Source organism: Rhinoraja longicauda, chromosome 4 (assembly GCF_053455715.1).
Source record: "Rhinoraja longicauda isolate Sanriku21f chromosome 4, sRhiLon1.1, whole genome shotgun sequence".
NCBI classification, from domain to species: Eukaryota; Metazoa; Chordata; class Chondrichthyes; order Rajiformes; family Arhynchobatidae; genus Rhinoraja; species Rhinoraja longicauda.
In genome coordinates this window covers 91,558,919-91,828,588 of record NC_135956.1, presented here as the reverse complement: position 1 = coordinate 91,828,588, position 269,670 = coordinate 91,558,919, and the positions used below count along the sequence as shown (strand labels likewise).

General features: G+C 49.7%; 4 protein-coding genes across 5 annotated transcripts; 3 read left to right on the top strand and 1 right to left on the bottom strand.

Annotated features, from left to right (window-relative positions):
• Positions 1-19,867, top strand: myd88 (MYD88 innate immune signal transduction adaptor). Of its 2 annotated transcripts, XM_078398389.1 has the most exons (7): positions 18-51; positions 429-515; positions 4,660-5,026; positions 8,938-9,024; positions 10,556-10,736; positions 14,875-14,966; positions 17,397-19,867. In XM_078398389.1, exons 3-7 carry the CDS (start codon positions 4,684-4,686, stop codon positions 17,549-17,551), a joined length of 858 nt encoding a protein of 285 aa, XP_078254515.1. In that variant the 5' UTR covers positions 18-51; positions 429-515; positions 4,660-4,683; the 3' UTR covers positions 17,552-19,867. The 2 variants fall into 2 exon arrangements, with proteins under 2 accessions (XP_078254514.1, XP_078254515.1); XM_078398388.1 differs by lacking the exon at positions 429-515 and having other exon boundaries at positions 1-51.
• A 6,535-nt stretch (positions 19,868-26,402) lies between these two features.
• Positions 26,403-146,024, top strand: LOC144592981 (serine/threonine-protein kinase OSR1-like). The gene is made up of 18 exons (XM_078398387.1): positions 26,403-26,550; positions 75,562-75,674; positions 85,643-85,751; positions 88,462-88,603; positions 91,417-91,472; positions 103,673-103,782; positions 105,208-105,309; positions 109,032-109,165; positions 109,893-109,941; positions 111,808-111,873; positions 113,137-113,259; positions 117,951-117,986; positions 125,121-125,327; positions 128,201-128,265; positions 132,277-132,329; positions 136,160-136,228; positions 139,335-139,399; positions 142,367-146,024. The coding sequence occupies exons 1-18, from the start codon at positions 26,481-26,483 to the stop codon at positions 142,439-142,441; spliced, it is 1,644 nt and encodes a 547-aa protein (XP_078254513.1). The 5' UTR covers positions 26,403-26,480; the 3' UTR covers positions 142,442-146,024.
• Positions 146,025-157,835: 11,811 nt separating this feature from the next.
• On the top strand, positions 157,836-177,129 carry slc22a13b (solute carrier family 22 member 13b). The gene is made up of 10 exons (XM_078398456.1): positions 157,836-158,213; positions 161,519-161,622; positions 162,465-162,619; positions 166,005-166,173; positions 167,666-167,759; positions 169,683-169,777; positions 170,912-171,123; positions 172,103-172,211; positions 174,288-174,497; positions 177,010-177,129. Exons 1-10 carry the CDS (start codon positions 157,836-157,838, stop codon positions 177,089-177,091), a joined length of 1,608 nt encoding a protein of 535 aa, XP_078254582.1. The 3' UTR covers positions 177,092-177,129.
• A 2,080-nt stretch (positions 177,130-179,209) lies between these two features.
• LOC144593042 (uncharacterized) lies at positions 179,210-188,386 on the bottom strand. Its single transcript, XM_078398455.1, has 6 exons — positions 187,406-188,386; positions 186,848-187,297; positions 185,795-186,754; positions 184,918-185,587; positions 180,579-184,800; positions 179,210-180,197 (listed from the first exon to the last, which is right to left on the bottom strand). The coding sequence occupies exons 1-6, from the start codon at positions 188,384-188,386 to the stop codon at positions 179,210-179,212; spliced, it is 8,271 nt and encodes a 2,756-aa protein (XP_078254581.1).
• Positions 188,387-269,670: the final 81,284 nt, after the last annotated feature.

The following is a 269,670-nucleotide window of genomic DNA, read 5'->3' as shown; positions in this document are numbered from 1 at the left end:
TAGTTGTCTCGCCCACAGTTCTACAGGACAAGGTTGGAGCCATTTGACCAGGTAAGATCAAACCTGCCCACCTTGTCTCACGGGAGGAGTAGACTGGGATTGTGAACAATTAAATAAATAAGTGAAGGTGGACACAGAGTGGTGGAGTAACTCAGCATCTGGGTCAGGCAGCATCTGTGAAAGTGCTGGAGTAACTCAGTGGGTCAGGCAGCATCTGTGGAGAACATGGATAGGTGACGTTTCGGGTCGAGACCCTTCTTCAGAGCTAGACTCTCGTTGAAGGGAGGAGGAGAACTTCTTCAAAGTAGACCAACCTTGAGGGGTATTCGCAGTGAGAGATGTGCAGGAAAAAATATTGCAGATGCTGGTTTAAATTAAATTGTGTCTACCTTCGTCTTAAACCAGCACCTGCGGTTTCTTCCCTACAGATATATAATTGAGGTGATCGGGGCCTCAGGAACTAGTGGACAAGCTCTGGTTGTTACTGGTGGTGTGTGTGTTCATCGTAACTTTAGGTAATTATCACTGTTGTTCCGACTCCAGTTGTACAGAAATTCATCCACTCAAAAATCAGAACATTCGGCCCATCAAGTCTACATGGCCATTCAATCATGGCTGGTCTACCTCCCTGGGCTTGTATACACTGGAATTTAGAAGGATGAGAGGGAATCTTATTGAAACACATAAGATTATTAAGGGGTTGGACACGTTAGAGGCAGGAAACATGTTCCCAATGTTGGGGGAGTCCAGAACAAGGGGCCACAGTTTAAAAATAAGGGGTAGGCCATTTAGAACGGAGATGAAGAAAAACGTTTTCAGTCAGAGAGTTGTGAATCTGTGGAATTCTCTGCCTCAGAAGGCAGTGGAGGCAATTTCTTTGGATGCATTCAAGAGAGAGCTAGATAGAGCTCTTAAGGATAGAGGAGTCAGGGCGGTACGGGGAGAAGGCAGGAACGGGGTACTGATTGTGGATGATCAGCCATGATCACATTGAATGGCGGTGCGTACAGGCTCGAAGGGCTGAATGGCCTCCTCCTGCACCTATTGTCTATAACCCATGGACAGACATGCATTGTTTTCTCTGAAACTTCAGAGGTTGAGGGGAGACCTGATAGAAGTATATAACATTATGAGAGGCGTAGATAGGGTAGACAGTCAGATTTATTCACAAAATGCTGGAGTAACTCAGCAGGTCAGGCAGCATCTCGGGGTAGACAGTCAGAACCTTTTCCTAGGATGGAGAATTCAAAGACGAGAGGGCACAGCTTTAAGGTGAGAGGGGCAAAGTTTACAGGAGATGTGTGGGGGGGGGGTTTACACAGAGGGGGGTGGGTACCTGGAACGTGCTGCCAGGGGTGGGGGTGGAGACAGATATGATAGTGGTGTTTAAGAGGCTTTTGGACAGGCACATGGATATGCAGGTAATGGAGGGACATGAATCACGTGCAGGCAGAGGGGGTTAGTCGAACTTGGCAGCATGTGCAGGATAGACATGGTGGGCCGAAGGGCCTGTACCAGGGGCCACAGTTCAAGAATAAGGGCATTTAGAATGGAGATGCGGAAAAACTTTTTCAGTCAGAGAGTTGTGAATCTGTGGAATTCTCTGCCTCAGAAGGCAGTGGAGGCCAATTCTCTGAATGCATTCAAGGGAGAGCTAGATAGAGCTCTTAAGGATAGCGGAGTCAGGGGGTATGGGGAGAAGGCAGGAACGGGGTACTGATTGAGAATGAACAGCCATGATCACATTGAATGGTGGTGCTGGCTCGAAGGGCCGAATGGTCTCCTCCTGCACCTATTGTCTACCTGTGCTGTCCTGTGTCTTATGTTTCAGATTGTTTAGAACTGAAGATTGAGGCCACACACGAACAGTTGTGTTAAACTCAATCACTTTCTGTAAAGTGTCAAAGATCAAATATGTTCACAGGTTCTTGGGAGGTGCTTTACCACTTTAGTTTGAGTACTGATTATTAGGAAAAGGAAGTGAATCTTAAAGAATGGGTTTTTAAAACGAGTCAAGAAGTTGGGAGGTCATGTTGCAGCTGTGTAAGATATTGGTGAGGCTGCATTTAGAGTATTGTGGTCAGGTCTGGGCACCTAATAGACAATAGACAATAGGTGCAGGAGGAGGCCATTCGGCACTTCGAGCCAGCACCGCCATTCAATGTGATCATGGCTGATCATTCTCAATCAGTACCCCGTTCCTGCCTTCTCCCCATACCCCCTAACTCCGCTATCCTTAAGAGCTCTATCCAGCTCTCTCTTGAATGCATTCAGAGAATTGGCCTCCACTGCCTTCTCAGGCAGAGAATTCCACAGATTCACACTCTCTGACTGAAAAAGTTTTTTCTCATCTCAGTTCTAAATGGCCTACCCCTTTTTCTTAAACTGTGGCCCCTTGTTCTGGATGTTGTCAATTTGGAAAGGGTACATAGAAGATTTACGAGGATGTTGCCAGGACTAGAGGGTCTGAGCTATAGGGAGAGGTTGAGCAGTCTAGGATTGGGTAGACACACACAGTCTCTTGCCCAGAGTAGGGGAATCGAGGACCAGAGGACATAGGTTCAAGGTGAAGGGAAATGATTTAATAGGAATCTGAGGTTCACCTTTTCCACACAGAGGGTGGTGGGTGTATGGAACGGGGCTGCCAGAGGAGGTAGTTGAGGCTGGGACTATCACAATGACTTGGACAGTTACATGGACAGGTACATGGAAATATTTGGACAGGTACATGGACAGGACAGGTTTCGAGGGATATGGACCAAGCGCAGGCAGGTGGGATGAATGTAGATGAGGCATGTTCGTTGGTGTGGGCAAGTTGGGCCGAAGGGCCTGTTTCTACACTGTGTGACTCTGAGAATCAAGATTATTTAGAAACACAGAAACATAGAAAATAGGTGCAGGAGGAGGCCATTCGGCCCTTCGAGCCAGCACCGCCATTCATTGTGATCATGGCTGATCATCCACAATCAGTAACCCGTGCCTGACTTCTCCCCATATCCCTTGATTCCACTAGCCCCTAGAGCTCTATCTAACTCTCTTTTAAATTCATCCAGTGAATCGGCCTCCACTGCCCTCGGTGGCAGAGAATTCCACAAATTCACAACTCTCTGGGTGAAAACGTTTATTTTCCCCTCAGTTTTAAATGGCCTCCCCTTTATTCTTAGACTGTGTGGCCCTGGTTCTGGACTCCCCCAACATTGGGAACATTATTCCTGCATCTAGCTTGTCCAGTCCTTTTATAATTCTATACGTCTTTATAAGATCCCCTCTCTCTCGAGCCAGCACCACCATTCAATGTGATCATGGCTGATCATTCTCAATCAGTACCCCGTTCCTGCCTTCTCCCCATACCCCCTGACTCCGCTATCCTTAAGAGCTCTATCTAGCTGTCTCTTGAATGCATTCAGAGAATTGGCCTCCACTGCCTTCTGAGACAGAGAATTCCACAGATTCACAACTCTCTGACTGAAAAAGTTTTTCCTCATCTCCGTTCTAAATGTCCGACCCCTTATTCTTAAACTGTGGCCCCCCGGTTCTGGACTCCCCCAACATTGGGAACATGTTCCTGCCTCTAACGTGTCCAACCCCTTAATAATCTTATACGTTTCGATAAGGATAGCGTTAGTGTGCGGGGATCGCTGGTCGGCGCGGACTGAAGGGCCTGTTTCCGCGCTGTATCTCTAAACTAAACTATTATCTCATCTGACTGGGCAGCGTGCAAAGCAAAGCTTTTCACTGTACCTCGGTACACGGGACAATAATCAACCTCAACCACTTTGTTAGGAATGAGATCCGATACAGAAAATAGAAGAATAGGAATGGAGTGAGCAGATTGGAAGGCTCTGTTTTAAGCATGAAGGGGATTTAAATCAAAAAGGGGGGGTTGGAGGGGGAGCTGGGGGGGTGGAGAGGGAGCGGGGGGGGGGGTGGAGGGGGAGCGGGGGGGGTTGGAGGGGGAGCGGGGGGGTTGGAGGGGGAGCGGGGGGGGTGGAGGGGGAGCGGGGGGGTTGGAGGGGGAGCGGGGGGGGTTGGAGGGGGAGTGGGGGGGGTGGAGGGGGAGCGGGGGGGGTGGAGGGGGAGCGGGGTGGAGGGGGAGCGGGGGGGGTGGAGGGGGAGCGGGGGGGGTGGAGGGGGAGCTGGGGGGTTGGAGGGGGAGCGGGGGGGTTGGAGGGGGAGCGGGGGGGGTGGAGGGGGAGCGGGGTGGAGGGGGAGCGGAGGGGGGTGGAGGGGGAGCGGGGGGGGTGGAGGGGGAGCTGGGGGGTTGGAGGGGGAGCGGGGGGGTTGGAGGGGGAGCGGGGGGGTTGGAGGGGGAGCGGGGGGGTTGGAGGGGGAGTGGGGGGGTGGAGGGGGAGCGGGGGGGGGGTGGAGGGGGAGCAGGGTGGAGGGGGAGCGGAGGGGGGTGGAGGGGGAGCGGGGGGGGTGGAGGGGGAGCTGGGGGGTTGGAGGGGGAGCGGGGGGGTTGGAGGGGGAGCGGGGGGGTTGGAGGGGGAGCGGGGGGGTTGGAGGGGGAGCGGGGGGGTTGGAGGGGGAGCGGGGGGGTGGAGGGGGGGCTGGTGGGGGGACGTGGGGGGTGGAGGGGGAGCGGGGTGAGGCAGCATCTTGTGTTCCTTGTTTCTGTGTGTGACGGGCCAGTGTGTGTGTGTTGTGTTTTTTGTACAGGGTTGACGGACGTAGGAAGACGGGATGGCGAGCTGTGGGCAGATTGGGGAGGGAGTGGAAGACTGCGATTCGCCCTCGCCCCCCGACATGGGCTCGGTGCCCCTCACCGCCCTCAGCTTCTTCGTCAGGAAGCAACTGGCTCTCTTCCTCAACCCCAGGAGCCTGGTGGCAGCCAACTGGCAGGAGCTGGGCGAGGAGATGGGCTTCACCTACCTGGAGATCAGGAACTACGACAGGCTGGACAACCCCACGGGCAGGCTGCTGGACGAGTGGCAGGCCAAGCACGGGTCCTCGGTCGGCCAGCTGCTCCAGTTGCTGAAGAAGATCCAACGGGAGGACATCCTGAAAGACCTTCTCCCTGCCATCCGTGAGCATCCTCATCCCAGTCCCACCCCCTCGGTGACCACGCCTGTGGCACACTATCATGTGACAGGGGCTGAATTAGGCCATTCGGCCCATCGAGTCTACGCCGCCATTCAATCACGGCCGATCTATCTCTCCCTCCCAACCCCATTCTTCTGCCTTCATGAGGTCATGAGGAATAAATGAATGGTGAATCTGTGGGATTCTCTGCCACAGACGGCTGTGGAGGCCACAAGTCAATGGATATATTTAAGGCAGAGATAGATAGATTCTTGATTAGTGCGGGTGTCAGGGGTTACGGGGAGAAGGCAGGAGAATGGGGTTAGGAGGGAGAGATAGATCAGCCATGATTGAAGTCAAGTCAAGTCATGTTTATTTGTCACGTACACATACACGATGTGCAGTGAAATGAAAGTGGCAATGCCTGCGGGTTGTGCACAAAAAGAATTACAGTTACAGCATATAAATAAAGTTAATACAGAGAAGACAAAATTTAGTCCCTGGAGTTATAAAAGTTAACGGTCCTGATGGCCTGTGGGAAGAAACTCCGTCTCATCCTCTCTGTTTTCACAGCGTGACAGCGGAGGCGTTTGCCTGATCGTAGCATCTGGAACAGTCCGTTACTGGGGTGGTAGGGGTCCCCCATAATGTTGCTAGCTCTGGATCTGCACCTCCTGATGTATAGGTCCTGCAGGGGGACGAGTGTAGTTCCCATGGTGCGTTCTGCTGAACGCACTACTCTCCGCAGAGCCTTCCTGTCCTGGGCAGAGCTGTTCCCAAACCAGACTGTGATGTTGCCGGACAGGATGCTCTCTACAGCCCCAGAGTAGAAGCAATGAAGGATCCTCAGAGACACTCTGAATTTCCTCAACTGTCTAAGGTGGTAAAGGCGCTGCTTAGCCTTACCCACCAGTGCGGCAATGTGCGTTGTCCACGTCAGATCCTCTGTGATGTGGACTCCCAGGTATTTAAAACTGCTCACCCTATCCACAATAGACCCATTTATTTCCAGTGGCGTGTACGTCCTTGGATGTTTAGCCCTTCTGAAGTCCACAATCAGCTCCTTTGTTGTTGTGACATTCAAGAGGAGGCTATTGTCCTGACACCAGAGTGCCAGATCAGCCACCTCCTCCCGGTAGACTTGATGGGCGGAATGGCCTGATTCTGCTCGCCTCATTATTGACTTATGATATTGGTGTTTAGTTTGTTTATTGTCACTGAGGTACAGTGAAAAGCTCTTGTTGCGTGCTAACCAGTCAGCGGAAAGACAATACACAATTATTATCGACCTGCTCCACCTATTGTACTTGAGTTTGACTTGATTGTATTTATATGTACAGGGCGGTCACGGTGGGGCAATGGTAGAGTTGCTGCCTCACAGCACCAGAGACCCGGCGGGTTCCATCCCGACTACGGGTGACCTGCGTGGGTTTTCTCCGAGATCTTCAGTTTCCTCCCACACTCCAAAGACATGCAGGTTTGTAGGTTAATTGGCTTGGTAAATGTAAAAGTTGTCCCTAGTGGGTGTAGGATAGACAATAGGTGCAGGAGGAGGCCATTCGGCCCTTCGAGCCAGCACCACCATTCAATGTGATCATGGCTGATCATTCTCAATCAGTACCCCGTTCCTGCCTTCTCCCCATACCCCCTGTCTCCGCTATCCTTAAGAGCTCTATCTAGCTCTCTCTTGAATGCATTCAGAGAATTGGCCTCCACTGCCTTCTGAGACAGAGAATTCCACAGATTCACAACTCTCTGACTGAAAAAGTTTTTCCTCATCTCAGTTCTAAATGGCCTACCCCTTATTCTTAAACTGTGGCCCCTTGTTCTGGACTCCCCCAACATTGGGAACATGTTTCCTGCCTCTAACGTGTCCAACCCCTTAATAATCTTATACGTTTCGATAAGGATAGCGTTAGTGTGCGGGGATCGCTGGTCAGTGCGGACTGAAGGGCCTGTTTCCGCTCTAAACTAAACTATTATCTCATCTGACTGGGCAGCGTGCAAAGCAAAGCTTTTCACTGTACCTCGGTACGCGGGACAATAATAAACCTCAACCACTTTGTTAGGAATGAGATCCGATACAGAAAATAGAAGAATAGGAATGGAGTGAGCAGATTGGAAGGCTCTGTTTTAAGCATGAAGGGGATTTAAATCAAAAAGTTAGTGTCCACTAGACCACCCGTTGATGGATAAAAAAGACACACAAGTTTTATATTATTGAGCGGCCAAACTTTAACTTGAAGAAAATTTGAGCATTTACCTCTTTTTTTTACTACAAATACTTTATTCCAAAACTAAAACAAATATACAAAGTAGTCAAGTCAAGTCAAGTCAAGTCAATTTTATTTGTATAGCACATTTAAACACAACCCACGTTGACCAAAGTGCTGTACATCAGTTCAGGTACTAATAAACGATCAACTAAATGGCACATAAACATAACAGCACATACATAAACACTTCACAGCCCCCCCTCAAAGGGCCTCAAACGCTAGGGAGTAGAAAGAGGTTTTGAGCCTGGACTTAAAGGAGTCGATGGAGGGGGCAGTTCTGATGGGGAGAGGGATGCTGTTCCACAGTCTTGGAGCTGCAACCGCAAAAGCGCGGTCACCCCTGAGCTTAAGCCTAGACCGCGGGATAGTGAGTAGCCCCAAGTCGGCCGACCTGAGGGACCTGGAGATAGCAGTGACGTGATCAAATCCAAAGCTGCCCGTGTCGGCAGTTTACAAACAGAACAGTTATCAAGTTAAAATCCTGCCAACTTTGTCAACAGTACAATCTACCTCCCGCGGCGACCAGCGGTCACGGAAGGCCTTCGCCGTCCCCGTGGCCACCGCGTGTGTGTGTGTTCCCCCTCCAGGGACACGCGTGTGCGTGTTCCCCCTCCAGGGACACGCCAGCACAGACGTAAGGATGAGAGGGGATCTTATCGAAACATATAAGATTATTAAGGGGTTGGACACGTTAGAGGCAGGAAACATGTTCCCAATGTTGGGGGAGTCCAGAACCAGGGGCCACAGTTTAAGAATAAGGGGTAGGCCATTTAGAACGGAGATGAGGAAAAACTTTTTCAGTCAGAGAGTTGTGAATCTGTGGAATTCTCTGCCTCAGAAGTCAGTGGAGGCCAATTCTCTGAATGCATTCAAGAGAGAGCTAGATAGAGCTCTTAAGGATAGCGGAGTCAGGGGGTATGGGGAGAAGGCAGGAACGGGGTACTGATTGAGAATGATCAGCCATGATCACATTGAATGGTGGTGCGTACAGGCTCGAAGGGCCGAATGGCCTCCTCCTGCACCTATTGTCTATTGTCTATTAACCCCGGAAAAGTGGCGGCAGCCGACCTCTGTGAGGCCATCAACGACCTGCGAACGGCCATCTTGGCCAGGCCCAGGAGCCGACCGACAGGGACCCCCACCCTCCCCCTCCCTACCGACCCTCCCCCCTCTGTACCGGGGGCCCAAACATCAGCAGCGTGGGGCTAAAATGGAGCCATAAGTTGAGGAGCAGCCCCTTCAGATACTGGAACAGGGGCTGCAACCCCTCGCGCCGTAAACACACATGGTACACGGTCTCTTCCTCGCCGGCCGCCAGGGGTCATCGTTCAGCGAAGCACGCGTTTAATGGCAACGTTGAAGACGGAAGTCTTCAATCAAAATGGCGATGTTTATTTTATGGGGTATGTGTCCGAAATATAGCTAAAACGGTACACGATAGCACAACAATTTGAACAAAACTTGATACTGCACACCGCGGGACAATGGTGAGTAAGGTGGGCCTAAAGTTGTTGTGCTAACATGTACCATTTTGGCTGTATGTCGGGAACATACATACAGACATACATGCATGATGAGAGTTTTAGTTATAGATATATAGATGCTAAAGAAGGTGATCCATCTCCATGTTATATTACAGAGGAGTGCTGCATCCGCTACCTGAACAAGCCCTTGCAAGTGGCCTCCGTGGACAGCAGTGGGCCCAGGAGCTCCATCGACCCTTCAGGTAACGAGGAGACCAGATATAGTTTAGTTTCAGAGACACAGCGCGGAAACAGGCCAGCCCTGCGGCCCTCTGAGTCCACGCCGACCAGCGATCCCCGCACACTCACGCTATCCTACATTGGTTCCATCCCGACTACGGGCGCTGTCTGTGCGGAGTTTGTACGTTCTCCCCGTGACCTGCGTGGGTTTTCGCCCAGATCTTCGGTTTCCTCCCACACTCCAAAGACGTGCAGGTTTGTAGGTTAATTGGCTTTGGTACAATACTGTTAATGACCGGGGTTCGTGGGATGGCATGGTCTCGGTGGGCTGAAGGGCCTGTTTCCGCGCTGTATCTAGGGTTGCCAACTATCTCACTCCCAAATAAGGGACAAAAGGTGACGTCACCGCCCCGCGCCCCATGTGACCTCACCCAGCCAGCGGCCACGTGCTCCCGCTCCACCAATGGCGGCCGCCCGGGCTGGGAGGCGGGTTGCTACGCAACTTCCAATAGGCGAACTCGGTCCCGCTCCCCAAACACTGTTCAGTCCCGTGGCCGCGCCGCACCGGGCGATGGAAGGCCCCGCGGCCGAGCCGGGCGCTGTTCAGTCCCGTGGCCGCGCCGCACCGGGCGATGGAAGGCCCCGCGGCCGAGCCGCACCGGGCGATGGAAAGCCCCGCGGCCGAGCCGGGCGCTGTTCAGTCCCGTGGCCGCCCCACACCGGGCGATGGAAGGCCCCACGGCCGAGCCGCACCGGGCGATGGAAGGCCCCACGGCCGTGCCGCACCGGGCGATGGAAGGCCCCGTGGCCGCACCGGGCGATGGAAGGCCCCGCAGCCGTGCCGCACCGGGCGATGGAAGGCCCCGCGGCCAAGCCTCGCCCCGAGGAAGAGACCTAAGAAAAAGAAAGAATCCCCCCCCCACACATGCACCCCCCCTTCCCCCCCACACATACACAACCAAAAACAAAACACCCCAACACCAACACACAAACAAAAAAAGGACAAAGGACAAACAGACTGCCAGCGAGCCGCAGCCGTTAGGCGCCGCCACACGTACAGTGTCCGGGCCTACACTGTCCGGGCCTACACTGTCCGGGACTACACTGTACGGGCCTACACTGTCCGGGCCTACACTGTCCGGGCCTACACTGTCCGGGCCTACACTGTCCGGGCCTACAGTGTCCGGGCCTACAGTGTCCCGGCCTACACTGTCCGGGCTTACACTGTCCGGGCCTACACTGTCCGGGCCTACAGTATCCGGGCCTACAGCCCACCCTGGGCCTACAGTGTCCGGGCCTACAGCGCCCCCACCCCCCCGGGCCTAATATGGGACAAGGACGGTCCCGTACGGGACAAACCAATTTAACCCAAAATACGGGATGTCCCGGCTAATACGGGGCAGTTGGCAACTCTTGCTGTATCTCTAACCTAAACTTGAAGTAGATGCACTAAACGTCTGTTGAAGGTTGTGGGAGTCCATGCACAGCGGAGAGGTTTGTTGAGCCTTGCGTTGTGTTCTGCTGGCTGACCGTTGGGTGCTGTTTCACCCACAGGCGGGATGCCCGACTACTTTGACGCCTTCATCTGCTACTGCCAGGCGGACATTGAGTTCGTGCATGAGATGATCAGGCAGCTGGAGCAAACAGACTACAAGCTGAAGCTGTGCGTGTTCGACCGCGATGTACTGCCGGGGTCCTGCATCTGGACCATCACCAGCGAGCTCATCGAGAAACGGTAACACACGGACATTCCTTCCCTCCCGAGATGCTGCCTGACCCGCTGAGTTACTCCAGCACTCTGTGTAACGTCACCTATCCATGTTCTCCACAGATGCTGCCTGACCCGCTGAGTTACTCCAGCACTCTGTGAAACGTCACCTATCCATGTTCTCCACAGATGCTGCCTGACCCGCTGAGTTACTCCAGCACTCTGTGTCTACCTTTGATTTAAACCAGCATCTGCAGTTTTCTTCCTACACACGGACACTTCAGTCCAGTTCACTTTATTGTCCCGTGTACCGAGGTACAGTGAAAAGCTTTTGTTGCGTGCTAACCAGTCAGCGGAAAGACAACACACGATTACAATCGGTCCATTTACAGTGTACAGATACATGATAAGGGATTAACGTTCAGTGCAAGGTAAAGCCAGCAAAGTCCGATCAAAGATAGTCCGAGGGTCACCAATGAGGTAGATAGTAGTTCAGCACTGCTCTCTGGTTGTGGTGGGATGGTTCAGAGAAACATAGAAAATAGGTGCGGGAGTAGGCCATTCGGCCCTTCGAGCCAGCACCGCCATTCAATATGATCATGGCTAATCATCTAAAACCAGTACCCTGTTCCTGCCTTCTCCCCTCATCCCTTGATTCCTAAGAGCTCTATCTAACTCTCTCTTGAAAACATTCAGTGAATCGGCCTCCACTGCCTTCTGTGGCAGAGAATTCCACGATTCACAACTCTCTGGGTGAAAACGTTTTTCCTCATCTCAGTCCTAAATGGCCCACCCGTTATTCTTAAACTGTGTCTACTGGTTCCTGACTCCCCCGACATCGGGAACATTTTTCCTGCATCTAGCCTGTCCAATCCTTTAAGAATTTTATATGTTTCCATAAGATCCCCTCTCATCCTTCTAAATTCCAGTGAATACAAGCCCAGTCGACCCAGTCTTTCATCATATGATAGTCCCGCCATCCCGGGGATTCACCTGGTGAACCTACGCTGCACTCCCTCAAAAGCAAGAATGTCCTTCCTCAAATTAGGAGACCAAAACTGCACCCAGTACACCAGGTGCGGTCTCACCAGGGCCCTGTACAACTGCAAAAGGACCTCCTTGCTCCTAAACTCAAATCCTCTCGCAATGAAGGCCAACATGCCATTGGCTTTCATCACTGCCTGCTGTGCCTGCATGCTTCCTTTATAGGAGCAGAATTAGGCTATTCTCCGCCATTCAATCATGGCTGATCTATCTCTCCCTCCTAACCCCATTCTCCTACCTTCTCCCCATAACCCCTGACACCCGCACTAATCAAGAATCTATCTACCTCTGCCTTAAAAATATTCTTGAAATATCGCTACCAATGCCTCCACAATCTCTAAAGCCACCTCTTTCAGAACCTTAGGGTGCAGTCCATCCGGTCCAGGTGACTGACCCACCTTCAGGCCTTTCAGCTTCCCAAGGTACCCAAGCACCTTCTGCCCAGTAATAGCCACTCCACTAGCTTCCACCGCCTGACAATACTCATGATTCTATATATTAAGTTATAAGTCACAATAATGGTTTAAAATAGTGAGATGCAAAATCGAATAGCGAAGGGCCTGGACGGAGTGGATGTGGAGAGGATGTTTCCACCAGTGGGAGAGTCTAGGACCAGAGGGCACAGCCTCAGAATTGAAGGACGTTCTTTAGTCGTGGATAGGTGACGTTTCACAGATCCAAAGAGTACAGGTTTGTAGGTTGAAGGTAGATACAAAATGCCGGAGTAACTCAGCGGGTCAGGCAGCATCTCGGGAGAGAAGGAATGGGTGACGTTTCGGGTTGAGACCATTCTTCAAACCTCAGTCCCTAGTGGGTATAGGATACTTCCAGTAAAGTGGACCCATTCCTTCTCTCCCGAGATGCTGCCTGTCCCGCTGAGTTACTCCAGCATTTTGTGTCTACCTTCGATTTAAACCGGCATCTGCAGTTTTCTCCTCCAGGTTTGTAGGTTGATTAGCTTCTGTAAATCGTCCCTCGAGTGTAGGATAGAACTAGTGTACGTGTGATCGTGGGTCGGCACGGACTCGGTGGGCCGAAGGGCCTGTTTCTGCGCCGTATTTCTAAACAAATTTCCACAGACAAAGTCCAATGTCCGCAATGGGGTCGAGGTGAATCGGACAGTGCCCCAGCTTATGGAAGGGCCGTTCAGAAGCCTGATCACAGAGGGGAAGGGGCTGTTCTTGAGTCTGGTGGTGCGCGCTTTCAAGCTTCTGTGTAAGAAAATAACTGCAGATGCTGGTACAAATCGAAGGTGTTTATTCACAAAATGCTGGAGTAACTCAGCGGGTCAGGCAGCATCTCAGGAGAGAAGGAATGGGTGACGTTTCGGGTTGAGACCCTTCTTCAGACTGATGTCAGGTGGGCAGAACAAAGGAAGGATATAGGTGGAGACAGGAAGATAGAGGGAGATCTGGGAAGGGGGAGGGGAAGAGAGGGACACAGGAACTATCTAAAGTTGGAGAAGTCAATGTTCATACCACTGGGCTGCAAGCTGCCCAGGCAAAATATGAGGTGTTGTTCCTCCAATTTGCAGTGGGCCTCACTATGGCACTGGACGTAGAAACATAGAAAATAGGTGCAGGAGTAGGGCATTCGGCCCTTCGAGCCTGCATCGCCATTCAATATGATCATGGCTGATCATCCAGCTCAGTATCCTGTACCTGCCTTCTCTCCATACCCCCTGATCCCTTTAGCCATAAGGGCCACATCTAATTCCCTCTTAAATATAGCCAATGAACTGGCCTCAACTACCTTCTATGGCAGAGAATTCCACAGACTCACCACTCTCTGTGTGAAGAAATGTTTTCTCATCTCGGTCCTAAAAGACTTCCCCCTTATTCTTAAGCTGTGATCCCTGGTTCTGGACTCCCCCAACATCGGGAACAATCTTCCCGCATCTAGCCTCTCCAACCCCTTAAGAATGTTATATGTTTCTATAAGATCCCCCCTCAGTCTTCTAAATTCCAGCGAGTACAAGCCCAGTCTATCCAGTCTTTCCTCATATGAAAGTCCCGCCATCCCAGGGATCAATCTGGTGAACCTTCTCTGTACTCCCTCTAAGGCAAGAACGTCTTTCCTCAGGTTAGGAGACCAAAACTGCACACAATACTCCATGTGCGGTCTCACCAAGGCCCTGTACAACTGCAGCAGAACTTCCCTGCTCCTAAACTCAAATCCACTTGCTATGAATGCCAACATACCATTCGCTTTCTTCACTGCCTGCTGCACCTGCATGCTTGCTTTCAATGACTGGTGCACCATGACACCCAGGTCACGTTGCATCTCCCCTTCTCCCAATCGGTCACCATTCAGGTAATACTCTGCTTTCCTGTTCTTGCCGCCAAAGTGGATAACCTCACATTTATCCACATTATATTGCATCTGCCATGCATTTGCCCACTCGCCTAATCTATCCAAGTCACTCTGCAGCCTCCTAGCATCCTCCTCGCAGCTAACACTGCCACCCAGCTTCGTGTCATCCGCAAACTTAGAGATGTTGCATTTAATTCCCTCGTCCAAATCATTAATATACACTGTAAATAACTGGGGTCCCAGCACTGAGCCTTGCGGTACCCCACTAGTCACTGCCTGCCATTCCGAAAAGGACCCGTTTATTCCTACTCTTTGCTTCCTGTCCGCCAACCAATTCTCTATCCACCTCAACACTGAACCCTCAATACCGTGTGCTTTAAGTTTGTACACCAATCTCCTATGTGGGACCTTGTCGAAGGCCTTCTGAAAGTCCAGATATAACACATCGACTGGTTCTCCCTTTATCCACTCTACTAGTTACATCCTCGAAAAATTCTATAAGAGGAGGCCCATGACAGAAAGGTCAGACTGGGAGTGGGAGGGGGAGTTGAAGTGCTCAGCCACCGGGAGATCAGGTTGGTTAAGGCGGACTGAGCGAAGGTGTTGAGCGGAACGATCGCCGAGCCTGCGTTTGGTTTCGCCGATGTAAAGAAGTTGACATCTAGAGCAGCGGATACAATAGATGAGGAAGCTTCTGTACCTTCTGCCGGGCGGGAGCGGGGAGAAGAGGGAATGGCCGGGGTGGGACAGGGACAAGGCTTTGGTTTTGCTGGAATCTCACTGATTTATTTTCCATATTAAACGGCAGGTGCAGACGGATGGTGGCAGTGATCTCCGATGACTATTTGGTCAGCGATGAGTGTGATTTTCAAACCAAGTTTGCGCTGAGTCTAAGTCCAGGTAAACCAGCCATGTATTATGTACATCCAATCCAGTTCAATGATGGGTATAGAGACATAGAAACATAGAACACAGGTGAAGGAGGAGGCCATTTGGCCCTTCGAGCCAGCACCACCATTCATTGTGATCATGGCTGATCATCCACAATCAGTAACCCGTGCCTGCCTTCTCCCCATATCCCTTGATTCCGCTAGCCCCTAGAGCTCTATCTAACTCTCTTTTAAATTCATCCAGTGAATCGGCCTCCACTGCCCTCTGTGGCAGAGAATTCCACAAATTCACAACTCTCTGGGTGAAAAAGTTACTTCTCACCTCAGTTTTAAATGGCCTCCCCTTTATTCTTAGACTGTGTGGCCCCTGGTTCTGGAGTCCCCCAACATTGGGAACATTTTTCCTGCATCTAGCTTGTCCAGTCCTTTTATAATTTTATACGTCTCTATAAGATCCCCTCTCATCCTTCTAAACTCCAGTGAATACAAACCTAGTCTTTCCAATCTTTCATCATATGACAGTCCCGCCATCCCGGGGATTAACCTGGTGAACCTACGCTGCACTGCCTCAATAGCAAGGACGTCCTTCCTCAAATTAGGAGACCAAAACTGCACACAATACTCCAGATGTGGTCTCACCAGGGCCCTGTACAGCTGCAATGTATGTGCTAGTAATCCTCGTGTCTTGCAACTTCTTAAATGTTCTAGTCTATTGTCACCTGTACCGAGGTACAGTGAAAAGCTATCCAGTCAGCGGAAAGACTATGCATGATTTCAATCGAACTGTCCACATTGCACAGTTACATGATGAAGAGAATAATGTTTAGTCCAAGTTAATTTCTGGTAAAGCCCGATTAAAGATAGTCCGAGGGTCACCAATGAGAGAGATGGTAGCTCAGGATGGTGGCTCGAAGGGCCGAATGGCCTACTCCTGCACCTATTGTCTATTGTCTATTGACCACTCTCAAGTTGCTGATAGGATGGTTCAGTTGCCTGATAACAGCCGGGAAGAAACTGTCCCTGAATCTGGAGGTGTGCGTTTTCACACTTCTGTACCTCTTGCCCGATGGGAGAGGGGAGAAGAGGGAGTGGCCGGGGTGAGACTGGTCCTTGATGATGCTGCTGGCCTTGCCGAGGCAGCGTGAGGTGTAGATGGAGTCAGTGGAAGGGAGGTTGGTTTGTGTGATGGTCTGGGCTGCTGGCCTTGCCGAGGCAGCGTGAGGTGTAGATGGAGTCAATGGAAGGGAGGTTGATTTGTGTGATGGTCTGGGCTGCGTCCACAATTCGCTGCAATTTCTTGCGGGTCTTGGATGGAGCTGTTCCCAAACCATGCTGTGATGCATCCCGACACAAAATGCTTTCTACGCAGCTTATGTAGAAGTTGATGAGAGTTGGTTGTTGGGGTCATGCTGATCGTCCTAAACCTTCTAAGGAAGTGGAGGCGTTGGAGCTTTCTTGGTCGTTGCTTCAGTATGGGTGGTCCAGGAGAAGTTGTTGGTGATATTGACTCCTGCGAATTTGAAGTTTAATTGAAGTTTAATGAGGAATAGATCGGGTAGACGCACAGAGCCCAGAGTAGGTGAATCGAGGACCAGAGGACATAGGTTCAAGGTGAAGGGGAAAATATTCAATAGGAATCCGTGGGGTAATTTTGTTCACACAGAGGGTGGTGGGTGTATGGAACAAGCTGCCAGAGGAGGTAGTTGAGGCTGGGACTATCCCAATGTTGAATTGAATAAATTTCATTAGCCAAGTATGTACACGTACAAGGAATGTGCCTTGGTGCTCCGCTCGCAAGTAACAACACGAACATACAGTAAACAATTAGGAATAAATGTTAAAGAAACTGTTAGACAGGTAGCCACAAAATGCTGGAGTAACTCAGCGGGACAGGCAGCATCTCTGGAGAGAAGGAATGGGTGACGTTTCGAGTCTGAAGAAGGGTCTCGACCTGAAACGTCACCCATTCCATCTCTCCAGAGATGCTGCCTGTCACGCTGAGTTACTCCAGCATTTTGTGTCCACCTTCGATTTTAAACCAGCATCTGCAGGTTTTTTTTCCTAGACCTGTTGGACAGGTACATGGCTAGGACAAGTTTGGAGGAAATGGACCAAGCGCAGGCAGGTGGGACTAGTGTAGCTGGAACATTGTTGGCTGGTGTGGGCAAGGTGGGCCGAAGGGCCTGTTTCCACACTGTATCACTCTGTGACTCTATGAAGGGCCTGTTTCCACACTGTATCACTCTGTGACTCTATGAAGGGCCTGTTTCCACACTGTATCACTCTGTGACTCTATGAAGGGCCTGTTTCCACACTGTATCACTCTGTGACTCTATGAAGGGCCTGTTTCCACACTGTATCACTCTGTGACTCTATGAAGGGCCTGTTTCCACACTGTATCACTCTGTGACTGTAAACGTGGTGATTGTTGTTGCTGCAGGTGCCCAGGACAAGCGGCTGATCCCGGTGAAGTACAAGCACATCAAGAGGGAGTTCCCCAGCATTCTCCGTCACATCACCATCTGTGACTACACCAACCCAAGCACCAAGTCATGGTTCTGGAAACGGCTGGCAAAGGCCCTGTCTCAGCCCTGAGGGGGGAGCGTGGATGGGCCACTGGACGCTCGACATCATCATCGCCGGGATCTCCAGCAGACGGTGACTCCCTCGTCAGAACACAATGTCTGAAGAAGAGTCCCGACCCCAAACGTCACCTATCCATGTTCTCCACAGATGCTGCCTGACCCGCTGAGTTACTCCAGCACTCTGATTCTGGCATGTGCAGTTCCGTGTGTCTCCATTGTTGATGTTTAACAGCTCTCTGAAGCGACTCGTGTGGCGCGGTGGCGCAGCGGTAGAGTTGCTGCTGCACAACACCAGAGACCCGGGTTCCATCCCGACCACGGGGGCTGTCTGTACGGAGTTTGTACGTTCTCCCCGTGACCTGCGTGGGTTTTCTCCGAGATCTCCAGTTTCCCCCGTCTAAGAATAAAGGGGAGGCCATTTAAAACTGAGGTGAGGAAAAACCTTTTCACCCAGAGAGTTGTGAATTTGTAGAATTCTGCCACAGAGGGCAGTGGAGGCCGATTCACTGGATGAATTTAAAAGAGAGTTAGATAGAGCTCTAGGGGCTAGTGGAATCAAGGGATATGGGGAGAAGGCAGGCACGGGTTACTGATTGTGGATGATCAGCCATGATCACAATCAATGGCGGTGCTGGCTTGAAGGGCCAAATGGCCTCCTCATGCACCTATTTTCTATGTGTCTATGTTACTCCAAAGACATGCAAGTTTGTAGGTTAATTGGCTTGGTAAAAATGTAAATTGTCCCTAGTGTGTGTAGGATAGTGTTAGTGTGCGGGGATCGCTGGGCGGCGTGGGCTCTGTGGGTCGAAGGGCCTGTTTCCGTGCTGTATCTCTGAACCAAACTGCTCGGTTGTAGCAAGTCCAAATCAATGCTTCCAGAAGAACATTCACTGTCATAGGACTCGGGCGTAAACCACAGAAGATGTCCACAACACGGGATTGAAAGCTTGGGCGCAGATGGAGAACGTGTCCCAGCCAACTATTGGAACATTGATCATGCTCTCTACCTTCTGAAAATGTTAAATAAACACACAAAATGTCCCCTGGTTCTTGATTCCACAACTCTGGCTAAACGACTGTGCATTCACCCAATGTATTAGAAAGATAGATACATAGACAATAGGTGCAGGAGGTGCCATTCGGCCCTTCGAGCCAGCACTGCCATTCAATGTGATCATGGCTGATCGTCCACAATCAGTAACCTGTGCCTGCCTTCACCCCATATCCCTTGATTCCACTAGCCCCTAGAGCGCCATCTAACTCATGATTCCCTCTTGATTTTACACAGCTCCATAAGATCACCCCTCATCCTCCTGCACTCCAAGGAATAGAGTCCCAGCCTGCCCCAACCTCTCCCTGTAGCTCAGGCCCCTCGAGTCCTGGCAACATCCTCGTAAATCACGAAAATAAACTATTAACTAACAACTGTCTGAGTTGTACTTTGGGATTTTGCAATAATACTGGGGCTTTTAATGTAATGTTTTGGTTTTGTTTGTGATGTTATCCATATTTACTGTGTTAGCTGGCCTGTTAAACTGCTGCAAGTAAGAATTTTACATCTCTGTTCGGTACAATTGACTATATAGGTGACGTTTCACAGAGTGCTGGAGTAACTCAGCGGGTCAGGCAGCATCTGTGGAGAACATGGATAGGTGACGTTTCACAGAGTACTGGAGTAACACAGCGGGTCAATAGACAATAGACAATAGGAGCAGTAGGAGGCCATTCGGCCCTTCGAGCCAGCACCACCATTCAATGTGATCATGGCTGATCATTCTCAATCAGTACCCCGTTCCTGCCTTCTCCCCATACCCCCTGACTCCGCTATCCTTAAGAGCTCTATCTAGCTCTCTCTTGAAAGCATTCAGAGAATTGGCCTCCACTGCCTTCTGAGGCAGAGAATCCCACAGTTTCACAACTCTCTGACTGAAAAAGTTTTTCCTCATCTCCGTTCTAAATGGCCGACCCCTTATTCTTAAACTGTGGCCCCTGGTTCTGGACTCCCCCAACATTGGGAACATGTTTCCTGCCTCTAACATGTCCAACCCCTTAATAATCTTATACGGTCGGGCAGCATCTGTGGGGAACATGGATAGGTGACGTTTCTGGTCGGGACCCTTCTTCAGCCAATAACAAAATGTTATTGAACCTGGACCAGTCCAGTTACTCCCTGTAGATACAAACTTTGAGCTGTACATCTAGTTGTTATTATTTTTTGCTGTAGTTTTATGCATTATTAGTAAATTCGCATTTAGCCTTCCTATATTGTGGAAGGTTTGATTGATCAAAGTCTACTGATGTCATCTAATCCTGGTGTCACCCATTCTCCCAACTCCTCCTGCTGCCAGAGGAGGTGGTTGAGGCAGGGACTGTCGTAATCATAACTAGACCAAGTGGATCCGTGGGCCAAACATGTCCTGCATTGGTCCAGGACAAATCTGGATCTCTCCTCCCCCTCTCCTCCCCCTCTCCTCCCCCTCTCCTCCCCCTCTCCTCCCCCTCTCCTCCCCCTCTCCTCCCCCTCTCCTCCCCCTCTCCTCCCCCTCTCCTCCCCCTCCCATCCCCCTTATCCTCCTCCCATCCCCCCTTATCCACCTCCCTCCCCACCCCCATCCCCCCTTCCCCTCCCCTCCCCTCCCCCTCTCCCATCCCCCACTCCCCCTCTCCCATCCCCCTCAACCCCACTTATCTGCCCCCTCCCCCCCTAGGAGATATGTTTTTAACTTTAAAATGTGAATAACTTTAAAAATATAGCACTGATTTCAATGAACCTTCTTCCATTAGCACCAAAGGGGTGACGGTGTGTAAGGTGGGCCTAAAGTTGTCACGCTATCGTGTACCGTTTTGGCTGTAGTTCAGGAACAAACAAACGAACAAACGAGAGCTTTATTATACAGACATTACTTTATTAGCCAAGTATGTGTTGCAACGTTCGAGGAATTTGATTTGCCGTACAATCATACCAAGAAAAAGAGCAACAGGACACACAAATAAACTTTTAACATGAACATCCACCACCATGACTCCTCCACATTCCTCACTGTGATGGAAGGCGAAAAAAAGTTCATTATTCTTCCCTTCTTTGTTCTTCCGCGGTCGAGGGCCTCGGGAGGCGGGTTGCTACGCAACCTCTGTTGGGCAGAACCCGGGCCTACACTGTACGGGACTACAGTGGCCCCCCAGCAACAGTGTCCGGGCCTAGAGTGTCCGGGCCTAGAGTGTCTGGGCCTAGAGTGTCCGGGCCTGCAGTGTCCGGGCCTGCAGTGTCCGGGCCTGCAGTGTCCGGGCCTGCAGTGTCCGGGCCTGCAGTGTCCGGGCCTGCAGTTTCCGGGCCTGCAGTGTCCGGGCCTGCAGTGTCCGGGCCTGCAGTGTCCGGGCCTGCAGTGTCCGGGCCTGCAGTGTCCGGGCCTACAGCTCCGTCCGGGCCCAATACGGTACAAGGGCGGTCCCGTACAGGACAAACCAATTTTGCCCAAAATACGGGATGTCCCTGCTAATACAGTTGGCAACCCTAAGTGTAGATGAAGCATCTGTTTCCAAGACACTACCCAATCCAAGTGACTATTTGCGTGCTAGCCACAGAAGCAGGTCTACAATCACGCATAACAGTCGTTCCACACTCTTAAATCTCTACTCCTAGAGCAACTTTTCTTACTTTAACTATAATCTTCTTAATCTCCTCTCAGATACTGGCTTTACTTTGCACTAAACGTGGATAGCACGTAACGAAAGCATTTCACCATACCTCGGTACACGTGACAATAAACTAAACGTTGTTCCCTTATCATTGAAACATAGACAATAGGTGCAGGAGGCCATTCGGCCCTTCGAGCCAACACAGCCATTCAATGTGATCATGGCTGATCATTCTCAATCAGCATCCCGTTCCTGCTTTCTCCCCATATCCCTTGATTCCATTAGCCCTAAGAGCTAAATCGAACTCTCTTTTGAAAATATCCAGTGAATTGGCCTCCACTGTCCTCTATGGCAGAGAATTCCACAGATTCACAAGTCTCTGGGTGAATTTTTTTTCCTCATTTTTAGCTTACAGTAACAACATTTCCCGACATCGGGAATGTGCATCTCTACGCTAAATGGATCGATTGTAATCGTGTATTGTGTTTCCGCTGACTGGTTAGCACGCAACAAAAGCTTTTCACTGTACCTCGGTACACGTGACAATAAACTAATTGAACAGAACTGATCTCGGTTAGCATGGATGTTGGGCCGAAGGGCCTATTTCTGTGCTGGGTGACTCTATGACTGCGTCTAAAAGACCTAAATCCATAACTTTGTGTTTCAAAGGGAATTCTATCAACAGAGATCTTGAAAAATTGCCATTATTAGTGGAGATAGTCACCAAATGCTGGAGTAACTCAGCGGGTCAGGCAGCATCTGTGGAGAACATGGATAGGTGACGTTTCACAAAGTGCTGGAGTAACTCAGCGGGTCAGGCAGCATCTGTGGAGAAAAAGGAATAGATGACGTTTCGGGTCAAGACCTTTCTTCAGACTTCCTTTCCTACCCGTTATTAGTGGAGTAATGTTTCGCAGTTTGGCAATATAAACTAATCTGCTGCCTTTCTCTACTCTAATATTCACCACTTCTCTATTTTATCTGAAATAGTTCTGCAAATAATTCTAAAAATATTGTTGAACGGAAGTCCATTCTGTGTAGTCATGAAATGAAACATGTATGCTATGAGGCTACAGCATCATTCCTTGCACAAGAGATCATAGAAACATAGAAAATAGATGCGGGAGGAGGCCATTTGGCCCTTCGAGCCAGCACCGCCATTCATTGTGATCATGGCTGATCATTCACAATCAGTAACCCGTGCCTGCCTTCTCCCCATATCCCTTGATACCGCTAGCCCCAAGAGCACTATCTAACTCTCTTTTAAATTCATCCAGTGAATTGGCCTCCACTGCCCTCTGCGGCAGAGAATTCCACAAATTCACAACTCTCTGGGTGAAAAAGTTTCTTCTCACCTCCGTTTTAAATGGCCTCCCCTTTATTCTTAGACTGTGTGGCCCCTGGTTCTGGACTCGCCCAACATTGGGAACATTTTTCCTGCATCTAGCTTGTCCAGTCCTTTGATAATTTTGTACGTAAGATCAGCAAGTTAACCTTTGTTAAAGACGACCTTCAAACTAACTGCAGGTCCACCACTGATTGTCCAGCAAATGGTGATCCGGCGGCTCCTTTAATCCGGACAAAATTACAAGAGCGCACTTGAAATCCCCCTCGGAAGTGAAGCGTTATCATTCCCAGGAATGAGAGGGTTAACCTGTGATGAATGTTTGTCAGCACTGGGCCTGTACTCGCTGGAGTTTAGAAGAATGAGGGGGGACCTCATTGAAACATACAGAATAGTGAGCGGCCTGGATAGAGTGGATGTGGAGAGGATGTTTCCACCAGTGGGAGAGTCTAGGACCAGAGGGCACAGCCTTAGAATTAAAGGACGTTCTTTTAGGAAGGAGATGAGGAGAAATTACTTTAGTCAGAGGGTGGTGAATCTGTGGAATTCATTGCCACAGAAGGCTGTGGAGGCCAAGGCAGTGGATATTTTAGGTAGAGATAGATAGATTCTTGATTAGTGCGGGTGTCAGGGGTTATGGGGAGAATGATCAGTCATGATCACTTTGAATGGCGGTGCTGGCTCGAAGGGCCGAATGGCCTACTCCTGCACCTATTGTCTATTGTCTATTGCCTAAGGCAAGAGAATGGGGTTAGGAGGGAGAGATAGATCAGCCATGATTGCATGGCGGAGTAGACTCGATGGGCCGAATGGCCTAATTCAGCTCCTGTTCCTTATGATCATAGAAACATAGAAACATAGACAATAGGTGCAGGAGTAGGCCATTCGGCCCTTCGAGCCTGCACCGCCATTCAATATGATCATGGCTGATCATCCAACTCAGTATCTTGTACCTGCCTTCTCTCCATACCCCCTGATCCCTTTAGCCACAAGGGCCACATCTAACTCCCTCTTAAATATAGCCAATGAACTGGCCTCAACTACCTTCTGTGGCAGAGAATTCCACAGATTCACCACTCTCTGTGTGAAAAAAACTTTCTCATCTCGGTCCTAAAAGACTTCCCCCTTATCCTTAAACTGTGACCCCTTGTTCTGGACTTCCCCAACATCGGGAACAATCTTCCCGCATCTAGCCTGTCCAACCCCTTAAGAATTTTGTACGTTTCTATAAGATCCCCCCTCAATCTTCTAAATCTGCAGTTTCTTCCTCCACATTGAGTTGCACATATTAGTCTGGCCAGCAGATGCCACTGTCAACATTGTAAACCTCTTATCTACCGGTACTTAACACAACCTTTTGTACTTTGCAATTGTGTGGAAAGGAACTGCAGATGCTGGTTTACACCGAAGCTAAACACAAAATGCTGGAGTAACTCAGCGGGGCAGGCAGCATCTCTGTACAAAACAGATGGGTAGGGTCGCCGGGACATCCTGCCCGGGACATCCTGCATATTGGGCTAAATTTGTTTGTCCCCAATGGGACCGCCCTTGTCCCGTATTAGGCCCAGGGGGCGCTGTGGGCCCGGACACTGTAGGACCGGACACTGTAGGCCCGGACAGTGTAGGCCCGGACAGTGTAGGCCCGTACAGTGTAGGTCCGGACAGTGTAGGTCCGGACACTGTAGGCCCGGACAGTGTAGGCCCGGACAATGTAGGCCCAGACTATGTCGGCCCGGACGCTGCAGGACCGGACTGTGTAGTCCCGGATGCTGTAGGCCCGGACGCTGTAGGCCCGGACGCTGTAGGCCCGGATGCTGTAGGCCCGGACGCTGTAGGCCCGGACACTGTAGGCCCAGACTATGTCGGCCCGGACGCTGTAGGCCCGGACGCTGTAGGCCCGGACGCTGTAGGCCCGGACGCTGTAGGCCCGGACGCTGTAGGCCCGGACAGTGTAGGTCCGGACAGTGTAGGCCCGGGCGCCGCCTAACGGAGGTTGCATAGCAACCCGCCTCCCGGCCCGGGTGGGACGCCATTGGTGGAGCAGGAGCACGTGGCCGCTGGCTGGGTGAGGTCACGTGGGGCGGGGGGCGGTGACGTCACCTTTTGTCCCTTATTTGGGAGTGAGGAAGTTGGCACCCCCTACTCTTACAGTCAAGTCAAGTCAAGTTTATTATTTGTCACATACACATACACGATGTGCAGTGAAATGAAATGCGGATTGTGCAAAAAAAAACAGAAAAAAAATGTAGTCCCTGGAGTTCTAATAGTTAACAGAACTGATGGCCTGTGGGAAGAAACTGTGCCTCATCCTCTGTGTTTTCACAGCGTGACAGCGGAGGCGTTTGCCTGACCGTAGCAGCTGCAACAGTCTGTTGCTGGGGTGGTAGGGGTCCCCCATAATGTTGCTGGCTCTGGATCTGACTGACTTTGGGAGCTCCAAACCACGGGGACCTGCGTGACTTTAATGTCATGGAGCTAGCGGTCCCTGGTTAGGGACCGACGTCGGGAGCTCCAACCTGCGGGACTTTATTGTCGTGGAGCTAGCGGTCCCTGGTTAGGGACCGACGTCGGGAGCTCCAAGCCGTGGGGGCTTCGACAATCCCCAACGCAGGCGTTTCGACCGCCCCGACCGTGGGAGCTTCGACCGCCCCGACTTTGTTGCCTTCCATCACAATGGGGAGTGAGGGGGCCCCGTCATGTTGACTCAATGACCCCGCCCGAAACCATTGACCCCTGCATCCAATGGAGGGGGCGGGATAATGTCGTTGATCGACACCTCACGTGACCAATGGGCGCTGGGAAAGGACTTCCGGGTGCGTTGACGGACTGCGGGTTGGTCCAATGGGATGGGTCGCATGGCGGGAGGACGGGACCGGGACCCGCTGTTGGCAGATCCAATGGGCGTGTACCGATGCGAGCGGCGTGACGTCCGGGTGCGTTGGGTGACAACAGGCTGATCCAATGGGTGTGCAGCAATGCTGCGGGTGGGTCGTCCGGCATTCTGAATGACAGCGGTCCGGTCCAATGGGAGTGCGCCTGCATGGGGGCGCGACAGCCGGTAAGGTTGATGGACAGCGGTCCGGACCAATGGGATTGCGCTAGCATGGGGGTGGGACAGCGGGTAAGGTTGATGGACAGCGGACTGATCCAATGCAATGGCCGTATACCGATGCGAGGGTCGGGACCTCCGGCATTCTGATGGACAGGGGCCCTGCCCAATTGTGGTGCAGCACCGTGAGGACGGATGGACAGTAGGACAGTAGGACACTCCAATGGGAGTGCGGATATGTGGGTAGGCGGGGATGTCCGGGTAGGATGATGGACAGTGCGTTGATCCAATGAGCGTCCTCCAATGCGTGGGGCGGGACATCCGGTAACGTTGAATGACAACGGACCGCAGCAGTGGGAGTGCAGCAGCGTGGGGGTGGAACATCCGTTAACGTTGAATGACGACGGTCCGAACCAATGGGAGCACGGCAGCGTGGGGACGGGACCTCCAGTAAAATTGAATGATAACGGTCCGAGCCAATGGGAACGCAGCATTGTGGGGGCAGGACCTCCGGTTACGTTGAATGACAATGGTCCGAACCAATGGGAGCGCTGCAGCGTGGGAGTAGGACTTCTTGGCGGGTTAATGGACCCGAGGGGGCTGATCCAATGGGAGCGCAGCAGAGTGAGGGGCAGGACTTTTTGGCGGGTTGATGGACAGAGGGATCATCCAATGGGAGTGCGGCAATGTGAGGGCGGGACTTCTGGTAACTTTGAATGACACCGATCTCAACCAATGGGAGCGCAGCTGCGTGGAGCGGGACCTCCTGGCATGTTGATGGACAGAGAGGTAATCCAATGGGAGTGCGGCGGCGTTGCGGGGGCGGGACGTCCGGCCGGGTGGCATGGCAACAGGGCGGCGGGAGCAGACAGGCCGCTCCGTCTCCTCGCTCCCAGCATCAGCGCCAGCATGGCCGACGACCACAGCGCGCTGCCCTGGTCCATACAGCGCGAGGACTACGAGCTGAAGGAGGTGATCGGTGAGATGCCGCCGCACCCTCGCGCTCGCGCTCACAGAAGGCGGCGGGAGGAGTTAGGCCCCGCTGACTGTCCCGGGGTGGAGGCTGCAGCAGCGGGAAGGCCGGGCCGGGGACACCAGCGGAGGGGAGGGCTGGGGAGGGAGAGGAGCCAAGAGGAGAACTGAGCAGGGGAGGAGGAGGAGGAGGAGGAGGAGGTGGTGGGAGAGACCCGGGCAGGACTGGGAAATGGGGGAGAAGGGAAGACCAGGGGAGAGGAGGGAATGGAGAGAAGAGAAGGGGAGAGGAGAGAAGGCCAGGGCAGGACTGGGAAAGAGAGAGAAGGGGAGAGGAGATGAGGGGAGATGGGGGAGGGAAGGGAGGGAAGAGGAGAGCAGAGAGAAGAGGAGAGGGGAGAGGAGTGAAGGGCAGGACAGGGGGGGATAGGAGGGAAGAGAGGGCAGGACTGGGAAAGGGAGAGAAGGGGAGACCAGAGGAGGGGAGAGGAGAGTAGCCCAGGGCAGGACTGGGAGAGGAGAGAAGGGCAGGGCAGGACTGGGGAGAGGAGGGAGGGAGGGCAGGACTGTGAAAGGGAGAGTAGGGGAAACCAGAGGAGAGGAGGGAAGGGAAGGGAGAGGAGGGAAGGGAAGGGAGAGGAGGGAAGGCCATGGCAAGACGGAGGAGAGGAGGGGAGACCAGGGCAGGACTGGGAAAGGGAGGGGAGTTCGGGGGAGACCAGGGCAGGAGAGAGGAGAGGAAGGGAGACTGGCAGAACTGAGGAGGGGAGGGGAGGAGAGGAGATCACGGTGGGACTGGGAAGGGAATGGGAGGGGAGAGGAGGTGAGACTAGGGCAGGACTGTGGAGAGGAGGTGAGGCCAGGGCAGGACTGTGGAGGGGAGACAAGAGGAGACAGGGCAGAACTGAGGAGATTAGAGGGATCAGACCAGGGTAGGACTGGGGAGATGGAGAGGGGAGAAGAGGGCAGAGGAGAGGGGAGGGGAGGAAGGGTGACCGGACCGGAAGAGGGGATGGGTTGAGGAGATGACTGGTGGGGATAGGAGAGGAGGGAGGGAGAGGGGTGACCAGGGCAGGACTAAGGGGGAGGAGGAGAGGGAGGGGGACCGTGCAGGGTGGGATGAGGAGACAGGGGTGGGGATACGAGAGGGGGAGAGGAAGGACAGAGGTGGGGACGGGATGGGCAAGAGAGGGGACGGGGATAACAGAGGAGAGAGGGCAGGGGAGAAGAGAGGGCGTGGGCGGGGTGAGGAGATCAGTGGCAGGGGAGGCCATGCCAGTCTGTTGTCTCAGCTTAGTGCAGGAGAGGCTGTTTTATATATTAATGCAAATGTGACTGCTGTGTATCTCAATGCACATTCTATATCTTAGTGCCGGGTGGGCTGTTTTATATCTTAATACAAGGGAGGGGTGTTCTATATCTTAATGCATCTGGTCTGTATCTTTAGTGCAGGGAGGCTTTTTTACACCGTGCCCTCCACAATGTTTGGGACAAAGACCCAGCATTTATATAATTGCCTCTGTACTCCACAATTTGAGATTTGTAATAGAAAAAAAAATCACATGTGGTTAAAGTGCAATATTGTCAGATTTTAATAAAGGCCATTTTTATACATTTTGGATTCACCATATAGAAATTACAGCTGTGTTTATACATAGTCCCCCCATTTCAGGGCACCATAATGTTTGGGACACAGCAAAGTCATGTAAATGAAAGTAGTCATGTTTAGTATTTTGTTGCATATCCTTTGGGTTAAGGAGGCATTTAAACATGCCTAAGCAACTACAATCACCTGTGAAGCCATGTGTCCCAAACATTATGGTGCCCTGAAATATATAAAAACACAGCTGTAATTTCCACATGATGAAACCAAAATGTATAAAAATACCCTTTAATAAAATCTGACAATGTGCACTTTAACCTTGTGTGATTTTTTTCTATTACAAATCTCAAATTGTGGAGTACAGAGGCAAATAAATAAATGATAGGTCTTTGTCCCATTATGGAGGGCACTGTATATGTGCAAGGGAGGCTGTTGCAAATCTTAAGGCAGACAAAATGTATAGTGTAGTGGAGCAGACAAAATGTGCATTCCTTCTCTCCAGAGATGCTGCCTGTCCCACTGAGTTACTCCAGTGTTTTGTGTCTATCTTTAATGCAGGGCAGACACCTCTGCATCTTAATGCAGAAGAGATGGCTATGTGTTTTCATGCATGGGGCACCTCTAAATAACTTAATATTGTGGAGGCTGGTCTGTACCTGAGTGCAAGAGAGGCTGTTTTTTATCTGAGGTAGACAAGAAATGCTGGAGTACTACACTTCCTGTTTTATATCTTAATGCAAGGGTGACTGCTCTGTATCTTATGGCAGAGCAGGCTGCTCTATGTATTTATAATGCATAGAAACATGGAAAAATGGGTGCAGGAGTCGACCATTCGGCCCTTCTAGCCAGCACTGCCATTCAGTTTGATCATGGCTGATCATCTAAAATCAGTACCCTGTTCCTGCTTTTTCCCCATATCCCTTGATTCCTTTAGCCCTAAGAGCTAAATCTAACTTGAAAACAATGCAAGGGAGACTGCTGTGTGTAATTTTACTGCAGGAGAGGTGGTTTTATATCATAATAATGCAAGAGAGACTGTTGTATATCAGTGCAGGGAAATCTTTAATGCAGGGGATGCTGCTCTGTGTGTATTCAATACTTGAAAGGATGCCGCATGTCTTAGTGCAGGTGAGGCTGTCTTATATCTTGATGCAGGAGGCTGCTTTATATCAATAAAAGGGAGGTTGCTGTGTATCATAATGCACAGGAGCTACGTCACTTCATGCAAGGGAGGCTTATGTTTTTAGTACAAGAGAGACTGTTTTAGAACTTGCATGTCAATCAATAGTCAATAGTCGTTTATTTGTTACATACACATAAATGTGTAGTAAAATGAAACATTACCCGCAGTTGAACAATAAGACCAATAAGATTAATCAATAAAAATGATTGCTTTATATTAAGTAATGCAGGTGAGACTGCTTTATATCTTTAATGCAAGGCCTCCAAATTTGAGGAAGGATATTCTTGCTATTGAGGGCGTGCAGCGTAGGTTTACTAGGTTAATTCCCGGAATGGCAGGACTGTCATATGTTGAAAGACTGGAGCGACTAGGCTTGTATACACTGGAATTTAGCAGGATGAGAGGAGATCTTATCGAAACGTATAAGATTATTAAGGGGTTGGACACATTAGAGGCAGGAAACATGTTCCCAATGTTGGGGGAGTCCAGAACAAGGGGCCACAGTTTAAGAATAAGGGGTAGGCCATTTAGAACTGAGATGAGGAAAAACTTTTTCAGTCAGAGAATTGTGAATCTGTGGAATTCTCTGCCTCAGAAGGCAGTGGAGGCCAATTCTCTGAATGCATTCAAGAGAGAGCTAGATAGAGCTCTTAAGGATAGCGGAGTCAGGGGGTATGGGGAGAAGGCAGGAACGGGGTACTGATTGAGAATGATCAGCCATGATCACATTGAATGGCGGTGCTGGCTCGAAGGGCCGAATGGCGTCCTCCTGCACCTATTGTCTATTGGCAGTTTTATATTTTAGTGCAGGGACCCAGCCTTATATTTAATGCTGGGGAGACTGCTCTATCTCTAATTATACATTTCAAGGTATTCCTGCATTTTTTAATTTTTGAAAATAATGGTTGTTTTTTCATCCTTTCAGAATCATTTCATGTAAAGGCCTACTTACTGTCTGTATGAAGCAGCAGGTCTTTGCCTGAAATAATAGGCAAATAATTAAATTGTTAAATGATTTGTTTGCCTGGAGGCCTGTTCAACCTGATGGTGTTTGAGTCTGGATGAGTAATGCAGTTATTTTCATTTTCGTATTGAATGTGGAATTAGTCTTGGGAGGATAGAGGGAGAATGGAGTTCACTGCATTTAAATATATATCAGTCCAGACACTTGTAATGCCACGTTTTCATCTCAGCTGACTTACTGTTTTAAGCAGCAAATGTCTGCAAGTTAACGACCAGGCCATTTGGTGAAAGGATGACGTGCATATTCTGTTGTACCATGCAGTAATTCAGCTGACATGTATAAATCATCTGTTAAATGTAACTTGCGTTAGTCTTATTCTCCAACAAGATTATTTCCACGAAGATTGCAAAAATTACAGCTTTTTGAAAAGATTGGAATGCATGGAGAATTTGTAGCAAAGTCACTTCTGTGTTTCAGTTCAGAATTGTACTTGTGAAAGAAAATATTTAATTTACAGCTGCCCAACTAAGAAAGTTCAATCAAAGCTCAATCAAGTGTTAACTTGAAATCAATGAATGAAGGGTGTGCGGGCGTGGAGTAATTGGAGTGACGTTCAGTGTTTCGTGTTGATCCTGTCTCTTGTCAGTGGGGAAATAAACATAATTACATTGCCCCAATGATTTTGGGCTGAGTTCTTGTCTGTCTTGGAGGCCCAGGGTTGGGGGGTGGGAGGGGAGTTGGGGGGGGTGGGGTAAAATACCTTTTTTGTTAACTCTTGTCAGGTCTTTGGGTTTGTGATTAGATTGTGATATACCTGCCTCGAGACTTGCTCAGCTAAATATATTTATAGATTAAAATACCAAGGTGACTGGTGCTATCAAGGTGAGCAAGGTTGTCTAGCAGTCTAGAGTTACTATTTATACAGTAACTCTCTCCGCAGCTGGTCAGAGTGGGTGATATTTGCAGGTTGAGATATTTTCCTCTGCAGAGCAATTCTGAAAATTGCAATTCTTTCATGGTACAGTCTCCAACCATGTCTGTACGTTCTCCCCGTGCGTGACCTGCGTGGGTTTTCTCCGAGATCTTCGGTTTCCTCCCACACTCCAAAGACGTACAGGTTTGTAGGTTAATTGGCTTGGTAAATGTAAAAATTGTCCCTAGTGGGTGTAGGATAGTGTTAGTGTGCCGGGATCGCTGGTCAGCGCGGACCCAGTGGGTCGAAGGGCCTGTTTCCGCGCTGTATCTCTAAACTAAAACCAATAATTGATTTCTATAAATACTATTATTAACGCAGTTGTGTGCCACGGGGTCATGACCCGAAATGTCACCCATTCCTTCTCTTCAGAGATGCTGCCTGTTCCCGCTGCGTTATTCCAGCTTTTTGTGTCTACCTTCTGTAGTTTACTTGCTATGTTGTTTACTTTTCATTATTTTTGATGGTTGAAAAGGTTAATTGGTTACTAACTTGATAAGCAGATGATTTAAAAATACTTCCGGGTGACACAAGGAACTGCAGTTGCTGGTTTAGAAAAAAGGGCACAAAGTGATGGAGTAACTCAGTCATTCAGCAGTTCGAGCAGCATCTCTGGAGAACATGGATAGGTGATGTTTCACAGAGTGCTGGAGTACCTCAGCGGGTCAGGCAGCATCTGTGGAGAACATGGATAGGTGAAGTTTCACAGAGTGCTGGAGTAACTGAGCGGGTCAGGCAGCATCTGTGGGGAACATGGATAGATGACGTTTCCTCTCACAATCCATGTTCACCTATCCATGTTCTGCAGGAACCACTGAATTGCTCCTGTATTTAGTATCTTTGGTTCATGGGCCATGATGATGATGGCAAAATAGAGGCAGGTATCTCATAACAATACGCAAAAAATAGATAGGTGAATGCACAGTCTTCTCTGGTCAGACACAAAATGCTGGAGTAACTCGGCGGGATAGGCAACATCTCTGGATAGAAGGAATTGGTGATGTTTTGGGTGTCTCCAGCACTTTGTGTCTAACTTGGGTGTAAACCAGCATCTGCAGTTCTTTCCTGCACAGTCTTTTTCCCAGGGTAGGAGAATCAAGAATAAGAGTGCATAGGTTTAAGGTGAGAGGGCAAAAATTTAGTAGGAACCTGATGTGCAACTTTTTCACTTAGAGGTTGGTGGGAATATGGAACGAGCTGCCAGAGGAGGTTGTGAAGGCTGGTACTATAAACAACATTTAAAAGACATTTGCCCTTGTATAGGGATAGGGAAGATTTATAGAAACATAGAAAATAGGTGCAGGAGGAGGCCATTTGGCCCTTCGAGCCAGCACCGCCATTCATTGTGATCATGGCTGATCATCCACAATCAGTACCCCTGTGCCTGCCTTCTCCACCTTCTGTGGCAGAGAATTCCACAAATTCACAACTCTCTGGGCGGAATTTTTTTTTCTCACCTCAGTTTTAAATGGCATCTCCTTTATTCTTGGACTGTGGCCCCTGGGTCTGGACTCCCCCAACCCCCCCCCCCCCCCAATTTATGGGCCAACGCAGGCAGGTGGGACGTGTGTGGAATTGGGTACCTTGGTTTACATGGATAATTGGGCCGATGGGCCTGTTTCCATGCTGTATGACTGACTCGAGGGAATAAATTAGAGGGGAAACTTCCTAATCTGTGCCAAATGTAGGGAAACTTATGACATTTATGTTTATTATAAATAGATGTATAATGTCCTTAATTATTCTTAAGCAGATCTAACCTGAGTAGTTTTACCTTTGTTCTAGATATTTGAATGGTTAGTTAAGCATGCATCTGCAATTGGCAGGTCCCTGGCACTTTTTTTAGTTTAGTTTATTATTGTCCCATGTACTGAGGTACAGTGAAAAGCTTTTTGTTAAATGCTGTACAGGCAGTGAAAGACTATGCATGATTACAATCAAGGTGTCCAGATACAGGATGAGGAGAATTACGTTTAGTGCAAGGTGAAGTTCAATTAAAGATAGACCAAGTGTCTCCAATGAGATAGGTGGTAGGTCAGGACTGCTCTCTAGTGGGTGATTGGATTGCCTGATGACAACCTGGGAAGAAACTGTTCCAGAATCTGGAGTGTGCGTTTTCACACTTCTGTACCTCTTGCCTGGTGGGAGAGGGGAGAAGAGGGAGTTACCGGGATGAGACTGGTCCTTGATTATGCTGCTGGCCTTTCCAAGGCAGTGAGAAGTGTAGATAAAGTCAATGGAAGGGAGGTTGATGGTCTGGGCTGCATCCACAATTCTCTGCAGTTTCTTGCGGTCTTGGATGGAGCTGTTCCCAAAGCAAGCTGCGATGCATGCCGTTAAAATGCTTTTCATGGTGCATCTGTAGAAGTTGGTGAGAGTTGTTGGGGTCATGCCAAACCTACTAAGCCTTCTCAGGAAGTAGAGGGGTTAGTATGCTTTCTCTTCCATTGCTTAGAAATGACTGGACCAGGACAAGTTGCTGGTGATATTCATAGCTGGGAACTTGGCTTTCAACCATCTCTCTGGATTGTTGGGTTATTGAACTTCTGACCATGTATGTATGAGCACCACTGCATCACTTGCTGCTTCTGTAAGGTGACTACACAACGCACAAAGTTATGGAAACGCTAATTCAGGTTTACCACTGCTTTTTATAAATGCAGAAATATGGGCTCTAAACTGAGTAATTGCAAGGCAACAAGTTCACTTTGAACTTTGGTTTATATTATTCCTGAGAAAACTAATGCTGAAGTATCTTGTATCTTGTGGTCATCACTTCTGAAGAGTCCACCAGGGACTATACTGGAAGGAAAAAAAACTGCAGATGCTGGTTTAAATCGATGGTAGACACAAAATACTGGAGTAACTCAGCGGGTCAGGCAGCATCTCGGGAGAGAAGGAATGGGTCTACTTTATTGGAATTATCCTATACCCACTAGGGCCAATTTTTAACACTATCCTACACCCACTAGGGACAATTTTTTACATTTACCAAGCCATTTAACCTACAAACGTGTACGTCTTTGGAGTGTGGGAGGAAACCGAAGATCTCGGAGAAAACCCACGCAGGTCACGGGAAGAACGTACAAACTCCGTACAGACAGCACCCGTAGTTGGGATCGACCCCAGGTCTCCGGCGCTGCATTCACTGTAAGGCGGCAACTCTACCGCTGCGCCACTGTGACTGCCCTCACGTTATCTATGGCTATAATTTAAAGCAAGACCAACTTGTATTTAAAGTGCTTTAACATATCTGCCTGAAACAATTAAAGCAATTCACATTACAATGAAGATAGAGACAAAATGCTGGAGTAACTCAGCAGGGCAGGCAACATCTCTGGAGCGAAGGAATGGGTGACGTTTCGGGTCAAGATCCATTCCTTCTCTCCAGAGATGTTGCCTGTCTGCTGAATTACTCCAGCATTTTGCCTCTATCTTAAGTGTAAACCAGCATCTGTAGTTCCTTCCTTCACATTGCAATGAGCTATTTTTGTGTAGTGGTTGTACCTAACATAACACAATATTAAACAAAGGCTCCATTATTTATTCCAAGCCCTTGAGGTGTGTTTTAAATGTATTGGCACCATTTGAAGATGAGCAATGAGGGCTGTAGGTGAAATGACCAACTTTCTCCTGCCCTGAGTTAACAATGTTATTTGTAATCACACTGCAAACTTTGACAGAATAGGCAGCACCGTTCCCCTTTCAACACCTCCACACTCTCGTCCAACTCGCTGCCGCTGCATTTGTCCGCTTCTCACCTTGTTCATCTAGTCATGTTTTAAAAGACACAGCTTGGAAGCAGGCCCTACAGTCCACCGAGTCCACGCCGACAATCGATCACCCGCTCTTCACTTTCTCATCCACTCCCTGAGCCGAGGGGCAATTTTACAGGTTAATTAACCTGCAAAGCTGCATGTCTTTGGAATGAGGGAGGAAACAGGAACACCCAGTAGAAAAGCTCATGGTCACAGGAAGAATGAGCAAACGCCACATAGGCAGCACCTGTCAGGATTTGTCAGAGAAGCATCTGCACAGGCTACTGCATCCGCATTACGTTTAAAGATGCATCTTGCAGCCATCCCTCTGATGCGTATTGGCTGTGCCAAAGATGTGTGGTGTTGTATTGACTCCTAGTCCTTAAATCTCTTGTCCTCTTACTGTTATCATGGGTGACTTTAATCTACACATAGATTGGGCCAGCCAAATTGATAGCAGCGCTGAGGAGGAGATTTCCTGGAATGTATACGGGGTGGTGTTTTAAACCAATATGTAGAAGAACCGACTAGAAGGCAGGCCTCTAGACTGGGTATTGTGTAATGAGGAAGGATTAATTAACGATCTTGTTGTGCAAAGCCCCTTGGGCAACAGTGATCAGGAGTGTGACACGTAGTACAAGAAAATAACTGCAGATGCTGGTACAAATCGAAGGTATTTATTCACAAAATGCTGGAGTAACTCAGCAGGTCAGGCAGCATCTCAGGAGAGAAGGAATGGGTGACGTTTCGGGTCGAGACCCTTCTTCAGACTGAAGAAGGGTCTCGACCTGAAATGTCACCCATTCTTTCTCTCCTGAGATGCTGCCTGACCTGCTGAGTTACTCCAGCATTTTGTGAATAAATACCTAGGAGTGTGACACAGTTAATTCAGAGACCAAGGTCCTGAACTTAAAGAAAGGAGACTTTGAAGGTATGAGATGGGAATTGGCTAGGATAGCCTGGCAAATTATACTTAAATGGAGATGCAATGGCAAAGATTTAAAGACCGCATGGATGACATTGTTCATCCCTGTCTGGCGAAAAATAAAACGGGGAAGGTGGCTCAATTGTGGCTAACGAGGGAAATCAAGGAAAAGGCATATAAATGGGCCATAGGAAGCAACAAACTGGGACTGGGAGAAATGTAGAACTCAACAGAGGAGGACAAAGGGGTTAATTAAGAGGGGGAAAAAGAACATGGAAGAAAGCTTGTGGGAACTATAAAACCTGACTCTAAAAGCTTCTTTAGATATGTAAAAAGGAAAAGATCAGTGAAGACAAATGTAGGCCCCTTACAATCAGAGACAGGTGAATTTATAACGGGAAACAAAGAAATGGCAGAACAGTTAAACGGATACTTTGTTCATATCTTTCTTAGTGAAGGCAGAATCAATCTACCTAGGGGACTGAAGATCTAGTGGGAGGGAGGAACTGAAAGGAATCCACATTAGTCAGGAAATGGTGTTGGGTAAACTGTTGAGGTTGAAGGCAGATAAATTCCCATGGCCTGATGGTCTGCATTCCAGAGTGCTCAAGGAGGTGGCCCTAGAAATTGTGGATGCATTGATGATCATTTTCCAATGTTCTCTCGACTCTGGATCAGCTCCTGTGGACTGGAGGGTAGCCAATGTAACCCCACTTTTTAAGAAAGGAGCGAGAGAAAACTGAATTATAGACCAGTTAGCTTGACATCGGTCGTGGGGAAGATGCTTGAGTCGATTATTAGTCTGAAGAAGGGTCTCGCCCCGAAACGTCACCCATTCCTTCTCTCCTGAGATGCTGCCTGACCTGCTGATGTTACTCCAGCATTTTGTGAATAAATACCTTCGATTTGTACCAGCATCTGCAGTTATTTTCTTACACAAAGATGTTATAGCAGCGCATTTGGAAAGCAGTGACAGGATCGGTCAAAGTCAGCATGGCTTTATGAAGGGGAAATCATGCTTGACTAATCTGGAATTTTTTGAGGATGTAACAAGTAGAATGGATAAGGGAGAGCCAGTGGATGTGGTGTATCTGGACTTTCAAAAAGCCTTTGACAAGGTCCCACACAAGAGATTAGTGTGCAAAATTAGTGCACATGGTATTGGAGGTAGGGTATTGACATGGATAGAACTGGTTGGCAGACAGGAAGCAAGGAGTAGGAATTAACGGATCCTTTTCAGAATGGCAGGCAGTGACTAGTAGGGTGCCGCAAGGCTCGGTGCTGGGACCCCAGTTATTTACAATATATATATTAACGATTTAGACGAGGGAATTAAATGTGACATCTCCAAGTTTGCGGATGACACAAAGCTGGATGGCAGTGTGAGCTGCGATGAGGATGCTATGAGGCTGCAGGGTGACTTGGATTGGGTGAGTGGGCAGGTGCATGGCAGATACAGTATAATGTGGATAAATGTGAGGTTATCTACTTTTGTGGCAAGATCAGGAAGGCAGATTATTACCTGGGTGTGCTTGTACATCAGTCACTGAAAGTAAGCATGAGGGAAAGCAGGCAGTGAAGAAAGCTAATGGCATGTTGGCCTTCTTGCAAGAGGATTTGAGTTTAGGAGCAAGGAGGTCCTACTGCAGTTGTACAGTGCCCTGGTGAGACTGCACCTGGAGTATTGTGTGTAATTTTGGTCTCCTAATTTGAGGAAAGACATTATTGCTATTGATGGAGTGCAGCGTAGGTTTACCAGGTTAATTCCTGGGATGGCTGGACTGACATATGATGAAAGAATGGGTCAACTGGGCTTGTATTCGCTGAAGTTTAGAAGGATGAGAGGGGATCTTATAGAAACATATAAACTTCTTAAAGGATTGGATAGGCTAGATGCAGGAAAAATGTTCCTAATGTTGGGGGAGTCCAGAACCAGGAGTTCACAGTTTAAGAATAAGGGGTAGGCCATTTAGGCCTGAGATGAGGAAAAACATCTTCACCCAGGCAGTTGTGAATCTGTGGAATTCTCTGCCACAGAAGGCAGTGGAGACCAATTCACTGAATGTTTTCAAGAGTTAGCTTAAGCTCTTAGAGCTAACGGAATTAAGGGATATGGGGAGAAAGCAGGAACGGGGTACTGATTTTAGATGATCAGCCATGATCATATTGAATGGCGGTGCTGGCTTGAAGGGCCGAATGGCCTCCTGCACCTATTTTTCTATGTTTAACCCTCGCGTCTATTTCTAAAATAATCAGACTGCTTGTCTACCATGCCGGCCAGATGAACACAACCCTCCTATTGAATAGTGGGAAGATTTGAGCCCGTCACAAAGCTCATTAACTATTTACAAGCCGTGTCTCTCTCTGACAGTTGCATTTCACATACTTGTCATATTTGAGCCTAAGTTGAGCTTCAGGCCCTGTATCCAAGCAAGCAACTAACTGAGTCTCTCTTTTAGATTCACTGGTCTGCTACCCTCAATCATACATACATAGATACATAGACAATAGGTGCAGGAGTAGGCCATTCAGCCCTTTGTGCCAGCACTGCCATTCAATGTGATTATGGCTGATCATCCACAATCAGTACCCCCGTTCCTGCCTTCTCCCCATATCCCTTGATTCCACTAGCCCTAACAGCTCTATCTAACCCTCTTTTGAATGCATCCAGTGAATCTGCCTCCAGTGAATGCATCCAGTGAATCTGTTGTGAATTTGAGAATTTCACAAATTCACAACTCTCTGTGTGAAAAGAATTTTCCTTGTCTCAGTTCTAAATGGCCTCCCCCTTATTCTTTAGCTGTGACCCCTGGTTCTGGACTCCCCCAACATCGGGAACATTTTTCTTGCATCTAGCATGTCCAATCTCTTAACAATTTTATATGTTTCTACAAGATCCCCTCTCATCCTTCTAACCTCCAGCGAATACAAGCCCAGTCGCTCCAGTCTTTAATCATTTGACAGTCCCGCCATCCTGGGAATTAATCTCATGAACCTACGCTGCACTGCCTCAATAGCAAGGATGTCCTTTCTCGTGTTGCAGTTATCTCTGGTTGCAGCTTCAGAAAGGATGGGTTAGGCAGCATGGTGTGCAGTTCTGGTTGCCTCGTTGCAGGGAGGATGTGGAGGCTTTGAAGAGGGTCAGAAATGGTGCACCAGAAAGCTGCCTGGGTCAGGAGGTATTAGCTATAAGGAGAGGTTGGACCCCATTTTCTCTGGTGTGTCGGAAACTGAGGGGAGTCCTGACAGAAGCGTGTAAAATTCTCAGGCGTAGATCGCGTCGACACTACCTTTCCCTCAGGGAGGGAATGACAAAAACTAGAGGGCATACCTTTAACCAGTTCAGTGCCACACTCGAGTGTACTCGGGTCATGGCCAATAGTGGAAACAACTTGGCGGTGAACAGGTTAAAGGTAAGAGGGGCAAAATTTAAAGGAAATGTGTTGAACAATTTTATTAGAGTACTGGATGCCTAGAAAATGCTGCCTGGGATGTCAGCAGATGCAGATACAACAGGGGGATTTAAGAGGCTTTTAGATAGTCATGTGGATATGCTGGGGTGGACGAATATGGAGTATGTGCAGGCAGAGGAGATTGTGGAACTTGGCTGGCACTGACATTATGGGCCAAGGGGCCTCTTCCATGTTGGACTGTTCTATGTTTTAAGTAGAATCGAGCAGTGTTCTGCATGCCTTTTCTATTCTACTCAAGCAGGCTTGACAAACCAAAATCATTTTGTGGTGATCAGATTCTGTTTAATATAATATTAGCTCGTGGGTAGGCAAGAAAGAAAATGGTGCTGGTGTGGTGACCTTTTGCCAGCATCAGAAGAGATCCTGGCGAGAAGAGAATGTCGGTGGCTGATCAACCAAGGAAGGTGATGACTGGAGGCCCACAGCAGCCTGGGGATTGCCTGAATTTATTCTCGCATTTATGTCAAGAGGGCTTGTATACAAAAACAGGGATGGAATGGCTGGTAAGGCCGCATTTGGAATATTGTGAGCAATTTTGGGCACCATATCTAAGGAAGGATGTGCTCGCTCTGGAGAGGGTCCAAAGGAGGTTTACAAGAATGATCCCAGGAATGAGTGGGTTGATGAGCGTTTGTCGGCACTGGGCCTGTACTCGCTGGAGTTTAGAAGAATGAGGGAGGACCTCATTGAAACATCCAGAATAGTGTTCGGCTTGGATAGAGTGGATGTGGAGAGGATGTTTCCACTAGTGGGAGAGTCTAGGACTAGAGGTCACAGCCTCAGAATTGAAGGACGTTCTTTTTCGGAGGGAGATGAGGAGAAATTTCTTTAGTCAGAGGGTGGTGATCTGTGGAATTCTTTGCCACAGAAGGCTGTGGAGGACATCTGTAGGTATTTTTAAGGCAGAGATAGATATATTCTTGATTAGTACAGGTGTCAGAGGTTATGGGGAGAAGACAGGAGAATTGAGTTAGGAGGGAGAAGATAATTCAGCCATGATTGAATGGCGGAGTAGACGATGGGCCGAATGGCCTAATTCTACTCCTATCCCTTATCTTTTGAATCGGGCACTGCTCAAAACAACTGGAGAGTGGACTGGACTTGGAAAATGGTGCCAAAATGTGGCACCTCTCGCATGCGGTCGCAGTAGACTATTTCTGTACAATTGCTAATCGGGGATGGTGGAGCAATACTCTACTGGAGTGTTTGCAAGAAAAGAATTTCCTTCCCTGTTTGCACTTCGCACAACAAAGCACCATTGAACCATCAATTTTGTGCCTGTTTACAATTATCTTGAAGGCCTGGTTTCTTCCTGTCTCTAAATGGTCTCCAGTCTTAATGATATGAGCTCCCCAAACCCCCAGTTCTGATCTTGAACATTCTTAATTTAGTTGGTTCTGTTGTTGACTGTGGTGTCTTTGTCTTGCGAGGTCCTGTGCTTTGCGAATTCTAGGGCTAGAATTCCCTAACCCTTTCTTCTTCCCCACCTCAGTTTATTCTTATTCCTTTTGATCAAGGTTTTAGATGTCTTCTCTGCCATCTCTTGTGGCATGTTGATGAGGCTTTTATGCAGTGCAGTTTCCTAGGATATGTTGCTTAAATTTCTGTGTGAAGTGATATTGCTGGGAGAGATTTGCTACCCTGTTGGCCAAATTTCAGTCTGACATTTCATAAGTTCACTAGTTGTAGTAGCATAGAAACATAGAAAATAGGTGCTGGAAGAGGCCATTTGGCCCTTCGAGCCAGCACCGCCATTCATTGTGATCATGGCTGATCATCCACAATTAGTAACCCGTGCCTGCCTTCTCCCCATATCCCTTGATTCCGCTAGCCCCTAGAGCTCTATCTAATGCTCTTTTAAATTCATCCAGTGAATTGGCCTCCACTGCCTTCTCTGGCAGAGAATTCCACAAATTCACAACTCTCTGGGTGAAAAAGATTTTTTCTCACCTCAGTTGTAAATGGCCTCCCCTTTATTCTTAGACTGTGGCCCCAGGTTCTGGACTCCCCAACATTTTTCCTGCATCCAGCTTGTCCAGTCCTTTTATTAGTTTATACGTTTCTATAAGATCCCCTCTCATCCTTCTAAACTCCAGTGAATAGCAGAATTGGGCCCTTCGGCCCATCAAGTCGACACCATTGAGTCATGGCTGATCTATCTTTCTTCAATCCCATTCTCCTGCCTTCTCCTCATAACCCCTTACACCCTTTCTAAGCCGAGTGTATAAAGCTCTGAGGCAATGCAGTAGAGCAGGTTAATAATCGTCATACAATCATGAGTTGTCCAGAATAGAAACGACCTCTTTGTCCCAAATTGCCTAATTCTATTTGTCTGTGCCTGGCCCATATCACTCCTCTTTGAGTCATCTACGTTAAAAGGACTAATGATTGTTTGTGTCCATATTAATCGTTCTCCACATATTCCCGATGTTGAGGGGAGTCCAGAACCAGGGGTCACACAGTTTAAGAATAAGGGGTAGGCCATTTAGGACTGAGATGAGGAAAAACTTTTTCACCCAGAGAGTTGTGAATCTGTGAAATTCTCTGCCACAGAAGGCAGTGGAGGCCAATTAACTGGATGTTTTCAAGAGAGAGTTAGATTCAGCTCTTGGGGCTAACAAAATAAAGGGATATGGGGAGAAAGCAGGAACGGGGTACTGATTGTGGATGATCAGCCATGAACACATTGAATGACGGTGCTGGCTCAAAGGGCCGAATGGCCTACTCCTGCACCTATTTTTCTATGTTTCTATTCTGTACAAACCAACACAATCGCACAGTACCCTCGCTGGATTTTTGAATCGTCTCACTTGTGGAAATATTTATAATTCTCTGTGCCTGGAGTATGTTGTTTATTTAAATAAGATGTGCATGGCCTGATGCAGTGCCTGCTTTGGCTTTCACTGAGTGGAATTAGTCTCATGATTGAATTCCTTGTCGATTCTGAATGCCCTTGTCGATTCTGAATGCCCTTTTGAAGTTCTGGCCTGCATTTCCTGAATGTTATTTCCTAACAGCTAACAATGCTGGACATTTGTGTGGTGTTACTGATGTATGCAGCTATTGTTCAGATCTGAAACTAGTGCAGTGCTGGGCTTTGGCCATTGTGTTAGATTAAAGGAGATCAAATGAGAGGGAGTTTACAATTTAGTGCAACAATGATGTGTTTACCTCAGCGTGCCTGTAAATCCATTTGTCTGACATTGGATAAGCTGAACAATCTCGAGTTGTTGAAAATGTGTTTTGTTGTTCCTTCCTAATTTTATTGTTAAATTGAAGTGGGGCAGAGTATTCATGTGCTTTTTTAACTGCACTATAAAGTTAGCATGCCACCTTTTTAGTGTTTTTGAACTGCACCCGTGCCTTTTCCCCTCAAAGCTGAATGACTTTGATATTCCTCCTCCAAAAGCAAGATTCAAGATTCAAGATATTCAAGATATCTTTATTTGTCATCCAAAAAACAAGTTTTTTGGACGAAATTTCGTCACCCACAGTCCAACAATAAGAGCAATAAAATAAGCAAATTACACAACCCCAACCAACACAAAACCCCCCAAAAACAAACATCCATCACAGTGAGTCTCCTCCAGTCCCCTCCTCACTGTGATGGAAGGCCAGAATGTCTTTTCTCTTCCCCTGCCGTCTTCTCCTGCGGTCAGGCTGTTGTCGTTGCCATGTTCCAGGCTGCGCCGGACGGTGAAATGTCCGCAACGGGCCGACCCAAGCCCCGCTGCAAGTCGGGGCGGTCGGGGCTCCCGACATTGAAGCCCCCGCCGAGCAGAGAAAATTCCGTGGCCTATTTCAGGCCGCGCCGGACGGTGAAATATCCGCGGCGGGCCGACCCAAGCCCCGCGATCCGGGGCGGGCGAACACGCTGCCGCTGCCGGAGCTCCCGATGTCGGCATCCACGCGGCCCGAGCCTAAGGCGAGTCGCAGCCGCTCCCGCAGCCTCCGAGAACGGCCGGCTCCGCTGATGGTGAGTCTGGTCCGCGGGCTCTGCGAACCAGAGCCCTGGAGGCCGCCAGCTCCAGGAGTTGGGCCGATGGTAGGCCGCAGCAGAAACGGAGACACGGCCCAGAACACAAAGGTCGGGTCTCCGTTCGGAAGGGACACATATTTACAATGTTACAGTTCCCCCCCTCCCCCCCACATACACACATAGTACACAAACACAAAAACACCACATCACAACTACAATTAAGACAACAAAAACAACAAAAACACAAAGACAAATGGACTGCAGGTAAGCCGCAGCTGCTAGGGCAGCGCCGCCATCTTCAGAATCTTGCAGGAATACATTAAGATACATTAAATGCATTAAATTCATCATATGTTGAAAGACTGGAGCTACTAGGCTTGTATATACTGGAATTTAGAAGGATGAGAGGGGATCTTATCGAAACGTGTAAGATTATTAAGGGGTTGGACACGTTAAAGGTAGGAAACATGTTCCCAATGTTGGGGGAGTCCAGAACAAGGGGCCACAGTTTAAGAATAAGGGGTAGGCCATTTAGAACTGAGATGAGGAAAAAAAAATTCAGTCAGAGTTGTGAATCTGTGGAATTCTCTGCCTCAGAAGGCAGTGGAGGCCAATTCTCTGAATGCATTCAAGAGAGAGCTAGATAGAGCTCTTAAGGATAGCGGAGTCAGGGGGTATGGGGAGAAGGCAGGAACGGGGTACTGATTGAGAATGATCAGCCATGATCACATTGAATGGCGGTGGTGGCTCGAAGGGCCGAATGGCCTCCTTCTGCACCTATTGTCTATTGAGAGTGACACGGTTAATTCAGAGACTAGGGTCCTGAACTTAAAGAAAGGAGACTTTGAAGGTATGAGACGGGAATTGGCTAGGATAGACTGGCAAATTATATTTAAATGGAAATGCAATGGCAAAGATTTAAAGACCGCATGAATGAACTCCAAACATTGTTCATCCCTGTCTGGCGAAAAATAAAACGGGGAAGGTGGCTCAACTGTGGCTAACGTGGGAAATCAAGGAAAAGGCATATAAATGATTGAGAATGATCAGCCATGATCACATTGAATGGCGGTGCTGGCTCGAAGGGCCGAATGGCCTCCTCCTGCACCTATTGTCTATTGTCTAAAGATGAACCACTTTGATATTCCTCCTCCAAAAGCAAGATGCTTTAAATTGCATCTGTCATTTCTGCTCAATTTTCAGTTACATTAGTCTTCCCTTGAAATGGACTACTGTCCTCCTCACTGTTGTAATGTTGTCAAAATGTTGTGTAGTCTGAAAATATTGAAATTGAGCTACCAATATCTAAGTTTATGATATCTGTTGAATAGGCAACATGGCGATTACAATAATGCCAGTCTTTGGAGATCCCACTGCCAACATCACCACTGAGAGAAATATATATTCCCCCCAGCTCTGTATCGCCAGTGTCTCTCTCTCTCTCTCTCTCTCTCTCTCTCTCTCTAACACTATTTTTTTCAATGTCCCATCTTTCCCTTTATGTCTATTCCTGAGTCAGTTTTACACATGGAAACATGCCCTTTGGCCCAACTCATCCATGCCAACCAAGATGCTCCACCTTAGTTAGTCCCATTTGCCTATGCCTATGCCTGCCTAGACCTTTCCTATCCATGTACCTGTCCAAAATATCATCTAAATGTAGTTATTGTACCTGACTCAACTACTTACTCTGGCAGCTCGCACCATATACCCACCACCCTTTGTGTGGAAGATGTAGTACGTGACCCAACTACCTCTTCTGGCAGCATGTTCCATATACCCACCACCCTCTGTGTGGATAATGGGTTATTATCCGACTATTGTTTGAAATTCCTTTACACATTTTCACAACCTTGATCAATCTTCTTTGTTTTTTTCATTAAGAGACTCAGTAAGGTTTAAGGGCCACCATTTTTCCCCAAATAAATCTGTGCTGATTGATCCTCCTTAACATTTGCTTGGTCAAATAAGGATTAAGTTAGTCTTTGACGGCACTAACTTGTAGTGTTTGCATAACCAACACTGGGCTGGCATCTTGTTATTTGTTGACTATCTTTTTTTGTTCTGAACAAGAGTGGCATTTACACTTCCTCTATGAAATTAAAGATTTTAAATATATATATACTCTGTGTGACAGTGTGCTATGAATGGCTGAATTAACTAACTTTATATTTTTGATTATTTTCTAAAGGAGAGGATCCAGAAATCAGAGATGCAAAGGGACTTGAGAGTGGATTCCCAAAAAGTTAATCTGGAAGTTGAATCAGTAGTAAAGAAAGCAAACGCAATGCTAGCATTTATTTCGAGAGGGCTTATGTACAAAAACAGCGATTTTTTCTCTCTCTGAGGCTCTATAAAGCGCTGGTCAGGCTGCATTTGGAATATTGTGAGCAATTTTGGGCATGTTGTCCGAGAAAGGATGTGCTGGCTCTGGAGAGGGTCCAGAGGAGGTTTACAAAAATGATCCCAGGAATGAGTAGGTAAACATACGATGAGCGTTTGACGGCACTGGGCCTGTATTCGTAGGACTTTAAAAGAATGAGGGGGGACCGCATTGAACTGTAGAGAATGGTGAAAGGCCTGGACAGAGTGGATGTGGAGAGGATGTTTCCACTAGTGGGAGAGAGTCTAGGACCAGAGGGCATAACCTCAGAATTAAGGAACGTTCTTTTAGGAAGATGATGAGGAATTTCTTTAGTCAGAGGGTGGTGAATCTGTGGAATTCTTTGCCAAAGAAAGCTGTGGAGGCAAATTCAATGGATATATTTAAGGCAGAGATGGATAGATTGTTGATTAGTACGTGTGTCAGAGGTTATGGGGAGAAGGCAGGAGAATGGGATTTGGAGGGAGAGATAGATCAGCCATGATTGAATGGTGGAGTAGACGATGGGCCGAATGGCCTAATTCTACTCCTATCACTTATGACCTTTTTGAAACCGACTGACGTGATTGGCTTAGTTACTATGAATACTAATTATGTATTTAGGTGGACATGTCACCTATTGTTATACATCCTGAATAGTGAGTGAATAGTGGGCTGAATTTTAAATTCTGGGCATCATGCCTATTCAGTAAAAAGATACTGTGTCATTGATTCAACCAATAGGTTTCCCAAATGATTAGCCGGCTAATTCTCCCACAGGTCCCTTCTGATGTTTTTGAAACAAAATTCTTAAATATGCACATCCTTGTAAAAAGATGCGGTTTTGTCCTATTAATAGAGAAGTATTACAAACCAACGGTCCCAGATTCAATCCTTGGTATGAGATGCTCTGGCTAATTTTAGCAGAGCCTTGCATGATTTGCTGGCAGGAAGACTTGTAAACAAACTGAAGTTGCCTGTTCAGCCGCGGCTTGTTCTGTGTTAGAAACATAGAAAATAAGTGCAAGAGGAAGCCATTTGGCCCTTTGAGCCAGCACCGCCATTCATTTTGATCATGGCTGATCTTCCACAATCAGCAACTTGTGCCTGCCTTCTCCCCATAGCCCCTAGAGCTCTATCTAACTCTCTTTTAAATTCATCCAGTGAATTGTCCTCCGCAGCCTTCTGTGGCAGAGAATTCCACAAATTCACAACTCTGGTTGAAAAAGTTTTTTCTCACCTCAGTTTTAAATGGCCTCCCCTTTATTTGTAGACTGTGGCCCCTGGTTCTGGACTCTCCCAACATTGGGAACATTTTTCCTGCATCTAGCTTGTCTAGTCCTTTTATCATTTTATACATCTCTATAAGATCCCCTCTCATCCTTTCTCAACTCCGGTGAATACAAGGCCAGTCTTTCCAATCTTTCCTCATATGACAGTCCCTACATCCCGGGGATTAACCTCGTGAATTTATGCTGCACTGCCTCAATAGCAAGGACATTCTTCCTCAAATTAGACCAAAACTGCACACAATACTCCAGATGTGGTCTCACCAGACCCCTGTATAACTGCAGAAGGATCTCTTTGCTCCTGTACTCAAACCCTCTCGTAATGAAGGCCAACATGTCATTAGCTTTCTTCACTGCCTGCCGTACCTGCACGCTTACATTCAGTGACTGGTGTACAAGGACACCAAGGTCTCTCGTTACACTTTCACTTTTCCTAATCTGGCACCATTGAGATAATAATCTGCCTCGTTTTTGCCGCCAAAGTGGATAACCTCACATTTATCTACATTATACTGCATCAGCCATGCATCTGCCCACTCACTCAACCTGTCCAAGTCACCCTGCAACCTCCTAACATCCTCTTCGCAGTTCACACTGCCACCCTGCTTTGTGTCATCTGCAAACTTGCAGTGTTGTGGAGCAATGGTATACTTGCAATGCAGCAATTGTGTGACAGCCCTCATTGTGTACCTGGCCACTTTCTCAAAAGTTGCGCTGACCAAAGGGCTGGAGTTTTAACAAATATCTTCAAACGTCTTTCACTACTTTAATCCGAGGGCCCCATCTGCTTTCAGTGGGCAGAGAAGAAGAGCAAGGTGCCACGCCTCCCTGGCCACTGAGCAGTGGCACTCGTGTCCATTGCGATGAAGTGTCGAAAGGTTGATTCATGACGCAGATCGACTCCCGCCTTGCCCACTGCAGTTCGCCTGCTGCCAGAACAGAGCAACAGAGGTTGTGTGGTGTTGCTGGCTCTCCACTCTGCACTGGACCGCCTGGCTAACAAGAGCATGTATGTCAGGCAAACGTGGCGTTCAATACTGTCATCCCTAACAAACCTGCTGTCAGGGAGACACAAGATGCTGGAGTAACTCAGTGGGTGAGGCAGCATCTCAGCACCCGAAACGTCACCCATTCCTTCTCTCCAGAGATGCTGCCTGATCCGCTGAGTTACACCAGCATCTTGCGTCTGCCTTCGATTTAAACCAGGCCCACTACAACCTGCAGTTTTCTTTCCTACAAACATGCTGTCAGATTGGGGAACTGGGTCTACTTGGGCCCTCTGCAATTGGATCGTCTGCTTCCTCATTAGCAGACCTGTAGATTTGTCAACAACGCTTCCTCCTCGATAACCATCAACGTGAGTGCTCTGTAAGGCTGAGCTCCGTTCCCTGCTTTACTCGCCCATGATTGTAGGCAGACACTGCTCCAACAACATCTTTAAATTTGCAAAAATGATCTCAGTGTTATTCCACAAATAGCAGGTAGCAGTGAGCAGGATCGAGATAAACAATCTTATTTAGTGGTGCCAGAACAACAATCTTGCTTTCAACATAAGCGGGGTGAAAGAGCTGGTTATTGACTTCAGGAAGGGGAAGCTGAGGATCCATGAACCTGTATTGCCAGGTCGACGGTGGAGAGAGTCAACAGCTTCAAGTTCCTGGGCATACACCGAAGAGCCAAAACATTATGACCACTGACAGGCCAAGTGAATAACATTGATTATCTTGTTACAATGGCACCTGTCAAGGGGTGGGATATATTAGGCAGCAAGTGAACAGTCAGTTCTTGAAGTTAATGTGTTGGATGCAGGAGAAATGGGCAGGAGTAAAGACCGGAGTAACTTTGACAAGGGCCAAATTGTTCTGGCCAGACGACTGGGCCAGAGCATCTGTGAAACGGCAAGGCTTGTGGGGTGCTGCAGTGGTGAGTACCGACCGACAGTGGCTCGAGGAGGGACAAACCACAAACCGGCGACAGGCAGGGAGTTGGGCGCCCAAGGCTCATCGATGCGCGAGGGCATCGAAGGGTATCCCGTCTGGTCCGAACCGACAGAAGGTCGACTGGGGCACAAGTCACAGAAAATGTTAATGGTGGTGACGGGAGGAATGTGTCACAATACACAGTGCATCGCACCCTGCTGCGTATGGGGCTGCACACGGAGGACCAACAGCATATTAGGCAGGTGGGCATAATGTTTTGGCTGATCGGTGTACATACCTGCGGTGTGGGGATTGCTGGTTGGCGTGGCCTGTTTCTGCGCTATCTCTAAACTAAACTACAATCTGCAGGTCCTTATTCTTTCAAGAACTTCATTGTTCTGTTCCTGGTGGATATGACAATTAAATACTCTTATCTCTCGACTCTGAAATGTCTTTTTTTTCCTTCTCCCACCATAAGCAAAGATCTCCAACCTGAATGACTACCGCCCGGTTGCCCTAACGCCGATAGTCATGAAGTGCTTTGAAAGGCTGGTCCTCTCACACATCAAATCCAGCATCCCTGACTCACTGGACCCACATCAATTTGCATACAGGGCAAATAGATCCACAGAGGACGCCATCTCTCTGGCTCTTCACAGTGTCCTGACTCACCTAGAGAGACAGGGCACGTACGTGAGGATGCTATTCATAGACTATAGTTCCGCCTTCAACACGGTCATCCCCACCAAACTCCACCAGCTAGGCCCCAGCTCGTCGTTATGTGACTGGATCCTGGACTTCCTGCTGGAACGACCGCAGGCAGTGAGAATGGGCCCGCACCTGTCCTCCATTATCACCCTGAGTACCGGCACACCACAGGGCTGTGTTCTGAGCCCCATGCTCTACTCCCTCTTCACACACGACTGTGTTCCTGCATTCGACACCAACACCATTGTCAAGTTTGCAGACGACACAACGGTGATCGGGCTTATCACCAATGGGGATGAAACAAACTATAGAGCGGAGGTGCAGAACCTGGCGGACTGGTGCTCGGATAACAACCTGTCCCTAAATACCACCAAGACCAAGGAGCTGATCATCAACTTCCGTAGGTCACATAACGGGGAATATGCCCCGATCTCTTATCAACGGGGACAGTGTGGAGAGAGTGTCCAGCTTCAAGTTTCTGGGCACTCACATTTCGGAGGACCTAACATAGTCCACTAACACTGCTGCGCTGGTCAAGAAGGCACAGCAAAGACTGTTCTACCTAAGAACACTGAAAAAGTCTGGTCTACCCCAACAGCTGCTGACAACCTTCTACCGCTGCACCATAGAGAGCATCCTAACGCATGGCATCCCTGTGTGGTACCTCAGCTGCACGCAGGCAGAAAGGAAAGCTCTACAGCGGGTAGTCCATAGAGCTCAGAGGGCCATCGGAACACAGCTACCAGACTTGGAGGACATCTACAACACACGATGCCTCAGAAAAGCCACCAGCATCCACAAAGACTCTTCACACCCCTGCAACAGTCTGTTCGAACTCCTTCCATCGGGCAGACGATACAAGGCCTTCTACGCCCGCACCTCCAGACTCAGGAACAGCTTCATCCTCAGGGCCATAGCTGCTATGAACCAGTCCTGCTGAGCCGGATGGTCACAACGCATAGATCAACTTGCACTTTACCCTGTCTAAAACTGTTACAATTGTTTCGTTGGGTTGCTGTTGTCTAAATTACTTAAATTATTGCATTGTATGGGAGGCGCATTCCCAATCTCGTTGTACCCCTGGGTACAATGACAATAAAGATATATTGTATTGTATTGTATTGGGCTTCTGGTTAGGAACAGTTGTTCATTGATACTAACAGTTATTCATCTGATTCTTCAGCCTTACTTTGAAAGATGCAGAATCTTTGTCGGAGATGTTGAAAGCTCCCCTGATGGCTCAGAATTTTCCAATGAGTGTTTCTGCAGATAAAGAAAACCTAGATGGCAGCTTTATGCTGAACACAATAGTGTTCTGTTGTGTAAGTTAACAGATGAGTTGCCAGAGAAACAGACAACTGATCTGGAGATAAAAACAGAACATAATATAAAGACAGAACACATTTTCCAAGCTCTATCTGTAGAGAAAGAATCGGTTAGTGTTTCACGCTTGTGACCATGCATCCAAATAGAAACATAAAAAATAGGTGCAGGAGGAGGCCATTTGGCCCTTATTAGCCAGCACCGCTATTCATTGTGATCATGGCTGATCATCCACAATCAGTAACCCATGCCTGCCTTCCCCCCATATCCCTTGATTCCGCTAGCCCCCAAGAGCTCTATCTAACTTTCTTTTAAATTCATCCAGTGCATTGGCCTCCACTGCCCTCTGTGGCAGAGAATTCCACAAATTCACAACTCTCTGGGTGAAAAAGTTTCTTCTCACCTCAGTTTAAAATGGCCTCCCTTTTGTTCTTAGACTGTGGCCCCTGGATCTGGACTCCCCCAACATTGGGAACATTTTTTCTGCATCTAGCTTGTCCAGTCCTTTTATAATTTTATACGTCTCTCTAAGATCGCCTCTCATTCTTCTAAACTCCAGTGAATACAAGCCCATGTTTGAGTCCTAAAGCTGAAGCCTTAACCCGCTTCCTTTACTGATACTTTACATGCTGACTATTTCTATCATCTTTGACAAGAATTCACAGCAAACAAAAAGCACCATTTGGTTCAACCAGCCTATGCCAAAGTTTACGCTCCACTTGAACCACCTTCATCTTATCCAAATCTACCAGCACAATCCTGGATTCCATCTCCCTTGTCCAGACTCTTCCTCAACTGTGTCTTGATCTCAATGGGATTTATTTTTGGATTTCTACCATCTAATATTTTGCGTTTGAATTGCTTATATGGAAGCCCAGGTTCTGATCAAAGTAATGTAATGGAAAACATGGATAGGTGATGTTTTGGGCTGGGACCTTTCAATCTGAAAAAGGGTTCCAATCCAAAATGTCACCTATTCATGTTCTCTAGAGATGCTGCCTGACCCACTGAATTAATGACTTTGTGTCTTTTGTTAACCAGCATCTTCAGTTACTTGTGTCTCTGGGTAATTTAATGCGTTTACTGAATGGGGCTCACAACAGCCAGAGTGGACTGGTGTTTGAAGGAATAAATGTTTACAATGGTGGATGGGTTGTCAGTCCAGGAGCGTGCTGTATACTGAGTGAGACAAAATGCTGGAGTAACTCAGCGGGTCAGGCAGCATCTCTGGAGATAAGAAATAGACGACGTTTCGGGTCAAGATCCTTCTTCAGACCAAAGATACTAGAGGAACAAGATAGACCACTCGACCCTAAAAGCCGTAGTATGTCACGGCGCCATTTTAGTAGGCAGAAACTTGCAGAAACATTTTAAAAGAAAAATAACAAAAATCTGTGAGTTGATAGATGAGATATATTCTGCATTTTTATGGTATCATCACACATACTGTTCCCCCAAAACACTGATTACACTGCGAGAGGCATAACGAACGGCGTTTTGGCCTACTAAAATGGCGGACATTACGCTCCTTTGCGTACTACACTTCAATATCGGCGATTTCAACGGAGTGGTCCATCTTGTTCCTCTAGTATCTTTGCTTCAGACTGATGTCAGGGGAGGGGGCGTGACAAAGGTGGTATGTAGTCGGAGACAGGAAGTCTGGTGGGAGAACTGGGAAGGGGGAGGTGAAATATACTGAGTGGCGTTGGAGTTGCTGTTATTGGGGCAAACAGCATATTAAATCATATTCTTTTGACGAGAGCGTTGCAAATGATAAAACAGCTTTGGGGCGTGGGCAGATGAGTCACTAACTGCAGCCACTGTATTTGTGCAAGGCTTCCAGTCAATGGTGATCTCCCCCAGCATGATGTGTAGGAGTAAAACTGCAGATGCTGGTTTAAATCGAAGGTAGACACATAGCTGGAATAACTCAGCGGGTCAGGCAGCATCTCGGGAGAGAAGGAATGGGTGACGTTTCAGGTCCCCCAGGATGATGATAGTGGAGACCATCATGAATAGCAAGGCTCTTGAATACCACAGGCATGTGCCTAGCCTGTCTTTCTGTACTTTGTCATTGCCTTTGATGTGCCAGCCCATACTTGAACATTGTTCGGCATCCTGCTTGCAGGCACACACTGCTTCATTTTTTGAGGAGTCATCACTGCAATTAAATTGCAGTCATGAGTAGACATAGAAAATAGGTGCAGGAGTAGGCCATTCGGCACTTCTAGCCTGCACCGCCATTCAATATGATCATGGCTGATCACCCAGCTCAGTAACCTGTTCCTGCCTTCTCTCCATACCCCCTGATCCCTTTAGCCACAAGGGCCACATCTAACTCCCTCTTAAATATAGCCAATGAACTGGCCTCAACTACCTTCTGTGGCAGAGAATTCCACAGGTTCACCACTCTGTGTGAAGAAATGTTTTCTCATCTCGGTCCTAAAAGACTTCCCCCTTATCCTTAAGCTGTGACCCCTAGTTCTGGACTTCCCCAACATCAGGAACAATCTTCCCGCATCTAGCCTCTCCAACCCCTTAAGAATTTTATATGTTTCTATAAGATCCCCCCTCAGTCTTCTAAATTCCAGCGAGTATAAGCCTAGTCTAAAAGTATAAGCCAAGTAAAAAAGTAATGTTGTCTTGATGTCAAAGGTAATCTCTCTCACCTTGCTTCTGGAATTAAACACTTTAATCCATATTTTGATAAACTGTAAAGAGGTAGCGACAAAATGCTGGAGTAACTCAGCGGGTCGGGCAGTATCTCTGGAGAGAAGGAATGGGTGACGTTTCGGGTCAGGACCCTTCTTCAGACCTGAAACGTCACCCATTCCTTTTCTCCACAGATGCTGCCTGACCCGCTGAGTTACTCCAGCATTTTGTTTCTACCATGGGTTTAAACCAGCATCTGGATTTTTTTTTCTAAACTGTAAAGAGGTCTGCAGCCAGATGTTCCTGATGAAACAAGATGAACAGGTAGAAGAAACAAGGAGCTGCAGATGCTGTCTTATACCAAAGAAAGTTTAAAAAATGCTGGAATAACTCAGCGGGTCAGACGTTTTGGATCGGGACCCTTCTTCAGACTGAAAGAAGGGGATTGGGGGGAAGGGGTGGAGGTGAAGAACTGGAGGCGAGAAAAGACTAGGACCAATCGGGGCCGGCCCCAAATGACCTCCAGTAGGGCCTTGCCTGGTAGGCCCATTGTTGGATGGGGAAGGTATGAACTTGAGAAACAATGTGAAGAACTGTTGAACTGGTAAAACAACTCCAGTGGAGGAAGGAGATACGGAGGGGAAGTATAATTAGATGTAACTTCTACTTGTACTCCCGCCTTCCTCCATTCTAATTATTTTACCATTTCCACAGTCCCCCACATTGCTTCCCTCTTGAGATCACATCATCACTCAACAATGGACTGACCACGGCATCAGACACTAAATGCTGGAGTAACTCATCGGGACAGGCAGCATCTCTGGAGAGAAGGAATGAGTGACATTTCGGGTCAAGACCCTTCTTTAGACTAATCACATCAGTCAGAAGAAGGGTCTCGACCCAAAATGTCACCCATTCCTTCTCTCCAGTGATGCTGCCCGTCCCGCTGAGTTACTCCAGCATTTAGTGTCTTCGATTTAAACCAGCATCTGCAGTTCCTTCCTATGCACTACCACGGCATCACCCTGCCTCAGGGCATTTGTGGGCGGCCCTGATTGGTCATTGTCTTTTTTTGTCTCCGGCTCTTCACCCTTTCCCCCCCCCCCCCCTCCCCCACTATCTACATTCAGTCTGAAGGGTCCTGACCTGGAACGCCACCCATCCTTATTCTCCAGAAATGCTGCCCGAGTTACTCCAGCACTTTGTGTCCATCATTGCTGAATAGGTTGTTGGTGAGTCATTGCCATTGGGAAGCCTTGTTCTTGACACCTTCCATCACGTCATTGAATGAGGTTAGTGATTGTAGGGTAATGAGTCAGTTAAAATTGCCTTGGGTTTTATCACTCGGACATACTGTGTAATGTGTCACAATGTTGGGTAGATGCCAGGAATATATTTGTTTTGATGCAACAAAAGACAAGGCTAATTCTGAAGTGCTCCACATTCTTGCCAGGCTGTCTTCACTACGTTCCGTGCTCTTGTACATTTTTTGATATCACATGGAGCGAATTGAATTGGTGGAAGGTTGCTTCCACATAGTGTACCTCATGAGGAAACTGGGATGAATCATTCATTCAGTTATTTTGACTGGACGTGACTTTAGTTTAGTTTAGAGATACAGAGCGGAAACAGGCCCTTACGGCCCACCGGGTCCACGCCGACCAGCGTTTCCCGCATATTAACACTATCCTACACCCACTAGGGACAATTTGTTTACATTTACCAAGCCAATTAACCTACATACCTGTACGTCTTTGGAATGTGGGAGGAAACTGAAGATCTTGGAGAAAACCCACGCAGGTCACGGGGAGAACGTACAAACTCCGTACAGACAGCACCTGTAGTCGGGATGGAACCCGGGTCTCCGGCGCTGCATTCGCTGTAAGGCAGCAACTTTACCACTGCGCCACCGTGCCACCTATATCAGCCTTGCCTTTAGCACATCTGCCTGACCCTGCCATCTTGAAAAAGAGGATAATCTTGGAAGTCACCATCCATCCCCCAGTCCCCAACTCCTCCCTGGTACAGGCAGCGTCTGGCATGTTTGACATCAAAAGCAGCGGCCACGTGCTCCCGCTTCACCAATGGCGGCCGGGAAGGTTTGAGGGCTGGGGAGGTGGTGGTGGGACAAAGGAGTGGTTGCTTTATACTAACATGGATAGGTGATGTGGCAGATCATGACCTTTCTTCAGACTGATGGCAGCACGGTGGCGCAGCGGTAGAGTTGCTGCCTTACAGCGAATGCAACGCCGGAGACCCGGGTTCCATTCCGACTACGGGTGCTGTCTGTATGGAGTTTGTACGTTCTCCCCGTGACCTGCGTGGGTTTTCTCCGAGATCTTCGGTTTCCCCCCACACTCCAAAGACAAGCAGGTTTGTAGGTTAATGTGTGAGGATCACTGGTCGGTGCGGACCCGGTGGGCCGAAAGGGCCTGTTTCCGCGCTGTATCGCAAAACTAAAAACTAAAAGCATCTGCAGTTCCTTGTTTCTTCAGTGATTGGAGTTCAGGCTCGACCTCTGGGACTGTCTGTTTGCAAGTTTTACCTGGAGCTAATGGGCTTCCTACAGATGCTTTGATTTGCTCCCACGTCTAAGTGGCTGGTTCATTGCTACTGTAAATCAGGTCTTGTGTAAGCGAGTGTGGGAGAAGTGGGACGTTTATGAAGGTGGAGAGAAATTAGTGGACTGGTAGGGCCAGAATCGGCTCATTAAAGCAGCCATTAAGTCGATTGTCTTGTGGAACTATGACAATGAGGTAAAAAAAAATTCTCTATTGCCTTGGTGAACCAAGACAGCGAATTCGTAGACACTAAATACTCAGTGGGTCAGGCAGCATCTCTGGAGAGAAGGACTGGGTGACGTTTCGGGCTGAGACCCTTCTTCAGACTTCAGAGAAGGGTCTCGACCCAAAACGTCACCCATTCCTTCTCTTCAGAGATGCTGCCTGACCTGCTGAGTTATTCCTGCATTTTGTGTCTACCTTCGATTTAAACCAGCATTTGCAGCTTTTTTTCCTACAGGACTGAAGTGGTGATCTAATGAATTGTATCTAGTTATATAGTATAATTATGTCTAGCATAATCTTGTACAACATAAAATCTCCAACTTTCTTAGCTTGATAGACAATCAAGCTCGGCCATTACGGTACTTGTAACTCAGTTCCTCACTGGGCAATAAACTTTTTAATCAAGTAACCGGTTTGGCCGGGAAGACTAGTTTTATGACATTACTCAGCACAACCTTGCCCATGAAATCTGATTTGTACAGAATTGCTTCACAGTGAGGTAGTCTCTACAGAATGAAATGCATAACAAATCACGAATCTCCCTTTTGCTTTCATTGAATAGACAATAGGTGCAGGAGTAGGCCATTCGGCCCTTCGAGCCAGCACCGCCATTCAATGTGATCATTGCTGATCATTCTCAATCAGTACCCCGTTCCTGCCTTCTCCCCATACCCCCTGACAATTGAACTACTCATACCAAACACAAAGCATTCATTTAACATTCACTGGTTATCAAAAATTACAACAAAATTACACCATCTTGTTCTGGTGGGCTGAGGAATGGTTAATGGAGTTTAATGCAGATAGGTGAGAGGTGTTTTGGGAAGTCCAACCCGGACAGAACCTTCACAGTGAATGGCAGGGCCCTGGGAGTGTTGTAGAGCAGATGGATCTAGGAATGCAGCTACATAGTTCCTTGACAGTGGTGTCGCTCGGGTAATCAAAAAGGTGTTTGGTACATTGGCCTTCATCAGTCAGGATATTGTGTATAGAAGCTGGAATGTTATGTTATAGTTGTACAAGACGTTGATGAGGCCACATCTGGAGTATTGATTTCAGTTCTACTCTAGGAAGGAAGGCATTAAACTGGTTAGAGTGCTGAGAGGATTTACGAGGATGTTACCAGGACGTGAGGGCCTGAGTTGTAAGGAGAGGTGGGCAGGCTAGGGCTTTATTCCTTGGAGTGCAGGAGGCTGTGGGGTGATCTTAGAGGTGTATAAAATCATGAGGGGAATAGATGAGTGATTCTTGATTCCTCTTCTCTGGATAAAAGACTGCATCCAGAGGATAACTTTAAGGTGAGAGGGGAAAGATTTAATAGGAACCTAAGGGGCACCATTTTCACACAGAGGGTGTGGGTATATGGAATGCTGTCAGAGGAGGTAGTTGAGGCAGGTACTATAACAAGCATTTGCATCTGCCTGAAGGAGTTGGGCGAAAAGGGAATGACTGAGGTTAAAATGGTGATTGGTGCTTCAGAAGGCAGCATGAAGTGTAGATGGAGTCGCATGAGGGAGAGTTGGGGGCGGCTGCTTTGTGTGATGGACTGGGCTATGCCCACAGCTCTCTGAACTTCCTTGCAGTCAGGGGCAAAACTGTTCCTAAATTGAGCTGTGATTCATCCCAATGGGATGCTTTTGATGGTGCATCTGCAATAGTTGGTTGTAGTTGAAGGCATGAGGAAGCAGTGGCATTGGTGTTTCTTTTGCTGCAGCTTCAGTGTGGGTGGTTCAGGTCAGCTTGTTGGTAATTATTTACACCTAGGAACTTGGAGCTCACAACCATCATCGGCGGTCACTGGAAGCGAGTATGACTGTCCTCTCCATAGGGTCGGACGCCTGTGCGTGACTTTGTTTAACGTGGGGAGACTGGTGCACAGACAGCCACCACACAGATCTGGGTCAGGATCCATTGGCGTGGAGTCCAAGACGACCGGGGACCCTTTTCTGCCGCAGCCATCATCCATCCGCCTTCCCAGCCGTTGTGACGCTCCACTAAAGTCAGCCTCATCCTCCCTCCGCCTGTTCCACCGTTGAGGTCTTGGTTGGATCGCTCTTTGTCAGGGACCTCCCTCCCCCTTGACCTTACCGCCAAGGGTGACCCCACCAGGAGCGTAGCTCCAGACGGCATCACTCTCAGGATCTCAGGACCACACGAGCTTCTCCACCATGACACGGTGACAATCCATGGAGAAGAGCTCACAACCATTGGTGTGTGCAACACCTTGTCTCTGATATTTTGAATTGGTATCCACCAGGGATCGTGCATCCCCAAAGTTTCCCTCAAACACCTTTTTCCACTGATATTCAGTCGAGACCCTCTTTCAGTCTGAAAGGTCCCAATCGGAGACGTCACCTATCCGTGTTTTTCTCCAGAGATGTTGCCTGCCCTGCTGAGTTACTCCAGCACTTTGTCCTTTTGTGTATTAACCAGCATCTGCAGTTCTTTGTTTCCATCTTTTTCCATGGTATTAATATCTTAATTGGCCGATGCATTCCCCTTTGTTCTTTTGTCCTTCAATATATAATCTATATGCTAAAACTCTCGTTTGTTTGCTGGTTCCTGAACCACAGCCAAAGCAGTAAACGATGGCGCAACAATTTTAGGCCCACCTTGTTCCTTTGGTGCTAATGGGAGAAGGTTCATTGAAATCGGTGTTATATTTTAAAAGTTACTCACATTTTAAAGTTTAAATCTATCTCCAAGGGAGGGAGGGAGGGGGGTAGAGGAGGGGGGGGGGGCGAGGGAGAGGGAGGGAGGGGGAGAGGTAGGGAAGGGGGGAGGAGGAAGGGGGGTTGAGGGGGATGGAGTGGGAGGGAGGGAGGATGAGAGGGTGCTGTACCAATGCAGGAGAGGCTTGGGGACAATGGGTCCACTTGGTCTAGTATATCATTAAAATTCTCAGCAGAATTTTGCCTGGGAGTTGGCCAGTTATGTATCAGTTTATTGAGCGGGTCATTTGACCTGTCATTTGGCACTGATTGTGCAGTCCCAGTTACAACTCGGAAAATGTTGGAGTTTTAGATTTCCTCTTGAATGCGCCAGGCTGACCTTGGGCAGTCGACACCACTGGTTAATCAGTGGGGGTGGGGAAGGTTGGCCTCACTCGTGTCGACTTTGTTGACTCGTGTGTTTTATTGACGGGTTTAACTCATTCTTTTATACCCCCAATAAAGGACATCCCCGTGAAAGGTCACTAGAGATTTGGCAACTAGACAATGAAAGATTCTGGAAACATTCAGCAGTTCCAGCAGCATTTATTTGCAAAAAGAGAAATAGGGTTTTATCTTGAGATAAAAGTTAGACCATAAGGCTCAGGAGCATTATTAGGCCATTCGGCCCATTGAGTCGACTCCACTATTTGATGTGTAGGAAGAAGGGTCTCGACCCGAAACGCCACCCATTCCTTCTCTCCAGAGATGCTGCCTGACCCGCTGAGTTACTCCAGCCTTTTGTGTTCACCATTTGATCGTGGCTGATCTATCTTTCCCTCCCAACCCCATTCTCCTGCCTTCTCCCTGTGATGTTTGACACCCTTACTAATCAAGAAACTATCTATCTCTGCTTTAAAAGTTCTGAAGCAGAGACCTGGTTTTTGTTTTTACTTCAGATTTTCCTGCATTGGCTGTTTTTTGAATTTTACTTACAAGACCGTTCAATCCCATAAATTGGGTGGAACCAGAAGTTTAGAAAATTAAGATTTAAAATTAATTAGCAGCAAGTATTATCTTAAATTTTGCCTGACATTTATTCTGCTTCTGACCTCCCACCCACCCTGACCTTGCTCGATCCCGGGCTGAGCCAGAGACTCCAGGGATGGTTGGAATCTCACTCCGATATTCCCCGCCTTCCACAATGGCCACCATGCGCCGGCACCAACAGGCCCTGGCCCTGACTCTCCTGCAGCTCTGGGCCTCGCTCACCCACACCTGCAGTGGACAACCAACTTTACTTCATTCTACAGCAGATCCACACATTCGATAAACGGTTCCTCGCATATCTGGACTCCACCAAGGATCACAACCCCCACCCTTGCCGTTAAAAAAACCCAATCCGATGAAGGGTCTCAACCCGAAATGTCACCTGTTCATTAGTGATAGGAGCAGAATTGGGCCATTCGGCCCATCAAGTCTACTCCGCCATTCAATCATGGCTGTGTAGGAAAGAACTGCAGATGCTGGTTTAAATCGAAGTAACTCAGCGGGACAGGCAGCATCTCTGGAGAGATGGAATGGGTGCCAGCCTTCCTCACTCATGGCTGATCTTTCTTTCCCTCTTAACCCATTCTCCTGCCTTCTCCCCATAACCCCTGACACCCTTTATCCAGAGATGCTGCCTGACCCACTGAGTTTCTCCAGCATTTTGTGTCTATCCTCACTGGGATTTAGTCCACCGGCCGCCCGGTGTACCAATTGGATAACTGGGCGTAATTGCATGGATGAGAGGTTCCTGTTCCCAACGGCTTGGTAATGGGAGGATGTTTGGACATCCGCAAGCCCCTGCCAATCCTGCTACTTTCCCCTTGTTCTGGACTTCCCCAACATCGGGAACAATCTTCCTGCATCTAGCCTGTCCAACCCCTTAAGAATTTTGTAAGTTTCTATAAGATCCCCCTTCAATCTTCTAAATTCCAGCGAGTACAAGCCGAGTCTAACCAGTCTTTCTTCATATGAAAGTCCTGCCATCCCAGGAATCAATCTGGTGAACCTTCTCTGTACTCCCTCTATGGCAAGAATGTCTTTCCTCAGATTAGGAGACCAAATCTGTACGCAATCAGATTAGGAGACTAAAACTGTACGCTAGTCGTGAGTGTAATCAAGGCAGTTCATAGTTTAGTTAGTGTTTTGTGTTCAAAACCCTGATTGTTGGTGGGAGGAAGTTGTTCTTGAACCTGGACGTTAGTTTTCAGACTTCTACGTCTTCCTGATGGCAGGAGTGAAATGAGAGGGTGGCCAGGGTGGGGTGGGTCTTTGATGCGGGCTGCCTTTTGGAGGCGGCAGCACCTGGAGATTCCTTCAATGGTACGGAGGTCAGTACCTGTGATAGACCAAGCCACTTGTAATCCTTGTTCCTGGGCGTTTGAGTTGCTGAACCAGGCAACGTTGCAAGCAATGTGTCCTCACTATGAATCTGCCCAACATGAGATCTAGTGTAAAATGCTTTGTGGTTCGCTCAGGAAATGCATCTCCAAGGATCTATTGCACAAGACATTACAAACACGTGGTAGACATAAAATGCTGGAGTAACTCAGTGGGTCAGGCAGCATCTCTGGAGAGAAGGAATGGGTGACGTTTCGGGTCGAGACCCTTCTTCAGACTGATGTCAGGGGAGGGGGCGGGGCCAAGAAAGGATATAGTAGGAGACGGGAAGACTAGTGGGAGAACTGGGAAGGGAGAGGGATAGAGAGGGAATGAGGAACTATCTGAAGTTAGAGAAGTCAATGTTCATACCGCTGGGGTGTAAACTACCCAAGCAAAATATGAGGTGCTGTTCCTCCAATTTGCGCTGGGCCTCACCCTGACGATGGAGGTGGCCCAGGATAGAAAGGTCAGATTGGGAATGGGAGGGGGAGTTGAAGTGCTGAGCCACCGGGAGACCAGGTTGGTTAAGGAAGACTGAGCGGAGGTGTTGAGCGAAACTCTCACTTGAGCCAGTTCTCCCACTAGTCGTCTTGTCTCCAACTACATCCTTTCTTTGTCCCGCCCCCTCCCCTGACATCAGTCTGGAGAAGGGTCTCGACCTGAAACGTCACCCATTCCTTCTCTCCAGAGATCCTGCCTGACCCGCTGAGTTACTCCAACATTTTGTGTCTACCTTCGATTTATACCAGCACCTGCAATTTTTTTTTCTTACAAACACTTGACTTCCTTTGCCAATCTGATTTGGCTGAGCACTTCAACTCCCCCTCCCATTCCCAGTCTGACCTTTCTGTCATGGGCCTCCTCCAGTGCCATAGTGAGGCCCACCCCAAATTGGAGGAACAGCACCTCATATTTCGCCTGGGCTGCTTGCAGCCCAGTGGTATGAACATCGACTTCTCCAACTTTAGATAGTTCCTCTGTCCCTCTCTTCCCCTCCCCCTTCCCTGATCTCTCTCTATCTTCCTGTCTCCACCTATATCCTTCCTTTGTCCCGTCCCCCTGACATCAGTCTGAAGAAGGGTCTTGACCCGAAACGTCACCCATTCCTTCTCCCCCTGAGATGCTGCCTGACCTGCTGAGTTACTCCAGCATTTTGTGAATAAACACCTTCCTATTCTACAAGTAGATTAAACACCAAACCTTTCTTCCAGTTAATATTGTACAACCGCACTGTTTCAGGGAGCCTGTATACTACTCCCACGAGTTATTTCTTTGTTTTATTTCTCTTCACAGCCCAGGTTACTTCTACATTCTGGTTTCATGCTGATCATACCACACAGTATGTCATAAAGGCTCATTGTCCTGGCAGTGTAGCAGGTATCTCTATTTGGGTCACATTATCACCACAGACGTTAGTGTTACCGACCATTGAGGAATGTCATCTCCCCCTTAGTTTAGTTTAGAGATACAGCGCGGAAACAGGCCCTTTCGGCCCACCGGGTCCGTGCCGCCCAGCGATCCCCGCACACTAACACTATCCTACACCCACTAGGGACAATATTTTTACATTTACCAAGCCAATTAACCTACATACCTGCACGTCTTTGGAGTGTGGGAGGAAACCGAAGATCTCGGAGAAAATCCACTTAGGTCACTGGGAGAACGTACTAACTCCGTACAGACAGCACCCGTAGTGGGGATGGAACCCGGGTCTCCGGCGCTGCAATCGCTGTAAGGCAGCAACTCTACTGCTGCAGTGACTGCTCTTCTGGGCACCAGTACTATTGATGCCCATTTAAAATGGGTGCGAGTATTAGACTTTAGTAATGAGAGATTGAAGAAATCAGCAAAAAAAACTGTAACCATTAGGTCCACACAGGTTTTGAGCTTGCGGCCAGGTACACCGGCAGGTCCAGTCGCTTTGAGTTTCACCTTCATGAAGGATCTTCTGGTCGGCCTTGGTGGTTGAGATTACCATACAAAGGTAGACACAAAATGCCGGAGTAACTCAGCGGGTCAGGCAGCATCTCTGGAGAGAAGGAATGGGTGACGTTTCGGGTCGAGAGTCTCTGCCAATTCACTGGATGAATTTAAAAGAGAGTTAGATAGAGCTCATGGGGCTAGTGGAATCAAGGGATATGGGGAGAAGGCAGACACGGGTTACTGATTGTGGTGGATCAGCCATGATCACAATGAATGGCGGTGCTGGCTCGAAGGGCCAAATGGCTTCCTCCTGCACCTATTGTCTATGTTTCTAGTTCCCTGATTGATGTCAGAAATATGTGCATGTCTTGAGACTTGGATCGAAGCACTTCATGTAAATTTACTAAACTATTGATAGCTAACTCCCTTCTCAGTGAGGCAATGAAACTCTGAAGTGTGAAATGACATATGGTTAGTGTTTACATGCGAAGGTGGGTAGAGTATTTCACACAGTACTGCAGTGTTGACACTTCAGTTCTTAAGCATGTCTAAAACATCCATTTGCTCAATCTTTTTTAAAAGTGTGGGAAGGAACTGCAGATGCTGGTTTAAACCGAAGGTAGACACAAAATGCTGGAGTAACTCAGTGGGACAGGCGGCATCTCTGGATAGAAGGAATGGGTGACGTTTCGAGTCGAGACCCGCCTTCAGTTTTTAAAGTAATGATCCAGTGTCTGCAGTGTCAAATATTGCCACCATGAAGTTCAGTCATATGTTGGAATGGGAGCTTAAGTGAGAACTTTGGTTGCCTTGGTATTTTCTGAAAATGCCCCTTGACCTGCCAAATTCTTATTTAATAGCGGTGACATGTCCAGGCATATTGTATCTTCCCTTCTACCTCAGTGAGTCCCTGTCGTTCTCTCTAAATTATCTTTATAATCCTTTTAATTTGGCACTTAAAATTTGGACGTTTATTATTCCATTGGAAATGCTGATAAAGTATTTATCAGAGGTGACAAAAAATGCTGGAGTAACTCAGCGGGTCAAGCAGCATCTCTGGAGAGAAGGAATGGGTGATGTTTTGGGTCGAGACCCTTCTTCAGACTGATGTCAGGGGAGGGGGCAGGACAAAGGTAGGATGTAGTAGGAGACAGGAAGACTGGTGGGAGAACTGGGAAGGGGGAGGGGATAGAGAGGGAAAGCAGGAACTATCTGAGGTTAGAGAAGTCAATGTTCATACCGCTGGGGTGTAAACTGCCCAAGTGAAATATGAGGTGCTGTTCCTCCAATTTACGCTGGGCCTCACTCTGACAATGGCATCTGCAGTTTTTTTCCTACACAAGTATTCATCAATACTTGTGGCAGCACGGTGGCGCAGCGGTAGAGTTGCTGCCTTACAGCGAATGCAGCACCGGAGACTCGGGTTCGATCCTGATTACGGGCGCCGTCTATATGGAGTTTGTACGTTCTCCCCGTGACCAGCGTGGGTTTTCTCCGAAATCTTCGGTTTTCTACCACACTTCAAAGACGTACAGGTATGTAGGTTAATTGGCTGGGTAAATGTAAAAATTGTCCCTAGTGTGTAGGATAGTGTTAATGTGCGGGGATCGCTGGGCGGCGCGGACTCGGTGGGCCGAAGGGCCTGTTTCCACGCTGTGTCTCTAAATCTAAAATCTAAAAAAAAATCTAAAATGTTAGTGTGAGCTGAAGGGAGCCATAATGTTTGAGAGAAATTAAGTTTAGCTTTGAGCACTCATTTCAATTAAGCTATTGAGTAAAATGTACTAATTTGTGGACCATCTTGGATTTTTATTCATTGTGAATTGCTGAACCATGTTCACAAATTGAACTTTCTGAATCGGAATGCCCCGTCCATCACAGGTACTGACCTCTCCACCATTGAATGGATCTATAGGCGGCGCCACCCCAAAAGGGCGGCCAATATGATCACACCCGCACCAACCTAGCCACGCTCTCATCTTGCTGCTACCATCGGGAAGAAGGTGCAGGAGCCTGAAAACCGTGACTGCCAGGTTCAAGAACAGCTTCTTCCCGTTAACCGCCAGGTTTTTTAACAACGCACAACGCTAAACCTCAATAACTATGATCTGCTACGGACTGTCTTTGCTTTGTACAATTCTTTGTTTTGTCATATGCTGAAAGACTGGAGCGACTCGGTTTGTATACACTGGAATTTAGAAGGCTGAGAGGAGATCTTATCAAAACGTATAAGATTATTAAGGGGTTGGACACGTTAGAGGCAGGAAACATGTTCCCAATGTTGGGGGAGTCCAGAACAAGGGGCCACAGTTTAAGAATCTGTGGAATTCTCTGCCTCTGAAGGCAGTGGAGGCCAATTCTCTGAATGCATTCAAGAGAGAGCTAGATAGAGCTCTTAAGGATAGCGGAGTCAGGGGGTATGGGGAGAAGGCAGGAACGGGGTACTGATTGAGAATGACCAGCCATGATCACATTGAATGGTGGTGCTGGCTCGAAGGGCCGAATGGCCTACTCCTGCACCTATTGTCTATTGACCAGTTTTTACATTTATGGCTATTAGTTGCAGTATTGATTAACGCAGTGCTTCTTAAACTATTTCAGTGTCATTCACCCTTGAGTCTTTATTACAAAATTTAATTCCCCGTCTACTAAATGTTCTTATGTTTTTGGTAATTTTCGTTTTATTCTCCCCTGTGTATAATTTTATATATATTAAATCATTCGCCCCTCTAGTTTCATTCACCCCAAAATAATTCCATTCACCCTTGGGTGAACCATTCACCAGTTTAAGAAGCACTGGATTAATGGACTTGTTAAACTGCAGCAAGTAAGAATTTCATTGTTCCATTTTTGGCACAGATGACAATTAAATACTCAACTCTTGAGTCAAGAGTCATATGTGCCAAAAATGGAACAGTGAAATTCTTGACTGTTAGATTATGTAATGGGTATCGGAACACCACAGCCCCACCCGGCTCGGACACGCCCCGCAAAGAGTAGGTCGCCCTGAACCGGCTCCGCACAGGGGTCGGCCGGTTCAACGCCAACATGCATCGCTGGGGGTTGCGTCCATCAGCAGCCTGCGTGTGTGGAGCAGACCAGCAAACAGCGCGGCACGGCATGTTCGACTGCACTGTCCTCCGTCCCCCTGGTGGAGGGGTAGACCTCATGGCCCTCGACAACAGCACATTGCACTGGCTACAGCGCATGGAGGGCACTACATAATTTCTGCTGCCTCCAACGCAAGAAGAAGTAATGGGTATAGAATACATTTCATCAATTAGCTCATTGAAAGAGCAGGCATCAATGTGTTGGCTTGGACAGCAATCTGAGGTGTATTTTAATGATTTTTATATTGGGTTTTCAAGAATATGATTGTGGTATTGAAACAAATTGCCTGTTTACCTATTGTCAAGTTGTGCATTGCATTTGCTGCCTCTCAGCTCAGGTTTTGTCCCACCTTGTCATCTTCAGTCTGAAGAAGGGTCTCGACCTGAAACGTCACCCATTCCTTCTCCAGAGATGCTGCCTGACCCGCTGAGTTACTCCAGCACTCTGTGAAATGTCACCTATCCATGTTCTCCAGAGGTGTTGCCTGACCCGCTGAGTTACTTCCGCACTCTGGAGAACATGGATAGGTGACGTTTCACAGAGATGCTGCCTGACCCGCTGAGTTACTCCAGCACTCTGTGAAACGTCACCTATCCATGTTCTCCACAGATGCTGCCTGACCCGCTGAGTTACTCCAGCATTTTGTGTCCACCTTGTCATCTTCATCACTCAACAATGTCCAATATTAAAGCAAAAGTTTTTTTATGCTCGTGCTGTAGTAGGTCAGGGGTACTTCAAGGACCTTGAGGAGAATGTAACAGAAGACATTTTTAATCTTATTAGTATTAATGGTAAAAAGACTCACCAAACTTAGTGGTTCCAAACGTGTGTGTTTTAGTTCTGTGGAGAATGGAAAGACTAAAGTAAAGAAATGGAATATTAAGATGGAAGGGACGGATTTGTGTACATGTGGGTAATACATAGAAAAACAGGTGCAGGAGTAAGCCATTCAGCCTTTCGAGCCATTGACCTCTAGCTTCAAATAGCCCATGCTTTCCCTCTCTCTTCATCTCCTCCCCCTTCCCAGTTCTCCCACCAGTCTTACTGTCTCCAATTACATTCTATCCCTGTCCAGCCCCCTCCCCTGACACCAGTCTGAAGAAGGGTCTCGACCCGAAACGTCACCTATCCATGTTCTCCAGAGATGCTGCCTGACCCGCTGAGTTATTCCAGCACTCTGTGAAACGTCACCTATCCATGTTCTCCACAGATGCTGCCTGACCCGCTGAGTTACTCCAGCACTCTGTGAAACGTCACCCGTTCCTTCTCTCCAGAGATGCTACCTGTCCCACTGAGTTACTCCAGCACTCTGTGAAACGTCACCTATCCATGTTCTCCACAGATGCTGCCTGACCCGCTGAGTTACTCCAGCACTCTGTGAAACGTCACCTATCCATGTTCTCCACAGATGCTGCCTGACCCGCTGAGTTACTCCAGCACTCTGTGAAACGTCACCTATCCATGTTCTCCACAGATGCTGCCTGACCCTATCTCTAAACTAAACTAAGCGAAACTAAAATAATCTCTGGGCTGCGGAAAGCGATTAAAAAAAAATTCACTTCAGCTATGCATAAAACCATTTACTGTTTCATTCACCCCAGCAGAATTCAATACCTTATTTTGCATTTGTCCCATGAGGTGCCTTCGAACTGAGATGCTCATCACACCAGCAAAAGAGCTCAAATTAATTTTTTGGAAGAGGCAGATTCATTTTTACGAGGCAAAGACAATCAGTGGCCCGGCTCTCGGAACGCCTGACGACAGCAGCCTCAGAGCATGCCGCGGTGAACATTTAATTGGCACGGGCTGGAATTTGGAGAATTAAAAATTAGATCTGTGCAAGGCAGAATTGATTAGATTCAGAGACAGAGTGTCGGTTGGAAGAGAATAATAACGGTGAAATTGAATGCGCCAATTTCTGTGAGAAATTGATTTTTTATTCTGCTTCAAATGGTTTTGTTTCCTTTTCTTTGAGGTGGGTAAGATTCCCCAGGGGTTGGCAGTAGGGTTGCCAATTGTCCCGTATCAGCTGGGACATTCCGTATTTTGGGCTAAATTGGTTTGTCCTGTACAGGACTGCCCTTGCCCCGTATTAGGCCCGGGGGCGCGCTGTGGGCCCAGACACTGTAGGCTCGGGGGCGCGCTGTAGGCCCAGACACTGTAGGTCCGGACACTGTAGGCCCGGAGGGGGGCTGTAGGCCTGGGGGGCACTGTAGGCCTGGGGGGGCGCTGTAGGCCTGGACAGTGTAGGCAAACCTGCGCGTCTTTGGACTGTGGGGGGAAAGCAAAGATCTCGGGGGTCACGGGGAGAAGGTACAAACTCCGGACGGATAAGCTCCCGCAGACGGGATGGAACCGGGGTCTCCGGCGCAGTAAGGCTGCAACTCTACCGCTGCGCCACCATGGCCGCCCAGCACCGTTCAATGCTTCTGGGTGGACCCAGGGCAAAAACATCACATATGGCTTTTACATCAGGTCCTAACTTGGCGACGAGCACTGTCTTTGTCAAATACTTGCTCTTCCTGCGAACGAACATCCCCTCTTTGTCAAACAGGATGCCCGAGATAGGAGGTTTTCAATCAGGAGAGTCAGGACCGGTTCACTACACCGCTCCTCTTTGTGAGTCTTCATGTTTATATTGGCAGACATTTTGATCCCAGATGAAGTCATGCCTGCCGCTAGTGAGCACGGTTTAAACAGCCACAGATCAAAAACCTCTTGGTATTCTTTTGTATTATTGTTATATATTCTCCCTTAACCAGTTACATCTGTGTCTCGGCCATTTGATCCTCAAGAATGCCGAACAGATGTGTTTTTTTTTTGTTAACATGAACACTGAGGAGAGCTGACTATATCATAGTTTGCAAGCCTCAACAGAGTTTAACCCTGTAAATACTCAGTATTTCAAAAGAATAAAGTGGAGAGGATGTTTCCACTGGTGCGAGAGTCCAGGAGCAGAGGTCAAGGCCTCAGAATAAAAGGACACAGCGCCTTTTAGATAGGAGACGAGGAGGAATTTCTTCAGTCAGAGGGTGGTGAATCTGTGGAATTCACTGCCACTAAAAGGCTGTGGAGGTCAAGTCAATGGATATTTTTAAGGTGGAGATTAACAGATCCTTGATCAGTACAGGTGTCAGGGGTTATGGGGAGAAGGCAGGAGAATGGGCTTGAAAGGAAAAGATAGAGCAGCCATGATTGAATGGCCGAGTAGACTCGATGGACCGAATAACCTGATTCTGCGCCTATAACTTATGACCTTATGAACAGAAAATGACACAAAAAGGCGTGCAGCGTAGTAGGTTCACTAGGTTAATTCCCGGAATGGCGGGACTGTCATATGTTGAAAGACTGGAGCGACTAGGCTTGTATACACTGGAATTTAGAAGGATGAGAGGGGATCTTATCGAAACGTATAAGATTATTAAGGGGTTGGACACGTTAGAGGCAGGAAACATGTTCCCAATGTTGGGGGATTCCAGAACAAGGGGCCACAGTTTAAGAATAAGGGGTAGGTCATTTAGAACTGAGATGAGGAAAAACATTTTCAGTCAGAGAGTTATGAATCTGTGGAATTCTCTGCCTCAGAAGGCAGTGGAGGCCAATTCTCTGAATGCATTCAAGAGTGAGCTAGATAGAGCTCTTAAGGATAGCGGAGTCAGGGAGTATGGGGAGAAGGCAGGAACGGGGTACTGATTGAGAATGATCAGCCATGATCACATTGAATGGCGGTGCTGGCTCGAAGGGCCGAATGGCCTCCTCCTGCACCTATTGTCTATTGTGTATTGTCTATTGACCCACTGAGTTACTCCAGCACTCTGTGAAACGTCACCTATCCATGTTCTCCACAGATGCTGCCTGACCCGCTGAGTTACTCCAGCATTTTGTGTCTGCGTGTACTATTGTACATCGTGTTCTAAAATAGATGCTGAAGTGCAGAACTGTGGTAAATCAGTATCATCCCTTTCATTTCAAAAGTCCATAAAGGGTGAGGAATTGCTGGTAAGCCATGTGCGTGTGCCATGTTACAGAGCCTGGTATGATGCGCACCCTGTCGAGCAGGTTCTTTTCCACTGTGCTGAATCAGCCGTTCTTTTTGAGACGTTAGCTTGGTACGATCGTGAGCATCCTGGGATGGGGGTGGGGGGGAACATAGGATAAATGTTGCTTCCTGCTCAAGCTGCACTTTGGCTCAATGGCTGGTGACGGCAGGGTAGCGCAGCGGTAAAGTTGCTGCTTTACAGCGAATGCAGCGCCGGAGACTCAGGTTCGATCCTGACTACGGGTGCTGTACTGTAAGGAGTTTGTACGTTCTCCCCGTGACCTGCGTGGGTTTTCTCTGAGATCTTTGGTTTCCTCCCACACTCCAAAGACGTACAGGTATGTAGGTCAATTGGCTGGGTAAATGTAAAAATTGTTCCTAGTGTGTAGGATAGTGTTAATAGTGTTAGTGTGCGGGGATCGCTGGGCGGCGCGGACTTGGTGGGCCGAAAAGGCCTGTTTCCTACACACTGGGGACAATTTACAGCAGCCAAATAATCTACACTGCTGCGAGTCTTTGGATTGATTGTGGAAATTGGAGCCCCAGACAAAACCCACGGAGACACAGAGAAAGCGTGCGAACTCCGTACAGATAGTACCTGTAGTCAGGATCGAATCCAGGTCTGTGGTGGCAACTCGACCCCTGCACCATTGTGCTGCCCCACAGCTAACGGCTGCTGTTAGTCCACTTCCGTAGAAAATGAAGGAGATTTGGTTATGTTGACCAATACTCTCTTGAACTTCTACACCTCAGGTAGATTTGTGTCAGGTAGCAAAACAATGATAAATCCTTGAACAAAACACGGTGGCGCAGCGGTAGAGTTGCCGCCTTACAGCGAATGCAGCGCCGGAGATCCGGGTTCCATCCCAACTACGGGTGCTGTCTGTACGGAGTTTGTACGTTCTCCCCATGACCTGCGTGGGTTTTCTTCGAGATCTTCGGTTTCCTCCCACACTCCAAAGACGTGCATGTTTGTAGGTTAATTGGCTGGGTAAATGTAAAAATTATCCCTAGTGTGTGTAGGATAGTATTAATGTGCGGGGATCGCTGGTCGGCACGGACCCGATGGGCTGAAAGGGCCTGTTTCCACACTGTATCTCTAAACTAAACTAAACAACGTGCTGGAGGTAGTCAGCGGGTCATTCGGCATCTGGACAGGGACTCTGCTTCAACTGATTCAGAGGGTCTTAACCCGAAACATTGCCTATCCACACCCGCCCAAGATGCCGCCCCGTCCACAGCCCCTCCAGCAAAATGTTGTGTTCAAGGTTCCGGCATCTGCAGTCTCTCGTGTCTACAGATTATTGGGCTCAGCTTTTGGATTACTTCCTTTTTAAAACATATGTGCTGAGAATCAAAGCTGCAGGACATGTAGGGACAGCTGCCCACAAAGAGCTGGCTGTGCCTGTCCTCCTACTTAACATATGGCTTCAGTGCTCAGGCTGGTTACTGAGCAGGAGTCGAAAGGTGCCGTCTGGAAACCTGTCCGGTTGAGGAATCAAAGCATCCCTCGGGTTCACGAGATGTAGATGGATCATAGTTAGGTCGAGTGTTTATTCCCTTTATGAGGAGACATTTCTTGCACTGCGACATAATGGGGGAGTCTAGAACCAGGGGCCACATTTTAAGAATAAGGGGGATAAGTGTGAGGTTATTCACTTTGGAAGTAAGAATAGAAAGGCAGATTATTATCTGAATGGTGTCAAGTTAGGAAGAGGGGATGTTCAACGAGATCTGGGTGTCCTAGTGCATCAGTCACTGAAAGGAAGCATGCAGGTACAGCAGGCAGTGAAGAAAGCCAATGGAATGTTGGCCTTCATAACAAGAGGAGTTGAGTATAGGAGCAAAGAGGTCCTTCTACAGTTGTACCGGGCCCTGGTGAGACCGCACCTGGAGTACTGTGTGCAGTTTTGGTCTCCAAATTTGAGGAAGGATATTCTTGCTATTGAGGACGTGCAGCGTAGGTTCACAAGGTTAATTCCCGGAATGGCGCGACTGTCGTATGTTGAAAGGCTGGAGCAATTAGGCTTGTATACACTGGAATTTAGAAGGATGAGGGGGGATCTTATTGAAACATATAAGATAATTAGGGTATTGGACACATTAGAGGCAGGAAACATGTTCCCAATGTTGGGGGAGTCCAGAACAAGGGGCCACAGTTTAAGAATAAGGGGTAGGCCATTTAGAACGGAGATGAGGAAGAACTTTTTCAGTCAGAGAGTGGTGAAGGTGTGGAATTCTCTGCCTCAGAAGGCAGTGGAGGCCAGTTCGTTGGATGCTTTCAAGAGAGAGCTGGATAGAGCTCTTAAGGATAGCGGAGTGAGGGGGTATGGGGAGAAGGCAGGAACGGGGTACTGATTGAGAGTGATCAGCCATGATCGCATTGAATGGCGGTGCTGGCTCGAAGGGCTGAATGGCCTACTCCTGCACCTATTGTCTATTGTCTATTGTCTATTGCTATTTAGAATGGAGATGAGGAAAAACTTTTTCACCCGGAGAGTTGTGAATCTGTGGAATTCTCTGCCTCCGAAGGCAGCGTAGGCCAATACCCTGGATGTTTTCAAGAGAGAGTTAGATAGAGCTCTTAAAGATAGCGGAGTCAAGGGATATGGGGAGAAGGCAGGAACGGGGTACTGATTGTGGAAGATCAGCCATGATCACAGTGAATGGCGATGCTAGTGAGAAGGGCCGAATGGCCTCCTCCTGCACCTAGTGTCTGTTGTCTATAATATCCTAGCTCCTAGGTTTTCCTATAAGCAAATTTTGAATGAAATCATGAACTGATTTTTTTTTTTTTAAGTGGCAAATTTTATTAAACTATCATCACAACGCAGTTAAATGGAATTGGTAATTTATGTCCAAAATATTCTGGCAGCCAGATTAGCACTCCCCTACAGGGCAAAAAATTGTTATAGTATTCTTAGTTCTAGTGTTCAAGCATACATTGGTATGATTAAGGCGGTCACAGTGGCGCAGCGGTAGAGTTGCTGCCTTACAGCGAATGCAGCGCTGGAGACCGGGGTTCCATCCCGACTACGGGCGCTGTCTGTACGGAGTTTGTACGTTCTCCTCGTGACCTGCGTGGGTTTTCTCCGAGATGTTTGGTTTCCTCCCACACTCCAGGTTTGTAGGTTAAATGGCCTGGTGTAAATGTAAAATTGTCCCTAGTGGGTGTAGGATAGTGTCAGTGTGCGGGGATCGCTGGTCGGAGCGGACTCGGTGGGCCGAAGGGCCTGTTTCCGCGCTGTGTCTCTAAACTAAACTAAACAAAAAATATACAAATGTTTATTTCCCTGCTGTTTAAAAATTGCGGGTAAAACTGTATTCTTTGAAAATTTTCATAATGTTTGATTCATTCTTAAAATCATATATGCCAGTGCCGGACTATGTCACTATTCCTCAGTGATGGACCGGTCCCCACTGGCACCTTTGGCCCTCCACAGACCCGTCCCAATGAGTGCAGTACAGGTGTGTCGCGAGTGGGTGCAGACCTGGGTCTGGACACTCACCTGCAGGTTCTCGAGTCTCAGGTTTTTCAGTCTGTGATCCCAGGACTTTTAATGCCAGTTTTGACCCTGTCAGGCAGGCAGGCAGCAGCTTGAGCGAAGGGGTGGGTAGCAGGCTTGTCCTACCATGACCCTCCTGCTAGTGTGCTTCTGCCTGACAGACTGCTGCTTTTACAGTATTGCGGATGCAATGGGTATTTGCAGGAATTATTGACAAGCCATCAGTTATGATGAAGATAGACACAAAATGCTGGAGTAACCCAGCGGGACAGGCAGCATCTCTGGAGAGAAGGAATGGGTGACGTTTCGGGTCGAGACGTCTGAAGAAGGGTCTCGACCCGAAACGTCACCCATTCCTTCTCTCCAGAGATGCTGCCTGTCCCGTTGAGTTACTCCAGCATTTTGTGTCCATCTTCGTGTGTGAGCCTGTATCTGCAGTTCCTACCTACACATCAGTTATAATAATAATAATAATAATATATTCCTTTATTCGTCCCACACCGGGGAAATTTACAGTGTTACAGCAGCAAAGTGGATCGCAAGAGAGAAGAGATCATTCATTATAAATAATGATATTCTGATGAATGGACAAAATGGGACAAAACAGACATGGGCCAATGGGAGATGAGAAATGCTGGGTTGGGAACTGGATGTAGCTCCTTAAGCAACTGGATGTAGCTCCTTAAAACAATTGTTCAGGGTGTGAAACCAATGTTGCAGGGGTCATTTGTGTTGGTGCTGGCTGTGTTAGCATATTATATTATTTTGTCTAGATATCTTGCTGTATTATTTTGGACACTTGGGAGCTGTTGTGAGATGAATACATATATGGTCATAACGTACTGGGAGGAGCCAGAACGTGGCGGTATATCTTGAGCCACAAGGACTGGGAGGAGACAATAGACAATAGGTGCAGGAGGAGGCCATTCGGCCCTTCGAGCCAGCACCGCCATTCAATGTGATCATGGCTGATCATTCTCAATCAGTATCCCGTTCCTGCCTTCTCCCCATACCCCCTGACTCCGCTATCCTTAAGAGCTCTATCTAGCTCTCTCTTGAATGCATTCAGAGAATTGGCCTCCGCTGCCTTCTGAGGCAGAGAATTCCACAGATTCACAACTCTCTGACTGAAAAAGTTTTTAGCAGAGCCAGACACGGGGAGTTTGATGAGATACAGTTCTTACCAGACCAGTGACGAGAGCTGTGGTCAGACGCAGAGATCAGAACCAGTATGACTTGAATGCGAAATAAGTACAGCCGGGTATGTTCATCTTCTTGTTTGTACAACTACTTCAATAAACGACTAATTAAGCTGAAAATACGTCTGGGAAATCTCTCTGTTGGTTTTTGCGCCAAGTTTACCCCTGAGGTGATGGCAATCGGAAAGGACTTTATTGGAGATGACTGAAATTGCCATTAAAAATGCGGTTTGTTGAAGGTGTATTATTTTTCTTGTTCCAGGTAGTGGAGCTACAGCTGTGGTTCAGGCTGCCTACTGCATCCCAAAGAAGGAACGCGTTGCAATCAAGCGCATCAACCTGGAGAAATGTCAGACCAGCATGGATGAGCTCCTGGTAACGTAATGAAGGGTTTTCACTCCGTTAGGGGGAGCATTGAAAAGGATCGGCTTGTTTAGGACATTTGTAAATGTAACTGGGAAAAGCCTATCTATTGGAGAAGGGTCCCGACCCAAAACGCCACCCGTCCATGTTCTCTGATGGTGAGGCAGCATCACTGGACAAGAAGGCTCTCGACCCGAAACGCCATCCATTCCTTCCCTCCAGAGGTGCTGCCTGACCCGCTGAGTTACTCCAGCATTTTGTGTCTACCTTCGGTACATGGATAGGACAGGTTTGGAGGAATATGGACCAAACGAACGGGCAGGTGGGACTTGGGTAGCTGGGACATGTTGGCCGGTGTGGGCAAGTTGGGCCGTAGGGCCTGTTTCCATGCTGTATCACTCGATGACTCTATAGGAACGAGCGTTTTGGGAGATTGGCGGAATGAATTTGTCACCTGCTGGCATCTCCTGCCACTTGCGTACTTGGTTTGGGGCAAAGATACTAGAAGAACAAGATAGACCACTCGACCCTAAAAACCGTAGTACGTCACGGCGCCATTTTAGTCGATAGAAACTTGCAGAAACATTTTTAAAGAAAATTAACAAAAATCTGTTAATTGATAGATGAGATATATTCTGCATTTTAATGGTATCGTCACACATACTGTTCCCCCAAAACACTGATTACACTGCGAGAGGCATAGCGAATGATGGGTTTTGCTTACTAAAATGTCTCCTTTGCGTATTACAACAGACAATAGACAATAGGTGCAGGAGTAGGCCATTCAATGTGATCATGGCTGATCACTACACTTCAGTATAGGCGATTTCAACGGAGTGGTCCATCTTGTTCCTCTAGTATCTTTGGTTGGGGCCCACATTTCCGATCTGTGAACAGCCTGGGTTACAAGGTTCACGGGAGCAGAGCCCTGCCGCAATGTGGGAAGTACACGCAACCCACTGGGGTGGAGCGGGGGTGAGGAGGGGGACACACACGCTCATTAAATATAGATACCAGAGGTTTCCCCCAAAGAGAGAGAGAGAGAGAGAGAGAGAGAGAGAAAAAACACAACACTGATAATCAGAATGTACTTTTTGGAAAAAAGATACGTGGAAATCTTTGGAAAGCTGAGCTCTACAGCTGAGAAACAAGGATCAACAAGTTGAATTGCAGAGACACAAAGAAATCTTTCAAGCTTTAGAATCGGTACCAAAAACTGAAACTAAGATTTTAGTCTAGACCCGAAACCTTCTCTCCAGAGACGCTGCCTTACCCGCTGAGTTACTCCAGCACTCTGTGAAACCTCACCCATTCCTTCTCTCCAGAGACGCTGCCTTACCCGCTGAGTTACTCCAGCACTCTGTGAAACGTCACCCATTCCTTCTCTCCAGAGACGCTGCCTGCCCAGCTGAATTACTCCAGCTTTTTGTGTCTATCTGACTTTAACATGCCTTCTGCCTGTTTAAACATGCTTCCACACCATTTTGATTTGTCATCTGCTGAAAGGTGAACATAGATTTTCAGATAGCACAATGGGGAGATAAACACAAAATGCTGGAGTAACTCAGCGGGACAGGCAGTACCTTTGGAGAGAAGGAATTGATTTGACTGCATTTCACTGTATTATAAATGCTTTTTTCTCCGGCAATAGCCTGGTTAAATTAAACCATGCAACAACCCCATTAACTCTCAGTGTAGGAACGAACTGCAGATGCTAGTTTAAATCGAAGGTAGGCGCAAAATCCTGGAGTAACACAGTCTGAAGAAGGGTCTCGACCTGAAATGTCAACCATTCCTTCTCTCCAGAGATGCTGCCTGTCCCACTGAGTTACTCCAGCATTTTGCGCCTATCTTCGTTTTAAGCTAGCATCTGCAGTTCGTTCCTACATTGAGAATTAATGGGGTTGTTGCAAAGAAAGGACCAAAGGCAGATTCTGGGAAAACATTAGAAGCGTTGGTATGGGCGCAGTTTGAAATACCAAAAATCCTGAGTGCCTCTTCTTCAGACTGGGTCTCAACCTGAAACGTCACCCATTCCTTCTCTCCAAAGATGCTGCCTGTCCCGCTGAGTTACTCCAGCATTTTGTGTCTACCCACTAACTCTCACATCCTTTGCCTGTATCGGTTCAAAAAGTAGGTGTAATTATGAGGGATCTCAAAGACTTCATAAATGGGAGGAGTCGGTGATGTTGGACCTTACATACATGCTCCCAAAAGGTGAAGGAGAGAGTTGTGAATCTGGAATTCTCTGCCACAGAAGGCAGTGGAGGCCAATTCACTGGATGTTTTCAAGAGGGAGTTGGATAGAGCTCTTAGGGCTAACGGAATCAAGGGATATGGGGAGAAGGCAGGAATGGGGTTCTGATCCTGGACGATCAGCCATGATCATATTGAATGGTGGTGCTGGCTCAAAGGGCCGAATGGCCTACTCCTGCACCTATTCACTATGTTTCTAAGGAGAGAAAGCTAGCATAGAAGCCGTGATGATGGCATTAATATATAGAACAGTACTGTGTAGTTTCAGGCCCTTCGGCCCACAATGCCTGTGATGAAAATGAGGCCAAGACCAACTCTCCTCTGCCTGCACATGGTCCAGATCCCTCCATTCCCTGCATATCCATGTGCCTATCCAAAAGCCTTTTAAACACCACTATCGTATATGCCTCCACTATCACTCCTGGCAGCGCGATCCATGCATTCGCCACCTTCTGTATAAAAAGCGAACTTGCCCCACACATAGAAACAGAAAATAGGTGCAGGAGGAGGCCATTCGGCCCTTCGAGCCAGCACCGCCCTTCATTGTGATCAAGGCTGATCATCTACAATCAGTAACCCGTGCCTGCCTTCTCCCCATATCCCTTGATTCCACATGCCCTAGAGCTCTATCTAACTCTCTTTTAAATTCATCCAGTGAATTGGCCTCCACTGCCCTCTGTGGCAGAGAATTCCACAAATTCAAACTCTCTGGGTGAAAATGTTTCTTTTCACCTCAGTTTTAAATGGCCTCCCCTTTATTCTTAGACTCCTTTAAACTTTGCCCCTCTCACCCTAAAACTATGACCTCTTGTATCTGAGGCTTGGAATTTTTTTCTAAATAATTTTTTAACACTCAGGATTTTCGGTATTTCAAAACCAATAACAGACCATTTTGGCTTGCCGGGCCAATGCTGACTCGCAGAGCAATCCTGTTCCTCTATGTACCCCACCTTCCCATCAATTCCTCATCCCTATGAAAAGAAAATTTGACCACTAACACACAGTCGGGGCAATTTAGTGCCCTGAAGGATGGACACAGGGAGAGTATGCAAACTGTACAGAAGACACTGATGGTCAGGTAGACTCACAAAGCTGGAATAACTCAGCGGCTCAAGCAGCATCTCTGGAGAGAAGCAATGGGTGACAATAGGTGCAGGAGGAGGCCATTTGGCCCTTCGAGCCAGCACCGTCATTCAATGTGTTCATGGCTGATCATTCTCAATCAGTACCCCATTCCTGCCTTCAGAGAATTGGCCTCCCATTGCCTTCTGAGGCAGAGAATTCCACAGATTTAAAACTCTCTGACTGAAAAAGTTTTTCCTCATCTCAGTTCTAAATGGCCTACCCCTTATTCTTAAACTGTGGCCCCTAGTTCTGGACCCCCCCAACATTGGGAACATGTTTCCTGCCTCTAACGTGTCCAACCCCTTAATAATCTTATACTTTTCGATAAGATCTCAGATCGAGACCATTCTTCAGTCTGAAGAAGTGTTTCGACCCGAAACGTCACCCATTCCTTCTCTACCGAGAAGATGCCTGACCCGCTGAGTTACTCCAGCATTTTGTGTCTACCTTTGATTTAAACCAGCATCTGCAGTTTTTTTTTTACTGCACTGGTGGTCAGGGTTGGAGCTCTGAGGCAGCAGCTGGACTAGCTAAGCCACCGGGCTATCCCAAAATAAAAACACCACATAAGGACCTGCGATAATCACACTTTGTACTTTCAGGAATGTGTGCTGCAGGCTATCCATAAAACCTCTCATCCTTGGGTATCAGGAAATGTGCTATAAAAAATAATCTTCTGTTCAGAATGCTATTGATAGGTCTCAGCTGCAGATTTACAGACTTCCCAAAGCTATCGGGGATCTTGCAAGCAGTTGTAAACGTTTGGTATGATTTTGTGGAAGGATATTCTTGCTATTGAGAGCGCGCAGGTTTACTAGGTTAATTCCCGGAATGGCGGGACTGTCATATGTTGAAAGACTGGAGCGACTAGGCTTGTATACACTGGAATTTAGAAGGATGAGAGGGGATCTTATCGAAACGTATAAGATTATTAAGGGGTTGGACACATTAGAGGCGGGAAACATGTTCCCAATGTTGGGGGAGCCCAGACAGAACAAGGGGCTACAGTTTAAGAATAAGGGGTCGGCCATTTTGAACTGAGATGAGGAAAAACTTTTTCAGTCAGAGAGTTGTGAATCTGTGGAATTCTCTGCCTCAGAAGGCAGTGGAGGCCAATTCTCTGAATGTATTCAAGAGAGAGCTAGATAGAGCTCTTAAGGATAGCGGAGTCAGGGGGTATGGGGAGAAGGCAGGAACGGGGTACTGATTGTGAGTGATCAGCCATGATCACTTTGAATGGCGGTGCTGGCTCGAAGGGCCGAATGGCCTCCTCCTGCACCTATTGTCTATTGTTGAATTAGTTGCATTTAACTGAGGCAGGCAGCTACTGGAGTGCTGCTTCTCTGGCACCATGTTTCAAATTTAAAATATTTAGGAAATGCTCAGCAATTGACAACAGACAATTGGTGCAGGGATAGGTCATTTGGCCCTTCAAGCCAGCACCGCCTATTACCGTGATCATGGCTGATCATCCACAATCAGTACCCCGCTCCTGCCTTCTCCCCATAATCCTTTGACTCCGCTATCTTTAAGAGCTCTATCTAACTCTCCCTTAAAAGCATCCTGAGAATTGGTCTCCACTGCCTTCTGAGTGAAAAAGTTTTTCCTCATCTCAGTTCAAAATGGCCTACTGAGTCCATGCCAACCAGCAATCACCCGCACGCTAACACTATCCTGCACACCCAGGGACAATTGACAATCTTTACCTCAGCAAATTCACGTATAAACCTACTCGTTTTTGGAATGTGGGAGTCAATAGACAATAGGTGCAGGAGGAGGCCATTCGGCCCTTCGAGCCAGCACCGCCATTCAATGTAATCATGGCTGATCATTCTCAATCAGTACCCCGTTCCTGCCTTCTCCCCATACCCCCTGTCTCCGCTATCCTTAAGAGCTCTATCTAGCTCTCTCTTGAATGCATTCAGAGAATTGGCCTCCACTGCCTTCTGAGGCAGAGAATTCCACAGATTCACAACTCTCTGACTGAAAAGGTTTTTCCTCATCTCAGTTCTAAATGGCCTACCCCTTATTCTTAAACTGTGGCCCCTGGTTCTGGACTCCCCCAACATTGGGAACATGTTTCCTGACTCTAACGTGTCCAACCCCTTAATAATCTTATACGTTTCGATAAGATCCCCTCTCATCCTTCTAAATTCCAGTGTCACCCGGGGAAACCCCACGCGGTCACGGGGAGAACGTACAAACTTCATACAGACCGCGCCTGTCGTCTGGGTCTCTAGCGCTATAAGGCAGCAACTCCACCGCTGCAAGGCCACCCTCTTTGAAAGTGAAGAACACTGCTAATAAAAATGAAACCGCAAATGCCAGTTTACACCAGAGGTAGACGCAGAATGCTGGTGCAACTCTGGATCTGGCAGTATTTTCTCCAGAGATGTTGCCTGACCCGCTGAGTGACTAGCATTTTACGTCTATCTAAAGAATGCCATTGTTGCTTTGGCACATGCTTCAAGAGTAGTTACATTGTTATGAGGGTTTTCTAGGAATCTCATATCTCACTTCGTTCAATCCAATACCCAGAAATTTACAAGACAGTCCTCGGGTCACTTCATTTATACTAGAATTAGAGCAAACAAAAATAGCTACCTACAGTCACTCTATCCATGGACTATCCCAGAGTGGAACATCCTTCCCGACACCACCAGATGTACACCAACCTTGTCACTCTTCAAGTCACAGCTCGACAACTTGGACATGGATCATCTCACCAAACTTGCCCGCATAAAAATCTAAATAACCTTGTACCTGCTAAATAGCCCGGTACTGCAACCAGTACCCACGTGAGCAAAACCTGCACGAGATAGCCCAGCTGTTGGCTCTTGCGCAGTCAAAAGCAGAAAAGCAGCATTAACATATCTGAAATGAGAAAGTTGCTGCCAGTTTTCGCACTGTGAATTCTTATAAACAACGTCACAAAAGCTAACGAAGGGTCAAGGATTGGGAGAAGTGTGAATTGTGCCATGGAAGCTATGTTTGCCTCGTGAGTGGATAAGATGTCTTGATTTATGTTGCCACACTTTTTGGTCCTCAGTAGGGTTGCCAACTGCCTCACTCCCAAATACGGGGCAAGGGGTGACGTCACCGCCCCGCGCCCCACGTGACCTCACCCAGCCGACGGCCACTTGCTCCCGCTCCACCCATGGTGGCCGCCTGGGCCGGGTGGCTGGGTGAGGTCACGTGGGGCGCGGGGCGGTGACGTCCCCCTTTGTCCCTTATTTGGGAGTGAGGAAGTTGGCAACCTTACTAATACGGGACAAACCAATTTAGCCCAAAATACGGGACAGGCTAATACGGGAGAACATGGGTACTCCAGCGCCGTTTGTTTTTTGGTAAACCAGCGTCTGCAGTTCGTCCAACACCACCTTGGCCGACATGATCTTCCGGTTGCTAAACATTTCAACTCCCCCTCCCATTCCCACACTGACCTTTCTGTCTTAGGCCTCCTCCACTGTCAGAGTGAGTCCCAATGCAAATTGGAGGAACAGAGCCTCGTATTTGGACAGCTTACACCCCAGCGCTATAAATATTGATATCTCTAACTTCAATTATCCCTTGCTTTTTCTCTTTCTTTGTCCCTCCCACCCTAGTTCTCCAACTAGCTTATCCTTCTGACTAAGTTTACTGATTGTCACCTTCCCCTCGGCTAACAATGAACCATTCTACATTTCTTTTAGACAATAGGTGCAGGAGAGGCCATTCGGCCCTTCGAGCCAGCACCGCCATTCAATGTGATCATGGCTGACCATTCTCAATCAGTACCACGTTCCTGCCTTCTCCCCATACCCCCTGAATCCGCTATCATTATGCTCCGTTCCCTTTGATTTGTGTTTTTGCACCTAACCCTTCCTTATCTCTGTCTCCCTCGTCCCTGACTCTCAGTCTGAAGAAGGGGGTGGGAGCTGCTTTACCTCATCGTCCATGCTGGGTAGTTCTACGGAACCGGCAAAATTTGCAGCAAAGCATCAACTACGATACTCTGAAGCACCAATTGCCACTTTTGTTTGTTGTAGTTGACATACGAAAGAAGAAGTCTGAAGAAGGATCTTGACCCGAAACATCACCCATTCCTTCTCTCCAGATATCCGGCCTGTCCCACTGAGTTACTCCGGCATTTTGTGCCTATCTGCATTTCCTTGTGTCTTCATAAAATAATATTGATTAATATTGATTTCGGGTTTTTTGGCTGAGCTTTCATGCCTGTGATTTTGTAGCAGTAGAGTACCACACATAATGGCTTAATAAGATTCTGGAATATCACAGTATGGATAGATTGGCCTGGAAGTGTAAGATCCTATGTTTAAGAATCAAGTGGATACTGCTCCTAGTAGTTTAAACTTCAAAAACAATACAGTTGCTCCTCAACTTACGATGCTTCGACTTACCATATTTTGACTTTACGATACACATTCAGTAGAAAGTCAGTCAGCCATGCAATCACGAGTGTAAATAACCGATACTCTACAGTGCACCTCCTCCAACCTCACCTGTTGTATCCACTGTTCCAGGTGTCAATTTCTCTACATCCGCGAGACCAAACGCAGGCTTGGCGATCGTTTCGCTCAACACCTTCGCTCAGTCCGCCTTAACCAACCTGATCTCCCCGTGGCTCAGCACTTCAACTCCCCCCTCCCACTCCCAGTCTGACCTTTCTGTCATGGGCCTCCTCCATTGTCAGAGTGAGGCCCAGCGCAAATTGGAGGAACAGCATCTCATATTTCGCTTGGGCAGTTTGCAGCCCAGCGGTATGAACATTGACATCTCTAACTTCAGATAGTTCCTCTGTCCCTCTCCATCCCTTCCCCTTCCCAGTTCTCCCACTGTCTTCCTGTCTCCTACTACATCCTGTCTTTGTCCCGTCCCCTCCCCTGACATCAGTCTGAAGAAGGGTCTCGACCCGAAACGTCACCCATTCCTTCTCTCCTGAGATGCTGCCTGACCCGCTGAGTTACTCCAGCATTTTGTGTCCACCTGTTTTTGCCATTTTAAATGTATTTTTCCCTTCTACTCTCCCTCAGTTGTGTAAAGCCCTGAAAGTAGAAAAGCTTTTCATTTTATTCAGAACACACAGTGCTAGAAGAACTCAGTGGGTCAGTCCGAAGTAGGCTCCCAACCTAAAGAATCCGTTCCCTCCACAAATGCTGCCTGGCCTGCTGCGTTCCTCCAGCACTGTGCTTTGCTTGAATCCAGCATCTGTATTGCCTTGTGTCTCTCAGCTTCCCATTTTATACAGATGCTCCTCGACTTACGATGGGGTTACATCCCGATAAACCCATCATAAATCGAAAATATCGTAAGTCGAAAATGCATTTAATACACCCAACCTACCCAACATCATACCACCTAACCTACTGAACATCACAGCCACCTAACCTACTGAACATCATAGCCACCTAACCTACCCAACATCATAGCCACCTAACCTACTGAACATCATACCCACCTAACCTACTGAACATCATACCACCTAACCTACTGAACATCATAGCCACCTAACCTACTGAACATCATAGCCACCTAACCTACCCAACATCATAGCCACCTAACCTACCCAACATCATAGCCACCTAACCTACCCAACATCATACCACCTAACCTACCCAACATCATACCACCTAACCTACCAACATCATAGCCACCTAACCTACTGAACATCATACCACCTAACCTACTGAACATCATACCCACCTAACCTACTGAACATCATACCCACCTAACCTACTGAACATCATAGCCACCTAACCTACCAACATCATACCCACCTAACCTACTGAACATCATACCCACCTAACCTACTGAACATCATACCCACCTAACCTACCAACATCATACCCACCTAACCTACCAACATCATACCCACCTAACCTACTGAACATCATACCCACCTAACCTACTGAACATCATAGCCACCTAACCTACCAACATCATACCCACCTAACCTACCCAACATCATACCACCTAACCTACTGAACATCATACCCACCTAACCTACCCAACATCATACCACCTAACCTACTGAACATCATACCACCTAACCTACTGAACATCATAGCCACCTAACCTACCCAACATCATACCCACCTAACCTACCAACATCATAGCCACCTAACCTACCCAACATCATAGCCACCTAACCTACCCAACATCATAGCCACCTAACCTACCCAACATCATAGCCCCTACCAACATCATGGCCTAGCCTGGCCTAACTTAAATGTGCTCGGAACACTTGCATTAGCCTACAGTTGGGCAAAATCATCTCACACAAAGCCTATTTTATAATAAAGTGTTGAATATCTCATGTAATTAATTAAATTGTAATTAGTTTACACTGGTGATGGCGTGGCTGACTGGGAGTTGCGGCTCGCTGCCGTTGCTCGGCATCACGAGAGAGTATCGTAGCGCATATCGCTAGCCCGGGAAAAGATCAAAACTCAACATTCAAAGTACGGTTTCTACTGAATGTATCGCTTTTGCACCATAGTAAGTGGAAGCATCGTAAGTGGAGGAGCATCTGTATTATTGTTGGCGATTGCTACTATTAACGTTTCCAGTGACTTATGGTTCTTGTGTTCTCTTCACAGAAAGAAATTCAAGCAATGAGTCAGTGCCACCACAGAAACATTGTGTCGTACTATACCTCGTTTGTGGTGAAGGATGAGCTCTGGTTGGTGATGAAGTTGCTCAGTGGTGGTGAGTGTTTGCAATCTCAAACCCTTTTGCATTTAGGAAGGTCAGATGGGCGGCCATGATGGCGCAGTGGTAGAGTTGCCGCCTTACAGTGAATGCAGCGCCGGAGACCCGGGTTCCATCCCGACTACGGGCGCTGTCTGTACGGAGTTTGTACGTTCTCCCCGTGACCTGCTTGGGTTTTCTCCGAAATCTTCGGTTTCCTCCCACACTCCAAAGACGTGCAGGTTTGTAGGTTAATTGGCTTGGTGTACGTGTAAATTATCCTTAGTGTGTGTAGGATAGTGTTTGTGTGCAGGGATCGCTGGTCGGCGCGGATTCGGTGGGCCGAAGGGCCTGTTTCCACGCTGTATCTCTAAACTAAACTATGTCCACAGTGCCACAGACGCTAATCCGGCCGGCTTTAAATGTTGTGACAGTCTGCTTCCCCTGATCTTGGCGTTGTGTAGGGGGGAAACCTTTAGCCACAGCTTGTGACAGCAAGGATAAAACACCATTCTTCCCCCCTCCCCCCCTTTCTTGTAGCACATTGAAGAGATTGTAACACGATATCCTGCCCTCTGGCTATTTGTTCCTTTTGCACTACTTATGTGTTCATGCAAGGCTTGATTAGTACGGGTGTCCGGGGTTATGGGGAGATGGCAGGAGAATGGGGTTAGGATGGAGAGATAGATCAGCCGTGATTGAATGGCGGAGCAGATGATGTCCAAATGGCCTCATTCTGCTCCTATCACTTATGACCTCATGATTTGCCAGGGTATCACACAACAAGTGACCATACTGGACCTATACTAACCTTCCCTTGGAGGGCAGTATCTGATCTGTTTGGATAGCAGGTGAGACAAAGCTTCACCTTGGTACACACATACGTGAGTGCTAGCCTTAACCTGCTTCTCTTGTGACTTATTAACTCGTTCTCAAGACTTTACTCGAGATGTGACATTTTTACTTCAACTCTGCTTTCACTGTGTGAATCACACTTGTAGCATCAGGTATCACAAAAAGCTGGAGTAACTCAGCGGGTCAGGCAGCAACTCTGGAGAGAAGGAATGGGTGACGTTTCACAGAGTGCTGGAGTAACTCAGCGGGTCAGGCAGCATCTCTGGAGAGAAGGAATGGGTGACGTTTCGGGTCCAGACTCTTCTTCAGTCTGAAGAAGGGTCTTGACCCAAAACGTCACCCATTCCATCTCTCTCCTAGATGCTGCCTGACCTGCTGAGTTACTCCTGCATTTTGTGATACCTTCGATTTGTACCAGCATCTGCAGTTATTTTCCTGCAAACTTGTAGCATCATGTCAATTCTTGTGGTTTTAGTCCAATTTCATGCCAACTAGAATCAGTGAACCTTGTTGGTTAGAAAGAATACACTTTGCAGGCTGAATGCAAAAATGTAGTGAGCTTTGATATTTTGCTACAATTATTAATACATTTATTCCAATTCAGTGTAATTTACTGTTCACGTCATTCTAACTTAAATTAGGTTTAGGCTTATTATTGTCACATGTGAAAGTGAAAAGCTTTTTTACAAGCTATCCAAACAGATCAGATACACCATGCATTGATAGAATCAGTTTAAACAAGTACAATAATTAGAGCAAAGGGAAAGATACAGAGTGCAAATACAGTTCTCAGCATTGGAGCACATCAGTTCCAGAGACAAAGTCCAATGCCCACAATGAGGGAAATATGGACGCCATTTAAAACTGAGGTGAGAAGAAACTTTTTCACCCAGAGAGTTGTGAAAATGTGGAATTCTCTGCCACAGAAGGCAATGGAGGCCAATTCACTGGATGAATTTAAAAGAGAGTTAGATAGAGCTCTAGGGGCTAGTGGAATCAAGGGATTTGGGGAGAAGGCAGGCACGGGTTACTGATTGTGGATGATCAGCCATGATCACAATGAATGGGTGGGGCTCGAAGGGCCAAATGGCCTCCTCCCGCACCTATTTTCTATGTTTCTATGTTTCTATGAATCGGCCAGTACCCCAGCTTATGGAAGGACCGTTTGGAAACCTGACAATGGAGGGGAAGCAGTTGTTCAGAATCTAAAAGGTTCACTGATTCTAGATGGCTTTAAATCTGACTAAATCCACCTGGATTGTTTTAATGGCAATAATGCTGAATTGCAATTAGCAGGCTGGTAATTAGCTAATGGCTTGAATTTCAATATAGGCTCACCAGTCTGCCGTTTGCAGATTAAGGAAATGCTTGTATGCCCAATGTAAAAGATGTTGCACCTCTCCTTCATCCATTTCCACTTCTCCATTATCATCATGACTCTGAAAATGGGGCCAAAATGTGCTGCCTCTCGCCCGTGGGAACAGTGGACTATTTCTGTACAATTTGTTAATCGGGGATGTGCTTGGGTATGGCAATACTCTACTGGACTCTGAAAGAAAATAATTTCACTGAGAAAACCCACGCAGGTCACGGGGAGAACGTACAAACTCCGTACAGACAGCACCCGTAGTGGGGATGGAACCCGGGTCTCTGGCACTGCATTCGCTGTAAGGCGGCAACTCTACCGCTGCGCCACCGTGCCGCCCTAAATTAGATTAATACTAATTTAATTATTTGGTTGATAATTTTGGTTGATAATTATTTACCAGCACCTTGGAGCATTTTTTTTTTTAAAGTGCAATGTTTGCTCAATCAATACTTGGGTAAAATCTGGGTCTGCTTGTTTTATTTTGCCTGTTTATTTTGTTTTTAGGATCTGTGCTAGATATCATCAAACACGTGGTCGCAAAGGGAGATCACAAAAATGGAGTGTTGGAGGAGGCAGTTATCGCCACCATCCTGAAAGAAGTACTGGAGGGCCTTGATTACCTGCACAAAAACGGGCAGATTCACAGGTGAGACAAGTATGGTGTTTTAAGTGATGCATTAGACAATAGACAATAGGTGCGGGAGGAGGCCATTCGGCCCTTCGATCCAGCACCGCCATTCAATGTGATCATGGCTGATCATCCACAATCAGTACCCTGTTCCTGCCTTCTCCCCATACCCCCTGACTCCGCTATCCTTAAAAGCTCTATCTAGCTATCTCTTGAATGCATCCAGAGAACTGGCCTCCACTGCCTTCTGAGGCAGAGAATTCCACAGATTTACAACTCTCTGACTGAAAAAGTTTTTCCTCATCTCCGTTCTAAATGGCCTACCCCTTATTCTTAAACTGTGGCCCCTGGTTCTGGACTCCCCCAACATTGGGAACATATTTCCTGCCTCTAACGTGTCCAATCCCTTAATAATTTTATATGTTTCGATAAGATTTTAAATATTATTAATGAATGTGTGAGTTCTGAAACTGGACTGAACGGGGTACTGATTGAGAATGATCAGCCATGATCACATTGAATGGCGGTGCTGGCTCGAAGGGCCGAATGGCCTCCTCCTGCACCTATTGTCTATTGTCTATTGACTCTCATTTCAACTAAGGATTTTTTGTTATAGAAATATATCTCTTCTCAGCTACTCAATGGCTCAACTGACCTCGTAAATAATTACAAATGAATGAGTAAAAACAGCTTGAATTCTCTTGATGTTATTTTCCCAGCATAGCAGGTTTGCAAAGTCGGTGCGAGCTGGGCCGAGATGGCCCCACCGATAACAAAAGGGGGACCTGCCGTTTGGGGAGGCCCGTCCATCTGAGTTGCTCCAGCATTTTGTGTCTACCTTCTATTATCTGCATAGTGTCAGATTAGGAAAAGGGGAGGTGCAACGAGACCTGGGTGTGCTTGTACATCAGTCACTGAAAGTAAGCATGCAGGAACAGCAGGCAGTGAAGAAAGCTGATGGCATGTTGACCTTCATTGCAAGAGGGTTCATGTTTAGGTTCAAGGAGGTCCTACTGCAGTTGTACAGGGCCCTGGTGAGACCACACCTGGAGTATTGTGTGCAATGTTGGTCTCCTATTTTGAGGAAGGACCTTATTGCTATTGAGGGAGTGCAGCGTAGGTTCACCAGGATAATTCCCGGGATGGTGGGACAACATATGATGAAAGAATGGGTCGACTGAGCTCATATTCACTGGAATTTAGAAGGATGGGAGGGAATCTTATAGAAACATAAAATTCTTAACGGATTGGATAGGGTAGATGCAGGAAAAATGCTGCGGATGTTGAGGGAGTCCAGAACCAGGGATCACAGTTTAAGAATAAGGGGTAGGCCATTTAGGACTGAGATGAGGAATAAAAAATTCACCCAGAGAGTTGCGAATCTGGGGAATTCTCTGCCACAGAGGGCAGTGGAGCCGATTCACTGGGTGTTTTCAAGAGGGAGTTAGATTTAGCTCTTGGGGCTAACGGAATCAAGGGATATGGGGAGAAAGCAGGAACGGGGTACTGATTGTGAATGATCAGCCATGAGCATATTGAATGGCAGTGCTGGTTCGAAGGGCCGAATGGCCTGCTCCTGCACCTATTGTCTATGTTTCCATGAGTACTTTTTGTAACTTTGCCGGTCGGTGCCTTTGTGGCGACTCGTTTGTGTACTTTGTATGAAAATTCAAAGTATTCTCTGTACGTAGTGACAAAGTATCATCATCATCATCATCATGCTCCCCGGCTTACAATGCTTTGGATTGCGATATTTCGACTTTGCGATGGTGTAAACGGCAGTGATCCGCTGCCTGCTTCCGCCCACGTGATCGCGTGTATTAAATGCATTTCCACTTGGGATATTTTCGGTTTGCGATGGGTTTCTCGGAACAGAACCCCATCAGAAGCTGTGAGCACCTGTAATTATCACCCATTCAAAGTTTGGTTTTAATCAAAGTCTGCCCAACTTAACTTCCACGGCAAATCTTGAAAAGTATTCTGCTTCAAATCCACTTTGTAAATGAAAGAACTATTTTAATTTTCACATAAAATCTGCCAAGACGTGCACTCATCCAGATGCAAAATTATTAAATTTTTTTGCTGACCCAATGTTAGTGTGACCCCTGGTTCTGGACTCCCCCAACATCGGGAACATTTTTCCTGCATCTAGCCTGTCCAATCCTTTAAGAATTTTATATGTTTCTATGAGATCTCCTCGCATCCGTCTAAATACAAGCCCAGTCGACCAATTCTTTCCTCGTATGACAGTCCTGCCATCCCGGGAATTAATAGACATTAGACAATAGGTGCAGGGGTAGGCCATTTGGCCCTTCGAGCCAGCACCACCATTCAATGTGATCATGGCATTCATAACCTGCACTCCCTCAATAGCAATAATGTCCTTCCTCAAATTAGGAGACCAAAATTGTACACAATACTCCAGGTGCGGTCTCACCAGGGCACTGTACAACTGCAGTAGGACCTCCTTACTTCTAAACTCAAATCCTCTTGCAATGAAGGCCAACATACCATTGGCTTTCTTCACTGCCTGCTGTACCTGCATGCTTACTTTCAGTGACTGATGTACAAGCACACACAGGTCTCGTTGCACTTCCCCTTTTCCAAATCTGTCACCATTCAGGTAATAATCTGCCTTCCTGTTCTTGACACCAAAGTGGATAAACTCACAATTATCCACATTATACTGCATCGACCATGCATCTGCCCACTCACCTTGCTGAATTAAGTTTGGCTTTCTCGTTGGGCCCCTTGGTGCACTGAAAATGTTTGGTAACAGCTGATTCGTGGCAACGCGTTTCTCCTCTTGACTTGCGTGTTTTATCTTGCAGAGATGTGAAGGCGGGGAACATTCTCCTTGGTGAGGAAGGCTCTGTGCAGATTGCAGGTAAATACTGGCACTGCCATCAGTTAGAAACGCAGCTTAGAATAATTCTGAGCATTTGTCTAATTGGTTAAAGTAGTGAAACAATTGCCATAGATATTAGAAAACTATAGGAACAAATGTCTCCTTGGGTTTTTAGCATGAAATTTCAATTATTCAAATTTAAGCATACATAGAAAGTAGAAAGTTTGAAGATGGGTCTCGACCCGAAACGTCACCCATTCCTTCTCTCCCGAGATGCTGCCTGACCTGCTGAGTTACTCCAGCATTTTGTGAATAAATACCTTCGATTTGTACCAGCATCTGCAGTTATTTTCTTATAGAAAGTAGGTGCAGGAGTAGGCCATTCGGCCCTTCGAGCCAGCACTGCCATTCATTGTGATCATGGCAGATCATCCACAATCAGTACCCTGTTCCTGCTTTCTCCCCATACCCCTTGATTCCGTTAGCCCAAAGAGCTAAATCTAACTCTCTTGAAAACATCCAGTGAATTGGCCTCCACTGCCTTCTGTGGCAGAGAATTCCACAGATTCACAACACACTGGGTGAAAAAGTGTTTCCTCATCTCTGTCCTAAATGGCCTACCCCTTTATTATAACCATATAACCATATAACAATTACAGCACGGAAACAGGCCCGTTCGGCCCTACCAGTCCACGCCGACCACTTTCTCTGACCTAGTCTCATCTACCTGCTCTCAGACCATAACCCTCCAATCCCCTCCTATCCATATACCTATCCAATTTACTCTTAAATAATAAAATCGAGCCTGCCTCCACCACTTCCACCGGAAGCCCATTCCATACAGCCACCACCCTCTGAGTAAAGAAGTTACCCCTCATGTTACCCCTCAACTTTTGTCCCTTAATTCTGAAGTTATGTCCCCTTGTTGGAATCTTCCCCACTCTCAAAGGGAAAAGCCTACCCACGTCAACTCTGTCCGTCCCTCTTAAAATTTTAAAAACCTCTATCAAGTCCCCCCTCAACCTTCTACGCTCCAAAGAATAAAGACCCAACCTGTTCAACCTCTCTCTGTAGCTTAAGTGCTGAAACCCAGGCAACATTCTAGTAAATCTCCTCTGTACCCTCTCCATTTTGTCGACATCCTTCCTATAATTTGGCGACCAGAACTGCACACCATACTCCAGATTCGGCCTCACCAATGCCATGTACAATTTCAAATCTACTTCATTATTAACTACACCACCTATCTTAGTATCATCTGCATACTTACTAATCCAATTTGCCACACCATCATCCAGATCATTAATGTAAATGACAAACAACAGTGGACCCAACACAGATCCTTGGGGTACTCCACTAGACACTGGCCTCCAACCTGACATACAGTTGTCAACCATTACCCTCTGGTATCTCCCATTCAGCCATTGTTGAATCCATCTTGCAACCTCACTATTAATACCCAACGATTTAACCTTCTTAATCAACCTTCCATGTGGAACCTTGTCAAATGCCTTACTGAAGTCCATATAGACAACATCCACAGCCTTGCCCTTATCAATTTCCCTGGTAACCTCTTCAAAAAATTCAAGAAGATTAGTCAAACATGACCTTCCAGGCACAAATCCATGTTGACTGTTTCTAATTAGGCCTTGTTTATCCATGTGATTATAATCAGGCCTTGTTTATCCATGTGATTATTTATTCTTAAGTTTGTATGCATTTACTTAAATACATATATTTGTATCCTTGGACAAGTGCTTTGATACCCCGTGATGCTGAGCTGTTTTGTGTCTGTGTGCCTTTCTGCTGCCTCAACTCTCTGTGATACTTTGTACTGTGTGTCATAGACACACCTAGTCTGCAGATGCAGACTAAACATGCATGTACCCTGGAGATACAGCGTGGGGAGCGGGCCCACCGAGTCCGCACCAACCATTAACACTAGCAACATCCTACACACGAGGGACAATTCGTCTTTTTACCAAAGCCAATTAACCGATTAACCTGTATGTCTTTTGAGTGTGAGAGGAAACCGAGGCACCCGGAGAAAACTGACGGGAAGAACGTACAAACTCCATACAGACAGTTCAGTTCTGTTTATTGTCATGTGTACCGGAGGTACAGTGAAAAGCTTTTGTGTGCTAACCAGTCAGAGGAAAGACAGTACATTATTCATATCTAGCCACTTGCGGTGTACAGATGCATGATAATGGAACATTGTTTCGTGCAAGGTAAAAGCCAGTAAAGTCCGATCAAAGTCCGCACCTGTGGTCTGGATGGAACCCAGGTCTCTGGCGCTGTGAGGCAGCAACTCTACCGCTGCGCCACCTTGCTGCCCTGATCATTACAATCTACAGCCGACCCAATCTCGGCTAAACACAAAATCTACTCGTCCGCCCTACACATAGACCGTTTCACCCAGGTACGCCACAGTACTGGTGGGTTTGGCCTATAAGGTGAAATTGAGTAAACTCAGCCTAAAGTCTAGAGTTTAGTTCATAATACCTTTATAAGTTAAGAGCAGAATTAGGCCATTCGGCCCACTGAGTCCGCTCCGCCATTCAGTCATGGGTGATCGATCTGTTCCTCTCAACCCCATTCTCTTGCCTTTTCCTCATAACCCCTGACACCCACAATAATCACATCTGTCAATTTTCGCCTTAAAAATACCCAATGACTTGGCCTCCATCTGTGGCAATGAATTCCACAGATTCACCACCTTCTGACTAAAGATATTCCTCCTCACCTTCCTAAAGGTACGTCTCATTGAAATACGCAGAATGTCTCAAGCTGGGCACCACGGTGGCGCAGCGGTAGAGTTGTTGCCTTAAAAGAGGCCCAGGTTCCATCCTGACTACGGTTGCTGTCTGTACGGAGTTTGTACGTTCTCGCTGTGACCTGCGTGGGTTTTCTCCGGATGCTCCGGTTTCCTCCCACACTCCAAAGGTTTAATGGTTTGTAGGTTAATTGGCTTGGTGTAATTGTAAAATATCCCTAGTGTGTGTAGGATAGCATTCATTTTCGGGGATCGCTGGTCGGCACGGACTCGGTGGGTCGAAGGGCCTGTTTCTGCGCTGTATCTCTAAAATATACTAAAGCTTAACCAGTGGATGCATGGAGAAAGTTTTCCCTCTGCTTTGAAGTCAAAAACCAAAGGTCATAGTCCCAAAATCAAAGTATATATGACTATGAATGAGAAGACATTTCCTTACAGGTTGAGTCTTTGAAATTCTCTACCCCAGATTACTGAGGATATAGGGTTAAGATGAGTGCCAAAAGATTCAATAGGAAATTGAGGAACAACCTTTTCACACAAGTAGACACAAAATGCTGGAGTAACTCAGCGGGTCAGGCAGCGTCTCTGCAGAGAAGGAATGGGTGATGTTTCAGTCTGAAGGGGCTCGACCTGAAACGTCACCCATTCCTTCTCTCCAGAGATGCTGCCTGACCCACTGAGTTAATCCAGTACTCTGTGTCTACCTTCGATTTAAACCAGCATCCGCACTTGTTTTTCCTACAAACCTTTTCATACAGCCTGGGTCTCCGGCGCTGTAAGGCAGCAACTCTACCGCTGGGCCACCCATGGTACGCAGTTAGCATGAACGATTTGGGCTGAAGGGCCTGTTACTTTTGCTGTATGACTCTGACTACTAAAAATACCCTCGTGTGATGTGAAATTACACAACTTGTTCGGTAACATCACAATCTGGGTTTGGAACAGCTCTGCCCAGGACAGGAAGGCTCTGCTGAGAGTAGTGCGTTCGGCTGAAGGCACTACGAGAACTACACTCGCCCCCCTGCAGGACCCCTGGAATTCTCTGCCTCAGAAGGCAGTGGAGGCCAATTCTCTGAATGCATTCAAGAGAGAGCTAGATAGAGCTCTTAAGGATAGCGGAGTCAGGGGGTATGGGGAGAAGGCAGGAACGGGGTACTGATTGAGAATGATCAGCCATGATCACATTGAATGGCGGTGCTGGCTCGAAGGACCGAATGGCCTCCTCCTGCACCTATTGTCTATTGACCTATACATCAGGAGGTGCAGATCCAGAGCCAGGATCATTATGGGGGACCCCTACCACCCCAGCAACGGACTGTTCCAGCTGCTACGGTCAGGCAAACGCCTCCGCTGTCACGCTGTGAAAACGGAGAGGATGAGACGGAGTTTCTTCCCACAGGCCATCAGGACTGTTTACTCTTATATCACCAGGGACTCATTTACTGTATTTATTTATTTTTTGTGTTGTGTCTTTTTTAAATTCTATTCTGTTGTAGTTTAGCACAAACCGCAGGCGTTGCCACTTTCATTTCACTGCACATCTTGTATGTGTATGTGACAAATAAACTTGACTTGACTTGACTCTGATGCATATATATTTTTGCTCTGTAAGCATCTTTGTAAATGCAGTTTTGGGTTAATTGCATATTTGAAGGCATGCAAATGGTACCATTTTTTTGCCTTCGATTATGTTTTCATTCCACATCATATCAGGAGTGCTGCTTATTCATCAAAAAGACCACTGCCAAAGTGAGGAAGAAGCAGTTTTGTGCATTGGTATCAAGGCATTCATGCAAAATTAGCCCCTTGTAAAGGAAATCTATGCCATTAATCACAACCTGTCTTTTTCATAATGCTGCAAATGCAATGTGCAGAGTCCACAGAGAATCTGGAAATACCGAGGGACAAAGTCATCTTCTTGACACCCTGTTTTTCTATGTTCTTTACTCTGCGCTATTTATCTCTCTCTTCCCCACGTCTAATTCCTTGGCTCCCTATGGAATTAATTTAAATTTATGAGCTTCCAAAGTGCAGCATTTTGTTAATAAGGAACTATATCCAAAGACAATAGAAAGGTGGCGGTCCATAATGCGGCTCGTTTCAATGCGAGTTTAATAACTCATTAAAAAATATATATCAATGGTAGGCAAAATTAATGCCATAAAAATGATTTTTTTACCGCAAATATTATACCTTTTTCAGACAATTCCGATATATTTGACAAAAAACTTTTTTAAAAAATTGGACTCTATTGTTAATGATTTCATCTGGGATTATAAGAATCATAGGATAAATAAAAGACACTTGTGTAAATCAAAAATAAATGGAGGCCTGGCTTTACCCAATTTTTTGTTTTATTTCTGGGCAGTTAATATTAAAAATATGAATTTCTGGTTGGAAGAAATAGATCTTCAACCAGACTGGTTAAAAATGGAAAAGGAAGATTGTTTGCCTTTTGATATTGGTTCGATATTATTTGCCACGTCTAAATTAAACAAAAAAATTTATAGGGAAAACCCTATAATATTTAGTGCTATACGAATTTGGAAACAATTAAAAAAGACATTAAAACTAGATAATTTATCGCTTTTTCTTCCAATTGTGAATAATCCTTTGTTTAAGCCTTCATGGTTAGACCGGGGTTTTACACAGTGGAAGAATTATGGAATTAAAAATATGGGACAACTTTATAAGGAAGGCACCTTTCTGACATTTCAGGAGTTGCAACAGATTTATGGTCTTCGTGGAAATGATTATTTCAGATATCTTCAACTTAGAGATTACGTAAAGTCGAACTCCCAAAATTTTCAAATTAGAAATTCAGAAATTCTTGACGAATGTTGGAACAAACATCCTAATACAGAAAAATTAATATCTTATATATATAATATTTTATTAGACAGTTACATGCCTTCTACGGATTTATATAGACAAAAATGGGAAAAAGAATTAAATCAAGTAATAACGAAAGATACTTGGGAAGAAAGTTTGCAACATATAGATCAGTGTTCACTAAACGCCAGACATTCTCTAATACAATTTAAAGTATTACATAGGTTACATTATTCCAAAACAAAACTACATAAAATTTTCCAACATATTTCACCTAAATGTGATAAATGTCAACATTTAGAAGCTACATTATCTCATATGTTTGCAAACTGTATAAAAATTAAAAAATTTTGGGTAAATATTTTTAGTATAATATCTAAAATAACCAGCACACAATTGGACCCAGATCCAAAATTAATTATACTCGGAATATTAGAATTAGAATTAAATAAAACATTCAGAACAACACAAAAAAACTTTATTGATTATAGTTTAATAACAGGAAAAAAATTAATTCCAAAATTTTGGAAAGGCCCTACGGCCCCCACAATTAAAATGTGGATTATAGAAATGACGGAGACCTTAAACGTGGAAAGAATCAGATTTTCCCTGTTGGACAAACAGGAATTATTCATTGAAACATGGTCTCCTTTTATTGATTACTTAAAGGGTCAGAATAGTTCAGCACAGGAACCTGACTAGCACTCGGACTAAAGAATGAATGAAATGCTATACTTTGGAATGTACGAATATATCTCGAATGAAGTTTTTGTTATTTTAATAAATTTTTCCATTCTTCTTTAACTAATTTTTTCCTTGTTTTTGTTTTTTTTTTTTTTTTTTTTTTTTTTTGTTTTTAGTTATTTTTTCTTTTAAATTGGTTTTTGTTTTTAGTTTTCTTCTCTCTCTTTTCTTTCTTCACTTCATCTACTTCGTTAGCTTTATTTAGTTTATATAAAATAAATTTAAAAAAAGGGGTAAAAGGTATATAATAATAATTGACAATATTATCAATTCAAAAATGTATGACTGTAAAGATGTAAACAGGTTATGTACCTATCCCCAATAAAATTTTATTTAAAAAAAAAAAAAAAAAAATATATATATCATGTACACCGATCAGCCAAAACATTATGACCACTGACAGGCGAAATGAATAACATTGATTATTTTGTTAAAATGGCACCTGTCAAGGGGTGGGATATATTAGGCAGCAAGTGAACAGTCAGTTCTTGAAGTTGACGTATTGGATGCAGGAGAAATGGGCAGGAGTAAAGACCTGAGCGACTTTGACAAGGGCCAAATTGTTCTGGCCAGACGACTGGGTCAGAGCATCTCTGAAATGGCAAGGCTTGTGGGGTGCTCCCGGTCAGTAGTGGTGAGTACCTACCGACAGTGGTCCGAGGAGGGACAAACCACAAACCGGCGTCAGGCAGGGTGTTGGGCGCCCAAGGCTCATCGATGCGCGAGGGCAACGAAGGCTATCCCGTCTGGTCCGAACCGACAGAAGGTCGACTGTGGCACAAGTCACAGAAAATGTTAATGGTGGTGACGGGATCGCACCCTGCTGCGTATGGGGCTGCACACGGAGGACCAACAGCACATTAAGGAGGTGGTCGTAATGGTTTGGCTCATCAGCTCATAATGTTTTGGCTGTTCGGTGTATAATGTATATATGTTTTTTTTATGCAGATGCTGACTTAAAATAAAGTTTCCTGTCTCCATTAAATTATGGGTACAGAAATTTTATAGAGGCACATTAGTGTTCCTGCATGAAGATCTTGGAACTTCTATCCAGAACAATGTGCGACTGGAGATGAGGAGCTTTGGAGCATTGAACATATCACAAGATGGAATATCACAAATATTACTGACTGCTTTTCAAATCATAATGACCTGATATTACACATCAAAACACTGCACAATAGAAATACATTATAGAAATGTCTTCTTTAGAAAAGGCAATGTTGATTAATGGAAACATAGAAAATAGGTGCAGGAGTAGGCCATTCGGCCCTTCGAGCCAGCACCGCCATTCAATGTGATCACGGCTGATCATCTAAAATCAGTACCCCATTCCTGCTTTCTCCCCATACCCCTTGATTCCTTTAGCCCCAAGAGCTAGATCTAACTCTCTCTTGAAAACATCCAGTGAATTGGCCTCCGCTGCCTTCTGTGGCAGAGAATTCCACAGATTTACAGCTCTCTGGCTGAAAAAGCTTTTCTTCATCTGTCCAAAATAGCCTCCCCCTTAATCTTGAGGCAGTGAGTACTCTTTTATTGTTGAGTGCAAAACGTTTAACTAGAATCCCATCTTTAGTAAGCCTGTGTTATTGTGAGGGGGAACAGTGCAGATCCACTGTAGGTGAGTGTGTGTGATTAGGTGGGTGTGTACGGATGGCTTTTTATAACTAGAGTTGTATTTATGGTAAGCTCAGGGCCCACGTATTATACGTCCTTGTTTGGAGATGTGTTGTGAAATCAATGAGGGGCGAAGAGAAGTATAAGAGAGCTTTTAAATTGGTGCAGTGTAGAATAATGGTTTAGCAAGAGAGCTAGTGGAAGGAGCAGTCTAAATATAAGCTGTTTCAAAATAAGTGCAGTGTAGTTCAAGGGATGGGCTTTCATGGTCTTCTCTTTAGTGCTTAGATTGGTACTTAGTTTTGCTGCCATCTCATTTTAAGGGGAATGGCATATTTTAGGATTGCCTGTTTCAGTTATTTCTTTAAAAAGCTCTGATTGATTGATCTGATTGATTTTTTTGATTGATTGATTTTTTTGAAGACGTGAGCAAAATGCTTGATGAGGGCAGAGCTGTAGATGTTGTGTACATGAACTTTAGTAAGGTGTGCGACAAGGTTCCGCATGGTAGGCTGCTCTGGAAGGTTAGATCTCATGGGATCCAAGGAGAGATAGCTGAGTGGATGGCAAATTGGCTCCATGGAAGGAAGCAGAGGGTGATGGTGGAAGGTTGCTTCTCAGACTGGAAGCCTGTGACTGGTGGTGTGCCTCAGGGTTCGGTGCTGGGCCCGTTACTGTTTGTCATCTACATCAATGATTTGGATGAGAACATGCAGGGCAAGATTAGCAAGTTTGCTGATGATACAAAAGTGAGTGGTTTTGCAGATGGTTGTGAAAGATTGCAGCAGGATCTGGATCGATTGGCCAGGTAGGCGGAGGAATGGTTGATGGAATTTAATGCAGAGATGTGTGAGGTGCATTTTGGGACGTCGAGCAAGGGCAGGACCTACACAGTGAATGGTAGGCATCTGGGTAGTGTTGTAGAGCAGAGGGATCTAGGAGAACAGGTGCAAGTTTCCTTGAAGGTCGAGTCACAGGTCGAGTCACATTAAGGTGGTCAAAAAGGCTATTGGCACTTTGGCCTTCATCAGTCAGAGTATTGATGAAGCTGGGAGGTCATGTTGCAGTTGTATAAGATGTTGGTGAGACCGCATTTAGAATATTGTGTTCAGTTCTGGGCACCATGTTTTATACGAAAGATATTGTCAAGCTTGAAAGGGTTCAGAAAAGATTTACGAGGATGTTGCGAGGACTAGAGGATGTGTGCTATAGGGAGAGGTTGAGTAGGCTGGGTCTCTATTCTATGGAGCGCAGGAGGATACAACACAATATCCATTATTGTTATTGTACAAGTACAACGAGATTGAGAATGTCACTTCCATATCGATGCTATCAAATATATAAATAAATCCCAGTGAAAATGAAATCAAAAGGGGGTGGGGGGAAGAAAATAAAAGGCGGAACAAGGTAAAGTGCAAAAAAAGGTTCATGCAGGGGTCAGTTGTGCCAGATGACCCCGGGGGCGAGACAGATCATGGCGGGCTCTCAGCAGGGCCAGTTCAGAGCAGCTATAGCTCTGGGGGTGAAGCTGTTCCTTAGTCTGGAGGTGCGGGCGTAGAAGGCTTTGTAACATCTGCCAGATGGAAGTAGTTCAAACAGACGGTGGCCTGGGTGTGTGGAGTCCTTGTAGATGCTGTTGGCTTTCCTGAGGCAGCGTGCGTTGTAGATGTCCTCCAGGGCAGGCCGCTGTATCCCAATGATCCTCTGCGCTCTGCAGACGACCCGCTGAAGAGTTCTCCTGTCTGCTGTCGTGCAGCTGAGATACCACACATAGATGTCGTGTGTCAGTATGCTCTCTGGTGCAGCGGTAGAAGGTCATCTGCAACTGTTGGGGCAGACTGACCTTTTTTAGTGTTCTCAGGAAGAACAGCCGTTGCTGTGCTTTTTTGACCAGCGCAACGGTGTTAGTGGACCATATGAGGTCCTGGGAAATGTGTATGCCCAGAAACCTGAAGCTGGACACTCACCACTCTGGCCTCATTGATGAGGACTGAAATGTATTCTGCATTCTGTGACCTTCTGAAGTTGATAATTAGCTCCTTGGTTTATGATGTGTTTAGGGACAGGTTGTTCTCTGAGCACCAGCTCGCCAGGTTCTGCACCTCTGCTCTGTAGGCTGACTCATCGCCGTTGGAGATCAGCCCGATCACCGTTGTGTCATCCGCAAATTTGACGATGGTGTTGGTGGCGAATGCAGGGATGAGGGGAGATCTTGTAGAGGTAGACAAAATCATAAGAGGAATAGATCGGGTAGATGCACAGTCTTTTAACCAGAGTAGGGGAATTGAGGACCAGAGGACATACGTCTAAGGTGAAGGGGAAAGATTTAATATGAACCCAGAGGTAACTTTTTCTCTCAAAGGGTGGTAGGTGTATGGAACGAACTGCAGGAGGAGGTAGTTGAGGCTGGGACTATCGCAACATTTAAGAAACATTTGGACAGGTACATGCATAGGACAGGTTTAGAAGGGTATGGGCCATATAGGCATGTGGGACTAGTGTAGATGGGACATGTTGGTCGGTGTGGGCAAGTTGGGCTGAAGTGCCTGCTTCCACACTATGACTCTATGACTGAGAAGCACAGAGGTCATTCTTATTGTATGTATTAATGTCTGGTCGCTGTTAGATTGTAGTCACGTGAACCTAGCTGTAACACATACTCTGGTGTGCACTGACGGCACTTGTAGAGATGGTTGAAAGCTAGGAGTAAATATCACCAGCAACTTGTCCTGGACCAGCCATATCACAGCAATGGCCAACAAAGCACATCAACGCCTCAACTGCCTTACAAGACCGAGGAAGTTCAGCATGTCCACAACAACCCTCACCAACTTCTACAGATGTGCTGTAGAGAGCATTTTATCAGGATGCATCACAGCTTGGTTTGGGAGCAGCTCCATCCAATACCTGCAGAGAATTGTGGACGCAGCCCAGACCATCACATACACACAAACCAACCCCCCTTTTCATTGACTCCATTTACACCTCACGCTGCCTCGGCAAGGCCAGCAGCATCATCATGGACCAGTCTCACCCTGGCCACTCCCTCTTCTCCCCTCTCCCATCAGGCAAGAGGTACAGAAGGTTGAAAATACACACCTCCAGAATCAGGGACAGTTTCTTCCCAGCTGTTTTCAGGCAACTAAGCCACCCTATCCAACTAGAGAAGCTGCTATCTACCTCACTGGAGACCCTTGGACTATCTTTAATGGACTTTACTGGACATTACCTTGCACTAAACATCATCCTGTATCTGTACACTGGCCTAATTCTCATCATGTATAGTCTTTCCTCTAACTGATTAGCATGCAACAAAAAAGCTTTTCACTGTACTTCGGTACACATGAGAATAAACTAAACTAAACTAAATATTTGAAGACTGCCAGGCTATGGTAGAGAGGGAGAGAGAGAGAGAGACAATAGGTGCAGGAGTAGGCCATTCGGCCCTTCGTGCCAGCACCGCCATTCATTGATCATGGCTGATCATCCACAATCAGTATCCCGTTCCTGCCTTCTCCCCATATCCGCTATCTTTAAGAGCTCTATCTAACTCTCTTGAAAGCATCCAGAGAATTGGCCTCCACTGCCTTCTGAGGGAGAGAATTCCACAGATTCACAACTCCCTGGATGAAAAAGTTCTTCCTCATCTCCGTTCTAAATGGCCTCCCCCTTATTCTTAAACTGTGGCCCCTGGTTCTGGACTCCCCCCAGCATCGGGAACATGTTTCCTGCCTCTAGCGTGTCCAATCCCTTAATAATCTTATACGTTTTAACAAGATCCCCTCTCATCCTTCAGAGAGATTGCTGGCACGAGCCTCCAGATCAGAACAAAGTCTGCTAACTGCAGCTCAATGGGGATGGGGCGGAACGGTGGCACAGCGGTAGAGTTGCTGCCTTACAGCACCGGAGACCCGGGTTCCATCCTGACTACGGGCGCCGTCTGTACGGAGTTTGTACGTTCTCCCCGTGACCTGCGTGGGTTTTCGCCGAGATCTTCGGTTTCCTCCCACACTCCAAAGACGTACAGGTATGTAGGTTAATTGACTGGGTAAATGTAAAAATTGTCCCTAGTGTGTGTAGGATAGTGTTAGTGTGCGGGGATCGCTGGGCGGCGCGGACTCGGTGGGCCGAAGGGCCTGTTTCCGTGCTGTATCTCTAAATCTAAAAAAATCTATTAAAAAAAAAGAAACCCAAAAGCTCGCTTTATTTTGACCAACTTAGAAATAGTGAAGAAATGTCATCTAACTTGAATTTTCTTGCCTTGTTGCAGATTTTGGTGTCAGTGCATTCCTGGCAACAGGTGGTGACATGACCAGGAATAAAGTGAGGAAGACCTTTGTTGGCACACCCTGTTGGATGGCCCCTGAGGTCATGGAGCAGGTGAGGCCACTTGATGCATCAACATGCTCCGTCCGCATCCTTTACATTCCCTTCATGGATGTTTGAAACAAGGAATAGATCGGGTGGGTAGACAGGCGCACAGGAATCTCTTGCCCAGAGTTGGGGAATCCAGATCTAGGGGACCATAAGTTTAAGGTGAAGATGGGGAAAAATGTAACAGGAACCTGAGGGGCAACTTTAATTACACAAAGGGTGGTGGGTGTATGGAGCGAGCTGCCGGAGGAGGTAGTTGAGGCTGGGACTATCCCAACATGTAAGAAACAGTTAGACAGGTACGTGGATAGGGCAGATTTGGAGAGATATGGGCCAAACGCCGGCAGGTGGGACTACCTGACAATAAACTAAACTAAACTCAATGAGATTGTCTTGCATAGCTTTTATATGTACACCAGTCAAGCCATGAATAATAGAGTCTTATTGAGGATCATGTATTCTGGGCATAAGCAGCGTGATATATATATATATATATATATATATATACTAGACAGCCCGTGGACTCTGCATTGGTCTAGCACCCTCCCCTCCCCCAATCCAAAAGCGCACAGCAAGATCCCAGGGTGTATCCGAGGCTGTGGCGGCCTGGGAGTGTCCCCCGGGGGCGGGCGAAGAAAGGGGAGAGGGAGCCACTCACCCCGGCCCCGGGCGGCCAGCAGTAGGAGAGCGGCCACTAGGGGCCGCCCCATGTCCGTCCCGCCGGCGGACATCTTGTTTGACCTTCTCTCTGGTGCCGTGCTACACCACGGAAGGAAGGTCGGGCGCGGGGCACGGCGGGACGGGCGCCAGTCCTCCCCTGTTGTGACGCCGTATTAGATCAAAATTGTACGGGTTTGTAGGCCACCCGTTAGATATGGCGATTTTGTGTAACTTTGCTAGTATATTCTTCACATTTTGTTTTTCATTGCTTAAGCTACCGTTGTTCCTTTATTTCTACAAGAAGAGATGTAGATGGGCTATTGCATGCTAGCCAATCGTAGTGCTTGTTAGTAGTAGTCCCGCCTAGTATGTGCTTTATAATATTAAGAACTGGCCTACGTCAGGCAGTAGATGTAGCAGCTCGGAGCTGTAATGTACTGCAGGTCCTATGATGTAAGTGCTTCAATAAAATGATGCCTTGTGTCTTAGCGTGGACTTAAGCACTTTATTACAAAAATGGCGATCTCAAGATGGCGATCTCATACATGACCCTTGGGTTCCCATTGTGACGCTGAACACAGACGTATTGGATCAAAATGACTTGTCCCATTCACAGTGTAAAGTTTATTAATGTTTATAAAGTGAATAACTTTTAAAATATAACGAAACTTGACACTGCACACCGCATGCGAGTGGTGAGAAAGGTGGCCCTAAAACTGTTGCGCTATCGTGATATATACTGTTAATCGCATCCACGCTTTGAATCCACAGGTGAAAGGGTATGACTTCAAAGCGGACATTTGGAGCTTTGGAATCACAGCCATTGAGCTGGCTACAGGAGCTGCTCCTTATCACAAATACCCACCAATGAAGGTAGGAGTCACTGGATGTCTGTGGCTGTCCACATATTGAAGTGGAAATGTAGCAAATAAAAGTTTAATCTCCAAAGTTTAATGGCCCACTGAGTCCGCGCCAACCACCGATCACAGTTTACAGAGGCCAATTAACCTTCAAAACAGTAATTCAAGCAGTACATATGGAGAAAAGAACTGGGTGACGTTTCAAGTCGAGACCCTTCTTCAGACGGAAAAAGTCTCGACTCGAGACGTCACCTACTCCTCTCCAGAGATGCTGCGTGACCTGCTGAGTTACTCCAGCATTTCCCGTCTATCTTCTGTGTGAACCAGCATCTGCAGTTCCTTCTCACAACCTAGAATCCTGCATGTCTTTGGAGTGTGGGAGGAAACTGGAGAACACGGAGGAAACCCACGTGGTCACGGGGAGAACGTGCAAACTCCACACAGACAGCACTCGAGGTTAGGATTGAACCCGGGTCTCTGGTGCTGTGAAGCAGCAGCTTTGCCAGCTGTGCCACTGCAATTAATGGTGCAGAAGCAGGCCAATCTAAATCTTAAGGGCGGCACGGTGGCGCAGCAGTAGAGTTGCTGCCTCACAGTGAATGCAGTGCCAGAGACCCGGGTTCCATCCCGACTACGGGCGCCGTCTGTACGGAGTTTGTACGTTCTCCCCGTGACCTGCGTGGGTTTTCGCCGAGATCTTCGGTTTCCTCCCACACTCCAAAGACGTGCAGGTTTGTAGGTTAATTGGCTGGGCAAATGTAAAATTTGTCCCTAGTGTGTGTAGGATAGTGTTAGTGTGTGGGGATCGCTGGGCGGCGCGGACCTGGTGAGCCTGATTCCGCACTATAACTCTAAACTAAACTAAAAATCGCGTCTCATTTTTTATTTATTCTCATAAAATCCTTTCTATTTGGAAAAATCGCATTTGGTTGCAAAAATGGACGCACAACTGGAGAACCAGTTCTCCCCAAGTATAAAATCCATACCCATTAATCAGAATAAGTGCTTCGGAGCATTGACCAGTGTGCTTGGAGGAAAATGGATGACTTGGATCAATGGTTCCCAAATCTCGTTTAAATTTATTTATTTCTCAAATCATGGGTGCACGCCAGATTCTCCCATCATCCTACGCCTCTTACTAGACCCCCGCACCCTGTTCCCATCCATCTACATCCCTCCCTCTGCCTTTACATTTCACTCCATATGACTGTCATACGAGCAAAGACTGGGCTTGTATTCACTGGAGTCTAGAAGGATGAGAGGGGATCTTATAGAAATGTATAAAATCATAAATGGACTGGACAAGCTAGATGCAGGAAAAATATTCCCAATGTTGGGGGAGTCCAGAACCAGGGGCCACAGTCTAAGAATAAAGGGGAGGCCATTTAAAACTGAGGTGAGAAGAAACCTTTTCACCCAGAGAGTTGTGAATCTGTGGAATTCTCTGCCACAGAGGGCAGTGGAGGCCAATTCACTGGATGGATTTGAAAGAGAGTTAGATAGAGCTCTAGGGGCTAGTGGAATCAAAGGATATGGGGAGAAGGCAGGCACGGGTTACTGATTGTGGATGATCAGCCATGTTCGCAATGAATGGCGGTGCTGGCTTGAAGGGCCAAATGGCTTCTTCCTGCACCTATTTTCCGTGTTTCACATCTGACACCCTTCTGTTGTATTCTCATCTCCGGCCTTTGCCCAATCAAGCTCTCCTCACCTGTATCCAACCATCATTCGCCAGGAACAGACACAAAATGCTGGAGTAACTCGGGCAGCATCTCTGGACAAAAGGAATAGGTGACATTTCGGGTCGAGACCCTTCTTCACTCTCCAGACTTTGCCCTGCCTCACCTCTCTTTCCCAGCTTCTCCTACCACAATCAGTCTGAAGAAGAGTCCCGACCCGACCTGAAACGTCGTCTGTCCATCCCCTCCACAGATGCTGTCAGACCTGCTGAGTTCCTATCCTACAGCACTTTGTGTTTTGCTCAAGACTCCAGCATCTGCAGTTCCTTGTCTTCTCCTTGTATGTTTAGTTTAGTTTAGTTTAGAGATACAGCATGGAAACAGGCCTTTGCGGCCCACCGGGTCCGCGCCGACCAGCGATCCCTGCACACTAACACTATCCTACACAGTCTAGGGACAATTTTTACATTTACCCAGCCAATTAACCTACATACCTGCTCGTCTTTGGAGTGTGGGAGGAAACCGAAGATCTCTGGGAAAACCCACGCAGGTCACGGGGAGAACGTGCAAACTCCGTACAGACAGCACCCGTAGTCGGGATGGAACCCGGGTCTCCGGCGCGGAATCTGCTGTAAGGCGGCAACTCTACCGCTGCGCCACCGTATCTTTGCTGGGTCTTTGGAAATCTGTGACTGGCCACAATTATCTCTACCATAGTTAGATCAGGCCACAACCAGGATGCTGGGAGGTGAATTAAATAGAGTTTGGCTTTTCTTTAAATGTTCGTGCATTTCCATCACCATAATCTGAATGCTACCAGTTACGGCAAATATTGGCAGTGCTAGTTTAGTTTACACAGGGTGTAAACCTGCCCTTCAGCCCACCGAGTCTCGACTTTAGTCATGATTTTAGGGGTTTTGAAATACAGGGTGGAAACAGGCCCTTCGGCCCACCAGACCCGTGCCGACCGGAGATCGCCCGGTACACTCGCACGATCCGAACCTCGAGGGTTAATTTACAACGTTTACCATAGCCCATTAACCTACATACCTGCACGTTTTCGGAGTGTGGGAGGAAACCGGAGCACCCGGACAAGATCCACGTGGTCACAGGGAGAACATGCAAACTCAATAGACAATAGGTGCAGGAGGAGGCCATTCGGCCCTTCGAGCCAGCACCGCCAATTAACTCCGTACAGACAGCACCTGTAGACAGGATGGAACCCGGGTCTCTAACGCTGTGAGGCAGCAACTCTACCGCTGTGCCACCGTGCTGCCCTGTAATCTATGTTCAATTGTACACAATACATATAATGTCCTTTCCCAGAGTTTGCTATATTGTTGTAACCACTGTTGTCTTGGATCGTTTTGGGGGGAAATTATGCCTCTTTTTAAATAAATAAAAATTTGTGGAAGATCAATTAGTACTGTTGCTTGAAAATAAAGCATAAAGTGCTGTAGGAACAGTGGGTCGGGCAGCAGCTGTAGAGGGAATGGAGTGGGAGGAAAATGGAGCACCGGACAAAATCTACGTGGTCACGGGGAGAAACATGCTAGATGCAGGAAAAATGTTCCCAATGTTGGGGGAGTCCAGAACCAGGGGCCACAGTCTAAGAATAAAGGGGAGGCCATTTAAAACTGAGGTGAGAAAAAAGTTATTCACCCAGAGAGTTGTGAATCTGTGGAATTCTCTGCCACAGAGGGCAGTGGAGGCCAATTCACTGGATGAATGTAAAAGAGAGTTAGATAGAGCTCTAGGGGCTAGCGGAATCAAGATATATGGGGAGAAGGCAGGCACGGGGTACTGATTGTGGATGATCAGCCATGATCACAATGAATGGCGGTGCTGGCTCGAAGGGTCAAATGTCCTCCTCCTGCACCTATTTTCTAAGTTTCTATTGGTCCTGACCTGAAACATCACCTGTGCATTGCCTCCAGTACTTTGTGTTTTGCTCAAGATTGCAGCATCTTCAGTTCCTTGTGTCTCTCACCGTAAGATTGGTTTAAAGTTCACGGGTTGATTCCTTGCTGTCATCTATTACACTCTCTCTGCTCAGGTCTTAATGCTGACGCTTCAGAACGACCCTCCCTGTTTGGAGACGGGCGTACATGATAAGGAAATGGTAAAAAAATACGGCAAGTCCTTTAGGAAGATGATCTCGCAGTGTCTACAGAAAGATCCGGAAAAAAGGTAACATTGGAGTTCTGCTCTTGGATGCTACACTCTGAGATTGGCAATCACTTTGTCAAATAAATAAACAAGCCAACACAATCAGTAACCCATGCCTGCCTTCTCCCCATATCCCTTGATTCCGCTAGCCGCAAGAGCTCTATCTAACTCTCTTTTAAATTCATCCAGTGAATTGGCCTCCACTGCCCTCTGTGGCAGAGAATTCCACAAATTCACAACTCTCTGGGTGAAAAAGTTTTTTCTCACCTCAGTTTTAAATGGCCTCACCTTTATTCTTAGACTGTGGCCCCTGGTTCTGGACTCCCCCAACATTGTTAGTGTTAATGTGCAGGGATCGCTGGGCGGCACGGACTTGGAGGGCCGAAAAGGCCTGTTTCCGGCTGTGTATATATATGATATATGATATATATATATATATGATATTGGGAACACCAACTTACTATCTACCTCATTAGTGACCCTTGGACTTGCAGCAGCACAACAGAATATGCAAACATAATACACTGTAAACAATATAATAAATGAGAAAAAAAAGTTCAGCGTGTATATAATCACACGCGCACATACATGCACACGTATGCATAAAAAGCAAACAAACAATAATAGTCCATTAATAACAATAATAGTCTATGTAGTTCAGAGCTTATTTCATGTCATCGTGTCTAATGGCTGTAGTGAAGAAGCTGTTCCTGAACCTGGACCTAATTTAGATTTATTTTCATTCCAGACCTACAGCAGCAGAATTTTTAAAGCACAAGTTTTTCCAAAAAGCAAAGGTAAGTGTGTAAGGAGTGATGGGGAATAAAGCACAGGCACCAGGTAGCTAATACACCTGTTCAGCTGTGTTGGTGACATGCGGGTGTCGCCTGTGTTCTCGCCCAAAAGTCAGCATTGGGAGAGAGGTATAACCAAGGCAAGGAAAGTCTGGCTGCTCCCACAAACAAAGAGGGGCAACGGCAGAGGTTCACCTGCACCTCCTCCAACCTCGTCTACTGTACCCACTGTTCCAGGTGTCAACTTCTCCACATCGGCGAGACCAAACGCAGGCTCGGCGATCTATTCGCTGAACACCTCTGCTCAGTCCGCCTTAACCAACTTGATCTCCCGGTGGCTCAGCACTTCAACTCCCCCTCCCATTCCCAATCTGCCCTTTCTGTCCTGGGCCTCCTCCAGTGCCATAGTGAGGCCCAGCGCAAATTGGAGGAACAGCACCTCATATTTCACTTGGGTAGTTTACATCCCAGCGGTATGAACATTGACTTCTCTAACTTCAAGTAGCCCTTGCTTTCCCTCTCTATCCCCTCCCCTTCCCAGTTCTCCCACTAGTCTTCCTGTCTCCGACTACATCCTATCTCTGTCCCGCCCCCTCCCCTGACATCAGTCTGAAGAAGGGTCTCGACCTGAAACGTAACCCATTCCTTCTCTCCCGAGATGCTGCCTGACCCGCTGAGTTACTCCAGCATTTTGTGTCTTCCTCCACCCCTTCTAAGCCCTTGGCACTCTGGCAGTCCCAGTCAATATTGAGAAAGTTCAAATCCCCCTACTATGACAACCCTATTATTCCAGCACTCTCCTGACATCTCTTCTAATTCCTGTTGACTATTTGGGAGCCAAAAGTACGCACCCGCAAGATGATCGCAGCGAATTGTTGACGAATTGTTCCATTGCCTCCATCTATACCTCACGCTGCCTCGGCAAGGCCAGCAGCATAATCAAGGACCAGTCTCACCCCGGCCACTCCCTCTTCTCCCCTCTCCCATCGGGCAAGAGGTACAGAAGTGTGAAAACGCACACCTCCAGATTCAGGGGCAGTTTCTTCCCAGCTGTTATCAGGCAACTGAACCATCCTACCACAACCAGAGAGCAGTGCTGAACTACTATCTACCTCATTGGTGACCCTCAGATGGGACTTTGCTGGCTTTACCTTGCACTAAACGTTATTCCCTGATCATGTATCTGTACACTGTAAATGGATCGACAATAAACTAAACTGAAGGGTCTCCATTTTATTTCTCAGCTTCACCCAAAAAGCGTCCTTGGGTGAACCAGCAACAATGTCATCTCGGTCGACTGGTGCGACTTTCACCTTAATTAATAAAGGGGTGAGGGGTGATCTCATAGTGGTGTACAAAATCATGAGAGGAATAGATCGGGTAGATGCACAGAGTTTCTTGCCCAGAGTAGGGGAATCGAGGACCAGAGGACATGGGTGAAGAGGAAAAGATTTAAATAGGAATCCGAGGGGTAACTTTTTTCACACAGAGGGTGTATGGAACAAGCTGCCGGAGGAGGTAGTTGAGGCTGGGACTATCTCATCATGTAAGAAACAGTTGGACAGGTACATGGATAGGACAGGTTTGGAGGGATATGGACCAGGCGCAGGCAAGTGGGACTAGTGTAGAAGGGACATTGTTGGTCGGTGTGGGCGAGTTGGGCCGAAGGGCCTGTTTTCATACTGTATCACTCTGTGACTCTATGAAAGCAAATCCCCCTCCTCTCGCACCTGTACCCTGGAGCATGAAGCTGCCAGTCCTGTCCCTCTCTCAGCCAGCTTTCTGTAACGGCTACAAGGTCCCAGTCACAGGTACGTACCAATCCACGCCCTCAAATTTGTTCATCACAACATTTTATTCATTTTACAGAACAATGAGTACCTTGAAGATAAATTGCTAGCTCGAACACCTACGATAGCTGAAAGATCAAAAAAGGTAAATGTTATAAGAAAAAAACTGCAGATGCTGGTTTAAATCGAAGGTAGACACAAAATGCTGGAGTAACTCAGCGGGTCAGGAGAGATGCTGCCTGACTCGCTGAGTTACTCCAGCATTTTGTGTCTACCTTCAAAGGTAAATGTTATGTTTTTATTCTACAGGGAAAAGCACCCTTCTAGGTCGCAGTTCCATAGGGGGATTGTACTGAGTGGTGACTAACTAGCACATGTGGGAAGATTTGGGAGCAGAATTGTCACTGTGGTGCAGCGGTAGAGTTACTGCCATACAGCGCCAAAGTCCCGGGTTCAATCCCGACTATGGGTGCTGTCTGTATGGAGTTTGTACGTTCTCCCTGTGACGGCGTGGGTTTTCTCTGCCATCTTTGGTTTCTCCCCACGCTCCAAAGACATACAGATTTGTAGGTTAATTGGCTTGTTATAAATGTAATTTGTCCCCAGTGTGTGTAGGACAGTGTTAATGAGCGGGGATCGATGATCGGCACGGACTCGGTGGGCCGAAGGGCCCGTTTCTGCGCTGTATCTCTAAACTAAACTAATTTGCTGTTTTTAGACCCAAAATGCTGGAGTGACGCAGCGGGTCAGGCAGCAACTCTGGAGAGAAGGAATGGGTGGCATTTCGGTTCGAGACTGTCGGGTCCTGACTGATTAGTTCAGGTTTTGGTTTAGTTTAGTTTAGAGATACAGCGCGGAAACAGGCCCTTCGGCCCACCGGGTCCGCGCCGACCAGCGATCCCCGCACACTAACACTATCCTACACACAATTAGGACAATTTTTACATTTACCAAGCCAATTAACCTACAAACCTGCACGTCTTTGGAGTGTGGGAGGAAACCGAAGATCTCGGAGAAAACCCACGCAGGTCACGGGGAGAAGGTACAAACTCCGTACAGACAGCACCCGTAGTGGGGATGGAACCCGGGTCTCCGCTGCTGCATTCTCTTTAAGGCAGCAACTCTACCGCTGCGCCACTGATGTCAGGAGAGTGGACGGTACAGAGATAAAATGTAGTCGAAGACTAGACGGAGAACTGGGAATGGGGAGGGGATGGAGAGAGAGGGAGGGTAAGGGCAACGTGGTTATTTTGCTGTTAATTTAATTAGGTTGAAGTTAATTTGTCGTTGACACTGTTTTGCATGTGGATCTGTTTGACTGTGGTACTCAAGTTGCAGTAGGATGGTGTGAATGAGATGTGTGTGGATGCGGATGTTGTATCTGACTCTGTGCCTCTGTGTTGATCAGGTGAGAAGGGTTCCAGGCTCCAGCGGTCGGCTACACAAGACAGAAGATGGCGGCTGGGAGTGGAGCGATGATGAATTTGATGAAGAGAGTGAAGAAGGGAGGGCTGCCGTGTCTCAGTTGAGGGTAGGTTTCATTTTGTTTTGGAGATACAGCGTGGAAACAGGTCTTTGGCCCACTGAGACCACACCATCTGAAAAAGGGTCTCAACCCGAAACGTCATCCATTCCTTGTCTCTGGAGATTCTGCCTGACCCGCTGAGTTACTCCGGCATTTTGTGTCTGACCATCAATCACCCGGTCACACTAGTTCCATGTTATCCCATTTTCCCATCCACCCCCTATGCACTATGGGGGGGGGGGGAAGTTAAAATCCCCTACTATGACAATCCTATTAGTCTTGCAGCTGCATAGATCGGGTGAATGCACAGAGTCTCTTGCCCAGAGTATCCCAACGTTGAAGAAACAGACAGGTACTTGGATAGGGCAGAGTCTCTTGCCCACAGTAGGAGGATCGAGGACCAGAGGACATAGGTTCAAGGTGGATCACCAACTTACTATCTACCTCATTAGTGACCCTCGGACTATCCTTAAGTATAAGAAAATAACTGCAGATGCTGGTACAAATCGAAGGTATTTATTCACAAAATGCTGGAGTAACTCAGCAGGTCAGGCAGCATCTCAGGAGAGAAGGAATGGGCGACGCTTCGGGTCAAGACCCTTCTTCAGTCTGAGTTACCTGCTGAGTTACTCCAGCATTTTGTGAATTAATAAGCTCATCTGTAAACTCATTACTCTTCAATTCTTGTGTCCTACACCTTCTGTCTTTCTATCTCTGACCTTTGTCCAACCCCCTTTCCATCTTTCACTTATTACCTGCCAGGCTTAGCCCTGCCCCTTATCTCTTCCAGTTTTCTCCCCCCCCCCCCCCCCACCACAAACTCAAATTTCACTGAACCTTAATTGGTACATGTGACAATAAATTGAATCTTGAATCACAATCAGTCTGCAGATGGCACCCGAATCGATAGGTCACCTATCCATGTTCTCCCGAGATGCTAATTGACCCGCTGGGTTACTCCAGCACTCTCTCTTCCTTTGTAAACCAGCATCTGCAGTTCCTTGACTCTAAACGTGTGGACACTGATATTGGGGCAGGTTTCTGCAACTGGCTTCTGGGCTTCCTGACCAGCAGACGGTTAGAATTGGTCAGCACACTTTCAGTTTATTGTCACGTGTACCGAGGTACAGTGAAAAGCTTTTGTTGCGTGCTAACCAGTCATCGGAAAGACAACACATGATTACAATTGAGCCGTCCACAGTGTACAGATACATGATAAGGGAATAACGTTTAGTGCAAGGTGAAGCCGGCAAAGTCCGATCAAGGATAGTGCAAGGGTCACTAATGAGGTAGATAGGTTCAAGGTGGATCACCAACTTACTATGTCCTCTGGTCCTCGATTTCCCCTACTCTGGGCAAGAGACTCTGTCCTATCCAAGTACCTGTCTGTTTCTTCAGTATTCCTCAGGGTTGTGGCGTCTGTACCCTGCTCTACCCCTGTACACCCACGACCCTGTGGCCAAACACAAAACCAACTCTTTAATGCCACCCTTGTCAGCCTGATCAATAACGGCGATGAGACGGAGCGCAGAGAGTGAGATCAAGAGCCATATTTTTATGGTACGAGGGCAATCGCCTGAGGAGGATGCTATGAGGATGCAGGGTGACTTGGACAGGTTGGGTGAGTGGGCAGATGCAGTATAATGTAGATTAGAGGTTACAGGCAGGAAACATGTTCCCAATGTTGGGGGAGTCCAAAACAAGGAGCCACAGTTTAAGAATAAGGGGTAGGCCATTTAGAACGGAGATGAGGAAAAACTTTTTCACTCAGAGAGTTGTGAATCTGTGGAATTCTCTGCCTCAGAAGGCAGTGGAGGCCAATTAATTCTCTGAATGCATTCAAGAGAGAGCTAGATAGAGCTCTTAAGGATAGCGGAGTCAGGGGGTATGGGGAGAAGGCAGGAACGGGGTACTGATTGAGAATGATCAGCCATGATCACATTGAATGGTGGTGCTGGCTCGAAGGGCCGAATGGCCTACTCCTGCACCTATTGTCTATTGTTTATTAGGCCCACTCCTGCACCTATTGTTTATTAGGCCCACTCCTGCACCTATTGTCTATTGTTTATTAGGCCCACTCCTGCATCTATCGTCTAGCCCGTAATGTCAGCAAGATGAACAGGTTGGCTTTCGACCTAAGGAAACGAGTGAGTGAGCACAGCCAGCGGGAACAGAGGGGCAGAGAGGTTAAACTATATCAGCCATGAATGAATCATAAGTGATAGGAGCAGAATTAGGCCATTCGGCCCCTCAAGTCTACTCCGCCATTCAATCATGGCTGATCTATCTCTCCCTCCCAAACCCCATTCTCCTGCCTTCTCCCCATAACCTGCAACACCCGTGCAACAATCAGAAATCTATCTATCTCTACCTTAAAAATATCCACTGACTTGGCCTCCACAGCCTTCTGTGACAGAGAATTCCACAGATTCACCACCCTCTGGCTAAAGAAATTCCTCCTCATCTCCTTCCTGAAATGAACGTCCTTTAATTCTGAGGCTGTGCCCTCTGGTCCTGGACTCTCCCACTAGTGGAAACATCCTCTCCACATCCACTCTATCCAGGCCTTCCAGGAATGGCGAAGCAGACTTGATGGACCGATTGGCCTAATTCTGTTCCTATGTCTTATGAGGTTATCGTCTCGTCAACGCAATTGCTGAACTGGGGAGAGTTGAAGGAACTATGGGGAGCAATCAATGTGATTAGTGTCAGGATAACGTTAATGGGTGCTCAAATGGTCAGTGGAGATTCCATGGGCCATGAGAGCAGAGGTCGAGTCGTTGCCTCACCACGCCAATGAACCAGGTTCCACCCTGACCATTTGCACCTTCTCCCTGTGATTGCAGAATTCCTCTTCTTTAACTTACATAGAAACATAGAAAATAGGTGCAGGAGTAGGCCATTCGGCCCTTCGAACCAGCACCACCATTCAATGTGATCATGGCTGATCATTCACAATCAGTACCCCGTTCCTGCCTTCTCCCCATAACTCCCTAACCCAGCTATCTTTAAGAGCTCTATCTAGTTCTCTCTTGAAAGAATTCAGAGAATTGGCCTCCACTGCCTTCTGAGGCAGAGAATTCCACAGATTTACAACTCTCTGAGTGAAAAAGTTTTTCCTCATCTCCGTTCTAAATGGCCTACCCCTTATTCTTAAACTGTGGTCCCTGGTTCTGGACTCCCCCAACATTGGGATCATGTTTCCTGCCTCTAACGTGTCCAACCCCTTAATAATGTTATATGTTTCGATAAGATCCCCTCTCATCCTTCTAAATTCCAGTGTATTCAAGCCCAGTCGCTCCAATCTTTCAACATACGACAGTCCCACCATTCCGGGAATTAACCTAGTGAACCTACGCTGCACGCCCTCAATAGTATGGCTGATGATCCAGAATCACTACCCCGTTCCTGCTTTCTCTCCATATCCCTTGATTCTGTTAGCCCTAAGAGGTATATCAAACTCTCTCTTGAACACATCCAGTGAATTCTGCATCTAGCCTGGTCCAATCCCTTAAGAATGTGATACCTTTCTCTAAGATCCCCTCTCATCCTTCTGAGTGTGAGTTTCCTCTGGGTGCTCCGGTTTCCTCCCACATCCCCCAAAGACGTGTAGGGTTATTGGCTTCTGTAAAAATGGTAAATTGTCCCGAAATGTGTTTTGTGTAGTGCCAGTGTACAGGGTGATCACTGGTCGGTGCGGACTTGATGGGATGAAGGGCCTGTTTCTCTAAACTAAGCCGTATCCGAATTGAATTGAATTGAATAAATGTTATTAGCCAAGTATGTACACATACAAGGAATGTGCCTTGGTGCTCCGCTCGCAAGTAACAACACGACATACGGTAAACAATTAAGAAGGCGGCACGGTGGCGCAGCGGTAGAGTTGCTGCCTTACAGCGAATGCAGCGCCGGAGACTCGGGTTCGATCCTGACTACGGGCGCCGTCTGTACGGAGCTTGTACGTTCCCCCTGTGACCTGCGTGGGTTATCTTCGAGATCTTCGGTTTCCTCCCACACTCCAAAGACGTACAGGTTTGTAGGTTAATTGGCTGGACAAATGTAAAAATTGTCCCTAGTGTGTGTAGGATAGTGTTAATGTGTGGGGATCACTGGGCGGCGCGGACCCGGTGGGCCGAAGGGCCTGTTTCCGTGCTGTATCTCTAAATCTAAATCTAAATCTAAAGAATAAAACTTAAAACATTAAAACATTAAGAATACAACATTATAGATGAACAATAATCTCTAAACTGAGGTAAAACTTTCTTCATGCTGTGTCACGTTGATATGATAGATGTGAGATAATAATAATAATAATAATAATGCATTACATTTATATAGCGCTTTTCAAACACTCAAAGACGCTTTACAGGGATTTCTAGAACATAGAGAAGTGAATAAATAGATAAATAAGTAATCGAGCAGAAAAAGGAGACAGAAGGTGAGGTGACGGTCAGTGGTTGAAGGCAGTGCTGAACAGGTGAGACTTCAGTGATGTTTTGAATGTGGTGAGTGAGGAGGAGTCTCTGACGGTTTGGGGTAGTGAGTTCCATAAGGGTGGGAGCAGCGATGGACACAGCCCTGTCCCCCCAGGATCTGAGTTTGGTCCGGATGGGGGGGGACAGGAGATTGCTATTGCTGATAGGAGTTCTATTGCTGATTCTGACCTGATTAATTCATGTACTGTTTTCTTTCAACAGTCTCCTCGTGTGAAGGATTCTCCTCAGGGTCCAGATGTGAGTATGGCTGCTTTCTCCTTTTTATTTTTGAGATTTTTTGGGACGTATTAAATTATAGGGGCTGGAATAAGGGGTGTAAAAGCTCTAGGGGCTAGCGGAATCAAGGGATATGGGGAGAAGGCAGGCATGGGTTACTGATTGTGGATGATCACCCATGAACACAATGAATGGCGGTGCGTACAGGCTCGAAGGCCCAAATGGCCTCCTACTGCACCTATTGTCTATGTTTCTCTGATTTGGGCAACCCATTGGCAAAGTTGTGTTTATTGCCCATTATTAGTTCCCGCGTGAAGATGATGACGGGGTTTCTCTTTGATGTTGCTATTGCCAGTGATGGGGAAGGAATGCCAGCATATTTCTACGTTACAGCAGTGTGCGTGTTCAGGAAGATCCACCCACTTAAATATTTCATTTGGACATCTCTGGCTGAAATATTTATTGTGTTGTTGCTATTTCCACCTGAGTAGAATTATGCCAACATTTTCCCAACACATCAAAATGATTTTGTTCCTCAGTGGTCTGCATCGGGGATCTGAGGGCCACAGTTCTTTGCCAGCCTCACATCATGGGGCTTTTACCATCTGCTGAAGACTGCAGCTTGTGGATTTCTGCTTATTGTCCGAAGAGCAAAATTACTGCCGCTGCAGGCTTTAATGGAAATCGCAGAAGCATTGTGGAGGATAGTTGTCCGGGAGTATTGTCCGGGATGGCGGGACTGTCATATGAGGAAGGATTGGCTGCACAAGAAGGGAATAAGGCAGAGCAATGGGCACCGACCAAAGTGGGCACTTCAGTGGCCGGGAAGATTTTAGAGTCCATTATAAAGGATGAGGTTACGGAGTACTTAGATGTTCTATTGGCTGAAGTCAGCATAGTTCTGTGAAGATCCCCGATGCAGACCACTGAGGAACAAGATCATTTTGATGTGTTGGGAAAATGTTGGCATAATTCTACTCAGGTGGAAATAGCAACAACAATGTTATAGCTCATTGCATAAATATTTCAGCCAGAGATGTCCAAATGAAATATTTAAGTTGTGAAACGTAACATGAGGAAAAACTTTTTCAGTCAGAGAGTTGTGAATCTGTGGAATTCTCTGCCTCAGAAGGCAGTGGAGGCCAAGTCTCTGAATGCATTCAAGAGAGAGCTAGATAGAGCTCTTAAGGATAGCGGAGTCAGGGGGTATGGGGAAAAGGCAGGAACGGGGTACTGATTGAGAATGATCAGCCATGATCACATTGAATGGTGGTGCTGGCTCGAAGGGCCGAATGGCCTCCTCCTGCACCTATTGTCTATTGAATCTGCTGGGATTCTTTGAAGAAGTAAACAGTAGGACGGACAGAAAGGAGAATCCGTCGATGTTGTTGAGCCAGATTTTCAGAAAGCCTTTGATAAGGTGCCACAGGCGAGGCTGCTTAGGAAGATGAGAGGCCACGGGGTGGGTCCTGGGGCCGCCACCCTTCACGTGGTACATCCATGATTTGGGTGAGGGGATCGTGGGCAAGTTTGCGGATGATAGGAAAATAGATGGAGGGGCAGGTAGTGTAGAGAAAGCTGGGACTCTGCAGACGGACTGGGACAGGTTGGGAGAGTGGGCAGAGAAGTGGCAGATGCAATACAGGTGCTCCTCAACTTACGATGGGGTTACGTTCTGAGAAACCCATCGGAAACCAAACATATCGTACATCGAAATGCATTTACTACACGTGATCACGTGGCCGGAAGCGAGCTACGGCTCGCCACGGCTCGCTGCCGTTTGCACCATCGCAAAGTCGAACTATCGCAAGTCGAAGCATCGTAAGTCAGGGAGCACCTGTACAGTGGAGCAAAGTGTGGGGTCATGCATTTTGTTAGCAGGAATAAAGGCACAGACTATTATCAACATGGGGAGAGAGTTCAGAAATCAGAGGTGCAAATGGACTTGGGAGTGCTGGTGCAGGATTCCCATAAATTTAATCTGCAAGTAAAATCTGTAGTGAAGAAAGCAAACGCAATGCTAGCATTTATTACAAGAGGGCTAGAATACAAAACTGATGTAATGCTGAGGCTTTAAGGCGCTGGTCAGGCCACATTTGGAGTATTTTGGGCCCCATATCTGAGGAAGGATGTGCTGGCTCTGGAGAGGGTCCAGAGGAGGTTTACAAGAATGATCCCAGGAATGAGTGGGTTAATATATGATGAGCGTTTGTCGGCACTGGGCCTGTACTCGCTGGAGTTTAGAAGAATGAGGGGGGATCTCATTGAAACGTACAGAATAGTGAGCGGCCTGGATAGAGTGGATGTGGAGAGGATGTTTCCACTAGTGGGAGAGTCTAGGACCAGAGGGCACAGCCTCAGAATTAAAGGACGTTCTTTTAGGAAGGAGATGAGGAGGAATTTCTTTAGTCAGAGGGTGGTGAATCTGTGGAATTCTTTGCCACAGACGGCTGTGGAGGCCAAGTCAGTGGATAAATTTTAAGGCAGAGATAGATAGATTCTTGATTAGTGCGGGTGTCGGGTTATGGGGAGAAGGCAGGAGAATGGGGTTAGGAGGGAGAGATAGATCAGCCATGATTGGATGGCAGAGTAGACTTGATGGGCCGAATGGCCTAATTCTGCTATCACTTATGACTGATGATCGTGTTTGGCACAGGACCTGTTGCAGTGCTGTACTGCTCAGTGATGAAAAGATTACTTGGTGAGTGGCTGATTTAATAGAGTTAATCAGTGGTTGACGTAACTGGCGGAACACTCACCTTTCCAACCATTTCTGCTTTTGATTCTTATACATTAACTTTCGGACTGTTGGGTTTTGGAAAAGGGCAGATCATTATTTTGTTAATTCCGATTAATAGAATTTTGTGAATGGGGTGACATTTAGCTGTGGTACCTCGCTATTTTTAAGTAAAATAAACTGGAAAATGTTCTTGCTTCTGCCCTCCCGCCACCCCGCTGCAGTCCTGTTTTTCCGTAACCTTTCACGAACACTGTTCTCATCGTTCGCCACACATTTAAACAGCAGTTTAGTTGACCGACCAGTGAGTGTACAAAGTCTCGTAGATGTGTCCTTGCCTGACCTGCAATTCCCACAAAGCAGCAGGAAGCAGGAGCAAGCGTTGGGCTGAAGGGCCTGTCCCTTTGATATACCCGCGCATGTATGTTCAATGTTAAATATTCCGAGCCATGAATGCATATTGTGTGTTGAATATCTGGGCTTTAATGAAGAACTGCAGACCTGATTAAAACTGCGATTAACATAAAACAGCCAGGGTTATGATGCTTACTTCCTGAAGCTTGTTAGCATTCGGATAGATGTAAGGTGTGAATAACAACTCGGCTTGTCCTTTAGACAAGAGGCCATTTGGCCCTTCGAGCCAACACCGCCATTCACCGTAATCATGGCTGATCATCCACAATCAGTAACCCGTGCCTGCCTTCTCCCCATACCCCCTGTCTCCATACCCCCTGGTAGTGTGAACTGTGAGGAAGATGCTCTGAGGTTGCAGGGTGACTTGGACAGGTTGTGTGAGTGGGCGGATGCATGGCAGATGCAGATTAATGTGGATAAGTGTAACGTTATCCACTTTGGTGGTAAGAATAGGAAGGCAGAGTATTATCTGAATGGTGTCAGGTTAGGAACAGGGGACGTACAACGAGATCTGGGTGTCCTAGTGCATCAGTCACTGAAAGGAAGCATGAAGGTACAGCAGGCAGTGAAGAAAGCCAATGGAATGTTGGCTCATTGTCACGAAAGTGAGATTGGACTTTGCTGATGGAGATCCATTCCCCACTGGCGGACCCAGTGGGAAGATGAGCTGCAAGCAATACTGCGCTGCTATCCAGGGAGGCATTTTACATGGCAAAGCGTGGACGAATAAATGAAAATCCACACTGACTTGTTGGCGGAAATCATGCTTCGCTGCATACATTTTTAATGGGGTAACAAGGCTCGTTGATGAGGGGAGTGATAGATGTGTGTGTTAGTGTTTTAAAAATGGCATCGCCAGGTTCAATGGCCAGGGGAATGAATACAGAGCAGTGTGAATACATTTTTAAAATTTAGTTTAGTTTTGAGATACAGCGCGGAAACAGGCCCTTTCGGCCCACCGGATCAGCGCCGCCCAGCGATCCCCACACACTAACACTATCCCACACACACTCGGGACAATTTTTACATTTACCAAGCAAATTAACCTACATCGACGACTGCATTGGTGCTACCTCTTGCACCCATGCAGAACTCACTGACTTCATACACTTCACCTCCAATTTCCATCCTGCCCTTAAGTATACCTGGACTATCTCCGACATCTCCCTCCCGTTTCTGGACCTCACCATCTCCATCACAGGAGACAGACTAGTGACGGACATTTACTATAAACCCACTGACTCGCACAGCTATCTGGACTACACTTCTTCCCACCCGGTCCCCTGCAAAAAGTCTATCCCCTACTCCCAATTCCTCCGTCTATGCCGCATGTGCGCCCGGGATGAGGTGTTTCACACTAGGGCTTCTGAGATGTCCTCGTTCTTCAGAAAACGGGGCTTCCCCTCCTCCATTATAGATGAGGCTCTCACTAGGGTCTCTTCTACATCCCGCAACTCCGCTCTTGCTCCCCCTCCCCCACTCGCAACAAGGACAGAATCCCCCTCGTTCTCACCTTCCACCCCACCAGTCAGCGGATCCAACATATCATCCACCAACATTTCCGTCACCTACAACGGGACCCCACCACTGGCCATATCTTCCCATCCCCTCCCCTCTCTGCGTTCCGCAGAGACCGTTCCCTCCGTATCTCCATGGTCCACTCGTCCCTTCCTACCCAAACCACCCCAACCCCTGGCACTTTCCCCTGCAACCACACGAGATGCAACACCTGTCCCTTTACCTCCCCCCTCAACTCCATCCAAGGACCCAAACAGTCTTTCCAGGTGAGACAAAGGTTCACCTGCACCTCCTCCAACCTCATCTATTGCATCCGCTGCTCTAGATGCCAACTTATTTACATCGGCGAAACCAAGCGCAGGCTCGCCGATCGCTTCGCTGAACACCTGCGCTCGGTCCGCATTAACAAAACTGATCTCCCGGTGGCCGAGCACTTTAACTCCCCCTCCCATTACCAGTCTGACCTTTCTGTCATGGGCCTCCTCCAGTGCCATAGTGAGGCCCACCGGAAATTGGAGGAACAGCACCTCATATTTCGCCTGGGCAGTTTGCAGCCCGGTGGTATGAACATTGACTTCTCCAACTTTAGATAGTTCCTCTGTCCCTCTCTTCCCCTCCCCCTTCCCAGATCTCCCTCTATCTTCCTGTCTCCACCTATATCCTTCCTTTGTCCTGCCCCCTTGACATCAGTCTGAAGAAGGGTCTCGACCCGAAACGTCACCCATTCCTTCTCTCCCGAGATGCTGCCTGACCTGCTGAGTTACTCCAGCATTTTGTGAATAAATCGATTTGTACCAGCATCTGCAGTTATTTTCTTATAAATTAACCTACAAACCTGCACGTCTTTGGAGTGTGGGAGGAAACCGAAGATCTCGGAGAATACCCACGCAGGTCACGGGGAGAACGTACAAACTCTGTACAGACAGCGCCTGTGGTAGGGCTCGAACGCAGGTTTCTGGCGCTGCATTCGCTGTAAGGCAGCAACTCTAGCGCTGCGCCATCGTGCCGCACTTATTGCCTGGATGGAGAAAAAAGTGATAAAAGATCATTTTTTCACACCGAGACAATATTTTAAGATAGTGTTGGATTACTATTTGTTAAGTACTTCTTACGGAGTGGCACAGTGTCATTTCAATCTCAAATGGAAGCAATTAGCAGAATAGTTGGCACAAGGACAGTGCTGGAGTAACTCAGCGGGTCAGACAGCATCTGTGGAGAACATGGACAGGTGACGTTTCACAGAGTGCTGGAGTAACTCAGCGGGTCAGGCAGCATCTGTGGAGAACATGGATAGGTGACGTTTCACAGAGTGCTGGAGTAACTCAGCGGGTCAGGCAGCATCTGTGGAGAACATGGATAGGTGACGTTTCTGGCTCAGACCCGGGTCTTTACACCAAACGTCACCTATACATTGTCTCCAGAGATGCTGCTTGACCTACTGAGTCACTCCGGCACTTTGTCTCATTTGGCGCATTAACCAGCATCTGCAGTTTCTTGTTTCTACAATTTGCAAAGGGTGCTTGTTTTTATTGGAGATAAAAATAGCGTTTAAGGTGCTTGGCTTTGCTGAGAGAGCAGATTGGAGGAAGATTTGCTGAGCCTTTGTAAAGCACAGGTTAGACATCTGCTCAGCATCACTCTTACAAAGGATGTTGAGTTGCACCAGAATAGTAACAAGGGCACAAAATAGTAGCTATAACTGTGATTTCTACAATGGTGGGGAGTGTGGTGTGTGTGATGGGCTGGGCCACATCTACAATCCATTGACTTGACAACTCCCCATGTGCCACTGACCCTAGCTAGAAGTTATTTCAAATATTTGTGAAAGGTTATGGCCCAGTGAATGTCAGTAATTTAGTTTAATATATTGTAACGTATACCAAAGTACAGTGAAAAAGATTATTTGTTGTTGTTGTTGCATGCTATCTGGTCAGCAGCAAGGCTATTACAATCAAGCAGTCCACAGTGTACAACTACAGGATAAAGGGAACAATGTGTTGTGCAAGATAAAGTCCAATTAAAGATAGTCTGAAGGTCTCCAATGAGGTAGATGGTAGCTCAGGACCGCTCTCTAGATGGTGGAGGATGGTTCAGTTGCCTGATAACAGCCGGGAAGAAACTGTCCCTGAATCTGGAGGTGTGCGTTTTCACACTTCTGTACCTCTTGCCCGATGGGAGAGGGGAGAAGAGGGAGGAACTGGGGTGAGATTGGTCCTCGATTAAGCTGCTGGCCTTGCCGAGGCAGCGTGAGGTGTGGATGGAGTCGATGGAAGGGAGGTTGGTTTGTGTGACGGTCTGGGCTGCTGGCCTTGCCGAGGCAGCGTGAGGTGTAGATGGAGTCGATGGAAGGGAGGTTGGTTTGTGTGATGGTCTGGGCTGCGTCCACAATTTTCTGCAGTTTCTTGTGATCTTGAGTGGAGCTGTGGTGCTCGCTGGTGAACTCACTGAGCATGGATTAACACGTGAATCGGTCTTATGTTTTCTAGCTGTTCGTATCAGCGGAAGGACCTGGCTCCAATGTTCCAGTCCCTGCCCAAACCCCACAGGTGCTACCTCAGCCAACACCAAAAGTACCTGACGCCAGTGCGCTGCCAGCCGCCCAGCCTTCAGTAATACCGGTCTCCACACCTGTGGCAATGCAGCCCGACCCCAGCCAGAAAGCTCCAGCCCAGCACCAACTGCGAGCATCTCAGGTACGCTCCACGTCCACACGGGCCATCCTGGGCAAAGTGAACCAAAATGTCACGGTGGTGCAGCAGTAGAGTTGCTGCCCTACAGCGAATACAGCGCCGGAGACCCGGGTTCCATCCCAACTACGGGCGCTGTCTGTACGGAGTTTGTACATTCTCCTCGCTGGAATTTAGAAGATTGAGGGGGGATCTTATAGAAACTTACAAAATTCTTAAGGGGTTGGACAGGCTAGATGCAGGAAGATTGTTTCCGATGTTGGGGAAGTCCAGAACAAGGGGTCACAGTTTAAGGATAAGGGGGAAGTCTTTTAGGACCGAGATGAGAACGTTTTTTTTTCACACAGAGAGTGGTGAATCTGTGGAATTCTCTGCCACAGAAGGTAGTTGAGGCCAGTTCATTGGCTATATTTAAGAGGGAGTTAGATGTGGCCCTTGTGGCTAAAGGGATCAGGGGGTATGGAGAGAAGGCAGGTACGGGTTACTGAGTTGGATGATCAGCCATGATCTGGCTCGAAGGGCCGAGTGGCCTACTCTTGCACCTATTTTCTATGTGACCTGCGTGGGTTTTCTCCGAGATCTTCGGTTTCCTCCCACACTCCAAAGACGTGCAGGTATGTAGGTTAATTGACTGGGTAAATGTTAAAAAAATTGTCCCTAGTGTGTGTGTAGGATAGTGTTAGTGTGCGGGGACCACTGGGCAGCGCGGACTCGGTGGGCCGAAGGGCCTGTTTCCGCACTGTATCTCTAAATCTATATATTTTTAAAGTCACACACGTGACCAGACATCATCATATAAAGTAATACATTAAAAAATGATTGTAAGAGATAAATCTTCATTCATTGCTATTTTCATACCTACGGAACTATAATGCGCATCTGCTAAAGCTGTGAACATTCTAGCTTTTTAAAATTCACAGAGTTTGTAAAATAAAACTGAGTTATAAAAAAAATGCTTCCGTGTGAGATCACACACATGACCAGTCCTATTTTGACCACTGAGCCTAAACAAACATTGTCAGCATAGCATATAAAGATTTCACTTGATAAACTTCGACATATTTAAGTCATATTTCCAGCACAAGATCTCGAAAGAACCGACTGAGGTGGAGGACATTTGTCAATGGCCGATGCTCCCTAGAGGAGCAAAGGGCTTAAGAAGAAGATGAGGAAGTAGAAAACAGCATAAAATACCTGTAATGCTTTCAGAATTCGAAGAGATGTATTCCACAATTTTTGGTCACACGCGTGACTAAGAATGGCCCACATCCAGGCACAGCATCTCTCTCATCACCGCCTTACACATTTGGATCAGAGCAATGTTTTGATTCGACAGACACAAAAAGCTGGAGTAACTCAGCGGGTCAGGCAGCATCTGTGGAGAACATGGATAGGTGATGTTTCACAGAGTGCTGGAGTAACTCAGCGGGTCAATAGACAATAGACAATAGGTGCAGGAGTAGGCCATTCAGCCCTTCGAGCCAGCACCGCCATTCAATGCGATCATGGCTGATCACTCTCAATCAGTACCCCGTTCCTGCCTTCTCCCCATACCCCCTCACTCCGCTATCCTTAAGAGCTCTATCCTGCTCTCTCTTGAAAGCATCCAAAGAACTCGCCTCCACTGCCTTCTGAGGCAGAGAATTCCACACCTTCACCACTCTCTGACTGAAAAAGTTCTTCCTCATCTCCATTCTAAATGGCCTGCCTCTTATTCTTAAACTGTGGCCCCTTGTTCTGGACTCCCCCAACATTGGGAACATGTTTCCTGCCTCTAATGTGTCCAGGCAGCATCTGTGGAGAACATGGATAGGTGACGTTTCACAGAGTGCTGGAGTAACTCAGCGGGTCAGGCAGCATCTGTGGAGAACATGGATAGAGGCCGTTTCACAGAGTGCTGCAGTAACTCAGCAGGTCAGGCAGCATCTCTGGGGAAAAAAGGGATGGCTGACGTTTCAGGTCGAGACCCTACTTCACACTCTGTACTGACGCTGGTATTCATCAGGAACAATTGAGGGTGGACAACCTTTGTTGTGTTGGGTGCCCGCAACATCCACATCTTGTGAGCAAATAAAAGATTTTTGTTTAGTCACAGAAGCCACACAGCACGGAAACAGGCCCTTTGGCCCATCACGTCCATGCTGACCAAGATGCCCCATCTACGCTCGTTCCATTCGCCCTCGTTTGGCCCACATCCCTCTCTCCATGAACCTGTCCAAGTCTCCTTTAAATGTCTGAGAGAGGGCTGTGAGGTCTGAAGAAGGGTCTCGACCTGAAACGTCACCCATTCCTTCTCACCACAGATGCTGCCTGACCCGCTGAGTTACTCCAGCACTGTGTGTCTATCTCACAATCACAATCACACTTTATTAGCCAAGTGTGTTTTGCAACATACGAGGAATGTCATTTGCCGTTCAGTCATACCAGTATAAACCAACAGGACACACAAAATACATTTTAAAATGAACATCCCCCACAGTGACTCCTCCACATTCCTCACTGTGATGGAAGGCGGAAAACAAGTTCAATCTCTTCCCTTCTTTGTCCTCCAGCAGTCGGGGGCCTCGAACCTTCCGTTGACGGGATGATCTTGACTCCCGTAGCGGGCGGCGAGCCTTCCACGTCGGGGCGATCAAGCTCCTGCATTGGGGGGGATCTCAGCTCCCCCGCTCTGGGCGATCTACCCCGGGTCGGGACCAGTCGAACCTTGTGCGTCTTTTGGAGCTTCCCGACGCCGGTCTCAACCCGAGACTGCGAGCTCGGCGATGTTGGAGTCCGCAGGCTGTGCGCGGTTGGAGTTTGCGTGTGTGGTTGCTGCCTGCGCTCGGTCATGTGACTGCTGGTTGCATGTTCTCACTGGCTTGTTGTTTGTCTTTCAGCTGCCTCCTGGTTGTCTTGCTGCTGATTTACACCAAACACCCATTAGCCTTGTGTTAAGATTGCGGTAAGTGGCAGCTGATCAGATATCTTGCCCTGGTTAAAGCCGTACTGTACTTGCAACTGCTACAGAAGCACAACGCATCCAAACTTCACAACTTGGAAGACGGAGGAGCAGAGCTGGGTCATTTAGCCCATTGAGTCTACTCCGCCATTCGATCATGGCTGATCTATCTTTCCCTCCCAAACACATTCTCCTGCCTCCTCCCCGTAATCTTTGACAGTTGCTTACCGATCAAGAACCTATTAACAATAGACAATAGGTGCAGGAGGAGGCCATTCGGCCCTTCGAGCCAGCACCGCCATTCAATGTGATCATGGCTGATCATTCTCAATCAGTACCCCGTTCCTGCCTTCTCCCCATACCCCCTGACACCGCTATCCTTAAGAGCTCTATCTAGCTCTCTCTTGAATGCATTCAGAGAATTGGCCTCCACTGCCTTCTGAGGCAGAGAATTCCACAGATTCACAACTCTGACTGAAAAAGTTTTTCCTCATCTCCGTTCTAAATGGCTTACCCCTTATTCTTAAACTGTGGCCTCTTGTTCTGGACTCCCCCAACATTGGGAACATGTTTCCTGCCTCTAACGTGTCCAACCCCTTAATAATCTTATACGTTTCGATAAGATCCCCTCTCATCCTTCTAAATTCCAGTGTATACAAGCCTAGTCGCTCCAGTCTTTCAACATATGACAGTCCCGCCATTCCGGGAATTAACCTAGTAAACCTACGCTGCACGCCCCTCTGCTTTAAAAATACCCAAAGGAACTGACCTCCACAGTTGGCTGTGACATTAAGTCTCTCTCCAGTCTCCAAGCATTTTAGTTCAGAGAGACCGCTCGGGAGCAGGCCCTATGGCCCACTGAGTAGTTGGCAACCCTACAGACGACTGTGGAAGTCAGGTCCTTTGGGTATTTTTAACGCGGAGGTTAATAGGTTCTTGATTAGTGCGGGTGTCCGAGATTACGGGGAGGAGGCAGGAGAATGGGTTTGGGAAGGAAAGATAGATCAGCATGATCGAATGGCGGAGACTCAATGTGCCAAATGACCTAGTTCTGCTCCTCCGTCTTCTGGTCTTATGAGTTGCGAAGTTGACAAAAAAGGGTTAAATTGACAGATTGTTATTAATCCTTAAAGGACATTTTAGCTGAAGTTGTTTTTGTGCTTTAATCTGAGGCAGCTGGTGCTTTTAAATTTATTCCACCCAAGTTGCAGGATTGATTTCCTGGGTTAAAGAATATAGTTTAGTTCGAGCAACAATGGTCATGACAATAGCACCTTTTAACATTTTAACAAAGGTGATGGATTTCTAAAGGAGACTCGACAAATTCAAATTAATCTCCGCTGTTAATGAGTTTCCAGCCTTTGCAAAGTGTGTTCTGATTAAATTTTATTCTGCAATTTTACTTTCAGCATGAGAACTGTTGGGGGGGAGTCATGTCTTTCTGAAAAAGGGATGATTTGTATTCTTTAATGCAATGTCAAACAGTTAGATTTTCCTTTTCACACTTCAAGCACAGGAAGGCAGAAGGATACAAATGCTTGTCCAAATTTTAGTTAGAACCTCCAGATTATACACCGATGAGCCAAAACATTATGACCACCGACAGGCCAAGTGAATAACATTGATTATCTTGTTACAATGGCACCTGTCAAGGAGTGGGATATATTAGGCAGCAAGTGAACAGTCAGTTCTTGAAGTTGATGTGTTGGATGCAGGAGACATGGGCAGGAGTAAAGACTTGAGCGACTTTGACAAGGGCCAAATTGTTCTGGCCAGACGAGTGGGTCAGAGCATCTGTGAAACGGCAAGGCTTGTGGGGTGCTCCCTGTCAGCAGTGCTGAGTACCGACCGACAGTGGTCCGAGGAGGGACAAACCACAAACCGGCGACAGACAGGGTGTTGGGCGCCCAAGGCTCATCGATGCGCGAGGGCAACGAAGGCTATCCCGTCTGGTCCGAACCGACAGAAGGTCGACTGTGGCACAAGTCACAGAAAATGTTAATGGTGGTGACGGGAGGAATGTGTCACAATACACAGTGCATCGCACCCTGCTGCGTATGGGGCTGCACACGGAGGACCAACAGCATATTAGGCAGGTGGGCATAATGTTTTGGCTCATCAGGGCATAATGTTTTGGCTGATCGGTGTAAGCTTCCCACCAAAGATAATAGGAGGAAAGAAGTGTGGAGTTGGTGCCTAACTAGGCACTTGATTATTCCCTGCATCTCTACTGCTACACCACTTCTATTCCATGGGAAAAGGTTCTTATTGTCCATCATCCCTCTGGGGGGGACCTCCTTGAAACCTACAGAATTATGAAAGACATAGATAGAGTGGAGAGGATGTTTCCACTAGTGGGAGAGTCTAGGACTAGAGGGCACAGCCTCAGAATTAAAGGGCCCTCTTTTTAGAAAGGAGATGAGGAGCAACTTCTTCAGTCAGAGGGTAGTTAATCTGGGGAACTCTTTGCCACAGAGGGTTGTGGAGGCCAAGTCAGTGGATATTCAAAAGGCAGAGACAAACAAATTCCCAATTAGAATGGGTGTCCAAGGTTATGGGTAGAAGGCAGGAAAATGGGATTAGGAGGCAGAGATCAGCCGTGATGGAATGGCGGAGTAGACGATGGGCCGAATGGCCTAATTCTGCTCCTATCACTTAGAGATTAGAGAACGTGTCTTTTGGGTGGAAAAGCTCTCCACAACACAGCTAACTACCTCCAAGCTTAATGGGCTGATTTCAGACATCATCAATTTTACATGACACCAAGGATGGTGGGAGTATGGAACAAGTTGCCGAAGGAGGTGTTTGAGGCAGGTACTATCGCAACGTTTAAGAAACGTTTAGACAGGTACATAGAAACATAGACAATAGGTGCAGGAGGAGGCCATTCGGCCCTTCTAGCCAGCACCGCCATTCATTGTGATCATGGCTGATCATCCACAATCAGTAACCCGTGCCTGCCTTCTCCCCATATCCCTTGATTCCACTAGCCCCTAGAGCTCTATCTAACTCTCTCTTAAATCCATCCAGTGAATTGGCCTCCACTGCCCTCTGGCAGAGAATTCCACAAATTCACAACTCTCTGGGTAATATGGGTTTTTTCTCACCTCAGTTTTAAATGGCCTCCCCTTTATTCTTAGACTGTGTGGCCCTTGGTTCTGGACTCCCCCAACATGGGGAACATTTTTCCTGCATCTAGCTTGTCCAGTCCTTTTATAATTTTATACGTCTCTATAAGATCCCCTCTCATCCTTCTAAACTCCAGTGAATACAAGCCCAGTCTTTCCTCATATGACAGTCCCGCCATCCCGGGGATTAACCACGTGAACCTGCGCAGCACTGCCTCAATAGCAAGGATGTCCTTCCTCAAATTAGAATACATTCATAGGGTAGTTTTCGAGGGATATGTGCCAAACGCAGGCAGGGGGGACTAGTGTAGATGAGGCATGATGGTCAGTATGGGCAGGTTGGCCAGTGTGGGGAAGTTGGGCCGAAGGACCTGTATCTATGCTGTTGACTCTATAACACATACTAAAAGCCAGGAAGCTTTGTGTTTGTCTGTGAAATGAACCATATAGGTGGCAGGTAGACACAAAATGCTGGAGTAACTCAGCAGGTCAGGCAGCATCTCGGGAGAGAAGGAATGGGTGACGTTTCACCCCCTTCCCTGACATCAGTCTGAAGAAGGGTCTCTACCCGAAACGTCACCCATTCTCTTCCGAGATGTTGCCTGACCCGCTGAGTTACTCCAGCATTTTATGTCTACCTTTGATTTAAACCAGCATCTGCAGTTTTTTTCCTACATATAGGTAGCAGGCTGTACGTGAAATTTCGAATTAATTACACTTGTTTCATAGTAAGAACAAATAGTCGTATCCGAAGTCATCATTAAATGACATGCACTGTCTATCTAATGCTGACACTGCCAACCCCTCTTCAGGGCAGGTTGAGCAGCAGCTGATCATCGGCAACAGTCTTTCAATTTACCATTTCCTCTTCTCCCTCCCTCCACAGGAACTTGAAGAAGGAGCTGAACGACATAAGATTTGAGTTTACCCCGGGTAGAGGTAAGACAGTCAGTAGACTGTGTCTGTATGTTTGGCATTGTCAGCAGCCTTGGTGGAGGAGCTTCAGTGGAACTGCTCCAGCACGGTCAAGCCAAATAAGTGGCAGAGGCAGAATTAGGCCATTCTGCCCATCAAATCTGCTCCGCCATTCCATCATGCCTGATCTATCTCTCTCCCTCCCTCCTAACCCCATTCTCCTGCCTTCTCCCCATAACCCCTGACACCCGTACTAATCAAGAATCTATCTATCTCTGCCTTAAATATATCCACTGACTTGGCCTCCACAGCCGTCTGTAGCAAAGAATTCCACAGATTCACCGCCCTCTGACTGAAGAAATTCCTCCTCATCTCCTTGTTAAAAGAACGTCCTTTAATTCTGAGGCTGTGACCTCAAGTCCTAGATCTCTAGCCCTAGACTCTCCCACTAGTGAAAGATATTGTCAAGCTTGAAAGGGTTCAGAAAAAAATTACGAGGATGTTGCCAGGACTAGAGGGTGTGAGCTATAGGGAGAGGTTGAGCAGGCTGGGTCTCTATTCCTTGGAGCGCAGGAGGATAAGGGGGGATCTTGTAGAGGTGTACAAAATCATGAGAGGAATAGATCGGGTAGATGCACAGAGTCTCTTGCCCAGTGTAGGGGAATTGAGGACCAGAGGATATAGGTTGAAAGTGAAGGGGAAAAGATTTAATAGGAATCCGAGGGGTAACTTTTTCCACACAGAGGGTGGTGGGTGTATGGAACGAGCTGCCAGAGGAGGTAGTTGAGGCTGGGACTATCCCATCGTTTAAGAAACTGTTAGACACGTGCATGGATAGGACAGGTTTGGAGGGATATGGACCAAGCGCAGGCAGGTGGGACTAGGGTAGCTGGGACATTGTTGGCCGGTGTGGGCGAGTTGGGCCGAAGGGCCTGTTTCCACACTGTATCACTCTGTGACTCTAGTGGAAACATCCTCTCCAAAGACAGGATAGCGACTCCTTCCCTGGCTGTCTGCACTCCAGCCTTACATGCGTACGTTACTGCTGTAAAGTGTTTCCATGTCCCACGTCCCGTGTGCTCTGTAAATGCACCCATCACTTTGGCTTGAATAATGCACGGGTTTTTGCTGGCCCTGAGCTCCAGACTTCAGAGATACAGCATGGAGACAGGCCCTTCGGCCCGCCAAGTGCGTGACGACCATCAATCTCATCCATCATCCGTACACTAACACTATCCTACACACGGGCATCACGGTGGCACAGTGGTAGAGTTGCTGCCTTACAGCGAATGCAGCGCCAGAGACCCGGGTTCCATCCCGACTACGGGTGCTGTCTGTATGGAGTTTGTACGTTCTCCCCGTGACCTGCGTGGGTTTTCTCCGAGATCTTCGGTTTCCTCCCACACTCCAAAGACGTGCAGGTTTGTAGGTTAATTGGCTCAGTAAATGTAAAAATTGTCCCCAGTATGTGTAGGATAGTGTTAATGTGAGGGGATCGCTGGTCGGCGCGGACCCGGTGGGCCGAAGGGCCTGTTTCCACGCTGTATCTCTAAACACAAGGGACAATTTACCATTTTACCAAAGCCAATTAACCTACAAACCTGGGTGTCTTTGGAGTGTGGGAGAAAACCGGAGCACCCAGAGAAAACCCACGGGGAGAATACCCCTCTAAACCTTCCCTATTCTTGTAGCAGAACAATACAGATTCAATACAGATTCAATACAGATAGCACCTGTAGTCAGGATCAATCCCGGGTCCCTGGCGCTGTGATGAAGCACCTCTACAATTTTACCAAAGCCAATGAACCTTCAAACCTGTACGTCTTTGAAGCGTGGGAGGAAACCCATACAGTCACAGTGAGAACAGAACGTACAAGCTCCGTACAGACAGCACCCACAGTCAGGATCAAGCCCAGGCCTCTGCTACTGTAAGGCAGCAGCTCTACCATGTGCTGCCAAACTTCAACAGAAAATGTTTTAGTTTAGTTTATTGTACCAGTGAATAGCTTTTACATAGAAACATAGAAAATAGGTGCAGGAGGAGGCCATTTGGCCCTTCGAGTCAGCACCGCCATTCATTGTGATCATGGCTGATCATCCACAATCAGTAACCCGTGCCTGCCCTCTCCCCATACCCCTTGATTCCACTAGCCCCTAGAGCTCTATCTAACTCTCTTTTAAATTCATCCAGTGAATTGGCCTCCACTGCCCTCTGTGGCAGAGAATTCCACAAATCCACAACTCTCTGGGTGAAAAAGTTTTTTCTCGCTTCAGTTTTAAATGTCCTCCCCTTTATTCTTAGACTGTGTGGCCCCTGGTTCTGGACTCTCCCTAGATTGGGAACATCTCACAAACAATTGTCATTTAATGACTCAATTGAAAGCAGTTTGGATCCAAGAGTTCAGAGAAGATTTTTGAGGATGTTGCCAGGCTCACACTCTTCTCCAGCTCCAGAGAGCAGACCATTGTATCCACGCCACCTCCCCCATTCATCACAATCTGGTTTCTTCATATCCTGGGGTAGGGTGCACCCTCTTCACTGGCCTACACGGTGGCGCAGCGGTAGAGTTGCTGCCTTACAGCGAATGCAGCGCTGGAGACCCGGGTTCCATCCCGACTATGGGTGCTGTCTGTACGGAGTTTGTACGTTCTCCCCGTGACCTGCGTGGGTTTTCTCCGAGATCTCCGGTTTCCTCCCACACTCCAAAGACGTGCAGGTTTGTAGGCCTCCTCCTGCACCTATTGTCTATTATCATTCTCAATCAGTACCCCGTTCCTGCCTTCTCCCCATACCTCCTGACTCCGCTACCTTTAAGAGCTCTATCTAGCTTTCTCTTGAAAGCATCCAGAGAATTGGCCTCCACTGCCTTCTGAGGCAGAGAATTCCACAGATTTACAACTCTCTGACTGAAAATGTTTTTCCTCATCTCCGTTCTAAATGGCCTAGCCCTTATTCTTAAACTGTGGCACCTGGTTCTGGACTCCCCCAACATTGGGAACATGATTCCTGCCTCTAATGTGTCCAACCCCTTAATAATCTTATATGTTTAAATAAGATCCCCTCTCATCCTTCTAAATTCCAGTGTATACAAGCCTAGTCGCTCCAGTCTTTCAACATAGGACAGTCCCGCCATTCCGGGGGGATACATATGGTGAATGCAGAGTAGTAGAACCAAGAACCAAAGGACATAGGTTTAAGGTGAGAGGAAAAAGTTTTAATGGGAACCCGAGGGCCAACCATTTCACGCAGAGGCCAGTAGATGTCTGGAACGTGCTGCCAGAGGAGGCAGTTGACACAATTATTATTATAACATTGAAAAGATATTTGTGGGAAAGAACTGCAGATTTAAGCAGGTACAAGAATAGGGAAGGTTTAGAGGGGTATTTTAAGAAAAACATGGGTAAATGCACTAGCTTAGGTGGGGCATCTTGGTTGGCATGGACCAGTTGTGTGGTCGAGCCAGTTTCCTTGCTTTATGAGTGTGAATCAGGGCGGCACGGTGGCGCAGCGGTAGAGTTGCTGCCTCACAGCGAAAGCAGCGCCAGAGACCCGGGTTCCATCCCCACTACGGGCGCCGTCTGTACGGAGTTTGTACGTTCTCCCCGTGACCTGCGTGGGTTTTCTCCGAGATCTTCAGTTTCCTCCCACACTCCAAAGACGTGCAGGTTTGTAGGTTAATTGGCTTGGTTTGTGTGTAAATTGTCCCTAGTGTGTGTAGGATAGTGTTAGTGTGCGGGGATCGCTGGTCGGTGCGGACCCAGTGGGCCTGTTTCCGCGCTGTATCTCTAAACTAAATAAAGATTGTTGAATGGGTAAAGCCTGCCAAATGTATTACATGTGTTTAATCCAACAGATACAGCAGATGGTGTTTCCCAAGAACTTGTCTCCGCAGGCCTGGTGGATGGAAAAGATGTAGTAATAGGTAACTCTTTACTTACATTGCAATACGGCGCGCTTGGACTTTGAAGGTTTATTACCCTTTAGAATGGCTTACTGATACTGTGCAGAGTACTGTGGTGTCGAATGAATACAGCTCCGCTCACAATCCATCACAACGGGAAAACTGAGCATGAATATGACTGAGTTCACAATCCGTCAAAACGAGAACATAGAAACATAGACAATAGGTGCAGGAGGAGGCCATTTGGCCCTTCGAGCCAGCACCGCCATTCACTGTGATCATGGCTGATCATCCACACTCAGTAACCCGTGCCTGCCTTCTCCCCATATCCCTTGATTCCGCTAGCCCCTAGAGCTCTATCTAACTCTCTTTTAAATTCATCCAGCGAATTGGCCTCCACCTGCCCTCTGTGGCAGAGAATTCCACAAATTCCCAGGGATTAACCTCGTGACCCTACTGCCTCAATAGCAAGGACGTCCTTCCTCAAATTAGGAGACCAAAACTGCGCACAATACTCCAGATGTGGTCTAACCTGGGCCCTGTACAAATGCAGGAGGACCTCTTTACTCTTAAACTCAACTCCTCTCGTTATGAAGGCCAACATGCCATTAGCTTTCTTCACTGCCTGCTGTACCTGCACGCTTACTTTCAGTGATTAGTGCACAAGGACACCAAGGTCTCGTTGCACTTCCTTTTTTCCTAATCTGACACCATTGAGATAATAATCTGCCTCATTATTTTTGCCTCCAAAGTGGATAACCTCACATTTATCTACATTATACTGCATCTGCCATGCATCTGCCCACTCACTCAACCTGTCCAGGTCACCCTGCAACCTCCTAACATCCTCTTCACAGTTCACACTGCCACCCAGCTTTGTGTCATCTGCAAATTTGCGAGTGTTACTTTTAACTACATCATCCAAATCATTAATATATATTGTAAATAGTTGTGGCCCCAACACCGAGCCCTGCGTTACCCCACTCGCCACTGCCTGCCATTCTGAAAAGGACCTGTTTATTCCTACTCTTTGTTTCCTGTCTGCCAAACAATTTTCTATCCATGTCAATACCCTACCCCCAATACCATGTGCTCTAATTTTGCCCACTAATCTCCTATGTGGAACCTTATCAAAGGCTTTCTGAAAGTCTAGATACACTACATCCACTGGCTCCCCTTCATTCATTTTACTTGTCACATCCTCAAAAAATTCCAGAAGATTAGTCAAGCAGGATTTCCCCTTCATAACTCCATGCTGACTTGGACCAATCCTTTTTACTGCTATCCAAATGCGTAGTTTTTCCTCTTTAATAATTGGCTCCAGCATCTTCACCACCACCGATGTCAGGCTAATGTCATGATAAGGTAATAACGTTTAGTGCAAGGTAAAGCTCACAAAAGTCCGATCATGGTCTGAGTATAAGAAAATAACTGCAGATGCTGGTACAAATCGAAGGTATTTATTCACAAAATGCTGGAGTAACTCAGCAGGTCAGGCAGCATCTCAGGAGAGAAGGAATGGATGACGTTTCGGGTCGAGACCCTTCTTCAGACTGAGGGTCACCAATAAGGTAGATAGTAGTTCAGGACTGCTCTCTGGTTGTGGTTGAAACTGTCCCTGAATCTGGGATTGTCACACAGCGTGGAAGCAGGCCCTTCAACCCAACTTGCCCACACTGACTAATGTCCCATCTACAATAGTCCCACCTGCCTGCTTTTGGCCCATATCCCTCTTCAACCTGTCCTATCCACACTCGCCTGCAGATTCAGGGACAGTTTCTTCCCAGCTGTTATCAGGCAACACAATCATCCTACTGTGGCGTCACCAGAACTGGAACGATCACGTGACCGGGAGATGACAGTTGGTGATGACAGTTGACAGTTGGTGATGACAGTTGATGGTTGGAGATGACAGTTGATGGTTGGAGATGACAGTTGACGGTTAGAGATGACAGTTGACAGTTGGTGATGACAGTTGACAGTTGGAGATGACAGTTGACAGTTGGTGATGACAGTTAACTGTTGGAGATGACAGTTGACTGTTGGAGATGACAGTTGACAGTTGGAGATGACAGTTGATAGTTGGAGATGACAGTTGACAGTTGGTGATGACAGTTAACTGTTGGAGATGACAGTTAACTGTTGGAGATGACAGTTGACAGTTGGAGATGACAGTTGACGGTTGGAGATGACAGTTGACGGTTGGAGATGACAGTTGACGGTTGGAGTTGACAGTTGACTGTTGGAGATGACAGTTGACAGTTGGAGATGACAGTTGACTGTTGGAGATGACAGTTGACGGTTGGAGATGACAATTGACGGTTGGAGATGACAGTTGGAGATGAGAAGCTCAGCTCGAGCCCACGATTGGACATTCGTGTGGTGCTCCTCTCAACAGCAACAAGCACCTAACTGTTCTCCTAACTAAGCGCGCGTGTTCAACCACTGTTTCGTTAATAAAACCCGTGTGATTCACGACGCTTGGTTTACTGCACCACCACAATATCTGCAAAGGGATGAGATAGGGAGAGTACCTTGGAGGGAATGGTGTTTCCACAACCCCACTGTATCTGCCAGTCTTTGTACTTGAGCATCACCACTGAAGGAAGAACTCCAACAACCTCTTCTCCTTGAACAGCAAATATCACAATCCAGATCTGAATTTTCCAATCCCCTGAAGGTTTGTGAAGAAACATCGCAAAATAGGTGCATGAGTAGGCCATTCGGCCCTTCTGCACCCGGGCAAATTCCTTGTATGTGTACATACTTGGCCAATAAGATTTATTCAATTCAATTTGAAACCGTTGAACAATTGGCCTTTGCTGGATTGACTTTCTTGAGGTTATTCCGGGGAAAGCAATTTTTGTGAGGCACTTTGAGACATTTTCGATATCACTGGATAAATATTTGCCACAAGCAAAGTGTAATCAGGTCAAGAATGGTTTAGCTGTGACATGGGCTGACAACGGAACAATGAAATTCTAGATAGTAAATGTGATAAGCTCAGCAAATATTAACACAATTTCAGGTTGGGTGTGTATGGTGAAAAGTTTATATTTGCTCATTGGTATTTTAATAAGTAAAAATGAAAATGTTAGTTTTTAACTTGGTTTTTTTCTAAAATCAGTTGCTGCAAATCTACAGAAAATAGTGGATGAACCAGCTGTAAATAGATCCGTCACGTTCAAATTGGTGAGTAGACTTGTCGCCGATTTTAATATCAGAATCAAAAATGTCACCTCGGGCATTGAGTGTGTATGGGAAAGGAATTGACAGAGTTACGAATGATTAGAGATTGGAGGGAGATGCAGTCAGTGCAGGAAAGTGGCCTGGTATTAAATAGTGAAAGGCTTGGATAGAGTGGTTGTGGAGAGGATGTTTCCACTAGTGGGGGAGTCTAGGACCAGAGGGCACAGCCTCAGAATTAAAGGACGTTCCTTTAGGAAAGAGACTTGGAGAAATTTCTTTAGTCAGAGGGCGGTGAATCTTTGGAATTTATTGCCACAAAAGGGCAGTGGAGGCCAAGTCAGTGGATATTTTTAAGGCAGAGATAGATGGATTCTTGATTAGTACAGGTGTCAGGGGTTATGGGGAGAAGGCAGGAGAATGGGGTTGAGGGGGAGAGATGGTCCAGCCATGATTGAAAGGTGGTGTAGACTTGATGGGCCGAATGCCCTAATTCTGCTCCTATCACTTATGAACATAAATACTCGTATTCACACAGTGTGGAAACAGGCCCTTCAACTAAACTTGCCCACAGTGACCAACGTCCGATCTACACTAGTCCCACCTGCCTGCATTTGGCCCAAATCCCTCTAAACCTGTCCTATCCGTGTACCCGTCTAAATGTTTCTTAAACCGTGCCCACCGTGACGTTGAACGACAGAGCAGGTCACAACCCCAGAATGGCCAGCTCTCCTCTTTTTTATGTTCTTGCAATTCTGGTTTGCAATTCAATGCTTTCATTAAGCCAGTAAGGTCTAGGAAAGAATATCTGTTAAAGGTAGGGGTGTCAACTATCTCACTCCCAAATACGGGACAATGTGACGTCACCGCCCCACGTGACCTCTCCCAGCCAGCGACCACGTGCTCCCCCTCCACCAATGGCAGCCGCCTGGGCCGGGAAGTGGGTTGCTACGTAATCTCCGTTAGGTGGTGCCCGGGCCTCCGGACCTACACTGTCCGGGCCTACACTGTCCGGAGCTAAAATGTCGGAAACCTAGAGTTTCGGGACCTAAACCGTCGGGGCCTGCAGCGTCCGGACCTACAGCTTCGGGGCCTACAGCGTCCGGGCCTACAGTGTCCCCCGGGCCTGCAGTGTCCAGGCCTACAGCTTCCGGGCCTACAGTGTCCCCCGGCCTGCAGTGTCCCCCGGCCTGCAGTGTCCAGGCCTACAGCGTCCGGGCCTACAGTGTCTCCCGGGCCTGCAGTGTCCAGGCCTACAGCTTCGGGGCCTACAGCGTCCGGGCCTACAGTGTCCCCCGGGCCTGCAGTGTCCAGGCCTACAGCTTCCGGGCCTACAGTGTCCCCCGGCCTGCAGTGTCCAGGCCTACAGCGTCCGGGCCTACAGTGTCCCCCGGGCCTGCAGTGTCCAGGCCTACAGCTTCGGGGCCTACAGCGTCCGGGCCTACAGTGTCCCCCGGGCCTGCAGTGTCCAGGCCTACAGCTTCCGGGCCTACAGCGCCCCCCGGACCTAATAAAGGACAAGGGTGGTCCCGTACAGGACCAACTAATTAAGCCCAAAATACAGGATGTCCCGGCTAATACGGGACAGTTGGCAACCGTAGTTAAAGGTCCAACGTCAAGTGGTGAGGGCATGAATAAAGAGTCATCCAGCACGGAACAGGCCCATCAACCCAAACTGTCCATGCCAACCAAGATGCCTCATCTAAGCTACTCCCAGCTGCCCTCATGTGGGCCATAACCCTCTCAATCCTTGCACTCTATGTATCTGTCCAAATGTCCTTTCCCTCCTTAAACGAAGGAACAACTTTAGTTACTCTGTCCTCCAGGACCTTCTCTGCACAGATCCAAGTCCACCAAGAATAGAAAGGGTTCAGCCAAGCTTGAAAGGATTTACGAGGATGTTGCCAGGACTAGAGGGTGTGAGCTATAGGGAGAGGTTGAGTAGGCTGGGTCTCTATTCCTTGGAGCGCAGGAGGATGAGGGGAGATCTTATAGAGGGGTACAAAATCATGAGGAAAAATCGGGTAGATGCACAGTCTTTTACCCAGAGTAGGGGAATCGAGGACCAGAGGACATAGGTTCAAGGTGAAGGGGAAAAGATTTAATAGGAATCCGAGGGGCAACTTTTTCTTACAGAGGGTGGTCGGTGTATGGAACAAGCTGCCAGAGGAGGTAGTTGGGGCTGGGACTATCCATTGTTTAAGAAACAGTTGGACAGGTACATGGATAGGACAGGTTTGGAGGGATATGGACCAAGCGCAGGCAGGTGGGACTAGTGTAGCTGGGACATTGTTGGCCGGTGTGGGCGAGTTGGGCCGAAGGGCCTATGTCCTCTTCCTAGTCAGGCCTTCTATATATTGCCTAAGGAAACTTTCCTTGTCACACTTATCAAATTCCACTGAAGATAGCCACAAAATGCTGGAGTAGAAACATAGAACCATAGAAAATAGGTGCAGGAGGAGGCTATTCGGCCCTTCGATCCAGCACCGCCATTCAATGTGATCACGGCTGATCATTCACAATCAGTAACCCGTGCCTGCCTTCTCCCCATATCCCTTGATTGCACTAGCCCCTAGAGCTCTATCTAACCTTCTTTTAAATTCATCCAGTGAATCCGATTTCCTCCCACATCTCAAAGACGTGGCGGTTTGCAGGTTAATCGGCCCCTCTGTAAATTGCCCCCTTGTGTGTAGGGAGTGGATGAAAAAGTGGGATAACACAGAACGAGTGTGTACGGGTCAGCATGGACTCGGTGGGCCGAAGGGCCTGTTTCTGTGCTGTATTTATCAAAATCCTTAACATACAATCACAGTATGGTGAAAAAGAGACCCTTCAGTCTGAAGAACGTCACCTATTCCTTCTCCAGTGATGCTGCCTGACCCGCTGAGTTACTCCAGCATTTTGTGTCTACCTAATCTAAACATGATGCTTTATTGTTATATTAAAACATTTTTATTTTTTATTTTCCTGCAGGCCTCTGGAATGGAAGAATCTGATATTCCTGATGATGTTAAACTCATAGGATTTGCACAACTTACCATTAGTTAAATCACACTATCCAACAAAACATAAACCTGCTGACCCCCTCATCTGTGAATAGGTATCTCGCTGGTGATGGCCTGAGGAAATGTACTGCCAAAGAGTGACGATCTTATGCCCTTCGAACTCGCCATGTTTGCCCTGCCACTCTCCCTGTAACCAGGAATGTACAATTAGAAGTGAACCCAGCGTTTGCTTTCACAATGGAGTATTCGCCCTCAAGAGCTTCTGCAAGGGCTCTGCTTGCTGAGTTATTGCCCCCAAAATATGACGTGTGGTTGCCTGACGTGGGTGAACTAGAGCTGCCGGTTCTCTCTCTGCCCTCTCTCTCCCTTCCTTCCTCCCTCCTCTGCATTCCCCTACCTCCAGCAGCGTCCTTCCCCCCCCCCCTCCCTCCCCACCAGCCTTCACCCACCGCTGCCGACTTTCCCCTTCAATAATGGCCTTATTTTTTTACTGTGCTTTACCGATCAGTGAAAGGAGAGGTGACCTCCCTCCCTCCCCCCCCAGTTCTCGAATCAGACCGAGGGATTTGCGTGGGGTTGCAGTAACGAGCCCTTTAAATTGATGACTAGCCTTTTCCTTCGAGAAATCATAACGAATACGGATTATAATGAATCTTGCGACCCACCCCGGGACATGTTGTGTGCAAGGGACTGCAGCCCAGAGCAATGGGCAGCGTGTGTACTTTGGTGTGTGCACACCTCTTGTTCACTCCAGCTCCCAGGCACATTGTTAACTGCCTTTGCTGTGATCTGCGGGTAGAATTTCTCTCTTGTTTCTGCGGTTAACGGGTGAAACCAAATTTAAATATAACTATTAATGAAGAATAACTTTGCTTTTTTCCATTTGTGTATCGAAAACGGTCAAGGGGTAATCTGCATCCCCACCCCGTTACCGCGCACAAAAATAATGTGTCAAACAAATAAACTTCCCAATCAGCTCGTTCCGTTCCCTGTTGACCTTCGCCTGCCGCCAGCAAGGAAAAAAGCTGGCTTTGAGGAACTTTCCAATTGTCCGATCTTTCAGCTGGAAAGTGATTTCCAAGTTTCAGCTGTGAATGCTTCAATTGCATTGATTCTCTTGAAAGGTTGCAGGCTCGATTTGGTTTCAAGTCTCGGTAGTTTTTTTTTTTGGAGTGATTTGTTAAAAAGTTGTTACTGATTCCTTCCGGGCACGTAATGGAAAAAATAACACAAGATGTACTGTATTGTGCATCGTCGTGTTGGGGCTTATACAATGTATTGGTACTATCATGCTATTGAAGATTACACGTAAGCCAATACACTTTAAAGTTGCACTAAACCTCTGTGTGAACCTGCTTTGTTATTCTAACCCTCCTGCATTCTAGCCATCGCTGAGATATATTTGCAATATGTTTTCCTGATGCTAAATAGCTGGCAGAATCTTCCCATGCTACGCCTCGTAAAGTTGAAAAAAACTGCAGGTGTTGGTTAAAATCGAAGGTAGACAGGCAATGCTGGAGTAACTCAGCGGGTCAGGCAGCATCTGTGGAGAACATGGATAGGTGACGTTTCACAGAGTGCTGGAGTAACTCAGCGGGTCAGGCAGCATCTCGGGAGAGAAGGAATGGGTGACGTTTCGGGTCGAGACCCTTCTTCAGACCACACAGTCCACTCTCCAACATTTAAAGGAGACTTGGACAGGTTCGTGCAGAGGGATGTGGGCCAAACGAGGGCGAATGGAACGAGCGTAGATGGGGCATCTTGGTCAGCATGGGCGTGATGGGCCAAAGGGCCTGTTTCCGTGCTGTGTGGCTTCTGTGACTAAAAACAAAAATCTTTTATTTGCTCAGAAGATGTGGATGTTGTGGGCACCCAACACAACAAAGGCTGTCCACCCTCAATTGTTCCTGATGAATACCAGCGTCAGTACAGAGTGTGAAGTAGGGTCTCGACCTGAAACGTCAGCCATCCCTTCTCTCCCGAGATGCTGCCTGACCTGCTGAGTTACTGCAGCATTGTGTATCTACCTTAAAGTTGAACTATGTTGTGACGTAGTTTGTCAATTTGCCGTGCCCGTGCCTTGTACCTCACTGACCATCGCTTGACAACACAGTACTGGGCGCGACCAATTGCCCTTGCTTGGGAAGTTCAACACACATTACGTGTAGCATCAGCCAGTCGGTGTGAAGGCACAAATGGAATGCCCAGTGGTTGATGGTGAATGGCTGCCTGGGTTTGAAGAGCCACACACTGATCAGCCAAAACATTATGACCTGACGAGCCAAAACATTATGACCTGACGAGCCAAAACATTATGCCCACCTGCCTAATATGCTGTTGGTCCTCCGTGTGCAGCCCCATACGCAGCAGGATGCGATGCACTGTGTATTGTGACACATTCCTCCCGTCACCACCATTAACATTTTCTGTGACTTGTGCCACAGTCGACCTTCTGTCGGTTCGGACCAGACGGGATAGCCTTCGTTGCCCTCGCGCATCGATGAGCCTTGGGCGCCCAACACCCTGTCTGTCGCCGGTTTGTGGTTTGTCCCTCCTCGGACCACTGTCGGTAGGTACTCACCACTGCTGACAGGGAGCACCCCACAAGCCTTGCCGTTTCAGAGATGCTCTGACCCAGTCGTCTGGCTAGAACAATTTGGCCCTTGTCAAAGTCGCTCAGGTCTTTACTCCTGCCCATTTCTCCTGCATCCAACACATCAACTTCAAGAACTGACTGTTCACTTGCTGCCTAATATATCCCACCCCTTGACAGGTGCCATTGTAACAAGATAATCAATGTTATTCACTTGGCTTGTCAGTGGTCATAATGTTTTGGCTGATCGGTGTAGATTGCAGTAGTTAAGGCATTAGCCGCAGTGGTGACTATCCCTCCAATCTACATCAGCAGATTGTTACAGGTCCTAAGAAGCATCGAACCAAACTTGAACAGGGTGTCAGTTTACAGAGTTATGCTTACATTAGGCCGAGTAATGTTTGGTTATTGCTGAGGAGAAGCCTTTAACTCTTATTAATGAATCCAAAAAGAAAGATTCATAGGTGCAGGAGTAGGCCATTCGGCCTTTCGAGCCAGCATCGCCATTCAATATGATCACGGCTGATGATCCAAAATCAGTGTCCCGTTCCTGCTTTCTCCCCATATCCCTTGATTCTGTTAGCCCTAAGAGCTAAATCTAACTCTCTCTTGAAAACATCCAGTGAATTGGCCTCCACTGCCCTCTGTGGCAGAGAATTCCACAGATTCACAATTCTCTGGGTGAAATGGTTTCCCCTATAATTTGGAATCAAATTGGCTCAGAGCTAGCTCCAACTTATTGACTGCCAGAAAATGGAGGCATGGGGAACCGCAGATGCTGGAATCTTGAGCAAAGCACTAAAGTGCTGGAGGAACTCGGTGGATCAAGCGGCATGTGTGGAGGGAATGGGGAAGGGTCCTGACCTGAAACATCGCCTGTCCATGCCTTCCACAGATGCTGCCTGACTGACTAATTTCCTCCAGCACTCTGCGTTTTGCTTGTCAAAAGCTGTGTCCTGCACCACCTCCAGTGGCCATGGTGAAGATAACTTTTTCAGTCAGACAGTTGTGAATTTGTGGAATTCTCTTCCTCAGAAGGCAGTGGAGGCCAATTCTCTGAATGCATTCAAGAGAGAGCTAGATAGAGCTCTTAAGGATAGCGGAGTCAGGGGGTATGGGGAGAAGGCAGGAACGGGGTACTGATTGAGAATGATCAGCCTTGATCACATTGAATGGTGGTGCTGGCTCGAAGGGCCGAATAGCCTACTCCTGCACCTATTGTCTATATGTCCTGGATCAGATCCATTGGCCTTAGTGAAGTTACTTCCCAGGCAACCTCCACTGGCCATAGTGAAGATGTCCCACACCACCTCCACTGGCCACCGTGCAGATGTCCCACACCACCATTGGCCATAGTGAAGATGTCCCACACCACCTCCATTGACCACAGTGAAGATGTCCCACACCACCTCCACTGGCCATAGTGAAGATGTCCCACACCACCTCCACTGGCCATAGTGAAGATGTCCCACACCACCTCCATTGACCACAGTGAAGATGTCCTGGATCATTCCCATTGGTAATAGTGAAGATGTCCCACACCACCTCCATTGGCCATTGTGAGGATATGTGCTGCACCACCTTCATTGGCCAGGGTGAAGCCAAGTCCTGGACAACCTTCATTGGCCAGGGCGAAGCCAAGTCCTGGACAACCTTCATTGGCCAGGGTGAAGCCAAGTCCTGGACCACCTCCATTGGCCAGGGTGAAGACTCCCTTCCTGATGCTGGTTTGTGAAGGTACCTTTACCAATAAGAACGTGCCACCACACCCGAGCTCTTGAAATGTAATTTTCAGCCACATCCATCTATCAAGTTATCTTCCTTTCCACACTGGAAGCCAAGAGGCTAGACTACAAAGGCCTTGTCCATTGGGTTGTGTCATTGTCCATTTTCTCTGTGTTTCTGGCCAGAGCAGACACAAGTCAGACAATAGACAATAGGTGCAGGAGGAGGCCATTTGGCCCTTCGAGCCAGCACCGCCATTCAATGTGATCATGGCTGATCATTCTCAATCAGTACCCCGTTCCCGCCTTCTCCCCATACCCCCTGACTCCGCTATCCTTAAGAGCTCTATCTAGCTCTCTCTTGAATGCATTCAGAGAATTGGCCTCCACTGCCTTCTGAGGCAACTCTCAACTCTGACTGAAAAAGTTTTTCCTCATCTCATTTCTAAATGACCTTACCCCTTATTCTTAAACTGTGGCCCCTTGTTCTGGACTCCCCCAACATTGGGAACATGTTTCCTGCCTCTAACGTGTCCAACCCCTTAATAATCTTATACGTTTCGATAAGATCCCCTCTCATCCTTCTAAATTCCAGTGTATACAAGCCTAGTCGCTCCAGTCTTTCAACATACGACAGTCCCGCCATTCCGCGAATTAACCTAGTAAACCTACGCTGCATTTGAGGACTGGTTGGTGGAGGATAAAGTGGAGCCACAAAATGGCACAGCTTGTTTGACGTGTGCTTTTAAAATGGTGTTTCTAAACCAGTCGGCTTCATCTTGGATCGAGATACCCGAGAGAGATGTGTATTTTGAAATGACTGAATTTGATTGATGGAATTGTGTGTGCTTTGTAAATAAGAGACTTTGTTTTTTTTATTATTTTGAAATCACTGAGTCTTTCGCTCGTGGTCTGTTGACACACTGGCTTTGGGTAATTTCAAGGTACAAATATTGTCTTTGGTAGGTCAGCATTTGTCTTCCTTTCCATGGGACGTGTCGGATCTTTCATGTGGAGCACTTGCATGATTTCTAACAACTATTTTCTGAGTTTGTACAGACCTACATCGGTCATGTTATTAATGTACACCGATCAGCCAAAACATTATGACCTGGTGAGCCAAAACATTATGCCCACCTGCCTAATATGCTGTTGGCCCTCCGTGTGCAGCCCCATACGCAGCAGGGTGCGATGCACTGTGTATTGTGACACATTCCTCCCGTAACCACCATTAACATTGTCTGTGACTTGTGCCACAGTCGACCTTCTGTCGGTTCGGACCAGACGGGATAGCCTTAGTTGCCCTCGCGCATCGATGAGCCTTGGGCGCCCAACACCCTGCCTGTCGCCGGTTTGTGGTTTGTCCCTCCTCGGACCACTGTCGGTAGGTACTCACCACTGCTGACCGGGAGCACCCCACAAGCCTTGCCGTTTCACAGATGCTCTGGCCCAGTCGTCTGCCCATAACAATTTGGCCCTTGTCAAAGTCGCTCAGGTCTTTACTCCTGCCCATTTCTCCTGCATCCAACACATCAACTTCAAGAACTAACTGTTCACTTGCTGCCTAATATATCCCACCCTTGACAGGTGCCATTGTAACAAGATAATCAATGTTGTGTAAGAAAATAACTGCAGATGCTGGTACAAATCGAAGGTATTTATTAACAAAATGCTCGAGTAACTCAGCAGGTCAGGCAGCATCTCAGGAGAGAAGGAATGGGCAACGTTTCGGCTCAAGACCCTTCTTCGATGTTATTCACTTCACCTGTCAGTGGTCATAATGTTTTGGCTGATGGGTGTATATATCTATTAGCTATTACTGAAGCTAACTCATTGTGACCCAACAGAGGTGTCACTTATTTTTCAGATTGTTTTGGAATTTTTTGCATGGTTTTGCTAATTCCTTTGAATCAATAAAACAGCAAACTATCTTTTGCGTGCTTCAAGGTGAGACAGGTATCTGATACATGTAATTAGGTTAACTTTAAGATGTCCTAGGGAAAAGTTAGTTAGTTGAAAGTGGAAAGAATTGTCCCGACCCGAAACTCCCATCACAAAGGCTGCCTGATCCGCTGAGTTACTCCATCACTTTGTGTTTTGCTTGTAGTTAGAAACATAGAAAATAGCTAGCAGAAGTAGGCCCTTCGAGCCACAATGTGATCATGGCTGATCATCCAGAATCAGTACCCCGTTCCTGCTTTCTCCCCATATCCCTTGATTCCGTTAGCCCTAAGAGCTCTGTCCAACTCTCTCTTGAAAACATCCAGTGAATTGACCTCCACTGCCTTCTGTGGCGAAAAGTTAAGGGCGTTGTAATGGATGTTGGCCCCACATTCCTGTCACAGGAATAACGTCTATTTGCATGACACCAGGTGCAGCGGGTAGAGCTGCTGCCTTACAGCGCCAGAGACCAGGGTCCACTCCTGACCGCGGGTGCTGTGTGTGTGCGCGCAGTTTGCACATTCTCCCTGTGACCGCGTGGGTTTCCTCCGGGTGCTCCGGTTTCCCCCCACATCAAACAAAGAAGTGCGGGTTTGTGGGTTAATTGGCCCTCAGTAAACTTGTTCCCAGTGTGTAGGGAGTGGATCAGAAAGTGGGATAACACAGAACTAGTGTGAACATGGTGATCGATGGTCGGCGTGGACTCTAATGCCTGTTTCTGTGTTTTTTCTCTAAAACTATATAAAACTAAAAACAACTGGAAAATATTTGCTATTAGTCATTTGATTTTTTTTTTGAAGAGACCTGTTCATAATAATCATATTGCTACGGCACACGTAACAGCCCCTTCGGTCCAACTTGCCCCATCTAAGCTAGTCCCATTTACCCAAGTTTGGCCCAGATCCTTTTTAAGTGGGCGGCACGGTGGCGCAGCGGTAGAGTTGCTGCCTTACAGCACTTACAGCCAGAGACCCGGGTTCCATCCTGACCGCGGGCGCTGTCTGTACGGAGTTTGTACGTTCTCCCCGTGACCTGCGTGGGTTTTCTCCGGGTGCTCCAGTTTAGTCCCACACTCCAAAGACGTGCAGGTTTGTAGGTTAATTGGCTTGGTATGAATGTAAAATTGTCCCTAGTGTGTGTAGGATAGTGTTAGTGTGCGGGGGATCGCTGGTCGGCGCGGACCCGGTGGGCCGAAGGGCCTGTTTCCGTGCTGTATCTCTAAATTAAACTAAACTGAATGTTATTATACCAACCTCAGCTACCTTCTCTGGTAAACACGTTCCAGACACCCAACATTCTCTGTGTGGTAAAAGTTACCCCTCTGATTCGTATTAAATCTTCGCCCTTGCACTTTACAATACAATACAATACAATGCAATATATCTTTATTGTCATTGTACAGGGGTACAACGAGATTGGGAATGCGCCTCCCATACGATGCAATAATTTAATGAGCTAGTCAGTATCAATTTATACAACCCAATGAAACAAATTGTAACAGTTTGAGGCATCGTGTGTTGTAGATGCCCTCCAAGGCTGGTAGCTGTGTTCCGGTGGTCCTCTGAGCTCTATGGACTACCCGCTGAAGAGCTTTCCTCTCTGCCTCCGTACAGCTGAGGTACCACACAGGGATGCCATGCGTTAGGATGCTCTCTATGGTGCAGCGGTAGAAGGTTGTCAGCAGCTGTTGGGGTAGACCAGACTTTTTCAGTGTTCTTAGGTAGAACAGTCGATGCTGTGCCTTATTGACCAGCGCAGCAGTGTTATTGGACCATGTTAGGTCCTCCGAAATGTGAGTGCCCAGAAACTTGAAGCTGGACACTCTCTCCACACTGTCCCCGTTGACAAAGATCGGGGCGTAGTCCCCGTAAACAAATGCCCATCTCATTTTTAATTTCCCCCACGCTAGGAAAAGCTCTGTGCATTCCCCTCATGATCTTCTCTGCCTTGAGATCAGTCCACAGTCCACAGTCCAAGCCTACCCAACCTCTCCCTTTAGATCAGGCCCTCAGGTCCTGGCAACATCCAAGTAAATCTCTGCACTCTTTACAGCTTAACAACACCTTTCCTATGGCAGGACTAACAAATCTGAACACAATATTCCTAATAGAGTGATACAGTGTGGAAACAGGCCCTTCGGCCCAACTCGCACACACCGGCCAACAATGTCCCAGCTACACTAGTCCCACCTGCCTGCGCTTGGTCCATATCCCTCCAAACCTGTCCTATCCATGTACCTGTCCAACTGTTTCTTAAACGATGGGATTGTCCCAGCCTCAACTACCTCCTCTGGTAGCTTGTTCCGTACACCCACCACCCTCTGTGTGAAAATGTTACCCCTCGGATTCCTATTAAATCTTTACCCCTTCACCTTGAACCTGTGTCCTGTGGTCCTCGATTCCCCTACTCTGGGCAAGAGACTGTGCATCTGGAACGATGTGTAGAAAGGAACTGAAGATGCTGGTTTAAATTGAAGACAGACACAAAATGCTAACCCTAACGAGTGCATTGGTGCTACCTCTTGTACCCATGCAGAACTCACTGACTTCATACACTTCACTTCCAATTTCCATCCTGCTCTTAAATATACCTGGACTATCTCCGACATCTCCCTCCCGTTTCTGGACCTCACCATCTCCATCACAGGAGACAGACTAGTGACTGACATCTACTATTAACCCACTGACTCGCATAGCTATCTGGACTACACTTCTTCCCACCCTGTCTCCTGCAAAACCTCTATCCCCTACTCCCAATTCCTCCGTCTACGCCGCATGTGCGCCCGGGACGAGGTGTTTCACACTAGGGCATCCGAGATGTCCTCATTCTTCAGGACCCAAATAGTCTTTCCAGGTGAGACAGAGGTTCACCTGCACCTCCTCCAACCTCATCTATTGCATCCTCTGCTCCAGATGTCAACTTCTTTACATCAGTGAAACCAAACGCAGGCTCGGCGATCGCTTCGCTGAACACCTGCGCTCAGTCCGCCTTAACCAACCTGATCTCCCGGTGGCTGAGCACTTCAACTCCCCCTCCCACTCCCAGTCTGACCTTTCTGTCATGGGCCTCCTCCAGTGCCATAGTGAGGCCCACTGGAAATTGGAGGAACAGCACCTCATATTTCACCTGGGCAGCTTGCAACTTCTCCAACTTTAGATAGTTCCTCTGTCCCTCTCTTCCCCTCCCCCTTCCCAGATCTCCCACTATCTTCCTGTCTCCACCTATATCCTTCCTTTGTCCCGCCCCCCCTGACATCAATCTGAAGAAGGGTCTCGACCCGAAACGTCACCCATTCCTTCTCTCCTGAGATGCTGCCTGACCTGCTGAGTTACTCCAGCATTTTGTGAATAACCCTAACCCTAATACTCCTAATGTGGCCTCACCAACATGTAGTATAATTGCAACATAACATCCCAACTTTTCTATTCAATGGAACAATGCTTATACTCCACGATCCCTCTATTCTACATTGTCCCCAAAGCTCTACTGTTCACGATGAAAGTGCTCCTTTGCTGACACCTCAGTCACTTCCCCTGTCCTATTTCCCAAGAGTCCTCTTCCTCTGTCAACTCTGTCCTCTTCCTAGTCAGGCCCTCTTTATAATGCCGAAGGGCACTTTCCTGGTCACGCATATCAAATTCCACCGAAGATGGCCATAAAATGCTGGAGTAGAAACATAGAAAATAGGTGCAGGAGGAGACCATTTGGCCCTTCGAGCCAGCATGGCCATTCATTGTGATCAAGGCTGATCATCCACAATCAGTAACCCGTGCCTGCCTTCTCCCCATACCCCTTGATTCCGCCAGCCCCTAGAGCTCTGTCTAACTCTCTTTTAAATCCATCCAGTGACTTGGCCTCCACTGCCCTCTGTGGCAGAGAATTCCACAAATTCACAACTCTCTGGTAAACTCAGTAACTCAGCGGCACAGGCAGCATCTCTGGAGAGAAGGAATGGGCGACGTTTCGGGTCGAGACTGAGAGTCAGGGGAAAGAGGGAGATACAGAGATACACAAGGTGAAGGTGTGAACACGAGACGAAGATCAAGCCTGTCTATCAGCGCCCTTGGAACCATGACTGTCCTTGTCTGTTATAAAAGTTAAAATGTTCCACTGTGACAATCCTATTGTTGCATCTTTGCACAATCTCCCGATATCTTTGCTCCATTAATTCCAATGGGCTATTTGGGGCGGGGGGGGGCTATAGTGAACATCTACATCTAATATCTCCGCGCCACACACAAAACCTCCCTGGATTGTGCCTCAGTCATTTATCATAGCTCAGTGATGTTCCCCTTAATCAAAAAATGCAACTCTGCCGCCTTCTCCTCCTCCCCCTCCCTTCATCTCTATCTCTTCTCTTGCACCTGCACCATGGAATGTTGAAACATAGAAAATAGGTGCAGGAGGAGGCCATTTGGCCCTTCGAGCCAGCACCGCCATTCATTGTGATCGCGGCTGATCATCCACAATCAGTAACCCGTGCCTGCCTTCTCCCCATACCCCTTGATTCCGCTAGCCCCTAGAGCTCTATCTAACTCTCTTTTAAATTCATCCAGTGAATCAGCCTCCACTGCCCTCTGTGGCAGAGAATTCCACAAATGCACAACTCTCTGGGTGAAACAGTTTCTTCTCACCTCAGTTTTAAATGGCCTCCCCTTTATTCTTAGACTGTGTGGCCCCTGGTTCTGGACACCCCCAACATTGGGAACGTTCTTCCTGCATCGAGCTTGTCCGGTCCTTTTATAATTTTATACGTCTCTATAAGATCCCCTCTCATCCTTCTAAACTCCAGTGAGATGCCAGCTATGTCCTTACATCCTCCATATTTCTATGATGAACTTTAAAAGACATTTGGGCTGGTACATGGATAGCCAAGTTTTAGAGGGATAACGGGCAAAAGCAGGCAGGTGGGGCTGGTGTAGATGGGGCACCTTAGTAGGCATGGGCTAGTTGGGCTAGATGGGCCAAAGGGCCTTTTTCCACGCTGTATGACTATAATATCCCAGTCCCCCTGTACCGATCTCATGCCCTGAGATCATTGAATTGAATACGTTTATTGGCCAAGTATGTGCACATACAAGGAATGTACCTTGGTGCTCCGCTCGCAAGTAACAACACGAACATACAGTAAACAATTAAGAATAAAGCATAAAACATTAAAACATTAAGAATACATTACAGTTTAAACATGTGAGTGAAATAAACCAGAGGGAAAAAAAGACGACGGACGTTTGGTTATTGAGTGGAGCTACCACTCGTGGGAAAAAAAGCTGTGTTTATGTCTGGCTGTGGCTGCTTTGACAGTCCGGAGTCGCCTTCCAGAGGGAAGTGCTACAACGAGTTTGTGGCCAGGGTGAGAGGGCTCAGAGATGTTCCCTTCACCTATCGGGTATTGTGATAGATGCAATTTAACCAGCAGTGTTTCCTCGCTCCCAACCACGCTCACGCCCACGCCCGTCTTGTGCACTGAGCTTGCAACCTGTTGGCTTCTGCACAACCTCCAGCTTCTCATCTGCCTCACCGCTGCCCTGGGTCACACCTGCCCCGGACAAGCCAGAAGACCCACACTGGCATTTCAGCGCAATATTCAGGAAAGGTAGCTTGCTCGGGGAGCCCACCCTTTGAATGAGACATCCAGTGAGGCCCCGTTCACTCTCGTTTTTTTAGATTTAGCGATACAGCGCGGAAACAGGCCCTTCGGCCCACCGGTTCCGCGCCGCCCAGCGATCCCCGTGCATTAACACTATCCTACACACACTAGGGACAATTTTTACATTTACCCAGTCAATTAACCTACAAACCTGTACGTCTTTGGAGTGTGGGAGGAAACCGGAGCACCCAGGGAAAACCCACGCAGGTCACGGGGAGAACGTACAAACTCTGTACAGACGGCGCCCGTAGCCAGGATCGAACCTGGGTCTCCGGCGCTGCACTCGCTGTAAGGCAGCAACTCTACCGCTGCGCCACCGTGTCGCCGTTTGACCTGTTTTTACAAAATGGCAAATGGTCAGCTCGACATAGATGACCACATCTACACCAAACCCAAACCTATCAGGAGTTGATGAGGGCATTCGATTCAATTTGAGATACCAGCTATCAAGACAGATGTATAGCAACTCAATCTTCCCTCGCACAATTAAAGCATGGAATAGTCTTCATCCTACTATTGTTATTCAACCAGACGCAACTACATTTAAGGCAGCACTTCTTCTCCAAGAAGCCCTTCTTGCTTAAGTCCACACTCCGCCACCTCTAGTTTAAATTCCATTTGGAATATTCTGGAGGACCGAGAACCAAGAACAACACTTAAAAAATGCCGAGACACTTCTCTGAAAAGAAATGCCAAATAAGATCAGAAGAGCGGGCAAGGTGGCGCAGCGGGTCGAGCTGCTGCCTCACAGCGCCGGAGACCCGGGTCTCAACCTGACTACGGGTGCTGTCTGTACGGAGTTTGTACGTTCTCCCCGTGACCTGCGTGGGTTTTGGCCAGTTTCCTCCTACACTCCAAAGACGTGCAGGTTTGTAGGTTAATTGGCTTGGCATAAATGTAAATTATCCCTGGTGTGTGTGTGTGTGTGTGTGTGTGTGTGTGTGTGTGTGTGTGTGTGGGGTGTGTGTGTGTGTGGGGTGTGTGTGTGTGTGTGTGTGTGTGTGTGTGTGTGTAGGATAGTGTAGGTGTACAGATTCAGTGGGCTGAAGGGCCTGTTTCCGCACTGTATCTCTAAAACTAAAAACTAAAATGTCTTGCATCTTAACATAGCGAGAATTTGCTTCGTGCAAACTGGTTGCTATTTTTCCTACATTATAATTGTAGATGTATTTCAAAATTACTTTTGGATGTTGCATGACATTGAATCAGATATACCGTACATAGACACATTCAGTTCAAACTCCAGCGCAACAGGTGGAGCAAAGGGGCAGATACAGAGTGCAGAATATAGTTCTCAGCATTGTAGCGCACCAGTTCCACAGACAAAGTCCAATGTCCGCAATGGGGTAGAGGTGAATTGGACAGTACCCCAGCTTATGGAAGGGCCGTTCAGAAGCCTGATCACAGAGGGGAAGGGGCTGTTCCTGAGTCTGGTGGTGCGCGCTTTCAAGCTTCTGTACCTTCTGCCGGGCGGGAGAGGGGAGAAGAAGGAATGACCGGGGTGGGACACGGACACGTCTCTGATCATGCCGGCTGCTTTCCCGAGGCAGCGTGAAGTGTGGATGGAGTCGATGGTGGGGAGTGTGGTGTGTGTGATGGGCTGGGCTCCATCTACAATGGTGGGGAGTGTGGTGTGTGTGATGGGCTGGGCTCCATCTACAATGGTGGGGAGTGTGGTGTGTGTGATGGGCTGGGATACATCTACAATGGTGGGGAGTGTGGTGTGTGTGATGGGCTGGGCTACATCTACAACTCTGATCTCTTGTGGTCTTGAGCACAGCAGTTCCCAAGTTCTGGTGCATGCCGACAGTGTGCTTTCGATGGTGCAGGATCTGATATAAGGCATTGGAGACGTGTCGAACTTACTTAATCACCTGAAGGCGTAGAGATATTTGTGTGAACATGCCTGCACTATTGATGGAGAAAAGCATTTTAACAAGGATCTGGGCATTTTAATAGGTGATCTTTACTAAGATTGTACAAACTATTGTGAACATTGTCGTCTTGATGCCCAGTAATATTTTTCAAAGTTTTTATTTTAATGTTGAGTGTTTCGGTTTAGTTTAGTGTGGAGATACAGCACAGAAACAGGCCCTTCGGCCCACCGGGTCCGTGCAGCCCAGCGATCCCCGCACACTAACACTATCCTACACCCACTACGGACAATTTTTACATTTACCAAGCCATTTAACCTACAAACTTGCACGTCTTTGGAGTTTGGGAGGAAACCGAAGATCTCGGAGAAAACCCACGCAGGTCACGGGGAGAACGTACAGACAGCGGCCGTAGTCGGGATTGAACCCGGGTCTCCGGCGCTGCATTCGCTGTAAGGCGGCAACTCTACCGCTGTGCCATGGAGTTGCTGCCCTCAAAATCCAATGGAGAATGCGGGCATCGAACCTGCCTCCTCTCACATGCTAAGCGACTGCTCTACCATTTGAGCTAACTCCCCAATACTCAATACTTTTATATAGATCTCTTTCGAACTTGTTTCTATTGCGTGAGTTCAGTGGGTAGTTTAATGTAGTTGGAAATGGAGCCACCAATGTCTTGGCTTTATCTAGCCGAGCTAGACTGAGGAGATACCTTTTAATTCCCCTCGTGATTGTTATTTAGAGATTCGGTGTGAAAACAGGCCCCTGGTCCCAGCATGTTGACCAACGAACGCCCGTTCACCGGTTCCATCCTACACACACACTAGGGATTAGTTACAGAAGACAATTAACCTACAAACTTGCACGTATTTGGAGTGTGGGAGGAAACCGGAGCTCCCGGAGAAAACTCACGCAGGTCACGGGGAGAACGTACAAACTCCGTACAGACAGCACCCGTAGTGGGGATGGAACCCGGGTCACTGGCGCTGTGAGGCAGCAACTCTACCGCTACGCCACCGTGCCGCCCGTTCTTTTCTGACACACATTCGCATCAAATTATGTCATCTTGACGTGAATGAGGGAGGAAAGAAGTGTTATGTGGCAGTGTCTCCATTTAAAAAGTAATTGGCAACTGGCTTATCGAAAGAATATAGTCAGAGTCAACTCCGATCGGTGGAATATTCTGCTTGGTCTGCAGTATCTTCACAGTTGCTGAGCCAGCAATAACTGGGTGTACCTTCCTCACAAGGAGTTCAATGGTTCATCATAACAGCTCACCACTGCCTCCTTGAGGTTATTAATTGCCTCCATTTCCCTCAGATCCAGGTGGCCTCATCACAGACACAGAATGCTGGAGTAACTCAGCGGGTCAGGCAGCATCTGTGGAGAACATGGATAGGTGACGTTTCACAGAGTGCTGGAGTAACTCAGCGGGTCAGGCAGCATCTGGAGATGTCCATGAATTTTAATGTGGGCGATGAGATAGCATTTTTCTTTCTCTATTTTGAGTATTCCTTGTTGCAAAGTTCACGTGCTTGGAGAGACGGGTTAATGGTAGACAGCTGGGGTTGTCCATTAATGCAGCCGCCCTTGTTATAGTTCAGACTTCGTGCGTATGTGCCCTGGTGTGGAAAGGTCCCACTTTGCAAGGCGGGATGAGCGGGTTTGGTGAGATTCTGCAAGAGGTGGGGGAGTTTGGGCCGTTCCAGAGGCGTTTGCTGTTGTTGATCTGCCTGCCCTACATGTTTGTGGGCTTCCATCTCCTGGGGCAGGTGTTCACTGGGGCAGCCGTTCCACACCACTGCCGGGCCCACTGGATCCTGAACGTGACTGCCAGCCTGCCTGCCGACGAGCAGCTGTTGCTCACCATCCCACGGGACAGGGATGGGTCGTACCAGACCTGTAAAATGTACACGCCACACCCAGAGGAAGACATGGCCTGGATCCTGCTGCACGGGAACGAGTCTACCACGGCGTGCAACGAAGGCTGGACGTACGACCGGTCACTGTATGGTTCGACCATCGTCACTGAGGTTTGTGTGTCATTCTGTCTGTCATTACAAAGGGAAGGAACAAAGGAGGATCCGGCGGGGGGTGGAGGGGGGAGGACAAAGGAGGATCCGGCGTGGGGGGGGGGAACAAAGGAGGATCCGGCGGGGGGTGGAGGGGGGAGGACAAAGGAGGATCCGGCGTGGGGGGGGGAACAAAGGAGGATCCGGCGTGGGGGGGGGGGGTGGACAAAGGAGGATCCGGGGGGGGACGACAAAGGAGGATCCGGCGTGGGGGGGGGACAAAGGAGGATCCGGCGGGGGGGGGGAACAAAGGAGGATCCGGCATGGGGGGGGGGAACAAAGGAGGGTCCGGCGTGGGGGGGGGGGAACAAAGGAGGATCCGGCATGGGAGGGGGAACAAAGGAGGATCCGGCGTGGGGGGGGACACAAAGGAGGATCCGGCGTGGGGGGGGGGTGGACAAAGGAGGATCCGGGGGGGGACGGACAAAGGAGGATCCGGCGTGGGGGGGGACAAAGGAGGATCCGGCGGGGGGGGGGATCAAAGGAGGATCCGGCGTGGGGGGGGGGAACAAAGGAGGGTCCGGCGTGGGGGGGGGGGGGAACAAAGGAGGATCCGGCATGGGGGGGGGGAACAAAGGAGGATCCGGCGTGGGGGGGGACACAAAGGAGGATCCGGGGGGGGGGGAACAAAGGAGGATCCGGCGGGGGGTGGAGGGGGGAGGACAAAGGAGGATCCGGCGTGGGGGGGGGAACAAAGGAGGATCTGGCGTGGGGGGGGGGTGGACAAAGGAGGATCCGGGGGGGGGGGGACAAAGGAGGATCCGGCGTGGGGGGGGGACAAAGGAGGATCCGGCGGGGGGGGGGATCAAAGGAGGATCCGGCGTGGGGGGGGGACAAAGGAGGATCCGGCGGGGGGGGGGATCAAAGGAGGATCCGGCGTGGGGGGGGGGAACAAAGGAGGGTCCGGCGTGGGGGGGGGGGGGGGAACAAAGGAGGATCCGGCATGGGGGGGGGGAACAAAGGAGGATCCGGCATGGGGGGGGGGGAACAAAGGAGGATCCGGCGTGGGGGGGGACACAAAGGAGGATCCGGGGGGGGGGAACAAAGGAGGATCCGGCGGGGGGTGGAGGGGGGAGGACAAAGGAGGATCCGGCGTGGGGGGGGGAACAAAGGAGGATCCGGCGTGGGGGGGGGGGTGGACAAAGGAGGATCCGGGGGGGGGACGGGACAAAGGAGGATCCGGCGTGGGGGGGGGGGACAAAGGAGGATCCGGCGGGGGGGGGGATCAAAGGAGGATCCGGCGTGGGGGGGAGGAACAAAGGAGGGTCCGGCGTGGGGGGGGGGGGAACAAAGGAGGATCCGGCATGGGGGGGGGGGAACAAAGGAGGATCCGGCGTGGGGGGGGACACAAAGGAGGATCCGGGGGGGGGGAACAAAGGAGGATCCGGCGTGGGGGGATGACAAAGGAGGATCCGGCGGGGGGGGATCAAAGGAGGATCCGGCGGGGGGGGGAACAAAGGAGGATCCGGCAGGGGGTGGGGGACAAAACAGGATCCGGCGTGGGGGGGGAGAACAAAGGAGGACCCGGCGGGGGGGGGGGGGGGGGGGGGGAACAAAGGAGGATCCGGCGTAGAGGGGGGGGAGGTTCTGGCGGGGAGGGGGGGGGGAACAAAGGGGGACCTAGCCCGGGCACTCTGCAACTCTGTCTGCGCCCTTTATGGGCGACTATTTGCATACCATGGGTAGAGTCATGGTGTGATACAGTGTGGAAATAGGCCCTTCGGCCCAACTCGCCCACACCGGCCAACATGTCCCAGTGACACTAGTCCCACTTGCCTGCGCTTGGTCCATATCCACTTGGTCTACTTGGCCATTTAGAACGGAGATGAGGAAAAACTTTTTCAGTCAGAGAGTTGTGAATCTGTGGAATTCTCTGCCTCAGAAGGCAGTGGAGGCCAATTCTCTGAATGCATTCAAGAGAGAGCTAGATAGAGCTCTTAAGGATAGCGGAGTCAGGGGGTATGGGGAGAAGGCAGGAACGGGGTACTGATTGAGAATGATCAGACATGATCACATTGAATGGCGGTGCTGGCTCGAAGGGCCGAATGGCCTCCTCCTGCACCTATTGTCTATTGTCTATCCATCCAAACCTGTCCTATCCAACTGTTACTTAAAGGATGGGATAGTCCCAGCCTCAACTACCTCCTCCGGCAGCTTGTTCCATGCACCCACCACCCTCTGTGTGAAAATGTTACCCCTCAGATTCCTATTAAATCTTTTCCCCTTCACCTTCAACCTATGTCCTCTGGTCCTCGATTCCCCTACTCTGGGCAAGAGACTCTGTGCATCTACCCGATCTATTCCTCTCATGATTTTGTACACCTCTATAAGATCTCCCCTCATCCTCCTGCGCTCCATGGAATAGAGACCCAGCCTGCCCAACCTCTCCATGTAGCTCACACCCTCTAGTCCTGGCAACATCCTCATGAATCTTTTCTGAACCTTTTCAAGGTTGACAATCTCTTTCGTATAACATGGTGCCCAGAACTGAAAACAATATTCTCAATGCGGTCTCACCAACGTTTTATACAAGCAAATATTTGTCCATTCATTCAGAAGGAGATAGAACTGCAGATGCTGGAATCCTGAGCAAAACCCTAAGTGCTGGAGGAACTCCATGCATCAGGCAGCATCTGTGGAGGATATTGATAGGTGACGTTTCACAGAGTGCTGGAGTAACTCAGCGGGTCAGGCAGCATCTGTGGAGAACATGGATAGGTGACGTTTCACAGAGTGCTGGGGTAACTCAGCGGGTCAGGCAGCATCTGTGGAGAACTCTTGATCTTAGACAATCGACAACAGACAATAGGTGCAGGAGGAGGCCATTCAACTCTTTGAGCTAGCACTGCCATTCACCGTGATCATGGTTCATCTCCGTTCTAAATGGCCTACCCCTTAATCTTAAACTGTGGCCCCTGGTTCTGGACGCCCCCAACATTGGGAACATGTTTCCTGCCTCTAGCGTGTCCAATCCATTAATAATCTTATATGTTTCAATAAGATCCCTTCTCATCCTTCTAAATTCCAGTGTATACAAGCCCAGTCGCCACAGTCTTGAAATCTTGAATAAAGACAGATGTGGGTAGACATATCTGACAGGAAGGGTTTAGAGGGACATGGGCCAAATGAAGGCAAATGGGACTAGCCCAATATGCCAACGTTGCTAGCATGGGCAAGGAGGGCCAAAGGGTCTGTATAGCTCCAGGATAGTCTATAGGTTCACCCTGCTGACTCTTTCTAACAGTGCTTCCTTTTTGCCTCTCCAGTTTAACTTGGTTTGTGATCACAGTTGGCTGAGACAGTTGTCCCAGACGAGTTCCATGGTGGGTCTGTTTGTTGGAGCCATCTTGTTTGGTCCGCTGGCGGACAGGTAAGAACGGGCCGGACCGTGCGTGTGGATGGTGAAATTGGTCACTGTAAACGCGGTGGGAAAGTGTTTAACCAGGGCATGTGCTCCACCCTGGCCTGGTTTAAACATCAGGCCGCCTTGGTGTGGATGTTTTTAGTTTTTATTCCTCTTTGGTAGATGCCCACAGGTTTTTTCACTGTTCCCCTCAGGGCAGGAAGTTACAGAGGCCTGAAGTCCCATACCATCAGGTTCAGGAATACAGAGTAGGGTTGCCAACTGTCCTGTATTAGCCGGGACATCCCGTATTTTGGGCTGAATTGGTTTGTCCCGTATGGGACCGCCCTTGTCCCATATTAGGCCCGGGAGGCGCTTTAGGCCCGGACGCGTTGTAGGCCCGGACGCGCTGTAGGCCCGGACGCGCTGTAGGCCCGGACACTGTAGGCCCAGTCAGTGTAGGCCCGGACACGCTGTAGGCCCGGACACTGTAGGCCCGGACAGTGTAGGCCTGGACACTGTAGGCCCGGACAGTGTAGGACCGGGGGTCGCTGTAGACCCGGACAGTGTAGGCACGGAGGCCCAGGCACCGCCTAACGGAGGTCACGTAACAACCTGCCCGGGTGGCCGCCATTGGTGTAGCGGGAGCACATGGCCACTGGCTGGGTGAGGTCACGCGGGGCGTGGGCGGTGACCTCACCTTTTGTCCCTTGTATTGGAGAGTAAAAGTTGGCAACCTGACTCCAGAGACGCTGCCTGTCCCGCTGAATCACTCCAGCTTTTTGTGTGTAACTTGAGTTTAAACCTGCACCTGCAGTTCCTTCTTACACCATAGTAAACATGACTGGTTATCCTTTCTACCCTGATAGGTTTGGAAGACAAAGGACTATTTTGGCCTCGCTGCTCTCTCAGTTCCTCAGTGGGGTGGGGGCGGCATTTGTACCAAACATCTCTTTGTTCATCGCTCTGCAGTTTGTCCTCGGCACCTCTGTCTCCGGTGTAATGATGAACACAATCGTCTTAGGTAGGAAGGAAAATTATTGTTTCGTTTCTTTTTAGTTTCGAGATACAGCGTGGAAACAGGCCCTTCGGCCCAACGAGTCCAGGCCGACCAGCGATCCCCGCACATTAACAACTGACAATAGACAATAGGTGCAGCAGGAGGCCAATCGGCCCTTCGAGCCAGCACCGCCATTCAATGTGATCATGGCTGATCATTCTCAATCAGTACCCCGTTCCTGCCTTCTCCCCATACCCCCTGACTCCGCTATCCTTAAGAGCTCTATCTAACTTTCTCTTGAAAGCATCCAGAGAATTTTCCTCCACTTCCTTCTGAGGCAGAGAATTCCACAGATTCACAACTCTAGGGACAATTTACACATACACCCAGCCAATTAACCTACAAACCTGTACGTCTTTGGCGTGTGGGAGGAAACCGAAGATCTCGGAGAAAATTCACGCAGGTCACGGGGAGAACGTACAAACTCTGTACAGACGGCGCCCGTAGTCGGAATCGAACCTGGGTCTCCGGCGCTGCATTCGCTGTAAGGCAGCAACTCTACCGCTGCGCCACCGTGACCGCCCATTGTGTACGAACAGTGAGCGGCCTGGATAGAGTAGATGTGGAGAGGATGTTTCCACTAGTGGGAGAGTCTAGGACCAGAGGGCACAGCCTCAGAATTAAAGGACGTTCTTTTAGGAAGGAGATGAGGAGGAATTTCTTTAGTCAGAGGGTGGTGAATCTGTGGAATTCTTTGCCACAGACGACCAATGGCGGCCACCCGGGCCGGGAGGCGGGTTCCTGTGCAACCTCCGTTAGGCGGTGCCAGGCCTACAGTGTCCGGGCCTACAGTGTCCGGGCCTACGCTGCCCGGGCCTACACTGTCCGGGCCTACGCTGTCCAGGCCTACGCTGTCCGGGCCTACGCTGTCCGGGCCTACGCTGCCCGGGCCTACGCTGTCCGGGCCTACGCTGTCCGGGCCTACGCTGTCCGGGCCTATGCTGTCCGGGTCTTCAGCATCCGGGCCTACATTGTCCGTGCCTTCAGCATCCGGGCTTACAGCGTCCAGGCCTACATCGACCGGGCCTATAGTGCCCCCCGAGTCTAATATGGGACAAGGGCGGTCCCGTATGAGACAAACCAATTCAGCCCAAAATACGGGACAGTATACATGCTAGTGTAGCGTGACCCTCCTTCAGATTCAGCGTTGAGATAACTCGACACGTTTCCTGTCCATCCCCTCCACACACTCTGCCTGACCTGCTGAGTTCCTCCAGCACTTTGTGCTTTGCTCAAGATTCCAGCATCTACAGTTCCTTGTATCCTCATGATGTCTAATGTCTTGGCCGAGGAGCTAGAGCGGTCACGGTGGCGCAGCGGTAGAGTTGCCGCCTTACAGCGAATGCAGCGCCGGAGACCCGGGTTCCATCCCGACTACGGGCGCTGTCTGTACGGAGTTTGTACGTTCTCCCCGTGACCTGCGTGGGTTTTCTCCGAGATCTTCGCTTTCCTCCCACACTCCAAAGACGTGCAGGTTTGTAGGTTAATTGGCTTGGTGTAAATGTAAAAATTGTCCCTAGTGGGTGTAGGATAGTGTTAGTGTGCGGGGATCGCTGGTCGGCGCGGACTCGGTGGGCCGAAGGGCCTGTGTTCTAAGCTAAATGTTCTGGACATGTTTGTTATTGTTTGTCTAGTTTTTAAACATTTGCTGTGTGTGATAGCTAACTAGTAAAAGTCAAAACTTTCCACAACTCACCCTTTGCACGTTTTTCCATTATTCGTCCAAAAACCCCACAGTAACCGCGATGCAATCACTAGCTACTGATTAAACAGCAAGTGTTTTGCTGAACACTTGCTCTCGGTCCGCCAAGGCCTGCTGGATCTCCTGGTTGCAAAACACTTTAACTCCCCTTCCCAGACCCAACCTGACCTTTCTGTCCTGTGGTAGGGGTGCCAACTATCTCACTCCCAAATAAGGGACAAGGTAACGTCACCGCCCCGTGCCCCACGTGACCTCACCCAGCCAGCGGCCACGTGCTCCCGCTCCACCAATGGCGGCCGCCCGGGCCGGGAGGCGGATTGCTACGCAACCTCCGTTAGGCGGCGCCCGGGCCTACACTGTCCAGGATGATAGCAGCCACTGGGCTACAGTGTCCGGTCCTACAGTGTCCGGTCCTACAGTGTCCGGTCCTACAGTGTCCGGTCCTACAGAGTCCGGTCCTACAGCGTCCGGGCCTACAGCGTCCGGGCCTACAGCGTCCGGGCCTACAGCGTCCGGGCCTACAGCGTCCGGGCCTACAGCGTCCGGGCCTACAGCGTCCGGGCCTACAGCGTCCGGGCCTACAGCGTCCGGGCCTACAGTGTCCATCCCTACAGTGTCCAGACCTACAGCGCCGTCCGGGCCTAATACGGGACAAGGGTGGTGCTTCAATTTAGCCCAAAATACGAGATGTCCCGTCTAATAGGCAACCCTATTCCTGGGCCTCCTCCATTGCCAGAGTGAGGTCACACACAAAACTGTTTAGTTTAGTTTCGAGACACATAGAAAATAGGTGCAGGAGGAGGCCATTTGGCCCTTCGAGCCAGCACCGCCATTCATTGTGATCATGGCTGATCATCTACAATCAGTAACCCGTGCCTGCCTTCTCCCCATATCCCTTGATTCCACTAGCCCCTAGAGCTCTATCTAACTCTCTTTTAAATCCATCCAGTGAATTGGCCTCCACTGCCCTCTGTGGCAGAGAATTTCACAAATTCACAACTCTGCGTGAAAACGTTTTTTTCTCACCTCAGTTTTAAATGGCCTCCCCTTTATTCTAAGACTGTGTGGCCCCTGGTTCTGGACTCCCCCAACATTGGGAAAATCTTTCCTGCATCTAGCTTGTCCAGTCCTTTTATAATTTTATACGTCTCTACAAGATCCCCTCTCATCCTTCTAAACTCCAGTGAAGCGTTACCTAAAATTAGAGAATTCAATCTTCATACCAGCGTGTAGTGAGCTGCCCAAGTGGAATATCAGGTGATGTTCTTCCATTTTGCCTGTGGTCTCACTCTGGCAGTGGAGGAGGCCCAGGCCAGAAAGGATGGGTCGCGACCCGAAACGTCACCTATCCATGTTCTCCAGAGATGCTGCCTGACCCGCTGAGTTACTGCAACACTCTGTGAAACGTCACCTATCCATGTTCTCCAGAGACGCTGCCTGACCCGCTGAGTTACTGCAACACTCTGTGAAACGTCACCTATCCATGTTCTCCACAGATGCTGCCTGACCCGCTGAGTTACTCCAGCACTCTGTGAAACGTCACCTATCCATGTTCTCCACAGATGCTGCCTGACCCGCTGAGTTACTCCAGCACTCTGTGTCTGTCTGCGTTGTGTGGTATATTTACACGCTGCCTCTTTATACCAGGTACGGAGTGGACAGGCCCAGCACAGCGGTCGTATGCGTCCGTGCTCGCCCAGTGCTCCTACTCTGCGGGTCAGATGGTGCTGGCTGGTCTGGCGTATAGTATCCGTGACTGGAGGGTGCTGCAGCTCATCACTGCATGTCCAATGCTGCTCTTTCTGCCCTACATCTGGTAAGGCATACACCTTCTGCAGTTGTACAGGGCCCTGGTGAGACCGCACCTGGAGTACTGTGTGCAGTTTTGGTCTCCTAATTTGAGGAAGGACATCATTGCTATTGAGGTAGTGCAGCGAAGGTTCACCAGGTTAATCCCCGGGATGGCGGGACTGACATATGAGGAAAGATTGGAAAGACAATAGACAATAGGTGCAGGAGGAGGCCATTTGTTGTGAATTGTGGAATTCTCTGCCACAGAAGGCAGTGGAGGCCAATTCACTGGATGAATTTAAAAGAGAGTTAGATAGAGCTCTAGGGGCTAGTGGAATCAAGGGATATGGGGAGAAGGCAGGCACGGGTTACTGATTGTGGATGATCAGCCATGATCACATTGAATGGCGGTGCTGGCTCGAAGGGCCGAATGGCCTCCTCCTTCACCTATTGTCTATGTTTCTATGTATCTATGACACCTGCATTTCACTTCCATCACCCGCCTTTGTTACTTGTCCTCATCCTCGGCAGCACGGATATCTTAATTTCTGCAGTAAAATTCACTCGTTTAGTTTAGTTTAGAGATACAGTGCGGAAACAGGCCCTTTCGGACCACCGGGTCCGCGCCGCCCAGCGATCCCCGCACACTAACACCATCCTACACCCACCAGGGACAATTTTTACATTAGCACCAAGGCAATTAACCTACAAACCTGCACGTCTTTGGAGTGTGGGAGGAAACCAAAGATCTCGGAGAAAACCCACGCAGGTCACGGGGAGAACGTACAAACTCCGTACAGGCAGCGTCCGTAGTTGGGGATGGAACCTGGGTCTCCAGCGCTGTATTCGCTGTAAGGCAGCAACTCTACCGCTGCGCCACTGTGCCACACACTAGACCAATCTTGATTGTGTATTTGGAAGAACTGATTGATATTCATAACCTCAATTATTTACATGCGGTAGAGTTGCCGCCTCACAGCGCCGGAGACCCGGGTTCCATCCCGACTACGGACGCTGTCTGTACGGAGTTTGTACGTTCTCCCCGTGACCTGCGTGGGTTTTCTCCTAGATCTTCGGTTTCCTCCCACACTCCAAAGATGTGCAGGTTTGTAGGTTAATTGGCTTGGTAAATTGTTCCTAGTGTCATCGAGTCACAGTGTGGAAACAGGCCCTTCGGCCCAACTCGCCCACATCAGCCAACAATGTCCCAGCTACACTAGTCCCACCTGCCTGCGCTTGGTCCATATCCCTCCAAACCTGTCCTATCCATGTACCTGTCCAACTGTTTCTTAAACGTTGGGATAGTCCCAGCCTCAACTACCTCCTCTGGCAGCTTGTTCCATACACCCACCACCCTCTGTGTGGTAAAGTTACCCCTCGGATTCCTATTAAATCTTTTCCCCTTCACCTTGAACCTATGTCCTCTGGTCCTCGATTCCCCTACTCTGGGCAAGAGACTCTGTGCATCTACCCGATCTGTTCCTCTCATGATTTAGCCTACGTACATGTTCACTCAGGTTACTTCCAGAGTCGGCCAGATGGCTCATCATGAAGGGACAGAAAGACCAGGCCAAGGGGTACCTGAGAAACACTGCCAAGCTGAACAAAAGAGTCTTCAACGAATCCTTGACTGATAAGGTACTTTTAGTTTAGTTTAGAGGTACAGCGCGGAAACAGGCCCTTCGGCCCACCGGGTCCGCGCCGCCCAGCGATCCCCGCACACTAACACTAGCCTACACCCACTAGGGACAAGTTTTACACATGCATCAAGCCAATTAACCTACAAACCTGCACGGGACCAGTCGAACCTCGTGTGGCTTGAAGCTCCCAACCGGTCTCAACCTGAGACTGCGAGCTGATCATAATATTTACAATTAAACGTCTCTTAAAACAAAGTTAATACATTAGATCATAATACATTCTGAATAATGCATTATTTCATTAGACTAACCTTGATCGGACATTGCTGGCTTCACCTTGCACTGAACGTTATTCCCTTATCATGTATCTATACACTGTAGACGGCTCGATTGTAATCATATATTGTCTTTCCGCTGACTGGTTAGCACGCAACAAAAGCTTTTCACTGTACCTCGGTACACGTGACAATATACTAAACTGAGACGTTATGTTTTTGCCACATCAAAGCCCAGTTTTTCAATTGTATTTCAATGTCGCATGTACCGAGGTACAGTGAAATTCCTTTTGTAAACAAGAATGATCCCAGGAATGAGTGGGTTAACATATGATGAGCGTTTGTGGGCACTGGGCCTGCACTCGCTGGAGTTTAGAAGGTTGAGGGGGGATCTCATTGAAACGTACAGAATAGTGAGCGGCCTGGATAGAGTGGATGTGGAGAGGATGTTTCCACTGGTGGGAGAGTCTAGGACCAGAGACGTCACCTATCCATGTTCCCCAGAGATGCTGCCTGACCCACTGAGTTACTCCAGCACTCTGTGAAACGTCACCTATCCATGTTCCCCAGAGATGCTGCCTGACCCGCTGAGTTACTCCAGCACTCTGTGAAACGTCACCTATCCATGTTCTCCACAGATGCTGCCTGACCCGCTGAGTTACTCCAGTACTTTTGTCTTTCTTAAATAGGACCAAGGTTACTTGATATCTGCTGTACATATTCCAATATTTGCGTTTAGTTTTCGGTTCAATATTGTCCCTTGTACTGAGGTACGGTGATAAGATTAGTTTTGCACGCTACCCAATCAGATCAGATGATACTATACATAATACAATCAAGTCAAACTCCAGCACAACAGGTGGAGCAAAGGGGCAGATACAGAGTGCAGAATATAGTTCTCAGCGTTGTAGCGCATCAGTTCCACAAAGTCCAATGTCCGCGATGGGGTCGAGGTGAATCGGACAGTACCCCAGCTTATGGAAGGGCCGTTCAGAAGCCTGATCACAGAGGGGAAGAAGCTGTTGCTGAGTCTGGTGGTGCGCGCTTTCAAGCTTCTGTACCTTCTGCCGGGCGGGAGAGGGGAGAAGAAGGAATGGCCGGGGTGGGACACGGACACGGACACGTCTCTGATCATGTCGGCTACTTTCCCGAGGCAGCGTGAAGTGTGGATGGAGTCGTTGGTGGGGAGTGTGGTGTGTGTGATGGGCTGGGATACATCTACAATGGTGGGGAGTGTGGTGTGTGTGATGGGCTGGGATACATCTACAATGGTGGGGAGTGTGGTGTTCAATTTAGACAATAGACAATAGGTGCAGGACTAGGCCCTTCGAGCTAGCACCAATATTGCGTGCTAACCAGTCAGCGGAAAGACAATACATGATTACAATTGAGCCGTCCACAGTGTACAGATACAGGCTGAAGGGAATAATCTTTCGTGCAAGATAAAGTCTGATTACAGTGCAGAATGTAGGAAAGAGATCCACAAGGCTGGAGTGATGGTATTGGATGATGGCCAATCCTTCTCTGGGGATAGTATGGCCAGCATGTCTTAGTCCTGACTCTGCCCGACCAAGGAGTTTGAGCTGTGATTTCCTGATGTTTCTGTATTTCCATTGAAGGTTGTCATTGAGAAACTAATGCAACAGATGGCCATCTGGGACCTCTTTAGGATCTCCAGTCTGAGGAGGGTCACGTTGGTTTTGACTTCCATTTGGTAATATTTACTTCACTAATTGATTTTGTAAATTATACTGCTATGTAGCAGCAGTATCCAGGTTTTTAACTGGGAGAGGTTACAATTAAATGTAATTAATGGCAGTTTAGAGTTTAAAGACACAGCGCGGAAACAGGCCCTTCGGCCCACCGAGTCCGCGCCGACCAGCGATCCCCGCACACTAACACTATCCTACACACACTATTTTTATGGATGCCAATTAACCTGTATTGTCTAAGGAAGACACAAAATGATGGCGTAACTCAGTGGGTCAGGCAGCATCTCGGGAGAGAAGGAACGGGTGACGTTTCAGGTCGAGACCCCTCGAGGGTTAATCGGCCCCTCTGTAAATTGCCCCCAGTGCGTAGGGAGTGGATGAGAAAGTGGGATACCACGGAACTAGTGTTAATGGGCCGTCGGTGTGGACTCGGTGGGTCGAGGGTCCTGTTTCCATGCTGTATCTCAAAACTTAAGTCAACTCAATTCTTTTAACAATAGACAATAGGTGCAGGAGGCCATTCGGCCCTTCATGCCAGCACCTCCATTCACTGTGATCATGGCTGATCACTATCAACTGCAGGGTTTATTGAGAATATTACATTGCGACATTGGTGGAAACAAAGAAGGGGAACTGCAGTCTGAAGAAGGGTCCCGACCCGAAACGTCACCCATTCCTTTCCCCCAGAGATGCTGCCTGACCCGCTGAGTTACTCCAGCGTTTTGTGTCCATCAAAGACCTGCAGATGTTAGTTTATACCGAAGGTGAAGGGGAGCAATAACTTCCAATAATTGGCTGGTCACGGTGGCGCAGCGGTAGAGTTGCCGCCTTACAGCGAATGCAGCGCCGGAGTTCGATCCTGACTACGGGCGCTGTCTGTACGGAGTTTGTACGTTCTCCCCGTGACCTGCGTGGGTTTTCTCCGAGATCTTCGGTTTCCTCCCACACTCTAAAGACGTGCAGGTATGTAGGTTAATTCGCTTGGTCAATGTAAAAATTGTCCCTAGTGGGTGTAGGATAGTGTTAGGATAGGATAGTGTTAGCACAGACCCGGTGGGCCGAAGGGCCTGTTTCCGGGCTGTACCTGTATCTCTAAATTAAACTAGACTTCCCTTGGTTTCTTCCCTGGTGCGTAGGTTTGTGAACAGCTTCGTGTATTATGGGTTGTGCTTCAGTGTTGGCAGCTTCGGCAAGAATATTTACCTGACGCACTTCATCTTCGGACTGGTGGAAACGCTGCGGGGGTCTTGCATCTGGTTATTGGCCACTTTTGGTCGGAGGAGATGCCAAACGGGCTCCCTGTGGCTCGGTGGTGTCTTCTGCCTGTTTCTGCTGGCCATTCCACAAGGTAGGTACAACATGGCTGAGCTTACTTCAGCTTTTCATTCGTTTAGTTTAGAGATACTGCGCGGAAACAGGTCCTTCCGCCAGGCTTGCCAACACACTCACTTCTAAATAAGGGACAAAAGGTGATGTCACCGCCTCACGTGCTCCTGCTCCACCCGGGCTTCTGGGCCTACATTGTCCAGGCCTACAGTGTCCCCCGGGCCTACAGTGTCCCCCGGGCCTACAGTGTCCCCCGGGCCTACAGTGTCCCCCGGGCCTACAGTGTCACCCGGGCCTACAGTGTCCCCCGGGCCTACAGTGTCCGGGCGTAAAGTGTCCGGGCCTACAGTGTCCCCCGGGCCTACAGTGTCCCCCGGGCCTACAGTGTCCCCCGGGCCTACAGTGTCCCCCGGGCCTACAGTGTCCCCCGGGCCTACAGTGTCCCCCGGGCCTACAGTGTCCCCCGGGCCTACAGTGTCCCCCGGGCCTACAGTGTCCCCCGGGCCTACAGTGTCCCCCGGGCCTACAGTGTCCCCCGGGCCTACAGTGTCCCCCGGGCCTACAGTGTCCGGGCGTAAAGTGTCCGGGCCTACAGCGCACCCTGGGCCTAATACTGGACAAAGGCGGTGCCGTACGGGACAAACCAATTTAGCCCAATATACGGAACGTCCCGGCTAATACGGGACAGTTGGCAACCCTACCTTCCGCCCACTGAGTCCGCACCGACCAGCGATCCCCGCACACTAACACCATCCTACACACACTAGGGACAATTTACATTCACACCAAGCCAATTAACCTACAAATCTGCACGTCTTTGGAGTGTGGGAGGAAATTGAAGATCTCGGGGAAAACCCACGCAGGTCACGGGGAGAGCGTGCAAACTCCGTACAGACAGCACCTGTAGTCAGGATGGAACCCGGGTCTCCGGCGCTATGATGCAGTGGGTCTTCTTACTTCAGAAAGTGACCTCTTGGTAACGTGCAGCCCTTGTGTTTCAGGAATGGCGGTGGGAGTCACGGTGGTCGCAGTCCTGGCTAAGTTCTGCATCTCCTGTTCCTTCTCAGTCACCTACGTTTATTCCACAGAGTTGCTCCCAACTGTGATCAGGTACGACAGATCTTTGGTAGATGGGAGGCTCAGGTCAGGTTAGGGGTTGCCAACTTCCTCACTCCCAAATACGGGACAAGGTGACGTCACCGCCCCGCGCCCCACGTGACCTCATCCAACCAGCGGCCACGTGTTCCCGCTCCACCAATGGCGGCCGCCCAGGCCGGGAGGCAGGTTGCTACGCAACCTCCGTTAGGCGGCGCCCGGGCCTACACTGTCCGGAAGATAGACACAGATTTTAACCAGCATCTGCAGATTTTTTCCTGCAGCTTCCGGGCCTACAGTGTCCGGGCCTACAGTGCCCCCCGGGCCTAATACGGGACAAAGGCAGTCCCGTACGGGACAAGCCAATTTAGCCCAAATCACGGGACAGTTGGCAACCCTAGGTCAGGCCAAGGGAGAAGGCAGCTGGGATCAAGTCTACCCCTGGAGGACTGCACTGAGGAGCATAGAAGCATAGAAACATAGACAATAGGTGCAGGAGCAGGCCATTCGGCCCTTCGAGCCAGCACCGCCATTCAATGTGATCATGGCTCATCATCCATAATCAGTACCCCATTCCTGCCTTCTCCCCATATCCCTTAATTCCGTTTAGCCCTAAGAGCTAAATCTAACTCTCTCTTGAAAGCATCCAGTAAATTGGCCTCCACTGCCTTCTGTGGCAGAGAATTCCACAGATTCACAACTCTCTGGGTGGAACAGCAGACTTAAGGAAGGAAACCAGGAGAGCGGGAAGGAGGCAGTGGATTGGTCACACAGACAAGTGAGTACAGAGGTTGGGAGATCATACTGCAATTGTAGAGTCACAGAGTGATACAGTGTGGAAACAGGCCCTTCATAGAGTCACAGAGTGATACAGTGTGGAAACAGGCCCTTCATAGAGTCACAGAGTGATACAGTGTGGAAACAGGCCCTTCATAGAGTCACAGAGTGATACAGTGTGGAAACAGGCCCTTTGGCCCAACTTGCCCACACCGGCCAACAATGTCCCAGCTACCTGAGTCCCACCTGCCTGCGCTTGGTCCATATCCCTCCAAACCTGTCCTATCCATGTACCTGTCTCAATGTTTCTTAAATGATGGGATAGTCCCAGCCTCAACTACCTCCTCTGGCAGCTTGTTCCATACACCCTCGGGTTCCTATTAAATCTTTTCCCCTTCACCGTGAACCTATGTCCTCTGGTCCTCGATTTTGCTCCTCTGGGCAAGAGACTCTGTGCATCTACCCGATCTATTGATGTTGGTGAGGCCACATTTATTGTGTTCAGTTCTGGGCACTGTGTTATGTTAAAGATATTGTCAAGCTGGAAAGAATGCAGAGACGATTTACGAGGATGTTGCCAGGACTCGACAGTCTGAGCTGCAGGGAGAGGATGAGTAGACTAGGTATGTTAGATGTTGCATATGTGGACTTCAGCAAAGCATTTGATAAGGTTCTGCATGGTAGGCTACTCTGTAAGGTTAGATCTCATGGGATCCATGGAGAGCCAGCCGAATGGATAGAGAAGTGGCTTCATGAAGGAAGCAGAAGGTGATGGTGAAAGGTTGCTTCTCGGACTACAGGCCTGTGACTAGTGCCTCAGGGTTCGGTGCTGGGCCCGTTACTGTTTGCAGTTTGTGAGGTGTTGCCTTTTGGGAAGTCAAGGCAGGGCACGATCTTTACAGTAAATGGTAGGACGCTGGGGAAAGTGGCAGAGCAGAGGGATCTAGGAGTGCAGGTACGTAGTAAAGTGGTGTCACAGGCAGATAGGGTGGTCAGGAAGGTCTTTAGTACATTGACCTTCGTCAGTCAGGGCATTGAGTGGAGAAGTCAGAACAAAAGGAGACAGAGTGCTGGAGTAACTCAGCGGGTCAGGCAGCATCTGTGGAGAACATGGATAGGTGACGTTTCACAGAGTGCTGGAGTAACTCAGCGGGTCAGGCAGCATCTGTGGAGAACATGGATAGGTGACGTTTCACAGAGTGCTGGAGTAACTCAGCGGGTCAGGCAGCATCTGTGGAGAACATGGATAGGTGAGGTTTTGGGTCAGGACCTTTCTCCTGAAGCCATTAATGCCTCTTTCTCCTGGTGTCCCAGGCAGACCGGGATTGGCCTGGTGTCCATGTTGGCGCGACTGGGTGGCATCATCGTGCCAATGATCATGATTCTGGACCAGTACCACCCAGGGATCTCCTTAATCCTGTTTGGAATCTCATCGCTCATCGCTGGCACTCTGAGCCTCCTGCTTCCTGAAACGACTGACAGAGAGCTACCAGATCACACGGGACACCTGGACAAAGTTCACCGGTCAGTGCCATCTTGTTTCAGGCGTCCTTTGGACAACGTTTAATATTCCTTACAGGCATTTAGCATCATCACACAGACCAGTAGGGTTGCCAACTATCTCACTCTCAAATAAGGGACAAGGTGACGTCACCGCCCCGCGCCCTACGTGACCCCACCCAGCAGGCGGCCACGTGCTCCCGCTCCACCAATGGCCGGGAGGCGGGTTGCTACACAACCACCATTAGGCGGCGCCCGGGCCTCTGGGCCTACAGTGTCCGGGCCTACAGTGTCCGCACCTACAGTGTCTGGGCCAACAGTGTCTGGGCCTACAGTGTCTGGGCCTACAGTGTCTTGGTCTACAGTGTCCAGGCCTATACTGTCCTGACCTACACTGTCCGGGCCTACACTGTCCGGGCCTACACTGTCCGGGCCTACACTGTCCGGGCCTACACTGTCCGGGCCTACAGCGTCCGGGCCTACAGCGTCCGGGCCTACAGCGTCCGGGCCCACAGCGTCCGGGCCTACAGCGTCCGGGCCTACAGCGTCCGGGCCTACAGCGTCCGGGCCTACAGCGTCCGGGCGTACAGCGTCCGGGCCTACAGCGTCCGGGCCTACAGCGTCGGGGCCTATATTGTTCAGACCTACAGCGCCCCCCCGGGCCTAATACAGGACAAGAGCGGTCCCATACGGGACAAACCAATTTACCCAATATACAGGATGTCCTGGCTAATACGGGACAGTTGGCAACTCTACAGACCAGGCACCCTATTATTGACTCCATCGTGGCACTAAAGTGGGTGGTTTTGCAGATAGTGCAGATGGTTGTGAAAGATTGCAGCAGGATCTGGATCGATTGGCCAGGTGGGCGGAGGAATGGTTGATGGAATTTAATGCAGAGAAGTGTGAGGTGTTGCATTTTGGAATGTCTAACAAGGGCAGGACCTACACAGTGAATGGTAGGGCTCTGGGGAGTGTTGTAGAGCAGAGGGATCTAGGAGTACAGGTGCATGGTTCCTTGAAGGTGGAGTCGCAGGTAGATCGGGTGGTCGAAAAGGCTTTTGGCACGTTGGCCTTCATCAGTCAGAGTATTGAGTATAGAAGTTGGGAGGTCATGTTGCAGTTGTACGAGACATTGGTGAGGTTGCATATGGAGTATTGTGCTCAGTTCTGGGCACCGTGTTAGGATTTGGATTTAGGAGCAAGGAAGTCCGACTGCAGTTGTACAGGGCCCTGGTGAGACCACACCTGGAGTACTGTGTGTAGTTTTGGTCTCCTAATTTGTGCAAGGACATTCTTGCTATTGAGGGAGTGCAGCGTAGGTTTACCAGGCTAATTCCTGGAATGGCGAGACTGACATAGGATGAAAGAATGGATCGACTGGGTGTGTATTCACTGGAATTTAGAAGGATGAGAGGGGATCTTATAGAAACATATAAGATTATTAAGGGATTGGACAAGTTAGAGGCAGGAAAAATGTTCCCGATGTTGGGGGAGTCCAGAACCAGGGGCCACAGTTTAAGAATAAAGGGGAGGCCATTTAAAACTGAGATGAGGAAAAACTTTTTCACCCAGAGAGTTGTGAATCTGTGGAATTCTCTGCCTCAGAAGGCAGTGGAGGCCGATTCGCTGGATGCTTTCAAGAGAGAGTTAGGTAGAGCTGTTAAGGATAGCGGAATCAGGGGGTATGGGGAGAAGGCAGGAACGGGGTACTGATTGTGGATGATCAGCCATGATCACATTGAATGGCGATGCTGGCTCGAAGGGCCGAATGGCCTCCTACTGCACCTATTTTCTACGTCCAAAGGCAGGTTGACACAGTGGTGCAGCGGGTAGAGCTGCTACCTTGCAGTGGTGGAGACCAGGGTTCGATCCTGACCTCTGGTGCTGTCTGTGTGTGGAATTTGAACGTTCTCCCCGTGACCACGTGGGTTTCCTCCGGGTGCTCCGGTTTCCTCCCACATCCCAAAGACGTGCGGGTTTGTGGATTAATCGACCCTCTGTAAATTGCCCCCTCGTGTGCAGGGAGTGGATGAGGAAGTGGGATAACACGGAACTAGTTCTCTCAGCCATGATCACAATGAATGGCGGTGCTGGCTCGAAGGGCCAAATGGCCTCCACCTGCACCTATTTTCTATGTTTCATCCTTCTCTTCCCTGGTGTCACAAGTTTGTAGGTAGCCATGTAGTCGATAATTGGCATGTACTCGGTGGGTCGAAGGGCCTGTCATAGACATAGACATGGACATAGAAAATAGGTGCAGGAGGAGGCCATTCGGCCCTTCGAGCCAGCACTGCCATTGACTGTGATCACGGCTGATCATCCACAATCAGTAACCCGTGCCTGCCTTCTCCCCATATCCCTTGATTCCACTAGCCCCTAGAGCTCTATCTAACTCTCCTTTTAAATCCATCCAGTGAATTGGCCTCCACTGCCCTCTGTGGCAGAGAATTCCACAAATTCACAACTCTCTGGGTGAAAATCATTTCATTTCAATTCAGTTGCAAGTCACTGAAAGGTTTTATTTTATTTCCAGGGAGGTGAATGGTAAAAGTGAGGAGGAAAGTGGTCGGAATCGGTCAGATCCAGGAGCCTTCACCGAGTCGACACGCATGTAGTGCACCATGACCTTGGAGAATAGACCCGATGTTGCCTACTGTACACGACTCACAACGCTTAGCTCCACATCTCAACCCTTCACCTTTTACAGCAGCCAATATACACCGATCAGCCACCTGCCTAATATGCTGTTGGTCCTCCGTGTGCAGCCCCATACGCAGCAGGGTGCGATGCACTGTGTATTGTGACACATTCCTCCCGCCACCACCATTAACATTTTCTGTGACTTGTGCCACAGTCGACCTTCTGTCGGTTCGGACCAGACGGGATAGCCTTCGTTGCCCTCGCGCATCGATGAGCCTTGGGCGCCCAACACCCTGCCTGTCGCCGGTTTGTGGTTTGTCCCTCCTCGGACCACTGTCGGTCGGTACTCACCACTGCTGACCGGGAGCACCCCACAAGCCTTGCCGTTTCAGAGATGCTTTGACCCAGTCGTCTGGCCAGAACAATTTGGCCCTTGTCAAAGTCGCTCAGGTCTTTACTCCTGCCCATTTCTCCAGCATCCAACACGTCAACTTCACGAACTGACTGTTCACTTGCTGCCTAATATATCCCACCCCTTGACAGGTGCCATTGTAACAAGATGATCAATGTGATTCACTTGGCCTGTCAGTGGTCATAATGTTTTGGCTGATCGGTGTAATTATATAGACTACAGGCAAAACAAGATAGAAATATTAAAAATGTTTATTAAAGCAAGTTGTGAGAATAAAAATAGAACAGCAAAGGGGAAGAACAGTTTTCAGATATACAATGCACTGTGATGTATTGAAGGCAGAACTAAAACACAAAAGAAACTTGGGAAAAAGTGAGTAGAAAAATTGAACAGCATTGGGAAATTGTAATCTAATTCTGAACACAACACGATAACTCATCAGAAAAACAGAGAATAATAGTTCGGTCATAATTTTAATCTACTAATGATGCAAAATTGACAATATCATATTGGTCTCCATGCCTGGATAGAGTGGATGTGGAGAGGATGTTTCCACCAGTGGGAGAGTCTAGGACCAGAGGGCACAGCCTCAGAATTAAAGGACGTTCCAAAAGGAAGGAGATGAGGAGGAATTTCTTTAGTCAGAGGGTGGTGAATCTGTGGGATTCTTTGCCACAGACGGCTGTGGAGGCCACAAGTCAGTGGATATGTTTAAGGCAGAGATAGATAGATTCTTAATTAGTGCGGGTGCCAGGGGTTATGGGGAGAAGGCAGGAGAATGGGGTTGGGAGGGAGAGATAGATCAGCCGTGATTGAATGGCGGAGTAGACTCGATGGGCTGAACGGCCTAATTCTGCTCCTATCACTTATGGCCATGAACCAGATCCACCCTCACAAGCAATCTTTCCCAAAGAGAGATTCGGGCAATTGTCAGCTGTGTACCATGGGTGTCGAAATTCGAGAGAATCTGTTTTACCCCATTCGCTAAAGTTAAAATTAAACACCATAAATGGTGATTTCAAAGTAAGATCAAAGGTGCTACCAAACCTAGCATCAGACAACAGAAACTCTCCTGTCTCTGTGTGTGGGTGGTTGTGTGGAATAACTCAGTGGGTCAGGCAGCATCTGTGGAGAACATGGATAGGTGACGTTTCACAGAGTGCTGGAGTAACTCAGTGGGTCAGGCAGCATCTCTGGAGAACATGGATAGGTGACGTTTCGGGTCAGGCCTTGTTCAGACACATCACAGCAGCCTACCACCACACACTCTGTCATATAGTGATAGTGTGGAAACAGGTCCTTCGGCCCAACTTGCCCACACCGACCAGCATGCCCCATCTACACTAGTCCCACTTGTCTGCGCTTGGTCCATATCCCTCCAAACCTGTCCCATCCATGTACCTGTCCAACTGTTTCATAAACGTTGGCATAGTCCCAGCCTCAACTACCTCCTCTGGCAGCTCGTTCCACTCACCGACCACCCTCTGTGTGAAAAAGTTACCCTTTGAGTTGCCATGAAATCTTTCCCCCTTCACCGTAAACATGTGTCCTCTAGTTCTTGATGCCCCCGATCTTATCCCTCTAATTCTCAGTCCCTGTACACTACGAACATTGAACCAGTGGGTGACGGATGGTGGGCATGGGCTCGTTGGGCCGAAGGGCCTGTTTCCGTGCGGCGTGTCTAAACTAGACTGTATCTGGGCGAGGGGTGGACAACTTCGTAGGTGGACGAGGTGGTGGATTCGCACTGTTTGGTGACGATGGTGGAGGTTTTTGAAGTGATGGTCTTGTTGCCGAAGTGGTCGGTTTCCTCGTACCTCTCCGTGGTGGTCTTGGTGCCGACCACCTCCCCTCCGCCGGGCCCGGTGGTGAACTGCACCACACTCTTGCTCCTGTGGGGGGCCGGGCTCTGGGCGTTGCCTGGGGGTCGACCAGGCGCCGGTGTGGTGGTCTGGTCGCCCGCTGTTCCGAGGGGCCGTGCGGTCGCCTGGCTGACCCGGCCCTGCACCGCCTCCTCTAGTCCGCCACGCTCCGACCATCCACCGCGCCCCCGCCCGTGGCACGGGGTCAAGCCGTCTACGCTCGCCACCTTGGCTGGACGCGGCGGGGCATCTCGCCCTGGAGGCACGGCCGAGGGGATGTCCACCTCCAGCGGCATGCCGGGCCAAGGACCGACCACCGCCGCCCCCGCCACCGGCTTCCGAACGGCCGACTCGATGGAGATGAAGGATGGAGACGACGGCGACAGGACACGGGTGGAAGCGGACGGGACGGTCAGGGAAGGCCCAGGATGCTGCCGCTTCAAGGTGGACAACCCCTCCTGATCTCCCAGCCGCTCGCTGGAGGCCGGGCTGGTCTCGCCCTGGTCTGGGCCACACCTGCTGGAGGTCAGGCTGGTCTCTCCCTGGTCTGGGCCACACCTGCTGGAGGTCAGGCTGGTCTTCTGGATGTGTCCGGGGAGGGAGTTTGCAGCAGTTCCCAGCGACTCTCCAAAGAGGCCGGAGAGACCTGCGATATCCGAGTCTGACTTCAGGCTGGAGACCGAGTAGAGAGCCTTCTTAATGGACTCTTCAATGTACTGCAGCTTCGCCAAGGTCTGCTTCTTCAGGTACATGATCTCTGCACTCACTCGCTCCAGGTCCTCGAACACCATCTCCACTGAAGACACGCTCTCCACTGAAGACACACTGTCCACTGAAGACACGCTCTCCACTGAAGACAAGGTTTCCACTGAAGACTTCTCCACTGAAGACAAGTTGTCCACTGAAGACTTCTTCGCTGAAGCCAACTTCTCCACTGAAGCCAAGCTCTCCATTGAAGACAAGCTCTCCACTGAAGACAAGTTTTCCACTGAAGACTTCTTCACTGAAGACAAGTTTTCCACTGAAGACACGTTTTCCACCGAAGACAAGTTTTCCACTGAAGACTTCTCCACTGAAGACAGGTTTTCCACTGAAGACACGCTCTCCATTGAAGCCAAGCTCTTCATTGAAGCCAAGCTCTCCATTGAAGCCAAGCTCTTCACTGAAGCCAAGCTCTCCATTGAAGACAAGCCCTCCCCTTGATCGGTGGCCACTCGGGCATGGGTCAGCACCACCTCTCCTTGGCTGCGAGATGGTTGTAGTTGGTGGACCGCCTTGATCTTGGGCACCACCCAGTCGGGCAGGGTCTCGAACAAGCTCTTCAGAGCCATCACGTCGACGCTGGAGGTCTGGTCCTGGAACTCGCTGACCCGGGTGAGGATCTGGCGCAGTTCCTCTCGCCTCCTCATCTGCTGGAAGATCTCGGTGGCCGCGCCGACGTTGCCCCGCATGATGTCCTCCTTGTGGGCGGACAGACGTCTCCTGCGGTCGTCCTCGCTCTCGCTGCCCTGCCGTTGCCGCCGCCGCCGGGGGTCTCCTCCACGCAAGACCACCCCCTGCAAAAGCTGCCGCCCTCCGCCCACGGCTGCCTGGTGATCACCCGCGACGGCCACTCGGCCGGCGACTCCCTGCTGTGTTGGGTCGGGGTTGTGTTGAGGGTGTGTTGGGTCGGGGTTGTGTTGGTGTGTTGGGTCGGGGTTGTGTTGGGGGTGTGTTGGGTCTGGGTTGTGTTGGAGGTGTGTTGGGTCTGGGTTGTGTTGGTGTGTTGGGTCGGGCTTGTGTTGGAGGTGTGTTCGGTCTGGCTTGTGTTGGAGGTGTGTTGGGTCTAGCTTGTGTTGGTGTGTTGGGTCTGGCTTGTGTTGGTGTGTTGGGTCGGGGTTGTGTTGGTGTGTTGGGTCTGGGTTGTGTTGGTGTGTTGGGTCGGGGTTGTGTTGGTGTGTTGGGTCTGGCTTGTGTTGGTGTGTTGGGTCTGGGTTGTGTTGGTGTGTTGGGTCTGGGTTGTGTTGGTGTGTTGGGTAGGGCTTGTGTTGAGGGTGTGTTGGGTCTGGGTTGTGTTGGTGTGTTGGGTCTGGGTTGTGTTGGGGGTGTGTTGGGTCTGGGTTGTGTTGGTGTGTTGGGTCGGGGTTGTGTTGAGGGTGTGTTGGGTTGTGTTGGTGTGTTGGGTCTGGGTTGTGTTGGGGGTGTGTTGGGTCTGGGTTGTGTTGGTGTGTTGGGTCTGGGTTGTGTTGAGGGTGTGTTGGGTCTGGGTTGTGTTGAGGGTGTGTTGGGTTGTGTTGGTGTGTTGGGTCGGGGTTGTGTTGGTGTGTTGGGTCTAGCTTGTGTTGAGGGTGTGTTGGGTCTAGCTTGTGTTGAGGGTGTGTTGGGTCTAGCTTGTGTTGAGGGTGTGTTGGGTCTAGCTTGTGTTGGGTGGGCAGGAGCAGGAGCAGGGGCTGTATCTGAGGAGGTGGTCTCCACTCCTGACCCATGCCAGTCCCCACCGCGCTCTCTCCAGGATGAGACTGCATGTCCTCCGCTACGTTGAGTTTGTTGGGCGCGCCTTGCCCATGTCTAGTATTGGGGCCATTGGTGTGAAGGTTTGCCCGGGGCTTTGCTGCCCCCGGTCGCGGGTTTGGTGATACTGTGCCCGGTGTGGCCACGGTCTCCTCTCCAGTTGACGTGTTGTGTCCTCGCTGCCCTTCTCCGTCTTTGCCCTGCAAGGACGTCCTCGTTGCTTTGGAGCGAGTGGCCGTGGAAGAACCAGTTGCTCCTTCTCCCGGCTGTTGGCCCCGGCTCGGGAGGCGCGGGTCCGGACGACCTTGGAGACCGGTCACCTCCTCTGGCCGGGGGGGCCCGGCGGGTTTGGCCGTGAGGAAGCCCCGGCAGGAGGTGGGAGGAGGGGGGAGGTTGGTGTTGGAGGCCTGGGTGCTCGGTGGGGCGGCCCGCAGGTGCTGGGGCTTTGGTGGCAAGGCGGGCTTGGCTCCCACTTTGGCTGGGAGTGGCCGCGGCGTTGGTGCTGGTGGGGAGCGGCCGGGCATGGGCCCCGGGGGGTGGGGGTGGTGGTGGTCAGGCTTGGGTTGGGCGGCTGCGGGTGTCTGATCCGGCCTCCCCTCCGCGTCCAGCCGCCTCCCGGCTTCCTCTCGCCTGGACCTGGTCACTGGAAGTGAAGATGGAGACTGAACGTCAGACCCTGGACCGTAACCCGGCCCCCGAACCGTCCCAACTGCGCTCTTCGTCCGCTCCCGACAGGGCGACCGGCCCGCCGCCGCCGCCGCGTAGATCATGGCGGCCTTAAAGTCCCCCTGGGACACGTTCATGTGAGCCTTGCCCAGGGCCTGTAGGGCCAGCTGGAGGCTGCCAGGCGTCGCCTCTTCCCCGGGCGGCCATTCCTCAGCCGCCTCGCTGGAGGTGACCTCCGCGCCTCTGGTCAGCCTTGTGTCCCGCTCTCTGCGCTCGCACATCTCCACCTCCACCTTCTCAATCTCCACCTTCTCCTCCATCTTCACCTTCCCCATCTCCACCTTCTCCTCCATCTTCACCTTCTCCTCCACCTTCCCCATCTCCACCTTCTCCTCCATCTTCACTTTCCCCATCTCCACCTTCTCCTCCATCTTCACCTTCTCCTCCACCTTCCCCATCTCCACCTTCTCCTCCATCTTCACCTTCTCCTCCACCTTCCCCATCTCCACCTTCCCCATCTCCACCTTCCCCATCTCCACCTTCCCCATCTCCACCTTCCCCATCTCCTCCACCTTCCCCATCTCCTCCACCTTCACCTTCTCCACCTTCCCCATCTCCACCTTCTCCTCCTCCACCATGTCCACCTCCACCTGTAAGCCAGTGGCAGGGCGGTGAGCTGCTGCCCACCCCGACGTTGGCCAAGCCCCGCTCTGCCCACCCACACGGCCGCGTTGGCCGGAGCGCATGTCAACGCTCGGCGGCGGTGGTCGCTGCGCTCGCTGCGAGACACTGACCTGTCGCTGCCTCTGTGCGGCGGTCGCTGGGGGGGATGAGGAGGGGGTGGTCGTGGTGGTCTGGTCGCCGTGTGTGGAGACGTGGACCCCTCTGGCCCGGTCCCGGCACCGCCGGCCGCGCTGACCGCTTGGCTCTGACTCTCTGTGCGCCTCTGGCCGGGAGCGGCCGCACTGGACTGACCGCTGCTGTACGACCCACGACTCCGCCGCCACCTCCTGCACCTCCAGCCCGACCCCATCCTCAGTGGTGGAGGTCGCCGGACAACGAGGGGTCACTGCGTCCTTGCCCTCTCCAGCCGCCTCCTGACCGCACGCCGTCTCCAGCCTCTGTGGCGTCCACGGAACCTGGCCTCGCCGTCTCTCTGTCTCCATCATCTGCCCCTCCATCTCCACCTGGCCTCGCCGTCTCTCTGTCTCCATCATTTGTGGCTTCCTCGGAACATCTCCACCTGCTTCCATCTCTCCCACCTCCACCTGGCCTCTCAGCCTCGCCGTCTCCATCTCTCCCTCCATCTCCACCTGGCCTCTCAGCCTCGACGTCTCCATCTCCACCTGCATCTGGCCTCCCAGCCTCGACGTCTCCATCTCCACCTGCATCTGGCCTCCCAGCCTCGACGTCTCCATCTCCACCTGCACCTGGCCTCCCAGCCTCGCCGTCTCCATCTCCACCTGCACCTGGCCTCCCAGCCTCGACGTCTCCATCTCCATCTCCATCTGGCCTCCCAGCCTCGACGTCTCCAGCCTCTGCGGCTTCCACGGCGCTTGGCCTCGCTGCCCCACCGTCTCCATCATCCATGGCTTCCACGGAACATCTCCACCTGCCTCCACCTCTCCCACCTCCACCCCCTGCCCCGGGGGTATGCAGGCAGGCGTGGCTCCAGCGCCCAGACGGCCGTCTCTCTGGGGACATCCCTGCCCTCGTTGCCCTTCGGCCATGAAGTATCTCTTGGCCCCTTGGACATCTCCCGGCACCACATCATCGACGGTCCTTTCCACCTGACTCCTGCCCGCCGCCAGGTTCCTGATGGCGCCTTCCACATCTCCCCGGACCATCTCCTGTTGGTGGGGTGGGGCTGGGAGATCATGGCCGCCATCCCCCTCCCCCTCCCCTTCCTCCTCCTCCTCCTCCCTTGTCTTCAGATGCCCCAGAGTCCCGGCCTCGATGCATGTGGTGACCAATTGCACTCTCCCCCGCTCGCTCTCCTCGGGTCTCACCGTCCATGTCGGCTGTTGCCGGGCCGAGGCAAGGAGGCTACTGATCGTGGTCTTGACGTCGCCTTTGATCGTCTCTCCTCGCTCACCCTCCTCGTCCTGGGCTCGGTTGACCAGGGAGTAGATGGTGATCTGGACAATTCCTTGCTCGCTTTCCTGGATCAATATCCCCTGCTTGACTTCCCTGTCTTCCGTTAGGAAGCTGTAGACCTCGTGGTTGGTGTCTTCTCCGCCACGTTTCTCATTGGCGTTGGTGTGGATGTTGGTGTTGGTATTCGTGTTGATGTTGGTGTTGGAGGTGACGTTGGTATCTTCTCCGCCACGTTTCTCTTTGTCGTTGGTGTAGATGTCGGTGTTGGAGTTGTTGTTGACCTGGGTCTGGGGGAACAGCTGAATCTTGCTTGTGTAGACCCTCCCACCGCTGTCTTCGTTGACCACGATGCCTTCGTGGTGAAGAGATCCCTTCCTTTGTAGTAACTGTGTGAGGATTCTCTGCAGACTGCCGCCAATGACCTGTTGCTTCAGGACGTGGGGTGGGCCGGGGTTAAGCAGTTGGAACTTGGCCATCTCCAGGACCCCCGCCCGGTTGGATTCCACGAGCAGCCCCCTTGACCGGACGGCCCGGCAGTTGATGAGCGTCTCCAGGCTTGAGCGGACGCTCGGCCCGGCGGTCTCCACCCCTCCCTGGGGACTCTGGTCCATCACCAGCGTGTCCAGAGGGGTGGTTTCGAATAGCCAGGTGGTGGACTTCACGTCTGCCCCCTTGGTCTCCATGTCATCGGGGTCCCTCAGGCGGCCCAAGGGCTGGGACTCGAACAGCCAACTACACCTCCTGGCGTCGCCCACGTCCACGTCCTCCCGGCGGACGGTGGCGGGACCCTCGTCCCCTCCCTCGCCCCCTCCCTCGCCCCCTCCTCCGCCCCCTCCGCCGCCCCCCGCCAGCGCGTCCATGGGCAGGTTCTCGAACAGCCAGGTGGACCTCCGTACGTGGCCACACTGGACATCACGGACGCTGACCGTCCTCACGTACCTCCGCTCCGCCCGCTGCCCGATGCCCCCCATCTCCGCCACCCTTGCCCCTTGCTCCTGCCCATCCACCACCACCCTTGCCCCTTGCTCCTGCCCATCCACCACCACCCTTGCCCCCTGTTCCTGCTCCTCCACCACCACCCTTGCCCCTTGCCCCTGGTCCTCCTTCACCACCCTTGCCCCTTGTCCCTGCCCCTCCACCACCAGCGTTGCCCCCTGTTCCTGCCCCTCCACCACCACCCTTGCCCCTTCCTCCTGCCCCACCACCGCCTGGTCTTCCCCTCGCAGTGAATCCAGCGGCTGGGTCTCGAACCTCCAGCGCACGGCCTTGACATCTCCGGCCCGCACGTCCTCCTGGGTCACGGCTCTGAGGACGAACACCTCATCCAAGGGCCTGATGGCGTCGAGCGGTTTGGTTTCAAAGAGCCACGTGGTGCCGCTGACATCGCCACGCTCCACCTCCTCCTTCTGGGCCGCGGTCACCTGGTGGTAGCGGCCTTGCTGGTCCCGCAGGGCGTAGAGGGGCTGCCCGTGGAGGATGCTGGCACCCCTGGCCTCTCCTCCCCCCTCCTGGCCCGGGCCTGGCCCGCTCTCCCCCGCTCTCTCCTGGATCTGATCCAGCGGGCGCGTCTCAAACACGAAGCGCTTGGCCGCCACGTGGCCCCGGGACCCGGCGCGGGGCGAGGAAACCTCCTGGATAGGGCCAAGAGGGTGGTCTTCAAACAGCCAGGTGGCCTTGTGCGCACAGCCTGTCCTGTGTCTCGCCTGCCTCTTGTCCTCCACCTCCCCGATCTCACTCAGGGACCGGCAGCGGCAAATCTCCTTCACTCTGGACGCGCGGCCCGTCCGCATGTCCACGACGCTGGCGCATCTCAGCCCGGCTCCCCCGCCGCTGCCCGCCGGCTCCGTGTCCAGCAGGAGCCTGGTGGTCTTCACGCCCACCCCGCCTGCCGTCCCCGGCTTCTGGGCCCCGACTCTGAGCCGCCTCTCCCCGCTCAGCGTGGTGCTGTCCGGGCCTTGAGTGTCGAAGAGCCAGGTGTACGTGGTGACATCGCCCGCGGCCTTGGCTTCACCTCCCTGCTGGTCTCTCACCTCCTGGCACACGGCGTCCCCCGGCCGCGTCTCAAACAGCCACCGCCACGTGTCCAGGTGGCCATGGGGCATCGGCACCGTCTGAGATGTCGTGTGGACATCCTCGCCCTCATCCTTGGCCTGAGCATTGGCATTGGCCTGGGCATTGGCCTGGGCATTGGCCTGGGCATTGGCCTGGGCCTCGCCCTCTTCCTTGGCCTGGGCCTTGGCATTGGCCTGGGCCTGGGTGGTGTCGAGTGGCTGGGTTTCCAACATCCACCTGGTGGCCTCGCCGGCCCCCACCTCCTCTTTGGTGATGCCCTTCACCAGCTCCACCGCCAGCGGCCGCCCTTGCCCCGCCAGGCCGAGGGGCCGCGTCTCCAACACCCACCGGTGGTGCCCGGCGTCATCCCCGACCACCAGCTCCCGGCTGACGGTGGTCAGTCGGTGGCAGCGGCCCGCACCATCCACGATGGCGAGGAGGGGGGCGGTCTGGAAGACAGGGACGACCCCCGCCTCCATCGCCCCCTCCCCCGCCTCCGAGCCGTCGTCCCACTGCTTGATGCTGTCGAGGGGGAGGGTTTCGAAGAGGCGTTTGTAGGCCTGGACATCCCCTTTGTGTATCTCCTGGTCCTTGCTGGAGCTGTGGTCCTTGTTGATGTTCTGTCCATCGCTGATGTTCTGGCCATTGATGTTCTGTCCATTGTTGATGCTCTGTCCATGGCTGATGTTCTGGCCATCACTGATGTTGATGTTCTGGCCATCGCTGGTGCTCTCCAGAGAGACCCCCTGGAACACGCGGGCCTTGGCCCTCACGTCGCCTCTCTCCTCCTCCCCCCTCGCCACCCCCCTGGGCTGCCCGACCTCACGGCCGTCGTTCATCATGTCCATGGACCGGGTCTCGAAGAGCCAGAGGGTGGAGCCCACCTTGCCCTCCGCCACTGGCTCTGCGGCCGCCCGCTGGCTGGGACCCCCCTCTCTGGGGGTGTCCAGTGGCCACGTTTCGAAGAGCCAGCGCTTGTTGCTGACCTCTCCGGCCGCCACCACCGCCTCCACCTCCGCCTCCACCTCGGGCAGTGCCTGGTTGATGGAGTCCAGCGCCTGGGTCTCGAACAGCCAGCGTTTGTGGTCCACCCCGCCACCCTCTTGCACGGTGCCCACCAGGGACATACCCCGCACCATCTTCACGCCAACGTCGCCCTTCCTCTCCTCTTCCCCTTCCCCTTCCCCGGCCGGGCAAAGCCCAGCGCACCCCCAGTCCTGGGGCTTGGGCTTCCAGTTGCCCCTGCTGACCATGGCCTCCTCGTCTTCCTCCTGCCTCTTGGCCGCGATGGTGTCCAGCGGCCAGTTGTCAAAGATCCAGCGCATGGACTGTACCTCGCTCTGCGGGAGGTCCTCGCTGTCCGAGCCGGGGCCGGGGGTGGGGACGGGCAGGGAGGCGGCCGACAACTCGGCTTCCAGCACCTCCTCCCAGTCGCAGTCCCCCGCCCCCGCCGCCCCCGCCAGGGTCCTCCTCAGCTCGGGGTGCATGTGCTTGTACAGCCTCTTCAGCTCGTTGATCTGCCGCTGCTGGTGCAGCTTGGCGAAGGCCTGCTGTGGTGGCGGTGGTGGCGGTGGTACCACCTTCTCCGCCTCCTCCCTCCTGCCCCCCGCGGGGGTCCCGGCCCACACATCCAGCACATCAGGGGGTGGGGGTGGGGGCGGCAAAGACTCATCCCCCAAACTCTGGCTCATGGCCGGCTGCCTCCCGTCCAAACTCAGCGCCATCTGCACAAGAACACAGGCACACCTTTAGGTTCAGCTTCCATGAGGTCATCAGTGATAGGAGCAGAATTAGGCCATTTGGCCCATCGAGTCTACTCCGCCATTCAATCATGGCTGGTCCATCTTAAGTCAAAACGTCATAGGTGATAGGATCAGGAATAGGCCATTCGGCCCATCGAGCCTACTCCGCCATTCAAGCATGGCTGGTCCATCTTAAGTCAAAACGTCATAGGTGATAGGAGCAGGATTAGGCCATTCGGGCCATCGAGTCTACTCCGCCATTCAATCATGGCTGATCTACAGAACATCAGCAATGGCCATAGTCAAAACGTCATAGGTGGCTCGAAGGGCAGAATGGCCTACTCCTGCACCTATTGTCTATTGCCTATTGTGATAGGAGCAGAATTAGGCCATTCGGCCCATCAAGCCTACTCCACCTTTCAATCATGGCTGATCTCTCTCTCCCTCCTAACCCCATTCTCCTGCCTTCTCCCTATAACCCCTGACACCCGCACTAATCAAGAATCTATCTATCTCTGCCTTAAATATATCCACTGAATTGTGACCTCCACAGCCGTCTGTGGCAAAGAATTCCACAGATTCACCGCCCTCTGACTGAAGGAATTCCTCCTCATCTCCTTCCTCAAAAGAACGTCCTTTAATTCTGAGGCTGTGCCCTCTAGTCCTAGACTCTCCCACTAGTGGAAACATCCTCTCCACATCCACTCTATCCAGGCCGCTCACTATTCTGTACGTTTCAATGAGGTCCCCCCTCATTCTTCTAAAGGTTTATTATTCTCACCTTTACAGACAAAACAGTGAAAGATTTTGTATTCCTAATAGATCAGATATACCAGTTGATCAAGTCTACTCCGCCATTCAATCATGGTTGATCTATCTCTCCACTTGGCATCATGTTTGGCACCGACATTGTGGGCTGAAGGGCCTGTCCACGTGCTGTACTGTTCTACGTTCTCTGTTCGTTGAGGGCCCTTGTATCATGTATTATGGTTTCACAAAATGCTGGAGTAACTCAGCAGGTCAGGCAGCATCTTGGGAGAGAAGGAATGGGTGACGTTTCGGGACGAGACCCTTCTTCAGACTGATGTCAGGGGGGGCGGGATAAAGATAGGATATAGGTGGAGACAGGAAGATAGAGGGAGATCTGGGAAGGGGGAGGGGAAGAGAGGGACAGAGGAACTATCTAAAGTTGGAGAAGTCAATGTTCATACCGCTGGGCTGCAAGCTGCCCAAGTGAAATATGAGGTGCTGTTCCTCCAATTTGCGGTGGGCCTCACTATGGCACTGGAGGAGGCCCATGACAGAAAGGTCAGACTGGGAGTGGGAGGAGGAGTTGAAGTGCTCAGCCACCGGGAGATCAGATTGGTTAATGGGGACTGAGCGAAGGTGTTGAGCGAAGCCATTGCCGAGCCTCCGAAGTTGACATCTAGAGCAGCGGATGCAATAGATGAGGTTGGAGGAGGTGCAGGTGAACCTCTGTCTCACCTGGAAAGACTGTTTGATGTCAATACCTTCGAGTTGTACCAGCAACCACAGTTATTTTCCGATGCATTACGGTTTAGTGGCATCAAAGTGTAATTCAAATGGTAAGTTATAAACTTTAAATGGGTTTGGTGAGGGAGAGTGTTATATCTTTCACAAGTTGTGTTGCATGGAACATGTGAATTGAGTTGTGTAAGAAGGAACTGCACATGTTGTCCAACACCGAAGATGGCAACAATGTGCTGGAGTAACTCAGCGGGTCAGGCAGCATCTGTGGAGAACATGGATAGGTGACGTTTCACAGAGTGCTGGAGTAACTCAGCGGGTGACTGTTTGGAAGGTAGGCACAGATTTTAACCTACAATACTGTTTTTTCCTACTATATTGTCCGGACCTACAGTGTCCGGGCCTACAGTGTCCGGGCCTACAGTGTCCGGGCCTACAGTGTCCGGGCCTACAGCGTCCGTGCCTACAGTGTCCGGGCCTACAGTGTCTGGGCCTACAGCGTCCGTGCCTACAGTGTCCGTGCCTACAGTGTCCGTGCCTACAGTGTCCGGGCCTACAGTGTCCGGGCCTACAGTGTCGGGGCCTACAGCGTCCGTGCCTACAGTGTCCGGGCCTACAGTGTCCGGGCCTACAGTGTCCGGGCCTACAGTGTCCGGGCCTACAGTGTCCGGGCCTACAGCGTCCGTGCCTACAGTGTCCGGGCCTACAGTGTCTGGGCCTACAGCGTCCGGGCCTACAGCGTCCGTGCCTACAGTGTCCGGACCTACAGTGTCCGGGCCTACAGTGTCCGGGCCTACAGTGTCCGGGCCTACAGTGTCCGGGCCTACAGCGTCCGTGCCTACAGTGTCCGGGCCTACAGTGTCCGGGCCTACAGTGTCCGGGCCTACAGTGTCCGTGCCTACAGTGTCCGTGCCTACAGTGTCCGGGCCTACAGTGTCCGGGCCTACAGTGTCCGGGCCTACAGTGTCCGGGCCTACAGTGTCCGTGCCTACAGTGTCCGGGCCTACAGTGTCCGGGCCTACAGTGTCCGGGCCTACAGTGTCCGGGCCTACAGCGTCCGTGCCTACAGTGTCCGGGCCTACAGTGTCCGGGCCTACAGTGTCCGGGCCTACAGTGTCCGGGCCTACAGTGTCCGGACCTACAGCGTCCGGGCCTACAGCGTCCGGGCCTACAGCGCCTCCCAGGCCTAATACGGGACAAGCCAATTTATCCCTAAATACGGGATGTCCCGGCTAATACTGGACAGTTGGCACCCTAGTGTCAGGACACCTCACATTATTGTCTTCTGGGCTCCTGGATGAACTACTGATGGCTTATTAGAAGTTTACAAGAGAATCTTATTGCAATGTGCAACTATAGCCTAGTCATGGGCTTGTATACACTGGATTAGAGGCGGTCTTATCGAAACGTATAAGATTATTAAGGGGTTGGACACGTTAGAGGCAGGAAACATGTTCCCAATGTTGGGGGAGTCCAGAACCAGGGGCCACAGTCTAAGAATAAAGGGGAGGCCGTTTTAAACTGAGGTGAGAAGGAACTTTTTCACCCAGAGAGTTGTGAATCTGTGGAATTCTCTGCCAATTCAACTGTCATCTCCAACTGTCAACTGTCATCACCAACTGTCAACTGTCATCTCTAACCGTCAACTGTCATCTCCAACCGTCAACTGTCATCTCCGACCATCAACTGTCATCACCAACTGTCAACTGTCATCACCAACTGTCATCTCCCGGTCACGTGATCGTTCCAGTTCTGGTGACGCCACAGTAGGATGATTGTGTTGCCTGATAACAGCTGGGAAGAAACTGTCCCTGAATCTGCAGGCGAGTGTGGATAGGACAGGTTGAAGAGGGATATGGGCCAAAAGCAGGCAGGTGGGACTATTGTAGATGGGACATTAGTCAGTGTGGGCAAGTTGGGTTGAAGGGCCTGCTTCCACGCTGTGTGACAATCCCAGATTCAGGGACAGTTTCAACCACAACCAGAGAGCAGTCCTGAACTACTATCTACCTTATTGGTGACCCTCAGTCTGAAGAAGGGTCTCGACCCGAAACGTCATCCATTCCTTCTCTCCTGAGATGCTGCCTGACCTGCTGAGTTACTCCAGCATTTTGTGAATAAATACCTTCGATTTGTACCAGCATCTGCAGTTATTTTCTTATACTCAGACCATGATCGGACTTTTGTGAGCTTTACCTTGCACTAAACGTTATTACCTTATCATGACATTAGCCTGACATCGGTGGTGGTGAAGATGCTGGAGCCAATTATTAAAGAGGAAAAACTACGCATTTGGATCACAGTAAAAAGGATTGGTCCAAGTCAGCATGGAGTTATGAAGGGGAAATCCTGCTTGACTAATCTTCTGGAATTTTTTGAGGATGTGACAAGTAAAATGAATGAAGGGGAGCCAGTGGATGTAGTGTATCTAGACTTTCAGAAAGCCTTTGATAAGGTTCCACATAGGAGATTAGTGGGCAAAATTAGAGCACATGGTATTGGGGGTAGGGTATTGACATGGATAGAAAATTGTTTGGCAGACAGGAAACAAAGAGTAGGAATAAACAGGTCCTTTTCAGAATGGCAGGCAGTGGCGAGTGGGGTAACGCAGGGCTCGGTGCTGGGGCCACAACTATTTACAATATATATTAATGATTTGGATGATGTAGTTAAAAGTAACACTCGCAAATTTGCAGATGACACAAAGCTGGGTGGCAGTGTGAACTGTGAAGAGGATGTTAGGAGGTTGCAGGGTGACTTGGACAGGTTGAGTGAGTGGGCAGATGCATGGCAGATGCAGTATAATGTAGATAAATGTGAGGTTATCCACTTTGGAGGCAAAAATAATGAGGCAGATTATTATCTCAATGGTGTCAGATTAGGAAAAAAGGAAGTGCAACGAGACCTTGGTGTCCTTGTGCACTAATCACTGAAAGTAAGCGTGCAGGTACAGCAGGCAGTGAAGAAAGCTAATGGCATGTTGGCCTTCATAACGAGAGGAGTTGAGTTTAATAGTAAAGAGGTCCTCCTGCATTTGTACAGGGCCCAGGTTAGACCACATCTGGAGTATTGTGCGCAGTTTTGGTCTCCTAATTTGAGGAAGGACGTCCTTGCTATTGAGGCAGTAGGGTCACGAGGTTAATCCCTGGGACTGGACAAGCTAGATGCAGGAAAAATGTTCCCAAAGTTGGGAGAGTCCAGAACCAGGGGCCACAGTCTAAGAATAAAGGGGAGGCCATTTAAAACTGAGGTGAGAAGAAACTGTTTCACCCAGAGAGTTGTGAATTTGTGGAATTCTCTGCCACAGAGGGCAGGTGGAGGCCGATTCACTGGATGAATTTAAAAGAGAGTTAGATAGAGCTCTGGGGGCTAGCGGAATCATGGGATATAGGGAGAAGGCAGGCACGGGTTACTGATTGTGGATGATCAGCCATGATCACAATGAATGGTGGTGCTGGCTCGAAGGGCTGAATGGCCTCTTCCTGCACCTATTTTCTATGTTTCTATGTCTCCCATTCCTTCTCTCCAGAGATGCTGCATGACCCGGTGGCGCAGCGGTAGAGTTGCTGCCTCACAGCGCCGGAGACCCGGGTTCCATCCTGACTACGGGCACTGTCTGTGCAGAGTTTGTACGTTCTCCCCGTGACCTGCGTGGGTTATCTCCGGGTGCTCTGGTTTCCTGCCACACTCCAAAGGTTTGCAGGTTAATTGGCCCGGTATAAATGTTAACAATGTAAGCATGCCTTGAGAGAGGGGGAGAAGACTGGTGTGGCATCTTCTGCGGTTGCAGGGGAAGGTACCTGGGGAGGGGGGGGGGGTTGGGTGGGAAAGGGGCGAGTGTGGGAAAGGGAAGGGGAGTTGAACTGTTTGGCAGCCGGGAGGGCTGCACTAATCCTGCAGTGCTCCTGAACATCCATGTGGAGGCAGTAGTGGACCAGGTTTGGAGAGTTGCCACTGTTTAGTGCGTTAGTCGTTTAGTTCAGAGATACAGTGTGGAAACAGGCCCTTCGGCCCACCGGGTCCGCGCCGACCAGCGATCCCCGCACATTAACACTATCCTACACCCACTAGGGACTATTTTTACATTTACCAAGCCAATTAATCTACAAACCTGCACGTCTCTGGATTGTGTGAGAAAGAACTTTTTCACCCAGAGGGTGGTTGGAGTCTGGAACTCGCTGCCTGGGGTGGTGGTGGAGGCGGGAACACTCACGGTGGTGCAGCGGTAGAGTTGCTGCCTTACAGCGAATGCAGACGCCGGAGACTCAGGTTCGATCCTGACTACGGGCGCCGTCTGTACGGAGTTTGTACGTTCTCCCCCGTGACCTGCGTGGGCTTTCTCCGAGATCTTCGGTTTCCTCCCACACTCCAAAGACGTACAGGTATGTAGGTTAATTGACTGGGTAAAATGTAAAAATTGTCCCTAGTGTGTGTAGGATAGTGTTAGTGTGTGCGGGGATCGCTGGGCGGCGCGGACTCGGTGGGCCGAAGGGCCTGTTTCCGCGCTGTATCTCTAAACCTAAAAAAAACAATGTTTAAGAGGCATTTGGATGGGCACTTGAAATGCTACAACATTCAGGGCTACGGTCCAAATGCGGGAAAATGGGATTAAAATTAGACTGTGTTTGGTAACGGGCGGCACGGACACGATGGGCCGAAGGGCCTCTTTCTGTGCTGTAGGACTCTATGACTATCTCGGAGAAAACCCACGCAGGTCACGGGTAGAACGTACAAACTCCGTACAGACGGCGCCCGTAGTCAAGATGGATCTCTGGCGCAGTAAGGCAGCAGCTCGACCACTGCCGGCCGAGTTACTGCAGTGATGTGGACCGGACACTGGCCAGCACGGCAGGCAGTAAACCATCCAAACAGCAGAGAAAAAACATAGACAATAGGTGCAGGAGGAGGCCATTCGGCCCTTCGAGCCAGAACCGCCATTCAATATGATCATGGCTGATCGTCCAGGATCAGTACCCAGTTCCGTTAGCCCTAAGTGCTCCATCCAACTCTCTCTTGAATACATCCAGTGAATCGGCCTCCACTGCCTTCTGTGGCAGAGAATTCCACAGATTCACAACTCTCTGGGTGAAAAAGTTATTTCTCATCTCAGTCCTAAATGGTCTACCCCTTATTCTTAAAGTGTGTGAGTCCTGGTTCTGGACTCCCCCAACATGGGGGAACATTTTTCCTGCATCTAACCTGTCCAATCTCTAAAGAATTTTACACGTCTCTATAAGATCCCCTCTCATCCTGCTAAATTCCAATGAATACAAGCCCAGTCGACCTATTCTTTCATCATATCAGCACCTCATATTTCACTTGGGCAGCTTGCAATCCAGCGGTATGAATATTGATTTTTCTAACTTCAAGTAATGCTTGCTTTCCCTCTCTCTGTCTGTCTGTCCTTCCCCCTCCTACTTCTCCGACCAGCTTCATTGTCCTCCTGGTTAAATTTTAGATTGCACCAGACCAAGTGGACCCGTTGGGCCCAAACCTCTCCTGCATTGGTGCAGCACCCTCTCCTCCCCCACTCCCCTCCCCCCCCCCCTCTCCTCTCCCCCCTCTCTTCTCCTCTCCCCACTCTCCTCTCCCCCCTCCCACTCCCCTCTCCCCCAATGTTGGGGGAGTCCAGAACCAGGGGCCACGGTTTGAAAATAAGGGGTAGGCCATTTAGAACAGAGATGAGGAAAAACTTTTTCAGTCAGAGAGTTGTGAAACTGTGGAATTCTCTGCCTCAGAGGGCAGTGGAGGCCAATTCTCTGAATGCATTCAAGAGAGAGCTAGATAGAGCTCTTAAGGATAGCGGAGTCAGGGGGTATGGGGAGAAGGCAGGAACGGGGTACTGATTGTGAATGATCAGCCATGATCACATTGAATGGCGGTGCTGGCTCGAAGGGCCAAATGGCCTACTCCTGCACCTATTGTCTATTGTCTATTGTCCTTTAATTCTGAGGCTGTGCCCTCTGGTCCTAGACTCTCCCAGTAGTGCAAACATCCTCTCCACATCCACCTGAAAAACGTCACCCATTCCTTCTCTCCAGAGATGCTGCTTGACCAAAGAGTTACTCCAGCATTTTGTGTCTCTACAAACATAGAAACATGGAAAATCGGTGCAGGAAGAGGCCATTCAGCCCTTCGAGCCAGCACTGCCATTCAACATGATCACGGCTGATCATCCACAATCAGTACCCCGTTCCTGCTTTCTCCCCATCTCCCTTGATTCTGTTAGCACTAAGAGCTAAATCTAACTCTCTCTTGAACACATCCAGGGAATCGGCCTCCACTTCCTTCTGTGGCAGAGAATTCCACAGATTCACAACTCTCTGGGTGAAAACGTTTTTCCTCATCTCAGTTCTAAATGGTCTCCCCCTTATTCTTAAACCGTGACCCTTGGTTCCGGACTCCCCCCAACATCGGGAACATTTTTCCTGCTTCTAGCATGTCCAATCCTTTAACAATCCCTTGGGCGTCACAGTGGCGCAGCGGTAGAGTTGCTGCCTTACAGCGAATGCAGCGCCGGAGACCCGGGTTCCATCCCGACTACGGGCGCCGTCTGTACGGAGTTTGTACGTTCTCCCCGTGACCTGCTTGGGTTTTCTGAGATCTTCAGTTTCCTCCCACACTCCAAAGATGTGCAGGTTTGTAGGTTAATTGGCTTGGTAAAATGTAAAAATTGTCCCCAGTGTGTGTAGGATAGTGTTAGTGTGCGGGGATCGCTGGTCGGCGTGGACCCGGTGGGCCGAAGGGCCTGTTTCTGCGCTGTATCTCTAAACTAAACCAAACTAAACTAATTGTACATGTTTCTATAAGTTCTATAAGATCCCTTATCTTCAGTGTACACCAGCATCTGCTGTTCCTTCCTGCAAAATCCACCAAGCTGCTTGCTGCTCTGTCTAGTTTCCACTCACTGAACAGACTCAGTGATAAAACCACATTGCATTCATAAAGCACAACAGATGTGGGGTATAAATAGTGCGGCATGCAGGCACCTACTTTGGTTACTGACTTTGACAAATACCATTGAACCAGCGGGGAAATACATTCCTGCTTTGGAGTGTATTTTCATCAACTAGTTCAGTTTAGAGACACAGCGTGGAAACAGGCCCTTTCGGCCCACCGAGTCCGGGCCGACCAGCGATCCCTGCACACTAACACTATCCCACTCACACACACACACACACTAGGGACAATTTGTGTAGGAAGGAACTGCAGGTGCTGGTTTAAACCGAAGAAGAAGGGTCTCGACCCGAAACGTCGCCCATTCCTTCTCTCCAGAGATGCTGCCTGACCCGCTGAGTTACTCCAGCACTCTGTGAAACGTCACCTATCCATGTTCTCCACAGATGCTGCCTGACCCGCTGAGTTACTCCAGCACTCTGTGAAACGTCACCTATCCATGTTCTCCACAGATGCTGCCTGACCCGCTGAGTTACTCCAGCACTCTGTGAAACGTCACCTATCCATGTCCTCCACAGATGCTGCCTGACCCGCTGAGTTACTCCAGATTTTTGTGTCATCCAATTTTATACCAAGTCAATTAAGCTACAAACCTGCACGTCTTTGGAGTGTGGGAGGAAACCGAGGCACCTGGAGAAACCCAATATACGGGGTGTCCCGGCTAATACGGGACAGTTGGCAACCCTAAATGAGACTGACTCCCCTCCCCAATCTTTGCACAGCCCCAATCCTCACTTTAATTTCATGTTTCATGTATTTTGGGTTTTTATGACTGTTGGCCGATCAATTTCCCTCCTGGGATCAATAAAGTTCTAATCGTGTCGTACGGTGTCGTGAAACACAGCCGCTGCCCTTTTAAGGACAGGTCTGTCTCTGTGAACAATATCCCAGCTCCAGCTCGGCTCTCTCTGGACAAGGAATCGGGAGAGAACGATTGGAACGTGGAGCATTCCCGTCCGTCACTCCGTGCGCTGCCCCAGAGCGAGACCGCGAGACGTTGACCTGACCCTGACACAGGAGACGAGACCTCTCCCCTCAGCACTTGATGCCTATTGCTCTTTGTTGTCACTGAACATAGAACAGCACAGCTAGGGGTTGCCAACTATCTCACTCCCGAATACGGGACAAGTTGACGTCAACGTCCCGCGCCCCACGTGACTCCACCCAGCCAGCGGCCATGTGCTCCCTCTCCACCAATGGCGGCCGCAAAGGCCGGGAGGCGGGTTGCTATATTAGGCGGCGCCAGGGCCTCTGGGCCTACACTGTCAGAGATTGCAGCAACCCCTGGGCTACAGTGTCCAGGCCTACAGTGTCCGGGCCTACAGCGTCCGGGCCTACAGCGTCCGGGCCTACAGTGTCCGGGCCTACAGTGTCCGGGCCTACAGTGTCCGCGCCTACAGTGTCCGGGCCTACAGTGTCCGGGCCTACAGTGTACGGGGTACTGATTGTGAATGATCAGCCATGATCACAATGAATGGCGGTGCTGGTTCGAAGGGCCAAATGGCCTCCTCCTGCACATGTTTTCTATGTTTCTATGTTTCTATGTTTCCAGTTTCCTCGCACACAATTTTGTTCCAGTTCTTTGAAATGTGGACAACATTCCAGCAGCACTTTTGTGATCTGAACCCTAGTGGTTTGTAAACATGGACTTTGATGTCACCTGAAATCAAACCTTTCCTCCAATTCGACGACACTGAAAAAATCATTCACGCTTTCATTTCCTCCCGCCTAGACTACTGCAACTCCCTATACACTGGGATCAGCCAATCTTCCCTGTCCCGCCTGCAACTGGTCCAAAACGCCGCAGCGAGACTCCTGACGGGTACCCGTAAAAGGGACCACATCACCCCGATTCTGGCCTCTCTCCACTGGCTCCCTGTACGGTACAGAATCAACTTCAAGCTCCTCCTATTCACGTATAAAGCCCTAAATGGACATTCCCCCCCCTACATCAAAAATCTTCTAACCCACCTCTCTAACTCCAGGTCCCTCAGGTCGGCCGACTTGGGGCTACTCACTATCCCGCGGTCTAGGCTTAAGCTCAGGGGTGACCGCGCTTTTGCGGTTGCAGCTCCTAGACTGTGGAACAGCATCCCTCTCCCCATCAGAACTGCCCCCTCCATCGACTCCTTTAAGTCCAGGCTCAAAACCTATTTCTACTCCCTAGCGTTTGAGGCTCATTGAGGAGGCGCTGTGAACTGTTTTGTGTGTGCTGTTATGTTTGCGTGCTACTGTATGTTTCATTTTTTCCTTAGTACCTAATCAGATGTACAGCACTTTGGTCAATGTGGGTTGTTTTTAAATGTGCTATACAAATAAAATTGACTTGACTTGACTTGACTTGACTTGACCTTACCCCACCATGGCCACTTGTGTCATGAGGGGAATATTGACACTTGGCAACATCACATTCGAGATAATGATATCACACCTCCCACGTCCAATACCATCTGTCTATTCACTTACATAGAAACTTAGAAAATAGGTGCAGGAGGAGGCCATTTGGCCCTTCCAGCCAGCACCACCATTCATTGTGATCATGGCTGATCATCCACAATCAGTAACCCGTGCCTGCCTTCTCCCCATATCCCTTGATTCCACTAGCCCCTAGAGCTCTATCTAACTCTCTCTTAAATTCATCCAGTGAATCGGCCTCCACTGCCCTCTGTGGCAGAGAATTCCACAAATTCACAACTCTCTGGGTGAAAAAAGTTCTTCTCACCTCAGTTTTAAATGGCCTCCCCTTTATTCTTAGACTGTGCCCCCTGGTTCTGGGGCTTTATTCTTAGACTGGGGCCCCTGGTTCTGGGGCTTTATTCTTAGACTGGGGCCCCTGGTTCTGGGGCTTTATTCTTAGACTGTGCCCCCTGGTTCTGGTGCTTTATTCTTAGACTGGGGCCCCTGGTTCTGGGGCTTTATTCTTAGACTGTGGCCCCTGGTTCTGGAGCTTTATTCTTAGACTGGGGCCCCTGGTTCTGGGGCTTTATTCTTAGACTGGGGCCCCTGGTTCTGGGGCTTTATTCTTAGACTGGGGCCCCTGGTTCTGGGGCTTTATTCTTAGACTGGGGCCCCTGGTTCTGGGGCTTTATTCTTAGACTGGGGCCCCTGGTTCTGGGGCTTTATTCTTAGACTGGGGCCCCTGGTTCTGGGGCTTTATTCTTAGACTGGGGCCCCTGGTTCTGGGGCTTTATTCTTAGACTGGGGCCCCTGGTTCTGGGGCTTTATTCTTAGACTGGGGCCCCTGGTTCTGGGGCTTTATTCTTAGACTGTGGCCCCTGGTTCTGGGGCTTTATTCTTAGACTGGGGCCCCTGGTTCTGGAGCTTTATTCTTAGACTGGGGCCCCTGGTTCTGGGGCTTTATTCTTAGACTGGGGCCCCTGGTTCTGGGGCTTTATTCTTAGACTGTGGCCCCTGGTTCTGGGGCTTTATTCTTTGACTGGGGCCCCTGGTTCTGGAGCTTTATTCTTAGACTGGGGCCCCTGGTTCTGGAGCTTTATTCTTAGACTGGGGCCCCTGGTTCTGGGGCTTTATTCTTAGACTGGGGCCCCTGGTTCTGGGGCTTTATTCTTAGACTGGGGCCCCTGGTTCTGGGGCTTTATTCTTAGACTGGGGCCCCTGGTTCTGGAGCTTTATTCTTAGACTGGGGCCCCTGGTTCTGGGGCTTTATTCTTAGACTGGGGCCCCTGGTTCTGGACCATCTTCAAGCACCAGGCACCCATGACCCTGTGTTTAAAGAAAAAAGTTGGCTCCACACATTTTCTTTCGTCTAAATGTTTAGTTTGGTTTAGTTTAAAGATACGGAGTGGAAACTGGCCCTTCGGCCCTTCGAGTCCACGCCGCCCTGCGATCCCTGTACATTAACACTATCCTAAACACACTGGGGACAATTTTTACATTTACCAATCCAATTCTTATAGAAACATATAAAATGGATAAAATTGTAAAATGACTGGACAAGCTAGATGTAGGAAAAATGTTCCCAATGTTGGGGGAGTCCAGAACCAGGGGCCACACAGTCTTAGAATAAAGGGGAGGCCATTTAAAACTGAGGTGAGAAGAAACTTTTTCACCCAGAGAGTTGTGAATTTGTGGAATTCTCTGCCACAGAGGGCAGTGGAGGCCAATTCACTGGGTGAATTTAAAAGAGAGTTAGATAGAGCTCTAGGGGCTAGTGGAATCAAGGGATATGGTGAGAAGGCAGGCACGGGTTACTGATTGTAGACGATCAGCCATGATCACAATGAATGGCGGTGCTGGCTCGAAGGGCCAAATGGCCTCCTCCTGCACCTATTTTCTATGTTTCTGTGTAATTAACCTACAAACCTGCACGTCTTTGGAGTGTGGGAGGAAACCGAAGATCTCGGAGAAATCCCCACTCAGGTCACGGGGAGAACGTACAAACTCCATACAGACAGCACCCGTAGTCGGGATGGAACCCGGGTCTCCGGCGCTGTGAGGCAGCAACTCTACCGCTGCGCCACCGGGTCAGGCAGCATCTCTGGAGAGAAGGAATGGGTGGCGTTTCGAGTCGAGGCCCTTCTGTGTCTATCCACTGCAGTCTAATTTAGTTTAGTTCAGAGATACAGCGTGGAAACAGGCCCTTCGGCCCACTGGTTCCGTGCCGTCCAGCGATCCCCGCACACTGGAACTATCCCACACAACAGGGACAATTTTACAATTTCACCAAAGCCAATTAACCTGGAAACCTGCACGTCTTTGGAGTGTGGGAGGAAACCGGAGCACCCGGAGAAACCTTGACCATCCATCCTCTGCCCTCCAGCACATAGACCATGGAATATACTTTGTGTTTAACTTTGGTACACACCAACACCTGCAGTTCCTTTTAATTACATTTAATGTTGATAATGAACACAAGACTCTTCCTTTACCCTTATCTCCTTCAATAGACAATAGGTGCAGGAGGAGGCCATTCGGCCCCTCGAGCCAGTACCGCCATTCAATGTGATCATGGCTGGTCATTCTCAATCAGTACCCCGTTCCTGCCTTCTCCCCATACCCCCTGACTCCGCTATCCTTAAGCGCTCTATCTAGCTCTCTCTTGAATGCATTCAAAGAATTGGCCTCCACTGCCCTCTGAGGCAGAGAATTCCACAGATTCACAACTCTCTGACTGAAAAAGTTTTTCCTCATCTCAGTTCTAAATGGCCTACCCCTTATTCTTAAACTGTGGCCCCTGGTTCTGGACTCCCCCAACATTGGGAACATGTTTCCTGCCTCTAATGTGTCCAACCCCTTAATAATCCTATACGTTTCGATAAGATCCCCTCTCATCCTTCTAAATTCCAGTGTATACAAGCCTAGTGGCTCCAGTCTTTCAACAGATGACACTCTGACCAAGCATAAATACAACGTATATACTCACGAAAGACTGGTGATATGAAGTGGATGCTACACACCTGCCAGTGGCTATTTTGAGGAAGGTCCCTCTGGACTCCAGCGAGCTAAAGACTGAGCAGTAACACTCCCAAGCACACACACACACGCACGCTCTCACACACGCAGTGCTGCACAGTCAGCAGGTACATCGCACTTGGACCTGACTACCAGCCATTCAGAGTGTCGGCATTGAATAAACAACTAGCTCGGGCAGAGGGGAGGCTGGAGAGGCCATTGTGGAGAACAAGGGCCGTGAGAGGCATTGACACATCTCCGCCTGACCACTGACAGCCGGCTTTAGGGCCTTAGGTTTCCGGCTGTGAACAATCACACACTGGCCCGACACTAAGCCCTTTAAGCCTCCACTGTCTGGCCCATTAAATGCCTGACATTGAGCGTAGACGCTCAGAACCTGTGTCCCAACTAGCGTTGCCATCTGTCCCGTATTAGCCAGGACATCTCGTATTTTGGGCTAAGTGGTTTTTCCCTTACGGGAGCGGCCTTGTCCCGTAATAGGCCTGGCCTTGTCCCGTATTAGGCCCGGTGGGCGCTGTAGTCCAGGACACTCTAGGCCCAGACACTGTAGGCCCGGACAGTGTAGGTCCGGACAGTGTAGGTCCGGACAGTGTAGGCCCGGACAGTGTAGGCCCGTACAGTGTAGGCCCGGACAGTGTAGGCCCAGACACTGTAGGCCCGGACAGTGTAAGCCCGGATAGTGTAGGCCCGGACAGTGTAGGCCCTGACAGTGTAGGCCCGGACAGTGTAGGCCCGGACACTGTAGGCCCGGACACTGGAGGCCCGGTCATTGTAGGCCCGGACAGTGTAGGCATGGACAGTGTAGGTCCGGAGGCCCGGGCACCGCCTGACGGAGGTTGCCTAGCAACTCGCCTCCCGGCCCGGGCGGCCGCCATTGGTGGAGCGGGAGCACGTGGCCGCTGGCTGGGTGAGGTCATGTGGGGCGTGGGGCGGTGACGTCACCTTGTCCCGTATTTGAAGGTGAGAAAGTTGGCAACCCTAGTCTCAAAGCATGGAGTCATTAGATCATCAATGATAGGAGCAGAATTAGGCCATTTAGTTTAGTTTAGAGATACAGCACGGAAACTGGCCCTTCGGCCCACCGGGTCCGCACCGACCAGCGATCCCCGCACACTAACACTATCCTACACACACACTAGTGACGATTTTTCATTTTTACCAAGCCAATTGACCTACAAACCTGTACAGTACGTCTTTGGAGTGTGGGAGGAAACCCAAGCACCCGGAAAAAACCCACGCAGGTCACGGGGAGAACGTACAAACTCCGTACAGACAGCACCCGTAGTCGGGATGGAACCCGGGTCTCTAGCGCTGCATTCGCTGTGAGGCAGCAACTCTACCGATGCGCCACCGTGCCGCTCTATCAAGTCTACTCCGCCATGCAATTATGGCTGATCTCTCTCTCCCTCTCAACCCCATTCTCCTGCCTTCTCCCCATAACCCCTGACACCTGCACTGAACAAGAATATACAGTATCTACCTCTGCCTTAAATTTTCCACTGAGAAGGGTCTCGAGCTGAAATGTTGCCCATTGCTTCTCTCCACAGATGCTGCCTGACCCGCTGAGTTACTCCAGCACTCTGTGAAACGTCACCTATCCATGTTCTCCACAGATGCTGCCTGACCCGCTGAGTTACTCCAGCACTCTGTGAAACGTCACCTATCTATGTTCTCCACAGATGCTGCCTGACCCGCTGAGTTCCTCCAGCACTGTGTGTATTCCTCTGGCAGCTCACTCCATACATCCACCATGCTCTGAGTGAAAAATGTCATAGACATAGAAAATAGGTGCAGGAGGAGGCCATTTGGTCCTTCGAGCCAGCACTGCCATTCATTGTGATCATGGCTGATCATCCACAATCAGTAACCCGTGCCTGCCTTCTCCCCATATCCCTTGATTCCACTAGCCCCTAGAGCTCTATTCGACTCTCTTTTAAATCCATCCAGTGAATTGGTCTCCACTGCCCTCTGTGGCAGAGAATTCCACACATTCACAACATGACAGTCCTTTGTTATCTACGAGACAACTGGTGTCAAATCAAATACTCCATGGGAGAAGCAGGCGACAAATCGGGAAACATGTTTCCAATGTTGGGGGAGTCCAGAACAAGGGGCCACAGTTTAAGAATAAGGGGTAGGCCATTTATAACTGAGATGAGGAAAAACTTTTTCAGTCAGAGAGTTGTGAATCTGTGGAATTCTCTGCCTCAGAAGGCAGTGGAGGCCAATTCTCTGGATGCTTTCAAGAGAGAGCTAGATAGAGCTCTTAAGGATAGCGGAGTCAGACGGTATGGGGAGAAGGCTGGAATGGGGTACTGATTGAGAATGATCAGCCATGATCACATTGATTGGCGGTGCTGGCTTGAAGGGCCGAATGACCTCCTCCTGCACCTATTGTCTATTGTCTAAATCAGAAGGAATGTTCTGGGGACTGTGTGGAATTGCAGGAATGTGAAGCTGCTGTTCCTGGAGATGATTGTCAGTCTGTTTTCCTGGCTTGTTGGGACTCAGGGGTTGTTGTAGGAGAGGCAGGTCCAGACCATCAGACAATTATTTCCGTTCCAAAGGGTTCCGACAGAGACAGGTTTCTGAAGTCACCACCGTTCCATCAACGCCTGTTGTGCTGGACATTCATCAGCAGCCAGGGAACAGCAGGTGGAAACAATATTTTACTCCCCCCCACCCCCCCACCTCCATTTTCCACATAGTTTCCATTAGTGGGAGAGTCTAGGATCAGAGGTCACAGCCTCAGAATTAACGGATGTTCCTTTCGGAAGGAGATGAGGAGGAATTTAGATTCAAAAAGCTAGAGTAACTCTCTGTCCCTTATTTGGGAGTGAGGAAGTTGGCAACCCTAAGGTGGAACCAGTGTAGATGGGCATGTTGGACAGCATGGCCTAGTTGGGCTGAAGGGCCTGTGACCATCTGAAGACCAACGGGGGGAGGGGTTTACCCAGTGTCTCGTTTAATCCCTCGATCAAAATCCTTAATTGAACCAGTGTGGATTAAAGGTTTTACTCTGATTATGAAACTACTAGATTGCATTTAAATAAATCACCCGGATGAGTGGTGACCTTTTACACGAGGAAGGGAAGTGTTTGCAGTGTCTGGTCTGTGTGGATCAATAGCAAAGTGACTGACTTTTCATTGTGAATCGTGGACACAGCTAGGGTTGCCAACTATCTCACTCCCATATAAGGGACAAGGAGTCACGGCGCCAGGCGGAAGACGGGCTCTGCCCGAGCCGGCTGCCTGCCCCTTTCCCGGGGTTACGTACGTCCGCGCCCGGGTGGGGTTGGAGAGGGACCGTGCGCTGTCCACGGGCACCCTGGGGGATCTCCGGGACCACTGGGCACCGCGGGGGTGGACAAGGACAAGGAGTGTAATATAGTTGTAGAATAGTTTCATTTTGTATATTTGTCTGTAGTGTATTCTGGTGGTGGGCTCTGCTTTGTTTAATTGCATTGCGTGCAGCGTAGGTTCACTAGGTTAATTCCCGGAATGGCGGGACTGTCGTATGTTGAAAGACTGGAGCGACTAGGCTTGTATACACTGGAATTTAGAAGGGTGAGAGGGGATCTTATCGAAACGTATAAGATTATTAAGGGGTTGGACACGTTAGAGGCAGGAAACATGTTCCCAATGTTGGGGGAGTCCAGAACCAGGGGCCACAGTTTAAGAATAAGGGGTAGGCCATTTAGAACGGAGATGAGGAAAAACTTTTTCAGTCAGAGAGTTGTAAATCTGTGGAATTCTCTGCCTCAGAGGCAGTGGAGGCCAATTCTCTGAATGCATTCAAGAGAGAGCTAGATAGAGCTCTTAAGGATAGCGGAGTCAGGGGGTATGGGGAGAAGGCAGGAACGGGGTCCTGATTGAGAATGATCAGCCATGATCACATTGAATGGCGGTGCTGGCTCGAAGGGCCGAATGGCCTCCTCCTGCACCTATTGTCTATTGACTAAATATTGTTTTAAAATAATTGAATACATTTTTTTGATGAAAAAAATAAGGGACAAGGTGCCGTCACCGCCCCGTGCCCCATGTGACCTCACCCAGCCAGCGGCCATGTGCTCCCGCTCCACCAATGGCGGCCGCCCGGGCCGGGAGGCGGGTTGCTATGCAACCTCCGTTAGGCGGCGCCCGGGCCACCGGGCCTACAGTATCCAAACCTACACTGTCTGAAAGGTAGACACAGAATTTAACCAGCATCTGCAGTTTTTTTCCTACTACAGCGTCCGGGCCTCCAGCGTCCGGGCCTCCAGCGTCCGGGCCTACAGCGTCCGGGCCTACAGCGTCCGGGCCTACAGCGTCCGGGCCTACAGCGTCCGGGCCTACAGCGTCCGGCCTACAGCGCCCCCAGGCCTAATACGGGACAAGAGTGGTCCCGTACGGGGGAAAAATCATTTAGCCCAAAATATAGGATGTCTCGGCTAATTTGGGACAGTTGGCAACCCTAGTACCTCGGTACTCGAGACAATAAACTAGATTGAACTGAACTGAACTGACTCAGCTAACCACTCTGTTCAGGGGCAGTATGGATGGGTCGTAAATCCTGCAAATGGACAGCAAACCAGATGAATCATTTCACTGCTTTACAATCTTGCCTCTTGCTGTAGTTTATTGAGCTTAAATTAGCTGTCAAATTTCTTTTATTGGAACCTTGACAACGTTTTAAAATTCCTTCATTCTCTGTGGGATATTAGATTGTAAACGTTAGAAATACAGCGCGGAAACAGGCCCTTCGGCCCACCGAGTCCGCGCCGACCAGCGATCCCCGCACACTAACACTATCCCTACACACGCACTGGGGACAATTTACAACTTGCAGAGGCCAATTAACCTACAAACCCTTTGTCGTCTTTGGAGTGCGGGAGGAAACCGGAGCACCCGGAGAAAACCCACGCAGGTCACGGGGAGAACGTGCAAACTCCGTACAGACAGCACCCGTAGTCGGGATGGAACCTGGGTCTCCGGCGCTGTGAGGCAGCAAGTCTACCGCTGCACCACCCTGCTGTGTTCTTCAGAGAAGGAGCAAAATACTTGTGGGGAGAAAGACTTTAGGTCTGGAAGCTGGGCATAAGTAACTCATTGAGGTAACTTCTATTTAAAACTCTAAAGCGTTTTGATACATGATCTGCTTTCAAACAACACCTCCACCCTTCCCTTCCTGCCCCCCCCCTCCCATCTCCCATAGCACAGCCTCTCTCGCTTCAAGGCCCGTCTGATCAAATCAGGCAGATGTACAAGGAACTGCAGGTGCTGCAACCTTGAGCGAAAAACACCAAGTGCTGGAGGAACTCAGCGGGTCAGGAAGCCTCCGTGGAGGGAACTGGACAGGTGACGTTTCGGGTCGGATACCTTCGTCAACTGGGTCAGGTAGTTTGGACTGTCTTTGATCAGACTTCACTGGCTTTATCTTGCACTAAACGTTATTCACGTTGTTCCCCTTCATCATGGATCTGTACACTGTGGACAGCCAGATTGTAATCAAGGTAAGTTTAGGTTAGTTTAGAGATGCAGCTCGGAAACAGGCCCTTCGGCCCACTGAGTCTATGCCGACCAGCGACCACCCGTTTACACTAGTTCCATGTTATCCCACTTTCTCATCCACTCCCTGCACACTGGGGGCAATTTACAGAGGGGCCGGTTAACCTACAAACACGCGGGCTCTGGGATGCCAAGAACATTAAGGGAGGAATCAAAGGACGTAGAACATTGAACAGTACAGCACAGGAACAGGCCCTTCAACCCAAAATTCAGGTTAGACATAGGTTCACTTGCACCTCCGCCAACCTCATCTACTGCATTTACAATGCCCTTCAGCCCTTGATTAGTACGGGTGGACCTCATTGAAATGTACAGAATAGTGAGCGGCCTGGATAGAGTGGATGTGGAGAGGATGTTTCCACTAGTCGGAGAGTCTAGAACTAGAGGTCACAGGCTCAGAATAAAAGGACGTTCCTTTAGAAAGTAGAGAAGGAATTTCTTTAGTCAGAGGGTGGTGAATCTGTGGGATTCTTTGCCACAGACGGCTGTGGAGGCCACAAGTCAGTGGATATTTTTAAGGCAGAGATAGATAGATTGTTGATTAGTGCGGGTGTCAGGGGTTATGGGGAGAAGGCAGGAGAATGGGGTTAGGAGGGAGAGATAGATCAGCCACGATTGAATGGCGGAGTAGACTTGATGGGCCGAATGGCCTAATTCTACTCCTATTCCTTATGACCTTAGACAGTAGGCAATAGGTGCAGGAGGAGGCCATTCAGCCCTTCGAGCCAGCACCGCCATTCAATGTGATCATGGCTGATCATTCTCAATCAGTACCCCGTTCCTGCCTTCTCCCCATACCCCCTGACTCCGCTATCCTTAAGAGCTCTATCCAGCTCTCTCTTAAATGCATTCAGAGAATTGGCCTCCACTGCCTTCTGAGGCAGAGAATTCCACAGATTCACAACTCTCTGACTGAAAAAGTTTTTCCTCATCTCAGTTCTAAATGGCCTACCCCTTATTCTTAAACTGTGGCCCCTTGTTCTGGACTCCCCCAACATTGGGAACATGTTTCCTGCCTCTAACGTGTCCAACCCTTTAAGTCCTTCTAAGTGCATAGTTTGCATTCCACGCCTTATCTTTACATGTTATGAAATCCTACTTCCATAAGAGATGCCCTTAAAATTCACATCGTTCTTTCTTTGTTACATATTATGAAATCCTACTTCAATGACATTCCCTTCAAATTTACAAGTTGTGCCATTTTTCTTACGTATTAAAAGAAAATCTTACTTCAATAAACGATGTCCTTAAAATCCACAAGTTGTCTTATTTTATTACGTACAAGTGGACCCATTCGGCCCAAACATCGGCACCCAGACAATAGGTGCAGGACGAGGCCATTCGGCCCTTCGAGCCAGCACCGCCATTCAATGTGATCATGGCTGATCATTCTCAATCAGTACCCCATTCCTGCCTTCTCCCTATACCCCCTCCCCCCTCCCGTCTCTCCCCCTCCCCCTCCCCTCCCCCCTCCCCCTCCCCCCTCCTCCCCTCCTCCCCCTCCCTCCTCCTCTCCCCCTCCCTCCATTTAGAACTGAGATGAGGAAAAACTTTTTCACCCAGAGAGTTGTGAATCTGTGGAATTCTCTGCCTCAGAAGGCAGTGGAGGCCAACTCTCTGAATGCATTCAAGAGAGAGCTAGATAGAGTTCTTAAGGATAGCGGAGTCAGGGGGTATGGGGAGAAGGCAGGAACGGGGTACTGATTGAGAATGATCAGCCATGATCACATTGAATGGCGGTGCTGGCTCAAAGGGCCGAATGGCCTCCTCCTGCACATATTGTCTATTGTCTATTGTCTATTTCCATTGGAAAAGCCCTTAAAATTCAGGTTGTCCTATCTATTTCAAGTATTATGAAATCCTACTTCAATAAGAAGTGTCCTTAAAATTCACAAGATGCCCTATTTCCTTAAGTATGATAAAAACCTTACTTCCAAAAGAAACATAGAAACATAGAAAATAGGTGCAGGGGGAGGGCATTTGGCCCTTCGAGACAGCACCGCCATTCATTGTGATCATGGCTGATCATCCACAATCAGTAAACCGTGCCTGCCTTCTCCCCATATCCCTTGATTCCACTAGCCCCTAGAGCTCTATCTAACTCTCTTTTAAATTCATCCAGTGAATTGGCCTCCACTGCCCTCTGTGGCAGAGAATTCCTCCAATTCACAACTCTCTGGGTGAAAAAGTTTTTTTCTCACCTCAGTTTTAAATGGCCTCCCATTTATTCTTAGACTGTGTGGCCGGTGGTTCTGGACTCCCCCAACATTAGGAACATTTTTCCTGCATCTAGCTTGTCCAGTCCTTTTATGACTTTATACAACTCTATAAGATCCCCTCTCGTCCTTCTAAGAAGTGCCCTTAAAATTCACAAGTAGTCCAGTGTTTCTAACGCGTTCTGAAATCCAACTTCATTAAGAGACTACAACAGTCTTTAAACTCCAGGAGTTGTGCCGAGCTTACCATAAGTTTGTGCTCCTTGGGCGTTGAGACAGGCTCCAGATGAGGGTTGGTGTTGTGAGTGGTCCCAACGAAAGGTAGAGGGAATGTTTCTCGGAGCCCGACCCGTGTGTGCAGCAGACAGGCGGTGAGAGATGACAGCTGAGCCTCTCCGCGATCTATGTTTGGGAGACTCTGTTAGCTCTATTTATAGGTGGGCTGGAGGGCTGGCTGAGTCAATCACTGATTCCAGAACTCCGTGGAAGACTCATGCTGTTGACATCTTGTGAGCTGGGCAGCCACTGAGATCATGGACACAATGAGGCCCATGAGTTCTCTGCCGAGCCCATGGTGGGAAGATGCCTCTCTCTCCACCTCTGCACCCAAATAAGATCATAACGATCCACAACACAGGGGCGGCACGGTGGTGCAGCGGGTAGAGCTGCTGCCTCACGGCGCCAGAGACCCGGGTTCCATCCCGACTACGGGTGCTGTCTGTACGATGTTTGTACGTTCTCCCCGTGACCTGCGTGGGTTTTCTCCGGGTTCTCCGGTTTCCTCCCACACTCCAAAGACGTGCAGGTTTATAGGTTAATTGGCTTGGTAACATTGTAAATAAATAAAATGGTAAAGAGAGTTAGATAGAGCTCTAGGGGCTAGAAAGGATCAAGGGATATGGGGAGAAGGCAGGCACGGGTTACTGATTATGGATGATCAGCCATGATCACAATGAATGGCGGTGCTGGCTCGAAGGGCCGAATGGCCTCCTCCTGCCTCTTTTGTCTATGTTTCTACGTTTCTATGTTACTGTGTGTAGGATAGTGTTAGTGTGCGGGGATCGCTGGTCGGCGTGGACTTGGTAGGCCGAGGGGCCTGTTTCCACGCTGTATCTCTAAACATAACTAAACTCTTTAACGGTCCACGTTAAACTAAATTAAACTAAACTAAATCAAATATGATCTGATAGATGTGTACAAAATCATGAGAGGAATAATGCACAGATCTCGTGCCCCGAATAAGAGGACACAGGTTTTAGGTGAGGGGGGGGGGGGGGAAATTTAATATGAACCTGAGGACGTGCAGCGTAGGTTTACTAGGTTCATTCCCGGAATGGCGGGACTGTCATATGTTGAAAGACTGGAGCGACTAGGCTTGTATACACTGGAATTTAGAAGGATGAGAGGGGATCTTATCGAAACGTATAAGATTATTAAGGGGTTGGACACGTTAGAGGCAGGAAACATGTTCCCAATGTTGGGGGAGTCCAGAACCAGGGGCCACAGTTTAAGAATAAGGGGTAGGCCATTTAGAACTGAGATGAGGAAAAACTTTTTTAGTCAGAGAGTTGTGAATCTGTGGAATTCTCTGCCTCAGAGGGCAGTGGAGGCCAATTCTCTGAATACATTCAAGAGAGAGCTAGATAGAGCTCTTAAGGATAGCGGAGTCAGGGGGTATGGGGAGAAGGCAGGAACAGGGCACTGATTGAGAATGATCAGCCATGATCACATTGAATGGCGGTGCTGGCTCGAAGGGCCGAATGGCCTACTACTGCACCTATTGTCTATTGTCTATTGTCTATTGAGGGGTGACTTTTTCACACAGAGGGTGGTGGGTGTATGGAACAAGCTGCCAGAGGAGGTAGTTGAGGCTGGGACTATCATAACGTTTAAGAAACAGTTGGACAGGTACATGGATAGGACAGGTTTGGAGGGATATGGACCAAACGCAGGCAGGTGGGACTAGTGTAGCTGGGGCATGTTGGTTGTTGTTGTGAAGTTGGGCCAAAGGGCCTGTTTCCACGCTGTATCACTCTATGACTCTCTAAGTTCATAAGACTAAACTCATGTGGTACTAGGGTTGCCAACTGTCCCGTATTAGCCGGGACATCCCGTATTTTGGGCTAAATTGGTTTGTCCCGTATGGGACCGCCCTTGTCCTGTATTAGGCCCGGGGGGCGCTGTAGGCCCAGACACTGTAGGCCCGGACGCTGTAGGCCCGGACGCTGTAGGCCCTGACGCTGTAGGCCCGGACACTGTAGGCCCCGACGCTGTAGGCCCGGACACTGTAGGCCCGGACACTGTAGGCCCGGACACTGTAGGCCCGGACACTGCAGGCCCTGACTCTGTAGGCCCGGACACTGTAGGCCCGGATGCAGTAGGCCCGGACGCTGTAGGCCTGGACACTGTAGGCCTGGACACTGTAGGCCCGGACGCTGTAGGCCCGGACGCTGTAGGCCCGGACGCTGTAGGCCCGGTCGCTGTAGGCCCGGACACTATAGGCACGGACGCTGTAGGCCCAGACACTGTAGGCCCTGACACTGTAGGCCCGGACACTGTAGACCCGAACGCTGTAGGCCCGGATGCTGTAGGCCCGGGAGCGGGAGCACGTGGCCGCTGGCTGGGTGAGGTCACGTGGGGCGCGGGGCGGTGACCCGCGTGAGTTAGAAAGATAGCACCCCTAGTGGAGGCACAGTGACTCTGCCACTGTGGCTGCCCAGAAGTGTGCTATTATCCAGGGGCTTTCAGTCGAGGTTAGTCAGTGGAAGTCCCTGCGGCCACACACAACCACAAAGTGGTTTTGACATGTTAGTGTCAGCAACAGAAAAAGCGCGGTGGCGCAGTGGTAGAGTTGCTGCCTCACAGCGCCAGAGACCCCGGTTCCATCCCGACTACGGGTGCTGTCTGTACGGAGTTTGTACGTTCTCCCCGTGACCTGCGTGGGTTTTCTCCGAGATCTTCGGTTTCCCCCCACACTCCAAAGACGTGCAATATGTTGGTTAATTGGCTTTGGTAAAATGTTAAATTGTCCCTAGTGTGTGTAGGATAGTGCTAGTATACGGGGGGATCGCTGGTCGGCGCGGACTGGGTGGGCCAAATGGCCTCCTCCTGCACCTATTTCCTATGTTTCTATGTTTCTATGTTACTGTGTGTAGGATCGGCCCGGACTCGGTAGGCCGAGAGGCCTGTTTGCACGCTGTATATCTAAACTTAATTAAACTCTTTAAGGTTCCACGTTAAATTAAACTAAACTTAACTAAACTAAATCAAATATGATCTTATAGGAGTGTACAAAATCATGAGAGGAACAGATTGGGAAAACGCACAGATCTCTTGCCCAGAGTAGGGGAATCGAGGACCAGAGGACACAGATTTAGAAACATAGAAACATAGAAAATAGGTGCAGGAGGAGGCCATTCGGCCCTTCGAGCCAGCACCGCCATTCATTGTGATCATGGCTGATCATCCACGATCAATAACCTGTGCCTGCCTTCTCCCCATATCCCTTGATTCCACTAGCCCCTAGAGCTCTATCTAACTCTCTCTTAAATTCATCCAGTGAATTGGCCCCCACTGCCCTCTGTGGCAGAGAATTCCACAAATTCACAACTCTCTGGGTGAAAAAGTTCCTTCTCACCTCAGTTTTAAATGGCTTCCCCTTTATTCTAAGACTGTGGCCCCTGGTTCTGGACTCCCCCAACATTGGGAACATTTTTCCTGCATCTAGCTTGTCCAGACCTTTTATAATTTTATACGTCTCTATAAGATCCCCTCTCATCCTTCTAAACTCCAGTGAATACAAGCCCAGTCTTAAGGTGAGGGGGAGGGGGGGGGGAAGATTTTATTCTTCTCATGATTTTGTACACCTCTATAAGATAATATTTGATTTAGCTTAGTTTAATTTAGTTTAGTTGAGTTTAGTTTGGCGTGGACCCTTATAAACAAGGGCCTGTATCTGTGCTGTATGCCTGAACTAAAGTAACCCAGAGGAAGTCAGTTACTGACATCAGTCACAGGAGATCATTCTGACAGGTATCATCATGACCTTAATTCCGAACAACAAGCACCTCATGAAAGACTCGGCTCAAAATAGCGTCACACTCACCAGCTGAGTGCCAGTACGTGAAATATCAAACAGCTGTGTCACTCCAAGCCTGATCATGTTCAGCATGGGGGTGGCGCAGCGGTAGATTTGCTGGCTCGCCGCGCCGGAGACCCGGGTTCCATCCTGACTACGGGTGTTGTAGATACTTTAGATAGTTCCTCTGTCCCTCTCTTCCCCTCCCCTTTCCCAGTTCTCCCACTGTCTTCCTGTCTACAACTACATCCCATCTTTGTCCCGCCCCCTCCCCTGACATCAGTCTGAAGAAGGCTCTCGACCCGAAACGTCACCCATTCCCTCTCTCCACAGATGCTGCCTGACCCGCTGAGTTACTCCAGCACTCTGTGAAACGTCACCTATCCATGTTCTCCACAGATGCTGCCTGACCCGCTGAGTTACTCCAGCACTCTGTGAAACGTCACCTATCCATGTTCTCCACAGATGCTGCCTGACCCGCTGAGTTACTCCAGCACTCTGTGAAACGTCACCTATCCCTGTTCTCCACAGATGCTGCCTGACCCGCTGAGTTACCCCAGCATTGTGCGGTACCTTCGATTTTGTACCAGCATCTGCAGTTATTGTCCTACACGGGTGCTGTCTTTGTACGTTCACCCCGTGACCTGCGTGGGTTTTCTCCGGGTGCTCCGGTTTCCCCCCACACTACAGGTTTGTAGGTTAATTGGTTGCTGTAAATTGTAGAGCCGGCCCTGACGAGAGCATGTGATGTTTCCTCATCCGTTATTTTAATAGAAGCTTCACCTCAGTTAAAAATAAACCTGATGATGTTTGTTCGTTGTAAAATCAACTCTTCATCACGAACTCTTCATCACAACTTGTCATAGAGTCATAGTCACACAGCAGGGAAACGAGCCCTTCGGCCCAACTTAGCCACACCAACCAACTTGCCCCATCTAAACTAGTCCCACCTACCTGCGTTTGGCCCATATCCCTCCAAACCTGTCCTATCCATGTACCTGTCTAAATGTACCTTTGTGATAATCCCAGCCACATGGACCTTTGTGATCCCATGCACCTTTGTGATAATCCCAGCCTCAACTACCTCCTTGGTTTAGAGATACATCGCGGAAACAGGCCCTTTCGGCCCACCGGGTCCGCGCTGACCAGCGATCCCTGCACACTAACACTATCCTACACACACTAGGGACAACTTTTACATTTGTACCAAGCCAATTAACCTACAAACCTGCACGTCTTTGGAGTGTGGAAGGAAACCGAAGATCTCGGAGAAAACCCACGCAGGTCACGGGGAGAACGTACAAACTCCGTACAGACAGCACCCGTAGTCGGGATGGAACCCAGGTCTCCGGCGCTGCATTTGCTGGAAGGCAGCAACTCTACCGCTGCGCCACCTCGTTCCGTACACCCACCACCCTTTGTGTGTGAAAGTTATTACATCTTTTCCCCCCCTCACTTTAAACCTATGCCCTCTGGCTCTCGATTCCTCTACTCTGGGCAAGAGATTCTGTGTGTCTTCCCTTTCCAGCTTGACAACAGCTTTCCTATAACATGGTGATCAAAACTGAACACAATATTCTAGATGTGACCACACCAACATCTTATAAAAATTTAACATGACCTTCCACCTTCTATAGACACATAAAGCTGGAGTAACTCAGCGGGACAGGCAGCTTCTCTGGAGAGAAGGAATGGGTGACGTTTTGGGTGGAGACCCTTCTTCAGACTCCAATGACAAAGTATCCACTGACTTGGCCTCCACAGCCATCTGTGGCAATGAATTCCACAGATTCACCACCCTCGGGCTAAAAAAATTTCTCCTCATCTCCTTCATAGAAACATAGAAACATAGAAAACAGGTGCAGGAGGAGGCCATTCGGCCCTTCGAGCCAGCACCACCATTCATTGTGATCATGGCTGATTGTCCCCAATCAATAACCCCTGCTTGCCTTCTCCCCATATCCCTCGATTCCACTAGCCCCTAGAGCTCTATCTAACTCTCTCTTAAATTCATCCAGTGATTTGGCCTCCACTGCCCTCTGTGGCAGAGAATTTCACAAATTCACAACTCTCTGGGTGAAAAAGTTCCTTCTCACCTCAGTTTTAAATGGCCTCCCCTTTATTCTAAGACTGTGGCCCCTGGTTCTGGACTCCCCCAACATTGGGAACATTTTTCCTGCATCTAGCTTGTCCAGTCCTTTTATAATTTTATATGTTTATATAAGATCCTGTAGCGACCATAGAGAATGGTCCAGGTCGTCGAACCCTCGGATTGGCCAGCGAGGTCACGTGGGATCGAGACCATGGGGATTGGTCCAGGGAGCGACATCGCTGATTGGCCAGCGATGTCATGTGCGCGTTTGGCGCCCGTTTTAGTCAGTTCGGCGAAGTCTTCAAGGAAGACAGTAAGTTTGTATTGGTTGTCCTGTACCTTGTTGTTTAACTCTGTATTCGTGTATTGCGGCTGCAATAAACTTCGTCTACAACCAACAAGTTTCGGACTCGCCATATTGGTGACCCCGACGTGATCTGGACGATCACCGACTGAGCAGGAACCCGACGCCTCGTTGACGATGACCGAGCAGGGCACACCGGAGTCAAGCGCGGCGGGCGTCCATCTTCCGTTATTTTGGACGTACGCACCGCAAGCTTGGTTTATCCACGCCGAGGCCCAATTCCATATAAAGAAGGTGTCGGACGAATCCACGAAGTACTTCTACCTCGTCAGCGCTCTATCGCCGGACACAACCAAGCGCGTGATGCGGTTCATCGTAAATTCACCTGCGGAAGACAAGTACGAGGCCATGAAGAAGGTATTACTGCGAACCTTCGGGTTTAATAAGCATGGTGGTGCGGCAAAACTTCTGCACCTACCGGATCTTGGAGACCAACTGCCTTCCGTCCTCATGGCCGAAATGATGATGCTAGCCGGTGAGCATACGGATTGCCCGATGTTTGAACAGGCATTCCGCGAGAAACTTCCCGAGGATGTCCGACTGCTGCTCACGGATTGTTCTTTTAAGGACCCCGAAGCATATGCAGCGAAAGCGGACGCGCTCATAGCGGCAAAAAACAAGGCAAGTGGTTCAATCAACAAAGTCTCGACATCGGTGACCACGCCACAGCGACGGCAAGATGGCGCCACGTCTCCCGCCAATTCTTCGAAAGCCCGCCAAAAAGATCCGCACAAGCGCGGCTGGTGCTATTATCACCTACGATGGGGTAACGAATCCCGCAACTGTCGTTTGCCTTGTACCTTCGCGGGAAATGCCTCGGCCGATCGTACATAGGGGCAGTTACGATTGGCCAGAACCGGCGCCTCTATGTCCATGATCGATTCACGGACACAGAATTTTTGGTCGACACGGGAGCCATCGTCAGCATAGTGCCGCCGACCGACCTCGAAACCAGATCGGGTAAGACAGGTCCCACCCTCATCGCGGTTAATGGCAGCCCAATTCGCACTTTCGGTACACGGAAGATGTCCCTTGTGTTAGGCCTCCGCACGTACGAATGGCCATTCATCATAGCCGACGTCAAGCAAGCGATCCTGGGCGCAGATTTTCTCTGGGCTTTTTCACTGGTTCCTGATGTCCGCGGTAACGACCTCCGACCCTCTGCCGAAGATGAGCACGTCGCTCCGACAATCGCCTCCTCGCCCAGCCCTACTGTCCAGGCCGTCGTCGCGGCCCCCGACTCGTATGCTGCGATTCTGGCAGAGTTTCCAGAGCTGCTCGTCCAACGTTTTGACGCACCTTCAGCTAAGCACGGCGTGGTCCATCACATCCGCACCGAAGGCCCTCCCGTTTTCGCTCGGGCCAGGAGACTACCGCCAGACAAACTGGTGGTGGCAAGGGCGGAGTTCAGGAAGATGGAGGAAATGGGAATTGTCCGTCAGTCTGACAGCCCGTGGGCCTCGCCGTTACACATGGTCTCCAAGGCATCTGGGGGGTGGAGGCCATGTGGCGATTATCGGCGTCTCAATGCTGTCACCACGGCTGATCGCTACCCCATACCGCACCTACAGGACTTTTCATCTGGGCTGGAAGGAGCGGTGGTGTTTTCCAAAATCGATTTGGTGCGAGGATATCATCAGATTCCGGTGCGACCGGAGGACATACAGAAAACTGCAACTATTACTCCGTTCGGGTTGTTTGAATGGTTGCGTATGCCTTTCGGTTTAAAGAACGCGGCACAGGCTTTCCAGCGACTGATGGACCGTGTGGGCCGGGGTTTACCCTTTTTGTTTATTTATTTGGACGACATCCTGGTCGCCAGCCCCTCAGTGCAAGAACACCAGGCCCACTTGCGGACCGTGTTCCAGCGGCTCCAAGACCACGGGCTCATTATCCAACCCTCCAAATGTCAATTCGGCCTGCCTGCTCTCGATTTTCTAGGGCACAGAATTACTCCTGCCGGCGCCGCCCCTTTGCCCGAGAAGGTAGAGGCTATCCGGGCTTTTCCCAGGCCCACCACAATAAAAGGGCTGCAGGAGTTCGTAGGCATGGTTAATTTCTACCATAGATTTGTTCCGGCAGCGGCGCGAGTCCTGCGCCCGCTTTTCCAATGCCTTGCGGGGAATCCGGTAGAGTTGTTGTGGTCCCCGACTGCAGAGTCGGCTTTTACAGCAGCTAAGGCGGCCTTGGCAGACGCCACCATGTTGGTCCATCCGAGCCCCTCCGCCCCCACGGCCCTGACGGTTGACGCCTCTGACGTGGCGGTGGGCGGGGTTCTGGAGCAGCAGGTCGGTGGCCGTTGGCAGCCTTTAGCGTTTTTCAGCCGGCAACTAAATTCGGCCGAGATGAAGTATAGCGCGTTTGACCGAGAGCTTCTAGCTCTCTATTTAGCTGTCCGTCATTTCAGGTACTTCCTCGAGGGCCGCCCATTTGTGGCATTTACGGACCACAAGCCATTAACATTTGCTTTTTTGAAATTGTCTGACCCATGGTCGGCCCGCCAGCAGCGGCATCTAACTGCTATCTCCGAATTTACCACAGATGTCCGTCATATCGCAGGTAAGCTTAATGCCGTTGCTGACGCCCTGTCTAGACCTGCTTTTCCCCCTATTTCGGCGGTGGACTGCGAAGTGGATCCCCAGGAGCTTGCGGAGGCACAGCTTCTAGCGGATACCGTTTCGGCTTACCGGTCCACCACTTTGGGATTGAAGTTGGCCCAGGTAGCTTGTGGGTCGGAGGGCACGAAAGTCTGGTGCGATGTTTCTCTTCCTCGTCCCAGGCCGGTAGTACCGCCCTCCCTTCAGCGCCGGGTTTTCGATGCCATTCATGGGCTGGCGCACCCGTCCATCCGCTCCACCTCTGCCTTGGTGGCAGCGAGGTTTGTCTGGCATGGCCTGCAGAAACAGGTAGCGGGGTGGGCACGTTCCTGCGTGCCCTGTCAGACCGCTAAAGTCCAGCGCCACGTCCAGCCCCCCGTACAGGATTTCGAGGTCCCGGCTTGTCGTTTTTTCCACATCCACGTGGATTTGGTCGGGCCTTTGCCTTCCTCCCGGGGCTACACCCACCTCCTCACGGTGGTGGATCGGTTCACCCGGTGGCCAGAGGCTTTCCCATTGTTTGATATCTCGTCAGCGTCTTGTGCTAGGACTTTGGCCCTTTATTGGGTAGCTCGTTTCGGGGTCTCGGCAGTTATTACAACTGACAGAGGGCCACAGTTCACTTCGTCCCTCTGGGCCGCGCTGGCGGAACTGTACGGGTCCAAGTTACAACCCACAACTGCATATCACCCCCAGGCAAATGGACTCGTAGAAAGGTTCCACCGCCAACTTAAGGCGTCCCTCAGTGCAAGGCTTGAAGGCCCGGACTGGGTAGACCAACTCCCTTGGGTTCTTTTAGGCATCCGGACTGCTCCTAAGCCAGATCTCGGTGCGTCGTCCGCAGAGCTAGTATATGGCTCGACACTTCGAGTACCCGGAGATCTGTTTCCGGACCCTTCAGACCTGCTCCCTACAGTCCCATCAGCGTTAGCATCTCTCCGGGAACGGGTGGGCTCCCTGGCTCCAGTTCCGACTTCACGTCATGGGTGTCCCATGGTACATGAACCGTCTTCCCTGAAGGACTGTGAGTTTGTTTTTCTACGTAAAGATGCCCATCGCGCCCCGTTGCAAAGGGTCTATCAAGGGCCGTTCCGGGTTTTACGTAAGGGGACGGCTACTTTCACCTTAGACATGGGCGGCAAGAGTGAACTCGTCTCGGTGTCCCGGCTCAAACCGGCCCATTTGGACCCGGATCAACCAGTCCTGGTCGGTCAAACCCCTAGGAGAGGCCGACCTCCGTTAGTTCCGCCCAGTCCAGAAACCCCCGTTCCGGCAGTTCCTCCAGGACCCCCCGTGCCGGTAGTTCCCCCAGAACCTCTCGTTCCGGCTGTTCCACCAAGTCCGGAACCTCCGGCTCCTGTGGTTCAGGCTGTCCCTTTCCGTACTCGTTATGGTCGCGAAATCCGGCTCCCTGCTAGGTTCCGCACCTCGGGTTCTGGGGGGGGTCATGTAGCGACCATAGAGAATGGTCCAGGTCGTCGAACCCTCGGATTGGCCAGCGAGGTCACGTGGGAACGCGACCATGGGGATTGGTCCAGGGAGCGACATCGCTGATTGGCCAGCGTGGTCATGTGCGCTTTTGGCGCCCGATTTAGCCAGTTCGGCGAAGTCTTCAAGGAAGGCAGTAAGTTTGTATTGGTTGTCCTGTACCTTGTTGTTTAACTCTGTATTCGTGTATTGCGGCTGCAATAAACTTCGTCTACAACCAACAAGTTTCGGACTCGCCATAATCCCCTCTTATCCTTCTAAACTACAGTGAAACTTAGGGAACATCCTTTAATTCTGAGGCTGTGACCTCTAGTCCTAGACTCTCCCACTAGTGGAAACATCCTCTCCACATCCACTCTATCCAGGCCGCTCACTATTCTGTACGTTTCAATGAGGTCCCCCCTCATCCTTTTAAACTCCAGCGAGTACAGGCCCAGTGCCAACAAACGCTCTGATGTGCTGTGTGGATGGAGCTGTGGGCAGAGTGGGGTTGGCACATTCCTGCCTAAAGGGACGGTGGGAGAAATTGTTGGTCTCCTGAATATGTCAAAACTAAAGTCACCGTGAGGTGATCTCTCCCTCTGCTGGCTGTTGGGAGAAAATAATGCTCATGGTGTAGGAAGGAATTGGAGACGCTGGTTTAAACCAAAGATAGACACCAAAAGCTGGAGTAACTCAGCGGGACAGACAGCACCTCTGGAGAGAAGGAATGGGTGACGTTTCGGTTCGAGACCCTTCTTCAGACTGGTCAGGGATACGGGAAACGAGAGATATAGAAAATGTTGTAGTCTAATCGAGGTTTCCGACATTTTAGCTCTGGACACTGTAGGCCCGGACAGTGTAGACCCGGACAGTGTAGGCCCGGGCAGTGTAGACCCGGACAGTGTAGGCCCGGATACTGGAGGCCCGGACAGTGTAGGTCTAGACAGTGTAGGCCCGGACAGTGTAGGTCTGGACAGTGTAGGCCCGGACAGTGTAGGCCCGGACAGTGTAGGCCCGGACAGTGTAGGCCCGGACAGTGTAGGCCCGGACAGTGTAGGCCCGGACAGTGTAGGTCCGGACAGTGTAGGCCCGGACAGTGTAGGCCCGGACAGTGTAGGCCCGGACAGTGTAGGCCCGGAAGCCCGAGCGCAGCCTTACGGAGGTTGCGTAGCAACCTGCCTCCCAGCCCAGGCGGCCACCATTGGTTGAGAGGGAGCACGTGGCCGCTGGCTGGGTGAGGTCACGTGGGGCACGGGACCGTGACATCACCCTTTGTCCCGTATTTGGGAGTGAGGAAGTTGGCAACCCTAGTTTTCAGGCTCCTGTACTTTCTTCCCGGTGGCAGCACAGTGAGATGAGAGCGTGGCCAGGGTGGTGTGGGTCTCTGATGATGATGGCTGCCTTGCTGAGGCAGCGACTCCTGGAGATCCCTTCAATTACTCACAATCCATCACCAGGGGGCAGTAGAGTTGCAGTTTACAAGATTTCGTGATTTCAAGATTCCAAGATTTTGTGATTTCGTGATTTCAAGATTTCAAGATTTTGTGATTTTGTGATTTCAAGATTTCAAGATCAATTTATTGTCACATGTACCAATTAGGGTTCAGTGAAATTTGAGTTGCCATACAGCCATACTAAGTAAACAGCAACAAAACACACAACCACATAAAATAAAATGTAACATGAACATCCACCACAGCGGAATCCACATTCCTCACTGTGATGGAAGGTAATAAAGTTCAAGCATCTTCCTCTTTGTTCACCCACGGTCGGGGCTGTTGAACCGTCCGCAGTCGCTGCTGCCGACTGCCCGAGGCCCTCGCGTCGGGATGATCGAAACTCCCCGCGTCGGGGCGGTTGAAACTCTCCGCGGCGTGGAGCTCCCGAGTCGGCCTCTTCTCACCAGAGACCGCGGCCTTCACGGTGTTAAAGTCCACAGGCCCCACGGTTGGAGCTCTCCGCCATCGATCCTCGGCAAAGGATCGCAGCTCCACGACGTTAACGTCCGTGCCGCGCCCGCGGCATGAAGCGCCGGGCCGGTCTCCGGGAAATGCCACCAACTCCTCGATGTTAGGCCGCAGTGCGGACGGAGATACGATACGGAGAAAAATCACATCTCCGTCGAGGTAAGAGATTGAATTGCACACACGGCATTGAAAAGTTCCTTTCGAAAGACTCGTCTTTCTGTCCTCCTGATTAAAATCAGTTTAGTTTATTGTCACGTGTACCGAGAACAGTGAAAAGCTTTTGTTGCGTGCTAACCAGTCAGTGGAAAGACAACACATGATTACAATCGAGCCATTCACAGTGTACAGATACATGGTGAGGGAATAACGTTTAGTGCAAGGTGAAGCCGGCAAAGTCAGGTCAAAGATAGTCCGGGGGTCACCAATGAGGAAGGTATCACAAGATGCTGGAGTAACTCAGCAGGTCAGGCAGCATTTCAGGAGAGAAGGAATGGGTGACGTTTCGGGTCGAGACCCATTCCTTCTCTCCTGAGATGCTGCCTGATCTGCTGAGTTACTCCAGCATTTTGTGATACCTTCAACCAGTCAATGTGCCACCTGTGCTAATTGCACACCTGCACGATTAGCCAAGAGCAGGTCCCAGAAGCAAACCCCACCTCGCTCAAATGAAACGTGAAAATCAGTGAACCTTGGCATCCCAGTGGGGTAATCACTGCCTCCTGCAACCCCCTCCCTGTGTGTGTGTGTGTGTGTGTGTGTGTGTGTGTGTGTGTGTGTGTGTGTGTGTGTGTGTGTGTGTGTGTGTGTGTACGTTCTAACAAGGATGCATTGCGTTAAACGTGCATCTGAAGGGGAAATGCATCGAGTCATCGGTTCAGGTTTAGGTTTCTCCTCGTCACGGTGGTGCAGCGGGTAGAGCCGCTGCCTCGCAGTGCCAGAGACCGGGGGTTCGATCCCGACCACCGTCTGTGCGGAGTTTGCACGTTCTCCCTATGAAAGGCCTGGACAGAGGGGATGTGGAGAGGATGTTTCCACCAGTGGGAGAGTCTAGGACCAGAGGGCACAGCCTCAGAATTAAAGGACGTTCCTGCAGGAAGGAGACGAGAAGGAATTCCTTTATTCAGAGGGTGGTGAATCTGTGGGATTCTTTGCCACAGACGGCTGTGGAGGCCACAAGTCAGTGGATATATTTAAGGCAGAGATAGATAGATTGTTGATCAGTGCGGGTGTCAGGGGTTATGGGGAGAAGGCAGGAGAATGGGGTTGGGAGGGAGAGATAGATCAGCCATGATTGAATGGCGGAGTATACTTGATGGGCCGAATGGCCTAATTCGCCTCCTATCACTTATGACCTGATGACCACGTGGGTTTTCTCCAGGCGCTCCGGTTTCCTCCCACACTCCAATGATGTGCAGGTTTGCAGGTTAATTGGCCTCGGTAACTTGTCCTGAGAATTGCCCTGTGCAGGGCTGTGCTAGTGTTCAGGGAGATCGCTGGTCAGAACGGTCTTGGTGGGCCGAGGGCAGGGATGCCAACTGTCCCGTATTAGCCTGGAAAACCCGTATTTTGGGCTAAATTGGTTTGACCCGTACGGGACCGCCCTTGTACAGTAATAGGCCCGGGGGGGGGGGGGGGTGGCAGACACTGTAGGCCCTGATGCTGTAGGCCCGGACACTGTAGCCCCGGAAACTGTAGGCTCGGAAACTGTAGGTCCCGACAATGTAGGCCCGGATACTGTAGGCCCGGACGCTGTAAGCCCGGACGTTGTAGGCCCGGACACTGTAGGCCTGGACACTGTAGGCCCAGACGTTGTAGGCCCGGTCACTGTAGGCCCGGATGTTGTAGGCCCGGATGTTCTAGGCCCGGATGTTGTAGGCCCGGACACTGTAGGCCCGGACACTGTAGGTCCGGACGCTGTAGGCCCCGACGCTGTAGGCCCAGACACTGTAGGCCCGGACACTGTAGGCCCCTGACAGTTTAGGTCCTGACACTCTAGGTTTCCGACATTTTAGCTCCGGACAGTGTAGGTCCAGACAGTGAAGGCCCGGACAGTGTCGGCCCGGACAGTGTAGGCCCAGACAGTGTAGGCTCGGACAGTGTAGGCCCGGACAGTGTAGGCCCGGACAGTGTAGGCCCGGACACAGTAGGTCCCGGCCCGGGCGGCCGCCATTGGTGGAGCGGGAGCACGTGGCCGCTGGCTGGGTGAGGTCACGTGGGGCGCGGGGCGGTGACGTCACCTTGTCCCGTATTTCGGAGCGGGACAATGTGACGTCACCTTGCTTCCGCCCTGTGTCAGCCCAGGGAACAGCTTGCATGAAGCTAATTAAAATGGGCACGGTTACTCAAGGTTGGCACAGGCAGTAGCAGCTGGTACAGGACAATGTAGCTGGCACTAAAGTGGAAAGGCAAGAGAGGGGGATAAATCAAAATGACATGCAGGCTTATGTGATTGTCATGAAAGTATAAAATGCCAGCCATCTGGAAACAATAAAGGTATTGCCAGGAGGTTCATTGTAAATTCACTGGCGTTTGAAGAGACAAGTGACTTATTCATTCACAGGGAGTGGAGTTAAAAAGTATTCAAACTACTGCGAAGGTAGACGCAAAAAGCTGGAGTAACTCAGCGGGTCAGGCAGCATCTGTGGAGAACATGGATAGGTGACGTTTCACAGAGTGCTGGAGTAACTCAGCGGGTCAGGCAGCATCTGTGGAGAACATGGATAGGTGACGTTTCACAGAGTGCTGGAGTAACTCAGTGGGTCAGGCAGCATCTGTGGAGAACATGGATAGGTGACGTTTCACAGAGTGCTGGAGTAACTCAGTGGGTCAGGCAGCATCTGTGGAGACCCACTGAGTTACTCCAGCACTCTGTGAAACGTCACCTGTCCATGTTCTCCACAGATGCTGCCTGACCCGCTGAGTTACTCCAGCACTTTCTGTCTACCTTCGGTGTAAACCAGCATCTGCAGTTCCTGCAGGAATCAAGGGATATGGGGAGAAAGCAGGCACGGGGTACTGATTGTGGATGATCAGCCATGATCACATTGAATGGCGGTGCTGGCTCGAAGGGCCGAATGGCCTCCTCCTGCACCTATTGTCTATGTTTCTGTGTTTCTTACTATTGGTAGAACTGCGGTGACCAATGGCCGCTGTAGATTCGATGGCCTGAAGAGCCTGTTTCTAAGCTGTATCTCTAAAAATTAAAATTTAAAGACTAAAAATGGAAAGAATTATCCAGTTCACCAGCCCCATAAACATATCCCTCCCATCTCACTAGATGGAGCTCTCGATGTACCTACAATGCTGAAGGACGATCTTCCACTTCCCTTGTAGGTCGGCACGGTGGCGCAGCGATAGAGTTGCAGCCTTACAGCGAATGCAGCGCCGGAGACCCGGGTTCCATCCCGACTACGGGCGCTGTCTGTACGGAGTTTGTACGTTCTCCCCGTGACCTGCGTGGGGTTTCTCCGAGATCTTCAGTTTCCTCCCACACTCCAAAGACGTGCAGGTTTGTAGGTTAATTGGCTTGGTAAATGTAAAAATTGTCCCCAGTGGGTGTAGGATAGTGTTAGTGTGCGGAGATCGCTGGGCGGCGCGGACCCGGTGGGCCGAAGGGCCTGTTTCAGCGCTGTATCTCTAAACTAAACTAAACTAAACTAAACTAATAGTAAATTAGTTCCCAATGTTGGGGGAGTCCAGAACCAAGTGCCACAGTTTAAGAATAAGGGGGAGGCCATTTAGAACGGAGATGAAGAAAAACTTTTTCACTCAGAGTTGTAAATCTGTGGAAGTCTCTGCCTCAGAAAGCAGTGGAGGCCAATTCTCTGAATGCTTTCAAGAGTGAGCTAGATAGAGCTCTTAAAGATAGCGGAGGGGTTATGGGGAGAAGGCAGGAACGGGGTACTGATTGTGGATGATCAGCCATGATCACGGTGAATGGCGGTGCTGGCTCGAAGGGCTGAATGGCCTCCTCCTGCACCTATTGTCTATTGTCTATTGTCTAAATTGTCCCCAATGTGTGTAGGATAGTGTTAGTGTGCGGGGATCGCTGGTCGACGCGGACCCGGTGGGCTGCAGGGCCTGTTTCTGCACTGTATCTCTAAAGTAATCTAAGCTACACCATGTTCTCCAGTTGCTAAGCAAGTACAAGATGTTGTTACTGGCAGTGGTGGGACTGGAGCTATTTATCATATGATGAGGTTATAGCATCTGTGGAGCAGAATAAAAATATTGACAAGACACAAAATGCTGGAGTAACTCAGCGGGACAGGCAGCATCTCTGGATGGAAGGAATGGGCGACGTTGGAGATCGAGACCCTCCGTCAGTCTGAAGCAGGGTCTTGACCAGAAACGTCACCCATTCCTTCTCTCCATAGATGCTTCCTGTTCCGCTGAGTTACTCCAGCACTTTGTGTCTGTCTTTGGTTTAAACCAGCACCTGCAGTTGTACAGGGCATTGGTGAGACCACACCTGGAGTATTGCGTACAGTTTTGGTCTCCTAATCTGAGGAAAGACATTCTTGCCATAGAGGGAGTACAGAGAAGGTTCACTAGATTGATTCCTGGGATGGCAGGACTTTCATATGAAGAAAGACTGGATAGACTCGGCTTGTACTCGCTGGAATTTAGAAGATTGAGGGGGGATCTTATAGAAACTTACAAAATTCTTAAGGGGTTGGACAGGCTAGATGCAGGAAGATTGTTCCCGATGTTGGGGAAGTCCAGAACAAGGGGTCACAGTTTAAAGATAAGGGGGAAGTCATTTAGGACAGAGATGAGAAAGTTTTGTTTCACACAGAGTGGTGAATCTGTGGAATTCTCTGCCACAGAAGGTAGTTGAGGCCAGTTCATTGGCTATATTTAAAAGGGAGTTAGATGTGGCCCTTGTGGCTAAAGGGATCAGGGGGTATGGAGAGAAGGCAGGTACAGGATACTGAGTTGGATGATCAGCCATGATCATATTGAATGGCGGTGCTGGCTCGAAGGGCCGAATGGCCTACTCCTGCACCTATTTTCTATGTTTCTATGTTTCCCACAATTCTGGGAAATAAAGCCTGTTTTAGAAGCAAAATTGCTGGCACAAACAGTATTTTACAGGAAATTAGAGACTGATTTGCCTGTTATTTTTCTTCACCTTCTTTTGAATCGAATTGAAAGATACAGCACGGACACAGGCCCTTCGGCCCACCGAGTCCACGCTGACCTTCGATCACCCCAGTTCACACTAGTTCTACGTTATCCCACGTTCTCATCCACTCCCTGCACATGAGGGGGCAATTTGCAGAGGGGCCGATTAACCCACAAACCCGCACGTCTTTGGGATGTGGGAGGAAACCGGAGCACCCGGAGAAAACCCACGCGGTCACGGGGAGAACGTACAAACTCCACAAACTTCCATGATGAGACCATGTGAGGAGATCAGTGCTTCTTCTCTGAAGCACAATAGACAATAGGTGCAGGAGGAGGCCATTCGGCCCTTCGAGCCAGCACCGCCATTCAATGTGATCATGGCTTATCATTCACAATCAGTACCCCGTTCCTGCCTTCTCCCCATACCCCCTGACTCCGCTATCCTTAAGAGCTCTATCTAGCTCTCTCTTGAATGCATTCAGAGAATTGGCCTCCACTGCCTTCTGAGGCAGAGAATTCTACAGTGGACTACTTCCCGACTTACAGCTGATAACCCAGCTTGGACAGCTTTCAACACAGCAGTATGACGCCTGATGTCTCTACCTTCAAGTAACCCTTTCTTCCCCTCTCTCTCTCCGTTCCTCCCCAACCCTAGTCGACCTGCTAGTTCCACATTCCGTATCTCTTTGTTCTCACTTCTTCCACAGCCAACAATGGATCATTGTGGGCTCCACCTTTCTTTGGTCATCGGTGCCGGCTCTGATTTGTTCTGAACCTTTTCACACCTCTAGTTTCCCTCTCCCCTGACTCTCAGTCTAAAGGACCCGAAACGTCACCTAGTGCTTTTCTCAAGAGATGCTGCCTGACCCGCTGAGTTATTCCAGCACTTTTGTGTCTGTCTAAAAGTGAACTGGAGAGGTTTTTACAGCAAAGACGGACACAAAACGCTGGAGTAACTCAGCGGGTCAGACAGCATCTGTGGAGAACATTGAGAGGTGACGTTTCACAGAGAGCTGGAGAAACTCAACGGGTCAGGCAGCATCTGTGGAGAACATGGACAGGTGACGTTTCTAGTCGGGACCCTCCTTCAGGCACACCTTCGGGGACCTTTCCACATTTTTTATCTCTGGAGATACCAGCTGACCCGCTGAGTTACTCCAGCACTTTGTGTCCATCTTCGTTATAAACTAGCATCTGTAGTTCTTTCTCTCCCCAGTCTAGGTTTTCACAGCAACCCTGTAACTTCATGGTTGATCTCACTGATTGCTTTTACCTGTTCAGAACAAAATCCTGATTTATTTAGTGAGGTGACGTTACATTTCGTGGCAGCTCTGGCAGGATTTGAACTCCTATTTCTGGATCAATGACCAGCACTCTGGCTGGGATCCCAGTGAGTTAACCACTGCACTACCAAACCACCAACACACATGACTGCAACGATGGGAGACTAGATCTTGCCTCAAAAATCAGCACGCAAGAAATCGCAGCGTTGTAGATGTAGCCCAGTCCCCCACACATACCACACACCCCACCATTGTAGATGTATCCCAGCCCATCACACACACCACACTCCCCACCATTGTAGATGTAGCCCAGCCCATCACACATACCACACTCCCCACCATTGTAGATGTAACCCAGCCCATCACACACACCACACTCCCCACCATTGTAGATGTAGCCCAGCCCATCACACATACCACACTCCCCACCATTGTAGATGTAACCCAGCCCATCACACACACCACACTCCCCACCATTGTAGATGTATCCCAGCCCATCACACACACCACACTCCCCACCATTGACTCCATCCACACTTCACGCTGCCTCGGGAAAGCAGCCGACATGATCAGAGACGTGTCCGTGTCCGTGTCCCACCCCGGCCATTCCTCCTTCTCCCCGCTCCCGCCCGGCAGAAGGTCCAGAAGCTTGAAAGCGCGCACCACCAGACTCAGCAACAGCTTCTTCCCCTCTGTGATCAGGCTTCTGAACGGCCCTTCCATAAGCTGGGGTACTGTCCGATTCACCTCGACCCCATCGCGGACATTGGACTTTGTCTGTGGAACTGGTGCGCTACAATGCTGAGAACTATATTCTGCACTCTGTATCTGCCCCTTTGCTCCACCTGTTGAGCTGGAGTTTGACCTGTTGTATTTATGGATGGTGTTACTCCAAGATGCAACCCAGAAAGCCACAGGAGATTCTTCTCTTCCCTGTGGCTATCAAAGTGTACAACTCCTCCCTCTTCTGTCGTGGGGTAGACTGATTCCCCTCCCCTCCCGCCCCCCCCCTCCCCCCCCTCCCCAATCTTTGCACACCCCCAATCCAGGACTTTCCACATATCACTTTGATTTCGTGTTTCATGTATCTTGTTGTGTGTTTTATGGCCCTTGGCAGATCAATTTCCCTCCTGGATTAAATACAGTTCTATCGTATCGTATCGTATATGATCTGATTGGGTAGCATGCAAAATAAAGCTTTTCACTGTACCTCGGTATACGTGACAATAATAAACTTAACCCTCCAGCATTCCCTGCACAGAGTGCTGGAGAAACTCAGCGGGTCAGGCAGCATCTGTGGAGAACATGGATAGGTGACGTTTCACAGAGTGCTGGAGTAACTCAGCAGGTCAGGCAGCATCTGTGGAGAACATGGATAGGTGACGTTTCACAGAGTGCTGGAGTAACTCAGCGGGTCAGACAGCATCTGTGGAGAACATGGATAGGTGACGTTTCACAGAGTGCTGGAGTAACTCAGCGGGTCAGGCAGCATCTCTGGAGAAAATGGATAGGTGGCATTTCACAAAGTGCTGGAGTAACTCAGCGGGTCAGGCAGCATCTGTGGAGAGAAGGAATGGGTAACGTTTCGGGTCATCACGACCCGAAACGTCACCCATTCCTTCTCACCTGAGATGCTCCCTGACCCGCTGAGTTACTCCAGCATTTTGTGTTTACCTTCGATTTAAACCAGCATCTGCAGTTATTTCCTACACATTTATTCAACACGTCTGACACTGAGACACACTGATTGTGTGGACTAGTAAGGCAATCCTAAACTTAGACACAGTTACATGGCAGGAACTCCGAGTCTCCCACCCAGCTATTTATCATCAGTAAACTTGGATAGCTTACACTCTTTTCTTTCATCCAAGTTGCAAGTAATGACTGCTTGCAGCTCAGACCCATAGCTGTGATCCGTCTGCAAAACTATTAGTAACAGTCTGCCCAAATACAGAACATTCCCATCAGATAGACTTAGAAACATAGAAAATAGGTGCAGGAGGAGGCCATTTGACCCTTCAAGCCAGCACCGCCATTCAATAAATATCAGACGCTGCCTGACCCACTGAGTTACTCCAGCACTCTGTGAAACGTCACCTATCCATGTTCTCCACAGATGCTGCCTGACCCGCTGAGTTACTCCAGCATTTTGTACCTTATCTTCAGTGTAGACCAGCATCTGCAGTTCCTCCCTGCACTGTTTCCGCGCTGTATCTCTGAACTAAACTAAACTAAACTGAACCCGACAGTGAAAGATTGGTAAACCTAACAAGAAGGGATTGAATTGAATTGAATGAGTTTATTGGCCAAGTATGTACACATACAAAGAACGTGCCTTGGTGCTCCGCTCACAAGTAACAACACGAACATACAGTCAGTGAGATGAGGAAAATCGTTTTCACCCAGAGAGTTGTGAACTTGTGGAATTCTCTGCCTCAGAAGGCAGTGGAGGCCAATTCTCTGGATGCTTTCAAGAGAGAGTTAGACAGAGCTCTTAAGGATAGCGGAGTCAGGGGGTATGGGGAGAAGGCAGGAACAGGGTACTGATTGAGAATGATCAGCCATGATCACAGTGAATGGCGGTGCTGGCTCGAAGGGCCGAATGGCCTCCTCCTGCACCTATTGTCTATTGTCTATTGTCTGCTGTCTATTGTTAACTATTAAGAATAAAGCATAAAACATTAAATCATAGTCAATGAAAAATTACCCGCAGTTCCACAATAAGGATACAACATTACGGTCTAAACATGTGGGTGTAAATAAACCAGAGCAAAAAAGAGACTCCAGACTTTGGTTGTTGAGTAGAACTACCACTCGTGGGAAAAAAGCTGTTTTTATGTCCGGCTGTGGCTGCTTTGACAGTCCGGAGTCGCCTTCCAGAGGGAAGTGCTACAAAGTGTTTGTGGCCAGGGTGAGAGGGGTCAGAGATGATCTTGCCCGCTCGCTTCCTGGCCCTTGCAGTGTACAGTTCGTCAATGTGGGGGAAGTTTGCAGCCAACAACCTTCTCAGCTGTGCGAACGATCCGTTGCAGCCTCTGGATGTGGTGCTTGGTGGCTGAGCCAAACCAGACCATGATGGAGAAGGTGAGGACAGACTCAATGATAGCAGTATAGAATTGGACCATCATTGCCTGTGGCAGATTGTGTTTCTTCAGTTGCCGCAGGAAGTTGGGGGAGTCCATAACCAGAGGCCACAGTCTAAGAATAAAGGGGAGGCCATTTAAAACTGAGATGAGGAAAAACTTTTTCACCCAGAGAGTTGTGAATCTGAGGAAAGACATTCTAGCCTTAGAGGGAGTACAGAGAAGGTTCACCAGTTTGATTCCTGGGATGGCAGGACTTGCATATGAGGAAAGACTGGATAGACTAGGCTTGTACTCGCTGGAATTTAGAAGACTGAGGGGGGATCTTATTGAAACATATAAAATTCTTAAGGGGTCGGAGAGGCTAGATGCGGGAAGATTGTTCCCGATGTTGGGGAAGTCCAGAACCAGGGGTCACAGCTTAAGGATAAGGGGGAAGTCTTTTAGGACCGAGATGAGAAAACATTTTTTCACACAGAGAGTGGTGAGTCTGTGAAATTCTCTGCCACAGAAGGTAGTTGAGGCCAGTTCATTGGCTATATTTAAGAGGGAGATAGATGTGGCCCTTATGGCTAAAGGGATCAGGGGGTATGGAGAGAAGGCAGGTACAGGATACTGAGTTGGATAATCAGCCATGATCATATTGAATGGCGGTGCTGGCTCGAAGGGCCAAATGACCTACTCCTGCACCTATTTTCTATGTTTCTATGAATCTGTGGAATTCTCAGAAAGCAGTGGAGGCCAATTCTCTGAATGCATTCAAGAGAGAGCTAGATAGAGCTCTTAAGGATAGCGGAGTCAGGGGGTATGGGGAGAAGGCAGGAACGGGGTACTGATTGAGAATGATCAGCCATGATCACATTGAATGGCGGTGCTGGCTCGAAGGGCCGAATGGCCTCCTCCTGCACATATTGTCTATTGTCTGTTGTCTATTGTCTACATCCTCTGTCGGGCCTTTTTGACTGTGGCTGGATAAAAGTGATATTGAGAGAAATCGTGTGTGTAATATCAAAACAAATAGTGAGGTATAAATAAGATATATAAATAGAATTAAAAAAACAGCAAAGATAAGTGAGGGACCAACAGAGAAGGTGGCTGGCGAAACTTTCCAACAGGAACAAAGTATTGGCAGCAGATTTGAATCAATGTTTAGTTTAGTTTAGGAAAAGAAACTACAGATGCTGGTTTAAATCGAATGTAGACACAAAATGCTGGAGTAACTCAGCGGGTCAGGCAGCATCTCTGGAGAGAAGGAATGGGTGACGTTTCGGGTCGAGACCCTTCTTCAGTTTAGTTTTAGTTTAGTTTAGTTTAGGGCGGCACGGTCGTGCAGCGGTAGAGTTGCTGCCTTACAGCGAATGCAGCGCCGGAGACCCGGGTTCCATCCCGACTACGGGTGCTGTCTGTACGGAGTTTGTACGTTCTCCCCGTGACCTGCGTGGGTTTTCTCCGAGATCTTTGGTTTCCTCCCACACTCCAAAGACGTGCGGGTTCGTAGGTTAATTGACTTTGGGTTAAAAAAAAATTGTGAATTGTCCCTAGTGTTTGTAGGATAGTGTTATTGCATCTGGTAATTGCTGGTCAGTGCGGACTCGGTGGGCCGAAGGGCCTGTTTTCTGTGCTGCATCTCTAAAGTCTAAAGTCAAGAGTTCAGTGTTTAATTGTCATATTTACCGGCAATACACTGGAATTTAGAAGGATGAGAGGGGATCTTATCGAAACGTATAAGATTATTAAGGGGTTGGACACGTTAGAGGCAGGAAACATGTTCCCAATGTTGGAGGAGTCCAGAACAAGGGGCCACAGTTTAAGAATAAGGGGTAGGCCATTTAGAACTGAGATGAGGAAAAACGTTTTCAGTCAGAGAGTTGTGAATCTGTGGAATTCTCTGCCTCAGAGGGCAGTGGAGGCCAATTCTCTGGATGCTTTGAAGAGAGAGCTGGATAGAGCTCTTAAGGATAGCGGAGTCAGGGGGTATGGGGAGAAGGCAGGAACGGGGTACTGATTGAGAATGATCAGCCATGATCACATTGAATGGCACCTGGCGTCCATTGTCTATTGTCTAATAGAACAATGTAATTTTACTGACTCTATAACACAATAACACACGGAAAAACACACAAGAACCAATCATTCAATAAATTAATAATCAGAAACACCAGGTAACCAGACCATAATGTTGCCAAACTAAAGTCTGTAAAAGAGAGACACAAGGAATTCATTGCCACAGACGGCTGTGGAGGCCAAGTCAGTGGATATTTTTACGGCAGAGATAGAGAGATTTAGTTTAGTTTAGTTTAGAGATACAGCGCAGAAACAGGCCCTTCGGCCCACCGGGTCCGCACCGACCAGCGATCCCCGCACACTAACACTATTATATTTTTAAAGTTATTCACATTTTAAAGTTTAAATCTATCTCCGCGGGGGGTGGGGGGGGGGGGGGGGAGAGGGGGCGAGGGGAGGGAGGGTGGAGGAAGGAAGGGCGGGAGGAGGGAGGATAAGGGGGGTTGAGGGGGAAAGAGTGGGGGGGAAGGGAAGGGGGAAGGGGGAGGGGAAGGGGGGGAGGAGGGAGGGAGGGAGGGAGGGAGGGACGGGGAGGGAGGGAGGAGAGAGAGACAGGGAGGGAGGGAGGGAGGGAGGGAGGGAGGGAGTGGGAGAGAGGGGGGGAGAGGGGGTAAGGGGCGGGAGGAGGGGAGGAGAGGGTGCTGCACCAATGCAGGAGAGGTTTGGACCCAACAGGTCCACTTGGTCTAGTCTTTCTACAAGATCCCCGCTCATCCTTCTAAACTCCAGTGTATACAAGCCCAGTCGACCCATTCTTTCATCATATGACAGTCCCGCCATCCCGGGAATTAACCTGGTGAACCTACGCTGCATGCCCTCAATAGCAATGATGTCCTTCCTCAAATTAGGAGACCAAAACTGCACACGATACCCCAGGTGTGGTCTCACCAGGGCCCTGTACAACTGCAGTAGGACCTCCTTGCTCCTAGATTTATTCATTCATTCACCCATAGTGGGCTTGTGGGGTCTGGGGTATTCTGGGCCGGTGAGAGCAGGGGTGGGGGGGTCAGACGGTATGTGGGCTGCAGGCCAGGAGAGGTCGGCTGGCTGACACGGCCATTGTCTGCAGCTGCAAGCTAAAAATACTGGGCTCTGCTAATTGGAAGCGTGCAGCTAAATATAGCCGTCCAGCCGACTACCCAAGCAACAAGATCTCACCTCAAACTGTGCAGCAGGGAAATGCAGATGCTGGTTTACACCATCAGAAGATAGTCGCAAAGGATGGTCATGAAACCGAAGATAGCCAACCTCCAGAACAGTGTTTCACAACCTGTTCACCCTTGCACAACGAACCCTTGAAATAAACTTCATGTCTCAGGGAATCATTAAAATTAATATATATCTTTATTAATCTCTTTCTCTGCTCTTTCATAATCTTAAAGTTCAACAGACAATGGACACTAGGTGCAGGAGGAGGCCATTCGGCCCTTCGAGCCAGCACCGCCATTCAATGTGATCATGGCTGATCATTCTCAATCAGTACCCCGTTCCTGCCTTCTCCCCGTACCCCCTGACTCCGCTATCCTTAAGAGCTCTATCTAGCTCTCTCTTGAATGCATTCAGAGAATTGGCCTCCACTGCCTTCTGAGGCAGAGAATTCCACAGATTCACAACTCTGACGGAAAAAGTTTTTCCTCATCTCCGTTCTAAATGGCCTACCCCTTATTCATAAACTGTGGCCCCTGGTTCTGGACTCCCCCAACATTGGGAACATGTTTCCTGCCTCTAGAGTGTCCAACCCCTTAATAATCTTATACGTTTCGATAAGATCCCCTCTCATCCTTCTAAATTCATAAGGCAAACATGATATATTTTTCTGACAACTGGTTTAGGCAAAAAAATGACTTGCGTTTTTCTCAAGTCTATTGACAATGCAAAATACAAAAAAGTCTCAAACATGCATATACATGTGGTTAGCCCATTTATCACTATTTCACTGGGAACCACGAGCGACCTCCCTGCGAACCCTAGCGATCCTGCCAACCGTGTTGAGAAACGCTGCTCTGGAAGGATGAGAGGGGATCTTTTTGAGACATACATAATTATAAAAGGACTGGACAAGCTAGATGCAGGAAAAATGTTCCCAATGTTGGGGGAGTCCAGAACCAGGGGACACACAGTCTAAGAATAAAGGGGAGGCCATTTAAAACTGAGGTGAGAAAAAAACATTTCCACCCAGAGAGTTGTGAATTTGTGGAATTCTCTGCCACAGAGGGCAGTGGAGGCCAATTCACTGGATGAATTTAAAAGAGAGTTAGATAGAGCTCTATGGGGTAGTGGAATCAAGGGATATGGGGAGAAGGCAGGCACGGGTTACTGATTGTGAATGATCAGCCATGATCACAATAGTCTGAAGAAGGGTCTCGACCTGAAACGTCACCCATTCCTCTCTCCTGAGATGCTGCCTGACCTGGTGAGTTACTCCAGCATTTTGTGAAATAAATACCTTCGATTTGTACCAGCATCTGCAGTTATTTTCTTACACTATACAGCCATGATCACAATGAATGGCGGTGCTGGCTCGAAGGGCCAAATGGCCTCCTCCTGCACCTATTTTCTCTGTTTCTAAAATGGTGGATAACAGTCTGAAGAAGGGTCTCGACCCGAAACACCACCCATGCCTTCTATCCAGAGATGCTGCCTAGCCCGCTGAGTTACTCCAGCACTTGGTGAAACGTCACCTATCCATGTTCTCCACAGTTGCTACCTGACAGTGAATGCAGCGCCGGAGACCCGGGTTCCATCCCGACTACGGGTGCTGTCTGTACGGAGTTTGTACGTTCCCCCCGTGGCCTGCTTGGGTTTTCTCCGAGATACAGCATGGAAACAGGCCCTTCAGCCCACCGGGTCCGCGCCGACCAGCGATCCCCGCACATTAACACTATCCTACACCCACTAGGGACAATTTACATTGTCAAGCCAATGAACCTACAAACCTGCACGTCTTTGGAGTGTGGGAGGAAACCAAAGATCTCGGAGAAAACCCACGCAGGTCACGGGGAGAACGTACAAACTCCGTACAGACGGCACCCGTAGTCGGGATGGAACCCGGGTCTCCGGCGCTGTAAGGCAGCAACTCTACCGCTGCTGCACACAGTTTAGAAACTCACAAATCTTCCAATCCTCTAAATTATTTTCCTTATCTGATGCACAGAGACACAAGGTGCTGGAATCTTAAGCATAGCACAAAGTGCTGGGGGAACTCAGCGGGTCAGGCAGCATCTGTGGAGCCCAATATAGATTGTTGTGGGTGTATGGAACGAGCAGCTGGAGGAGGTAGTTGAGGCAGGGACTATCGCAACGTTTATGAATCAGTTGGACAGGTACAAGGATAGGACAGGTTTGGAGGGAATGCAGGCAGGTGGGACTAGTGTAGATGGGACATTGTTGACCGGTGTGGGCAAGTTGGACTGAAGGGCCTGTTTCCACACTGTATCACTCTATGACTAGTGTAGATGGGACATTGTTGGCCGGTGTGGGCAAGTTGGACTGAAGGGCCTGTTTCCACACTGTATCACTCTATGACTAGTGTAGATGGGACATTGTTGGCCGGTGTGGGCAAGTTGGACTGAAGGGCCTGTTTCCACACTGTATCACTCTATGACTAGTGTAGATGGGACATTGTTGGCCGGTGTGGGCAAGTTGGACTGAAGGGCTTGTTTCCACACTGTAACACTCTAAGATTCTATGACCAGATGCATGTGATCCATTTCCCTCCATTCCCTGCATATCCATGTACCTGTCCAAAAGTCTCTATAACACCACTATCGTAACTGCCTCCACCCCTGGCAGCACGTTCCAGGCCCCCACCACCCTCTGTGCAAAGAAAATGCTGCAGTAACTCAGCGGGTCGATTGTCCGTCTGAAGAAGGAGATACTCCAGCACTTTGTGTCCTTCTTTGGTGTAAAGCAGCAACTGCAGTTCCTTCCTACATATCTGGGGGTTGGAATGGACAGGTGACGTTCTGGGTCAGGACTCTTGTTCACGATGAAGGTGGGGTGCAAGTGGCAAACTCCAATAATGTAAACATGTGGTTAAAGCAAGTGAATGGCATGTTGGCCTTCATAACGAGAGGAGTTGAGTATAGGAGTAAAGAGGTCCTTCTGCAGTTGTACAGGGCCCTAGTGAGACCGCACCTGGAGTACTGTGTGCAGTTTTGGTCTCCTAATTTGAGGAAGGACATCCTTGCTATTGAGGGAGTGCAGCGTAGATTCACCAGGTGAATCCCCGGGATGGCGGGACTGTCATATGATGAAAGAATGGGTCGACTGGGCTTGTATTCACTGGAGTTTAGAAGGATGAGAGGGGATCTTATAGAAACATATAAAATTCTTAAAGGATTGCACAGGCTAGATGCAGGACAAATGTTCCTGATGTTGGGGGAGTCCAGAACCAGGGGACACAAAGTTTAACAATAAGGGATCGGCCATTTAGGACTGAGATGAGGAAAAACTTTTTCACCCAGAGAGTTGTGAATTTGTGGAATTCTCTGCCACAGAGGGCAGTGGAGGCCAATTCACTGGATGTTTTCAAGAGAGAGTTAGATTTAGCTCTTAGGGCTGACGGAATCAGGGGGTATGGGGAGAAAGCAGGAACGGGGTACTGATTGTGGATGATCAGCCATGATCACATTGAATGGCGGTGCTGGCTCGAAGGGCCGAATGGCCGCCTCCTGCTATTTTTCTATGTTTTCTGTGTTTCTGTGGAATGCTGGGCCTGCCCATTGGCACCTGGGTGGTTGTAATCAAGATCGGCACACACCGAGGATTAATCCGTGAGTCACTGGGCGGTTCCCACAGCTGTTTCTCCACTTGCTTTGAAGACAAATCAAAGAGGTATTTTGCAAGTAAATCAGAGAATTCCAAGAACAACCGGTCAGCCTTTCCACAGCGCGGTGCAGGGGTGGGAAGGTTCAGTCCCCGTGAGGGGAGACCCAGAACATAGAACGTGGGCGGTCACAGTGGCGCAGCGGTAGAGTTGCCGCCTCACAGCGAATGCAGCGCCGGAGACCCGGGTTCCATCCCGACTACGGGCGCTGTCTGTACGGAGTTTGTACGTTCTCCCCGTGACCTGCGTGGGTTTTTATCCGAGATCTTCGGTTTCCTCCCACACTCCAAAGACGTGCAGGTTTGTAGGTTACTTGGCTTGGTAAATGTAAAAATCCTGGTAGGAATGAAGACTGGGTTTGTAAAGGGTGTGGTTGGTTTAGTGGAAAACCCAACACGTTATCTAACCGTTCAGGTGAACAGGAATGAGCAGAATCTGACTTTTCACTTCTCTATTTATATCGTTGACCTCCCACAGTGGTTCCCAGCCCCACCTCCCAATGCATAATAACATAGAGCAGTGCAACACTGGAACAGCCCTTTGGCCCACTATCACAACCTTACTGATCGACAACCTCTCAAACACAGACACAGAATGCTGGAGTAACTCAGCGGGTCAGGCAGCATCTGTGGAGAACATGGATAGGTGACGTTTCACAGAGTGCTGGAGTAACTCAGCGGGTCAGGCAGCATCTGTGGAGAACATAGATAGGTGACGTTTCACAGAGTGCTGGAGTAACTCAGCGGGTCAGGCAACATCTGTGGAGAATATGGATAGGTGACGTTTCACAGAGTGCTGGAGTAACTCAGCGGGTCAGGCAGCATCTGTGGAAGACATGGATAGGTGACGTTTCAAAAAGTGCTGGAGTAACTCAGCGGGTCAGGCAGCATCTGTGGAGAATATGGATAGGTGACGTTTCAGGTCGAGACCCTTCTCCTGACGTGGGGCTTATGGAAACATATTCCTGATGTTGGTGGACTGTAGAACCAGGGGCCACAGTTTAAGAATAAGGGGTAGGCCATTTAGGACTGAGATGAGGAAAACTTTTTCACTCAGAGAGTTGTGAATCTGTGGAATTCTCTGCCACAGAAGGCAGTGGAGGCCGATTCACTGGATGCATTCAAAAGAGAGTCAGATTTAGCTCTTAGGGCTAACGGAATCAAGGATCAGTCTGAAGAAGGGTCTCGACCCGAAATGTCACCCATTCCTTCTCTCCCGAGATGCTGCCTGACCCACTGAGTTACTCCAGCAGTTTTTTGTGTCTACCTGCGATTTAAACCAGCATCTGCAGTTCTTTCCTACACAAGGAATCAATTTATATGGGGAAAAAGCAGGAACGGGGTACTGATTTTGGATGATCAGCCATGATCGTATTGAATGGTGGTGCTGACTCGAAGGGCCGAATGGCCTAACTCCTGCACCTATGTTTCTATGTTTCTATGCTCTGATCTGCCTGGATTGCAGGCATAAACAATGTTTCTCACTAATCACCTAACACTAAAACCAGATGCAGTTTGTCCTGCTGAGTTTGAGTTGCCAACGGTCCCGTATTAGCCAGGACATCCCACATTTTGGGCTAAATTGTTTTGTCCCGTAAGGGACCGCCCTTGTCCCGTATTAGGCCCGGATGGCGCTGTAAGCCCGGACACTGTAGGCCCGGACACTGTAGGCCCGGACACTGTAGGCCAGGACACTGTAGGCCCGGACACTGTAGGCCAGGACACTGTAGGCCCGGACACTGTAGGCCAGGACACTGTAGGCCCGGACACTGTAGGCCCGGACACTGTAGGCCAGGACACCGTAGGTCCGGACAATGTAGGCCCGGACACTGTAGGCCCGGACACTGTAGGCCTGGTCACGGTAGGCCCCGACACTGTAGGCCCGGACACTGTAGGCCCGGACACTGCAGGCCCGGACACTGTAGGCCCGGACACTGTAGCCCGGGGGCTGCTGTAGTCCTGGATAGTGTAGGCCCGGATGCTGTAGGCCCGGACGCTGTAGGCCCGGACACTGTAGGCCCGGACAGTGCAGGCCCAGAGGCCCGGGCGCCGCCTAACGGAGGTTGCCCGGCCCGGGCGGCCGCCATTGTGGAGCGGGAGCGCGTGGCCGCTGGCTGGGTGTGGTCACGTGGGGCGCGGGACGGTGACGTCACCTTTTGTCCCTTATTTGGGAGTGTGGAAGTTGGCAACCCCTAACTCCTTTCACCTATATTTCTACGTTTCTATGTTTCAGTGGTCCGATCTGCCTGGATTGCCGGTGAAAACAATGTGTCTCTCTGTATCCCAGCACACGTGACACTAATCACTTCACGCTAAAACCAGATGCAGTTTGACCTGCTGAGTATTTCCGGCAGTTTCTGCTCTTATCTTACTCCCAGGGTAATTCATCCAGGCTTTATTCATGTTACATACATGATGAGGTAATGTTGAAAATCACACAATGTTCCTTTACTAAACCAGTTGATAATCTCCCAAATGTGCTCAACAACCTCCTGAAGTTGAGTCTGTAGATGGAAAACTCAAGTGGAAACATTAAGTAGGGAAGAAAACTGCAGATGCTGGTTTAAATCGAAGGTAGACACACAATGCTGGAGTAACTCAGCGGGTCAGGCAGCATCTCTGGAGAGAAGGCATGGGTGACGTTTCGGGTCGAGACCCTGTCCGATCTCAACCCGAAACGTCACCCATTCCTTCTCTCCACAGATGCAGCCTGACCCGCTGAGTTACTCCAGCACTCTGTGAAATGTCACCTATCCATGTTCTCCACAGGTGCAGCCTGACCCGCTGAGTTACTCCAGCACTCTGTGAAACGTCACCCATTCCTTCTCTCCAGAGATGCTGCCTGACCCACTGAGTTACTCCAGCACTCTGTGAAACGTCACCTATCCATGTTCTCCACAGATGCTGCCTGACCCGCTGAGTTACTCCAGCATTTTGTGTCTACCTTCAAAGAAAATTAACCTTGCCTGAAAGTGCAGAAAAAGCATTTTGCAATGCACAGTCGTTTTTACCCAGAGTCGCGGAATCAAGAGACATAGGAACATAGATGCAGGAATAGGCCATTCAGCCCTTCAAGCCAGCACCGCCATTCAATATGACCATGGCTGATCATCAGTACCCCGTTCCTGCTTTCTCCCCATATCCCTTGATTCCGTTACCCTAAGAGCTAAATCCAACTCTCTTGAAAACATCCAGTGAATTGGCTTCCGCTGCCTTCTGTGGCAGAGAATTCCACAGATTCACAACTCTCTGGGTGAAAAAGTATTTCCTTATCTCAGTCCTAAATGGCCTACCCCTTATTCTTAAACTGTGTGACCCCTGGTTCTGGACTCCCCCAACATTGGGAACATTTTCCTTGCATCTAGCCTGTCGGGGAATCGAGAGCCATAGGAATGTAGAAACATGGAAAATAGGTGCAGGAGGAGGCCATTCGGCCCTTCGAGCCAGCACTGCCATTCACTGTGATCATGGCTGATCATCCACAATCAGTACCCCGTTCCTGCCTTCTCCCCATACCCCTTGATTCCGTTAGCCCGAAGAGCTAAATCTAACTCTCTGTTGAAAACATCAGAGGACGAAGGACACATGTAGCACACGTGGGTTCATGAAGTGATTTAAGGGCGGTCACGGTGGCGCAGCGGTAGAGTTGCTGCATTACAGCGAATGCAGCGCCGGAGACCCAGGTTCCATCCCGACTACGGGTGCTGTCTGTGCGGAGTTTGCACGTTCTCCCCGTGACCTGCGTGGGTTTTCTCCGGGTGCTCCGGTTTCCTCCCACACTCCAAAGACTTAAAGATTTGTAGGTTGATTGGAGTGATATCAGTGTAAATAGTCACTAGTGCGTAGGATTGTGTTAATGTGCAGGGATCGCTGGTCAGCACGGCCTGTTTCCACGCTTAACTAAACTAAACTACATTTAAAAGACATTTAAAGTCAACATTTAAAAGACATTTGGACAGGTACATGGATAGGAAACATTTAGTGGGATATGGGCCAAACGCGGGCAGGTGGGACGTCTAGATGGGGCATGTTGGTCGGTGTGGGCAGGTGGGACTAGTGTAGATGGGGCATGTTGGTCGGTGTGGGCAGGTGGGACTAGTGTAGATGGGGCATGTTGGTCGGTGTGGGCAGGTGGGACTAGTGTAGATGGGGCATGTTGGTCGGTGTGGGCAGGTGGGACTAGTGTAGATGGGGCATGTTGGTCGGTGTGGGCAGGTGGGACTAGTGTAGATGGGGGCATGTTGGCGGGTGTGGGCAGGTGGGACCAGTGTAGATGGGGCATGTTGGTTGGTGTGGGCAGGTGGGACCAGTGTAGATGGGGCATGTTGGTCGGTGTGGGCAGGTGGGACTAGTGTAGATGGGGCATGTTGGTCGGTGTGGGCAGGTGGGACTAGTGTAGATGGGGCATGTTGGCTGGTGTGGGCAGGTGGGACTAGTGTAGATGGGGCATGTTGGTCGGTGTGGGCAGGTGGGACTAGTGTAGATGGGGCATGTTGGTCGGTGTGGGCAGGTGGGACTAGTGTAGATGGGGCATGTTGGTCGGTGTGGGCAGGTGGGACCAGTGTAGATGGGGCATGTTGGCGGGTGTGGGCAGGTGGGGCCAGTGTAGATGGGGCATGTTGGTCGGTGTGGGCAGGTGGGACTAGTGTAGATGGGGCATGTTGGTCGGTGTGGGCAGGTGGGACTAGTGTAGATGGGGCATGTTGGTCGGTGTGGGCAGGTGGGACTAGTGTAGATGGGGCATGTTGGTCGGTGTGGGCAGGTGGGACTAGTGTAGATGGGGCATGTTGGTCGGTGTGGGCAGGTGGGACTAGTGTAGATGGGGCATGTTGGCGGGTGTGGGCAGGTGGGACTAGTGTAGATGGGGCATGTTGGTCGGTGTGGGCAGGTGGGACTAGTGTAGATGGGGCATGTTGGTCGGTGTGGGCAGATGGGACTAGTGTAGATGGGGCATGTTGGTCGGTGTGGGCAGGTGGGACTAGTGTAGATGGGGCATGTTGGTCGGTGTGGGCAGGTGGGACTAGTGTAGATGGGGCATGTTGGTCGGTGTGGGCAGGTGGGACTAGTGTAGATGGGGCATGTTGGCGGGTGTGGGCAGGTGGGACTAGTGTAGATGGGGCATGTTGGTCGGTGTGGGCAGGTGGGACTAGTGTAGATGGGGCATGTTGGTCGGTGTGGGCAGGTGGGACTAGTGTAGATGGGGCATGTTGGTCGGTATGGGCAGGTGGGACTAGTGTAGATGGGGCATGTTGGTCGGTGTGGGCAGGTGGGACTAGTGTAGATGGGGCATGTTGGTCGGTGTGGGCAGGTGGGACTCGTGTAGATGGGGCATGTTGGTCGGTGTGGGCAGGTGGGACTAGTGTAGATGGGGCATGTTGGCGGGTGTGGGCAGGTGGGACTAGTGTAGATGGGGCATGTTGGTCGGTGTGGGCAGGTGGGACTAGTGTAGATGGGGCATGTTGGCCGGTGTGGGCAGGTGGGACTAGTGTAGATGGGGCATGTTGGCGGGTGTGGGCAGGTGGGACTAGTGTAGATGGGGCATGTTGGCGGGTGGGGGCAGGTGGGACTAGTGTAGATGGGGCATGTTGGTCGGTGTGGGCAGGTGGGACTAGTGTAGTTGGGGCATGTTGGTCGGTGTGGGCAGGTGGGACTAGTGTAGATGGGGCATGTTGGCGGGTGTGGGCAGGTGGGACTAGTGTAGATGGGGCATGTTGGCGGGTGTGGGCAGGTGGGACTAGTGTAGATGGGGCATGTTGGTCGGTGTGGGCAGGTGGGACTAGTGTAGTTGGGGCATGTTGGTCGGTGTGGGCAGGTCGGACTAGTGTAGATGGGGCATGTTGGTCGGTGTGGGCAGGTGGGACTAGTGTAGATGGGGCATGTTGGTCGGTGTGGGCAGGTGGGACTAGTGTAGATGGGGCATGTTGGCGGGTGTGGGCAGGTGGGACTAGTGTAGATGGGGCATGTTGGCCGGTGTGGGCGAGTTGGGCCGAAGGGCCTGTTTCCACACTGCGCGGATTTACGACTCTAGGCATCTGTGTAAATTTATTTCATTAACTTAAGAACTGCCTGCACCTTGTTCCCTCTGGCGTTTTATTGCAGTAAGTTAAGTTTAATAAGATGCAGTGTTGCATGTTGTTAATCATTTTGGCGCTCAGTTGCACAATATTTAGTCAGTGAAGGTTTGCCAGTCAGCTAGAAACGTAGAAACAAGTAACTGCAGATGCAGGCTTGTACCAAAGATAGATACAAAGTGCTGGAGTAACGCAGCAGGACTGGCAGCATCTCTGGAGGGAAGGGCCTCGACCTGAGACGTCACCTATCCATGTTCTCCACAGATGCTGCCTGACCCGCTGAGTTACTCCAGCACTCTGTGAAACGTCACCTATCCATGTTCTCCACAGGTGCTGCCTGACCCGCTGAGTTACTCCAGCACTCTGTGTCTGTGAGCATCTGGGAATAGACTTGTTTAGAGGTAGCAGGATGCAGTTGGCGGTGGGAGTGAGATGATATTGTGGGAGGGGGAAGAGTGTAATCCTGGTGCTGGATGCTCAAAGGTCTAGAGGAAGGCTAGGCTGCATTGATGGGAATGTTGCTGTGAATTCCAGAGTCTTATATAAACATGAATCTCAGTAGAGAATGCCGTTGAGGTAGGAATGAAGACTGGGTTTGTTAAGGGTGTGGTTGGTTTAGTGGAAAACCCAACACGTTATCTAACCGTTCAGGTGAACAGGAATGAGCAGAATCTGACTTTTTACTTCCCTATTTATATCGTTGACCTCCCACAGTGGTTCCCAGCCCCACCTCCAAATGCATAATAACATAGAGCAGTGCAGCACTGGAACAGCCCTTTGGCCCACTATCACAACCTTACTGATCGACAATCTCTCAAACACAGACACAGAGTGCTGGAGTAACTCAGCGGGTCAGGCAGCATCTGTGGAGAACATGGATAGGTGACGTTTCACAGAGTGCTGGAGTAACTCAGCGGGTCAGGCAGCATCTGTGGAAGGGATGGACTGACAACATTTCGGGTCGGGACCCTTCTTCAGACTGATGGAGAAGGGCAGAAAAAGTTTCGTTTCATTTAGTTTAGAGTTTAGAGATACAGCGCGGAAACAGGCCTGAAAATCGACCAGCGATCCCCGCACATTAACACTATCCTACACACACACACACACACACACACACACACACACACACACACACACACACACACACACACACACACACACACACACACACACACACACACACACACACACACACACACACACACACACTAGGGCCAATTTACATTTTACACCAAGCCAATTAACCTACAAACTTGTAAGTCTTTGGAGTGTGGGAGGAAACCGGAGCACCGGGAGAAAACCCACGCAGGTCACGGGGAGAACGTGCAAACTCCGTACAGACAGCACCCGTAGTCGGGATGGAACCCGGGTCTCCGGCGCTGTGAGGCAGCAACTCTACCGCTGCGCCACCGTGCTGTGGGGGGGGGGGGGGGGGGGGGGGCGGGACAAAGCCTGGTGAGTGATAGGTGGATACAGGTGAGGGGGGAGTGAGTTACTCCAGCACTCTGAGTGTGTGTGTGTGTGTGTGTGTGTGTGTGTGTGTGTGTGTGTGTGTGTGTGTGTGTTGTTTTGTGGAGTTTAGCTGAACGTACATTGGCTGTGATATTCTTGACATTATGGCGAGTCCGAAAACTTGTTGGTTGTCGACGAAGTTTATTGCAGCCGCAATATTCGAATATAGAGTTAAACAACAAGGTAAAGGACAACCATCAAAAACTTACTGTCTTCTTCGAAGACTTCGCCGAACTGATATATCTGGCGCCAAAAGCGCACATGACCACGCTGGCCAATCCGCGATGTCGCTCCCTGGACCAATCCCCACGGTCACGTTCCCACGTGACCTCGCTCGCCAATCCGAGGGTTCGACGACCTGGACCATTCTCTATGGTCGCTACATGACCCCCCCCAGAACCCGAGGTGCGGAACCTAGCGGGGAGCCGGATTTCGCGACCATAACGAGTACGGAGAGGGACAGCCTGAACCACAGGAGCCGGGGGTTCCGGACTTGGCGGAACTGCCGGAACGGGAGGTCCTGGAGGAACTGCCGGAACGGGGGGTCCTGGAGGAACTGTCGGAACGGGGGGTCCTGGAGGAACTGTCGGAACGGGGGGTCCTGGAGGAACTGTCGGAACGGGGGGTCCTGGACTGAGCGGAACTAACGGAGGTCGGCCTCTCCTAGGGGTTTGACCGACCAGGACTGGTTGAACCGGATCCAAATGTGCAGGTTTGAGCCGGGACACCGAGACGAACTCACTCTTGCCGCACATGTCTAAGGTGAAGGTAGCCGTTCCCTTACGCAAAACCCGGAACGGCCCTTGATAGACCCTCTGCAACGGGGCGCGATGGGAATCTTTTCGCAGAAAAACAAACTCACAGTCCTTCAGGGAAGGCGATTCATGTACCATGGGACACCCATGACGTGAAGTCGGAACTGGAGCCAGGGAGCCCACCCGTTCCCGGAGAGATGCTAACACTGATGGGACTGTAGGCAGCTGGTCTGAAGGGTCCGGAAACAAATCTCCGGGTACTCGAAGTGTCGAGCCATATACTAGCTCCGCGGACGACGCACCGAGATCTAGCTTAGGAGCAGTCCGGATGCCCAAAAGAACCCAAGGGAGCTGGTCTACCCAGTCCGGGCCTTCAAGCCTTGCACTGAGGGACGCCTTAAGTTGACGGTGGAACCTTTCTACGAGTCCATTTGCCTGGGGGTGATATGCAGTTGTGGGTTGTAACTTGGAACCGTACAGTTCTGCGAGCGCGGCCCAGAGGGACGAAGTGAACTGTGGCCCTCTGTCGGTGGTAATAACTGCCGGGACCCCGAAACGAGCTACCCAATGAAGGGCCAAAGTCCTAGCACAAGACACTGACGAAATATCGGACAAAGGGAAAGCCTCTGGCCACCGGGTGAACCGATCCACCACCGTGAGGAGGTGGGTGTAGCCCCGGGAGGAAGGCAAAGGCCCGACCAAATCCACGTGGATGTGGAAAAAACGAACAGCAGGGACCTCGAAATCCTGTACGGGGGGCTGGACATGGCGCTGGACTTTAGCGGTCTGACAGGGAACGCAGGCACGCGCCCAACCCGCTACCTGTTTCCGTAGGCCATGCCAGACAAACCGAGCTGCTACCAAAGCAGAGGTGGAGCGGATGGACGGGTGCGCCAGCCCATGAATGGCATCGAAAACCCGGCGCTGAAGGGAGGGCGGTACTACCGGCCTGGGACGGGGAAGGGAAACATCGCACCAGACTTTTGTGCCTTCCGACCCACAAGCTACCTGGGCCAACTTCAATCCCGAAGTGGTGGACTGGTATGCCGAAGCGGTATCCGCTAGAAGCTGTGCCTCCGCAAGCTCCTGGGGATCCACTTCGCAGTCCACCGCCGAAATAGGGGGAAAAGCAGGTCTAGACAGGGCGTCAGCAACGGCATTAAGCTTACCCGCGACATGACGGACATCGGTGGTGAATTCGGAGATAGCAGTCAGGTGCCGCTGCTGGCGGGCCGACCATGGGTCAGACAGTTTAGAAAAAGCAAATGTTAATGGTTTATGGTCCGTAAAGGCCACAAATGGGCGGCCCTCAAGGAAGTACCTGAAATGACGAACAGCTAAATTGAGGGCCAAAAGCTCTTGGTCAAATGCGCTATACTTCAGCTCAGCCGAATTTAGTTGCCGGCTGAAAAACGCTAAAGGCTGCCAACGGCCACCGACCTGCTGCTCCAGAACCCCGCCCACCGTCACGTCAGAGGCGTCAACCGTCAGGGCCGTGGGGGCGGAGGGGCTCGGGTGGACCAACATGGTGGCGTCTGCCAAGGCTGCCTTAGCTGCTGTAAAAGCCGACTCTGCGGCCGGGGACCATATCAACTCTACCGGATTCCCTGCCAGGCATTGGAAGAGTGGGCGCAGGACTCGCGCCGCTGCCGGGACGAATCTATGGTAGAAATTAACCATGCCTACGAACTCCTGTAGTCCTTTTACTGTGGTGGGCCTAGGAAATGCCCGGATAGCCTCCACCTTCTCGGGCAAAGGGGAGGCGCCGGCAGGGGTAATTCTGTGCCCTAGAAAATCAAGAGCAGGAAGGCCGAATTGACATTTGGAGGGTTGGATAATGAGCCCGTGGTCTTGGAGCCGCTGGAACACGGTCCGCAAGTGGGCCTGGTGTTCCTGCACTGAGGGGCTGTCGACCAGGATGTCGTCTAAATAAATAAACAAAAAGGGTAATCCCCGGCCCACGCGGTCCATCAGTCGTTGGAAAGCCTGTGCCGCGTTCTTTAAACCGAAAGGCATACGCAACCATTCAAACAACCCGAACGGAGTAATCGTTGCAGTTTTCTGTATGTCCTCCGGTCGCACCGGGGATCTGGTGGTATCCTGGCACCAAATCGATTTTGGAGAACACCACCGCTCCTTCCAGCCCAGATGAAAAGTCCTGTAGGTGCGGTATGGGGTAGCGATCAGCCGTGGTGACAGCATTGAGACGCCGATAATCGCCACATGGTCTCCACCCCCCAGATGCCTTGGAGACCATATGTAACGGCGAGGCCCACGGGCTGTCAGACTGACGGACAATTCCCATTTCCTCCATCTTCCTGAACTCCGCCCGTGCCACCACCAGTTTGTCTGGCGGTAGTTTCCTGGCCCGAGCGAAAACGGGAGGGCCTTCGGTGCGGATGTGATGGACCACGCCGTGCTTGGCCGAAGACGTGTCAAAACGTTGAATGAGCAGCTCTGGAAACTCCGCCAGAATCTCAGCATACGAGTCGGGGGCCGCGACGACGGCCTGGACAGTAGGGCTGGGCGAGGAGGCGATTGTCGGAGCGACGTGCTCATCTCCGGCGGAGGGTCGGAGGTCGTTACCGCGGACATCAGGGACCAGTGAAAAAGCCCAGAGAAAATCTGCTCCCAGGATCGCTTGTTTGACGTCGGCTATGATGAATGGCCATTCGTACGTGCGGAGGCCTAACACAAGGGACATCTTCCGTATACCGAAAGTGCGAATTGGGCTGCCATTAACCGCGATGCGGGTGGGACCTGTCTTACCCGATCTGGTTTCGAGGTCGGTCGGCGGCACTATACTGACGATGGCTCCCGTGTCCACCAAAAATTCTGTGTCCGTGAATCGATCATGGACATAGAGGCGCCAGTTCTGGCCAATCGTAACTGCCCCTATGTACGATCGGCCGAGGCATTTCCCGCGAAGGTACAAGGCGAGCGGCAGTTGCAGGATTCGCTACCCCATCGTAGGTGATAATAGCACCAGCCGCGCTTGTGCGGATCTTTATGGCGGGCTTTCGGAGAATTGTCGGGAGATGTGGCGCCATCTTGACGTCGCTGTGGCGTGGTCACTGATGTCGAGACCTTGTTGATCGAACCGCTTGCCTTGTTTTTTGCCGCTATTAGCGCGTCCGCTTTCGCTGCATATGCTTCGGGGTCCTTAAAAGAACAATCCGTGAGCAGCATTCGGACATCCTCAGGAAGCTTCTCGCGGAATGCCTGTTCGAACATAGGGCAATCCGTATGCTCACCGGCTAGCATCATCATTTCGGACATGAGGACGGAAGGCAGTCGGTCTCCAAGATCCGGTAGGTGCAGAAGTTTTGCCGCACCACCATGCTTATTAAGCCCGAAGATTCGCAGTAATACTTTCTTCATGGCCTCGTACTTGCTTTCCGCAGGTGGATTAACGATGAACCGCATCATGCGCGTGGTCGTCTCCGATGATAGAGCGCTGACGAGGTAGTAATACATCGTGGAGTCGTCCGATATCTTCTTTATATGAAATTGAGCTTCGGTGTGTATAAACCAAGATTGCGGTGCGTGCGTCCAAAACCACGGAAGGTGAACGATTACCGCGCTTAACTCCGGTGTGCCCGGCGCGGCCATCGACAACGAGGCGTCGGCTTCCTGCATAGTCGGTGATCGTCCAGATCACGTCGGGGTCACCAATATGGCGAGTCCGAAAACTTGTTGGTTGTAGAAGAAGTTTATTGCAGCCGCAATATTCGAATATAGAGTTAAACAACAAGGTAAAGGACAACCATCAAAAACTTACTGTCTTCTTCGAAGACTTCGCCGAACTGATATATCTGGCGCCAAAAGCGCACATGACCATGCTGGCCAATCCGCGATGTCGCTCCCTGGACCAATCCCCACGGTCGCGTTCCCACGTGACCTCGCTGGCCAATCCGAGGGTTCGACGACCTGGACCATTCTCTATGGTCGCTACAACATGAACATTCTTCTCATCCCCTCTGGCCAATGTTTGTGCTGGAGGTCACAAACCGTGATGCAGTACTCACACGGGAATGGAAACTGAAACACTGGTTACAGGAACATGCAACCTGCCAGTGATATATAAACACAACGAAACCAGGACTAAACCAGGACTAAAGGCCATCCCCACAACAGTACAACAACTACACAGCTACATTTATATATCGCCTCTCACACAGTGACATGTGCAATACACCCTCAACAAGTGTCAGTAGATGTCCAAGGGGAATGGAAAGAGAGAGAGAGAGAGATAGAGAGAGAGAGAGAGAGAGAGAGAGAGAGAGAGAGAGAGAGAGAGAGAGAGAGAGAGAGAGGTCACAGAGAAGGAGAGAGAGAGAGAGAGAGAGAGCGAGAGAGAGAGAGAGAGAGATCACAGAGAGAGAGAGAGAGAGAGAGATATCACACAGAGAGAAAGAAAAAGAGAGAGAGAGAGAGAGAGAGAATGTGAAAGAGAGAAAGAGAGAAAGAGAGAGATAAAGAGAGAGATCACAGAGAGAGAGAGAAAGAGAAAGAAAAAAGAGAGAGAGAGAAAATGAGAGAGAGATCACGGAGAGGGAGAGAGAGAGAGAGAGAGAGAGAGAGAGAGAGAGAGAGAGAGAGAGAGAGAAAATGAGAAAGAAAAAGAGAGAGAAAGAGAGAAAGAGAAAATGAGAAAGAAAAAGAGAGAGAGAGAGAGAAAGAGAAAATGAGAAAGAAAAAGAGAGAGAGAGAGAGAAAGAGAAAATGAGAAAGAAAAAGAGAGAGAGAGAGAGAAAAAGAGAAAATGAGAAAGAAAAAGAGAGAGAGAGAGAGAAAGAGAAAATGAGAAAGAAAAAGAGAGAGAGAGAGAAAGTGTAATTCAGCCCATTGCGCTTTATGGTAGTGAAGTATGGGGTCCACTCAGTCACCCTAACTATACTAATTGGGAAAAACACACAGCAGAGGCCCTATATGTGGAATTCTGTGGGAACATCCTCCGCATCCAAAGGAAAACACCAACAAACGCATATGGGGCGGAATTAGGTAGATACCCACTGATAATAAATATCCTGAAACCAGCACTAAATTTTTGGAATCACCTTAAATCTAGTCCCCCAGACACCCTCCAGTTCAAAGCCCTCCAAACCCAAGAGGGGAACCCAGAAAAGAGCTCCCTGTGTCAGTTGGTATTGAGACTAACTACCCCTACTCAGTTAAACCTTGACCAGTCTCAGATCAACACTCCAATCACCAGTTAGAGTGAAACAAATTATTAAACGACGCAAAGAAATCTATTTGGAACATTGGGATAAAGTAACTAAAAGCCAAAGCAGATTAGAGAGCTACCGTGGCCTAAGAAGAGATTATAAATTGGCAAACTATCTCTCAACTGTTAGAGACATAAAGCAGAGACAGACCCTCACCAAGTACAGGTTAAGTGACCACCATTTGGCAGTTGAAAAAGGAAGACAGAAGAGATCTTGGCAACCAAGAGAAGGTAGAATATGCGGTCACTGTTTGACAGATAAGGTCGAAACAGAGATGCACTTCCTCTTAAGATGTTAAAAATTAGACAAAATAATACTTGGAAAAACTCAGTCTGGTGACCCCAGATTTTAAAGAACTAGACGATATATCAAAACTAGGAATAATCCTTGGCGAAGGAGATACGGCACATCTTGGCCCACAATATGTACCAGCATGCCACAACCTGAGAGACAGTGAATGACCAACATGTACACATACACTCACACACAAAGTGACACTAAGGAAATTAATATCAACCTGCTAAACTTGCTACCTTGCTGCACTGTTTACAACTGCAAGAACCAGTAGCAATCGATAAAAGGCTATAAATGTATTGCGTGAATATATATATATATATATGTACAGGGGCATATCGACCCATGCATTGTACACTTGTTTTTATATTCATGCATTTTAAATATGTATGTTATGTTCTATACTTTGGCAATATAACCATGTACCTTATCATGCCAATAAAGTATTTTAAATTGAAAAATTGAAATTGAGAGCGAGAGAAAGAGAAAGAAAAAGAGAGAAAGGGAGAATGTGAGAGAGAGAGGAAGAGAAAGAGAGAGAGGGAAAGAGAGAGGGAAAGAGAGAGGGAAAGAGAGAGAGAGACAGAGAGAGAGAGAGAGACAGAGAGAGAGAGAGAGAGAGAGAGAGAGAGAGAGAGAGAGAGAGAGAGAGAGAGAGAGAGAGAGAGAGAGAGATAAGCCTGTTTATCTCTTTTTCACCATACTGTGATTGTATGTTAAGGATTTTGATAAATACAGCACAGAAACAGGCCCTTCGGCCCACCGAGTCCATGCTGACCCGTACACACTCGTTCTGTGTTATCCCACTTTTTCATCCACTCCCTACACACGAGGGGGCAATGTACAGAGGGGCCGATTAACCTACAAACCCGCACGTCTTTGGAGTGTGGGAGGAAACCGGAGCACCCGGAGAAAACCCACGCAGGTCATGGGGAGAACGTACAAACTCCGTACAGACGGCGCCCGTAGTCAGGATCGAACCCGGGTCGATGGTCAGCATGGAATTGATGGACCGAAGGGCCTAGTTCCATATTGTACCTCTACACTAAGCTAAACTAAACTAAACACAGAGTGCTGGAGTAACTCAGCGGGTCAGGCAGCATCTCTGGAGAACATGGATAGGCGACGTTTCACAGAGTGCCGGAGTAACTCAGCGGGTCAGGCAGCATCTGTGGAGAACATGGATAGGTGACGTTTCACAGAGTGCTGGAGTAACTCAGCGGGTCAGGCAGCATCTGTGGAGAACATGGATAGGTGACGTTTCACAGAGTGCTGGAGTAACTCAGCGGGTCATAGAGTCATAGAGTCTTAGAATGATACAGTGTGGAAACAGGCCCTTCGGCCCAACTTGTCCACACCGGCCAACATTGCCCCATCTACACTACGCCCACTTGCCTGCGCTTGGTCCATAACGCTCCAAACCTGTCCTGTCCATGTACGTCAGGGTCAGGCAGTATCTCTGGAGAACATGGATAGGTGAAGGGGGAAAGACTTTATCAATCTGAGGGCTAACATTTTCACACCAAGGGTGGTGGGTGTATGGAGCGAGCCGCCAGAGGAGGTAGTTGAGCCAGGGATTATAGCAACGTTTAAGGCACAGCTCGACAGGTACATGGATGGGACAGGTCACAGTCACCCCACTCACACACTCCTGGCATCAGTCATTCTCCACGCCCCTGGGGACTGGGAAAGTCCCAACACATGGAGCAAGGCAGCTCACGGTCAGAGTGGCCTGGGTGATCAGCGAACCAGGACATACTAACACACTCACAGCAGTCACAGCTCCCCACAGTGATGGACCGTGTGTGTGTATATGTGTGTGTGTGTGTGTGTGTGTGTGTGTGTGTGTGTGTGTGTGTGTGTGTGTGTGTGTGTGTATATGTGTGTGTGTGTGTGTGTGTGTGTGTATATGTGTATATGTGTGTGTGTGTGTGTGCGTGTGTGTGTGTGTATATGTGTATATGTGTGTGTGTGTGTGTGTGTGTGTGTGTGTGTGTGTGTGGTGTGTGTATATGTGTATATGTGTGTGTGTGTGTGTGTGTGTGTGTGTGTGTGTGTGTGTGTGTATATGTGTATATGTGTGTGTGTGTGTGTGTGTGTGTGTGTGTGTGTGTGTGTGTGGTGTGTGTGTGTGTGTGTGTGTGTGTGTGGTGCGTGTGTGTGCGTGCGTGCGTGCGTGTGCGTGCGTGCGTGCGTGCGTGCGTGTGTGTGTGTGTGTGTGTGTGTGTGTGTGTGTGTGTGTGTGTGTGTGTGTGTGTGTGTGTGTGTGTGCGTGCGTGCGTGTGTGTGTGTGTGTGTGTGTGTGTGTGTGTTTTGGGCCATCTGACAACAACACACTCTTGCCTCTTGCCCAGGTTGAGTTGATTGGATCGCAAGAGTATAAAAGCTTTTGATTGTGCTCGGTACACGTGGCAATAATTAATTAACACCAATAACAAATGTAGTTCACGTAGGAAGGAACTGCAGACGCTGGTTTACACGGAAGGTGAACACAAAGTGCTGGAGTAACTCAGCGGGTCAGGCAGCATCTCTGGAGAGAAGGAATGGGTGACGTTTCGGGTCGAGACCCTTCCTCAGATGTCCTTCCCACTCAATATTCATACCATTGGGTTGTAAGCTGGCCGAGTGCAATACGGGGTGTTGTCCTGCGATTTGTGTTGGGGCCCACTCTGTTTCAGTTCTGTTTAGTTCTGTTGATTGGGACTGTTGACATAAATTCATATCCGGCAGCAATTTCCTTCAGCCTCACCACAAATTGTATTCCCCTAACTCCGTCTCTGGCCCCACCTCCATCACTGCACGAGTCCGAATCAGATGGTTGATGTCTCGGGACTTTCATCTGACCGCGAGACCAGTGGTCACCAAGTAGGGTTGGCCAACTATCTCACTCCCAAATACGGGACAAGGTGACGTCACCACCCCGCGCCCCCCCCCCCTCGTGACCTCACCCAGCCAGCGGTCACGTGCTCCCGCTCCACCAATGGCGGCCGCCGGGGCCGGGAAGCGGGTTGCTAAGCAACCTCCGTTAGGGCCTCCGGGCCTACAATGTCTGGGCCTACAGCGTCCGGGTCTAAAGTGTCCGGACCTACAGCGGCACGGCGGCACGGTGGCGCAGCGATAGAGTTGCCGCCTTACAGCGAATGCAGCGCCGGAGACTCAGGTTCGATCCTGACTACAGGCGCCGTCTGTACGGAGTTTGTACGTTCTCCCCGTGACCGAGATCTTCGGTTTCCTCCCACACTCCAAAGACGTGCAGGTATGTAGGTTAATTGGCTTGGTAAAATGTAAAAATTGTCCCTAGTGTGTGTAGGATAGTGTTAGTGTGCGGGGATCGCTGGGCGGCGCGGACTCAGTGGGCCGAAGGGCCTGTTTTCCGCACTGTATCTCTAAATCTAAATCTAAAAATCTAAAGTGTCCGGGCCTACAGCATTAAGGCGATAGAAATAGACAATAGAAAATAGGCAATAGGTGCAGGAGGAGGCCATTCGGCCCTTCGAGCCAGCACCGCCATTCAATGTGATCATGGCTGATCATTCTCAATCAGTACCCCGTTCCTGCCTTCTCCCCATACTCCTTGACTCCACTATCATTAAGAGCTCTATCTAGCTCTCTCTTGAATGCATTCAGGGAATTGGCCTCCACTGCCTTCTGAGGCAGAGAATTCCACAGATTCACAACTCTCTGAGTGAAAAGGTTTTTGCTCAGAGCAAGGACCATAAGACTATAAGGGCGGTCACGGTGGCGCAGCGGTAGAGTTGCCACCTTACAGCGAATGCAGCGCCGGAGACCCGGGTTCCATCCCGACTACGGGCGCCGTCTGTACGGAGTTTGTACGTTCTCCCCGTGACTTGCGTGGGTTTTCTCCGAGATCTTCGGTTTCCTCCCACACTCCAAAGACGTGCAGGATTGTAGATTAATTGGCTCGGTGTAAATATAAAAATTGTCCCTAGTTGGTGTGTGTAGGATAGTGTTAGTGTGCGGGGATCGCTGGGCGGCGCGGACCCGGTGGGCCGAAGGGCCTGTTTCCACGCTGTATCTCTGAACTAATAATTAAACATTGAAAAGACATTTGGACAGGTACACGGGTAGGGCAGGTTTGGAGGGGTATGGGCCAAACGCAGGAAGGTTTCAGTTGAGTTTATTGTTACGTATACTGAGGTACAGTGATAAGTTTTTGTTGCGTGCTAACCAGTCAGCGGAAAGACAATACATGATTACAATCGATCCATTTATAGTGTACAGATACATGATAAGGTGGGACTAGTGTAGATGGGCTATGTTGGTCGGCATGGGCAAGTTTGTACCTGTCCAAATTTGGTGGAAGTGGCGGCGCCTAACGGCTGCGGCTCGCTAGCAGTCTGTTCGTCTTTTTTCCTTTTTTTTTTTTTGTGTGTCGGTGTTGGGATGGGTTTTTTGGTTGTGTATGTGTGGGGGGTGGTGGTGTGGGTGGGGGGGTGGTGGTATGGGTGGGGGAGTGGGGGAAACCTTTTTCTTTTAGGTCTCTTCCTCACGGCGCGGGGTGCGGCTCGGCCGCGGGGCCTTCCATCGCCCGGTGCGGCTCGGCCGTGGGGCCTTCCATCGCCCGGTGCGGCTCGGCCGCGGGGCCTATCATCGCCCGGCGCGGCTCGGCCGCGGGACTTAGCTGCGCACGGCTCGGCTCGGCCGCGGGGCCTTCCATCGCCCGGTGCGGCTAGGCCGTGGGACCTAACATCGCCCGGTGCGGCTTGGCCGCGGGACCTAACATCGCCCGGTACGGCTTGGCCGCTGGACTTAACAGTGCCCGGTGCGGCTTGGCCGCGGGGCCTTCCATTGCCCTTCTGTGTCACTCTAGGTTAACGCTAGGTTAATTTGCGGAATGGCGGGACTGTCATATGTTGAAAGACTGGAGCGACTAGGCTTGTATACACTGGAATTTAGAAGGATGAGAGGGGATCTTATCGAAACATATAAGACTATTAAGGGGTTGGACACGTTAGAGGCAGGAAACATGTTCCCAATGTTGGGGGAGTCCAGAACAAGGGGCCACAGTTTAAGAATAAGGGGTAGGCCATTTAGAACAGAGATGAGGAAGAACTTTTTCAGTCAGAGAGTGATGAAGGTGTGGAATTCTCTGCCTCAGAAGGCAGTGGAGGCCAATTCTATGAATGTATTCAAGAGAGAGCTAAATTTAGATAGAGCTCTTAAGGATAGCGGAGTCAGGGGGTATGGGGAGAAGGCAGGAACGGGGTACTGATTGAGAATGATCAGCCATGATCACATTGAATGCTGGTGCTGGCTCGAAGGGACGAAGGGCCGAATGGCCTCCTCCTGCACCTATTGTCTAATGTCTATTGTCTATGATTCTATGACAAAGATATAAACGGCATTACATAATACATGAGACATTATGTCACATATATACTGTAGGTAATACATTATATTACACATCTAACACAATGTTATTGTGGGAGCTAGTTGTTTACATATTAGCTGCTATTTCATAACACAGTGTGTGAAATCATGAGAGGAATAGATCAGGTAGATGCACAGAGTCTCTTGCCCAGAGTAGGGGAATCGAGGACGAGAGGACATAGGTTCAAGGTGAAGGGGAAAAGATTTAATAGGAATCTGAGGGGTAACTTTTCCACACAGAGGGTGGTGGGTGTATGGAACGAGCTACCGGAGGAGGTAGTTGAGGCTGGGACTATCCCAAAGTTTAAGAAACTGTTGGACAGGTACATGGATAGGACAGGTTTGGAGGGATATGGGCCAAGTGCAGGCAGGTGGGACTAGTGTAGCTGGGACATTGTTGGCCGTTATGGGCAAGTTGGGCCGAAGGGCTGTTTCCATACTGTCTCTATCAATGATTCTGTGATTATAACAGTGACTCAGCCTCTAAAGTTTCTTCTTTGGAAAGGTGTTGTCAAGTGGGAAAGGGTGCAGAGAATATTTACGAGGATGTTGCCAGGTATTGGGGGCCTGAGTAGGGTTGCCAACTACCTCACTCCCAAATAAGGGAGAAAAGGTGACGTCACCGCCCCGCGCCCCACGTGATCTCACCCAGCCAGTGGCCACGTGCTCCCGCTCCACCAATGACAGCTGCCCGGGACGGGAGGCGGGTTGCTACGCAACCTCCGTTAGGCGGCGCCCAGGCCTCCGGGCCTACACTGTCTGGGCCTACATTGTCCGGGCCTACACTGTCCGGGCCTACAGTGTCTGGGCCTACAATGTCCGGGCTTACAGCGTCCAGCCATACAGTATCCGGGCGTACACGGTCCAGGCCTACAGTGTCCGGGCCTCCAGTGCCCAAGCCTATAGTGTCCGGGCCTACACTGTCCGGGCCTACAGTGTCCGTGCCAACAGTGTCCGGGTCTACAGTGTCCGGGCCTACACTGTCCGGGCCTACAGTGTCCGGGCCTACACGGTCCAGGCCTACAGTGTCCGGGCCTACACTGTCCGGGCCTACAGTGTCCGGGCCTACAGCGTCCGGGCGTACAGGGTCTGGGTCTACAGCGCACCCCGGGCCTAATACAGGACAAAGGCGGTCCCATACGGGACAAAGCAATTTAGCCCAAAATACGGGATGTCCCGGCTAATACGAGACAACTAACCCAAGGCCTGAGCTGCAGGGAGGTTGGAAGGGCAAGGACCTTACTCATTTTCTGGCTGGGTTCTGAGCTCCTCACTGGCCAAACGCCCATGTACAGCGTCTGGCAGCTCTCTCACAGGGAACGTGAGGACAGACGTTGGCTCTGAAAGAGAATGTGCCTTCCAGAGAGGACACACAGGAATTCCTTGTGCTCACATTCTTTGTGTTATTGGATTGTCCTCGTCTTCCAGACATTAATCCTCTACTCCACTGCAACATTCCTTACCATACGTACAAAATTATAAAAGGACTGGACAAGCTAGATGTAGGAAAAATGTTCCCAATGTTGGGCGAGTCCAGAACCAGGGGCCACAGTCTAAGAATAAAGGGGAGGCCATTTAAAACTGAGGTGAGAAGGAACCTTTTCACCCAGAGAGATGTGAATTTGTGGAATTCTCTGCCACAGAGGGCAGTGAGGACCAATTCACTGGATGAATTTAAAAGAGAGTTAGATAGAGCTCTAGGGGCTAGTGGAATCAAGGGATATGGGGAGAAGGCAGGCACGGGTTACTGATTGTGGATGATCAGCCATGATCACAATGAATAGCGGCGCTGGCTCGAAGGGCCAAATGGCCTCCTCCTGCACCTATTTTCTATGTTTCTATGTTCTATGTTGTACTAAACGTCATGTCGACACTAAAAGCTGGAGTAACTCAGCGGGTCAGACAGCATTTGTCAGAGGTTATGGGGAGAAGGCAGGAGAATTGGATTGGAGGGAGAGATAGATCAGCCGTGATTGAATGGTAAAGTAGACTTGATGGGCTGAATGACCTAACTCTGCTCCTATCACTTTTGATCTCTGGAGAAAAGGAATAGGTGATGTTCCGGGCCAAGACCCTTGTTCAGTCTGAAGATGCTGCCTGACCCGCTGAGTTACTCCAGCACTCTGTGAAACGTCACCTATCCATGTTCTCCACAGATGCTGCCTGACCCGCTGAGTTACTCCAGCACTCTGTGAAACGTCACCTATCCATGTTCTCCACAGATGCTGCCTGACCCGCTGAGTTACTGAGTGGCACAGCGGTAGAGTTGCTGCCTCACAGCTCCGGAGACCCGGGTTCCATCCTGACCACGGGTGCTGTCTGTACGGAGTTTGTACATTCCCCCGTGACCTGCGCGGGTTTTCCCAAAGATTTGCAGTTTCCTCCCACACTCCAAAGACGTGCAGGTTTGTAGGTTAATTGGCTGGGTAAATGTAAATATAGTCCCTAGTGTGTGTAGGATAGTGTCAGTGTGCGGGGATCGCTGGTCGGCGCGGACCCGGTGGGCCGAAGGGCCTGTTTCCGCGCTGTATCTCTAAACTAAACTAAACTAAACATGGATAGATGATGTTGCAGGAAGGAACTGCAGATGCTGTTTTACACCGAAGATAGACACAAATCGGTGGAGTAACTCAGCGGGACAGGCAGCATCTCTGGAGAGAAGGAACGGGTGACGTTTCTGGTCGAGACCCTTCTTAAGACTCGTGCTATCTCCTCCCTTGTTTGAGGGTTTTCCCCACCAGACCCTTCCCCCCCAAATGTCCAGCAGCGGAAGGACCCTAGATTGTTCTCCATCCAAGACCACAGGAAATTGTAGAGCCCAGACCATCACACAAACCAACCTCCCTTCCATTGACTCCATTTGCACCTCACGCTGCCTCGGCAAGGCCAGCAGCATCATCAAGGACCAGTCTCATCCCGGCCACTCCCTCTTCTCCCCTCTCCCATCAGGCACAAGGTACAGAAGTGTGAAAACGCACACCTTCAGATTCAGGGACAGTTTCTTCCCGGCTGTTATCAGGCAACTGAACCATCCCACCACAACCAGAGAGCAGTGTTGAACTACTATCTACCTCATTGGTGACCCTCGGACTATCTTTGATCGGACTTTACTTGCTTTACCTTGCACTAAACGTTAGTCCCTTATCATGTATCTGTACACTGTGGGCAGGATTTGTAGGAAAATAACTGCAGATGCTGGTACAAATCGAAGGTGTCACAAAATGCTGGAGTAACTCAGCGGGTCAGGCACAATCTTGGAGAGAAGGAATGGGTGACGTATCGGGTCGAGACCCTTCTTCAGACTTCTTCAGACCTTCTCTCCAGAGATGCTGCCTGACCCGCTGAGTTACTCCAGCATTTTGTTATACCTACACTGTGGGCAGCTCGATTGTAATTATGTATTGTCTTTCCTCTTGAAGATAGACACAAAATGCTGGAGTAACTCAGCGGGTCAGGCAGCATCTCTGGAGGGAAGGAATGGGTGACGTATCGGGTCGAGACCCTTCTTCAGACTGATCTATGCTCAATTGTCTTTCCGCTGACTGGTTCGCACGCAACAAAAGCTTTTCACTGTACACCTCGGTACACGTGACAATAAAGTGAACTGGATTGAACTGAAGTGAAGTGGTCCTCGCCCACAGAACCTTGGTGTTTGGCTGCACCGAGCTTCAGTGCGTCCATCAGCACGTACTCCTGCAGTCTGCAGCGGGCCCAGTCAGCAACATTTCCTCAAGCTCAGCTTGCCAACTGTCCCGTATTAGCCGGGACCTCCCGTATTTTGGGCTAAATCGGTTTGTCCCGTACGGAACCGCCCTTGTCCCGTATTAGGCCCGGGGGGCGCTGTAGGCCCAGACACTGTAGGCCCGGACACTGTAGGCCCTGACACTGTAGGCCCGGACACTGTAGGCCCGGACACTGTAGGCCCAGACACTGTAGGCCTGGACACTGTAGGTCTGGACAGTGTAGGTCCGGACACTTTAGGCTCGGACATTGTAGGCCCGGACACTTTAGGCCCATGCACTGTAGGCTCGGACACTGTAGGTCCAGACAGTGTAGGCCCGGACACTTTAGGCCCGGACTCTGTAGGCCTGGACATTGTACGCCCGGACGCAGTACGCCCGGACAGTGTAGGCCCAGAGGCCCGGGCGCCGCCTAACGAAGGTTGCATAGCAACCCGCCTCCGGGCCCGTGCAGCCGCCATTGGTGGAGCGGGAGCACGTGGCCACTGGCTGGGTGAGGTCACGTGGGGCGTGGGGCGTGGGGCGCGGGGCGTGGGGCGCGGGGCGGTGACGTCACCTTTTGTCCCGTATTTGGGAGTGAGATAGTTGGCACGCCTACATAACACAGTGTTTAGCACCATTGTGGAACCTGCCCCCCCCCCCCCCCCCCCCACCACCCCCTGCACTGAAGACAGTGGGGGGCCTGGAGATTGGAGCTGACCCTCCACTGAGGGGCTTTGAAGATTTACTTTTCACACCGACACGATAATGAGCTTCTGGGGTTGAATTAAGAAGCTTTCATCTCCCTGCTCTGGGCTGTCCATAACCTCTGCTACCGGAGAATGAAACAAACAGCCTCCAAAGTGTGAAAGATCCAGTCACAGCTTTTACCTCACCACCTCACCAGGCTGGAGTGTTTTATTGTCATGTGGCCCAAACTATGAAAATCTTACATGCAGCAGCACAGCAGAATATGTAACACAGTGCGAAGGTAGACATAAAAAGCCGGAGTAACTCAGCGGGTCAGGCAGCATCTCTGGAGAAAAGGAATGGGTGACGTTTCGACTCAAGACCCTTCTTCATATTCTAGCTTTTTGGTCTATCATTTACCTCATTGGAGACCTTTGAACTATCTTTAATCTGACGTTAGACACAAATTGCTGGAGTAACTCAGCGGGTCAGGCAGCATCTCTGGAGAAAAGGAATGGGCAATGATTTGGGTCAAGACCCTTCTTCAGACCGAGCGTGTAAACCAGCATCTATAGTTCCTTCCTACACATTTAATCTGAGTTTATCTTGCACTCAATGTCTTATCCTTTATCCGGGACATCCTGTATTTTGGACTAAATTGATTTGTCCTGTACGGGACCGCCCTTGTCCCATATTAGGCCCGGACGGCGTTGTAGGCCCGGACACTGTAGGCCCAGTCACTGAAGGCCCGGACGGCACTGTAGGCCCTGATGCTGTAGGCCTGGACACTGAAGGCCCGGACATTGTAGGCCCGGACACTGTAGGCCCGGACACTGTAGGCCCGGACACTGTAGGCCCGGACCTGTAGGCCTGGACACTGTAGGCCCGGAGACTGTAGGCCCGGACACTGTAGCGGCCCGGACAGTGTAGGGGCCAGGACACTGTAGGCCCGGACACTGTAGGCCCGGAGGCCCGGGCGCCACCTAACAGAGGTTGCCTAGCAACCTGCCTCCTGGCCCAGGCGGCCACCATTGGTGGATTGGGAGCACGTGGCCGCTGGCTGGGTGAGGTCACGTGGGGCGCGGGCCAGTGACGTCACCCTTTGCCCCTTATTTGGGAGTGGCACCCCTAGCTGAAGGTCCTGTTTCTGTGCTGTGTCACTCTATGACACCATATGCCATTGAACACTGAACTCAGTCGTTGAGCATGTCTCCTGCCTGTCGTGTTAATGTTTTAAAGTTGACATGTTTGCATTAACATGTTGAGAGATTTTTCCTTTGATATAATTTCCAGTAAATTCTAGGTTTCAGTTCTGTGACAGTCTGTAATGACAGCTTTCAACCTCAATAACTCAAAGGCAGTAATTTACACCAATTATGTCATTCACATTTTCAGATATTGTTTGGTAAAATCAATCTCGTGTTTGATATGTTATGCATGCATTACAGGATACAGGCGGCACGGTGGCGCAGCGGTAGAGTTGCCGCCTTACAGCGAATGCAGCGCCGGAGACCCGGGTTCCATCCCGACTACGGGTGCTGTCTGTACGGAGTTTGTACGTTCTCCCCGTGACCTGCGTGGGTTTTCTCCGGGAGCTTCGGTTTCCTCCCACACTCCAAAGACGTGCAGGTTTGTAGGTTAATTGGCTTCGGTAAAATTGTGAATTGTCTTTAGTGTTAGTGAACGGTGTGATTGCTGGTCAGCGCGGACTCGGTGGGCCGAAGGGCCTCTTCCACGCTTTATCTCTGAAGTCTAAAATAAAATAAAGAATACTCCAAGATAGACACAAAGTGCTGGAGTAACTCAGCGGGTCAGGCAGCATCTGTGGAGAACATGGATAGGTGACGTTTCACAGAGTGCTGGAGTAACTCAGCGGGCCAGGCAGCATCTGTGGAGAACATGGATAGGTGACGTTTCACAGAGTGCTGGAGTAACTCAGCGGGTCAGGCAGCATCTGTGGCCTGACCCAACCCATTCCTTCTCTCCAGAGATGCTGCCTGTCCCGCTGAGTTACTCCAGCATTTTGTGTCTACCTTTGGCTGTTGAGTTAGGATTGATAAAACTATGGTGTTCCTTCAAAATAGAGACACAAAGAACTGCAGGCGCTGGAATCTTGAGTAAAACACAAAGTGCTGGAGGAACTCAACAGGTCAGGCAGCATCTGTGGAGGGAGTGGACAGAGAATATTTCTTCAGACTGACCAGAGAGCAAAGAGGAGGAAGCTTTAAGGTGAGAGGGGCGAAGTTTAAAGGAGATGTGTGGGGCAGGTTGTTTTACACAGAGGGGGGTGGGGGCCTGGAATGCACTGCCAGGGGTGGAGGTGGGGGCAGATACGATAGTGGTGGTTAAGAGGCTCTTAGAAAGGCAATTTATTGCCTTATTGATTACCAAATATTTTATCTGCGTGTCTTCGCGTTAATGGGCCTGTTAAGTTGCAGGAAGTAAGAATTTCATTGTTCCATTGCCAGCACAAATGACAATTAAACACTTGATTCTTGATATGCAGAGAAATGGAGGGATATGGAACACGTGCACGCAGAGGAGATGAGTTTAACCTGGCATCAGTTTCGGCACGGACTAGCGTGGACAACTATCTCACTCCCAAATCAGGGACAAGGTGACGTCACCGCCCCGCGCCCCACGTGACCTCACCCACCCAGCGTCCACGTGCTCCCGCTCCACCAATGGCGGCCGCCCGTGCCGGGAGGCGGGTTGCTATGCAACTTCCGTTAGGCGGCGCCCGGGCCTACACTGTCCAGGCCTACAGTGTCCGGGCCAACAGTGTCCGGGCCTACAGTGTCCAGGCCTACAGTGTCCGGGCCTACAGTGTCCGGGCCTACAGTGTCCGGGCCTACAGTGTCCGGGCCTACAGTGTCCGGGCCTACAGTGTCCGGGCCTACACTGTCCAGGCCTACAGTGTCCGGGCCTACAGTGTCCAGGCCTACAGTGCCCGGGCCTACAGTGTCCGAACCTACACTGTCCAGGCCTACAGTGTCCGGGCCTACAGTGTCCAGGCCTACAGCGCCCCCAGGCCTAATATGGGACAAGGGCGATCCCGTACGGGAACAACCAATTTTGCCCAAAATATGGAATGTCCCGGCTAATACAGGACAGTTGGCAACCCTACGGGTGATCGATGGTCAGCACGGACTAGATGGGCCGAAGGGCCTGTTTCGATGCTGTTTCTGTAAAATTAAAAGCTAAAAAAGTGTCAAGAGTTCAGAGTGCTTAATTGTCATATTATGGCGAGTCCGAAAACTTGTTGGTTGTAGAAGAAGTTTATTGCAGCCGCAATATTCGAATACAGAGTTAAACAACAAGGTAAAGGACAACCATCAAAAACTTACTGTCTTCTTCGAAGACTTCGCCGAACTGAACATTTCGGGCGCCAAAAGCGCACATGACCACGCTGGCCAATCAGCGATGTCGCTCCCTGGACCAATCGCCACGGTCGCGTTCCCACGTGACCTCGCTGGCCAATCCGAGGGTTCGACGACCTGGACCATTCTCTATGGTCGCTACATGACCCCCCCCCAGAACCCGAGGTGCGGAACCTAGCAGGGAGCCGGATTTCGCGACCATAACGAGTACGGAGAGGGACAGCCTGAACCACAGGAGCCGGGGGTTCCGGACTTGGCGGAACAGCCGGAACGGGAGGTCCTGGAGGAGCTACCGGAACGGGGGGTCCTGGAGGAACTGTCGGAACGGGGGGTCCTGGACTAAGCGGAACTAACGGAGGTCGGCCTCTCCTAGGGGTTTGACCGACCAGGACTGGTTGATCCGGATCCAAATGGGCAGGTTTGAGCCGGGACACCGAGACGAGCTCACTCTTGCCGCACATGTCTAAGGTGAAGGTAGCCGTTCCCTTACGCAAAACCCGGAACGGCCCTTGATAGACCCTCTGCAACGGGGCGCGATGGGAATCTTTTCGCAGAAAAACAAACTCACAGTCCTTCAGGGAAGGCAGTTCATGTACCATGGGACACCCATGACGTGAAGTCGGAACTGGAGCCAGGGAGCCCACCCGTTCCCGGAGAGATGCTAACACTGATGGGACTGTAGGCAGCTGGTCTGAAAGGTCCGGAAACAAATCTCCGGGTACTCGAAGTGTCGAGCCATATACCAGCTCTGCGGACGACGCACCGAGATCTAGCTTAGGAGCAGTCCGGATGCCCAAAAGAACCCAAGGGAGCTGGTCTACCCAGTCCGGGCCTTCCAGCCTTGCACTGAGGGACGCCTAAAGTTGACGGTGGAACCTTTCTACGAGTCCATTTGCCTGGGGGTGATATGCAGTCGTGGGTTGTAACTTGGAACCATACAGTTCTGCGAGCGCGGCCCAGAGGGACGAAGTGAACTGTGGCCCTCTGTCAGTGGTAATAACTGCCGGGACCCCGAAACGAGCTACCCAATGAAGGGCCAAAGTCCTAGCACAAGACGCTGACGAAATATCAGACAATGGGAAAGCCTCTGGCCACCGGGTGAACCGATCCACCACCGTGCGGAGGTGGGTGTAGCCCCGGGAGGAAGGCAAAGGCCCGACCAAATCCACGTGGATGTGAAAAAAATGAACCGCTGGGACCTCGAAATCCTGTATGGGGGGCTGGACATGGCGCTGGACTTTAGCGGTCTGACAGGGCACGCAGGAACGCGCCCAACCCGCTACCTGTTTCCGTAGGCCATGCCAGACAAACCGAGCTGCTACCAAAGCAGAGGTGGAGCGGATGGACGGGTGCGCCAGCCCATGAATGGCATCGAAAACCCGGCGCTGAAGGGAGGGCGGTACTACCGGCCTGGGACGGGGAAGAGAAACATCGCACCAAACTTTTGTGCCTTCTGACCCACAAGCTACCTGGGCCAACTTCAATCCCGAAGTGGTGGACTGGTATGCCGAAGCGGTATCCGCTAGAAGCTGTGCCTCCGCAAGCTCCTGGGGATCCACTTCGCAGTCCACCGCCGAAATAGGGGGAAAAGCAGGTCTAGACAGGGCGTCAGCAATGGCATTCAGCTTACCCGCGACATGACGGACATCTGAGGTGAATTCGGAGATAGCAGTCAGGTGCCGCTGCTGGCGGGCCGACCATGGGTCAGACAATTTAGAAAAAGCAAATGTTAATGGTTTATGGTCCGTAAAGGCCACAAATGGGCGGCCCTCAAGGAAGTACCTGAAATGACGAACAGCTAAATAGAGAGCCAGAAGCTCTCGGTCAAATGCGCTATACTTCAGCTCGGCCGAATTTAGTTGCCGGCTGAAAAACGCTAAAGGCTGCCAACGGCCACCGACCTGCTGCTCCAGAACCCCGCCCACCGCCACGTCAGAGGCGTCAACCGTCAGGGCCGTGGGGGCGGAGGGGCTCGGGTGGACCAACATGGTGGCGTCTGCCAAGGCTGCCTTAGCTGCTGTAAAAGCCGACTCTGCGGTCGGGGACCACATCAACTCTACCGGATTCCCTGCAAGGCATTGGAAGAGTGGGCGCAGGACTCGCGCCGCTGCCGGAACGAACCTATGGTAGAAATTAACCATGCCTACGAACTCCTGTAGTCCTTTTACTGTGGTGGGCCTAGGAAATGCCCGGATAGCCTCCACCTTCTCGGGCAAAGGGGAGGCGCCGACAGGGGTAATTCTGTGCCCTAGAAAATCAAGAGCAGGGAGGCCGAATTGACACTTGGAGGGTTGGATAATGAGCCCGTGGTCTTGGAGCCGCTGGAACACGGTCCGCAAGTGGGCCTGGTGTTCCTGCACTGAGGGGCTGGCAACCAGGATGTCGTCTAAATAAATAAACAAAAAGGGTAATCCCGGCCCACGCGGTCCATCAGTCGTTGGAAAGCCTGTGCCGCGTTCTTTAAACCGAAAGGCATGCGCAACCATTCAAACAACCCGAACGGAGTGATCGTTGCAGTTTTCTGTATGTCCTCCGGTCGCACCGGGATCTGGTGGTATCCTCGCACCAAATCGATTTTGGAAAACACCACCGCTCCTTCCAGCCCAGATGAAAAGTCCTGTAGGTGCGGTATGGGGTAGCGATCAGCCGTGGTGACAGCATTGAGACGCCGATAATCGCCACATGGTCTCCACCCCCCAGATGCCTTGGAGACCATATGTAACGGCGAGGCCCACGGGCTGTCAGACTGACGGACAATTCCCATTTCCTCCATCTTCCTGAACTCCGCCCTTGCCACCACCAGTTTGTCTGGCGGTAGTCTCCTGGCCCGAGCAAAAACGGGTGGGCCTTCGGTGCGGATGTGATGGACCACGCCGTGCTTGGCCGAAGACGTGTCAAAACGTTGAATGAGCAGCTCTGGAAACTCCGCCAGGATCTCAGCATACGAGTCAGGGGCCGCGACGACGGCCTGGACAGTAGGGCTGGGCGGGGAGGCGATTGTCGGAGCGACGTGCTCATCTCCGGCGGATGGTCGGAGGTCGTTACCGCGGACATCAGGGACCAGTGAAAAAGCCCAGAGAAAATCTGCGCCCAGGATCGCTTGTTTGACGTCGGCTATGATGAATGGCCATTCGTACGTGCGGAGGCCTAACACAAGGGACATCTTCCGTGTACCGAAAGTGCGAATTGGGCTGCCATTAACCGCGATGAGGGTGGGACCTGTCTTACCCGATCTGGTTTCGAGGTCGGTCGGCGGCACTATACTGACGATGGCTCCCGTGTCCACCAAAAATGCTGTGTCCGTGAATCGATCATGGACATACAGGCGCCGGTTCTGGCCAATCGTAACTGCCCCTATGTACGATCGGCCGAGGCATTTCCCGCGAAGGTACAAGGCAAACGGCAGTTGCGGGATTCGCTACCCCATCGTAGGTGATAATAGCACCAGCCGCGCTTGTGCGGATCTTTTTGGCGGGCTTTCGGAGAATTGGCGGGAGACGCGGCGCCATCTTGACGTCGCTGTGGCGTGGTCACTGATGTCGAGACCTTGTTGATCGAACCGCTTGTCTTGTTTTTAGCCGCTATGAGCGCGTCCGC

Bases quoted from the DNA above. Each gene is read 5' to 3' on its own strand.
- myd88 (XM_078398388.1), top strand. From the start codon at position 4,684: ATGGCGAGCTGTGGGCAGATTGGGGAGGGAGTGGAAGACTGCGATTCG. The intron at 5,027-8,937 runs GTGAGCATCCTC...GTTATATTACAG, and splicing joins AGACCTTCTCCCTGCCATCC to AGGAGTGCTGCATCCGCTAC. The intron at 9,025-10,555 runs GTAACGAGGAGA...TTTCACCCACAG, and splicing joins GAGCTCCATCGACCCTTCAG to GCGGGATGCCCGACTACTTT.
- LOC144592981 (XM_078398387.1), top strand. From the start codon at position 26,481: ATGGCCGACGACCACAGCGCGCTGCCCTGGTCCATACAGCGCGAGGAC. The intron at 91,473-103,672 runs GTAAATACTGGC...GCCTTGTTGCAG, and splicing joins AGGCTCTGTGCAGATTGCAG to ATTTTGGTGTCAGTGCATTC. The intron at 113,260-117,950 runs GTAGGTTTCATT...TTCTTTCAACAG, and splicing joins CTGCCGTGTCTCAGTTGAGG to TCTCCTCGTGTGAAGGATTC.
- slc22a13b (XM_078398456.1), top strand. From the start codon at position 157,836: ATGAGCGGGTTTGGTGAGATTCTGCAAGAGGTGGGGGAGTTTGGGCCG. The intron at 158,214-161,518 runs GTTTGTGTGTCA...TTGCCTCTCCAG, and splicing joins GTTCGACCATCGTCACTGAG to TTTAACTTGGTTTGTGATCA. The intron at 167,760-169,682 runs GTCTTCAACGAA...TTTCCATTGAAG, and splicing joins CTGCCAAGCTGAACAAAAGA to GTTGTCATTGAGAAACTAAT.
- LOC144593042 (XM_078398455.1), bottom strand. From the start codon at position 188,386: ATGAGCCAGAGTTTGGGGGATGAGTCTTTGCCGCCCCCACCCCCACCC. The intron at 187,298-187,405 runs ATCAACATCAGT...AACAAGGACCAC, and splicing joins GCACCAGCGATGGCCAGAAC to AGCTCCAGCAAGGACCAGGA. The intron at 185,588-185,794 runs GCAACGCTGGTG...CAGCGGGCGGAG, and splicing joins TGGAGGGGCAGGAACAGGGG to CGGAGGTACGTGAGGACGGT.